This window comes from Salarias fasciatus, chromosome 4, assembly GCF_902148845.1.
Source record: "Salarias fasciatus chromosome 4, fSalaFa1.1, whole genome shotgun sequence".
Lineage (NCBI taxonomy): Eukaryota > Metazoa > Chordata > Actinopteri > Blenniiformes > Blenniidae > Salarias > Salarias fasciatus.
Window position 1 is genome coordinate 10931020 of NC_043748.1, and position 238917 is coordinate 11169936.

Sequence of the window (238917 nt, forward strand, 5' to 3'; positions counted from 1 at the left end):
ATAAGTGTTAATTTTATCAGCAATGTCTGAACACAGAGTGTAATCGCTCCCTGAGGGGCGGTGACTTCCAGACAATATACAATGAGGTTTTCTGAACTGAATAGTCCATAAATAGAGTTGAAACTACCAGAGGATAAGCCCCTCCAACAGAGTTTGCACCACAAACCCAAAATCTCACGCCACACACACTTTTCACGTTTTTCACAATAATGTTTTAATGGAGGGTTTCATAGGCAGCAAAAACTATAGTTCTTCTTGTACTAGTTAGGTGCTTTAATGTAAAATACCTGATAAATCTAGTCTGCAACAGTTGTATCGAATCCACCTTTGTATTTACGCTGGAATTTATTTAATGAATTTACTTAATCTGTATAAAATATCGATAAATTATTTTCGAAAAAAAGTTTTCATGACGATTTTCTTTGTTCTTTTTCAAAAATGATTCCCCTTAAAACAAAACGCTCACATTCTTTCCTGTTGGTCCAGCGCAGAAAGCTCTGTGGTGCAGCTCAAACTTTGGAAACCCAAATGAATGGAACCAAAAGTCAGAATATCATTGAATTATGCATTTATCTACCTGAGCTTTCCCTTTGTCAGGAAAACATGGGAGACATATCTACGACGACACTAACAAGTACCTTCTTCCTCAGATGCAGACATTTGCACATCTCGAATGCTCGGTTGCAACAGCTATGGATGCCGGGTTTATTCCTTCCAGAAAAAACAGACGCCACAAAGGCATTGTGCTGAAAGACTAAATTCCTGTTTCTCACATGTTGATCTAATAGTCCTCTCTCGTCCGCCTCTGTCTCTATTCTTCACCTTATCCTTTCCCTCCGTCTCTCTGCTTGGGCAGCAGAATCAGCACATCAAATAAATACAGAGGCTGGAATCGTGTTTCGCTTGGAGACGGCGGAGCAGGTCACGGACAATGGCAACACGTGAAGTGCGTGAACTGTGGGAGGCAATTCCAATGCAAATACGTGCACAGTTCTCTTTGAAATCAAATCTGATTTTGAGATTTAAAAGACACCTTCAAAGAAAAAAAAACAGTATTCTTTAGGAAATGATTTCAGATTCCAGCTCTTGCATTCCTCACCTGCCAGAGACACACTATCCCAACACTTGTGGCTGATTATGAAATCCTTTTTTAGCTCTAAATTGTTATTATCGTCATAAAACCTCGAAGCTCCGGAGACTCTGGAGGAGACTTGGAGACATGTGGCCGTGCGGCGGACTCCAGCGTCTGAGTCATCCAGCCCGAGTTTGTACGGAGCCGCTGGTAAAACACAAAGTGGAGGAACAGAATGGTTCAAGACTGTAGCCTTTGGCCTGAGGTTCAAACAATCGCCTCCCTGCGCACTTTATCTGAACCAACCACAAGCCCCCAACCACCCTTTACAGTTCAAATGGGGGCTCGGGTAGAAAGGCGATGCTAAATAGCGATGGGGGAGATTGGAATTCAAGGTCTCTGACTTCAGTTACAGAGCTAATCGTGGTTAACATGCATGTTGTGGTCGTAGAAAAACAAGGGCAAGAGCATGACTTTCCTCTAATTGAGGGATTAATTATGAGGCATTTGAAGAAGACGATAAACATGCTCAGAAAGGGTAAAAAAAAAAAAAAAAAAAGAAGAAGAAAGAAGGAGAAAAACAACAGAAAATGAAGCCAAGACTTTTATTAAAAACAATGGACAGTTGATACTAGACATCAGGAAGAATAATAACCATTAACGATGTCAAAATATATAAAAAAAAATCAGGAAAACAAGTTGGGAACATAAAAATGTTATTTTAGAACAGAGGAAAACTAAAATCTGACAATGAATAAATATTCTTCGGGACATCAATGTAACAAACAACTGGTCCACGGTGGTATGAGCGGATGAGTGAAGCACTGGTAACAGTCAGTAATGCTCACATCTGGGTGGAGGTTTGGTCCTTTGTGTCGCGGTGCAGGAGGAAGGTGAGGCTCGCCCGCCGTTACCTGTGCGGAGGAAGGCGGCTCATTAAAATACTGAAACAATAAAAATGTACGACCTTGACTGGTTCTCAACATCTCGCTCATTCGGAGATGGAATAGCTGTGTTTACTGCTGTGTTTGTGACTGACAGTCCTAAGTGATGCTTCCAGAGATGTGAGCGGCAGCGTCGTTTGACGTAAATGGCTCTTACTGCATGACGGACAGGAGGCGAATCAAAGCGGTGCGAGCTGGAAGCTCTCTCGCCGTGAAAGACAAGCCGTCGTCTGATGTATCTGCAGACGGGCTGCACTATAATGTACGAGTTTAAGAGCGCTGCTCCGGGTTCACATGCGTCTGTCTCACGGACAATAGCGAGGCGTTCCAGCAAAAACATACAGTATCATCCACGTGTGCTCCGCACCGGCGCACGTTTCTATACAATCTTAAACAATCACGCTCACCTCCTGCTGCGAAAGGCATCCAGGTCTTCCTGCAGCAAAGAGGCTCGCTTCTGGAGGAAGTTAACCTGCGGCACAAAAGCACACAATGAAAAACCTCAGGCACGGAGCGATTCTTAAAACGTCGCCGCTTTGATTAATCATGTGAGGGAAGCAGCGAGCCGGCTCATCGGGCTCCTGAAACCAGGAAGCGCTGGGAGGCTGGAGGGCTCCGGGTCAGTTGTGCTTTTGGCCGCAGAGAGTTAGCTGAGTGGGCTGAAGTGGAAGAAAAGCCTGGTTGTTGAGTCCTGGGGTCAGGACGGCGGGGCCGGGGGTCAGGAGATTAGGGCAGGCGGGTCAAGGCACACTGGGACACAGGGAGGATTATGGGACCAGGTTAGTGGAGGCCGTGCGGCCGCGGGAAGAGGCAGCACCGTTCTTTTGTTTGGCTACAAAGTATAAGTTTATTTATGAAGTGTCTTTGGGCTAAAGTGAAAACAAACCCCATCTACATTTACACGGCATCGAGCCTGGCAGAGTAATCACAGCTCCAAAAGAATCCGTATTGTTCTGGGACTACCGTACTGGAGCCGAGGGTACATTCCTTTCTGTGGGGGAGACCTCAGTTCAAGTTCTAGCATTTCATTTGGCACTTTATACTGCTAAAGTAAATGAAAAACCCCACTGAAATGTGGTTGCATCTCTCCAGAGAGGGACAAAAACTCCCCTCACCTTACGAAAAAATGCTCAGTAAAGATAATGCACTTTAAAGTGCAAAACCTAAGACACTGTGGACGAGAGGAGACACTGCTCCTTTGATGATTTACATCTTATAAACAGATCTGATCACAGAGCTGTGGTCCGGGCACTGAAATTAGATCTAACAAGGCCTATTTGAACAAGGCAGGGGTTTATGATGAGCTTGTTTGACAAAAACCTGGACTGCATGATCCTATTATGGTTGAAACATTATTTACAATGTCAATTCTGAGAAACTGAAGCCGAACATCAGTCAGAGAGGGCTGAGGGAAGCAATGCATTAATGTGGTCAAATGTCTGATGGTGTGATCTGATTGAGAGTCCTGCAGAGAGTCGGGTCGACGATTGAGCAGCGAAACCTCCAGAACCAGACCTTTGTCCTCATGAAAGCAGAAAACGGATGTTCGCCCTCAAGCACAAGCTTGAGGTTTGTTTCCTTTAAGGTTGGACTGATTTTTTCAGACAAGGGGAACTGTCATGAAGTCACCCCACTGTCCCAAAGTCAAAGTCTGATTTCACAATATTAACACAATATCTGTCAATAGAATTCTACTTGTGTAAATACATGAAACTGCTGTTATGAGAGCGGCGGCGAGGAAGTTTGATTTCTGTTGGGCAGCCAGTCGGTCCCACCTGAGCCTTCAGTGAGGCGATGGTGTCCTCGAGGTCCTGTCGGACTTCAGCTGGCATCAGACCCTTGATCCGCTCCTGGTACTCCTGGTGCACCCCGGTCAGCTGAGAGGAGAGAGGGCGGACAAAGAAACGACGTTAGGAAAACATATCAATTGGTCGAATCTGATTTGTTGCTGCGTCACAAAGTCGGATATTTCGCCGCTGTATAATCGCTGAATAAGCATTTCTGCTCCCCTCTCACACGAACACTCATCTATTCACTTCCAGACGTGGCAGCCAAATGTGCGCCTCCCTTTGGAAGAGACACACACTGACACACACACACGCACGCACGCAGACTGTGGGTATCCCCTCTTTATTCATGGCAGAGAGTATTCCCTCGCTCTTCACAGCTCCTTCACATCTCCACAGGGGGTCCGCAGGCTGGCTTCGCTTCGCCTGGCTCTGCACAACACCCCCTACTGGCTGCGCGGGACTACAGCTCTGGATGTGACACAATGCATTTATGGGCTCCACGCAGCTGGGTTTTGGAAGAGGACAGGGCCACGGTGGAGGGCAGAACACATCAAACGCCGCAGCAGCGGCTCAATAGCTAGCTAGCTATCTCCACTGGGGAGGACCGGAGGAAGTCTGTCTGGGGCTAAATTACACTCCACTAAACCAGAGTCTGATTATAGAAGTTGAAAAGGGTTTGGTTAGCACAACCCCCACTTTTTACCCGCAAACACACATGAATGGACACACATGCACACACACACACACACACGCACGCACGCACGCAAACACGGCTTTTATAGTATTGTAAAAAAAGCCTTTAACGGCATTCTGAAGAGTTGTTGAATCAATTAATTCAGAACTTGATGAATGGTTTAACAGAGCTGCGGGAATTAACGGAGCCAGTGCAAAAAGCTGGAGTCTTCACATATTTCGAGGTGTAACCAGGGGAAGAGTCTGGGCATTTTAACACGCCGTGATGCGCATGACAGAGCAGAAAGTCCGGCTGACGGTAAGAATATCCTGCCCAATCCCCAACCTCTCATCAGTCCAGTCTTTCAAGTAAAAAGAGTAAATGAAGTGAGGGGGAGAAGAGGGGGGAAAAAAAGAAAAGAAAAGAAAAGAAAAGAAAAAAAGATTGGTTTCTCTAAAATAATCTTCCTGTTGTGGATTTAACTGATTGTTCTGGCTTTGGCTAATTAATCTTCCTGGGCACAATGAAAGGGATTGGGAAGCACTTCAAAGCAACCCCCAGTATAAATGATCCCGACATGAAGCAGCTCACTTTGTCTCGGCACAGTGTGCAGTAGATTAGTCTGCCACAACTTTGCCAAATCTTTCGGGCTTCTTCTGGACCATTCACTTTAAAGTGTTGGACCAACAACACGGGGCCGAGAACCCGTCGCTCTGGAAAAACACGCATCTCTCTTGCTGTTGTGTGAATGAAGACGGGGGATAATTTGAAAGTGACTTTTTTTTTTTTTTTTTTTTTTCCCAAACAAGTGGCAAAAAACTGGTTTTGGAAGCTTTAATTTGAACGTCCCAGGATTTAAAAAATGAGCTGAAGCAACGGGACTGCAGATTTTCAAAATGTCTATCTCTATCTATAGCAGCCTCTGTAGTCATAACAGAATGGCAAGCCAAGACAAAACACACTTCACTACCTCAGACCAAAGCAATAAACAATGGTTGAATAAACACATCCCTTACCAACCACTCTGAATATAAGTCTTAGATTCTTCAAAAGCCAAGTTCCTTAGTTTTGCATTCTTGGTTCATGTATGGTGCGGCCACCGCAGCAATGAGAGATCCGCTCTGCCTAAATTACAAGCTCCTTTGTGGCGATGCTGTCTCCATTTTCCTTCCCATACGTTGGGACGGAGCAACGCTGCGACGGCGGATTCATCGGGAGTCTAACAGCAGCATGAAAGACTGGGTAGTGTACATTCAGTTGTGAGGCTGATCAAAGTGGAAATGCCATGAAGACACGCTTTGGAAGCGACGACACGGGAAAGGCCAGAGTAAATGAATGACTTAAGTCTGTGTATCTGGCACCTGGACAAACACAAGACAGAATTCTTCCATTTTTACAGACGTTTTCCAAAAAAAAATGGACCACTTTCATCATGAAATAACTACTGTTTTCCCTCCCTGTTGCATCATATGTACAGATTTCACATACAAACACATGAAATTATCCTCTGCCGAGTATCTTCTCAGCTTTCTCAATACCGCAACGGCGCAAAGCATTCACAATCACAACCTTGAAAGCAATTCTATCTAAAGCTTAGCCATCGTTTACTATGCAGTGTGTGTGGGTGGAAGCAGCAGCCTTTCTTCTCTTAAATAACACCTCTGTTGTGAAAACCTTTGCAGGGCTAACAGATGCAGGGGAAAAAAAAAAAAAAAAAAAAAACCCAGACAAGAAGAGGTGAAACAGAAATTCAAATTTCTCACTTCAACATGTCTCTCAATGGAGTTAAAATTTAATACCGAGCCATCTGACTCCCCAAAGATGACGGACTTGTTTCCTGTGAGACGCGTTCGCTTGCCTTCTCCAAGGTCCCTCCTCTCACATCTCTTATTTTTCTTTCATACAAACACACATTTTTCTTTTCTTTCAACATCTTTTTTTTTCTTACAGCAAAGACATGTTTGTTTTCCTGACAGGTGGAAAGAGACATTTGGCATCTTCTGAGAAAAAAGGCTCCTCACCATTAGGACTGGATGCGTTTAAACAATACTTCTGATCAAACCCTCCGTGAGGTTTTAGTCAATGACGGACTCCACATCTGAGTGAATTAGAAAGGAAAGCGAAGGAGGGAAACATAAGGAAAAAGTGTGCCACTACTTTCCCAAGCAATCAAAAGGGACTTTTTGAAGGAAAAAATCAGGTTTCATCTCCACAGCTCGTTTCAAAATGAGATTTTGTTTGTTCCTGATGAAGCGCGTTTCTCTAGTTTTGAAGACTGTGAGGAGCGGCAGTCGTTTTCCCCTCCCAGTCATCTTAAAATGACAACATTTCATCTATATATAGTCTTTAGATTGTGGTTTTGACTTTCCCTTGCGTTTGGTACCGTCACATGGCGTGGTTTTTGACAGCTGCCAGCAGAAAAGAACAAGCCCTCAACACTTTCAACGTTCAAATGAAGTTTGTCACATCCTTGGGAAGCTTGATGTATGCTAATGAAGGGGTGTGTGAGTGTGAGAGTGTGTGTGTGTGTGTGTGTACAGGCCTGTGTGGGACGGGTTGGGGCTGAGTAGCTGGTAGAAAGACATTTTTGATGTACACTCCCCCCCGTCTTGTTCCAAAGTGACAAAAACCTTGTCAGGAAAAAGGGGTACATGAAAAACGATGCCACTCACAAAGTTTGCACCTCCACATGCACCGAGCTGGCACCGAGCGAGTTCACCAAGGAGCAATTTGAATTGAAAAACGCTCTACTGTGAGATAGGGGGGGAAACAAAAAAAGACACCGTTCCACAAAAAAAAAAAAAAAAAAAGGGAATAAGACAGGAGGAGATTAGACGTGGTTGCAGATCTTAGCGGAGCTGTTCGAACTATGGGATGGATTGGTGGCTGCTGACGTAATGCAGGAAAACGACGGGGCCCACAGAAGCTAAGTTCAACTCCTCTGCATTTTCATGTCTGCATCAATACTGAAAGCAACTACAGAGATGATTTATTTTTTATTACTCCGAGCTCCCATGTTGCAGCAAAATACATCTCTGAAAAACTTGTACAGTTCACCGTGCCCACTGTATCATTATGAATTTATACAAAGAGCCGAACTCTTCAACGTGCTGCTCCCCTCTTCAAGGAGAATTGAACCACACAGCGAGCTGATGATCTGCCATTTTAGAGTGGGGGAGCCTGCGAGGGCCCTGCGAGTGTTCGGCAGGCAACATCTGAGTGAAGTCTGGGCAGAAAGGGCTGCGTTCGCATGTGAGGGATCAGATTACAAAGATGCATCTTGGCAGATCAACCGGGGCAACATCACTGTGAGCAGACTGGGAGTGGATGCCTGTAGGTTTAACTTGATAAACAGAAAAACAACACCGGCGTGTCGACAATCCATGTGCATGTGTGATGTTTACTAATGCAAACAGCTAGGTGCAAACATTTTTAAAAAAATCTACACCGTTGTGAAGTTCCTGCATTTCTTTTGATGCGATACACACACGCACACACACATACACACAAACGTCTGACCTCAGGTGAGTGCAGCATTTGAGGCGGGAGTCGATATATGATTCAGACTGTCTCTCCTCACACACCGGACTAAAACTGTGAGTGGCTGTCAGCAGACAGGAGTAACCATACACACCTACAGACTGTAGATCCACATCGGTGAATGTAAACCTGCAGGTCTCACAAAAAAGAAAGTTGCAGCGAGAGATGAGACAAGGTGTGTTGAAGTTGAAACAAACTAAGGGAGCTAAATGAAAAAAAAAAAAAGAGTGTTCAAGATAACAGAGCAGTTTTCCGTTCGACAGCGCTGGTTCACTTCTTATGCTGAACTGCTAACAGCAGGATAAATAGTTAAGAATTCAAAATGAAACTAAAAAAAAAAAAAAGAATTTAGAATAGTGAAAAATTAGAAATACAAGGAGTGATTTAGTAAAATCATGAGACCGCTGCAGAGAAGAATTAAGTTTTCAGCCTTGAACGAAATCGGCTGAGAGTCTGAGCAGGCCTCAGGTGTTCGGGATGTTTGTTCCCACAGCGAGGAGCAGCTAACCCACATGCTGCTTCACTTTGGGTTTGGCTTTTAGAGCGCAGTAAACCTGCAACGGGTCTGTAAAAAGCAGTAATTCATTCACTTTTGGAAACTGACTCACGCCTCCAGTTGCTCATGGTGATTCTAAATCCTCTATAGGTGTGAGTGACGGACTCTCTTGTTAAAGTTTATGCCGGTTAAACCGGTACAGAAGATGAAATTCTCACCACTAATAAAGCGTATTTCCACGGAGGGGTCTGATAGTGCAGTAACCTGCTGATCGCTGTGGCCTGGATTGCGCCTCAGCTGTCCTGCTTGTTGTTTGGTTTTATTTCTGTTGGCTGATGTGCGGATTACTTCATTCTTATTCCACCATGGCTCACTTGCTGTTTGCTGCTCCGCTGCCAACTTTGTCGCAACACAACAATCTGCGATAAATTAGTGAAATGTGTTTGTGGCAGCAAGTCAAGGTCTGTCAAGTACTTAAAATTGGAACCAAATGCTTCGTCAGCCTCTTAGTCTTGTTTACTCATTCTTTGAACGGACTGAATCAGAACCTGATGCAATTGCTGAATTTGTATAAGGAGCCTGCTTATTTGTTAACTGTTAAAAAATTCACATTTGTTAGTGGTGCTATTGTTAAAACTGAACTTATGAAGTCTGCTGGGGGTCGACAAGCACAGCTAGAGCGAGGCTTTCCGAGCTCTAATCCGACAGCGACGTTGACTGTCGTGGAAGGAAACGATATGCAGCGCTTCGGCCGAGGCGTCAGCGAAGAGGGCTCCCAAAACTACCAACCGGGGGCCCGGAAGATTTATGATGGCCGGACGCCGAGGTGTGTGACGAGTGTGTGAAGTGTGTACAAGGGTCACCGGGCGCATCAGAGGAGACACAGGAGAAAGAAAGCCTTTGGTGTACATACCGCGCAACAAAGACCAACCTCCTGTGTGAGCGTAGTCATTAGTGCTTTCTTCTCAGTGTGTGTCAAGGTCAAAACAGAGCCTGATTACAGGGCATTCTGGGGAGCCGTGGGGAGCGCGAGCGAGTGTGTGCGCACACAGAGGCTTCCCTTTTGAACACAGGCAGTGGTGGCATTCCTGGCCCTAGGCGCTGGCTCTTGAAGCCAGATCTCAAGGAATTCGGGATATGTGTGAGGGGGCATATCTATGGCTCTGAACAGGAGAACGAGAGATGGTAGATAGATGAGAAGAGGCAGGAAAAAGGAGGGAAAGGCGTCTTTTGTTTGTGGTTTGTGGCCCCCTGGAGGATCAAGTAAGGGTAGCAAATTAGGAGTTAGGAAGCCCGTAAAGTCAGATAGGTGTTGAAGGGATGACTAAAAGGACTCAGGACCTCAGACAGCAGTGATTAATACGAAGCCATTCAGAGGTTATTCGTTGGCATCAAGCTGAGAGACACATGGCGAAAAGGCCGAGGGGTAAGAGGTTAAAAAAAAAGTTAATATTGGGAAGCAAGAGTGAAGCAATGATAAAAGAGAGGAGCAAATGAGCTTGAGTGAGATGTTGTGACACTGTCGTGTCTGACAGGCATGAAAAAGAGTGAAAAATGAAGACGACACAAGCGCGAGCTTTACCCTCTCTTCGGTCTCCAGCTCTTTGCTGAGCAGCTTCTTCTCGGAGCTGTGCAGCTGCCTCTGTAGAGTTTCCACCTTTTCCTGCAGAGCCTGGAGGGAGGGAGAGACAATCAGTTGGCTGACTGATGGGAAAAAAGAAAGAAGAGAGAGAGAGAGAGAAAAAAAAAACAGCTCGAAATCTGTGTGGTGTCGAGTGTGAGTAACGCAAAGTGATGGACGCTGGTTTACAGTTGTATTGTTTCTGGTGGGAGAGGCAGGTCTGATCTGAGCGAGAGGTCGCTCTGATAGCAAGACGGTGACTGGAGGAGAACGCAGAGGGATGAAACCGTCACGTAAACATCAGAGGAGGAGGAGGACGGAGGGACAGTGAGGAGAGATGCAGCTTATGATTAGTTTCTGAGTGCTAAAAGGCTAATAATAAAGCCACGACTGTAATTACTGGGAAGCTGCCCTTATTAAACCCAGACAAGTTCTCTAACAAGGACACACGGAAAGAGACACACTCTTACTAAACAAACTTTTTTTGTTTGTGTAAAAACTGGTAAATTTGTTTCTCTGTTTGAAGCAGCATAGATGCAACCATGTATGATTTAATCTATAAAAAAAACCACTTTGACATGTATTCTAAAAACTAGGCTGATCAGATTTCTCCACAATTTTCCAATAAAGAATAGAATTTACTCTATTCTGCTTTTTAAGATTCACGCAGGCGAGAGAAAAAAGGAGAGAGAATAAAGCACACAATTCTCTTCCTGCCCCTTTAAGTGATAGCAAGGCGCAGTTCCTGCAGTCACGAAGAACCAGATGTTTTGGGTCCACATGTGGACACTTCATCTTTGATTAGACGGCATGGAAAGCAGAGGGCGATACGTGCACACAGACCTTTACATAAAAACTCACATGCATGCACACACACACATACACACCTCAAACAATTCTGTGGGGCACTGGCTAGCATCAATATCTGCTGCGCCCCCCCTCCCTACTGGAGTTGAGTGAGCAGGCCAGGTGTTGGCTTGTTGATTCTCTGAGCCGGGAGAAACACAGTCCAGGTGATCGGCATGACTGGCTGATCTACAACCCACTGCGCTGACATAAATCACGCACAGATTGTAAAGCTTCAGGGCCAGAATGAACTTTTGTATAGCGGCTCCCTGAGAACTCCTGACTGAAGAGGAAGTGAGAAAGAAAAAGGTGGATAATGCATCAGAAACTAAAATTAAATAATAGCAGAAAGGAGCACACGAAAATAATATTATTTTGTCATTAATGTTCATCAATTGAAATTAGACGGTGCCACAGCGTGACTGAACCTGAGCTGCGCTGCTGCAGGTGATTCTACTTTCCAGTCTGTTCATCCTCATTAACAGACGACCGTGATTTCAGCACATGTTGAGGTCAGTTTCAGCTCCTCGGCGGCTGCTTTCTAGCGTGCTTAACCTATTAATCAGGGTATTTCTTAGGCAACGGCGGCCACGTCGTAGCCCACATCTCCGATGAGCGCAACCCATTGCCTTCAATTTCATCATTTCATTTTGTTTATTCGCGAATCAAAAGCTCATTGACAGTGGAAAAGCACTTTCAGCAGGGTAGATTGTTGAGAAGGCATTAAGATCCAAGTAATGGTTTAGTTTTTTTCTTATCAGTGATCTAAGAGCTCAGATCAAATGTAATCAAGTGAACTTCCATGTCGGTAAGATCACTTAGCTGTTAGCAATCATGTCTTCCTCCCCAGAAGTCCCTATCTGTAACCCTAACAAGACCTGCAGCTGTCGCTGATGTGAAACGCGATGGCGCACCGAGAGGATGACAGAGACCCGACAGGCCTTTCTACATCAACCTCCGATTCACCACGCGGTGACGCAGCATCTCTGGACCATGTCTTCTGGGAAGTAATGCTGACTGCAGGGCCCCGCCGGTGACGTGTTCTTCCCTTTCTTGTGGGTTTCTACTTTTGATGTACTGACAACGGGACCAGGGGCAGAAGTTCCACACTTGTCACTTCATTAAGGGAATCATATGGGACAGTTCTGCAGATGAAAAAGGAGGGCGGCGTGACTCAGAAAGGGGCTTTGGAAGCGTTTAGTCATGATGACCGTCAGACGGTGCGATCGTATTACATGAAATTAGAGAAGGATATCACACTTTAAAGGAGAAATCTGGTTGAGCGTAGGACGGAGACACCTGTGAACACCTGCACTGTCCCACTGTTGTCTGTTACGGCGTCAGATTGGCTAACGACTGTTTCACAGACACCGAGCCACAACAAAACCTGTGTGTTTGTGGCTTCTTTTCTGTAGTAAATCAGTAGTGTACACAAAAAAAGCACACACACATAGACTTAACATATGGACAAGACGCAGGTCTTTTCTTTTTTTGCCATAGAGCTTGTGAGGGTGTGCAAACGACAGTGTGTAGAAGATCAAGCTAAAGTGTCTCCAGATGCTCGGGGTGATATGGTCTTTATCAGTCATGCTGACTGGAACTATTGCGAACAGGCCAGGAAGAGAAGGAAATCTGATTTTGTTCAGGAGGAGGTAGCGTGGAAAAGAGGGGGAAAAAAAAAAAAAAGACAGAAGACAAAGGTGCAAGAAGGAAAAAATACAGCCAAATGTAATGAAAACCTTGGAGAATAAAAAAAAAAGACGAAAGGTCAAAAAAAGGGAGAAAGAGATACTGAAGAGGAAGAGGAGGAGGGGAACCTATGGAGGAGGAGAACACGTGGCCAGGATGGAGCGATCGGGGCGGCGGTGCAAACACTGCTGCACAGTCCCATAGTAGGGAGCTTGAAGGCCTCGCTCACCTCTCCATCAGCAATGTGTCTCAGCCTTTCATTCCAAACTCTGGCTCAAAGGATTAGCGGCGCACACGCGCGCACAGGCACCAACAAACACAGCGCTCACAGCCATCCGCGCAGGTATAGGCATGCATTAATATTAACAGCGAAAAGTTCTAAAAATGTGAGTGCTACACAGTCAAATGAGTGTGCACTTTACTGTGCTGTACGCACACAAACACACACACACATACACACACACACACAGGCGCACAGACACACCAATGCCTGAGTCATCTTTCCTGGGTGGTCCTCCTGCGCAGATAAGGCAAGCATGTTTCCCTAGGGTGAAGTAAAAGCAACAGAGGGCAGGGGAAAAAAAGCAAAGAAGAAAGAAGGGAGGGAATAGTGGGAGGAGGAAAAAAGGCCAGGGGCCTCTTTAAACTTGGTGTTTTGTTAGGAGCTGAGCTGCTCTTCATGTGCGGCGGGGCCTTCTATTTGCAGCGTGCTGTCAGAAGTTTCTCCCAAAGTCTGGATTAAAGAGATCCTCTAATGACACTGAGGCTGGACGACTTCAGACAGCAGCGAAAACCTCACACTGCACCGCCTCCAGCCAAGGACGCACTGCGCGCGCACACGCAAGCGCGCGCTCACACACACACACACACACGCACACATAGACACACAGACAAGCAAAGGGTAAGAGCTGATACATACACGAGGGGCACAAAGCACACAGACATACATAAGCAAAGACATGGTATGTGAACTGCGCCCACACACACACATGCACACACAGACACGCGCACACACACACACACACACACACACACACACACACACAGATACACGTACACACACACACGTGCACACGCACACCAGCTTTAGCAGAACAAGGCAGTGTGTGTATGTATGGCTACTGATCTAATAGTAAATAATAAAGGAGGTGCTAACCTCAAGGAGAGATGGACGGCCAGAAAGATGAGCACAGACTTTCTTTTATCTGCACTTTTATCAAAGGATTGTGGGAAAGGTAAAGAAGTGTGTATGAGGGGAGCTGGAGAAGGAGGAGGGGGAGGAGGAGGAGGAGGAGGAGGAGGAGGAGAGAGATCTCCCTCCTGAGGTGTTAGAGAAGAAAAACTTTTGCTGTTGCTTCGCTGTCTGTCTGTGTAGGAATGAAAAGACGTGGTTGAGCAAGTCGGCCAGGACAGCCCCTCTGAAAGAGAACGCCGATATTGGTGTGAATTGACTTGCTTTCGGTGCTTTGATGCTTTTCAGCGCTCTATCCAGGGCTGATCTAGAAATGAAGTGGGAAGACGCCGTGATTGCGGCAGCAGTGGAACTCTCCCAAATAGCAGATCGCAGAGTTACCTGGCTTTTTGCAGCGTGTACACACACACACACACACACACTCCTGCATGCTCTTACTTAGGCGTCTCTCCTAGAAGTGATGAAAATAGTAAGACAATTGCTGCGCTAATGAAGACATGTTGCAGCCCAGCTCAGCCCACAGGGGGAACACACTGTTCTCTGTCTTTCCGTCTGTGTCTCTCTCAGCTGCTGTGAGCTACAGTAGAAAGAGAATAGGAAACAACGCTGAAACACACACCATATGCCACACGTGTGAGTGTGTGTGTGTGTGTGTGTGTACTTGTGCATTTAATCTGTTTATCAAAAAGTACATCATTTAATAGTGGATAAACTGACCTTTAAACTCTTGACATAGAAAAAGTTTTTTTTTTTTTGGGGGGGGGGGGGACTGAATGTTCTAGTTTTCAACACGAAAAAAAAAAAGACAGCTTTGTGAGAGCAAACTATGCAGCTGCATCCTCTTCTTCTGTACAACATTTCCTCTCTGGTTGTTCGAAGTGATTTTATATGAAAGTTGGAATTTGAATTTCAAATTGTACTTCACATATAAAAGTAAATAAACTATAACGTTATATAATGAATATTCAGTCCTTCCAGAATCTAAGTGAATCAAAATGTCAATTTTTCTGTCAATATTTGCTGGAAATTGTGGGACGTACTCCCACCCACCCAAAAAAAAAGAGGCAACCGATTATCGTTTCTCTTTTTTTAATTTTTTTTTTTCAATTACAAATGAGTCACATAACTACTGTGAAAACAGCTTTATGCTATTATCTGAGCAGTCATTATTACATTATGCCTGAAGCCTGAGGTCCTCTGACCAGAACCTTCTGAGAGTCCCCCGGACTCACTTTAAAACCAGGGGCGACCGCTCTTTTACATCCACTGCTCCGCGCCTCTGGAATGAGCTTCCTCCGGATCTGCGCTCCCTGGACTTGGTGGATGCCTTCAAAAAACTCTTAAAGACATACTTGTTTCAGAAGGCACTCTAGACCCCAGTCAGTATTGTCTTGGTAGTAACTTGTTCTTTTTATATTATATGTTCTCATGTACTGTGAATCGTCTTTTTTGTGATTTTTAAACTGCGAAGCACTTTGTGACACATTGTCTGTGAAAAGCGCTACACAAATAAATTTTACTTACTTACATTAAAAAAAATGTACTGGACTCACTTCTCTTGCAGAATCCCAGTAACTGATTATGAAAGATAAACCGGCTCCATAACACTGCTTTTAAGTCAGGTGTCTGCGTTTCAGTGGAATTATCTTCTGACGTCTTCCTGTTTTTAATCACTCATCTGGAACTATATATATATATATATATATCTGATATCTTCAAAGAGACGGTCTCCAGCCAAGGACGCACACACAGGATATGAGGTCACCCTCATTTCTTTGTACTTTAGCGTTAGGCTTGTGCCTTGGTGAGTAATTTGTTTGTTGTGTGCGAACGGAGTGTGGTCTCTATAAACTATTCTACTTCCCACGTTCCATTGTATCATCCGGCGGTGTTATCGCTCTCCTGCTTCCACCTCCTCTGATATGAGGATCAAACGCAGGCGGGAATCGGCCCACAGCCGGAAAAGTCATCAATCAGCCGCTGCAGTGCAAAAGCGTACGGTTGCAAACGCTGAAAGAAACATTTATAAAGACACAGAAGCCGATGGGGCTTTTCTGTGTAGAGTTTGCATGTTCTCCACCGTGTATGTAGTTTTCTTCAACACAGTCCATTACTCTTTATTGAGTAACCTTTTGGAAACCTACTCTGTACATTTCCTTGAGTAACATGATGGTATATTAAAGTAACAATCCTTTAATGGGCTCATTATTAACAGTCAAAGGAGCCCAGTCTTATCATTTTCAGTTGCATTTAACCATTCAAATCTGACTAAATGGTTATTGGCACAGTTAATAGTATCAGGACAAAGAAAAAGCAGATTATTATTGAATTACACTGCCTTTAAATACCTGCAGCATATGACACCAGAAGGATCTGCATGAATCTCAAGACTGGGACATTTGTGTTGGAACTGCAAAAGTGAATTTGATCATGCCGAGATGCAACTCATTGCAATACTCAAAGAATATGTATTTCAGATTTCTTAAAATAAGGTTGTTATCTATTGGAGTACAGAAACTGCAAAGTTGGAAAAAAGAAGCTTTAAGTCAATTTTTCTAGTCACAATATTGGAAAAAAATATATAAATAATTATTCAAGTAGCATTCACCCCCCCCCCCTCACAAACCCATGCATGCACACACACACACACACACACTCACACACTCTCAGAGAAGACACTGATAAAGACACAGATGGTTAACAAACTTCTGTAAACGAATGTGCAGTTCAAGGTTGGCAACGAGAGCTTGGATGTGTTGAAGGACGCGCACACAAACAGAAATGCACACTTGCATACACACAGTGATTGAAGCAGCTCTTTGCCTCTGCAACAGAGAGCATCCAGCACACCTGTTCTTGATCCACTGCTGCCATTCCTTCCCACAGGCAAAGTCATCCTTTCAACAGCCTCAGAAACTAATGCATATATAACTACACAACTACAGACAAACTGCAGCTGCTACAACTAGCCCCTTGAATGTGTACAAGTTCGTGTGTGACTGCGAGCGTGTGCGGAGGATTCCTTGTTGTTATTATTATGCATGCACAAAGGCCCCGGCGGCTAGATCACATGGACTGCATCAACTTTAAATCTGACAAGAAATACCGTGCGCCTCATACGTATATTCACTGTCATCCTCAAACATTGTCAGACAATGGTCACTGTTGCATTATGTAATGTGTCGGCTGTCACTTCACCTGGAGGACGCTTCGGCAGGACCCTGGCTGAGCCCGGATCAAAGGTGTGTATCCCGGTGTGTGGGGAAAACACCGACTCTGTGTGGGAATATGTTGCAGAAGGTAACACTTTTGAAAGATGCACTGCAGAGACGAGGGCACTAACTCAAAGCAAAAGTATCTTTATGTGAGAATTTGAAGGGAGCCTAAGACAGATAAAGACTTGGGAGACAGAGTATGCAGGCCTGTGAACACAAAGTTACAGGTAGGTGTGCGTGTGTGTGTGCACGCGCGCGTGTGTGTGCACGCATGGCAACATTCGGCAGGCAGAAAGACAGGAAGCGCTGCTGTGGGGAGCAGGAACAGCGGTGCTGATCAAAGCCCAGGCGGGTGACACTATGGGCGGAGTGCCATTGTTTATTCACCAGCCACCTCTCCCTTTTGGCAGGGCGAGGTGAGCATGTGTGCTGGTGCATGTGTGTGTGTGTGTGTGTGTGTGTGGAGACACACAGAGTTTGAGACAGAAAGAGTTCGAAGATACAGAGTTGGAAAGATATGGCGTGAGAAGGAAAAGAGAGGCCAGTGTGTGTGTGTGTGTGTGTGTGTGTGCGTGTACATGTGTGTGTCTTTGTACCTTTCTCTTGGCAGGCTAATGTGGGCTTCAGTTCTGTCAGATTTGGCAGCTGCACATTTCAGGCAAGTGCACAGGCACAATCATACAAACATTCTTACACACACCCACGCCGATAAAAATGTCGCTTATGAACACGGCCACAAACACACACACACACACATCATCTACTTGGGTAATCCCAATGAAGCTCAATATTACACTTCAAATTTGCCTCCAATCCACGCATATCATAAATGACAAACACGAAGGTGAACACTGCCATGAAACTCATGGCGTCTGAAGGAAACTTTCATAACACCTATTACACTTCAGCTTCATGTTACCTCATGTTTATGTACCATGATTTGCAGATTTGAAGTTATTACCCCTTTATTCTGTGAAAGACAGATAGAAAAAAACCAGATGACCTTCACTAAAACTGTATACTAGAAGCTCTTTGATTAAAAATACCTTGATCTTCCATCTGGACACAACGTTCAGCGCACATTATGATATTTAACCTATTTGCTGTTCAGACAAAGTGGAAAGGGAGCGCATAGCTGTGGCCCCTGTCTGTAATAACACGCCAGGCAGGCGCACTCTCAAGCACTCATGCTTGTTATGTGCGCATACACAACATATAATGCGCTCCCACGCACACCACACGGATACACTCCTTCATCTAAATGTCATACACACACACACACACAAAACACCCAAGATTATGAGCATACTTAACTGTACGGCCGTTATTCTAAAAAAAGGGGTTTACGAGATACAAAGGTCTCTACAGTTAACACCCACATTTAAGAAGTCCAAGTACAGTAGAGCCACAGAGGGAGCTAAATTCGGGCCAGAAACGGCAGAATGGGGATGGCGAGGCGGAAAAGGGACATCTGATCCGGTGCGGCGCGCATTCAGAACAACTGTTTTGGGATTATCCCAATTCAAATGCGCGGCTAACTTTGATGTTATTTTCTTCTCCTCCCATTGTCTGAAGCCCCTCGCTCGCTTCATAATCCCGGCCCTTTGAAGTGAGCAGCATGGAAACAATGTCAGCGGGCGACACACTCCCTCCGATGGCCCGCTGACAGCTCTGCGCCATTTCGCTCTTTCTTCCTCTCCCTCTCTCGTCTCAATCCCCGCAATTCCGCCATCCTTTTGTTGCCGCTCACACCCCTTTTTTTTCCCCCTCCATTGTTCCCCTCCTCGCCCCCGTTCCCTCTCCCGCGTCTTTCAAGTTTACATCAAATTCTTGCTTCACTTCTTCCTTCCTTTCACGCCTTATTTGCTGTTTGACCAGTCTTACCGTCCACTCGCCCACCGACTCTCGACTCCCCCCTCATGTCTGGCCTCTAATAAGCGATTCAACCATTAATTGGTGTCTCATTAGCGGGTGGTTATTACAGGGGGGGGGATCATAATAATGAGGAGACAGATAATGGAAACAGAAAGCTGTTGTCTGTTTCCAACACAGATGCCAAGGCCCGTGCCTTGTAACGCCAGCTACAAGAGGGGAAAAGTGTGTGTGCGCGCGCGCTGTGTCATGGTACACCAGGATTACAAGCAACAGAGCTATTGATCATGCTACAAGTGCAGCCAGCTGTAGAAGCTCTGCCTCTTTTAAAGCAACAATCAAGCAATGAAGCACGCTGATGCTGCATATTTGATTAAAAGCCAAGTAAATACTGTTTTAGTGAAAATGATCACAGGATTCGACACTGTTGTAGTTCTTTTCTTACACAGTTTGACAGTGAGCTCAGACTGAATGCAAAGCTAGTTTCTCAAATCCTAACATAAAAAAGAAGTGCATTAACTATACAGCTTCAGATGAGAACTGGGTGATAAGTGAGTTCTCCCGAGCCTAACATTTTTATGTCGGTCCCATTAAAAACACGTTCCTGCGGCTTTACTCATACCGATGTGAACATCCTGTTAAAAGCAGAATATGTCATTTTAAGAATGAGTGTGAAGAGAATTTCTAAGCTTTGTATTCTCAAGGTGAAGTTACATCATCCCGAGCTTCAGCGATGGATCTGGACTGAATAAACTATCATCAGCCTTTACTGTCAATCATTTATGTATGAAAACAAGATGTCTCGCAGTGGGACTGAGTTCGCCACTTCTCAACAAACCCGACATGTGAGGAGGAAGGCGAGAGGGGAGCGAGGCTCCCACGGCCTGGACCGAGCCGCAGATCTGGGGGGAGACTCGCAGACCAGAGGCAGCTGCAGCCGCAAAACAGACAAGGTTGTGTTTGGATACATGTCGCGGTCCCAGACACAACAACTCTTTATTTAGGGAGCCACGCCTACTGCTACTGCGACCGTGTTCCTGTTGGGTTGAAGAAATCTGAATGAGCTCCGATGATTACCAGAAAAAGAGCCAAATAAAACAAACATCATTTAAAAATGGCAAGACAGTGGAGCTTCACATGTTCCACATTTTTCCTAACACATTGACGAGTATCTTGAATATTTCAGATCTTTTTGCCTTCACTCTTCCTTGGAGCCCATCCCCTGCAGGACTATGGATTGGGCCAAGTTTAGTAAAAAATCAAATGTGAAAAAAACGGAGCCTGAATATAAACTTTACCTGTAAAAGCGAATGACAGCAGTGATAAAGAGAGGCCCTGACTGGAGAAGTGGGGCGAAGCAGACAGATTTATAAGCTTCAGCCAGACATAGAGCACACAAGCCACTTAAAGACACTACGGAGTTTGCAACTAACCATAAAAATGACAGAGCACATGCACACAAACTGCGACTGGGCCTTAACAAAAGAAAAGCGACCCGTGTCGACTCTATAAAAGTCAAAACCAGACAAGGCTCTTTTAGAGGATGGAGTTTACTGACACAACTCCCCCCTTTCTCTGGGTCTAAAGGATTGTCTCTGTGTGCAGAGTCCGCTGCCACAGGACAGGAAGTGGAAAGGACGGCCAGCACTCAGAGAAAAGAGAAACAGATTGATAAAATGATCGGCCCACAGGAGACTGACCAGTAAGTGGCGTAAATGCTGGAAAGTGGATCCTCTTTCTTCTTGAATCCCTCATTACAAAAAGCTTCATTTTGATAAGACAACTGTCACAGAACTGAACTGCAGGTTGATGAGTGTTTAATATCGGACCTTTTTGTGTGCATTGCGTTGCAGTCGGTCAAAAAGTAATGGAGTAGTGAAGGAGGCTTATAAACTACAAAATGAAATAAAATAAATGTTAACTCTCTTCATACATAAGGTTTAAATGAAACTATGCTTGTAAAGCCAGGCGTACTGACCCACAGGATGGTGTATTTGTTAAGCATGAGTCAGCGTCATTCATAGACCTCACCTATTTACCTGTCTGTGGTTTTGAGTTAGAAAACTTAGGCCCTGTTTACATGACACAGATTGATTAAAAACTGAATCTTTTTCGCATTTCTGTTTCCAAATCAATTGCTGTACACAAAGAAATGGAAGAAACACTCAAAACGATGTGGTTGCATGGCATACCACTAGTGGGCGCTGTGTTTATGGAAGACAAACACTTGTGTGAACGCAGAGAACAATACTGGAACGTTTTATCTTCAGTGTTTTGGTCCACTGAATTGGAGCTTCATGAAAAGAAAAAAAAAAGTCTCCAGATCTGATTTTGATGGCGGTGTAGTATAACGAATTTAAGCAACAATGTTAATTTCAAGAGTGAGCAGCTGAAAGCACTGCCAGTCTACAGTTCTTGTGCGCATACAGAACTGTCTTACAGTGACTGAGCCATGCTGTTGTATAAACAGACACTAAAATGCAACAAAAGTTGCCGTTTCCGTTTGAAAAGTTGCTCAGGCCTAAGGGTGCTTTCATGCTGCACCGATCTGAGCGTGGATCAAAATGAAGACGAGCCTTGGTGGTTTGATGCAGCTGCTTTCACACCAACTTTTCTACCTGGACAGAACACCGAACTGACAGAATAGGGCACCATGTTTCCAAGACTACTGGAAATGATGAAAGATGCATCATGGTAATGTCCTTATAGATCAGAATTATGTCTGCTTTGCTGATGTACGGAGCATTTAAAGTCCTTCCTGAAGAGACGTTTATTGAACACGGCATGCACAACACCATACATCAGCATCAATAATCGGACTGTTGGAGCCTTCTCTTCTCAACTTTTGGCATATGTGAGGGGCAATGGAGGTTTAGAAGTTAGAAAAGCAGTCTTCAGACTGGAAGTCTGAATTCCACTGTGGGTTCCCGGCCAAGATCCTTAGCTGTAAAATTCTTAAGAAAAAAAAAAAAAAAAAAAAACCTAAGGCACCATCAGTATGCAATCGAATGAAATCTAACTGAATTAAAGGATGTGTGTCATTGAGGAAAGGTTGTTGGACATCCTGATGCTGGATGCAGTTAGCATCTGTGAAAAAGAGGGGGGTTTTGACTTTGGCCTGCACTGACCTTGTTGGTCCGATCAGCATGCTGAGTCAGTGTCCTCCGCTCCTCCTCCCAGCGGACAGTGGCGTCCTCAAGGTGCTTCTCCATTGCTTGCTTCAGACGAACCACTTCCTCCTTTGAATCGCATGCAGCGGTTTGTAATTCCGCAATTAGCTGTTAAAGAAGGACAAAATTCATGTTGTTTGATGGTCAGTTTGAACACATTGACTAGTTTTACCTTGCAGGAGTAAAAGCCGAACTTGAAGTAGTCACATATGGTCGACCTGCTGTATATAAACCTGCGGTATACGTGTCGTCTGCGCTCGTGTTTGAAAGAAAAGGCACAGAACAGCAATCAAAGACAGAAATCCTTCTGCTGGAAGCAAAATGCAAAATATGTTCACAAAACAAAATGTTGTTCTGATTTTGTTTCATTTTGCTGGTCTCGCACAAGACAAAAAAAAACCAAAACAAAAACAAACTCTGCATCAGATGGGAACGCGTTTTACATTTGTCATGGATTCGGATGAGGCTAACAATCACCTTGAAACGCTGCTTTTTCCCAGAGTCTCATGTCTCATGTCTTTTTTGAGACGAGACAGGAGACACAGACGAGAGAAAAAGAAGAGCGAGTTTAAAAAAAAAAAAAAGAAAGAAGAAGAAAAAGACAGACAGGAAGGAAAAAACAACTTCCTTTTTGAAGAGCAGAATGACTTTGTGTTGGTGAACTTGCGGTGCACACCAAGATGAAAAGGAAGTGCCTGGGCTTTGAAAACCTCCAGTCAAAATTAACATTCTATTTAAGCCACTGTCAGAGAAAGGCTGAGGGAAGATGAGAGAGAGAGAGAGAGAGAGAGAGAGAGAGAGAGAGAGAGAGAGAGAGAGAGAGAGAGAGAGAGAGTAAAAGAGAGAGGGAGGGAGGGAGGGGGGGCAGAAGAAGAGGTGTGTGTCTGTGAGGGGGGAGTGTAGCAGTTAGCTCAGGGCTATACAGATAATTGTTTACCGTGTAAAAACTCTGGAGGACTGGCCCTTTTTGGAATCTGCACATTGTGTGGGAGTGAGGGAGCTGAAGTGGCGTGGCTCGACCACAGACAGAAGGAGGCAGTGAGGGGTGAGAGGGAGATTAGGCTTATTTTGTCCGCGGGGCGGCCACATGAAAGCAACAAATGGCACGTTATTATGGGAACATCATTTCTGCTTATAATGATTATTTTGCAATATGGATTCCCTGCATCTGCGGGTCCTCGGGCCCCCGGGCGGCGGCGGCAGCGGCGGCACTCTAAACCGGTGAACTCAGCTGTCTGTCTTGTTATTTCTGTATATATACACACACACACACACACACAACACGGCACCTTTTCTCTCCGTCTGATAGTCAGCCAGGCCTTTTTAAGTCTATAATTGGTCTGGTGAGACTTGTCTATTTTCCCAGCCTGCTGGCTGCGGTGTGTTTCGGGCTGAAGGCAGACTCGCCTCTTCATGAACCTGAGGTGAAATAAAAAAGAGGGTGGGGGCGAGCGCGCCCGGTGTTTATTCACCTGTTTGTTAATGGAGAGGTGACTAATGAAGACCGCAGGATGATATTGAGTCAACAGAGTCTGGCGCGGCTCCTTTTGTTTTTTGGCGTTGCGAGCGCCACACGCCGACGGGACCGCTCGTGAATCAGTTCTTCCTCTGACCTTCAAGATGCTGCGTGGAAATGATTCGCCGGATATTTGTCCACCATGCCGACGTGTCCTGAGCGCCGCTGGAGCCGATCCCGGCTCCCAGAGAGCGGAGAGGCAGGTTTACCAGACGGGTCATCAGTCAATCACGGGGCTGACACAGAGAGACAGACATCATCCACGCCTCGGGGCAATTGAGAGTGGCCAATTAACCCGGGTGGTGTTCTTTGAACTATTCGGGGGGGGGGAAAAAACCCGCAGTACCTGGAGAAAAAAAACCTACACAGCCACAAACAATACAGACGCTCCACAGTAATCACTGACTGTTGTGGGTGTCTGTAAAGCCCCTTCATAAAACCTCAACCGCACAGTTGTGAAAATTGATTTTGCAATATTTTAAAGAAGCATCTGAGCTACAAGTTCACACATACACACCTAGAAACAACAAACAGCACCCACTGCAATGTTTTGATAAGATAGATCCCGATTGTCCCGATTTCTATTCAAATATTTACTGACGGCAGGATTTGCTACATTACGGTGGCTCATGTGACGATGTGGATGATCTCCTGTGCTGAAGAAGACTGACGTCACCTCGGCTGCACAGCAGAATGTGAAATTTGTTGTGTTACAGCTTACCTGTGCTTTGTGAGCAAGATTTTATGGTAAAAACAAAATCATAATAAATTATCGATTGATTATTGATTGATTTATTTAAAGTGGCAGTAAAATCAAGTGCTGTGACTGAAATCACCGTAAGCTTTGAGAGGATGTCTTTTGGAATTTTAACAAATTGTTGTCAACTGCTAAACAACTTTAAAAATGACTTCAGTCTGCTTAGAATGAAATCCCAATGAGAAATAATCCTGATTTATAATTTACACCTCTTCAGTGAATAAACGCTACACTGTGTTTTCAATCATACATATCTGATGTTCGCCATGCAGTGTACATTTGAACAGTTTTTTCTGTTTTTTTTAAATTTACACTGATTGACAAAGGTGAATATTATCATTACCACATTCAGCTCTCACAATGATCAGTCCAGATATTGATCTTGAGCATAAAAAGTGAACGGAGACACACAATTCCTGCTTTTGTGTCTTTTTTGAAACAAATGTTCAACAGAAATAATAAATCATCTTACAAATCCTGTTTGGTTAGCACGTGCATAGAGAGTCATACGTGAAGAGCACAAAATAGATCAGATTTGCATATGAACTTCAACCTCTAATGTGCTCCCACTCCCATGGCTAATTTACTCCACCTTCTACCTCCTCCCATGGTGGACGGTCGGGGATAAAGTAATGATCTCCCACCAGCAGCACGACTACCACCCACTGCAACTTGATCATTAAGTGGGGGAAGAGAGCGCAGCCCTGTTCAGTTCACAGGTCACCCAGGAGGACCACTCACAGCTAGACGCTTAACACACGGGATCGGATAGGAGAGACACTAATTAGGAGAGTCTGGGTGAATGTGTGTGTGTGTGTGTCGGGAGCGAAACGGAGACAAAAAAACAAGGGGGTATTGTGCAAGACGGGGATTCGTGTGTGCGCGAACGTAAACGTATACCCTTCTGCGGAGCGTCTCCAGTCCCCTCAGGATAATGCATGGCGTGGTATGTTTTTAATTGGGCTATTAGCCATGCAGCGGAGCTCAAGAGCGATGCCCCCTGTCAGACACCAAGGGGTTAACAACTGGGGTTAGCCTTTGAGGTTCAAAGGCCTCTTGTTTACATTTGACTGAGCTGCCCCAAGGGGGAGGCAACAAAAACCTCTGGGTTCCACCTTTACCTTTTAAAACAAAGCCCGCCCGAGCCCATGACAAATAGGCTGCATTAATCACGCATATTAAAATGTTTGCGTCAAGCCCGTACCTTCAACACAACCCCGAGCGAAGGTGTTGAATTCAGCGTTTCTTTAATGTCGGTGAGTGCTGTTGGTCACAACCGTGCCAACGCCGTGTCCCCAAAACAAGGGGATTAATCACTTGTTGCCCGTCTGCGGTGCCGCGCCGCACCGCCGAGGCGGCCAAATATGGCTGAACTTTTTCGCGCAGCATCCGACTGCTTTTGAAGTCGGGCATTGTGTAACTTAATAAGCTACCGTTTTCTCACAACATCGGCTTGTCAACCCCGCTTTCAACTCTGAGCCTTTGCAGCCAACCCAAAACGGGGGGATTTGAGGAGGAGAATAAAGAAAGGAAAACAACAAAACCCCCTCTTTGAATCTCCTCTTTGGGTAACTGGGCGCAATTATGGTCGAATGATTGTTATATTTTAACCTGCTACATAATCGAGAAGAAAACACTTTTCTCTTGTAATATAAACAGTATTTAGGATGTTTGGGGTCTTTAAACCGGTGAGGTGAGAGCCGCTTGACCTTCCTAAGATGTTCCTCTGAATGGCGTGGTGTGTCAAAAGAAGTTAGATTTCTGTTTGAAGAAAAGAATTACCTTTAAACGGAGGGGCGAGAAATAATGTTAAACATGTGGTGTTTGATTAGAAGTGTGACCAGATGAATCCGAGACGGGGTGGAAAGAAGGAAGAGGACAAGGAGCTAAGAAGCATTTATATCCATTTCTCAGGCCAGCCGGAGGAAAGGAGAAAACCAGACGGAGGACAATTATAAGAGAGAAGAAGCAAGGGACTGAAACTGAACTTTGAAGGTCAGTTTGTATTTCTGATTTTGAAAGGCTCATGTGTGTGCAGAGGCTTAGTGGTTTGTTTAGGTTTTGTAGCTACTGTGAAAGAGCTGAACTGCACTGCAGGACTATGGGGGGGGGGGGTACAGCAAGATCACATGGAGGAGGCAGAGGGGAACTCAAACAACACGGATAAAGTTGAAGAAACTCCTCTAGAGAAGCGAAGACGTTTGGTGAAGCTAATAAAACATTTTCCACTGCAAAAAAGGAGAACTGGTTAATGCATGGCACGCTGCTGGAACATCCAAAGGTCTGCTTTTCACACTGAACTTTAAATCTGCTGCAGTGCAGAAGAATTTGATATGAAGAGTGATAAGAGCTGACTGTAGCCTGTCAGAAATATGACACTCGACTGCGAGGAGAGCAAGAAGGCAGCCAACAGGCCAATAATTATTTGGATTGTGAGGCGGCAGGAAATACTTTCTGTCCTCTTGAAATGTTCAGCCGAGTTCAGCCAAATGCAGGCAAACTACAGACACAATCTGTACTTGTGTTTCACCGCATATATAAATCTTCACCGCAAGAATTTACTCTCCCTATCGGATTGTCAGGTTGAATCCCAATAAAGGATCTCGACTCCAGAAAAGTCAGTTCAAACTACAAAGTGCATCAAGAAGTCACCTCTACACAGAGAGAGATAGAAGAGGCATTGAGGAAGGTGAAAGAGAGCTTGCACAAAAATTGTGTGCATGTGGTAAAGGGACGCAGGTTTGTGTTGCATCTCTAGGAGCGATTGTGTTGCGATACGTGCTTAATCACCTTTCCCATCAGTGCATCTGCATCAACACGGTGAAAAAGGGGGCAGAGGAGAAAAGTGATTACCTGCGCCGACTTGGCAAGCTTCTGACTGTACTCCTTCTCAATCTGCTTCAGCCTGCTGTTGGTCTGCAACGAGAGGGGAGGCGGCAGCGTGAGGAGGAGATACGCAGACAGGTGGAGAGAGAGAGAGAGAGGAAGAGAGAGAGAGAGAGACACAAAGACACCGAGAAGCGAAATTCAATCTTCAGTGAGGAAGTGCGCGGAGAGCCCTCACCCTCTAACTGCTGGCGTTCACACGCACAGACACACTTGCGGTGACCTCTGCCTGTTGGCAGTGCGTCCCGGCGGCGCGGGCCTGTGGCCTCCTGGCACCACGCCAGTCCCCGACGCTCATGTGTGCCAGCAGGTAGCGACGGGCATAGTGCGCAGTGGGCACCACTCCCCTTTGATCCCCTGCCAACATTTCATCACTTAACAAGGAAAGGGGGCATGGGGGGAATTAAAATGTTGCTGCCAATTAGCTATAGGGTGGAAAAAAAAAAGAAGAAGAAAAAAAAAAAGCTAGACGACCGAGAGAAGCTGGGAGACTCAACAGGGTGGAAACAGAATAGGAGTGAATGGAAATTGTTGTTAGAAGTTTATTGAGCGCTGCTCGTCTCTTTGTTTTCTGTTGTTTCTCTATGGGAAGCTCGCCAGCTGGAAGCAAAGACCGTGAGTGTCTATAATACAAGATCCGTCTCCTTTCAGCTCGCTGTGTTGTGATGCCATCGTTTCAATGAGAGGCTGAACAGTGGAGTGAGATAATTAGGTGTGAAGTGCCGGAATTCCACGGGGGATGTCAATGGCTGTCTGCGAGCGTGGTGACGGGGGTCCGTGCGAGCGCCGCGGAGCCACTAAGCCCCAAATTAATGGGGGATACAGGTCAGCGTTTAAAAAGCCCGGCGAGTCCTTTCAAGAATGTATGTTTCATACTCTTGGGTTTTAAAGTGTATTTAGATGCGACTGCTTCAATCGACTGCGTACAGCACAGTTCTGCACCCATTTACGGCACTCATTCGGTTTTACTTTGTGAATAAGCTGAATCAATCCGTCCGTTACAGCAGCTTCACCTCACTCGGGGTCGTTCGGGGGCTGGAACCGATCCGAGCTGATAATGAGCGGCGGGGGGTTGCTACAGTGCATCAAAGGGCCACACAGAACGACAAATCACACGGTCGCACGCTCGCGCATTAACATATACACATTTGAACGGTTAATTGGCGATTTATAATCGCCAATTAACTGTTTGAATGTGTATATGTTAATGTGCGCGATTTATAATCGCCAATTAGCATACCGCGCAAGTCTCAGGCGATTGGGGCTGCACAGCGTCAGAACACCTGACATCCGAGTAACAGAAATTTTTTTAAAAGTCTAGTAAACGCACGCGCGCACACGTGCACGCACGCCTCCTGACAGCCGCTGGCAGACGGACAACTCGTGAGCAAACACGGCCCCAACAGCCGTCAACACCTGAGCCGCGTTTGGACTCCGCACCCCATCCAAACACTTCCTGACAAACAAAACGCCGACCCGCTCCGAGCGGACACGCCTGTCACCGCGGAAACATCGCCAGGGATACTGTGGGGGGGGCCTTACGGGCGGCCGATGAGAGCCGGAGACAAAGATGGGTGTAGAAAAGGCGAGAGAATGAAGGTCTGAGGCGAAGGGTGTGAATGGAGCCCCTCACCCTCTATGTTCTTCATAGACGAAACATTTCGTGTCTCTTTTTAGTGTTTCAGGGCTCCATCTTTGTCGAGTGACACCATCGACTTTTGATTTCCTGCAGTGAAATTCTTCCCACTCGATTCGTTGTCATTGTCTTTGTTGGCATCTCTTCAAAAAACTGAAAACAAAGACACGAAGCGGCTCAGTAGTTAAAATGTTCTCAACAAATATCAATACCTTTGCAATTGGACTTTAATTAATACGGAGTTGCGTCGTTTGCTGTATGTGGCTGCGAGTTCATATGTGAATGTATTCATGGAAACATATGGCGAGATTGACATTCAAACAGGCTCAGATGTTTCATAAAAACGTAAAGAGCTCGCTACTTGCCTATTCCTTTTTACCTATGGGCACTCGGGGGAATTCAGCAGGAAGCATTATACAACATCATACATTATACAGCTCGACCATCTAAACGCACATTAAAAATGCCTGGAAGTAGATGAAGATATGGATTGTACATGCGAGGGGAAAAAAACAGCCCGACTGGACTGTGACAAACACAAAAAAGGAAAAACGGAGTTAAATTAAAAGCTCGGCCATATGTGTGCGTCTGTGTGAGTGTGTAAGAACTTTCAAAGACACTACCTGTGCCCTGCCAAAGGCATTTTTGTGCTGAAGGCACTTTGAGGCTGTATCAGGCTCTTCAATCGCCTCTTAATCCTAGCGGTGTGGAGTGCAGCTGCTTTGAAGTGTGTGTGTTTGCGCGAGCGCGCGCGTGTGTGTGTGTGTGTGTGTGGATACTTACGTGTGTGTGTGTGTGTGCTAAAGAGAGTGGAAGTAGATCTGAAGGCAAGGCATGCACTGCTTACCAGAACTTAATTAATAATCTGCAGTGGGAACCAGGCCAAACACACACACACACACACACACACACACACACACACACACACACACACACACACACACACACACACACACACACACACACACACACACACACACACACACACACACACACATAGACACGCTAAAAAAAGGAATGATGGGAGTGGCACAAAGCAGGGTGACAACTTTATCTCGTGCGGCTAAAGATTTGCACAAACGTTACACTTATTCAAATACAGATGATGAACAATCAGGAAGCGCGAAGGCCGAACATTTGATCGCACACGTCTTGCCTTCCAGTAGTAGAAACAAAAAGAAGTATTTTGAGAATCTGTTCGGTCCTGGACAGGATATCACTTCCATATGGCATTTCTCGAGAGTATGTTTCCAATCATCTCACGTTGCTAAAAACGCAATTACGGTTTTGAGCATCAGCCTGAAGCTGAACTCTGACAAAAGATGCAGAAGTTTGCGCGAGACTTGCTGACGCAAAGGTGAAGTCACTCCACACACACACACACACACACACACACACACACACACACACACACACACACACACACACACACACAAGAGAAGCCGAGCTGCGACTGCCAGGCGACAGGTGATGGGGTTAACAACAGGGACGTTTTACGGCAATGATGAGTCATAAAACACACTCTTTTAATGATTGTTGGTAGTTTCACCCAGCGCAGAACATCCTGCACGGCGGCACACTGGGGAGCTGATTTATGAGAATCATTTCTTGAAAAACAACAACAACAACAACAACCAAAAAAAAAAAAATCTGATTTCAAAGCGGAGCTTTTCTGCATTGCTCCACAAAGCCTTCAGTTTTAGTGGCAGCAGTATTTGTAAGCATTCAAAATGATTCTCTGTTCACCACGCATGTCTCTCATAACAATTTGAGTTCAATCTGCCAGCGAGGGAGAGCTGGGAGATGTTATTTGCTCGTTTGTCTGTAATCATTGCTGTCTTGCTGCGCTCGCCTGCGTATCTGTGCGCGCAAGAGAGAGTTGCTGCTGTAATGACAAGAGGCTTTATTTCCATTTCACAGTTTGCCATCACTGCCTGTCAGTAGTGATTCTCTTCATCCGTGCTGCTCACTGTCAGTGCTGCATCACACGCCGCACGAGAAATAATGCATCGCGGGTGCACGAGGGCTGCCGTGCGCAGATAAACAGACATCAAATGCGCAAATACACGCGACGCATCGAATGCTGGGTGATTGTACACTCTACCAGACAGTTCTTGATATCAGAAAACCAATTACATTCATCAACATCAGTGAGGATGGGCTTAACATCCACCTCAAAAGACAGCAGTTGTTTGAGGTTTGGGGTGATTAATGAATGTGTCTGCTGAATCAGGGAATCTCTTCTCGTAGAGAGACGAACATCAACTTCATATTTCTGTGAATATTTCAGTGGGGGTGACCTTGACTTAATGTGACTGTTACGAAAGAAATAGTTCTGCATAAGGAGGAAAGTCATTTAAATAAACTTAAAGTTTCATAATTGCGCCTCACGAGTCTTCCTCATTCCTGCTTCATTCATTCAGTGAGATTTCCCAATGTTGAGACGCAGGACGATTTTTGACTCAAATGAAGGAGTTAACCCAAAAACACAGGCCGGTATCACAGTGTCCCACTTAAAACTCCACTTCAAACCAAAGTATAATCTATAGCGTGCAACAAGATGGGAGCTGCCTGACGCCATGTTTTAATGCGATTGAGAAAGTGTGTCGCTTCCCTCCCTCCTCTTGGATGACTTCAAAAAGTGAGCAAGGGAGCTGTGTGATGTTTTTTTGGGACGATGGAGCCTTTACTTTGACTCTTTCATCTGCTGGGTGACTCACTCGCTCGCTCGCTCTCTCTCTGCCGCCGGGCCCGATGGTGCACTGAGGAAACGAGGAGCTCACATAGGTCTGGGCATGCGTGCGCGCATGGAAACACACATCGGTTTCAACACACAAACACAACCTCTATTGCCCCGATGTAAACATATAACATCAGCACACAAATCCAGATTCAGACGCCTTGATGGAAACATCCTGAACTTGATCTTTTTCTCCCTCCTGAAGCCAGATCCCTCGCCCCGCCCCCCCCTGTCCTTTTGTCTGTCAGTGTGAGGTAAACGTGGGCCCCCTTTGATCATCCCAGAGCCAGTGTTTTTCTCCTCCTCACCTAATCCATGACCGAGTAAATAATATGATTTGGTGTATCTCCAAATGGCAGAAGACCAAACTAATAAGTCGGCAATGACGGCAGGCAGCGGAGGAGAACAAGGCGTAGGGATGACAGCAACAATGGCAACAACCTCGTACCACCATCTCCTGGCTGAGAGAGAGAACAGTAAGCTGGATCAGAGAGGGTGTGAGCAGAACTAGGAGAAACTGTATCGACTACCGGATCGGCCTCTTTCAAGTCCCTTCATCCTGACTGTCATATTCAGCCATCTGTGGCTGGGAATTCAAGAGGCAGTTTTCTCCGAAGCAACAAGCAACACTTTCAAATCACAATGTGCATTCCTGTGTATTTCCTCGTAGTTTGGTAACTCACAAGTAAAAGACGGTCTCCCATCATATTCAAGCTATTTTTTTTTTAAACACAACTGTATTTCTCGCATTGTCAGTGAAGAGCTGTTTTTAAGACACAGCACAGCTTTGTTCGTGTGATCACTGCTTCGAGACACACACCTTGAATCAATGACAACCGAGAAGCTCCACCATTTTAGAAAAATACTGAAAAAGCACAGAAATCAAGAGTATAAAAGGATACATAGCAAACAAAGCTTGAAATGAAGCCGTGGGTCCTTTGAAAATGCATAAAGCTTGAGGATTTTTTTTTTGCGCTTCACCTGTCTTGGGTGGTCTGGTCAGGAGTGCACAGCTCTAAATATGGAAGGGACTGCAAACACATTAAGATCCAATCACTGAGACCACATTCGAGGATGGTCAGGGACACGTGTGTCCACACATGGGAAATGGGTGAGAACAGATGCATCACCAGCAACTTAAAAAGACTGCGTGCTCGGCTTTGTACACAGCAAAACAAACAACAGCTCCAAACAGATGACTTCCACGGACCACACAAGCTAAATGAGGTTTTGAAGTCTGCTCCCGAACTGAATCGCCTAATATCTGCTGCAGTTTTCCGGACGAAAGTTTGTGAAAAAAAAAAAAATTGAATGCGAGTAAAAACAAGAAATATTCCTACAGACAATGCATACCCAGGCAGGTCGAAAACTAACTGCTGAACTATAGTGGCTGTTAACTAGTCCTGCACCTGTTGCAGCTTCCTCTTCCAGTAAATGCTCCTGCCTCTCGCAGTTCCACCGCACAGCTGGATCTCCACATTTCAACACACTAAACCGAGAAGGCAACGAGCTGCAGAACACAGTCAGGGATCGCGACTATAGTGAGATGCTACACTTCCACTGTCAGCCTTGCATTCTTCATGCTGAATTCGGTGCTTATAGATCAGATCGGAAGAGAAAGGGTCACTTGCTGTCAAACGGTTATGTCATCTGAAAGCCCTATAACATTTATGGTGCCATGTCATAATGAGTGAAAATGCAAAAAAAAAAAAGAAAAAAAAAAAAAAGAGAAGCTCCAGTGCCAGTCGGGATATATTATCACACAAGGCAAGCTCACGTATTTAGAGGAGAACCTCTGAAGTTTTTGAAAGCACACACACACACACACACACACACACACACACACACACACACACACACACACACACACACACACACACACACACACACACACACACACACACACACACACACACACACACACACACACACACACACACACAGAAATACCTGCGGAACAAAAGAGACTAATTGCAGTGTGGAGGCCTTCATTCCTCAGCTCTGCAGCTCTGAACCTGTGTGTGTGTGTATGAGAGTGTGTGTGAGTGTGTCATGGGAAGAGTGAACTGTGTCGTGCCTTTCATGTCAAGAAAGTCAAATGGGGCATGGCCAGGGGGACACTGGTACTGCGACACGGGGCGCAGCGATTGGCTCCTGCCTGCCAAAAAGCTGCCTTCTCATTGGCTGACGTATGCCTGCAGGTGATTTTGTCACACTCGGTTATTTTTTGATGAAATGCTCGAGCCCTTTGATCTGAAGTATGTGTAGGCATGCACGTACACACACTCAGAGGTACTACAAATGCACACACATTCCTTTCCCACTACTTGCCTGAGGAAATATCAGAAAGTGTGAGCTTTCAACATCTTCTGTCACTGTTGCTATTTTTGTGAATATGCAGTTTTTTTTTTTATGTACAGTACATGCAAGATGACATAACACTAAATATTAAAATGCGAAAAATCAATGAAATCACCCCGACAAAATACAGTCTGTGTTTACAGTACATGAAGTATGCAGCTGTGTGTTCAGCATGTGCTTGCTCAAGCACACTCCCACAGAAATACCTGGCTCGACACAAACATATCAGGCTGAATTTGTACATCTAATCTTCTGTAACACATCAAAGCGCTCGAGCAGCCAGACTATGAGTGAATATGGATTGAAGGATCCAGACGTTACTCACGCCTTATCAAACCCGAGTTCTCCGGAGCTTTTGTCTCGCTTTATCTCAGATGTCTAGAATTGACAAGCGAGGAGTGAGCGTGTGTGAAGGTGCAACATGACGACCCCCTCCTTACCCAACTAATCGATCTTGAAGTTCATAAATTCACTGCCTATTAGGCACTTATTGGCAATTTCACCTGTGTTTACATGCCAGCGGGCTGACAAAACTGTCTCCACGTAGTAAAAAAAAAAAAAAAAAAAAAAAAAAAAAAGCAGTTTCAACACTGCCTAGCCCACATTTCTGGTTAAAGTCAAGTCTTTAAAGAATGCCCTAATGCTCTGAGCTTTGCCATGACTTGAAGGCAGGGGTGAGGATGTGGCAGAGAGAGGGAGAGAGACAGACAGGCAGAGGGAGATGAAGGGTGGAAGTGTGGCGTAGAATAAGAAAGTCAGATATGGAGGCGGTGTGGGTGAGAGGCAGGATGCGTGCTCGCTGCAGTCCGGAGATGAGGCGTCTTTATCAGGCACAGAGGCGGCTTCACAGGCCCCTTAGTGCAGAATGGAGATTGAGAGGTCTTGGGTTGTATGAATTTACTCTCACACACCAACACCACCAACACCACCGACACACACACACACACACACACACACACTAACAAAGATAAACTTCAAGAGAAAGAACACTAACAAACCCCCACACACCTTTCCCTCGGCCTGCTTCCATCACTTCTTCCATCTCTCTTTTTCTGCTTGGTGCAGATCAAATGTATGGAACTATCTTAACGCCTCATCTTATCTCCTCTGATTTTCTGTTTCTCATTATTCCATTCAAAAGCTCCGACTGTCTACTCCCAAAACATCGCCCAAAACATCCACCCATCCCCCTGTATCCTCCTCTCTCCTCTGTCTCTGCCTTAAATGCGTGCGTCTTTGATGAGAATCCATTCATGGATTTAATGGATTTCTCTGGCCTTTTTTCCAGGATCTGGGAGATGTGTTCAAAAAAAAAAAAAAAAAAAAAAGAAAAAAAAGAAAGGGGAAAAGCTGGCCTGCCCAGGCTCTGCTTCCAAGAGCATGGTGGACTGCAGAGGACAGCATTTCTGTCTGCATCAAAAGAATGAGAAATTTTCAGCTTACAAAACAGGGCGAACGAGTCAATATGGATCTGAGGCCTGGCTGACTTCAATCCCAAGCGAAAAAAAAAAAAAAAAACTGGGCGCAAAGAAGCAGAGAAAGTTTTCCCTGCCCACTCCCAAGTCAAACTTGGAGACAGATTAGAAAGTACAAAAAAGAAGGGGAAAGTAAGACGTTCAACCTTTGGTGAGGTTTTTTTTTTCTTCTTTTCTTTGAGAAGCATGCACTTTCAGCTGACAAAAAAGGATGAAGAAATCATTAATCTCTTTCATAAAAAGTGAAACTAGCACATTGCTGATAGTGTTATCAGTCTTGGTTCAACACGCGGCCTCGCTGCTTTGAATCCACTCCAGATTGCTCCACAACTGTGGGTCATTTTTTTTTTAAAGCTGTGTACAAAAAAGACGAAAGAAAAAAAAGAAATTAAAGTGTATTTAAGAGAGTGAAAAAAAACTGAAACATCAACTGCAAAAACAGCCCTAAAAAGCGGCGAGCGATAGTAAATAGTGTGTTTTCTTCAAATGAGGATTACGGTATGAGAAGCACACTTTTTCCTCCCGGATCTCTCCCACTTCAGAACTCTCAGTTCTGCGTGCCATATGGAGCCAAAATGGCCGCCTGGGTGCTCTGGAGGTCCCTGCATTCTCGGGCTAATGCCGAGCAGCTGGCGGAGGATGGTGTCTAATGAAAAATGCTCTCTTTGATGGGTCCTGCTGAGGGATTAGGTTCTGATCAACACCACCTTAGGTCAGCTTCCTGCTGGACCAGCAGAAGATTACGGGCGATTTCCCCGCCGTGGGTCCAGTTTCTAAGGTGGCGAGAGGCGGGAATGTGACACAGAAAGAAAGCAGGACGGCGACCAATAAAGATACCGAACCTTTGAACATAATAGAAGCATTTCTTGGTTTGTCGAGACGGCGAATGAGGCTGGATAACGATCGTACGTGTGACTGACCCTTTGACCCAGTCTCCCAAAGAGTGTGTACGTTTCAGAACAATACATCCCTGACAGGTGGCTCGCCAAACACGCATCAGTCCTCAAAGACAAAAAGTACACGTGGTGTTGATTGTGTCAGCACTGTTACCTTACTCAACCTTGTGTGTGAATGTTGAAATAGCGTGAAATATTGTGGCGAGCTCTCTTTGATGTTTGTTTGAAGGCAAATTATTCCAATAACGCTAAAGCCGTGTGAGCTTCACACCAGACACGGATCTGGGAGCAGATGCATGCAGATTCTAGCATCAGCTGATGGCTTGTGCAGACATGCAGGTGTCCCCCGATCCATATGACATAAATGCACAAACCATCCATTCATCTCCTGTTGTCTATACGTTTGATTTGATGCACGCTGAGCACCTCACGCTCTTTTCCACCACACACCAAAGTGTGATGAGATTTGAACCAGCAAAGTCAGAAGCACTCTTTGTCATCTACTCATAGAAATAGGTGAAAGCAATACATGTCTCTGCATCACTGCATGCAACAGCACCAAACAAAGCAAAACAGAATGAAGGGAAAATGGCAATGGCCAAAAAAAGAGGTTGGAAAGCCCAAGAATCCAAACCAATCTTAAAGCTTGTGCAGCTTTTTGACAACACTGACAGCTGAGGAAGTAAAGCCATATCTCAAGACTGCTGCTTTTTACGTTTGAAGGAAAAATACTGAGTTTTCTCACAACTAAATGAGATTTGATTGTATTAAGACATTTCTAATATGACAACAATGTGGTAGAGCAGTGCATATGGGGACTGCGATTTGAAGCAGCGGCTTTAGAATGAATTCCTTTCTTTAAACCACTGAATTAATTAATGTGTAATTTTTGGATTAAAAAAAAGGGGATTCCAGTGTTTATTTGCAAAGTCAACAAAGAGCTGCTCGGTACGCTAAAACCTCTTTATCATTTCTCTCTTCCTCTATGTTCACCTTCTCGTGAATAGCATTCTTCTCCTGCTGGTGGCTTCTCTCGAGGTTGCTGTGAATTCTCTCCATGTCGGCGCAGAGCCGTTCCAGGGATGCTTCCTTTTCCAGGGCCGCTCTTTGCTTTTCCTCCTCCTGGAGCGCCGCCATGTCGGCCAGCTGCTGCTTGTGATGGGCCCGGGCCTGCTGGAGATCCTCACGCAGCCTCGACAGCTGGCTTTCCAAACCTGAGATTGTCTGGACGGAGATAAAGAGACGCTCAGTGAGCGGAATTCGATAAATGACAATTAGGACCACATTTCCCCCCCCCCCCCCCCCCCTTAAAATGATGTCAAACATTTCACTTTGAAGCACATAATAAATGTGTGTTTTGAGAGAAAATGGCAGGTTTGGTAAAGGAGAACATTTCAGAACATCTTTCTGTAAACATATAGGTATAAATGCTTTAGAGGAAAGATCTCGGATGATATGGAGAATTAAATACAGTGAGTGTGAAGGAGGGGCCCGTATAGAAAATCCTCTGAAGAGCAGTTTTTACAAAACACACTTAAATGTTTCTGTTTTGCAGTGTGTGAGTGTGGGTGGGGGCTGCCGCGATGGCCTGACCCCTCTTCTTGACCTCTCTCTTCTCCTCCTCAGCCTTGACTCTGCCCAGAAAAAGGCCTTTAATAGTTCTGCCAGTGAGAGTCAACATTACATAGTAGGAATGCTAATTAGTCCCACCCCGTGGCCCCTGGAACAAGCAGAAATATTCCGGTCTGACACGCACAGCCAAGCCGCCGCTCGTGAGTTTGGGAGATGTCAGGGAGGAAAAAGCACGCACTGCTGTTCTGTCAAAACAGCATCACACTATTAGGACAATGATAATAAATGGCGAGGAGGCTTTAATGCTAAAATGAGACTTTTCTTACTGCAAATTCTGAACAGAACGCTGCCATATATTTGAGTTTGGTGCAGCCAAATTACATGCAATACATGAAAACACCAGCACGCTTTTGCTTGCAGAGGTAATATGATCTGTAAACAAAAAAGTTATGTACAAAAAGCATCGCAGTTAAGTACAGGTAGCTGGAAGATGCATTGCAGTGTTTCACACTCCCCTACCTGTATTGCGTGTATTCCCTGGCTATTGCACACCCTCATTATTCCCCTTGATTTACTTAGTTTTTTATTACTTTGCTTGGCGCTGTGGGCTCAGCCTCGTGGCCCCTCCCTCTCCCTTAAACGCCTGGGCATCCCAGGACAACGCCACGTTAAGGCAATCAGACAGAGAGTGTCTGAAGTCTTTTTTAGCGTGCAGTGGGGAAAATCAAAGAGACTTCAAAGAAGTGTCACAAAAACAGGCAGATGCTGCGGCTCTGTGTTATCTGCATCCCTCCGACACTGGCACCCACTGAATTGTGTACACACACGCACACGCAGACAGTCACACATGGGCTTCTTGTCACACACACACACACACACACACACACACACACACACACACACACACACACACACACACAGCAGAACATTTGAAAGAATCTAAAGTAAAAAAAAAAAAAAAGAGAAAGAAAAACATGTGATTCTCAATGCCCAATTCCCTTGTCTTTCAATATTACCAGTCTGACTGCTTCTCCTGTGTTCTCAAGGGCAAGCAGCTATTAGATCTGAGCCCTCGAGAGTCTTTAATCTATAATTCTCTCTTTAACAAATGTGGATGATCTGTCTTCTAAAAAATATTTTAATAAGTTAGAGTACAATCCTCCAGAACAGAGGCACTGGCGATGACACTTCAGAAACCTGAGACGCCAAAAGATCATGTTTCTCCTGGAAGGGGGATTAATAACTGATCGATGGGGGCACGAGTTTTGATGATGAAAGGCAAATTAAATGTTGGTTAAGAAGACGACAGAGATACAATACAATACAAAGAAAATGTGCTCGGTCCAGAGAGAGTGCCACCAGTAAAAATAACGTGATAAAATTCCATTATCCAATGGTATGGTGACATGATATATTCATTCTGTTCAAGCCTCCAATGAATGAGGATTACCGGTGAGCCGACTGATGTCCGCTTGTCATGCTAATTCACACGATTTTACTAAACATTCAAACATCCAAGGCACAGCAGGTGATCGGTTCTGTATATCTGTGAGAGATGACGGCTGTAAATATTCCACTGATATGCTAAACAGCAAAACTGTTTGTAAATTCATGGCGGATGATAAATACGCAATGAGACCATTACAGTTGAAGTGTCAGCTGATTGACAGTGGTAGTTTACGCTCATGTCTGTCCAGACTCATGTAACATGAGAGGAACAAGAACTGAATGCTGTTGGTGTCTTTGACATCAGTAACTGATTTAAAGCACTAATGAACACGTCTTTGTATTTCACGCCATTCCTTCATTCATCAAACTTATTTACACAAAGTGATGAGATTGACCTGCCCAAAAAAACTGCTGTTTTTTTTCTGCTGCCATCCTTTCAAAACAATATGCGAGGAACTTTATGCAGTAGACGTGAACAGTAATGATAATTTAACTCCAACTAGGGAGACAAGATCAGGATGAGTACATCTATAGTCTTTGTTTGGAATAAGGATTGGCAATAAAACCACTCCTCTCATCTGGAATGAAATGTCTTCCTAAACTGACCTTACTGAATCAAAATCTCCAAATAGATATATCTAAATAAGGTATTTTCATTCTGATCAAGCGTATTATCTATACATGAAGGGTTGGATTAGATATTATAATCTAATATGTACAATATATTGATCTTAACTTTCAAAGTGAACTAATAGGAATAAATGCATTAGATCGTGTCTCGATTCAGGGAAAAATAACATATTAGTGTTGTATTTATTGTAAATATAATGGGTTAAGGTGAGCTTCAGGAATGAACGCAAATGTGAGTAAAAGTGTCATAATGAACGACTCGGTGTTGTCAGGCAGATAAAAATGCATCTGGCTGAAATCCAAGAGGTGATGTATGCACATACTAAATGGACTCATGGTTTGAAAGGGAGCATGTCGTAACACTCAACACATCACAGAGCATCAGCATTTACTGATGATTTCAGCCATGATCAATAGTTCCACGGCAAGCAGAGGGGAACATCCCCCCCCCACACCAGCTGAGTTGTAACATCAACACTCAGGCGCACATGGCAGGATGTGATGAAATAATTTAAAGAACGACAAACACGGTGACACCCTGGCTCGGCGGGATGCTCGTTCACTTCTGTAATCGCTGTGCAACGAGACAAAATTCGCTCGGCGATAGGCAGGGACCAATCATTTTGTTAAGTGACAGCGCACACACGCGCGCTGGGACAATCAGCGCGCGCCCCGGTCCGTCCGTCCGTCCGCCGTGTTCTCTTTAGCTTTGACGTCGTCTGTCATCACCCTCTTCGTTTGACTCATTTTAATCACGTTCTTGGGATTGAAACGCTTTGAAAAATTGACAGCATCATTATTTAGTCCATCGCAGCCCAGAAGAAAGACCTCACAAGATTCCCGCTCTCTGCCATGCTGTTTGAAGTCCAGATGGTGTGTACCGTCCTTTAGAAAACGGCATAATTATTCAGGAGAATAATACCCATAAAATGAGGTTTGAGGAGGAGCTGATGAGGAGAAATGTGAATGACGTGTCTTGCATAGAACAAACAAATTCTGATGTTTGCAAAAACAAGGCTTCAAATTAATTTCTAATGCTGGCCCTAGTTTTTTTGAAGTCAAACTCTTATTTGATGTTTGACAATTAAAAAACCTCACAGACACAAATTTCAGAACGCTGGGAAGAATAGCGCAAGATATAAATACGTAAAATTGTTTTGCCTTGTAATACAATGAATCTTTATATTCTTAAAAAATATTGTCTTTGAAGATAAGACAGATTTATTGTGTAGCGAGTACACAAGAATGGCCGAGTTCTAAAATCGTATCCCAGTAATGTGGGGAAAAGGCGGCTTAAAACAGAAGAAAAGGCTTTGATTTCTTCTTTAGCGTGACTCGTAGTCACTGAATGACTCATATAGTTTCTCTTTACGATGTTAAATATAGCTTAAAAAACTCCATGGGCTCATATCTATGAAGTACAAGTCTGGAAGAGTAAAGCCAGAAAGGCCGCGGCGTGAAGATCTGGGCGTGTCAGAGGGCACTGCAGGCGATGGATCCCCCAAAAACAGTCCACAAAACGACTGCGTCCTCTGGGGGGCATTGATCAGCAAACACAACAACACACAACTGGCTGCGGGCAAACATGCTTCAGCCGCAGCATATTTCATCATCTTGGATACACAACCGACTGAAGGCTTCCTTTCACATTTCAGTATTTTTTTTTTTTTGAAAAAGAAGGCCAAGAAATAGATCATTCTTTGGAGGGAACATCAACGCGCGGGCGCACAAGGCTGGGAATTGTGAGTTAATCCCTTGAATTGGCAGGACGCCCACTACACACCGGGCCCTGAACCCACGTGCTTAATTCTAACGCTTTCACTTAAGATATCGCATCGTGCAACATGGGAGAAACGTCGAATGAAAAGGGAAGGACAAACCTAACAAAATCAACAGTGTCACACAACTTGCTCTGTGGACACAAGTGAATGTAGAAAAGCTATTTTAATGTCAGAAGGACTCAGGTGGGGTGAGGACAGCTCGTCCCTGTCTGAGTGTTTTTAGCTCCTCTAGCTCAGCTGCTGCGAGCCTTCATTGGTTCCCAAACACCAGCCAAGTGTCTGGAATGCGATTTATTAGTGTCCCGCCACATCAAGGGGATGACTGAGTGTTACTCTTCCTCACAGTGTGTGACTGGCATGAGCTGGTTTCTGTTCCTGCCAACTTTCTCACTACAGGGAAAAAAAAGAAAAAAAAAATCTGTGATGGACTGAAGATTCACAGCAAGCATGTCGTTATGAGGACGATGGTATTATTATTATTATCTGGCTTATGTGTTGTTAATGTACTGTCTGATCGCAGTGTCAAGGTTCAAACGCACATGAAACAAACCGAGGAACTTCCAGCATGTGCCATAAAATGAGCTTTGGAAATCCCACAAGCATATTTTATTTTACAACTCTCACCACAGATTTGTGTAAAAAAAAAAAAAAAGTAACATTACATGTCTAATATTTTCACTGTGGCAGATACAGTGTTCAACTTAAGTGATGCCCAATGTGAGGGGGGAAAAAAAAACAACTTCTTTTTTTTTTTTTTAAACATCTGCTGCTGGTGTGTCACTTCTTGTTCTTTTAACAGCCCATCCATGGAGCCGTCCTCGCACAGGAAGTCAAATCGACTCACATCCCCATCAGTTTCAGACAACCCACAATGCTGTTCTCCATCCATCTTTCTTGAGGCCTGAGCCAAAAATCTTGATTTCTGGCGCAGCAACATCTGACATTAGCCGAGCGTCTCATCTCTGCTTAGAATGCTACACCAGCAAACAGGGATTGAGAATATGAAATGAGGGCTGGGGAAGTTTGTTTCCTGTCACCTCCCGAGATTCTGAGATTTGTCAAACTGCGCGTCACTTTGACACGAGCAGGGCGGCGTGTTATTAGCGGAAAATGTCCTGTGGTGACAGCACCTCCAGGAAAGCAAATCACAACCCAGCTGGTGGCATCGGAGCTGTGGAAGACACCCCCCCCCCCAAAAAAAAAAAAAAACAGAAGACAAGGAGACATCACAGGAGCACTGGAAAGTTACAAAAAAAGAAGAAAGAAATAAAAGACTTCCTCTTCAGGGTTCACTGTTCCTGGATTTTGAAGACGCCATAACTCAAGCCAGTGATGAGTATCCAACATGGTTTGTAGCGCTAACAATTGCTTTTAACGTGTCACTTTAGCAAAAATAATGGAACCAATTTTCAACTGTAGCAAATAGCGGATAGTTTCAATATTCACAGAAACAAGCTGCTTCTCTCTGAGAATCATCCATTATTGTTATAAACTCTTAAAACACATTAGTAAACGCAGTCGATCGCATTCTTGCCTTTATAAATGGTTCAACTGCCTCGGCTGCATCGTGACCTGAACACAGAATAGTCGCCGGGAAGTTTTGTTTTCGCGCCTTTATTTACAGTGTGAAGACGTTCTTTAAGTACAGCGACGTTGGATCGCTGTTGCTGGCTGCAAGTTAGCAAACAGAATTCTCTGCGTGCTGACACAATGTTCATTTCAATGTTCAACTAGCCTGTAGAGTCAAACACATCCCCAGTTGGAGGCTGGTTTGTCAAATGGCTTCCCACTGAGCTCCAATCCAGCCCAGGCTGGAGAGGGGCGAGGACAGAGCGGGAGGCGGAAGAGAAGAGGACCTGCTGCTTCCACTAAACGGTGGCAGGATCGTCTCTCAGGGTCAGAGATGTGCGTTAATTTGGACCCTGAGTGTCAGGGATGCTTTGCGGCGCACTGTGCCGCCGCCACGACAGGACCGCCGCCGTTTTCCGGAGGGAGCTAGCTACCTGCGGTGAGGAGAGAGTACCGTGCAAAAGGGCACTTTGGCAGGAGTGCGAGTGCTTCGCAGGGCGTCCACTGCTGTCCAGGGGAAAATAAAACTGGAACGAAAGCATGGGACTCAACAGAACTGGAATCTCGATTTTGGGTATCTACTCTGAAAACCTTTCCGCGATTAAGCTTGATTGAAAAAAACCATCGGAAAAAGATTCAAAGTTAAGGATAAAAAAAAAAAAGAAAAACTTTTCGTGTATGCGTGGACTTATTTAAAAAAAAAGACTATTAATCGGACATCAAAACGGATTTGATTTTCTGTGTTACAGCATAAAATTTGCAACAATCGCAAAGATTATTCACACCCAATGTTAATATCTATCTGGCTTCAAGTTAAAAAAAAAAAAAAAAAAAAAAAAGTACATGAACCCGCTGTGCTTTTGAGACCCCGGGAAAACGTCAATGGGCAAAATACAAAATGGTTGTCCGCGGGAGAGCGGTGGGTCAGCGTGAGTGCGCGGCCGTGGATCAGTGGAGACCCCCTACCTGGGCATCACGCTCCCTCCGCTCCTGGTGCTGCCGCTGGGCGGCCCGGGCCTGCCTCTCCCGGCCGTCCACCTCCCGCTGGCGCTCCTGGACCAGGCTGTCCTTCTCCGCACTGTGCTGCTGTTGTAGCCGCGTCCTCTCCTGCTCGTGCTGCGTGCGCTGCTCAGCCATCTGATTGGACAAGCAGGCAAAGAGAGACTCCATCAGCCAACACACACTCGGAGCAACACTGTCGTCATGACAACTTGTCCATCCACCTATCCATCCATCTTTTCTTCGTCCTGTTCTCTCGACCCCCTTTCTCCGTGTCTAGAACAACCGGGCGCCAATCCAGTTTGGCGAGATTGGTAGAGATGGTGGGAAAAAGCGAAGGAAAAAAAAAGAAAAAGTTTCTCCGCTTGTTCACGTCGCCAGAGAAAGACGTGATGTGATGTGTTTACATCTGGCGTGCTTCCCCGCCCTCCTCCCACCTCTGTCGCCAATTCTTTGGACCGGTCCTCTGACGTCCCGCTCCCCTCTCTCTCTCTCTCTCTCTCTCTCTCTCTCCCCTCGCCCTACCCTGGGATCGGCGTATAATAGAGCAGTTAGTTTGGGCTATGTGTGCGAGCTGGTCGGGGTTAGCCATCTGGCTGTGTGACTACCCGCTGCCCCATGCTATGCGCCTGACAGCATGTGAAAATTGGCTTAGACGATGACTATGATGATCATTATAAACCCAAATCGGAGGGGGCGAAAAAAACAACAACCGAGTCTGATGAGGATGGAAACTTTCGGATTATATAGATATGTTTCCGTTATTTACGTTTTAGCTGCGATTTTCAGCTAACACTGAATATGGTTTTCTGTGCGCTCAAAGTCTTTGGCCATCACTTTACGCCGATGACATCTGAACCCACAAATCCACAGAGACATACGGGAAAGGGTTCGCCAAGACAAACACAATTCTTAGATCACACTCGGTTATAATCAGCGAGCACATTATACAGTAGAAAAAAAAAAAATAACACTTCTGCTTTCGGGGCTTAATCATCCTGTCAGCTGAAGCAAGTGTGTATTCTAGCCGAGCTGTAAGCGGAGTCACCTGCTGAGAGGTGAGCCCGGCCAGACGAGCTCCCAGCCTTTCCCAGGCTCTGTTCCGTTCCCACTCCCCCATGGCGGGGGGGGACAAGTGACCCCCACACCATCCCACCGCGCAGGCCCAGCCGGAGCCTTGAAAGGACAGCGGGGGCCTGGGGGCCCATTTGCTTCCCCGCTTTGAAGCTAATCCTCTGCACATTGTGCATGACGGCACCCTACCTGGCCCGCCGGAGGAGCGCAGATCAGCAGCCTCAGCGCCCGGTGCCGGCTCTATCCGCGGGCCTATCTTCCAGCGCCGCGTGCTATTCAGAGCAGGTGATGAATGAGGGGCTATCTACAGGAAGCCGGATTCCGTCCCCGACGCTGAGGGGAAGGCCACAATAGACACTTTATTTTGGCGGCCAAGAATTTACTCTTCAGCTTATGCGAGAGCTTTTCAAAACGTCCTGAAAAAAAGAGGCGATGAAAGGATGGATAAAAAAAAATATATGTTTTATCTCTCTGGCGCAGTTGTTTGTTGGCGTGGCGGACGCGAGCGAGCGGACGGACGGAGTAAACCCTCGCAATAAGTCGCACAAATGGCATCTTTCGAAACAGAACAAGACGGCAAAACGATAACCACGCCAAAGGAAAAAAACAAAAAAAAAAAAAGGGCATCCACCAACATGCTGCCACTGCTGATGTCTACACCAAAAATCCTCACAAACGCTTTTACACCGCTTTGTTTTTTCCCCCATTCAAGCACATAACAGACACAAATCAGATCCGGAGCCAGAACGCGTTGTCCCACAGGGCCAGTCGGATTCATACGGCCAACAAGTTACAGCTGATGGATTGATCGGCCGACAGTTGCTTCAGGAACTCCCCAGCAGGACAGCGGGACATGCGGTAGCGGGAATTGGGGGGTGGACGTCCTGGCTTACAGTTCGCTCCCGTTTAGAGTCTCGGGCCATGGGGGGTTTGGAGGACAGGAGGTGTCTGAGGTGAAACGAGAAGAAAGAAACGGGTTCGGTAGATCCATTGTAAAGAAGAACAGAGAAAGAAAAAAAAAAAACACACACACGGAGAGCAGGGGAGATGACAGAGAGCAGCAAGGAGCCCGGCTGTGACATCACGGAGCGCCACAGTGGAGTGGAGGATGCTGGGTGCTGCGGTTCTTAAAGGGACCGACATGGTGCTTGTGAGGGAAGACTGAGTCGGTTACAGCACAGCTGGGCGCCACGGATACAGAGCGGGCCGGGTGTTACAGCACAGCACGACTCCTGTCAGCCCGGGCCGACATGGTGTGTGTGTGTGTCTGTGTGTGTGTGTGTGTGTGTGTGTGTGTGTGAGGACAGTGAGGTAATGGGCTTCTTCCAACCCCAGGGGGGGAAAATCTGAAATGTTTTGGGAAGGGGAAGAGGAGGAGGCAGAAGAAAGCAGAACAGAAGGCCCGTCTGGTCTCAGCAGGGGAGGCTGGGCTGCGTGGAAGAGTGGAGAAAGGACGGAAAAAAAGAAAAAAGAAAAGACAAACACCTTTCCCCTCGCTGTGGGGTTTGAAGCACAAATGGCCAGCAAGCAGCGCTCAGTGCTGAAAGGACTATTGGCAATACAATATTTTCCTACATGCAGACAAACAAACTATTTCTCTAAATCTATCAACTGAAGTGTGATTCGGTTGGAACATTTCTCGCAACTGTCAAGTTCATATCTCCGAGCCATCTGTTTGACCTTGCTGTATCTCTCCACTTCATAAGGAAACTTCTGGAAGGAACTGCCACATCCGGCTGCCTCGAGGGTCAGCTGGCAAATAACTCCTCCATACACCATCGCTTTACTCCCAGACTCACTGAAGCCGCAATTCAGCTAATGCTCGTTTTGCAAGTGTCTGAACGGACAACCTTGACTCCCGCGAACTTGCAGCACAGATCTGACGGAAGCAGAAACACGCCGCACATAAAGAATTTGCAGCTAAACTAATGTGCGGAAATAACAAAAGGTCCTTAGATTGTATCTGGATGCCACACTGTTCACCGCAGCTCGGAAACTGCACAAATTCATGTGAACACAGACACACACTTTTATTTCCTCCTTATTTTCACACTTTCCTCTGCAGTCGATGTCACCCGTGCTCATATCAGTACCATCAGAGACAGGCCCATTGTCTTTGTGCATTTTTATCTTTAAGACAAAAGGCTTCCTGATAATTGCTAACCCTGAGTGGTTGTATTCAGCTGTCATCTGCACCCCCGCTTAGCGCAGCAGCAATAATCATCACTTCAATATTTCCTGCAAATCTTTGAACGCTCGCCTGTTTTAGAACAACACACGGCAGCTGGAACTGATAAATTTCCATATTTAGTGCATCATTACATGGAGATGGAAAAAAAAAAAAAAACTCTTAGATATAAATATGATGCCTTTAATGGTTGAAACAAAGTTGTCTGAATTCAATGACACTAAAAGGAGTTTAAAAAAAAAAAGCTGTTTATTTTTTTTACCTGCTCTTCAGTTTCAATCTCGATTAGAATATAATACAACTAATCCATTACAGCTATGTCTTTTTCCTTAATAGAGGAAATCAGCGACCAAGAGCGGGCTTCTGCACTGGCCTCGTCTTCTCCGCTAACAAGAACGAACAGCAAATTACATGCAGAGTAAAGAGCGTTTGTTCTGAAAATGAGATGCTGCATGCTTATTAACACGCGGGTTCAGCATTAGTTTGGTGTCTTGAAAGCCATCGCACTCTGGATTCATAACGGAAAGAGAAATTTTCCAGCAGGTAAAAGCTGCACGTGGCTGCAAAGTGATGCAGTGGTGAGCTGATGGGACTTTCTGTGTGGAGTTTGCATGTTTCCAAGTATGAATGGGTTTGTATTTATATGGTGTAGATATGAGACAGAGAAGGAAGAATTTTGGAAGACAGAGGTAGCTTGAATGGATACAACACTTATAAAATGTGGAAATGAACAATATAGCTTCCTAGGTGCTGCCAGAGATCTTGCTAGAGTTTCTCATTACTTGTCATAATTGAAAATATTTGCGTCGTGCAATCTCCAGCTGTAGTTACATTTACTGTTTCCAACAACTACAGCAAATTGTGCAGCTGCTCATAACAATAGCTTGCGTCTAATGCAACAATCATGTCTTCATCAGATTATTCTGAAGCAATAATGCAGGAATAATCCACTCAGCTACCTCAAATAACATCTATTTTCTGGTTTAATTGAATCTGCGCTTTGCCTATCGACGAGTCGGATTTCAACAACTTGCTAACGCGGTTTCTCAACTCTTAATTGAAGACGAGTGACACAGATGGGATGATAAGGGAGCTGTGCATCTCCTATGCAGATTGCATTACTTTTCAGTTGGCAATGTTTAAGATATTTATTGAGCTTAATCTAAAGCGTGTCCCTTATCATGAGAAATTAATCAGGCATAACAGATGGAAAGGAATAACAAGACTATTCCAGATGAATGTCGGTCCCTTGGCTGGATCCAACAGGCCAAATGTTCACTGATATTCGGCAGAAAGACAATGTGGGGATGATGATGGAAAGAAAATCACTCCTCCTGGCCTTTTATGAACAAAGACACGGAGAATAGTATAAAAACTGACAGAGGAGAAGAGCCGCACGCCGAACACACATGTTGCAGAGCGATACGGACCTGCTGCTCGTATTTCCGTCTGAGTGCGTCGAGCTGTTGAGAAAACTCTTTGGCCTGTTTCTCCCGGAGGGACTTGGAGCACATCAGGTCCTCCTCCACTTTCTCCATCTGGAGGCACAAAAACAGGCAAAAACTTCACTTTAAAATTTGTCTGAACCCGATGACAATGCAACACATGCACGAATTACACAAAATTACATTTATACTGAACAATATCTGATGGAAATCCATTTAAAATCTGGACTTTAATTCTGTGATTCGTGTTCAAAACTCAGCAAAATCACAGCATCTCTTCGATGAGTGTAATATGCGGAGGCAGCACTGTAACCCGAGTATCTGCAGCGAGGGGATGGTGCGGGAGGATTCCTCCTCTAATTTGAATTTAATGAAGTGCCATCGGGAAGGATGTGATGTTATGTGATGTTACTGTAATGAGACTGGAATAACAGCACATCAATATATTAACCTTTTCATCAAGGCGCAATGTAAACAATTTACATTAAATATGTCAGCAGATCACAGATGTGAGGAAATAACACCGACTCAAAGGCGTCGAGAATGCAAGGCGCTGAAATCAAAAACACGGCGGCTCTCGGCTGCTGCGCGGACTTGCGTGGGAACAGGGATTGAGCAATATTTATGCTTTTTATCTCAAATTCTTATCGTGCAGTCTTATCATTTCCATAGTTTCTGTTCAGGTGACGGTAATCAGCCACAATTGAAATGTAATTCACTGAAACGCCTCGGTATCTTGGCTGTGTGGAGTGTAACGCTCAGAAAAAAAAAAAAAAAAAAAAAAAGCCAAATGTGTTTTGATTAATCCATTTAAAATGCTGAAGCCTCTTTTGAACTGCTCACGCAACAGAGATTTGATTCTGTGTGGTGCTTCAGCCCACCCCCCCCCCCGAACCAAAATAGGGCACTTTTCCTTCCTTTAAACACAGGCTCAAAGCAGGATGTTGATTTTAAAGCGAGAGAAAGACAGACAGACTGAGGAAGGGAGTGATACAGATAATCCATTTAGATATAACACCATCTGCAAACTGAGAGGGGGCAGAAGAAGATGATGAGAGGAATGATGGAAGGATGAAAAAAGGAGAGCATAAACTTCTTTTGAAGTACTTTCTGCAACATTAAAGCCTTAGCGGGAGGACGTGATGCAGCGTTGCACAAGTGGGGTGGGGGGGGAGGGGGTTGGAGGGGCTGGGGAAAGGGAAAGAGGATGACAGGGATGCAGAGGAGACTGCTCCCCTCTCCCGTGGCTTTGATGTGGGCTGAGGATAAAGTCAGATTGGAGATTGTGATGCCAGCGGCTCAATGGGAAAACGAGGGAACGAGCAAGAGGATGGAGGGATGAGAGCGGGAGAGAGGAGTCGGCGGGAGAAAAAGAGGAATATAGAGATTCTTCCAAGCGTGGTGAAGATTTTCTTTGCCGCCCGAGTTTACTGACAGAAAAAAGAAAAAGTTCAGGGTTTCTAACAAAACATTAGAAAACATTCACTATAGTCGCTGCAATAAGACACAAACTAGGGGACAGTCTGAATTTTCTAATGATCTATTATATGAGCGGCCATGATGACTTCTCAGTTCATATGCAGGAAGTTCAAACTGCCTCCTCTCTCAACAGGAGAAACATTTAAAATTCAAACCAGGGAGGGAAAGGTTGCTGTGTGCGCTCACAAATTTGTCTGCATAAACTTGACTCCCACACAAACTTCCATTTTATTACATTTAACGCGTGCTCCCAACATGCCGATCAGGCCAAGAAACTTACTAAATTAGACTAAAACTTGCTACGCGGAGCCCTTTAATGCATTTAGGACCACACACAACCCGGTCAATACAGCACACACACACGCACACACATACTGTACAACAAAAAAAATAAAGTGCTGCTCAACAGAAATGCCTATAGCTAAACTGACTCGTAAGAGCAGCATCCCAAGTTCGAAGCCGAGCGCATATCGACTGGATAACTCTCCCAATAAGCAGCAGCCCACGCAGCGCCGAGCGCCAATTGTGAGGCCGGCCCGACGTGCTAATTAGACTGACTGCGTAACGCACGCGACCTGTTCTCCGCTGAAACCTGAGCAGCCTTCCCCGGGCCCGCTGAACAGAAGCGAGGTGAATGCGAGGCAGTGGCAGTGGAATGAACGCACCTGCTTAATGAGCAGGATTAGAAATCAATTCATCTGTTTGGGTCGAATAACTGAGAGAAACGGCCCGAGGAGGATAATGTTCTTGGCTGTTGCATATAGATTTTTCAGAGTCGGAGGAGCTGAGAGGTGCTGGAAAAATCACCTTTTTGCAGATGTACAACGATGCAAATAAGCGAAGTGGGAAGGGTTAGAAAGAGAGGACGACTTGTGGAGGAAGTTGTTAACGTCCAGCGCGGAACCCTGTGGTCAGACGGTTCCTCTGCATTCATTAAACGGTGCGTAAAGATCCTGCCCTCAGCTCCGCGTCGCACATGAGCGTCAGGCTGGTAATTTGGTGCGAGCGTGGGCCGTCTCCGAGCCGAGCTTCACCTGCTTCTTTAACTGCTCCAGCGCCGCGTCCGCCTGCTGGATCTGCTGTCGCTGGCTGTCCACGGCTCGGTCCAGCTGGGCCCCCATCTCCCTACAAAGACACACACACACACACACACACACACACACACACACACACACACACAAACACACACACACACAGAGCCTTGGTAATGCCAGCGCAGACAAGAAACGCAAAAATAGTTTGCATAACAAGTTCTTGTCAATCATTGGGGGGGAAAAAAGTAAGAAAGTAACTGAGACATGGGTAATGAAAAAATACTGCCTGTTTTTCATTTCTAATAAACAATTTGGAGTTGAAGTAAGTGTGGTATTAGCTTTTATTAAAAAAAAATACAGGAGGAATAACTTCTAATTCCACACAAAAAATGACCGTCAAGTATCTTTAACTTCACTATATTGTGTAAAAATGTTTTTTTGAAAAGTTACTTTTGCATACAATCCTACAAGTATTTATCAGTGTGTGTGTGTGTGTGCGTGTGTGTGTGTGTGTGTGTGTGTGTGTGCGTGTTGAAGACAGGTATGCCGCTGCTATTGCTGGTGGATGTCAGGTCACAGAATTGCAAGTGAAGAGGATTGACAGGCATACTGCGAGGGACAGCCTCGTACTGAGAACTGTCAGAGCCCAGCCAGCAGGCCCAGCCGCAACATCACACACTGCACAACTGAGCAGCTGTCAAGAATAACCCACAGAGGGTGTGTGTGTGTGTGTGTGTGTGTGTGTGTGTGTGTGTGGGGACAGGAGTGTGCCTGGGAGGATGGATCGAAGGTAGAGGGAGACTGACAGCGCTGGGAGTGAAGAAAGCATGTGAGGGTGTTATTTTTGTAATCTGCTTGCAAATTTTCATCAGTCCGTCTGCGATAGTTGCTTATCCGCCAGGGGTCACGGGGGGGCTGCGGCCCATCCCAGCCCACGCCGCGCAAGCAGCAGGCTACACCCTGGACCGCTTGTCAGTCGGTCGCAGATCAGACACAAAGATGTCATTCAAGCGAAAATTGAAAAACTACGGAAATCCATGGAAAACAAGTGTTTGATGAGCTTAGATAACAAATCATTTAAAATATCTGGCAGATATCAGAATGTAACTCCACGCTCATTACTGTGATGAGCTCTGTAGCCACAGAGGACCTGGATCGAGGCTTGACTATGAACAATTGTGTCGCCATGTGTCTCACATCTGCTATTCCCAGCTCTGCCACATGATACCCGGATCGGATTTGAAGTGTAAAGTTGGCAGAGTCACAAATCAATTACCCAAGACGTCTTGAAGGGAGGACGATGACAAAACCCAACTCGAAATCTGGATAAAGTTACTTCACGTCTTATACATGTGTATTTTAATGAGTTCGATATTTTTTTTTTTCATGGCCTTCTTGCTATGAATGCTAACATGTCCAGAACATGTGTTCAAACAGAGTCTGGATAATAACTTGAGTTTTTATTTGACAGTTTGCACTAACAATGGAGCAAACACTGAAAATACAACAAGAAATTCAAAATAAGCATGTGAATATGAATTTAAACGTCTTAATATAAAGCTTGAACAAAATCTGTCTTTATTGGATTTAAAAAAAAAAAATAAAATAAACCATTTCTACTCAAACAAAAACCACAGAAAATCCTACACAACAGGGCTGTCAAACACATTTTAGATCAGGGGCCACATACAGCACAATTTCATCTCATTTGGACTGAACCGGTCGAATAGTGCTACACTAACCTTTAAGTTTAAATTTTAGTTTACTTTGTTGTGGCAGAGTTTAAATGTCTATAAGTAAAAACTAGGATATAAAGGCAAGTTAGTGACACTGTATACGATTAGCTGTACACACATATTGTGATAGCTTGAGGCCCAAACAGGTGCTGCTTCCTTGTAAATTACTCCAACAGGGTGTAAAGATGATTATTAAAAGCAGGAAGCATTTCTAGACACTTGGCTGTGATTATGTCACAAAACAAGGTGAAGTTAATGTTCTTACTCAAATACCTGTGGTTTAAGTAGTGGGACTGCGTGAAAAACCTGTGTGTCCATCTGGCTTGTTGTCACTGTTTTTTCGGTGGTTAAATTCTCCCTCTAATCACAGCAAAAACCTCTGCGTTGATGAAGATAGAACCCAGTAACAAAAAGAAACCGAAAAGACAGAAGATTAAAACCGCAAAAAATCAAAAAAGGCAATAAAAAGACAACAAAAGCTGAGGATTGAGGGAGGAATGTGCAAGCTTTCTCTCCTCTTTATAGCGCTCTGTCTCTTTGTAATTTTGGTCTCTCTCATGTTGGACATCAAACGACAAAGAAACTGTTTCCTCCTCTCTCTCTCTGTCTCTCCCTCGCTCTCCCAATTTTGTGTACTCTGTAATTATTAATCGGTCTTGTTGCATGACTGCCTCCCGGACCGAGACAGACACAAAGGATATGGGGAGAGACTGAGATGGAAAAGAAAGAAAGAGGAAAAGAGAGGGGAAGTTGGGAAAGAGGATGTCACAGAAATAGCAAGTTTTCTTCCCCCCCCCCCCCCCCCCCCCCACAACTTCCGAGGCAGAGCAGAAATGAATTGGGTGTGTGTGTCTCGCTTTAGAGATGAGAAAGTCTGAGTGTATATGTGTGTATGTGTAGGCGCATGTGCACGTGAGTGCACGTGGGCTCTTTGTTTATGAGGCACAGTCTCAAAACCTCTCTGTGACAGACAACTCTACTCAAAGAGAGCACTGTGACTATTGCTGGAGCTGGCTGCTGCTGCTGCTGCTGCTGCTGCTGGGCCTGCACCTCTGAGGATACAACGGAAAAAAAAAAAAACAAAAAAAAAAAACACATCACTGCCGCTAACTTCAAGCATGTGACAGAATGAAACGTATTATTGCTCCAAAAGCTGCGAGGAGCAGGTGAACGTTTTGGGCATCTTGAGAGATTGCTGGGAGAGGGACGCTGTGTGTGGTCACTGGAGTGGCAGACAGCGTGTCACCATCAATAACAGAGCAACGAGGGTGAGATGAGAGGACGGAGGGGAAAAAAAAAAAAAAAAAAAAAGAAAGAGCCGGGGAGGCCTGGCAGAGAGAAAGAGAGAGGGAAAGAGAGAGGGGTGCCAGCGCCAGGGCGGCCCGTTTGGCTTTAAATGGATCCCTGGTCAGAAAAGTGGAAGGAAAGGAGACTCAAATTAAAGATGTGCCTTCTCAAAAGAGGAAGTCCTCTCATCCCTCAATCCTAAACGGCTGTTAAAAGAGAGGAGAGAGAGAGAGAGAGAGAGGGGCAGAGAGAGGGAGGCCAGGAGAGAGGAGCGTTTGTGCTCCAGAGAGTGAAGGAGCTTCCGCCGTGCGGCCGCCTGGCAGACAGGAGGGGTTGCGGGGATGCCGGCGTTTTCCGGGCCGCTCTGACCGCACGGTGCCACATGCTGCCTGCGCCAGCGTGCAACACATGGCGGACGCAGGAAGAGGCCGCGGTCGGTACTGAATATGGACACACTGTAGCCGGAACACAAAGGAGAAACTCTAATTGGTTTATGCAAATATTCCTCTCATGTAAGCAGAGTATTTAGAAAGTGTATGGGCTGTGATGTGGGCGGAGCAGCGCATAGAAACGACTGACAAACACACTTGAATGCATGCGTGCATGTTGTGGATGCCTCTGGTCTAAGGCGTTAAAAGACCGAGAGAGAGAAAGAGAGAGAGTGCGGATGTGCGAGCGTGCGCGGGTGCATGCGAGCGCCCGCGCATCTGCGTCTGTGAGCTCATCCAAACGGAATGATAACGAATCCACAGACACATCAAAGGGGCCAGAAAAAAGAGGGAGCACATAAAAAGAGAGAAAATGCAAAACTGAAATATTCAGCGCCCTCTGAAGAAAAAATAAAACAGGCTTGGTTTTCATCTGTATCCCCAGAGAAAGAGAAAGGGAGAAAGAGAGAGAGAGGGAGAGAGAGAGAGAGAGAGAGAGAGAGAGAGAGAAAAGACAGAAACAGACACAGAATAAGAGACAGACCACAAATAAGTGAACACAAAAGAGAGATAGCACGAGGGCAAGAAAATATTAAAGACAGAAAGAGTTGAAACGAGCGCATAGAAAACAGCATCATTGAGCTGGATGGCTTTAAAACCGCCTACAAATGTGGCTTGTTTATAAACAGCATTTCGCTTCATGACATGAAACAAAGTGGCCGCATATGTGAAAAGAATGAGGCGTCCTTCTTATTACCCTTCACCCGCAGTGGCACTAGCACACACGTGGATTCATCCGGGCGCTTGCAGGAAGCGGTTGGCAGCGCTGCTACCAGCAACGCCGGCATTACACAATGCTTCACTAATAATTTAAGCTTCTACCTCCGCATAACTTTGTTCCACTGATAAACTACAACACTCCCAGAGGTTTAGATGTGAAGATACTGAGTGCTATCTCAGTTTTTTTTTTTTTCATTGAAATGCAAAAATCCTTCAGTGTTTTGGCTTGGTAGCATCTAAACTAAAATAAAAATTGAAGACAAAAATAGAGCTTGAGGGTCTATTATGAACTATATGTAATGATATATGGTAATATTGTCAATCAAAACTAACCGCAAGTGAAAAAATCCAGATGTTGCAAACATGTCAGGCTAGTTTTGTCTTTATGGTCTGTGTTCTCTCACTAGTCACTAACTTGAACTCAAACTAGTTAGCGTGTCGTATCAAAGGCACCTAAACTTCCATAAGAAGAGATGAAGATGAAGATGAAGAAGAAGAGCAATCAGGCGCTGCGCAGGCTGACAGTACCACGATGTGGGCGGATAAACACGTGGGAGGGAAGCGCAGAGACACACACTACATGTTTATCTCATTGTTTAGGCAGATGCACAATGCGAAAGGTTATGCAATTCTTCCACGCAACAATTCTGGCGCTTTAGGTAAGGACATTATTTATTTTTCCAGTGTGTCTAACTAAAGCTTTAATCTTGAGCCCACCATGTGGGACTTACTCTCGCAAACATCTGAACATTATCATACACATGCTTTAAGTAAAACCGGCCTCAGGCAGAAGAAAAAGCAAATAAAACTTAGCTTGGTCTTCATGAAGAAAACTGGTGTATGAATATATGTAGAAGAGAAAAAAAAGAGAGAGGGAATCGAGGAGGGATGTTACTCCTGACATACATTGGAACATTGATTTTCTCTGCGTTCACTGAGTATTTAAATGCTATTTGGCTTCATGAATAATGCAGGCCACAGTGTAATATGCTAAATCAACTAGGCACGAGTCCCTAAAGTAAACATACTGTATTCGCATATCCTGAACATCATGCCGAGGGAAATTGAACTGGAAGGTTTCTAATGCAGCAATAAAAGCCCTAAAGACTACCTGTCCAGATTGAGTTGTTGGAGAGAATCTGTTAACTGAGCCTGCTGTGGCGCAGATTCACAACGTCGGCGCACGTTTGGAAGTACGCCACCTCAGTGCAATAATGTCAACTTTGGTTTTCATGTCACAGTGGTGTGAATGGAAAAGCCCATTAACCTCATTCTCATTCATCAAACCTGTGCTAAAAACGCAAACAAAAAAACCCTGCAATTTTTATTTATTTATCTTTATTTATTTTTTTATGCGGTAAGCAGAATGTTATTTGCTGGTTTTGGTGTGAATAAAGCACACACTCCATTAGGCATTTTTGTGAACCCTGATGAACCCAGCACTACAAAAATTGATTAACCAAGACCACCAAAACAAAAATAACCAGATTTCCGTGCTGCTTTCTGCTGCTCCCTCTTTTTGTTTCCTTTTTAGAAGGACTGCACTGAACATAAATATAGAGATTCTAGGACTGCAACTGTTTAACCAAGCCCCGCGGAGCTCGAGAACCTGGTTAAAGAGCCCGTTTACAGCCTTCAGAGCCTACTGGTATTGAACTGGTTCTCAGCGCATCTTTTAATGCAGCTACCACGGGAGAGAATATTGAACCCCGGTGAAGCTTCTCAATATTCAGGATCCATATCTCCACCTGCTCCTGCACCTGAACACTAAACTGAGGTTGCCTCTCTCAGCTACCTCTGGCCTCTCTCTGGACCTCCACCACCACCCCCCTGTTTGCCTCCATAGCTTCCTGTCATGGGAGAGGAATGCTGAGAAAGATAAGACCGTTTCAAAGACACACAGATGTAAGGGTACGCGCGCACGAGCACACACACACACACACTAAACTTGAAAGAATATGCTGAATGTGTGATTCACCTAAAAAGCAGAGGGGGGCGCTCAGTCGGAGCTCTGTCTCATGCGTGTATGTAGGGATGCAGTCACAAACAAACCGAATGTGAACGGTGACAATGACACAGAGGCAGACATACATTTCTACTGCTGGTGTGGCAGAAGCCGAGAGCTGATGACGTGCACAAATAAAAAAAAAAGCATACAGCTGAAGTCCAACTGTTTAAATCAGTGCAATCTCTTCCACAATCATCAGCGTGTGTGCAGAAAGCAGCAGAGATAGCATGCAGCTACTAAACAATAGCAAACTGAGCGTACTAAAAGCAGAAGCTGCTGCTTCTCCTGCTTTGAAATCTGAACAGTCGGGCTGAACATAATCTACTTAGGAGATAAAGTCAGGGCTGTCCCAACCCTGTAGGCATGTGGTTTTGATAAAGCTGACTAGGTGTCAGACTACAGGAATGACTGTATGGGGGACGATGTGGCAAAACACGCTCGCCTCTTCACAGAGAGAACGAGTCGTGAAACAATCGAGAAACGGACCAGCTGTATTCCTTTTCCCCCCCCTACTCCAAACATTCAGGTGCTTTTCTGATGTTTTTAAATTATGTTTTGGAGGTCATTGTTACAAAAGCAGGCAAGCTGTTCCCCAGATGAGCTCCACTTCTCTCTCGCTCTCTATTTCCCCCTTTAACGCGCCCCCTCTCTGCAGTGCATCTCTCCATCTCTATGCTAATGCCCTGTAATGATCTGAGGCACGTTGGGATGAAAGATGAGGAGAGAGAAACTTGTTCTCTGCGCAGCTTTGTAGTGGTTTTCTGTTGTTGTTGCTATAGTAACGCGGATCGGGAACTCATTTTCACGCAGCAATGCTTATTTGCATGGGAGGACAAGGTGATACTCTTTTTACACTGGGAATGGGAGTGGATGGGAGCCGAACGTGATGAATCACATTCAAAAAAATCTGCAGTGCCAATGCATCCATGTTCACGTTTTTACAGATGACTAAATGGTTTAATGCATCTAAAAATAGTTCTTTTTAATGTTTTTTTTTTTTTTTTTAAACATCTGTAATTTCTTGTGTGTTCGGCAGCTTATTGCAGGGATCAAGATGAAAAACGCTGCACATTCCACACAGTGTCTGGGTCAACGATGGCATCTTGAGCAGTTCTACTTGTTTAATTTTATCATCCATCCTCCTATCTGCTGACTGACACACACACACACACACACACACACACACACACACACACACACTTTGAAGTTCTCCTGGATCGCCTTTAAAGGCCGTCAGTGTTGCCACGGCAGCAGGCAGGTAGCAGACATCAGACTGCTTATAGCGTGTGTGTGTGTGTGTGTGTGTGTGTGTGTGTGTGTGTGTGTGTGTGTGTGTATGTGTGTGTGTGTGTGTGTGTGTGTGTGTGTGTGTGTGTGTGTGTGTGTGCGCGCGGCTTGAGTACTTAATTAGCTAAGAGCCTGATGGGCCACTCGCCGTTTCTCAGTGTTTAACAGTAAACGAGAGAATGACTGGCTCGTTACTGATACTAACAACAAGGATAATTTATGCACAAACGGATCTGTCTGCTGTGTTTAAGCTTGTCCTCTGCTGCCAGGCTGACAATGACAGGCACACAATAAGCAGACGCAGCCATCAGGGTCTCTTTGTGATATTTACACTGCACACTAACAGTCACCAAACCACAAAATAAGCTTTCATGTTGCTTTGTGCTGAAAAAGAAACACAAAAGGACTGTAATAATAACCATATCCTGTAGTTTAATATGACATCTTCCTCACAAAGAAGTTTTTTTTCTTCCACTTAAAAGGTGTTTACGCTTTGGCCATTGAAGGGGACACATTAAAGCCATTCTTTTCAGTGCTCGGGTTTGTCATTATTTCATTAGAAGCTCCAGAGACGAGCACCGTGGCACGGTGACTGGCCTGTGCGGCCAGCTGGAAGTGACGCCGAAATGCTGAATGGGCTGAGCCGGCGGCATGCTGAACTGTGCAGAACACAGAAACAGTAATCTGCTTGTGACTGAGTAATATGGTCAAGTATGGGATTAATTACCCACTGACTGACTGAATGACTGACTGAATGACTGCTTGGCTTTCTGATTGGCTGGAGTTCGTCCAAGCGTTGCCTTTCAGCAGTGGCTGTATAAATAGTTCTGAGGAGAATGAAGTGGCATAACTATTTAGTGCAACTCGGAGGAAACAATGAGAAATCGGATCCTTCATTTCAGTTTCAACAACATTCTGGGAGCATGTAAAAAGGGCTTAAATGTTTACAGGAAAATCATTGAAATACCTCAAACTGATAATAAGGTCACTTTTGCTGAAAATCATCAACACTTTAGGAATAAGTGTTCAAAAACTCTGATTAAATCTACTGAACTGCAACGCAATTTATTCAGTTCTTTCTTGAAATGGGTGTTTTGAGAGTTTTTATGTATCTTCAATTATTTTACCATATGGTAATATCAACATTGTTGGCAATGATCCCAATATGCTTTTATTAAATGCCTTATGCCCTAAAAAAAAAGCACGCTTACTCTGTTTCAGAACAACAGTTTTTTCTCTAATATTAGTTTGTCACTACACAGTTTCATCTTTATGTCCTTCAAGACGTCAAACGCCGATCACATGTGAATCACTGATTTGTAAGTCTTTCCAGGCTCTCAACTCTTATAGAGTGACTCTCAGTTATAAAAAAAGATCAAAGCGTTGTGTGCGAGGGCTGGCTTGTTAAAGCCGAACTCCACCTTAAATCAGAATTCATACACACTGTTGCTCTGATCAAAGACACGAGTCAGAAGACATAAACAACTCTCTAATAAAGTCTGAAGCCGAAAAGTCGAGCCCCAAATGTGTGATCCTAATAACTGTAAAATAAATACCATGCCTCACTGATATTATATATGTTGGAAATTGCATTACAAGAAAAGTGGAAGTTTCAGAACAGTCTGTAATGAAGCATAAACTTGGGTCATATCCTGTCAAATAAGCCCTGGTGCCTCAGATATTAAAGGGCAGATTTAATAATGAGTTTGTATAAACACAAATGCACACACTGGTTTAGGTTTCATGTACAGTCAGTTTTTTTTTGTTGGTGGTGCTGTGATTGTACCTGACTGTATCTTCCAGCTTAGCGATCTTCCTCTTGGATTCAGTCCTCTCTTTCTCTGCCTCACTGTGAAGAGCTAAAACCTGAGAGAGAGAGAGAAAGACAGAGTCTCATTTAATATTACAGAGAAAGAGAGAAGCGAGAATGTGCTGAAGAAGACACAATCAAACATCACTCAAGAAAAAGTCTCCTGCCTGAGACTGTGTACGTCTGGTCTCGCCTCTTCTCTACATCGGCCCATCAGAGAAACCATCAGAACCATCTGCCAGTTTAACAGACCGCATGGGTCCCTCTAACGTCCACATACCACACTACGGGTATCCATCTGCACTGCTCAATCTTTCCAGTGCAAAAACAAAAAAAAAAAAAAATCCCCCCAACAAACCAGTCTGTCTTTTCACTGTCATCGAACAAAAGGAGGGAATACAAAACAAAAAGCTGACAAAAATCAGAACCAGGTTACTGACAGAAAGTTCATGTAAATTCTCCCTGATCTTAAAAAGAAAAAAAAAAGAGCACAAAGGCCTGCTAACTTTTTGCAGGTGTATCGGTGAGGGGAGCATATGTATGCCAGGCTGCCCCCAACACCCACACATTATGGATGTGGCACTTTGAAGATGACCCAGCTGCAGCGCAGGCTTTAAACTTGATCTTTACCTATGAAGTCTGGCCCGGTCTGGTCTGGACCAGCTCCGATCATTAACCATCATCTCTGTACTCTGCATTTTACGGCTGCTCTATGACTTTAAAGTGGGTCTGGGGGCGAAGGGGCAATTAATTATTGGCTTGTTACAAAGACAGAAAAAGTTCTCTCAAAGTTTTTTGAAGCTTTCTTGGAGCACCGATTTTTTTACTTTTCAACTTTTGCACTAAATTCTGATTTTATCATTCATTTTCTTATTCCTCCAATCTAACATTCCCGTGGTTATTGAAACTATGATGTTCCAAGACCACACACAAAATGTAGAGAAGCACACGGAACACGAGACTCTAGGTTTTGGTCTCCGTTCAACTGGAATAAGAGCAGGTTACCTTTTTCTCACAGCTGGTCTGCAGTTCATCTTTTTGCTGCTGAAACAACATCTCCTGATCCTGAAAACAAAAAAGAGAAGTTAAAATTATATCACAGAGGAGAGAAAATGCTGTCATGGGGGGAAAAAAAAGTCACAAAAGACGCACAAACACTCTGGTCATTGCCCAAAACGTACTCTGATTTGCTGTTGGTGTTGATGTTCGCTCTCCTGAAGCTGCAGTTTCAGCTGAGCCACAGTTTTCTCAAAGTCACCGATAACCTCAGAGGCCTAAAAGAAAAGGCAGACACGTTTGGTCAAGGTGTGGCTCATGTCCGTAAGCGGCGGCGGCGGCGGCGGCGGGGGGGGGGGGGGGGGGGGGGGGGGGGGGGGGGGCGCTGTGCGGCGGTGCTGTGAACCTTGGCGGCAGACAGGGAGTGCTCCTGATTGAAGTGGCTCAGGTTGGCCTCGTGGGCGACTTGGAGCTGATGCATGGTTTTCTCATGCAGCTCTGTTTGTAGCCGTTTCTCTTTCTGCAGCATCAGGACCCTGCCCAAAGTAAAGAGCGAGATTAAAACTGCATGTCGGGACTCCAAATGTGCACGTTGATTGTTTTCTATTCAAACTTATTAAATGATCAGACGAGTCACAATGATTTCAATGCCAGCACTGGTTTCCTCTCGCTTTACCGTCTGTTCGCCTCCTGCAGTTCAACACTGATGGACGCGATCTGGATCTCCAGCTGGGCCTTCTCCTGAGTCACTTTCTGACGCAGCGCGTCGCCTTTCTCCACCTCCGCCGACTGCTGCTTCACCCGCAGCTCCAGCTCACGAAGCGTTTGCTCCTGGGTCACATCGACAGAAAGGCAAACAGTAAACCAAACGGCCTGATGGGTAGGTCAAAGGGTCAACATGCTCCAGTAGAGAAGGCCGACCTGCAGCTAACGCGGCAGAAATAAGAAGCTGGAGGCCTCGACGGAGGCGACCTCCTATGACACTCGCCTGAAATGATCTCATTCAGTGTTCGAAGCAAAAGAAAACGTCTTGTAGATTATCTAACCTCACTGACAAAGTCAGGTCATAGAGAAAGAGTGTCAAACAGATCGTCTGTCATCCAAACAGCAATACAATGTCACTCATGCTATGGAAAATTATTTGTATTTTTTGTATTTGTATATACAGTGGCATCCTTCAACTAATATGAAAGTCTTATCTGGTTTTAAAAAGAGAAGGGCTCATAGGGTTTGTTTTTTCTTTCCCCAACACTGTTTTCATTAATGTAGATTTTAGAGTTTTTAGAGTAGTAGATTTTAGAGTTGTTTTTTGCTTTTTTTTTTTGTTTTGCAAGGTCTACATGGTAAAACAAATCTTGGGTAAGTAAAAGTTAACTAAATTCAGTCTTGCTACATTTAATACAGAATGTTTGAGTTCAGTTCAGCTCTGCTGCGGCATTAATGTTTCAGCTTTGCAAATGTTTTCAAATTCAGGACATTCATTTTATGTTTATTCTTCAGGACACAGAGAGTCCTTGATTTAGAAACCTTTAATATACAAATCATAATCCACCGACTGGCACAACGTGATCATACATGTTCCAGCTTGAATTAGAAGGCTATTTTTCACTGACATTGATGTACTATTTGAGTGATGTTACTGAATTCCAAATGCCAAAAGCTCAATCAGGATACAGATTTTTATTAAAAGACGGTGATCAAAGTCCAGCTGATGCAGACAGCTTCTTCCGGCACTGTTTTGATGAAAAGAAACGTCCCGTTTCTGTGTGCCTTTGTGCGAGTGTGTGTGTGTGTGTGTGTGTGTGTGTGCCCTATGACAGCGTGGAATGCAGTGTGTGCAGGCTGATAAAGGCGATGATGGGGAGCTGATTAAAGATGGAGCGTGCTAGTTGATCTAGACGATGACAGAGGCTGCTGATGACAGAAGGTGGAGTGACGGGAGAGGAGGGAACCGGCGTGTTTGAAAAGAGCAGGAGAGCGGCTGCCCGGCACGGCTGGCGAGGGAGAATTTTGCCTTTGTGTCGGCGGCGTAGGGCGTTAAGCGGGGGAACAAGGGGCTTGTGTTGCGCCGGGACGCGTGCTGACACTTAGCTCTCTGGCAGGAGATGAGAAGCGGCATGTCTCCATGGCGAGGCCGGACCGAGCACACCTGGACACACTCAGGGGGAGCAAATTATGTCCTCTAATTAGGTGTTTTAGAAGAAGAAACACTCGGGGTGAAGTACAGACTGCATGAGCTGCATTATGAGCTCCGCGGCCCTTTAAAGATTCCAAAATGATAAAGTCTTTGAAGATGGAGGGGGAAGAAAAAAACATGTAAGTTGCAAAAGAGAAAAAAAATGAATCAAAGAGTGTGATGGACAACCATTCAGTTTTGTCGTTGGAGCTGAGGCTCGTAAGGGGAAACATCTTATCTTCCAATTATAGAGGACAACAGCGACTGAATGGACAGAAGACTTGAGGAACAGGCATTAAAAACAACCATCTCTGTGGGTAATTATTAACTTAATGCAGTTTTTCCATCAACATGGAAGCCAAGATTGTTTTCTACAACTGCATTAAATGTATATAAAGTAAATTTAGATCAAAACTAAAGCAATGATTTGCAAATCTGATGACCAAAGTCTCTCAACTTTTTTGTTACGTACAGATGCCAAACAGTCTCTTTAAAGCAGAACTTTGCAACTTTTTTACCTCAATAAATGTGTTTCAGAATCCCTGTGGGGGTAAACAAAGACTTGTCACGGTGATTCGCCTGTCCCTTCGCTCTCCCCAGGGTCTGTGTCCTGAAAACAGCGCTTGCAATTTCAGAGGAGCGGACCCGTCTACATCTCGCGAGAACAAACCTGCTTTACGGCACTCATACGGGATTACAAGTATAAAAGCTGTTGGAGTGCGACATCTGTCATTGTGTTGCAATAGACGATCTTTGCATGATGTGTTGATTGGTTCTAATTTCCGTTTGGTAACTGAAAAAATAAAGAGGAGTAGCACCTCCTCTCGTAGAAGTGAGCGCGAATGAGTTCGCTGCACCGAGCATCTCCGAGTGTTTTTGTTCTCCAATAAGTTTGAGCATGTGAGGCGGGCATGTCTACAACAGAGGGAGCAACCGGAGGAGGCAGTGCGAGGAACTGCCGCTGCAGAAGATTTAACTAAAGCACGTAAAACAAACATGAAACCCTCGCTAGCGTTAGCAACGCCTCCCATAGGTGCTCACGGATGGCGGAATAAAAAAGACAGAAAAAACTTTGTGTAACAAGCGGAAAAAAAGGACACGGGAGTGGGACGCTCCCTGCACGCGGGGGGGGGTGGGGGGGGGGGGGGGTGGTGGTGGTGATGCGGAGGACGTTTACGACAGTGAGCTTTCACAGGAGACCAGTAGGGGGAGCACTAAAGCAAATCTTGCATAGTTCTGCTTTAATGCAGCCTCTTGTAATCACGGTCCTTGACAGCAGCAAGTGATTTAATTCAGGAATTTTCTAAGAATGCAACAAAAACAGTACAGAATGAATAAAAGACAAACTGGTTAATAATGGGTCAGTAATTTCTATGTAAGAGAAAAGTGGTGTAATGTCTGTTGTTTTGTGACACTGTGCACCACTAGCTAGTTCCTGATTTCTTCTTCTGTATTAGAAAAACAAAAAGAGACCGCGATCGTGTCTAACAATGACTGTACTCCAATAATAAACAAAAAAATCTAGTATGTGTGAAATGAATTACACATTTCACAATTGCAGACATTATACACGGGCTTGGCGCTGCTGCGGTGTTTCCCCGTGTACGATAACAGCCATGAACATCTGCTCAAGTACTCTCTCTTTGTTCCTCCTGCTCAACTGAAATTAGTTGAAACCGTTCTCTCCACTGAGGCACAGGGCTGCTGCTTTCCCCCCCGAAACCTTGTTTCCTGGAACGGATTGGACTGAAAGTAACGTTAAGATTAGAGCCCCAGCACGTGCACTGTATTCAAAGAACGTAAATCTCCTCTTGGTAAAACTTGCACCGAGGCCCACATCGCCGTTATCAGGCACCGTGTTATTGACATGAATGGGCTGATTGAATGTGTCTCTGACTGCAGCTTTGTTTGTGTGTTATCTCAGCAGATTTCAGCGTGAGCATGACGGCTGTCTTGACCTTGTCCTCATGTAACACACTCACAGATACCGGAGCTCTTAGCTTCTTGGGTAAAAGAACAGAAGAGTGAGTATTTAAAGGCAGAACCTCTATGGAATAAAGAAAAATTTCAGGAAAAAAAAACAAAAAAAAAAAACCAGAATTTAAAAGCAGCTCCGGCACGTTCAGCTTCGAAACACCAACCACACACCCAGAGGTGCTAGACCGGCTCACCTGGAATAAAGTCCACTTTGAACATTTTATCCTCGGTATGTGTGTAGGTCAAACCAACCCCGCAGCGGAGCAGCAGCTAATTTACGACGACAGAGGGCTCTTTTCATTCTTTTGGACCTGGTCTGTCCTTAATTATTAAAAGAACGGGCCTTACTATCAGCCGTGCACCATCCAGTGTTTGATGCCTCTTAAATATGGGCCTGTTGACAGATTAAGGCCAGGAGCATGTGTGTGTGTGTGTATGTGAAACGTGTGTGGCAGCACATGAATGCTGATACTGATAACAATGCTATTCAAGAAGCGGCACATTCAGCCTGTGGTGTTGATGATCCAAACTAATAAAATGTGAGCAATCTCACTTAAAAACCAAAGTCCTTTCATATGACATCAAAGAGGCTGCAGCTTTGGGAGGTGTGTGAATGTGTGTGAATGTGTGCATGCACATCCTTGAAGCACAATCGCAGCATTGGCTTAGATTTAATACATACTCGGATCAAAGCCCTTTAGAGAGATGACAGACATCAGATATGAGAGTCATGCTTGCCCAGAGGTTAGAGGATGTCTCTTTTCATTTGCGCCACAGAGCAGCGTTGGTCACCACTTCCTGATGAGGCAAGTCACAGATATATGCATTTAAAGCCAAACAAGGCCAGACTTTGATGCCGAGCAACTTCGCACCGTCACCCAGAATCCTGTTTGTTCCACTGACGGTTTAGCGCCGAGCACAGAAAATAATCTGTCTGCATGAAATGTCACAACACCTGAATCTGTGACCGCTGTTAGGGATGACGCTTAACAAGTTTTTCATGTTTTCTTGAGCATAATCAATGATGACGGACGACTGGGGTAAAGTTAGATAAAGTTTAGACCAAAAAAAAAAAAAAAACTTTCAGTGTGGTTTTCATCTCAATGCTGGACCTCGGGATATTTGGCTTTGGTGTGAAAATTCACCATGAATGTATTTTGAGTACTCAAAGGGATGCAGTGCTGCTGCCACCAATCACACACACGTCAGCTGTACTTACAGACGCCTGTGACCGCGCGCTGTAGTCAGACTCCATCTTGGCCAGTCGGACGTTGGTGTCCTCCAGCAGCTCCTGGATGTTCTTGGTGTGCTTCTTCTGCAGTTCAAACTTCTCCTGCTCCAGCTCTGCCACAGCGACATGCAGCTGGAAGAGGAGAGGAGAACTCCTCATCAACGAGACGTTTCCCACCACTATTCCATGCCTTCAGTCTGTTTTGTTTTCTCAGAGGTTTTGTTTCAGTGATCGGTGGTCTTTCAACGAAGACACATCAAACTGTGGTTGTTTCCTGCAACAGTGGAGCCACAGTCACCTTAAACCCGCACTGAGTAGAAATTTAACAATGTTGGACGACAGCCAACAAATTAGCTGAGCCAATGAAGTCCTTTGCACAAAACTCTGTCCTATTAATAGGGGTTAAACATCATTTCATAGCTCATAGAATCATTTCTTTAATACTTGAAGACGATTTTTCCACAACATTGTTCACCTCATGCTTATCGACCCTGAAGATATCGTTATCGATTTCATTAGGATCTGACTGAACCTCGCTGGAGTCGTTAGCCCCAGCTAACCGTAAAAACACAATTTACTCCATGAAGACGGCATTAATTTTTCATGAAAGGAGAAAAAAAAAAAAAAAAAACCTTAACAACGCATGAAGGAAAGACATTTCATTCCATGCATGGCTGCTCGCAAACGCTCTTCCTGCTGCGTTCATGGCCGCTGGTCTGCAGCGGCCCTTCAACGCATCGCCGTACCTTCTTCTCCCACTCGTTTTTTAAAGAGTCCGTGCTCTGATTGGACATCTTCTTCAGCTCTGAAATCTGCTTGTCTTTGCTCTCGCGGATGACTTGGGATTCCCGCAGCACACTTTGAACTGTGGGAGAGCACAGACGCAAACACAAAAGACCAGTCAGGCCTTGCCCCGGGCTACGAGCAGATGGACACACACACACACACACACACACACACACACACACACACACACACACACACACACACACACACACACACACACACACACACACACACACACACACACACACACACACACACACACACACACACACACACACACACACACACACACACACACACACACACACACACAGAGGCAGACATACAGTCGAGCTCGTTGATGCGCTGTCAGTAAATCAATGTCAGTAAAGATTTGGATTCTATGATATGGCTCGTGGTGCTTCCCTTCACGAACCTTCTATGGTTTTCATCAAATGCTTTCAGAGACAAATGAATAAGTAAAAAAGACAGGAACATAAAACGGGCTGTCCAGCTCCAAGAAAAAAAAAAGCGAGCGTTACACGACTCAATTTTGGATTGAGCAGCACATCTGGACTGTGTCACCCAGCAGCAGCGGCGCGGTGGCGAGTTGAGATGCAGCGTTCTGGGCTTTTTACTCTGAGTGTTCAGAGACACTAGTGTAAACATCTCTCCAGTTAACGCTTCGATCCCGACCTCTCACCTTTCCTCTCCAGCTTATGGATCGTCTCCTCCGCTTCTTTATGCTTGGCCCGCCACTGGATCTTCATCTCTTCAATCTCACCGTTTTTTCGATCCAGAATCTAAATAAAAAAACCGATGTAAATATTTTCGACAAACGCTCAAAAGAAAAGCAGGAGCTTTATGACTGACTTTATGTCACACTCATCACATAAGACGTGAAATGCAGCATTGGCAAAATCATCAAAAACTGAGCGATTAACACTCTTCTAATGCTCAAATCATCATCGCAGCATTAAAACATATCGAGTGATCTGGAAGGACTATGCGGTATGGAAATTCACTGTATGACCTGGGAGGACCTCGTCCGCCACATGCATGCAGATCTATTCCTTCAGGAGACCGCAGGCAAACCGAGTGAAACGGCAGCTGAGTGAAACACCTGCGCTGCGGCGCGCTGAGGTAACCGCATCTGCTTGCAGCTGCCATCTGCGCGTAATTAGGTAAATTAGGCTACGGAGAGTTGGAGCGCCAGTGTAAAAGGACAGTCTAGCACTCTCAATTGCTCAGCGGGATGACATGCATGTGTGTGTGTGTGTGTGTGTGTGTGTGTGTGTGTGTGTACATACATTAAACAGTTGTTTTATGGGTCTATCTATTCACCAGTCTGCTGACATGGACACTTATCTTCACCTAATGTTAGCTTGGATCGTCTCCAACGTGCAATCCTATGGATGGATGTACGGACAAATAGATTGTTTTATTCTACAGAATAAAATCCAAATCAGTCCACCTAATGAAAGTCTGAGTGATATAAGCATGTCTACTGAAATAATGAAGCAGCACAGAATGTGGATGGAGGGGTAATACACATAAATAATAAATATTACTTTCAAAAAGGGTCATTTCTTTGGTGAGAACCAAAAAAAAAAAAAAAAAAGACTTTAGCATTTTGTTTGCGCAGTTATTATCTAAGTCTGTCATGGTCTCAGTGCAGAATGGGGCAGGGCAGATGAAAGGAGAATGGGACAGAAGGGTCAAAGTTCACGCAACATTTAGGGATACCCATTTTTTTTTTCCTATTTCACCACCCTGGAAAGATTGTTGTCTTTTTAGGTCCACCAAACAAGGCAATGACACAGTGTGGCGTCCAGGGAAAGTGCATTAGACATGAGAAATGACAGCTTTTAGGGTGCCTATTTTAGGCTTTTATGAGACATCCTAATGTGAGGGGGGGGGAATCCAGCCTGACCCGATGAGGCTTTAACACAATGTTGCCAGTGAATGGAGGGACGGAAACTGAACCACGTAGAAAAACAACACCCAAAATCTGCAGACATGAGAAACTTACTGTATACAGAGAAACGGCAAAATCCTTTTACAACAATAAAGACTAACGTTTTCATCCTTGTGGTCAATAATACATTTTGCTCGATTATTTTTCAGCAATTGAACTGATCCAGAACCACATGGAGCTTTTACTAAAGCAGTGGGGACAATGGCCAGTAGCCTTTAAGCAGCATTTCCATTATTCATAAGGAGACTAATTAAGACTAAATCTAGCTTGTCCACTTTTCATCAGTGTTGTCAGAGCGTACCTTGAAGTATTAGAAGCAGTGCTGGGTGAAATTCTGAGGAAATTAAATTGGACATAACTAGCAATCTGTAGGTAATGAGAGAGAGAGGGAGAGAGAAAGAGAGAGAGAGAGAGAGAGAGAGAGCTTGCCGTCCTGTCTCTTGTCAGACACAAAGAGGCAATGGGCATCTTTAAGTGGAGAGAAAATTGGAGTGTTTTTTTTTCTGTTTTATTAAAAGCGTCTGTGGCAGCAAAGGGAAGTCATACGGAGGATGTGACAGATCCCAGGTGCTTGATCTGCAGCCGATTTGACGGGCACCCAGTGTGAAATAATCCAGCTCCACTGCTGTTTGCACCAGCTGACAAAAAGCTTTGAAGAGATGATTATTTGTGGGACGGGGCGGCGAGAAAGAGGGAGAAAATCATTCCTTTACTTTTCATTAGCCACCAAATGGAATCAAGATCAATGGTGGGCACCGTATCACAGGTTAAATAGTTTTCATGAGCGCTCGAGTTAGTTGGTGAGGCTTCAGTGGCGGGTTCCTCATTTTTCAATGCTGCATTTAAAGTTCTAGTATAAGCTGCGATTGTGCATATAAAAATATACAGTTTAATGACGTATGTCTCAGAAATACAACAGTAACTGATGAAAACTGGTTGGTGTAGTGGTCAGACTCTAAACAGCAGTGGGACGGGACTGTGACCTGCTCAGGGTGTGCTCTGCCTTCATCTGGAAGCAGGAGTTGCCTTTTGCTCCCTCCAACCCTGAATTAGATAAAGCAGTAGAAAATGGATGAATCAACTAATCTGAGTCTATTTCATCACTGCTGACTGATCTTCTGCACATGAAAATGTTAATAGACACATAATGAAACCAGGTTTTCTTTGCTTTTATGCTCATTTTCAATTTTACCCCTTAAATGACTGAATTTACATTTAAGCCACTGTTGATTTTGTGGCAGTGGAATCGTTAATAATGTGCAATGACTGAGTGTTTCTGCCATTTTTTTCAAAATAGCATCAATATTTCTGTGTTTGACAAACACAGTGAATCTTTTTTCTTTGACTGGATGGTTGCACTGCCTAATTCTTGGTTGGAATGATCTCCGACGTCACCTTGTTACACCCGTGTAATGTTCCTACATGTTCCTACACATAACTGATGCGAGGGGATGGTTGGAGGTGCTTGGAAGAAGAAAAAAAATCCGGTTTTGATTCTTACTTTCTCAACATCTGCATCGTGTCTCTGCTGCATTCTCAGTTTCTCCTCTTGGTGCTGGGCTTCCAGCAGCTTGATCTTCATTTCGCTCTGGAAACACAAAACCAAACATCAAATCTGCATTTAACTCTCAATCAGCTTTTGTTCTTCTACAAGAAATAAGCTAAGCTAAAACATCTGCTTGGGAGATTAAATATTATTCATCACCGGGCAATACAAGTAACTCCTCTCTCTGCAACATGCCACAGAGAAAAGCCATCATGCTGCATGACAGGATAACAGACGGAACACAAATCTAGATGAAAGAGGATTAGGTGCTCATACAAAGCACATCAGAATACATTTATGCACACACAGTTTCAGACAAACCCAAATGTAAATGGAAAAAGGTAAAATACTGTGAATGCTTGTGTGTGTACAAATACACAGGCAATCAAGCAGGAAAAGCTGCATTCATCTGGAACAGGTCTTTGCTAAATCAAACCCTAATGACCCACTCAGAACAATAAAAGCAAAATGAAAATTGAGATTTCCCATCATAAATAAATTGTTTTTAATATCTGGGACAGCATTTATCTTTATATTGCTGAATGTGTCTGTAGAAAGACATTTGTGCTTCACGACTACTTGTAGAAATCCTGTGGCTCTGGTAATTTATTTATTTGCGACGAAGACATACTAAGAAAAAGAAGAAACATTTCTATCGCCAGTCATCTCCTTCCCCCGCTAAAAGGGCAAAAAAGGTAAGGTTTTTGCCTGAGGTGTGTCAAAACAAAAAAAAAAGAAGAACAAGTACTCAGAGATTTCTCTGCTTTGGCTGCACCACTATTGTGGAAATTGTACCTGATTTACACATATTTCACTTTGAATGCTAATGTTTCTGGCTAATTTGTCAACACTTACGCCCACGAGGCGTTCCTGTTTACGAGCACGCAGCACACGGACGCACAAAGGGAAGCCGTGATAGAAAAATGACCGTCCGTTTGCTTTGATGTCAGGATTCATGTTTAGTCACCGTCTGCACAGATGGGTTAATCCAGCCTGGAGCCGGGTGACGGTGCTCCTCCTTTCAAAGTGTGGCCGTGCGTGCACAGTCGTGTGTGCGCGTAAGCGTGCCCGTGGTTATGGCTACTTCTTGTTAGTACCCGTCATCAGAATCATTAAAGCACAAATCCCATGACAGCGCATGACACAGTCAGACCACATTACACACTGTGGTGCCTTCATAAAAAAAAAAACATGTTTAAATTACAGTATTTCAGTGTAAAAATAGACACTATAATAAAGAGATCAACGCGTTGAAAAAAATCCATTCACAGTGAAAAGAGTTTAAATTTTATCAAAACATCAATAATTTGTTTTACATTCACATAAACTGCCTCCTGCATGCCTCCCCTCATTACTGCACCTCGGCTACATTTACACACTGTATCCTTGACAAAGATCTGTTGAATATTCTGTTTCTTTGTTCTGAGTCTTTTTCTTTTTTTTCTTGATTTACCACCATTTCTTGTGCAATTGAGGGGACCACAGGAGACCTGTCAGAGTAGAAAGGAGAAAGGCAAAAGAAAGTAAGAACAGAAAAGGGAGAGAAGGGGAGAGAAATGGCAGTGATTGAAAAGCAAAAGAGTAAGTAGAGACCTGATTCTGCCGGTGCCCTAAAAAAATAAAAAAACGAAAAAAAAAAAAAAAACTGGAAGAAAAAAGCACATGTGGGGGTGTCACTTTTTCATCCTCTCTTCAAATGCTCTTTGGAGAAAGTTTGTCAAACTAGATCAGGGGTGTTTGAAACTTGTTTATAAAGGCGTCAGTGAAGGAAGGAGGAGGAATGTCGTACACCTAAGGCTTCTGAGACGGCTTCAATCAGCCCAACTGGGTGGTACAGCTTTTTCCCTTTTCTCTTCTTCAGAGTTGTAGCGCGCGCTGTAAGATGCCATGTTTTTTGACACTTCACTCTTGAAAGGATGAGAGGGGCGGGAGGGAGGGAGGGAGGAAAGAGCGCGGGGAGGGGACGAGAAGGAGGAATGCGAGGAGAAGATGGGAACGGTTGCTTTTTCTGCTCTCAAAGCCAGCGCGGGGTCAAGGCCTTTTTCCTGAGGGGGGATGTGTTCACAAATCGTCTGCTAACTGTTTGGGCTCCACAAAGCAAGGTTGCATTTGTGCATCGCCTTCATCTTGCCTGAGACGTACAATGTCCCGGTGTGTCTTTCATCCTCGGTAAACACAGATGCTCTAGGATAGTCGGTATGCGGCGCGGTGCTATCTACTGAGGAGCAGCTAGATGCCATTTCCACACGCTGACAAGAACTCAATTTACTGTAGACTGCCCAGATAGCGAGACTGGATAAAAACTTTGGCGAGAATTGAATCTGCGTTTCCGAAAAGTGCACTTCTGAAAACAGAGTCAGTACACAAGATTATTGCTTAAAATTGTGAATTAATGGGAATACATAAAACATCCAAGAATAAAAGGACAGGGGACAGAAATGCTTGAAATAGTAACTTTATCATCATGGAACAATGTGAATCCCTTATGCTTCACAGCCTGAGGCACCATCTTGAAAGTGAGCAACAGAACCAGTCCCTTTTAAAGTACTGAGACTCGCTAGGTTACTCTTTTTCAGCTTTGAAAAGCGATCAGATAAGACGGGCTGTGGCCCTCTAAATCACAGACTGAGAGCTCAAGCTCCGTCCCAAAGGATGCTTAGATTAGAAAGACTGCATCATTATGGCATCAGACTGTAAAGGGGCACAATCCGCCAGTCGGGGGCTTGTGACCATTAGATTGTGACTGAGCCACACTGACACCGTCATCTACCAACACTGTGCCTCCTGCCAACAATCCCAAAGGTCAGACGCTGAAAACAGTGCGAAAACACAAGCTGTAAAACACAGGCTCAGTATTTCAACCAGTCTGCCAGTATCTTCTGTGATTCCAAAACTCCAGCTCGCATACAGCAAAACCTGACTCATCACTTGGCATTATTAAATTGAATTTCCAAATAATGGTCCCGCCATTTTAATATAAGAAACTGCTTGGGTGTGCTGAAGGATTAGCAGGACTTCAATGCTGCTGCAAGACATTTTCCACAACTCGTCCTTAAGCAACCGCACATGTACAAGCCAAGTGTCTCGCGATGACAGCCTGCAAAGTTTCTAAGCTGCCACTCATTGTTCCATAGGGAAAAAAGTCGTCTGCGTTTGCATGAATGCAGCCTGTAGATTAAACAGAGGATGAGCTCGGCGTGAAAGCCGAGACGTTCGTTAAGCTGCCAACAGCTTCGTAACATGTGGCGTGTTTAACACTTTAAACCTGGGAAATTCTTTCGCCTATACTTTGAAGATTAATGGCGAGTGAAGTCACTGGGATTTCTGAGACCGGGCCGAGGCAGCCACGCAACGGTGAGGCTGGACAGGACTCTGAAACGTGATCTCGACACACGGCCACCAGCTGAACCGCAAAAACAAGACCCGATGTGAAACAAAACAGATGCTTTAGCTGTTCACCACTATTTTAACTTCTATCCATCCACTGCGCTGTCTCAAGACGCAATGTAAGAAGTGATGTTCTATTATAACTGAAGGCCCTGCTGGTGAGATGAACTCCTCCTACTAGACCTTTCCCAAAATCATTTAAAACGATTCCATCCATATGTACTCTTGTCTACACTTCGAGCGTCCATGAGCAAGTCACTGAACCCCAAACTGCTTTAAGGGTCGCCTGCATCGTGAAAAACCACGATATAAGTGAAATCTATCCTAGCAATAAAAGCATCGAATAAGGATGCAACAGACAGATGACACTCATGTGTTGCTCAACAGATTTCTTTGTGACTTTCCTGACCTGGATCTCACATCGCCGGCGAGCTCAGTATTATACAGCTCCTCGTGGACTTATTCAAGGCCACCGACGCATTTGCTGAATCCCCAACATGCGCACACGCTCTCAGGGTCGGACTCAAGTCATATTGACAGACTCAACTATCAAACAGCCGGCGTGTTGCAGCGGTGAGACTGACAAACTGTCAACAAAGCCAAACTAATTAATCTTTCAACCATAAAATGTTCGACAGCCCATCATCACGAACCAGGCTGGACTGCACAGGTGCATCTAATAAACAGAGAACTTAAAGTGGGCATATGCAATAAATCTGATCTCCTGAGATAAATTTATATTCCCACCACACAGGCGTACGGAGCCAGTCAGTGAGTCTGAGGGAGGATCAAACAGCATCGGAGGCTGCTTTAATGTTTTCATATTGGAGTTGCTACCTTCAGTCAGCTCACGGGCACTTCTTATTTCATTGACCGTGCAGACATACAGATTTGACGTCAATGCATTTAAATGCTATTTTATTAGCCATAAACAGATCGCTGTTATGAGAGGTCAACAGGAACGAGCCATTTTTGGGCGTGAGGTGCCATCCGTGTGGCTGGAGCCGTGGCTATTACAGTCAAGTCATGCTCAGTTTTATATTTAACAGAGCGTTAAAGGTGGATGGTGGGAGGAACGGGTGGTGATTCGGCAGAGTCTGGGAGGAGCGGCGGGGACTTCAAAGCATGCTTTCAGAATAGGATTTTCAGCTTAAATCCACATAAGGAAAAAACTGTCATCACTCCGAGTAGGCATTATTTTTGTCTTCTAAGAGGTCTTAGCCATTTCAACAATATGAACCATGTGTGTGGATGTATGTGCATGGCTTTGAGGGTGTCTAATGCCATAAAGCAGCCCGTGCAGCTTGTATATGTTGAACACTTGTTTCCACACAAAGTCCTGAGCATACCAAGAAGTGACAATAAAGGATTTAGCTGGGATAGATTTGAAGGACAGTCTTTTAAATGCTACCAACTGTCTTTGGATACACAAAGTGACACTGCTGTTATTAAAAACGCCTGAGTAATGAAAGAAGTGAAGTTCTGGAAATGGTTTAGTTGTGCCTCAGCTCTCATTCTGGTGCATACCTCTTGGCACTGTACGAGTTGTGGACCCTGATCAGTGTCCGATGTGCTCCTCCTTCCAACGCTTGACTTGAAAATCTAGAGATAATGAGGAGACAGATTACGTGATGAGAAGAATGACGAGTTCAAAGACGACACTTTTATCTACTCCACAATGAACGACCCACAAAAGATGCCCTGACAACTTACTGGTGACAGGGGAATGGGATTCTCTCGCAAATACCTGGGGTTCTCAATCTGAAAGAGCAAACAGAAAACTTTAAACCTCTCTTTCTCCTCTTCCTCTCCTGACAAAGCCTTACGGCTGCCAGAATCTAACCTCCGCCCAGAGTTTGCCATAAACAATGTGGCGAGCACATCAAAAGCCCCAGAGCTGTGGCTTGAGTCTCTTCCGTCAACCCTTGTCTGTTTAGAAAGGCAGAATGCGCCAGGCTACTTCAAGGCTTTGTGTGTGTGGCCAGTTCTGTTTCCGCTCTCAGCCCCTCTCTGCTGTCCCCTTTGTCAACACTCAGGACCGCTAATCTCCGAGCTATTCCCAGTCGGTTTACTGTCAGTCGGAGACAAATGTGTATACATCCGTGCCAAACACCGACACAGCATGTTCTTTGATTACAATGAGAAACACAAGAAAAGTGAACAGCCAAACCACCTGAAAGTAAGCAGGTCAGTCCGTGTGACTCTACAGCGTTACATCAACGCGGCTCACCGGCTGTGACAGAAACTGCAAAAAAAATAAAAATATCTGCGCGTTGACAACCTGCTGTTTTTTGCTTGCACTATTTGACGTTTGTTTATGACCCCATTACTTTCCTATGAACTCACAGTACCATAAAGCGTTTCTCTCTGAAGCACTGGGGCTGTCTGTAGGGGCTGCCAACTAGCAGCAAGATCACAGCTTTTCAAAGTAGTGGAGCTGACTCTCGAGATGACAGCGCCGACGCCCAGTAAACAGTTCTCCTGCTAATCTCTTCAACATGGGGATGAAGAAAGAGAACAAGAAGGAAGAGGAGGGAAGAGCGGGACTCCTTCAGTGTCTTTTTTAAGAAGGAGGGAAAAAAAAAAAAAAAAAGGATTTAAAGTTGTGAGGTGACACAACCTACATGAATACATGAACCTAATCCAGAATGAATGGGAGATGACAGAACGGGACCTGAAACAACCCCAGTTTTTGACTTTCTCATCTCTCTGTAGCTGCGACTATTTTAGTCCCAATCTGTTGCTTTAGGGGGTTGAGATAGTGAAAGGTGATAAAGATGAAAGTAGCTCCGCCTTCCTACTGTAAGTCTTCATGCGGGTAGAAACAGGTTGCTCTGTGTTGCCTGACGTACTGTAAGTCTCTGAAGGAAGGAAACACCTGATTTGAGTACAATCACTTTTACTCTAAACTACAGACACACGCCTGTATTTATGGTGCATTGGTAAGCCAGAATATTTTGATAAATCTTAAGGTTTTATCCTTATCACATATCCCATAAACAGTCAGAGAACAACATGGCTTCCAGCAGAGTCTATGCTCAGCTTCATCAGTAGTGTGATGAATTGCTACTCCAATTTGGCACTAGCTAAATTAAAAAAAAAAAAAAAAAAAAATCACATTTACAGAGTGATGAATCAATCAATATTCTTCTAAACTACTGCCCGAGTTGAGAAGAAGAAAGGGATTTCTTTTTATATCTGCAGACAGCCAGTCATCAGTTTTGATTGAGCACGGCCCACAGGGCAAGGAGGACATGTAGACTAAATGCTGTGGTGTAATGCTGGCACAGCGTGATACTAAACTTGGAGCAGTGTGTGTCGGTACTCTCTTTTCTCTGCATGAGCGTGCATGCACGCACAAATACACACTCTTCTCTAAGCACATGTTTGTGCAGCCTCACAGCTGGCAGAGCGTCCTGTGTCATTGGAAACTGACGTGGATGGATGGACGGATGTAGGAGAGAAACAAAACTCCAAATCACAAGAACTGGCTCTGAACCCAAACAAACACGCTGTGATTGATGGGTTTCTAGTTTGGGCGTCGGATTGAGCTGGCCGACATGACAGCCACTGACAATGGATAGCCGAATGATACTGATTATTACAAGAGAGAAGCTTTTTTTAACATTTTTACCAATTAACAGATTTGCGAAAAAGTATATAAAAACTGTATTTATTGAATAGTGTCACTCGTATGTTGCCAATTGTGAGAGCAGTCAGTTTGATATATTGCTATATATTCCTGGGTCTAAAAAAACAAAGAAGTAGCTGTAACAAACCAAGACTGCAGACAGCTACACTAGTATTTGACATATTGTTTCCATATATTTGTTTGTAGAGTCTGCATCTAGTTATGCTGCAACATTAAATTCCTCCAAAAGATTGAAGTAGCAGCTTCAACAAACTAACAAAATAAGTGAAAGTTCAAACAGATTTGATTCCAGTCGACAGGCTGTTCTTTTGCCCATTGGACGATCCAAGTCTGAAGCAATCTGTCATCCCGTGTCCGGTACGGTTAGCATGCAAGCTCCACTGACTTTATACCATTAGAGGTGAAACCAACAACAAACCAATATGGACTGCTTCAAAACGTTTCACAGAAAAGTGAAAGATGTTCCGGATAGAGTGATGCTCCGCTGGACAGAGATTTTTTGCAAGAGCAGGCCGCTTTGAAGAGGCGCCTCTTTAAAAACTTCTGTAAACTTGAGAAGGGGGTTTGTGTGTGTGTGTGTGTGTGTGTGTATGTGTGTGTGTGTGTGTGTGTGTGTGTGAAGAAACATCTGTTGATTTGAAAGATGCAGGCTTGGGGGAGCGTTACCAAGAAACGCCTCTTATCAGCATTTTCAACATAGGAGAGGAGAGCGGTGCAGTGTGAGGCTTCACATCTGCTGATAGATACCTCAGATTACCCTCGCGCTGAGAGAGGGAGAGCAAAGAGGGAAAAAGTCAAAAGAGGCACGGATGGACGGGAGGTGTGTTTGATAGGATAGTAGAACAGAGAGAAGCAGAGAAATCATAAGAAAAACAGAGAGAGGAACATGTTTCTGCAGCAAAAAAAAAAAAAAAAGAAAAATATCCACATGCAAGTAATGAAGGAGAAAGTAAGAGGCAAGTAGAAAAGAAAAAGGAAGAGTCAGGGTCATGCAGGTGAGGAGATAGGAAATAAAAGACATGGGGGCAGGCTGCTTATCAAGTCCTGGCACAGTGCACTCCAGACTGGGAAGATAAGAACGCTGCACACTTCTTCAAATTCTCTGTTTACGCAACCCCTTCTTCTACTCCTCACCTTGTCGTCAAGTTCACAATAGCGGCAAACTGCCTGGAGGAAGTGGCTTTGAGAGGACATGGGGGAGTGTATTTTCTACCACTCTGTACACAGGAGTGCTCGCAGTCAGCAGTAAGTCGGCGCCACTGCGGTTCTGGCACCGGTGCAACTTGTGAGTTACTGTCAGTATAATGTGCGGCGGCGTGTTGACAATCGCGCGTAAGCGACGAGCTCAAGGCGCGCCCCTGGACTCACCCCCAGGTTCCAGCTGTTGAGACGAGCCTCCAGGTCACTGTCATCGGGAGACAGATCCGCCTTCAGCCCGCCATCCACCTGAAGAGCAAAGCGCGGGTAAACGGGTTACATCGGCACAACAGGAGCAAGACGGGCTGATCTAAATTAGAGGAGGGAATTTAAATGATTACTGACAGCGCTTTGATTGGCAGTTTGGCCTGAGGAAGCGAACAGCAGGCAGTGATGGGGGTTATCGATGCCCGCTGACACATTAGAATTCTTCTTTTGGCAACAACAGAAGAGTTCTTTAAGAGCTTACAGAGATGCACTACACCCACACGCGTTTTCCTCCCATGCTAACGGCACTCGGCTCCCTTGTTATCTCCATCTCTCCACCTTCTTGCTCCCTTGCTCCCCTCCCTCTCACATACGGCGCTCCAGATGTTTGGCAGTTCCACATCATTTCCGTCATACAGTAAATTCCACGAGAGGGGCACATGCGGCTACGCCGCCTGTCATTCTTGTTTTCTCCGGCCTTTTGTTTCAGCGGGGCTCCGGATTTTCTTTATGCAGTATAATTCGAATGCTTCCAGGGGCTCTGTTGATACAGGATCGGTTTACTGAAGCTGAGGTTGGGCGGCAAAGTTGAAATAAGGGAAATATTTAATAAAGCCCAGGGCGCGACAGAGAAAGGAGAGATGTTGTTAAATTTGATTAGGATCTGGTGGAGTGTGGACCTTGGGTGTACCTCAGCGGAACTGCACCGACGCGGAGAAACCGCCGAGTGGAATAGCTCAGGATTAAATGCCCCTTATGATTAAAGTGGCATTAGGGTCCGGGAGCCTCATCACCCTCCAACAAACACAGCAAATGTTTCAATTCAGTATTGCGGAATGCTGGGTATGCTGTTCAAAGCAGCATGTCATAGTCTCAGTGCTAAAGGATTTTGTTCAACATGAATATGAGCAGCACGATGTGGACTTCATGAGAAGTGACACTGGACTGTAAACTTTAAAGGAACTGAACACTATCACACTATGCCCCCCACCCTTCATATAATAACAAAGCAGTAATGTTCAGCTGCTTTAACTAATAGAAGAGGTCATAATTTTACTTTATATTTGAGGGTGTAGGTATTGGTGTTGAGAGGGACTGCATAAAACCGAAGTGCTTGAAAAAACCCTGGCAAACATCATTCAAAGGGGCTGAATGTTAGAAACACCTCTCAACATGGCGCGGTCCCTCTTAACAGCACTACAAGGTACAGCCTAAAAAAAAAAAGATCTCAAATGAACGCCTCTCTGGTGATCTTGAGTAAAATTGCCCATTATTGCTCCTCTGAAGTGAGCCTAATGAGGCGGCCTCTTAGAGTATCATCCAGGAATAGCTCAAGCCAGCTGTGAGGACAAGTATTAGATTCGTTTTTGTGAATCAGCAACATGTGAGCTTCGGGAATTCCCTCCTGCTTCCGAGGAAAATAAGTGGAGGAATTCACAAACTACACTGAAGATCATCACAGATCATTGTGTTACTATGGTATCAGTGGGTTCGCTATCAATAATTTAAAGTTTCATCAGAGCTACCTCGAAGCTATCTATAATTCTGTGGAAAAAAAAAAAGTAAGAAAAACATGGACTGAATCTTAAAACACACATGTCGGTGGCGTGTTGTGAACTTCTCAGTGTGTAATGTGGTGTTGAACAAACCGTTGTGTCCTCTTGTCTGAGCGGCTGCTTGAGTGGACTGGATGTCGTGGGTCGGGGTGGGGTCTGCTCTCCAAACAGTTTTCTCCTGGGGGGAGGGGGGAATTGAAATTGTGAAAAGCGAGACAAAAGTGCGAGAGGTTAACCATCAGTATGTGCACGCGTTATCTCTGGAGTCGGCTCGCCTCTCTCTTTGTACTGTATAAATGCGCTTGCTTTGGCACCCCGCCTTGCCATTTCCACAGATCAACCTCTGGCAGCGGCTGTATGCCGGTCTGCATTTTAACCCATCTGGACAGTAAAGGTCTCTGCACAACATCAGTCTGCTTCCGAGCAGCAGCGCACCACTTGTGGAAGCTTTTGAAAATCCCATCCCTCCACCTTTGTCTGTCATCATATTGATCGCAGTTTGAAACACACACATCTGATTCGCACTATTCTTACGTACCACACAGGCACACACACACACACACATACACACACACACTGAGCTAATAATCTCATGACTCGCTTGCACACCAGGAAATAACAGCCTGCTAGTGTTAATTGAATGAAGACGTCGAAGAGGCTCAGAAGATGGCGAATGATAATGAGGGGAAAAAAAAAAAAACATTATCATGTTTTAAAGACGTCACGTCACCTTCTAGAGGGCACTGTTTCACACTCTCACTCTCTCTTGGAGCCTCTGGGCATTTCTGTTCCTCCCATATCATGTCGTAGCATCGAGAATTTTGAACCTCATTTGTCGCAGCCAGAGTTTCCTCGTGGAGCTCTGGTGGAATATTGAATCAGAGATCACTGCTGCATGCAGACACATTTGGAATTTCTGCTTCAGCTCCATCCATCATATGTCTTTATCAATAATGTGAGTGAATATTACAGTTTCTATATGTATTTCACCACCGCAAAGGTTTTACCAATGTCTCTGACACATAGGGGTTTTTTTTAAACACAACCCTTATGTTTCGCTTGAAAACACTGCATCTGCACCCATAAAATTACAGGGAAAGGTTTTTTTTAATATCTTTATTTGGTGCTGTTCTGGTGAACAAAGCTCAGACTGCACGTATATAGAGTAAGTGTACCACGATCTCTTGATTACTCCAGGTAATTTCACATTTTTCCACCTCCATCTAAACACTACATCATAATAATATATTTATGTTTTCATACTCTTACAGTTGATACCACAGAACCACCATACACCAGTTTCAAAAAAACAGGAAATCATTCAGTGGCAATCAAGTCTGATTAGAGAATAGTCAGGCACAATCAGAAGTAAAGTGTTTAAAAGAGCTCCATATTTGTACAGTGAGACAGTCCTTCGTTCTCTGTCTATGTGCACACATGAAGACACACATCAGCATGCACAAGCACAAACACATGCAGTCATGAAAGTTGGATCGCGGGGCCAAGCTTCGCAATTTTGGGCCTCTAAGTCAACAGGTGGATGAGGATAATTGAATCAGATGTGTCTGGAGTCTGAGGCCCAGAGATCAAAGCAGTGGCAAGTCGGGCCAGCACTACACACACATACACACACACACACACACACACACACACAGAAGAAAATGAGAACACCATGTAGAGCCTCAGAAGCTGCAGCTTGGCTGATTAAAGCAACCTGACATCCATACCCCAGCCTGACCTCCAGGTGCAGAGCCGGCGGGCCCGGGTCTCAGCCCCGGGCAACATAAGGAAAGCAGTCTGACCTTGGGACACAAACATCGCCGTGCGTCTGCACACCGTCCACCATCACCCAACACCACCTGGAGGAAAGATCAGGAGGAAACTTTCTGGCCTGCAAGTGCAAAGCGTGCGCCATTTCTACCCATGTCAGCAACGGAAAACTGAAACTCTGAAGACAATGTCATTGTCGAATGTTATCAGTGACAGGGGGGGAAAAAGGAAAAAGGAGAAGAAGGAGGAGGAGGAGGAGGTGGGGGGCATTTTAAAAGTTTTCATATGTGGAAGATTAATACACAGATGGAAGACAGAGGGGGAAAAAAATAAATAAAAATGCTACAAAAACTAAAATACAAATTACACAAGTACAGCTATAGCTCCACCTCCAGAAAAACCTACAAGAGGATGGTGTTTCTTTTTTTAAAATTTCAGCTTCACTTCAAGACATTCTCTAATCAACCCCACACACCTTCATGTCTCAATCATTGCCTGTCGTCTTTGACTGAGTGGACGTGTCAGCTCATCACCGAAGCTGTTTTGCATGATCTCTTGACCCCTCCCTGAATGCCTTTGCTTTCCCACAGCATTCCTCGGTCTGAAGCGGCGCTACAGACAAAGCAGTGGCTCCATCTTGTGGCTAAGTTGGGAACACCAGCACTGAAGGGAGAATCTATCCTGAAACCTGATCAAGGCATTTCTGACTAATGAGGTTATAGGACGCATTGCTATTCATCCACCTCTGTGTAAAATATAGGTCACATCTCAAAACAAACTGAAAAACACCCCCTTTAGACACTAGAAAGTCAGTGTGGTCCAAGAATTTGATGAGGGAGGAAAAGCTCTGCTTCTCACCTGACTAATGGTGAATGAGACAGATCAAACGTTGCCACATGATAGGAAAGAGTCCGAGAAGTTTCCTCTATTTAATCTTATCTAAATTAGAGAGACACATAAAAGGAGTCTTGGTCTGGCTAATTTTCCCCATCAGCACGATAGCCTGTGATCTGAGTGTCTTTCATGGTCTAATCCCAATCAGACACTCGGGTGCTCAGCGGTCTGCTCTTGACAAAACCTTTCTATCCACCAGCCGGTGTCACACGGACTTTTATTCAATCAGAACCAATCGTTTCCACGATATAAATCACTCACTGGAAGCTTGATCATGGAATATTAAGTCAATAGGGCAACAATAGAGGCATCAGCCTATTCCAGGACTGACTGGATGAATCTGAGCTTGGCGTCATTCAGAGGAATGAGGTTCAAGCCTATAGAAGAAAGAACATACGAATGGCGAACAGTGCAAACGGCAATCTGAACACTGTGAGATGCTAACTAGCGCGTCTAATGACTGTGACGTGACTCCACAGCCACAGCAGACGACTTTGAATTAAATATGGCAGCAACGGGGCTGTACTCTCTCACACAGTGCCCTGGTGTATATTAAGCCCTCTTAACTACATTTACAGTGCTCTCTTTTTATTATGCAAATACGCTCATGAAACCACCGGCGTCTGAATTGTCTCTTCCTTGTTCACTGAAATAAAGAAAAACCAACACTGACACCGCTTTGTTGAGATCCTGAATTGCATCCAGTCAGAGGAATCATGCCTGCAAAAGCAAGCATGACTGAAGACTTAGCGGGTCGTTCTGAGACCGTGTCACACGTGTGGCACAAACTATGAAGGTAATTAGCACAATTCTCTGTCCAAAGCAATATTTTTTGGGACATTTGTCTGATGTTCAAAGAGTAAAACAAGTCAAAGCACTTAGAAAACAGAGGACACACTAATGAGCAACCGAGTTTTATTCTCTGCTTTCTTTAGTCGGCAAGGGTTACACCTCAGGTACATCTGGGAAAGTGTAAAGAAAAGAGAAGCGGAAAGACAGATAGAGAATTGGAGAGGTTCCTCGTCCTCCTCTCATGTTGTTTCGAAGCATTTTCTCTTTGAAAAAGTCAGAATGGACAGCTCATGCGGACTGATGCAAGAACTTGGCAATGTCTTCGGCTTTTCAGATAGCGCTGCTGAGCAAATATGATGGGTAATCAGTCCCAAAAGCTGTGTTTCCTGCTTCACAGAGAACTTCAGTTGTTTTAGGTCTGGTAGAACTATAAAGACGACCGCCTCGATAAATGTTGTCTGCAATATATGGAGGATCTTCTACATCCATTTCTGTCTTTTGCCTTCTTGTGACAAATGTAAAACCAACATAAAGCTCTCTGCAATATTCTGTTACTGCAGTAGCACAAAAATATCCTAATATTCAAACACATTTTTTCCATTATTTAAATATAATACATTTCATGAGTGTCAAAAACTGTCAATGTTCCTTTCAATAAGCAGCATGAATGGTTAAAAATTCTGCGCTAATTCATCTGCATTAAAGCAGCTTGGATAAAGCACTGAACACACAGTTCCAGAGATAAGAAAACCCTGAGTGATAAGAATCAGTAAAAGTGACTTTACTGGTGCAGCTGGTATTTTACAAAGCTGCTTGTGCTACAGGAAAGGAAAAAAATAAAATCCCTTTAAGAAAGCGGGTCTTCTCGTCTCGACAGGCAGTGGATCCAGTCAGATGTCACTCTGCTCCTCTAAAAGAGAAGCTCCATTCTGCCGTGCACGGCCTTACATTTCACCAAATTACACCCAGTTACATCAAATACTGCTCACATAAATGTGTTTCATTGACGTCAATGTCTGCAGACATGCTGGGTTAGCCGGACGGCTAACCAGTTCACGGATCACGTGCAATTCTGATCAGGTTACGAGTCAGGAATTCTGCTTCATGCCCACTTTGCCCCCGGAAGAGAAACTCACTGACACGCAAATTCCAGGATTTCTTTGGCTAGCAAAATTTTTAAAAACACTTCCCAACCTGGGAACCAAATTCAATGAATGCAGTAATTTTAACAACTATTTGGATTCTTACTTGCTTCATCAATGACAACTGTGTGTCGGTGAGCCTGGTGCACTGTGACCCAAACAGCTTTTTTCTTCCCTCTCCACATGTATACATTGGCCAACCTTTCTTTATTTTTATCCTTTTAAATTTCTTTATCAATAACTTATCATCATGAATCAATTAAAAATGAATGCATGCAAATGAATATTTCCTCACTCATTATTCCAATAATAATGCCATTAATTGTCAAATCACAGCAATTAATATTAAAAATATGAGCCATTATCATCAGAACATTTAGGCAATAATCAAAAAATTACATAACAACAACACAAACAAGTCGGATTTTTAAAGAAAACAGAGAAAATGTACTAACTGCAGCAAATTTTGCAGTAATAAATAAATTGGGCTGCATTTCTTGGGGGGAAAATGCAAACCTTTACAGGTTTTGACAGTTTGTTTACCAAAAATGAACATAGTGGACAGCATACTTATTCCACGGACATGCATCAAAAAGCAGCAGCTGATGAATTACCTGCGATGAGCTGCTGCAGGTGCAGAACTGAGCCTGTCCTTGAGCAGCTCCAGGACCAGACTGTCTTCAGTGGAGCCCCCCAGCTCTCCTGCCACCCAGTCAGGCAGATCTCTATTATTATGCTCCACAGGGTGAACGGTCAACGGCTCATCAAAGTAGATCGACTACAAATTAAACCAAATTTGAAGGAGGTAATGATTAAGTAAGTCACTTAAGTTGTTGGTTTATGTGTTTTGTTACAATAATAAACACTGACACACTAACTTTAACGATTTCTTCAAGCACTGGTTCTCACCATGTAGGTAGGGAGTGTCTGAAGGATTCCCGGCTCTGGTTTGTTGGTGAAAGGCCTCTCCAGAATTCCTCTCTTGAGCATGTGCATGAGCAAACGGGCATACAAGTTTCGGTTCTTCCGACCCGTGAGGCCAGAACCACAAGCTGCTGGGTCACACAGCTTCTTTACCCATACGGCGCACCGCTGGCGCTCTGAGAGGATGAGAAGAAAAGAAAATAATGGTTTTACTAATGCATAAAGGAAATGGGCTACAAGTAAAATAAAATGACAGTGCAAAAACAACAAATTAAAAATGTAATATATAAAAGAAGCATAAACAATGTGCAAGGCGAATATTGCTTAATTTAATAAATCAGGATGTGATTTTAAACATTAAAGCAGCAGTCACAGTAGTCTGTTCTTCATCATGATTAGTCTTTCTGGGTCAGTATGGGTTTTTGAAACGGCATAATAATATTTAAATAGCTTGCATGTTCTCGAAATACAGATGAATCGCAAACCCACCTGTCTTGTTTGGGTGTTTGAGGACATATGGTTTCATGTCCAGAAGGACGTGATCAAACTCCATGTCCAGCCTCTCCCACGAGGCCTCGTCATTGCTCATGGTTACCTAAACGCAAGCAAAATTAAAGATTATTCATATTACGCAGTTCAACAACGAGGTGAATCAAATACATTTACAAACCATGCAGAATAACAATAAAAATCAAATAAAAAACGATGACTCAAAAAATAAGAGAGGATAAAGGGAAAATAAAATACTAAAAAGCAAATATATCACAAGTATTCAAGACATGGTGCAGTATAAAATTATTAATTGCTTAAAAAAAGAGGACAGCAGCAGGATGAGGGAATTTAATATAGTTCCCTGTAGCTCATGTTTTTGTTTCAGTTTCACATTTTTTAGGGGGTCACACTCAGAAACTTTAATGTGGACCGTCTACAAAACAATGTGAGAAGCGCACTGGAAAACCAAGAAGCAAAAAGTATGTTTTGAACAAAATAAAATTAAACAAATAAGAAAAAACACTAATCAGATTGATTTAGCAGTCAAACAATATTCAACCATCTGTTTACAATCAAATTAAGAAAAATTAGACTTTATATAAGTTCAACATACTCAGTCTATTTTATCCAAATTTTGTAAAATATTTTCTTCTGGACTTTGAGAGAAAACAACAGTCTCTATTTTAGATTTGATGTCCACCCAGTCATCAATAGTAAGTGGAGAAGGTTTCAGCCACTTCCTCTTTGCTTGTAATCAGCAGATTTTGTACTTTTTTAAATCACTGTTACTCCATCCATCAAAAAGAATATTGCTTAAATACATGTCACATCTGAATTGGATCCTAACTCTAAATATGTTATGTTTGTGTATTACCTGCCAAAAAGGAATAATAAGTGGACTTCTTTTACATACCAGCACGTTCTGAATGAGATTAATGTATAGATGTACACTTTTACAAGGTTTGGAGATGGTTTGAAAGAGAATAATTTTCAGGATTTCTGTCTCCACCGTGTAGTATTTCATGTTTTGATGACTGAGGACAGAAAGCAGGTTTGGTCTCGATGGATTTGAACACAGCTGAAGATCATAGACGTTAATTGGGCTTAAAATATACAGTACAGTCTCATAGAGGCGTTGTTGTATTCAAGTCAAAACTGAGTAGGAAGTGCTCCAAAAATGGCAACAGAAATGAACAGAAGGAGAAAAGTAGAAAAAGCAGGTTGGGTAGATGCTCTCGGACTGGTAAACGTCAGGCCTCCATGTGCACATTTGGTTTTATTTGTAGCACACAACCTTATTATGCTTCTGTCGAGTCTTTGAACGCATCTGTTTGATTAGCCTAAGTAGTCTAATCAGTTTCAGAGCCAAGACGAACAGTATGCATACGAAACACGTGTCCACACATTGTGCATCACGCAAACTTATTCAAAATGCACGTATAATCAAGAATTCGCGTTAATAAAGAAAACGCTACAGTAGCATCACTGGAGCGCTGTGTTAGCCGACATGATGCTCGCTAGCCGAGCTAAAACTAGCCGGTCCAGAAAGGCTTCGCTACATAATGCTGTTACTCCAGACCGTCTGCGAACCAGCCACCTGTTAAACAACCTACAACATATTTGAAAATGTAACATGTGGTGTAAACAGCGACTTACATAAAGCAGTGATTTCGCCGCTCAAAGTGGTTCAAAACTTTAGCGTCCTCGCTCTACGCCACATCCGGTTTGCGCGGCGACGTAGCGTCACGCCGTTGCCATGGAAACTGCTCTTCATTTCGACGCCTTAATTTCTCGTTTTGATGCATTTCCACATTGTTTCCTTTTAATGTATTTCAGAATTTCAATCACTCTGGTTTAATGCACGTATTCATGTATTTCATCTATTGTTTTGTTTTTAATCAGCTGAATTCAGTTCCCATTGCTGCTTTGAACTTGATCAGGATCAGTGAATGTCTGTTAAAAAAAGTTCCACCTGTTTTCAACAAATTACGTAATTTTCTTTATTCGCTTTAGTTAATTTTCACCATCATTACACCATCTCATTAAAATCAATGATACAACAGCGGTGTATTGTCTTATTGTCATTTTATCGCTGCTTCTACGTTGTGGTGACCACTTAGTGTTTTTTTCACTGTGTTTTAAAATAAAAATGGGCTGACTCAGTTAAAACGAAAAGGTTGATCCAGACTATTCACAGATGAACGCAGTGCGACAAATTTACCACACGATGGCGCACCAATGCCTCTATTTCAGGACTTCATAGTTGTTGATGGAGGCACATGTAAGCTTCAAGTGCGCCTTGTTTGTTTGATACTTGAAGTGGTTGTGGGCTACTTGGTCAAGTCTTCTGCCAAATTATAACATACAATTAAAGACAAATTTTTAAAAAAAAGTTATAGGTATGATTATTTATATACTGCGTATAAACAGGGTGATGCTGCATTTAAGTGCACAAGAAGAAAAACAGTCAAAACTAAAATATGTCCTGTTTTATATCCGATGGCTGCTGCTGATGGGTTTGAGTCCACCTTAATATGGAAGGATTTCCCTATCAAAGTACCTGCAAGTTGCAAAAAGCACAGCCGAATGAACGCTATGTTCAATTTTTGCTCTAAAGAGATTATTCATTTCACGTCTAATTACGAGACAATAATGTGATATTTGTGTAGCTTTAAGTAAATCACAAAAATCCTTGAGATTGAAATGCATATTGCAATTTCTGAATAATTACTACCCGTGTTATGTCCGTCATCTAATATATGGTCAGTTGTCCGCTGAATGCGAAGCGGAATACTCCCACGGTCCGTGAAGGCACTTTCCTCCGACGTCACTTTGAATGAAAAAGTCGCGCTCAGCTGTGGACGGAGCAGAGGGAGGCGTGCGACCATCCAGCGGAGTCCTCACTGCAGCAAGGAAAACAAACCCTCACTCAGTCACCGGGACTGCAAAGTTGGGCTTCTGCAGTTTTTGTTTTTTTTTTTTCCCCTCCCGATTATGGCTGACCATCTTTTACATTATAATGACTCGGCTGGGGTTGGGAACAGATTCGCCCGTAAAGGTGCTTTGCGGCAGAAAAATGTGCATGAAGTAAAAAACCATAAATTTATTGCTCGGTTTTTCAAGCAACCAACGTTCTGCAGCCACTGTACAGACTTCATATGGTAAGTTGCAATGATGCTCACCTTTCTTATTAGAAATACGGGGACCTTTATCCAAGGATTTCAGCTGCAGAATTTGCATGGATGTTTTTTGTTTTTTTTTTTGGCAATGCATTTGTGATTCCGTAAGTTTGTTAACAAATACAGTTTGTATCAGATACAGATACTTCCAAAGTGCATCAGTGCGCTCAGATCAGTTATAAAAAAAAAAAAAAAAAAAAAATCCTGATTGAAATTTTAAAGTCTTGTAAATAGTGGCTTCAGTAAAGTGTATTTCTTGAGTAATGCTTCCGTTTTGTTACAGGGGATTTGGGAAGCAAGGATTTCAATGCCAAGGTAAAGCACCTCTGTGTGTGCATATGTGTGTCTGTGTGTGTTGGAGGGTACATTAACTTTACAGTTTGGTGTATTTAATATATAAAAAAAACTGTTTTATGTTATGCACTAACTGATACAATTTTGCCATATAGCATAACAGGAGGCATAGAGAGAAATTCACACTTTAAACAAGAGCTTGCACAGCAGCATCAGTTTGAAAAGTTTTATTTTTCTTCTGGAGGAAACACCAGCCTGTAATCAAACAGCAGATATTTAATGATTCAAATTTGAAAGCAGTCATTTCACATTCACATCAGACATTAACTGTTACTTAAACATACCTTTTCAATGCACCTTACACCTCCAGCGCAGCTGCTCATTTTTGTGTAGGCTCGGTTAAACCTTTCATGCTTTTCCAGCTTTTCAGGTCCCAGGCAATTCAGCGGTAATGTTGCGAGTAGATGGTATTTGCCTGATGAAATCTCCCTCTTTGGTAGTAGTTACTTGATTGAGCAATATGAATAGGCCTAAGCCCGAATTTTGCCCAGTGTTTTGGAGGTGGGATTGGCTGGCCGACTTGGATAACCTTGAAGTTCTGGAAGTTCTGAAAGAATGGGGTTTGTAGTAGTTTTTCCATTTCACTGAAGTTGAGGTTCAGGAGATGATAGAGGCTGGAAAAAGATGGAAATCTCATCCAGAATGGATTTACATTCCAGGCTTTTCTGTAATTTCTCAATGCGAGTTTCTTCGGAGCAGAGTGATGGACAGCTGAAGGTCCTCTGCTGTGAGGAGCACTGGTGAAACCATTCACGCCAGTTTGAGAAGGTTCATATTTGAAGAATTCCTCAAAGAGGAAACGTGAACCATTGGACTCATCCGCGTCTGCACGAGAACTACTGTTTGCGTTCTGGAATTGGGAGCCGTAGCCTGAATTGACCACCCCGTATCCACCGCCGACTGCTTTAGGATACCAAATCCAAAAAGCAGAGGTCGCCTGAGGAGGAGAGGAAGAGGCAGGTGGTGGATTTACAGTTTGACTCACTGAATGAGTGTCAGCTCTAGGACGCTGGGAGATTGGCGTTTCACTCGCACTAATCACGTCAAGTGAAGGTGATTGGAGATGCTTCCCAAGCTGGGGCTTTGATGGAACGTCAAGCTTTGAATTCAGGCCCAAAGGAGACTTGAATAGTTTGTCAAGGTTTTGTACTTCCCATGATCTCGATGCGCCGTTTTCAAGCTTCTCTCCTTTACGAGCACTTGGTCTCCTGAGATGATTTTGCCGAGATAAATCCAGCAGAGGGAAGACCGTATGTTTACTGTATTTTTCATACACATGGCCTGCTGGCTGGGTAGTTGAAGCATGCCATTTTATCTCATCGATAATCGAAGGGATAAAAACTTCATTTTCCATTGCATTGAGTAGTTGATTCGACTTATCCATAACTGGAAATCCATAACCTGTCAATAGGACAAAAGAGTATAATCATCCACAGATATAAATCACAGTATGGCTAAAAAATAGAATAAATCATTACCTGTTATCACAGGTGAACCATTGCTGCCACCAAAGAGCAAAGAAATTAAGCAAAGCCAGGGAACCCTTTAAAAGAGGGGGAAAAAAAAACCATCTGATTTAGATTTCCTGTCAGAATGTACTTAAAAACAACTAAAATATACGAGACATACCACAAAAGGAGTCCACAAGACATAGCTGACTCCCGAGAAGCAGCGCCTTGCGCTCCTCAGATGTTGTAACTTAATCCAGGCAGATTATATCTGGGATTCAAAGTAAACTCCATCCTGCCTTACACACTCAACGGCGTGTCTTATATGAGCACTCCTGTTTCCTAACTCAGACCTCCACCAGCAGCTGCTCCCAAAGCAATCAGTGGTCAAGTTGTCAACAGGTGTAGTGGTGAGATGGCTCCACCCACCGCCTCGCTGGGAAACTCATCCAACTCATCCAATCCTGTGAGGTTGTGCAAAAACATTTCCTCCTGTTGCTTTTCTTTAAAGAACACCTTCTGCACACATGTAGTCAGGATGTATATAATAAAATCTATGTGGTCAATGTTTTTATCAGACATCTATTCCTTCTCCTGCTGGTCTGTGTCATTCTGCAGCTCATATTATTGAGTGTTGGTGCAGTGAGAAGATCTCTGACTTCATTTGTCCATCTGCCCAGACCGCTCGCCGCTGTTTATCCTACGTGTTTTTGTGTGCCTTAACAGAAGCTTTGACCAGCTTTTAAAAGTCACAGTTCCTATTTTTAGAAAGATGAAAACATGACGGATGACGCTGCGTTCCTGCTCACAGCACGCTGCGCTTTGCATGTACCGATTACGCTGCGCACAGATTGTTTCTCTAATTCCTTAGATCCGCTATGAATTCATATTGCAGTGAGAATAAGCTGCCAACCTGCAGTTCTGTTTGTCATGTAAGCACAAATGGATCCTGGAAGCGCACTGACAGATACATGGTCTTTGTTGTAAGATCTTGCTCTGGCGGATTGTGGATTGGAGATGCTCTGCAGCTTTTAGAAACATTTTGTGAAATGATGCCAGGATGGCTCCATGCCCTGTCAGCAATTCATAGAAGGAACTAATATTGTTATTTTTTTGCAAAGTTGATGAGTGACTTGATATTAGTTTTAAATCCAATTCCAAACATTTATCATAAAGAACATTAAATTTTCTGCATGAATACAAACTCCGGCACAAAGATTTGGTTTCTGAGAGCTATTAAAAAGGTTGCAGTGTGTCTGCTAGCTTTACTTTATGGTTTCTCAGGCGTGTGCAGATTTCAGACTTTGTGAATAACTATGGCTTGCTCATCATTCAGATGAACTGTTTATATCTGGTCACAGCAGGAACTCTTTCAAGATGTGACTCACATCTATTCAGTTAAAACACTTGTTTTTCCCCTTCTATAAATTTCACTTTGTAATTTCTTGCATGGCTCACTGGAAGTGCGAGCTTCTCTGACGCGGTCGGCTGTGGAGAAACAGCCGCGGTGTTACATCCGGTCATATGGACATGCTGGGGTACATGTTACACACCCTCACAGTATAGACTCAGCGTGGACGTCACCGCCTCTCGCCTCTCTCCGTCTCACTGTGCTGGCAATGGTTTTTCTGTCAATGTCACTCCTATTTTTAATTTAATGAGAGAAAAATACATCTTGTGAATGGTATACACAGGCCTTCTGCAGAGATCCAAACTACATAACACTGATGACAACTTGCAGAGGTTGCAAGGTTTTAAACTTGAGATATTTTTACTGTTTTCTCACCTTTCTTTATTGAGCAGCGGCAAATAAATATGGATTGACATAATACTCGTAGGAATGTTTGCTCTGAGTGGCATGAGAGTGTACAGGTGTCCTGGGAAGGGTTTACACCGTAAAACGTGTGTGATTTCTTGTTTATCTTGCTTGCCCTTTTTAAATTGTTCTGTGCTCAGGAGTGCGTCCCCCTGCTAATGCCGACTAAACAAGCCCCATTACTAATGCATGGAAAACATGCCTTGTCTCGGCAGACAAAGAGCGGCTCTAGTTGTGCCTCAGGTTAATGGAGGTCGTATATAATCTGTACACCGAATGGTGAAAGATGTTTTTCAGCGTGAGAGACGCTAATTTAGTCAAACCTTAAGCTGACTTTTTATTTAGCAATGCGAGTTAGAGTCTTTAATAATTTCTGCCGCATGTACATATAACCCAGTATGAGAGAACTTCAAGTTCAGCTTCCATGCAGTCTTTAAGTTAACAATTTAATAACACTCAAACAGAAATATGTGACAAAAGTCTTTCAAGCAAGTCAGAATCAGTTCATGCGTGCTACTTTGCACATAATCCGGTTTGCAGCACAACGTCTCCATCATCAGATCATCTCACTGTGGGTGAGTGTTTCCACGTTGGATTTGCCACCATGCTGGATACTCTGCTCCCCCCCCCCCCCCCCCCCCCCCCCCCCCCCCCCCCTCTCCTCCACCCCTTTGGCCTCCCAGTCCTCCCCAGCCTTTGAAGTGGAGCGTCTGTGGAAATGACTGTGCCATCTGGAGAGTCACGAACCCATCGCTGGGAGGAGAACGCCGCGTATGGACACAAGAAAGGCGAGAGATGGAGGGACAGGCGGTTGGAAGTAGAACAAGACGGGGGAGATGGCTTTGAAAAGAGGATGCAAAGATGCTAAGGTGGAGGCGAAAGATAAGAGGAAAAACGCTAGACTGAATGAACACAACTCCATGGGAGGGTGCGAGATGAAGAGGACAAAATTATCTTTTATACATTTTTGTCTTTTACTGCAAAGTTTTGGTAAAATATAGCAGACAGTGCGAAGACAGGTGAATGTTGTCTCTGTATATCTGTAGTGATGCATCAGATTGATGTGCTTGCAGAAACTGGGTGATACTTGAGAAATGGAGTGTAATTTGGATAATAGTTGACTAGTTAGACGGGACTGATTAACTCTTACTTTGGTAAGTCGGGCGAAGAGATTTTACTCAACTTCTGAATGGCAGTGGCTTTACAGAGGGGTAGATAACTCTCATTCTTGAAGCCTTTACGGCAACAAAAACAACAAAAGAAAATTAATAGCAAAATGTGTCCAGCAGCAAGAAAATAATGAAAAGTTTCTTAGAGTCCACCCAAATATCAAAGATCAGAACTTGTCAACAATTTGCTTTCTTGAGATCAGAGTTTCAAGCGTGAAGTTGGCTCGGAGCAGAGACGTCATCATGGCTGCATGAAGTGTGAGACGTCACTGTAATCAATATTTTTGATGTTTTTACTGCAACTAAGAGCTTTTATGTCATTTAAATTTCCCGTTCACACTTTGTCCTAGTGTTAACAGGTTATAAAGTTTCGATGTTCATGTAAATGGAGTTGTTTCTATTTCAGTGTGGAACTTGTTTTTCTTTTTTTTTTTTTTTCTTTTTTTTTACAAGAAAGTGTCGCCATTCCAAATTAGAAATTCTAAGTTAAAAGACAATGCAATGTCATTATTTATGTAACAAATAGACACAAGCATGCACTTTTGGAAGTAGCACAATAAAACCTTTGATACTCCTGCTCCTCTATTAATGTTCCCTCAATGATCTCCATGTGACTGACCAAACAATTTGTTTCTGTTTACTCCATCAAATATTCAGATAGACTCTTTCCTCTATAACTACTTCATTTGGGAGCATTTTCGAGATCACCGGTGTTTGCACTTTGTTGAGTTTGCTCACTCTACTAAATTACTGTGTGCAGCTCTTTGCTTCTCTGCTGACATCTTCAAAAACCATCGCCGGCTCACTTTTTGTACCATTTGAAACATACATTTGCATATCAGCTGCAGCCAGTGTGCCCACTCTGATATCCAAGCTCGTGACTCTTCTAACAATAATTAAATCGCCATCATGTGCACAAATGAGGGTGTTGGGTGTCGATTGCTCCACCACCCTGCGGGACGCCTGCTACCCCTGTGGGCGGTCGCTCGCATGCCGGTCGGCGCCATGAGCCCTGATAGCAGCGGAGGTGCGGAGCCAATCACTTCCTGTGCTCTGATCGAAGCAGCGGGCCTCGTTAACCAATCGCCGCTGAGCAGGAGTGAGGGGGCGCGGGAACACGGGAGCAGGAGTCGACTCTTAATGGGAAGCCCCAAATAATAAACAAGTTACGCAACAGTGAGCTCAGACGCGGCGCTGCTTCTCTCAAGTGACGTTTTTGAGATCTGAAGGATCCTCCTACCCCTCTCTGCTCTGAGTGTGAAGATGGCCTGGATATGTTAATTCATTAATTCTTGTTTGAGTTATTGTAGAAAGCTGATCTAAAGCTTGTTACTGTGATTTCTATTTTTTTTTTAACTCAATTTTCTGCTCAGTGGGCCGTGCATGTTCTTTCCGCTGTGCATTAATTTTCTTTTCCACCACTTTTGTCGGAGATAGCAAAAGTCAAGGAAATCAGGCTGAGTTATTTTATTGTTTACAAGTATCAGAATTTGTAAGCTTCACATTTTATGAATCATCAGGAAGAAACAAAGGTTTAAAAAAAAAATGAAGCTAAACTTCTTTTACAGCCAGAAAAATATCCACCAAGATTAGAGGCAAAAATGAAATGCGGTGCGGTGAAGGCAAAATATCTGAGATTTCCCTTCAAATGTGTGATCCAACGACTGAAATATCAGAATGATTTCTTGACAGGCTCAAAAATCTTGCGGCTGTTTCTTTCAGCTTCACCTCCAAACATATTTCAAACACCTCTTCAAAGTGATCAAGCTTTGCACAAGAAGGGAAAAGAATCTGCTTGGTTCTAATTAAAATCGTCAGTGAGGGGAAAACACTCTCGCTTTCTTCAATATATCAGTGATTTGAAACCTTTTCCCAGCTCTGTGGCACTAATTACACCAGGAGTGGAAGCTTAGCTGGCCCGGATAATCGTTTTGCAACTCGGCCTCTGATTCACACTCAGGTTCCTTTCTACTATTGAGTATTTGCTCTCTGTTTTGCCCCCTCCCTTCTCCACTTTCTCCAAGTCTGTCACTATTGCCTTTCCCTTCGCTCCTCACATGACTGCTATGGCAACAAAGTGGCCCATTTCAATTTTGTTATCATGGTAACAGCTCTTCTGGGCAGTGTCGATGTCTTTTATGCTATCAGATTGTATTCACGCTCAGTGATTACAGCTCCCCTGGTCTTGTTCAGTCTTGAGTACTGTACATCCAGCTGATTAAAGAGATGATATAGTGGAGCTATTCATATAAAGGCCTCTGTTGTGTTCATATCAATTCTCAGTCCTTGGTTGTAGTAATGGCTGCATGTTTTTTTATATAATGAAATATAGTTTGTGTTGTCTGTGAAGCTGAATGCATCCATTCATCTTCTACAATGCTTTACTCATCCATGCACAGGAAGATCGTGCAAACTGCAGAACAGCCTCCACGTCCAGCTCAGGCTTAAAGCACGCACTGTTGCTATGAGGGGGGAATACATCTTCTTTGCACTGCTTGTCTACTTAAAAAAAATGTTACAAAGTCAAAAAATATCAGTTCTCATTAATCTTTGCAGAATCAGAGGCTTGATTGAATTGTCAAACCTTGACAGTTCGTACCCCAAAGGCTTCTGGATGTGTGTACCAGTTAACAGCGCTAAATACGGAGCAATAAGGGGATTGTCACAGTGTTGATACCAGATGAAGAGCTCTCATTAAAACTACAATGTAGAGACAGAATGAGGAGGAGGAGCAGGAGCAGCAGCAGGGAGAACTGGAAGCAGGAAGGAGTGATCATGACAGGATAACAGAAGTGGGAAACTTAAAGCACCGTTCCACACAAAGCCTTTAGTTGTTTTTTTTTATTATTAGAAGTGTTGTACAACAAATCTCTCTGAGACTTTTGATGTAGAACAGCAGAAGTCAAGTATTGGGTTTTCAAGCCGGTAAATTAATGTGGCTCTAATATATGAGAAGGAATATTGAATTTACCTGTCTTTCATTGTGTGTCGGCACAAGTAGGATCATGAATAAGCATGTCTTTATATAACTGAGTTAACCTGGATGTGGAGAACATGCAAACCTTAGAAAGTCCCAGCCTGGGTTCAAATCAGGGCCTTCCTGCTTAGAGGTGAGAATACTGACAGACTGTGATGCATTAGAAGACATCTGCAGCCTAAAAGCATTAAATTGGGTTTGTTGGTTACAAAATATAGATCCCATTAGATTTTAACTGGCACATTATTTCCAGCAACGCCTTCACCGTGACCTGCAGTTCTTAAACACAACTCATCCATTAGAGAATCCTACACAGAACGCCCCCCATAAACCCCCATGAGCTCCAAACCCACAACAGTATTTACTGCACATGCATTTTGGCTTTGCCAACACGTCCAAAACTCTGGGTCAGAGGTCATGAACAGGCTCCCGGAGGCACTCTGCCCCAGCATCCCTGTCCGCCCAACACTCACACTACCAGGTGATACTCATAATAATGAGCACTGAAAATCGCCATAAAAAAAACAAACAAAAAAAAACATTGTTAAACTGGAAAGATGAAGGCAAGATATCCACAACGCAAAGGTTAAATCTGATTACCGGCCTTTAAAACCTCAAAAAACTAGCAGCTCTCTCAACAAAAAGACTATGATAAAACATGGTTTCCATCTCCATTCATATAATCCCTGCAACGCTGAACCCTCTTTACATCCACAGAACTCTGGCAAACCATAGTGTTTGCACAACACTGTTTAAGTTGTTATTATATGTCACCTTCCACTGTCTTGAGTTGGTTCCTTTGTCTGTGTTTGTGTCACGTCACTGCCCCCCCCCCAAAAAAAAAATACACTGATTCTCTGAGATCTGGTAGAGATAGAAATGTGAAGTTGAGGTGTCAAAAAAGAAAAAGAAATATATATAGAAATATATATATATATATATATATATATATAGAGATATATATAGAGATATATATAGAGATATATATATATATATATAGATATTTATACTATATGTTGTTCTCTTTGTACTTCTCTTTTTAAATTACAATACTTTCATCAGTACTATAATATCCACCTCTCTGACTTAATATAATTCATTCAGGCATGATATTTGTTTGTGCAAGTATGTCTTTACTTTGGAGGCAATAAAAGGGTGTGCTTCACCTGAATGCTGCCTTTTTTTTTCACACACACACACACACACACACACACACACACACACACACACACGCAGTATCATTATCCGTCATGAATCCACCTTGGTTTCTCCCTGTTGTCACCTGCCTACTAGAAAACGGTTTCAACTCACACAATAAATCCACTTTTACCCCCCCATCTTCAACAGATACGCCAAACTCTTGCCAGATATGCCATCGTGGTGTGCCAGGGTTCCCATGGTAACAGCACTTGGCCCTCATGCTGCCTGTGACGTGCCAGATATCTGACAGCTAGTGCGCCCCAGACAATCACACCCCCCCAAAACATCCCCTCTTCCAGAGCAAAGTCTTGAATCAAAATGCAACGCGGGAGTTTGACATCAACTCCTCCAATTTCCACTCACATGTGTAAACCCTAATTGCTGAGACAATGCGTCTGTGAGCGTGTCTGGGTGGATTATTTTATGATTTTATATATGATCAACAGTGCAGATCAAGTTGTGAATGAAGGATAAAATCCCAGAGCAAGTGAACGCACACCCTGGAGCCGAAAAAAAACGGGGAGGACACCATTTCATATCAAATTCATGACAATACCCGGAGCAACAGTGACCGCCAACAAGTGCAATATTTTCATGCGAACAGACTGTCTCAGCAGATCAAGTCACAGTGTTTTGCTTGCGTAACACAATGTCATCTGGTGACATTAAAAAGGGGTCTTTTTGGAGGCATTACTCAGCTGAGAGTGGGTTGTTAATTGTCAGGGAGCTGCCCGTGTGTTTTTGCTGAGACACAATGCCATGTAATAAGATGACACATGCCGTTCCCTCGTAATCTCTATTTTAACAAACAAAGGCAAAAGAGCAGTGGGAGAGGCCTCGGGGGGCGGGTGGGGGGGGGGAGTCTCGCAGGAGAGTTGCACAAGTGAGGATGCCGTGTTGGAAGAATATGTGTGATTCTCTCCTTAAAAAAAAAAAAAAAAAAAAAACTTATGCGGGGCTGCTCTTGTGTGTGCTGTAAACAACAACAGCGAGTGGCAGGAGCAGTCACAGCACTGTGATTTAATCTTGGTGGTTGCCAAAAATGGCACCAAGAGGAGAGACAGAAGAGATGTCTGACAAGATCCAATAAACGGCTGACTCCGAGTGCCGCCTCAAACACGCTGATAACTTTCTACCATACTGTTCAAGCATCTGCTGCCGAGTGACTCTCTCCTCCTAGTACGGTTTCGGCGTGTTTATTAGTTTTTCTCTTTTGAAGGACTGGTGTAGGCACCAGCCTGAAGGTGGTGTAGTGGTTCGTCTGTCGCCTCACAGCGGTCTTTTCTGTTCATGTTCTCCTTCCCGGTTTGAGAATGTTTTTTTTTCGGTTTTATGCTTTTGCTTTAACCCTGTGGTGCATCGAGGACCAGTCCACAGTTTGCTTGGTCTTTTGGCCATTCTGAGCTGGTACCGGCCTTCAGGACTCAGCTTCCCACTGCCGGATGAAGCAGGTAGATGAATGGACGTTAGAGCCCTTCCAGATCTGCACTGTTTATTTACATGTATGGATAATATATGAACAGGATGGTCGTCATGTTCTCATCCGCCTCTATTGAAGAATGTTTCTGTTGCAGACCTGGTTTCTGCATGGTCTGTTTGTATGAATGTAAATTTCTGTCTCTGTGTTGGCTCTGTCATCGACTGAGAGCTGGTCCAGGATGTACTCTGCTTTTTCTCCATCGTGAGCCGTGATCAGCTGGTGCCCAAAGGTTGATTAAAGCTATTATCAACATCACGGATGAATGTTAGAGGCACATTCTGGCTTTACTACGCTAATTTCCTTGTCCACATGTATATGCACAGGGCAGCATTGTAATGTAGTGATTAGCTCATTCCCCAGTGACCCTACTTTGGCTAAAGTGGGGATCAGAGATGGATGGGTAGATTAGTCGTGCCTGTTAATGAGTTTGCATCACAGCGTTCTTGTTGGACTATTCCACTCATGGACAGGCTGACACGGGGAAAGCACCCAGCTGGAGAAGGCTGGGAGTGTTTTAACGGCCGGAGGATGGAAGACACTGAACCTTCCTCCTTCAATAATGCATGGCGCTCCAGTGATTTATATAAAGGACACTTTCAGCACATTCAACAAAGGGACCGCCACCCCACGCTTAACCTCACTTTTTGTACACTATCTGTCTGAAACATCAGCTGCTTTGATTATTGTCTGAGACTCAAACGTGGACGGATCGATATCGAAAGTGTGCAGTTTGCAGTGTCAACAGCAGAGCTTTCTATAGAGGGAAAGACCGTCCCCGGGGGAATTCAGAGCAGAAGCGTTCACCTCCACTCGTCTCACCACTCCAGCTGTGCTTAATGAATTCTGCGGCGATTACACCCACGGCTATTCCGGGAGTGGTTTAAGTCAGAGATATCAGTCTTGACCCACATAAGGTGAGCACAATGTGCACTCGGGAGGATTTCTCGCAGGCTGGGTCGCTGGCTGAAAGCCTGTGCATATGGGACCGGAGGGTCCTCAGGTATCACACCTGCAGGTTGTACGAACGGAGATAAAAAAGAGCGTTTTTTTTTTGTTTTTGTTTTTTTTTTTTTACGTGCCACTTCTTTGCTGGATCTCTGATTCTCACTCACAGTTTCACAAATCTGTGTTGTACAACCTTGGAAAGACTGCTGAGGGATACAAATCAATAGGTTTAATATACACGACTTTGCTGCAACACAGAAAACAAACAAACAAAAAAAAAAAGCCAAGAACCATTATTGATTGATGCAGTTTCCACATTCAAATGTGAAAAGACAAACCTAGTCTGACAGGCGAACTTCAATAGTGTAGCTCTCAGTATTTTTCTCAGCTGAAGCTGTCAGTTTACTTCAGTTTGACTTCTCAACCTGACAGCTATTCTCCAAGAAAGAAAAAGCAGAAAGTTTTATCATAAATATAAATTATTGCATAGATAAATGAATAATTGTTGCAGATTCCTGTCAGCTGTTTGCCTCTTATCCTTAATTTCTCTGTCAGTGTTTTTTTTTTTCTTCATTTTTTTTCAGGTTGCTGCGGGTAAAGATGCCAAACTGTTATGTAAAAAGTAGAATCATGCTGAGAAAAGAGAGATGAGCAAGGTGCAGATGAAATGGAACTAAAAGGCGTATGCTGTAATAGATGAGAAGCTGTGAGTGTGTGTGTGTGTCTGTGTGTGTGTGTGTGTGAAAGATGGACACATGGGACTTCCCGGTCTCACAATAATACTTCTGCTATTTCTGTGCAAGGACAAAGATGCAGGTAGACAGGGCGGCAGGGAGGATCGGGCAGAGACAGAAGGTTGGAGAATGTATGTGCCAGTTTTCTGAAGCGTGCACTTCTTCTTCCTGCTCCTGCTGCGTGTGTGTGTGTGTGTGTGTTTATGCATTTTGAGGGTCACCTGGTAAGAGACTGCAGCTTGGCTCTTAGTCATCCTCACACCTCACTCCTTTTTTCTTTTTTTTTTCCTTTTAGCGTGACCATCCATCTGTCTCCATATTCAACACCAAAAACAAGATTCCCTGCTGTAAACAAATTAAAGTATGCTAATTTCCTACCTATACATAAGGTTAGAGCAAACACAGAGCAGCATGTGGAAGTTTTAATGAGCGTTTTCTGTTCTAAAAAAGAGAGAAAGAACAACTGAAAGCAGTTTGAAGTTTCCGAGCTGCGGTGTGTTTGAAGAGTCTTCGGGGTGCAGGAGAAACACACCCAGAAGCCAAACGTGTTCTTGATTCCTGTTCAGCTTTCTGGTGCTTTTGAACAAATGAGCTCATTTTGACGGTTCCAACTTTCTGAGGCACAACGGGAAAAATGTGGTCATGTTTACCATCTCGGGTTACTTTTCAGCCTTCTCTGGTTGCAAATTTGCACCATCACCAGTTACACGTTTTGATTTCTAAGACCGTTTATACATTCTCAATGGTTTATTGTTCACTACAACATTGCCATCTCACTCAGTATTGAATCCATGAATCCATACAGTAAGAACCCATAGTCCAGTGTCTAACGGAGGGATTCATTTGAGTAAAATCGTATCATCGCTTCACTGTCACGGTTATGTTCGCTTTCATACTGCTTTTTACTTAAATTCAAATTCAGTCATTTAATCAGTTTAAACACTGCTCTAAATATATTTGTGTAAAAAATCCTTGGTATTTGTTGCCGTTCACCTGTGAGCTGCCTGCTTTAGGAACATGCAGCTCAAGTCGTGGGTATTTGTTGCACTTCAAGCCAGTTCTGCTGACTTTAATGCCACTTGCTGGAGAACAGCACTGTGAGCAATGCACCATGTGCAGCCACACTTGGACATCAGGTATTTGTTCATTAAATTGTAAGCCTGAGCACATTTTATGAATTCTTCTTCTTTTTTTTTTTTGTTCCTTGACAGTGTGGGTGGTGTAGTATTCTTTACTTTTTATCCATCTCGCACCTGGTCGATTGTTGGGAAAATAATAGCTACACCGATTTCCAGTCACATGAATTCAAATATGCACGTGAGTGCTCTGATAAGTACGATTGATAACTGATAAATCTACATGCAGAGAAGGTTGTTGACAAATCCAGAAGGAAATTTAACCCACTTACAATAAATTCCTCAAACCAGCAGACACCAAGTGCGATGACAGCCTGGTGATGTACTCCAGGATATTTTAAAGCTCATTTGCCAGTCTTCATAAACTCTTTCAAGTAAAGTATTGGACATGTAAATAGAAGTAGATAACATGAATTCACTTAAATCTGCTCCTGCATTACATCGGTACCTCCTCCGAAGTGTTCCTCCCTCGTGATCTGTTGCGGTGGAGGAGGGCAGGGAGCACAGGGAGGCTGTCAACTCCGACTCCTAATTGAGGGTGTCACTGTTGTGTCTCCTCCCCATCTTTCCCAGCCCCTCTGCTCCACTCAGGGCAAATATAGCAGCAGGCACCACAGGGGAGAACCATGTTTTTTCTGGCATCCGCCTGGTAGAATGGAAGGAATTTCATCCTTTGATCTGAAATCTGTGCAACCCTCATTTCTAGGTTTTATGAGATTACAAGGGTCACTATGACTTTCATTTGGTGCTTTCTGTTCAGTTCTCAGTGTGTGTGTGATATTGTATTTCATCATTTACTCCAGAAGTGAACAAAATACAAATTTCCTGCCTAACACTAACTGGTTTCTTGTACTCTATGGATTAAATCAACATAGATTAGTTATTTATGCTTCCCCTCAGTAGGGGGATGATTTGTGCGGGGATGAGAAATTACCCATCTGATAAGCAGCACTGTGGTAATACCTTATAAAAACAGAGTGAGTGAAACCACATAACAACCTACTAGCTCAGCATTCAAATCAGAAAGAAACGCTAATGATGGAAAGTGTTCAGTCTGGTGCCCATACAGATCACCTGGACTGTTGTTGAAGTATGTCCTGAGAGTAAAAAGGTTGTCCGTCTCCATCCATCCATCCATCCATTCATCCATCCATACATGTATTTGGAAGATAAAAATTTTAAAAGATCTTTTAAATAAATCAGTGCAAACCACAAGATGATGTGTGACATTTACATCGAGTGACTTGTTAAAAATACCTACACAGCGTATATTTTGCATTTTCCTGAAGCTCTACTCTGAATAAAAAGTGTATACAAGATGGTTGAATATTGAAGTAAGATATTATGAAGGGTACTGTATAGTTTTTGAGATGTAAGCAGGCAAGTTTACTAAAATAACCGCCATCCTAAAGAGCAAATGGAGAGATGGAAGCACATGTTAACTTAAACGATCAGATAATATGAACACTTGAGTACCAGATTAACTCCTGCGCTAATGTGTCTTCCTATTTCCCAATTCCCTATTCCCATTGTCCCTAAATGCCTATTTGTGTCTCTTTGCCCCACATGAACATGGGATCTTGCACATGCGTTTTCCTGAAGGCTTCATAGATTTTGCTGTTGCTGCTACAAACGACACGTTTGTCTATAGAGCAGAAATAGTAAGCCATACATCAACCAAACCCCACCTGACAACAAACAGCAGGGCTGCTCACACCTACTCACACACACCGTGCACACGGCGTATAGTGAAGGTCGACTGTTTCTTTCAAAACAAACAATGTGGTCAGTATAGCGGCCGCTGAAGACGTGCGTCATCGCTGGAACACACTGGCCAGGCTCTGTAACGCGAACTGAAAGTCGGACAGGAGCCTTGACAAGTTAGTTCACTGTGTCAACAGTCCTTTGATCCCGGCCGGCTGCACGGACACCGCACGTCCCACCGGAACGGTGTGTGGCGGCGGAGGTGGTGAGAGAAGATTTAGGACTCCATGTGTAAAAGAGCAGCTCTTCACCTGGAGCCTCAGAGGGCTGGTAAGAAACAGTGGCAGAGAGAGAGAGAGGGAGAGAGGTGGGTGGAATCGTGTCTGAAAGTGAGGTTAACCACATTTGATGGGCTAAATTGCCCCACAGTAGAGAGCAGTTATAGAGAAGAGAAGGGTGTGAAGCTCAAAACCACTTGTCCTACAAACGACAAGGTTTTATTTTCCTTTTTTTGGTACCAATTTTGTTTTCGTGAAGACGACTTGTGTGATTACTTGGCTGCAGCAGCAAAGAAATCCCCACAAAAAGAGTGGAAAATGCATTCTACAATATTCTTTGATATGAATGCTCTGATGAAATTGATACCATTCCTTCAGGAAAGTTAGGATCACTGCCATAAACACACCATTTCAACTGTGAACCCCGGATCATGAATAAATCTGACTTCTAGTTTTTCTTCATCTTTAAAGCTTCTACGTGACAGAAGAAGACATACTGTGCAAAATCATTTGGTTGCTGTTACAGTAGCTGTAAAGCAGCTTGTGCGATGTGTCTTATATTACATTGATCTCTTTACTCCTACTATAACAAATTTCCCTGTATATAGTGAATTCTTTCCTCAAAATTATTGAGAAACTGGAGGCAATATATAACATAACAAAAGGCAATATATGAACTTGTGCAAAATTTATATATACCATCAAATAATTCATTCAACCTCTGTGACACGCTGAAAGGGAGACAACTTCCAAGGTGCATTCTGTTCAAAGAGAGGCTGGCTATAGGTTTTCAAGTCACTTCCTCATGCATTTCTAGTTTCCTTGACTTATGGTCCTATCTCCGCGGTAAAAGGTCATGAGTTATTTAGTGCAAGCGAGAGCGGGAGTGCTGAAAAGATGTATGCAGTTGGCACAAGTTGCTCTCTTTCCCTGCAGACCTTAACAGGTTTCTCTTTCTACTTCGGAAAGACCAAATCGCTTGCACAACTTGTACGTGCATATAATGATAAGGTATGAATTAATGTCATGTAAAGAATGCCCAGCAAATGAGGAAATATGTATTCATAGATGCAATGCTTTCTTTACGCTGTAGCTTTGAAATGGATGGATGAAAAACACCTATTATCCAATCAAAGTCAGCTGTATGTCACTGCCTGAGGAGCTTTAGCAATTTTTCCTGCTGCTCATCCCACAAATGCATGTTCTTTATAAATGTGACACATTGAAAAGCAAGAACTTTGTGCACAGTTTATTTTTTTTGCAGGTAAAGCCATCATTACGCTGTCCCAGTTATCATTATGTCGTACAGTGTTCGCCCTGAGCTCTCCCTGAAGTCCTTTCAGCTGCAGGGCAGAAAAAGTCGTCGGTGTTGTAGCTGTTTGAAAAGAAGTCAAACATAACTAAAATTAAAAAAAGGAGAGAAAAAAATAAGACAATTGCATGGGTTGCGTGGGAGATAGCAGGTGCTAATTGAAACCATCTTGCAGAAAGCACAGAATGCCGTTTCACCACTGCTGCTGCCTTTGGTTTTTCTCTCCCTTATTCGGCTCCAAATGGTATGAGCCACGCACTCGACAGGCTGACTAATCGCTCTGCACAGGCCTGGATGAGGGAGTGTGGATTAACTAGGCCAATTAGCCAAGCACAGAGGCGCCTAGTGATGAGAAGAGTCATGCCCCCTTTCTCAGCTGAGTGCTATTAATCAGCAAGAAGGGGGTTGAAGCAACACTACAGTTTACGGACTGACTGTCTGCTTCTTTACACACACTGGCCAGGTTTTCTTGGCTCAAACCCCCTTGACCTCAATATAGCATGACTGTGGTTCTCTGGGGCTTGGCGGTTTTTTTGTGCATGAGAAATACACTTGTGAGCATCTTAAAGCGGAACAGACAATGAAATGCTACGCCTCTGTGTTTGCACGTGTGTGTTCTGTGTGTCTTTGAAGAGTACGGGTTGCATCAGTGCACCTGGATGAGGAAATGTCGGCGTGTGGATTAATGCTTACAATGGAGTTGTTAATGCATAAGGCCGAGCACGCCGGTGCACGCGTGTGTTTGTTGTGTTGTGTGCGTTTGTTGTAGCGGAGAACGGACCTCGCATGAGAGCTGTCCAGTCGGCTCCTGTCTGCTTGCTGCCTTGTAAATTGGCCCCAGCTGACCCGACTCCTCTGTGTTTCACTGACTCACAAAAAAGAATCTCACGAACCCAATTGGCATTCGCTCAAAGCATCTTTTGTGCTTGTTGAGAGTGAAAATTTCTTCTCTCTCGACCTTTGATTTCTTTTTACCACTTTGTTCATATTGCACATTAGTTAATGATTTCCTAAATTAACCATTTGTGCAGTGTGCTACTGAAGCACTTACTTGGCAATATAAGTCTCGAATGTGTCTTCTGCTTCAAACTCCAAGCTACCTAGGAGTCTACATTGGCTAATATGCTGTCAAATAAATTTGTTATTCATAATTTACTACCTGGTGTTTCATGCCCGCTAAAGGCCAGGATGATTGATCTTAATTTAAGCATTGTGCTTGCTCATCTGACTCCAGTCTCCGATCACAAGTGGGAGAAATGTGAGTCACTCAGAATTTTCACTATGATTCATGTTTCTTCGCCAAAGCACCGTCAGGTATAGTTGTTATTGAAACTGACGTCTTGTGGCGTTTTGCTTCTTCCAGAGCGTATTTGAGTCAGCCGATGTTTGCGCATCTCACACAGGCACAAGATCAGATGAGGTAGCCTCTGATCAGCAGGGGAGTTTTGATATTTTTTTGGAGAAAACAGCTACTACCTACTGTAATGTTCAAGTATCAAGCCTTTTTTGTCTTTCATCTGTTTGTATGAACTATTTTAATTCCAGGGAAGGAGCCGTTCAATTAACGTATTTATGTGCAAATGATAGACCTCAGACCTGCCCCATTAACTAAATATTTAGTAATGGAGGAGAGCTAAATTTAAAAATGTTATTTAATGTCATTCAATCATCCATGTGTCAAACTGTCCTTCTCCAAGACACTGCACCCAAACTACCACCTCCAACACATCTAATGACCGAGTGTACCAGCCTGCCCGGTTGCCATATTTTGTCAGTAGAATCAGCTGGCATTACAGCCCCGAGGCAGTGTGTCTGCCCAGAGCCGCACATAACCTGTGGCCAGCCGCACAGAGCTCGGCACAGCTGTTTCACTCTTATATAATGCATAGCGAAGAGTGAGTAAAAAAACCGTGTACACTCATCTGATACTCTGACTCGAACGTGTCTTGCCACTGAATAGTGTAAATAGTGGGGGTTTTTTTCTGTCACAGAATTAATAAAGGTCAGTGTTTTCTGTGGAACAATGTCCTCTTAGCCGTTCTTTATCTTTGTATTTGAATGAAACAGATGAGTCAATCTCAGAGAGGATTTATGAAAAGTGAGGAGAAAAAAAAAAAAAAGATGCGCGTTATTTGTGCTCCGAAATGTCCTGAGACAGATTTAGCCTTGACTTCGCTGGTCCCAAACAAATTAGTTGAGGACACGCAGTGCCGCAGGAGTGGAAGATGTTCTGATGTTGATGTGCGGTATCAGCCTGTCTCCAGGCACCAGACTTGGACTTGGTCATGACTTTTGCCTTTTGCCCGGCCGCATGTGCACAGCCTACACACACACACACACAGAAGCCTGTCATGGTAAAGAAGAGTGTAACCGCTGGCAACTCAGTCTATCAGAGCATGGATGCATAATCTGAGAGAGATAAATCTTTATTGTACAGTCATACTTTGGATGATAGCACAGTGAAATCTGCTTCTCATCCACAAAAAAAAAAAAAAAAAATGGTGCGCGATCATCAAGATGTCAAACCTGCATTGTAGTTCTATTTTTATGTTTTTCATGTTCATACCTCCCACCAACAGTTAGCTTATCATATCGTTTATTTATGTTGGTTATGCCAGCCTGATCAGCCTTACAGCTTGGACAGACTCATTACATTACTTCCGTGTGTGTGTGTGTGTGTGTGTGTGTGCGTTTGTGTGTGTGTGTGTGCACTAGAAACACGTGCGTGTTTGTAGTGTATGTATATATGAAGGAGTAATTGAGAAGTCAAGGAGACCAGAGAACCAGACGAAAGTATACACCGTGTGTATACTTACTAGTGTGTGTGTGTGTGTCTTGTCTGACAGGGATAAAAGAGTGTCGGTGCAGAATGTGTGTGTTTCTGTCTGTTTGCATGTCTGTGTGTGAACCCGCAAAAGCATCAGCTTTTTTTTCTCCTTTTTTTCAGCATTAATATGCATATATCAGTGTGCAAAATGTGTGCAGAAACAGACATGCATATATGTTTTGTGTGTGTGTGTGTAAATGTGTGTATTTGTGTGTGTTCAGAGTTCATATTTAATTCATGAGGAGGTATCACTATTTCCCCTGTGTGACTCAGAGATGTCTGGCAGCCAAACACTCCCACCTGTAGTTTGGAATAATTGATCCAGTCCCCCTGTGGCCTTTTTTGAGCACAAACACTATTAGCGCTGTAGAAAGTTTGCATTTGTGTGAGTGTGTGCTTTAAATGCGCTCATTAATACTGATAATACATGTTGTCTTAGTGGTACTGTGTGTGTATATTGATATTTCTATAAATACAAATGGGAATATTACAAATGTGTATCTATGGCAACATACAAAGCCTCTTTCTCGCTGCAGGCTGCGTCAAAATGGTGAAAAGAATCAGTGAAAGATAAAAGTTTTTCCTTTACATAATAACCTCATAATCAGCATAAATGTCTCAAATCCATCTTGAGTCCTTGCAGACATGAATTTAGAATGTGTGTGAAATGAGCCTTCAGCATATTAATGTGTTAAACTCAAACTGTTACATAATCTTTGCATGCCTGTTTCATGTAATGTGGAATCTTAACTTGTGAATTTGGCATGCAGCCGGGGGGGGGGGGGAGGAATCATCAGAGCAGGTTACCACGAGGCTGGTGATTCAACCCCGCACGTCCTGCCTTGCTCATATGCCGAGTGTCCTTGAACAAGACGCCGGACCCTAAACTGCTCCCAGCGGGCACCCTGCCTGGCTGCTGCTGCTGTAGGTGTGTGAGCTTGGTGCGTGACTGTGTGAATGTGACGACTGGTGTGAAGTGCTTTGAGACTGCTGAAGTGAAAACACCGCACATTACAAACTTCAGATGAATTCTGACCTGATTTTTTTGCATGTGTGCTTCAGTATTTCCTTTTCTTTCAGCTAAATCTGCCTCTCTAAATTTAAACACAAATGACCTTACATCCTGACCCTCGTCATGTCAAAACAAGTTTTGTTGTACTTTCACTTTGTTGTTTGTTCATTTTTGTGTTTTATTTATTTATTTATTTTGTATTTTTTGCACTGTCCTTCCAGCAGACTTCAGTCTAAATAGATGGGACAGCAAACCCACAGGAAAGACATCCATCAATGCATTTCATGCACAACAGATGTCAAAACACAAGCGCACATAAAAGATGTAATTAAGTAGAACAGCCACGAGGGCAAGATTTCACCACAGAGATGAGGCACCTATTGACTGTGATTTCTGTGGCAGGGAAAACTAACAAGGCTGAAAATACAGCAGATACTACAGATGACTGAACATATTTGGAGCAGCAGATGAGCTTTATTCGTGGTTTTCTTTGGAAGCATTTGAAGTCGATGTTTTAAGGAGCGGAAACAGCCAGCTGAAAATGAACCGAAAAATAACTGAAGTGATGAAAAGTAATCAGCCCATTTAGTTAAGCTGCTATTTTTGTTTATTTTTCAAACCAGAGCAGAAACTTTTGGGGAAACAGAAGGACTCCTGCTACAGTAGGCGGGGTCAACAGGAGCTGGAACAGATGGAATCTTCATCGAGCCTTCTTAATTTGGATGTGCGCTTTCATGTTTTGTTTTTTTTTTAATTATTGAAAACATGAGGAAAAAAAAGTTACAAATCATAAAAGCAACTGAAGTGCATCTTATGTCCGTCGAACACAGATCTCAAAAGTCAGGAAACCATCTCCTGCCAGCCTGCAGCTCCGGGTGGAGAAACTCTAGGAGGAGCTTCTGGAGCCAATCCGACAAGGCCAAACTCACCTTGAACTCTATTTAAGCTCCTCACATATGCCCACCCCCGTCATAAAATGGCCTTTTTTCTGGTATAAGTCCTTGAATGTGCAGCAGGTCAGAAAGATTGTCTCATGTCTGCTATCTGGGCAGCATCTCAACTGTGCCAAATGTCGCCTGTGGTGTGTTTCTTTAAAAATCTTTCACGCTGACAGGAGTCTCTCTCATATGCACACAGTGTATAAAAAGTCATATATGCATATTGATATAGATATATATACAAAAACGAGATTTTGCCAATGTTTACTAATTTAAAGATGTATAGAAAAAAATCTTTTGGATGGTATCTAAGAATCAATTCAGCCTCATTATATCCTCATTCATCTCTGCTTCTGCCCTTTAGCCCATCAGTAGCCTTTGCGAATGACTTTTTGCCGCTTTCAAGGTCCTCCATTCACTCTGAGCTCTGCTTGTGTCCTCAGCGTCCTGCCTCTGTCCTTACGTGCCTATAGCATGCATAATCGAATGTATCTGCTGAAATTGAGTTTCCAGGCCTTTATTGTTGCCGCAGCTCTGTTCATTTCCTCCCCCAGCAGTATAATTGCTGCCTTCCAGTGTATATCACACATACATCGGCTCCCGAAGGGGGTGGTAAAAGGACAGAGACTTACACTGCGGTGCACTGAGGCAATCCAGCCTGCTTTTTGTAGCTGAGGCATCGCTACGCCTCTGCCGTTCTTAGGATGAGCTGTTTTTCATTCATGCAGAATTTGAAGGTACCTGCATGATTTAGAAATGTCTTGAATTTAAATCTTATTCCAGGCTTTATGAATTTGTACATTCCCATTGCAAGGACTGCAGAGTGGGAAATAGATGTAGAATATAGATATAGTGCACCCCAAATGTGAAAACAAAGTCAGAAAGTTAACAATGCACGAAGGCACACACTCACACACACACGAGTCGAGAAGTTCTTTAGATCATGTTTCATCATAATTTACCAGAAAACAATACTGTCCTAATGTTACAGATAAGATAGTTGATAGTAGATAATTCATGCTTTAAATAACAGTTTAACCAACGCTGTAAATGATCAATTTGTGCCTCAGCCAACAGGTTTGTGTTTTATTTTTATTTTTTCCATTTCAGTGGTGGTATGGTCCAAGAAGGTCCAGCTTCTGATTCCATCAACAACCTCACAGAATTAGTCTGTGTGGCTGCTTCGGTTTTCTCTGGCTATTTCCTCCCACTGGATATTAATGGCAGGTCATTAGTTTAACTGCTGACTATAAATCGTCTGTAGGTGCGACTGCGTCGGTGGATGATTGCTTGTCTTTCTGTGATGGCTCTCTGATCGACAGGTGACCCGTCCAGGATGTATCCTGCCCTTTGCTTCATGTGAGCTGGCATTGGCGCCAGCTTCCCATGACAAAAAAAAATTGGGTAAACAAGTGTAGAAGATGGACGGGTGGATGAAAATATGCACTTGTATTGGCATCCGCAATTGCCCATTGGAAAGCATAATAGATATCTTCAGGGAATAAAATATCTTTTTTTTTTATCTTTCCTCTGGAAAAAGGCTGCAAAATAATGTTGAAATAAGTGAAAAATCGTCCTGACTGAGTCCATTTAAAAAGGCCACTGCAGATGAATCGGCTGTGACTGTCTCCGCTGTCATTGTGTTGGTCCGCCGTGGCTCCTGGCCGTCCATCTCCATCACTCTCAAGAGATGCTTGCTGCTTGTGGGTCATGTGACCCCAGGCACCAGGATTTTCTTATCTGTCAGTCTCCGCAGTGGCAGAAGTTCAGAGGTCACAGTATGAAAGCAGATTTCATGGAGATATGTAAAGCATGGATAGAGAAAAACCAAACTTCTGAAACCATGTTTTCAGTGTGACAGTAAACGGATTTCGTTGGGTCTGAATGGTGTTTCTGTATTTTCCATTATATTTTCAGTGACTGATATTTATCAATGTTCGACTTAAAAGTCCGACTGAAATCATGTACGTTCCAGTGTGAGAGCAGAAGCCTCGCGGGAGTGATCAGGATAGTAAACAGCAGATGGATATTGTTTCCCTTTGACCTCTGAACTCCATCAAAATTTGACGAGAACCTGACACAGGCTGGAAACATGCATGGCTCCTCAGGATGCGGCTCCTCCACCCACCCATTGTTTGATTCTCTCCATGGTTCACCTTTTTTTTTTTTTTTTTTTCCACTTCAGAAGCTCATGGCAGGAATAGCTTTCCATTCATCACTCGCCCGTGCCTCTCACGCTCTCCAGCCTGCGCTGCTCCTGTGTCCGCACCAACGTACGTCAGGTGTAGAGCAACATGAGGAAAACGCCTTCCTTCACTTCTGGGCCGTTCAGAACACTCTGTTCCAGCCCTGGCCGGAATTGAACCTAAAAATAACCGTGAGAGGACAATACACCTCCCTCCACCCTCTCCTCTCCTCTCTGCCATTCTTCTTGTGTTTAATGACAGAAAATCTGCTACGGAGAGAAGACTACGTATGAGGGGAGGAATCCGAGTGTTTGACTCTATCACCTGCCTGGTTGTAAAATTCTCTTTGTGTGTGTGTGTGTGTGTGTGTGTGTGTGTGTGTGTGTGTGTGTGTGTGTGTGTGTGTGTGTGTGTGTGTGTGTGTGTGTGTGTGTGTGTGTGTGAAGTGGGCTGCATGAGGAGAGGCGCCATGAATTATTTCTGCATCATTCAAAAAGTAATATGCGGCAAGGCTCGGCGATGGTGCTTTACAGAAAATCACCCCAGCAGTAGGTTCAACAATTAAAATCTTAACGAGTAAGTTTGAGGAGAGAAAGAGAGCGCCGCTAAAGCAGCTCCTTTGTTTCTTCAAATCATCCATCTGTGCCGTGGATTGCTTTCTCTCTCTCTCTCTCTCTCTGCCCATTCATTCATCATCTCCCAGATTTCCTGCTAATCCTCCTGAGGATCTCAGATCAAAGCTGCAGGTCTTCCTGTGTCCAGATGCACTCCGGGGGTCCAGATTGATTGAATGCATTTGAAGTGTATTGGGTTGTTGCCGGGGCTGCAGGTATCCTGATTCCTGACTTCTCTCCACGCTGCAAGCTTGTCTCTGCTAAATATATTAACAGTCGCTCGGCAGATCATTGGTTTTCACCCTGATTAGCCCGGGCTGAGAGCGCTCTTGAAAGGACGAACAGTGGGAAGACGGGTTACGGATGTGAGAGAACACGCCACCTGCGGAGACAGACACTCAACATATGCATAGAGACGCAGGGTGTGATGCACGTTCCACCTTCTGCACACAAGCTCAAGAACGCGTTTGCGTCGTGTAAGCTCCTTTGTACTACCAAAGCCCCTTATCTGTGTGCTTATGCAATTAGACCGGTGAAACAAAGCCCAGAGTAATTAACCATAATATCCCTGACAATACAGTATGTCACTGTGTCACCTCTGCTCCTGCAGCTTCCCACAGCCTCCCCGACGAGCGCTAAACCATCTGGAGATGAGTACAATTTTTACTACTGAGTTTCCCACTGAGGTCCCTGTGCCAAGGCCATAGCAAAGATTTATTATAGCGCTACTAACAGAAAAATGAGGCGCTTGAGGGCCTACTCCAAGTCTCCTTATGTTTTCTCATTATACATTATATACATATATCATTTGTTGTTTTTTTCTCCATTATCAGCTTTTTCTTCTTTCACACAGTTTACAGTTTACACAATGTCATTCTTTTTAGATTTGCTTTCAAATCCCACTGAAGAGATGTTAAATTAAATAAAAATCCCAAATAAATGGCATTGAAGCGCAGGTGATTTGCCGATTTTGGCACATAAATGCCGAACTGGCAGGCTGGCTGCACCCTATGCTGGCCCACAAAATACAACTTGAAGGAGAGCTCTGGTTTATGACTTTGCCAGTAAAGACCATTCCAAGGCAATATCTCAAAAAGCCTTTGAAATACATTCCTTCACTCTGACTCAAGATGAAATGATCAAACAGTGATGCCAAGATCAAAGGTCATGGTATCCTAATGCCTTCTATTTTTGAATTCAAGATTGCGAGAAAGCTTTGAGGGATTCTCTTCATATTTCCCACAGGTGCTCGGACTCGGATGGCGTAGTTGCAATTTAACTCAAGGTTAAGGTCGCTGTGCCTCCATCCATTTACCTTAATGTGTCTTCTGGGGAGCCAAAAGGATTCACTCCTTTTATGCATAGAAGATGAAAACATCAAACTGAAGTTACGGTCCGCTCCAGCGGTGGAGTGGTGACTCCGACACTGCTGACCGGCAGATGTTAGATACTGTGGGGAAAGTTGAATTTTGCTGCTTCAGCCCAGACTGAGCAGGTATTGAAGTCGAGGACGTGCAGTTTTCCCTCTCATCATTGTGTGCATGTAAGCTCCCAGGAAGCCTCTGTGTTTCAGCCACTGCAGCTTTTCACTTTCTTAAGACAGCTTTCAGACTTCTGTGTGCATCGTTGGCCGTGCACGCGCATGAAAGTCCACACTCGGGATTATAGTCGCAGTGAAATACTGTTTCTGTCTTGCGTAAGCGTGGGTAAGCTTTCCTGGCACTCTTGCGCACAGACACACACACAGTCCAAAGCGAGATTTATCCCTTCCACTATGCGCAGCTTAGTAGCCCCGCTTCACCTCTGAACTGGGATCAGTGTCAAGTCGATCTGCTCGACTCACATGCAGGAAACCCAAACGGGCCTGAGATCAGCGCCGAGCAGAGGCAGTGACGAGCGAGTGGGCGTGTGAGGGCGTGAGGACCGCTGATGGATGCAGGGAGATAAGGAACCGCAGACGTCATTGCGCCCGCGATTCACATATTGCAAGTAGGCTGCAGAGAGGAAAAGAGAAACCTGATGATTGCGCTCTGAAAGTAATAATCCCTCTGAGTGCAATAGTGTTTTGCAGAAGCTGAGTGTACACACAACTGATTTTCTGTTTGATTTTTTTTTTTTTTTTTTTTAACTCATCCTCATCATGAAAGCAAATGTTTTCTTAATTTCATTGACAACTGAGTGGGCAGAATGTGGGATGGGAAGATTGAAAGTTCGACTTCAGGGTGAGCTGGAGGTGGATTTCAAGTGGGACTGAATATTTTAAGGTCAGCTCCAAAGCAGTCACTAATGAAATCAGCAGCCACAGGCTCAATAAATAAAATTGTCACAGTTACAAACTTTGGTTTCATTTCCTCTCTCAGGCTTACAAAACAAAAATAAAAGTCTGGAGCTCACCTTGTTGAAAGATTTTAAAAGAACCAGGTGCTTTTGGGGAATTTCCTCATAAATGATTAGAATCAATGGTAACAGTATCCCGAAGGCTGTGAGATTACATGTAATGATGAAAGAGTGGTAGGATGGTAATGTGACGTGGGTCAGAACTATATCTATTATTGTGTAAAGTTTTGGATCAGAAAATGTGTTTTCTGCAGATCTGATGATGAATCTGGACAAATCTGCTCTCCTATGCTGGGTAAAGAGTCTTTTTTCTTTTATTATTGCCTAATTTTTTTAGAGATTTTGGGGGGATTTAGGGGAACTTGGATCAGGGCTGGACCCGAATATCTGCAAACTCAGCTGTTGTGATGGCATACAGATATTAATTTTGAGCTCTCAATATTCACCACCTCCCCACCGCTACCTTGGATTTGCATGATTGTAAGATGATAAAAACTGGAGCCTAATGCACACTCTGCAAGAATAGATTTGTTGAAATTTGTTTTATTTTCCAAGGCTGTGAGAACAATGATTTTTTTTTTCCTTTTTTTTTTTTTTTTTTCACACAGCCTTGGTTTGGGAGTTCTCACAACTTGTTCTCAACACATCATCTGGGCAGAACTTTTCTTCTTGTCCAACAACTATTGTGCGATTGGTCCAAAAATTTGCAGTAGGACGTGGTTACTGAGGAAAAAACAAACATGCCACCTACGTTCACGCTTTTTTTTTTTTTTCCCTGTTCAAGCACGTTTCTTATGGAGTATCAGATATCTTTGGCCAGAACTAACTTTGTTAGATCAATGGATCAAGTTTTCCATTCCTGCAAAATGTGCGTCAATCTTTAATTTTACTTTAATTCTTGTTAGAGCTCACCCACCTCCCACCTTGGATTATGAATATGAGAATTTATTAACAACATGATGGAAGGAAAAAAAAACACCAATCTAATGACTGAGTAGTGTTGTAGTCAGCAGCCTTTTCCGTGGACAGTCCAAACCCCCTGCTGCTTTTTTTTTTTTTTGGACTTTTCAGTCAACTCATTCCTCTTGTTTAACCAATGCCCGTCAGATCGTCTGGCGACTGTGACTTGGCCGGCACACTTTAAAGGAAAAAAAACACACATATACGGTGGAGGGGGAGCACAAAAGAGCACATGAACAAGCAGGCGGCTCGACAATGAGCGATGCAGACAGATTGTGTGAGAATGAAAAAGCAGAAAGAATGAGGATTTTCAAATAATGGCAGAGAGAGAGAAAAAAATCCAGTTGGGTACACAGAGTGAGAGTCGGAGAGAGAGTCAGCTTGCGTGCGAGCTGTCACAGATGTCCACGTTTTTTTTGTTGTTTTTTTTTGCTTTTTTTTTGCCTTTCCCTACAGATCTGCGACAGCGTCCAAGTGTAAATGCCAGTGCGGCTGACGTGGGAGCAGCGTCAGGTGTCATGTCAGCCGTGTCACGCTGAGTGACACTTTCGGTAGAGGCGGATGCGAGCTTAGTGGGAGACGGCAGTGCCATTTGCATCAACCCGAACAGATTGTAAAGACCCGAGCGAACGCTGCAGAACACAGAGGATCACTTTAGTGACATTTTTTGCGTGGGCGTGAATGTGGGTGCGTGCATGTCTGTCGGTCCGCGTCTGTTTGTCCCAAACTTCCTTTGATTCGTAGATTATAATCTCATCTACATGTTACTGATTCTTCACTGTGTTTGCGAAGACGTGCACAAAACAGAAAACTATGAAAATAAAGTAGAGAAGAACAGCTCACAATGTTTTGTCACAACTTTCAGGTTTTTTTTTTTAATGACTTTCTCTTCTCGTTTTCTTGCAGTTTGCTGTTTTGTGGTCCACAAGCGGTGCCATGAGTTTGTCAGCTTCTCCTGTCCTGGAGCCGACAAGGGTCCTGACACAGACGTGAGTTCACGCCGTTTCTTTCCAGAACATTTACTGTTTCCTGTTAAAGTGACAGGAAAAAGGGAATTCATTTTTTTTTTAAGATGAGCTATTTAGTTTCTCATGCACTCATGTATTCAAGCTCATTGATGGAATTTATGTTGGAGCTTGAATCATGTCTGTGAAACACAAGTCATTCATTTTTATTTCATTTTGCTTAAATTTGAAGTCATTAAGATGTGTTGTTATCGTCTCTGCATCGCTTGAAAATGAATCTATTCAGGGTGACAAAAAAAAACTGTTAAAATTATGCTTTTTTAATACTTTATTATGAGAATATTGCTTTAAAAAAAATAAGCAGGAAGGGATTCAACCTCCCTAATGTATCAGCCAGTGTGTATTTAGGCCTTGGGAGGCCTTTCCATGCAGAGTTTGCATGTTCTCACTGTGTGTGAGGAATTTTACCTCCCACACTCCAAAGAACGGTGCATCCAGGTCATTTGCGTCCCTATTTGCGGTTTGCCTATCTCTCTGTTTGCCCTGTGGGGGACTGCCGGCCTGTCTGGGGCGTCCCTCACCTGTTTTCCATTGAGAGCTGGGATCAATTGAGGTTTATAAAAGATGAATGGATGCATGGTCGGATGGATTTTTCCTTACTTATAATAGCAAACCATCAATCTGCATTGCCCTTCACGTCGACTGCCTCTATCAGCAGCTGCTCCCGTCCACTCGTCAGGTGGGGCTGTTTGTTCCGGGCGGTGTCGGGATCTGGCCTCCGGGGTCCTCTGGGGTGGCGGCGCCACTGTTTAGGGTGCTTTTCGTGACCCCTGCTGTAACAGTTGAATCTCGGTTTCATCTTCCCGCCGGTCATGACCAGGATGCGTCCTTGGTTGGATAAGCGGCGGAGGGAACACAGCTGCAGAGCGCGCCGAGGTTTTTTCCACAACAGGCAGATGCGGAGCAGTCAGAGTGACAACACATATGTACAGGTTGTGCCCACCTACATGCTGTAGCCCCCTCAAGCCGTCACATCTTCAACCTCCTCTTCATCTTTATCGTACGACGGCAAACACAAAAAAGACAATTAGACTCTGGTGTTCTCACATTTCAGCTCCACCAGACTGAAAGAACTGCTAATGAATGTTCCCTTGCCGAGCCAATTAAGACGCAGGCACACGCCCACACCAACATTCCCTCTCAAACACGAAACAAAATCTCTGTTTATAATGACCGCATTGTCTTGCACACTTGATTAACTGCAGGGATGATACTCTATTTGTTCAGGACTTCCTTGCTGTGTGTGTATGTGTTTTTTTTTTTTTTTTGAGGTTCTCCCTCATTAAATAACATCAGAAGCCATTAAAGTGCTTTAAAAAGAGAGGGAGTCGGTGTGGTTTAGTGAAGCTGTTACATCCCAGGCGACCGCGATCGCACTTCTGTTTCATGCCTTGTGTTTCATCAATTTTTATCCAAGCAATTTCTCCGTGTTGGCCTTCACTTTTCCTGGTTTCTGCTCTAACACTCATTACTCTTGTCTCTAAGTCCCATTGTTCGTTTTTGGGCTCCTCCATTTTCCTCCCTCTCTCGCTCTCTCTCTCGCTCTCTCTCTCTTTCTATGTCTCTCTCTCTCTCTCTGTCACACACACACACATATAAAACTGCATTACTGGCTTCGAGTGCCCATTGTGACATTTCATATGCCTGTTTTTGTGCCCATTATCTGCAGACGGGCCTCACCGCGGAGCGTTTGGGGAGTCCTTTGGGGATCAACCTCCAACCTCCTTAAAATGCAAACCATGATACGCGACTCACTCAAACACTAACCGCTCTTTGAAAAACACACATTGCACATCTTTTTTTTTTTTTCAGCTTGTCAGTTTTTACACTTCACTCAAAATAACATTTCCTTTGTTTCTATATAAAATTTGATACAGACAGAGGTTTACTGAGTCGCGTTTGTTCAGTTTCTTGCCTACGAGCGAATGGCAGTGATTCACTGATACATGTTGGTCTTTGTGTGCGTGCGTGCGTGTGTGTGTGTGTGTGTCACAGTTCTTAGAGTCTGGCTGCAAGCTCGAAGACACACATTATCACATTCTCTATTACTAAAACACACACTCGTCCCACGCCCTGTTTGCACAGCGGGTTCACACTGACCCTCGGAGAGCGCGGATGGCGTCATATGTCCTGCAGATGCTTTGATCCGCTCGCCGAGTGACACGGAGAAGACAGAGATGTTTGCATTAGCATGCGAGTGAAGAGTGCCTCTCTTTCTTTCTCTTTCTTCCTCGCAGGTCTGTGTTTTTCATTCAGCACATTGAGGCGTAGGTGTCAAAAATAGTGCAGTATTATCAGTCAAGGATCTCTCTGGAACCGATGAATGAAGGTGACTCATCCACAGAGAAACAATATGGGTTTCACAAATAGATAACATGTCCAGAATAAGCCCAGATCAAATCTTTATGAAGTTTTTTTTCTCTTTTTTTTTCTGTGAGATTGCTTGACTCGATTTTCTATCCCTGCACCCCCCCAAAGCCCAATGTCTCCCACCCTGTTCATTAACAACACTGCAACTACTCACCTGCATGTGTTTTTTTTTCATTCAGCTCTACAGATTTATGATATTTCATAATATACATTTACCACTTGTGAAAATAGGAAAAATGTGGACGTTTTCGGTGTACAAAGTAGAAAATATCGCCTCTCATCTTTTTTTATTTCAAGTCTGAGCGTCAATGTTAACGATGATATCAAAGCCTCTTTAATGTCACATGACCATTTCTTCCTTCTTGCACTCGATTGAAGCAACCAGTTTCTTTGAAAACTGAAATCATTATCATCCTCTCATCATAATGTATGGAGATATCAAATTTTGATTTTCATCGTTTAATCAGTGCTGGTTGCGTTCAGGTCTTCGGATCAGTCTCCCATAAAAAAACGAACAACCGAAATCTAAAAACAACAAGACGCCGATGAGGATCAAAGGACTGGGTGAGGAGAAGCAGCAAGGCCAGGGACGCAGGCGCGATCACAGGCAGGAAGGAACACAAACTGTCAAGTGTGGAGCCGGGGGATGGAACAGATACACACACCAGGAGGGGAGGGACGACCCAGCTCAGCTGATGACAATCAAGGGCAACTTTGAACTGGAGGGAGCGCAGAGGACACCGTGAGAGACAAACAAGATGAAAACTGAAAGGAAAACATAAACCAAAGAGTAACCAGAGTTATTTTTTTTAACTTTCCATTGCTATAAATACGCAGTGACTTGTGTAGCACCTGTGCCGGTGCTGCTCCCTCTTTTATTCTTCCTGCCCAGACATAATTTCACTGAGACCCACAATGGCGATTTCATGCAGGTCGGATTCGTGCAAACCCCTCATTAGGTGAGAATCTCCTTAAACTCGTGCGGCCACTCCCTCCCCCTCGTTACGGCGCTCATTAGCGCTCGGTCCTGTTGACACGCTGACTCTGCTGAAACCTACGCTGCTGGGTCGGCCGGCGCAATGAGCGGCGTGAGCGCCATCATTAGCCCCTGGCAGGTGGAGAAACCGGATGGAAAAAGGCAAGTGTTGGGAGAGTGAGCTGCCATTGAGGAAGAAAGATGGAATAATTGCTACTTTGTTTCAGTGGAAAATGACCAAAAAAATACTTTTTTAAAAAACAATTTTTTACAAGTGCCAATGTTTATGAAGGTAAAAAATATACAGGCTATATTGGGTTGAAATAATAAGGTCACGGATACTAGAGGATCAAATTATTTTTCCCTGCAAGGCGGCGGGTCTCACGTTTGGTGATAGAGTGAGGAAAGCAGACACAGCAATGCCGCCGCACTGAGAGGACCCAGTTAAGGCGTCTGATCAGAATGCCACCTTCAAATTAGGGGACAAACAGGAACGTGCAGCTTGACGGCAACCCTGAACGTTTCAATGAATCCACTGGGTTGACTTGAGGAGCTGAAGGAAGTCATCAGGAATTTCTGTGCTTTCTTATTCTTGATATCAGCAGAATGCTCGAGTGAAATTTAGATTTGATTTCCACAGTTAAATTAGGCTCTCAAAACACAAATGAATGTCCTGTTTTACTTACATTGCTCAATCAAATGCAGAATGTTCTTGATAATATTGCTGCTGATTGAATAAATGAAAAGATTCTTACTTGTTTAGAGAACATTTAGCTATTTTCAAATGATTTTGCTTTAATTTATGAGCAGTTTGTCAAAATTTGAAAGAAGTGCATTAAAACCCACCATGCACTCAGAGAGAACATGCAAACTACAGACAAAAAGACCTTTTAACCTTAGACTGGGACTAGTGCTGGGACGAGAGAGGTAACAACTACATCTGGGTCAAATCTACTGAAAAATAAATATTTATGCTTTTGGGTGACCTGAAAAAGCCACTGAGATGGTTCTGTGTGTGTGTGTGTGTGTGTGTGTGTGTGTGTGTGTGTGTGTGTGTGTGTGTGTGTGTGTGCATGCGGGAGGTCGACTTGAGCTAATTAATCATTCACACATGGCTGTGTGGTGCTGGAAGCATGGCAGGAGTGAGAGAACAAGGTGCGCCAGTGTCACAAATACTCAAAAAAATGAAACTTTCAGAAGTTAAAAATGTCACGATTGTAATTGAAAAAAACAAAAAACAAAATGCTGGGTAAATCCAGAAGATCTGAAAGTCCAACATTTATGGAAACAACCCCCTCAAAACTGTACAACTTTTCTAAGCATCTCAAGCAACAAAGAAAATGTCAGCTTTTTAAAAACAGAATAGTTTTTCTGTTAGCTGTTAAATATACTTATATGAGGAATGAATACATTTCAATAAATTAGAAACAAAGTGAAGTGTTTTTAGTTTCCAATGGGATTGGAAAACAGAAATACGTTTGGTAGTTATTTCCATTTGAAATATTTCTATTCCAGTAAGCAGCTTTGAAACTGAACTGATCTGAACGAAGACCGTCATGAAGCTGGGAGAACCGGCTCTGCTTCCCTCTGCGAGGAAGACGCTGACCTTTAGGTGATGCGGTTTTCATTATCGTCCGGAAAAATACAACAAAACCTGATGGCAGGGTTTGTGAATGTCAGCACCTGACATTAGTGACGCCAAAACAAAAGGGTCCGGAGGAGAAATCAACAAGTGGCGCTCGATGATTATGGAGTTTCATTGTCTCGGGTTACCTGCTAATACCTTCACTGCAGTTCAGCCTGTGAATATTAAGCTTCCCTTGATGACATGATTATATGCACACAATCACTCCCTTGCTCGCCGGGATCCCCCCCCGAGGACCCCGTGTTGCTGATGTTCCAGTTCTCTGTGCAGAAAAACAAGATGGCTGGCTGGTTTTTTTTCTGCCGCTGCACGGTACCTGTCAACCGTCATCTGCTTATGGTGTTTCGGTACGGGAAGCAGGAAAGAGGGAAAGCCGGAGCGTCGCCATGAGTCAGATGAGAAGAGTTTGGGTTCTGCGTCACTTTGACACATTGACAGGTGGTGAGCTGAAACACGGCGAATCCCCTGTTCCTTCTTCTTCGTCTCCCAGCGCTGGCAGCTGTGACAGCTGGCCGCTTCTTGTGTTTTTCTTCTTTAAAGGTTGCAGCCTCTGTCCTGGTGCAGTTTCCAGGTATCTGCTCAGTTTGTGGGAGGAAATGCACTTCAGGGAAACTGGGAACCGTTTGAACCTTTTTTTTTTTTTTTGTTTTAAGTTTCTGTCCTCTCTTAACCTGAAGCCTTTGAAATGTGATCCAGTGGATGTGTCGACACAGTGCTCCGTTATTGCGTTGATGTGACTCGTGAGCTGAGCTCCATGAGTCTAATGACTGATTCGATGCACACAATTATTTTAGCCCGTTTGAGCAAATTAGCCATTTTTAAAGTGTGGTATTTTTAACAGGCCGCTTTTCTCGGACAGCCGCGCAGAACTGGGGAAAACATCGCCTCAGAAAATAACCATTTGTGAACAAATAAAGAAGCTGGGCAGACAGAGACAGCAATCGCTGTTTTTATGAAATCAATAATGAGCTCATCTCTGCCTGAAAATATCTATTTCTACTGCATGTAGTTTATCTACACACAACAAATATGATTGACATTCGATGAGTTTGAATAGTTTGTTTCAGTATATCCTCTACAAGTGAACTAGATTTTTTTTATTGCCATTTTACTTGGTTTTCTGTGTATCTCAGAAGAAAACCTTTGTTTTAACTTTGACTTTGTTTTCGACTCTTTTTCCCAGATCTTTCTGCGTTAGTGCTTGTGACGTCTCATCATATGTGGTTTTTCTATGGATCCACTGTCCTCCCACAGTCTGAAAACATGTATGTGCGGTCAACTCGTGACTCTGAATTGCCTTGTAGGAGGTTGTGAGTGTGTGGCTGTCTCTGTTTTCGCCCCTGTGATGAATTGTCCAGGGTGTCGTACTCTGCCCTCGGACAGAAGGTAGGTGGATGGATGAAGGGATGAACAGATAATGTGACGATTTAATAAGCAGCTCTCATTCAGAGAACAAAACTCTGTCTTGGTGAAAGGAGATCAGCTGTATCACAAATCGCCGCCAAGAATCTGAAGATGTCAGAGTGCCCTGGTAGCGTTCGCCACGCCTGGCGTAACATACAGTATCCTGCATTTCGGCGCTGTCTTGCGCCATTACCTTCCCACAGCAGCTCAGCTCTGACCTGCGGCAACAGCTGGACGAGCTGGCCGCCGGGCCGGCCTCGGAGCGCGGCTTACACAACGTCAAATCTCTCAGCATGAGCAGATTACAGCTTAGAGAGATGCTGGGCGCATCAACACGTGCCGCAGACCAACAGCAGGCAGGGACGATGAGTTAACTTGACGCTAAATTCTATGTGAAATGTATGTGGGGGAGGTCAATTAAAAAAGGAAGGTCTGTCTGAGAGTCGTTGACGCCGAGGAGCAGAGCGGCTCTGTAGATTACAGGCCTCACGAGGGGCGGCGGAGACGAGGCTGCTCTTCGTCGGAGAATCACAATCTGTCTGTGTGTTAAGTAGGAAGCAACATTACTTCAGGCTCACCAGATGTCCCACTCTGGCACCGCCTCTGGTAATTCCACACAGATTGCTCCCACAGAGGAATAACGTGAAAATGCATTCTTTTTTTGAGATGTATGACTGAAGTATCGCTGTCAGACCAGATTTATTGATTGTTTTTTTTTTTTTTTTTAATTCTTTTTGGGTTTAGTAATGTCTAGTGCAACCAGATGATCTCAAAATTAACAGATCACTGCAACATTTACAACTAAATGAATCCTTGGCCAATATCCTGAATTATAATTAAATGCACTGCCTTACATATTTCACTTTTTGTAACGGGTTTTAAAAGGGATATCAATTTATGCTCTAAATATGAAGTATCTATCTCAGATGAACAGCTGGAAATTGTTGATTATTACATAAGCGGTTGATTTAATTACAGATATCAAACTACAATCTGTGGATATTGGGGACATGTCCGGTTACATAAGCCTGGGAATTAGTTGCTGAATGAATTTAGGGGGCTGGTGTGGGACACCGTCCACACCTGCTGTCCCAGTTTTAGAAAATGAAATAATGATTTTAGAACACAAGATCTGAGATCATTCTAAGAGGAAACAAATGATCGTTGTTTATTTGGGTTAGAAGTTATTTGTGGATCTCAACATTTCTTATCTTTGCGGAAAAATATAAAGCAATCAGCAATCTACTATAATTTGCACTCGTAATTGCTCAGGAAACATGTTAAACACGTAATCTACAATAAATACATGTTGTTGTTGATATCCCTGCCATGTTTACGCCTGTTTCTTGGAATCGCACGGTGTCAGACGCTCCCTTTTCAGCGCTATCGACTGGATGCACAAACGAAAACATCACGTATCGCCTAAAATGCAGCCTATGCGAGTGAGGAGGGAGTGACTAAACACGGCGCAGAGTCCGGGGAAGCACACAGTCTGCTTCGCTTTGCCTGTTTGCCCTCATTACCTGTCATCCCTCTCATGTTTATAGAAGCGGCCACCGTACCAAACGTGCTCGGCGGGGAGTCCGCGCTGTCGCGCTGCCGCCAGCTGGCTCCTGGAAATGCCGGCCGCCGTTACAGCACAGCGGTGGGTGGGGCTCGGTTGAAAAGGTCTGAGCCAGTGGGGTCAATAAAATAGCAAATTGCCTGTCATAGTTGGCATTTTGCTGTCCGTGCGAGTTTCCAATATATGCTGGCTGGTGCGGGATCAATCATTCAAACAGGCTCGTGATTATTCTTGATAGATGAGCCGGTTTGTTGAGTGGCTGCGGTTCAGGAGGCAGAGCGGATTCTGAACTAATCGCAGGCTGTTTGAACCCCATCCGAAAAACATTAAAGGTTAATCGGAACTCGCTCTAGCGATGGCCGCTCATATCGCTGCCGATCGGTCCTCGATTGTCCCTTTTCTCACCCTTTATTGCAGAAGTGAAGCAGACAGTGGCTTTCATTAACCTCACCTTATTCTTCCAGTTTAGTCACTTCACCCTCCTTCTCTGGAATATTATCTCACACTAGGCTTCCTTTTCAGATCAATCAACACGTTTCCCCGTTTCCTCTGTTGATTTGAGTCGTGTCATTTCACCTTGACATGTCGTGTTTCCTTTTGAATGAAACTGTGACTGTAGTCTGAGACTACACCCTATTAAATAAAAGATCATCTGATTTAATCCAGCCAAAAACATGGAAGGGATATAACTAAGTGCAGTAATACATATTCTCGTCCATCCTTCCATCCATCCATTCCTGCAGGTGTCTTTGTTTTCAGTAAATGTATCTGCTGCATAATGCATATTAGTGGTTATCTATGTATTTTGTAAAGGCTGTAAATGCATATCCATGTTAGTTTTTGTCTTTTCGATATGAATCTTCGCAGGGAAAATGAATGCTGGCTTTCAGATGGTGCTTTATTTTCTGTTTGTCACTTACTGACTCAGCAGGTTGCCAGACAAAAGCTTCTGTCTGATGTTTTTTCAGTTATCTGTGGGACATAAGAAAAAGCTTGCATATGCACATTTTGGTTGCTCAGTATTTTCCTTTTGGGGGTTTCTGAATAAATGAAAGCTTTGTTTTTGACAAAAACAAGACGGAAGATTTGGTTTTGTCGTCCTGATTACAAAACTGTTGAAGATAATATTTTGTTAAATTTGAGCAAATGGCAAGTTATCTAGTTCTGGTTTTTTGTGTCTTTTAGAAGAAATAGATAGCAGGCTGCGTTGAAGTGATGCTGCTTCAAAGGAAACGTTCCCGTTTGTTCTCTAGTCTCTTAAGTTGGGCCAGATAAAACAGGAAATATGTTCCTAACGGCTGCATAAAACAACACCAACCGTCTGGTTCAGCCTCTTCTGTGGACTGGCCTGAAGAAAACATGGTTGATAATGTCGTGCTCGCTCCTTCACTGCATGCATGATGAGTGGATCTTGCTTTGGCTTATTAACAACACACTTCAGGTCAACTCTGAGAGAAACCGTTTTCCTCCGTGAAGGCCTGCCGAGGCAGAGAGCAGAGGAGGAGGATGAAGACAGGGAAGAGTTATTTCAGAGTTTCAGTGCAACAGCTGGGTTAGTGCTAATCAAGTTAAGAGGAAATTAGCCAAACAAAATGCAGCATAATGCTGAGCGACGCCGAGGCGATTAAATCCTGCAGCGCCGCGCACGGCGCGCTCGGTTTCAAGTCTCATCGAGGTTAGAAAGTCAAGGAGGGTTTGAAAGTAGTGCAGCCGATGCATTCGCCACGGACGGTAATTAAAGCGCGATCATCTCAAAGATAAACATAGAAAGTATATCAGCAGAGACGGAGCCATTCCTCTTTCTTATCAACATGTCTCGCGTACTCGATACGTCCGGCCTCCTTGTGAAACGTCAATTATTATTAGTCGGTTGCGTGTGCATGAATAATCTTTTTTATAAATCAAAGTCAGCTGGAATTAGCTTGTCTTGACATTTTTCAGGGTTAGGTTACGTAAACACACCAACAGGCAAGTAAAGACAGGATACAGAAATGTGAGCGTGATGATGGGGAATCACCAGTGTTGTCAGTTCTCCTTGAATGAACCCAGATGAAGGAAAAATAGAGCAAAGAGGGAAATCTGGGAGCTGAAGGGCTTTCTGCCTGCAGCAAGATGGAGGGGAGAAGAGGGGGCAGCATGGATAAGAGGGAAGGAATTTTTGTAGTGTTGGGGTGTGTGTTTACGTGTGTGTGTGTGTGTGTGTGTGTGTGTGTGTGTGTGTGTGTGTGTGTGTGTGTGTGTGTGCGTGCGTGCATGCCTGCGTGGGACAATCCCCACCAGGCTGTGAGGAGAGGGCCGACGGGCACCGAACGTGGTGAGCGGCCTTGAAAGTCAACAACACACACTCATGCTCACCGACAGCAGAGGCCATGATGTGTGTATCAGTGCGTGTCCGCGATCACACTTCTGCACTTGTGTTAGCGTGAGTTACAACACGAGTGACACTGTTAGGGTGTCCACCCTGCTGGGCCATATGGGGTGTGTGTGTGTGTGTGTGTGTGCAACCTGCTACTATTTTCAATTACATTTGTACTGTTACTTTCATTAAGATGTTTTGTGAATTGGTTAATAAAGGGGTAAGGGGAGTGTGTTCACATTCTACTCTGGACTCAGAGCCTTCAAATGATATGGTTGACGTAGCGTAGGATCGCCTCTGCACACTGAGATGAGACTCAACAGAGATCCAGAACATTATGGAGAGATTTAATCCATCGTCTCATCTCGAAACCACTTAGTTCCTCACCAAGTGCTGAAAGATGGAAATTGGGAGTGATTCTCTGTTTTTGAATTCTTCCCCCACAAGCTCAAAGCCACAAGGGGGGAAAATCATGAAAGCATTTTTTTATTTACTTATTTATTAGACTTAAACTGGATAAATCGGTTTGAGTTTGAAATGGTTGCATATTGGAAATCGGTATTATTTTTAAAAAATATTAATTTTGTGTTTAATGTCTATGTTTCCAACCAAAATCTCAAACCGTCCTGTGTTTGTGTTTTGAGGTGCATCACTCAGTCATGGACACACACACCCACACACACCGGCACACAGAGAGCTGCCCCAGAACTGTCAGTCCGAGCCGGTGCTCGTGGCTGCAGTGTTACTGAAAAGGCGCGTTGCTCAGAAAGGTGGACTATTGAGGAGTTTAGCCTCCCTGACATGTTTTCATCTCTTGGGTCGACACACTGCATCGTCGTGACCTTTTGTACTCTTCACACTAACCTGGTTTGATCATCCTAAAGTTGAATTTCCTCTCCTCAACCCGAGAGCTTGATCCAGTATTTTTTGAGACCGAGCTTTTATAAACTTTATATGCAGTTGTATTGGACTTTGCGTTGAAATTTTGTTGATTTTTTTTGTGCCGATTAGAATAATTCCCCCAGATAAAACTGTCCACTGTCCTTATTGAAGGGTATCGAACTGCCAGCTCTCCTCTCAGACACCAACAGCCTCTTTTGTCTCTGCACTTCATGTCTTGCTTTGTCTTTAATCATCACAGACGCACAAGCTGGATGTAATTGCTGAATGAATGGATGCTCATTTAGCGCAGACGGACTAATGATGGTGCCACATCCTGCTTCCCCGCCGAGGACGAGTACAGAAGATGAACAGCCATGAAACCTGCACTCTCAGCAGGTGGAAGTCTCCGACTGGCCTGTTGGGAAGTGTTTGAGATGAGGAAGCGCGCCGCAGAGCCTAACCTGATTTAATAACTTAATGGCTGCAAGCAAACAACGTCTTACTGCTGAGCATCATTTCATAGAGCGCAAATTGGATTTTTGCCGTCAGTGATTAATGTGCATAACAATGGATAACGGAGTTAGTATTATATCATGCGTTCACTCCTTCAAATGTCACTGTGACGGCTCTGTCTGTCGTTCTTTGGCATTTAACGAATCCCAGGTGGATATTAAGATTCATTTTGCTGTCGGACTCTAATAAACTTGAAGATTAAGTGTGGGTTTAGGTTTGTTTTGCTGCATAATGAAAGCGGATAGTGTTTCCTGGGTTGTCGCCGTGCGTCTGCAATGGCACTGATGTCCCGGGGATCATTTGTTCTCCCCTCCTTCGCCTCCCTTTGGCCTCATTCCTCATGTTTTTTCTCAACTTCATCACTTCATTACTGCCGCCGCGGCACTTTGCCTGCAGTGTCGTTCAGTCATCAGAAATGCAACAGCAAAGACTGACCAGGGACACAAGACTTGCTTTGCTGTCATAAATGCACTTCTCAACGCTGTAACAATACACACACACACACACACACGCCTGCACAGTGCAGGTGTGTTTGTCTTAATCTCTCTTCCAGCCTGCGCTGTGTAGGAAAAGCCTTCGGTCAGCACGAGCGAACATTTCTGTCTGTCCAGCACAAGACGGAAAAAATGAGAAACTCAAAGCTGCTGTAATCAGTATTTCTGTGTTAATAACTTCAGAAAATGGATGGCTGTGAAGAGTGAGATGTTTTGTCACAATGATGAGCCCGCAGAGAAATTCCTCTCAAGTTCAAGTGCAGCGTTTCAGCATCTTTAAAGCTCAGACGCAAAGTTCAAGTCGACACCCACGACCACTTCTACGGTAAAATGTGTCTTTTGTTCAATTAGAATCTGATCATTCGGATTTTGCTTCAATTGTTAAACAGGTCAAGTAAATGTTTGTGAAAAGATTCCCTTTTATAACCACTGATCATTTGCCTCCTTCTCACCCTTTCTCCTGCCTGCTTCGCCGTTACACCAACCGTCTCGTCGTCTTCTTGTGCCATCTTGCTGCAAATATTAAGCGTGTGCAATTTAACAATAGAATTTAAAGAGGAACACAGATCAGTCATTTCTTGAGTGGCACACAATACAAAATTAAAAAGAAAAGCTTGAGCTTGATCTCAAGTGTCCTTCAAAGGTAATACAAACTTGGCACGTGGGCAAAATATATAAATACAGTATTATTTAGGCATTCAAAATAAACAAGTGCACTTCAATTTATGAGATGAGAGTTTAATGAATAATTTATACACCTACAATATATCAAATTATGTGTGCTGCCATGTGTGTGTGTGTGTGTGTGTGTGTGTGTGTGGCTGCAGACGGGCTGGTAAACAGTGTGTGTTTGCAGGCAGACAGCAGCCAGGGAGCTGACCTATTCCTTCGACTGGAGGCGGAGACAGCTCAGTGTTTAATGTCACCACCAGGGTGGAAGCACAGGAGAGGTGGAGCATGTGGGGTGGTGCTTTTCGGGGGCATTGGGGAGGTTTTTTTTTTTTTTTTTGTGCTTCATTTCAGTCCAGAAGCACAAGTTTCCTCCCCTGAGTGATGATATTGGAAACTGACTAAGAGGTGTCACGCAGCAGCAGCTCGGCTCAGTGGATGTGAGTCACAACCTGTTGACTTGTTTACTGTAATAAGGTTTATGCTTATCGGTGCATCACTCACCTGGACTGACTCTTCACAGCGAGCCCGCCCTTTTTACAACTAAGTGGCTGCTGAGAGCTCCTAAAACTCAGTGTGACACATTGATTTCAACTTGAAAGTGAAGTTCAGCTGAACACAGAAGTACTGGAGAGTCGGTTTCAGGAGCGTTTCCATCTTTTTTGCTTTCAGGATTTCTGCTGCATGCAGGTTATTATGCAGCCAATTATGACAAATTTCTCTCAGGGCCAAACCTGCAATATAAAAATCTCAAATAAGCTCGACAAATCTTCTCAATTCAAATCAAATCAAAGCAAATAGCATGAGCTCTGTAGTTCAGATAGTCATGATTGGCTGATGATCAGCTTCTCCACAGAGTGATGACACATTCATTAGTTTCCACTGTGTTGAAGCAGCGAGTCTCTGAAAACATCTACTGCAGGATTTTTAAATGACGGCTGGATTAAGGATGTTCATATATTCTGAACTCTGTCCTTTTTGATTTCATATTGATCTTAGTTGTTGATTGGAATGACCATGACTGAAAATAAAAGGTTTTGAAGCAATAAACTCAAAACGAATGACGATAATCCTTTATTTTTAACTTCACATTGTATTCAGACCAAAACAAAAGCAACAGTGATCACAAGCTAAGACAGAGCTAATTAAAAGACAGGTTTTTTTTTTTAAATCGTATTTATCGTCCTCCTTTTAAATAAACAAACAGAACAGAAGCATTTCACATGATCAGAACTCGATCATTCATATTTTTCTTCTACATCTGCTCCACCTTCACCTCTTTCTTTGTCAAGAGAGTAAGTCAGTGCTTCATCTCTACTGATGAGTAGCTCTGGTTGTGGTTTCTCAGAAGGATGCATCCCAGACGCATTATGTTGTGCTGCTCTGACAATATTTCCAGGTATTGCTGAGGAGAGAGAGGGCTTTCAAGGAAGCAATCGGTTTATCCCGTCTGTTTTCTTCACAACATGTGATGTGCACACACTAATATTTCCAGGAACATGTTATATACATCTAAACAGAACTAATTGCAGCACAAAGTGCTGCTTTCTCAGGTAAACAGTGATAAAATAAAAAGACCCTCTCAGAAACTCGCTTTTTGGTCTTGTAATTAAAGCCTTTATGGATGGAGTTTGTGTGTTATTTATTTTTCTGTCATCATTTCACACAGGTGAGTTTTTCATACGCCACCTTCAAATCTGTCACTTTCATTACTGTTTGTCAAACCCGCGCTCTTGGTGCAGTCTTGTCTATGTTCATCGGTGGACATGGGAGATGGGAGCTGCAGATTATTTACCTTTGAAAGAGCAAAAGTGAATTTTCATCATGAGCTTTCCACTGTTATAATTGCACCCCCAAGATTTCAGCCCTCTTTTTGTTGTTTGTTCCGTTAATCTTCACTCTCCTAAGCTGTCATTTTCTCTCCCAGTCTGCCCGTTTCCCACTTTCCCTGCCTCCGTCTCTTGGTACCGACATGCTGATGCAGGTCGTTCGTCCCATGGTGCAGCGACAACAGGAGAGGTGGCCCGTTCTGACGATCACTGGGTGACTCATCTCACACCAACACAGAAAGAAAAGGAGGAGGATAAATACAAGTTTAAAAAAAAAAAAGGAAGAAGAAGAACTCCCTCTTGAGTTGTCACTTTTTGATAATTACATGCACCAAGCTTTTGGGATGCTGTATAACACACACACATATGGGAGGACAACTCACACACCAGTTTAAGTCAGTCCAAGTTTTTTGACCTTGTTGTTTTGCTGTCCTTCCATCTTTAGGCCTGGTTTTAAATTCCGCTCATTTACCTTCCCTTCTTCTCTGTGCTCTTCATCACACTGCTCCCTCCTCCTCCTCCTCCTCCTCCTCCTCCTCCTCCCTCTCTGGCTGTAAGCACAGAAGCCCCGTGGCCTCATTAAACTGTCACTGATCCCTCCTGCTGTGGCCCAGCCCAGCGGATCATTAGTCAGCCCCGGCTCAGACGCCCCACCTGAAAAGAATAGATCAGCCCAAACTCCCAAACCTCTAATATTCTCTAAATGTCTTGATAGCAATCAAGTTTTGCTCTCATGTCGCCGTGAACCCCCACCTTAGAGAGTAACTGATCAATTCATCCTTTGCGTGTTAAATCAGTGTGTAAAATATCCACGCCTGGACAGACACGGGGTGTGTGGGTGTACATTTGTGTCATGAGTGGGTTGTCGAGGTGTCATTTGTGTCATTTGTAGGAACTTGCGTCGCCACAACATTCGTCTGCCCTCATTATTTTCTATCGCGTAAATGTCAAGACGAGTTGTCACCTCCTGCATCTCACCAGAGGGCTAAACGGTCCAGCACGACTCCCTGTCCAGACTGTTAATGGGCACAGTTATGCTATTTGACATCAGCATAGGAAAAAAAAAAAAAAAATATATATATATATATATATATATATATATATATATATATATGGCAGATTTCACTTGGCTTTAATACACATTAGGCTTGCAGAGATAAAAGGTCAGGCTTCTGCAGCTCTGGTGAAATGATGTGATCCCGTAGATTATATCATGATTATAAATCGTCTGATGAATTCCCTTTTGATGCGTATGCTCAGTACATTTCCTACACGCAGTTTTGAGCCATAAAAGAAATGTTTTCTTCAGAGAAGAAATATTTTTACTCTGAGCTGTTATTAGTAGTTGTACTGGTAGTCGTTATGCAGTGGAAATGACATGAAAGTTTTAAACCAACAAGCAGCCATGGTGGCTGCATTCAGTTTCACACACCTGTGGAGGTGGCTGCCATGCAAGCAGTTTGGGGTTCAGTGTCTTGCTCAAGGACACTTTGATGGTCTCAGATAGGGAATTGAACCTGCAGCATTCCAGTTGAGATGCGACCCGTTGAACCAACACGCTCACCCAAAAGGGAAGCTCGACAGTCTCGCAATAATTGCCTTGGATGAAGCAAGTGCTTCAATCATGGACCAGTTCCTGTAGTATTTTCATCTTTATCACTTCAAATTGAGGGGGGAAAAAAACCCAAACATTTGAAGCAGTTGTTTGTACTTGTAATCTCAGGTGATTTCAATTATTTTTCAATAATGTTGTTATAATTAAGAAAGAGCAATTTATGCATATTCTGGATGCATCATCAGTGGAAAACAGTACATGCAAATAACAGACTAGAATCTTTGTTAATTAAAAACATAACGTGAATTTCTCCTCCTTTCTGCTTTATATTTCTCTGCTCATTCAGACCCACTTTTAGTCCATGACTGGTCACATGTAGCGCAACAGATGCACTCACTGCAATTAAAGCTTGCTGTAATAGCACAATATATGTTCATCTGTGGTGAACAGAACAGCCGAAGGTTAAAGGTACATCTTATCTTAGATCTACACATCTGATATAATCAGTGATATGCCCCTCTAATCATGGGTAGTGGTACATATGGATAAGCCTGCCGAGGATGTTCCTGTATCGCTAACATCTCGCGGATTAGCGGAGCGCTGACGGGCCAGCTGTTGATCTTTTGGCTTCGAACTAATGCGGCGTAACTCTTAGATGATCTGAGAGCTTTCAGGCAACAAGTGGTGTGCGAGCGGGATGTGACGACGCCGTGAGGGAAGCTGCGAATTCAGCACTCGTACTGCGAAAAGACAAAAAGACGGAGAGCGGCTGGATCGCCTTAGCTAACGAAGATGTACACACACACACACACACACACACACTGACAGAAATGAACGGACAATACCAAGTGGCAGTAATCACCAGCATTTTGGACACTGAACAAAAACATCAGGGGCCAAAATAGTAGTTCTGCCAGCTACAGGACATCTGATATAATCCACACACACACACACACACACACACACACACACACACACACACCCTGAATGTCAGATGGTTTATCAAGAGCCATCAGGACATCTGTTGCCATATTTGCGTGTTGAAAACACATTAAAATAAATTTGAACACCCCTCAGTAAAACTGTGTCAGTTTGAGTTTCTCAGCATGAAGGAGCTCAAAAATAAACTCTCTTTAGTTGTGATACAAGCAAATACAAAACCTCATTGATGATGAGATTGATTATAAAATGAATCATCTGTCACATTGGCCTGCAGATTTTTTTTTATATTTAGAGCCACACACAAAAGGCTGAAAGTAATTTAAACTCCAAGCTAGCTTTGAAGCTAAATTTACAAAAAACGTGTAACAGTGATGATTGTACGAAATGTAATGTTTGTGGCCCATAAAACATCACTGTATCTGCCAAAACAAATGATCGCTGCTGTGGATTACTGAGTACAGTATGAAGCCGAGCCCCCTGCAGCCGCGGCTTCAGCTGGCGAGCGCTCGACTCCTGCGCGTTCCTCGGTCTGTTGTTTACGTCACACGGTCTATAAGCACTTGTGCAAATCTGCGCTCCACGTCCTCATTAAGACAGAAGATGAAGGATTTATCCACGAGGTGATTATTATCAGGTCTTGGGAGGTTCCAATCATAATTTGTGGCATATGTTAAGCATCAAGAGCTTACAGATGTTGTGGGCTCGGGCTCACGTGTTCTGGATTTCCATCGCCACCAGTCACGACTTGAACGTCTCTGAGGTTGATGATTTATGTAATACACAATCTGTACATATATAATAATAGATAAAAGCTGGTCCAGTGGTTTACAGTATTGTTTGTGAAAATATAATGAGTTTTGAAAGAGCAGAGGAGGTCTGGTTATAAATGTGTGAAATGTTTTGGAATCTTATCTGACTGATCTGCGGTATGTGAGTGGTGCTGGTGGCCTCTATAACGACTTTACTTTCCGGTACTTTACATGGCATGATCATCAGAACCCTCCCATGATCACTTTCTTGGTTGTGTCTTACAGCTGTTTAGTTCTCAGTGCTTCCCTCTCTTGTGCTGATGCTGTTGGCAGTAATCAACACTGACATATCAACACCTTCTGAATCGGTGCCTCAAGCTTTGTAAGAAACAGCCTTTTAACACATGTTAGAAGGTTAACTGTTTAAAACAGTTGTTTTATTGTGTCACCAGACGACTCTCCATGTGTCGTTTGGTTTATATGGACACTTCCAAGGGTTTGTGCCGGCATGTCCTACAGATAACAAGTTTCAACGTTTTCATCAACAGATTCAGGACCAACACGAAAACACTTGCATCTGTTGAGGTTGATTTGTGTGTGTTGCAGGTTTCACATTTGTTTCAAGTGGAGTTTTTTTGTGGAGCATTTCAGTGAATTTTGCAACTATTAGCATTATTTCAATAAGATTTATGACATATAAGCCAGTCAGCGCTGAAATGAAAGGAAGATTTGGAACTAAAAACATCCGTAATGGACATTTTGAACTCTGAAAATAATTACTTTGCGTGCGACGGTTTGTCCTTATACATGTGCATGAATACACTGTTTCTCTTGCGACGGCTCCCACAGAACACCTCCTTGTTTTGCAGTGTTTTTTGTTGGGCACCAGTTAAATATAGTCTCCATGTGAGACGGCCACTGGGGGCCTGTCCTCCTTGGTTTTCATTGGCAGTGATTAACGTGCAGGTATGTTAAAAGCCGGCTGTCCGGTCCTGCTGCGAGTGAAATCCTTAATAAAGACACAGAGGCAACTAGGGTAAAGTGGGGACTGCAGCAAAGCACTATGGGAAGGCAAGTGATGGATGACCTGTAAAGTTTTGTTGCTTTCTCTTCTGTCTAAACTTTTTTTTGTGACGGCGTTGTAATAATACCCTGGATTTTCAAAGTTAGTGAAACAGTGTGTAAATATTCATTGCTGAACAATGAGAGAAGTGTCAGCAGCAGAAGAGAGAAAGACTATTTGATGGATATTCCTAGCCAGCAATTATTCTCTATGCCCGCGTCTTACCTCATTATTTTTCGGCTCTACCTGCCTTCTAAAGGTCTTCTTGTTTTCATGCCTTTTCTGCATAATGCAGTGTTTTTATGATTAGTTAATTCCTGACTGTGATCATTTCCGTCTTGGACATGTTTGTAGACAGAAAAAGTAGCAGTCACACTGATCCTTTGCGGGACTGTTGAGCTTGTTAGCGATGTGTGTATTCTGTGATTGGTTCAATATTTAGTATCGATTTGACTCGTTTTATTCAGGATGTTTTTACTGAAATGCTTCATCAAACCAGACAACTTATTTTGAATGCAACCAGTGTGCTCACTTTTCACTTTCGAATGATGTTACCAGTCCAGGGATGGATTTTTAACTTCACCAAGAGACAAAATTCTTTATATTAAAGAGTATTAAGTCTGAAAAATAGTGTAAAATCGTATGACAAAATGAGGCACATCAGCAGTCGGTGGTGTCTGAAGAGAACCAGTGTTAGTTCATTCTAACCACCTCATGATTTCCCACGACGACAGAAATTAAACTGTTAACATCCTGAAATTATCTTCCCCTAAAGCATGATAGAGTGGTAATTTTAAAACCAAAAACAATATTGGTAATAAAAGCTCTTCTTAACAAGTGATCAGATGTTGATGAGCCATCCTGGACTGTAGTGGTTGTTAAACTTAGTTTAGTTATGGACCCTGTATCTCCGTTTTTCACAATAATAGTTTGCAATTGAATTTCCCAATTAATTTTTTGTTCGTGTTCATGCAGTCACACTGAAAATAGTGAAGTAGTCAAAAAAATTTATTCGAGCTAGAACAGGATGGAGCGTAACTGATATTGGTTACGTTAAAACAGATATAAGAAAGAGGTGAGAACATGTTATGAATACAAACGCCAGTAATTCACTGTTTGCCATTATTCCTGAAAGCGTATTGCGGGAGTTTCATCCTTCCTCCGTGTTAAAGCCTCGCTTCCTCTTGTTTTGCGTGCCGTATGAATGCATATGAAGTGGTGGATTCCCATCGCTCTGAGAGGGATTCTCCACCACCGCTTGACAAAGTCAACTTTCCTCTGAAGAGCTCAGCCTCTCTCGCTGTAGTTGAGCTCGATTACCACACTGAGCAGCGGAAAAAAAAAAAAAAAAAAATGGAGCCGCCGCCACCAGTTTCTCCTAATGGAGCCTGACAGGGGACCCCCCCCCCCTGTCGGACAGGAAGCGATGACGCTCTCACGGGTTGAAGACCCTGCGTGGCCTCGGCGTGGATGCGTCGGGGACGGACTCACACACGCTCGGCCACGTGCGTTTAAAAAGCGGCGGTCCGTATCCTCGTCCGTCGGAGTAAATGCAGCGTTTGATGATCAAAGTTGGGCAGTGATGAAAGGGTGTGTGTGTGTGTGTGTGTGTGTGTGTGTGTGTGTGTGTGTGTGGCGTTCAGAGGGCCGGTTTCAATACATCTGAACGCCGGGTCGGCTTTTCTGCTGTTAATTAGAGCGCGACGGGGAAGGATTAAGGGTTCAACACCTGTGTCTGCTCAGTTTGGGTCGAGTCTGGGCTGTACGCTGTGTCGGTCTGGCTGCGAGAGGAACAAGGGCAATTCAAGGCAAGGAGAGTTTGTTTGTGGAGCACCACAAATGCATGAAATTACATAAAAATCATTGAAACAAAAGACATTAAGACAAGAGTGCATCCAAAGGACAAAAGGCAATTCGAACAGGAGAATAAATAGTTACGAATTTAAAATGAAGCCAATGCAAAGGTGTTTAGAAGAGTGAAAAATTAGTAAAATCATAAGAATGCTGCAGTGAGCTCAATTTTTCTTGATTTAAGACCAGCAGTAAGATCTTACTGTTAAATAAATATACTAGATGTGTATTTCATCAGCGTCTCACACACATCCTGGCATATGGTCGGACGGACTCGGCGCGTCAGTGAGGCAGGTTTGTTCAGTGTGGGACAAAACTGTGAAAGAAAGTTCCTCACACTTTCCACGTCTTCTATCGGGGAGCAGATGGTGCGGATGGAGGGCGTGATCCGTGTCATTCGCTGTAATGAGCTTTAAAAACACTGCAGTTCCTCTGTAATTCATAAGAAATCAGGCATAAAGAGGTAAATGATGTCTGATCGGTTTTTATTTTGGTGCAAAGGTGACTTTATAGCAGGGGTCCCTGACTTCTGTTTCATTAAATCAACATTAGCAGACTGCGCTCTGGTGCAGGCTTTAACGCAGCTGCTTGTTAGGAGCAGTTTTAGATGTTCTTCAAACTTTCTCTCGGTGAAAGTCGTCGATATTTGACTCTCACAGACTTGAGGTGAGGTTCAGGTGCGTCTGGTTCGCTCGCGCTTTGCGCTCGTTCCTCATTTGTCGAGCCTCACCAGGAGGTGGTTGTCAGAGAATCAGTGACTGTGTTTCATTGCACTTCACCTTATTACTGCCAAAAATCGTGCTGACAGCAGAAATCACGCCGTGTTTTCCGAACACACTGACAGAGACACTTGGGAAAGGAAAACATTTTTTTCGTTGTGATCTTTAAATCTGTGGGGAAACATAGAACTCTCCAAAAAAAAGACTTGCCAACAGGGTCATTTCACAATGAGTGTAAACTGTCTTTTTCCCTTTTACTTACGATATATTACATATCTGCCCGAATATCTTTGTTTTAACTGACAGTAATAAAAGATGATTATATCATTCCAGGGAAACAGATCACTGATTTATAATGAAAAAATAAATAGTTTCTTGTGCTTTTCACTGTCGAGGCCTCGGTGCTGCAAGGTTTTCAAAATAACAAGACCTCGATGCTTCATCTTTGTCATCTCCACCTGTACTTTTCATTGCAGGAGATGATTTAAGCTTAATGTGCATGACTCCAGTACATGCATATATTGCTTTAGATGCACTATTTTCATTCAGTTTGTACATTTTATCATCATTGCTGCTCTGTTTTGTTTCTGTGGTGTTTGGAAGCAGCAATTGCATAATGTGGCGCACTTCAATTCATATTGTAGTCCGTAACGCTCTGAAAATACCGGGGAGGAATAGATCTTCTCATGTCTGGTGCGTTCAGCGTCCTCTCATAATCATCAGAAATCTCCATATCCGTGGAGACTGCTGACTTTACTCTCTGTGCCATTTCTCACTAATGAGCTCATTCACTTCCTCCCTGTGTATATATATATATGTATATATATACTGTGTGTGTGCACGTCAGCACACGCGCGCTCACATGTAAAGATGTATTTTTGCGTGCGTGTGTGTGTGTGTGCGTGCGCCTGCCGTATTTGATATACTAATGCCTTTTGATGTTTAATTCACTGACGTGACTAGAGAGGCATACAATTAGAGGAGGCACACAACAAATGACAGATAGACAAGACATGCATTTACTGCCAAGAGAACAGGGAGGCCATTGGCAGAAACACACACACACACACACACACACACACACACACACACACACGCCATCGCTTCATGTTACATAATCGAGCTCAAAAACAGCATTAAAAAAAAAAAAGCAACCTCATAGCTAACACTTTCTTTTACAACTTTGCTCTTTTAGGAATGTTTAAGAATTCCCTTTTGCATTATCTGCCCGATTCACAGGCTGTAAATCTGTCTTTGGGTTAATGAGTCTGCAGAGGGAGCGTCTGAAGACGACGGCCCATTAAACCCTGACAGGAGGCTGCAGGTGGAGACAGAGGGAAAGAGAGAAAGAGAGAGAGAGAGAGATGTCACGCCGCTAATTAAATCAGTGATGGATATTCAATACAGGTGCATTTACAGCCATGGAGTGGAGACAGATGAAACTGGAGACAGCGAGCGCACAGTCATAGCTGTCAGTGCGAGTCTTCCCTGACGTATCGACTGGGAGGCGGCGGCGAATACGTCGTGATAATGAGCAGCTCATTCTGCTGATTTTCTTTATCCAGCATCAGTTTACAGTGGCCATTGATTTTCTCTTTTTTTTTTTTTTTTTTTTTTTTTTAAAAAAGATTGATTTACAAGCACTTTTCTCCTTTGATGTTTTCTGTTTTCTTTTTTTCATTTTCTGCTGCTGTCATATGTCACGTTCTCTCCGTCCTCTTTCTGCTGTTCTCCGCCTCTTGAGTCATGGCTTCGTGATTTTTATCAGCGTCAGAAGACAGATTAGTCCCTCAAAGTGACACAATGGAGCGTTTGTAGCGAAACCCCACCCCGGGACCCGGCAGGCTGCCGGGGTCTGAATCTGAACTCCCTGCGTGAGAGAGATTGTAGAAGTGTGGATGTATTTTCAGATCAAATTCGACACCAGACATCTTGAGCTGTATTCTGTCAGCTGAGACTGTTCAATCCTCTCCTTTCATTGACTTTATTTCCACAATATATTGGCAAGTTGTGAGTGCAGTTAAATGTCATTCTGTGGCTTAAATCAAGCAAATTTGCAAACTGATTCTCCCCATGTTACCATGTGTCCATAATGGCGAGGTGTAAATCTGTTTCGCCTTTGTCGGGTTTGCAACACGAAAAAAGCAAATCCCTGTGTGAAATTCAAGTTTTACTTAACACAGAAGTGAATGTATTTCCTTTCTGTAGGTTGAACGGTTATCGTATAATGACCAAATAAATACAAACAACCGTTTCGGTGGCGACAGCTTGAGTGGATGAGTAACGAAGAGGGAATATAATGAAAACAAACAAAGCAGCCTGGAAATACGTAGCTTGGTCTTTTGTGTGGGGTGGAATCTCGTCTGACCACTGGCTGATGAGACGTTACAGCAACGTTTATCACGAATGCAAATCGCGGTAGAAACGTCTGACTCACTGATACAGACGGGCGTCCGTCAGCTGCATGAAGCTTGGTTTGAAGCGGAGGCCTCGGGCCAGAAGTTGACCATCGCTGCTTTGTCTCTTGAACAAGCAGGCGGTTGTTTTTCACTCCACCTGTGTTGAGGTTCAGAGAACAGTAATGCTGCAAAAGCCAGTGTGCAAAAATACACTGGATACATTAGCTGACTGTGGCTCATCTCTCACTCAGTTTTTCCACCTGGCTATTTTTACCAGCAGGTCTACGGTTTTTTCAGTGATTGAGCGTCATATGAGCGTCTCTTCCTCCTAAATATTCATCCTTTAATGTCATTTTTTTTAATGTGTTTTTCAGTACACTTCCAAAACAACAGCATCAATCATCTGTTTAGATCAATATTTTATGTGCTTTTTAGTTTTCAAAAAGTTTGTTCGTTGTTAAACTGATTGATCAGGTAAGTGAAAGTTTAAAATTTTGGCTGGATTTGAGAAGATCATGAAAAATAATTATTCTTCCACAGAGTAATGATCATGTTAATGCTCTTTTAGCTTTTAACATTTCCTGTGAACACGAACGTCTCAAACTTTTAAGTCATTTTGTCAGATGTAACTCCGCCAAATGAAATCTACCTCAGCCGCTGGACGACGGGAAAAGGTTTCGTCTTTCCCGCAGTGGGTTTGGCAGATGAGGCTGTCGCTTGTTCCTCTGTGGATTTTTGTTCTTGAAAGAGTTTGACCACATCTTGGACGTGAGCCTCCTCAGCCCGGCTGACGGCGGCTGTCTGGATGCGGCTAAGTGTCAGCGCTTGGCTCCGAGACTTTGATGCCACCCACCCGCCCACCTACACACACACGCACACACGCGCACGCATACACACATAGAAAGATACAAACAAAAACAGAAGAGACGAGCCTGTTTCTCTCCAGTCTGTTGATCGGATTGGGGTCCATCAAAGATTCAGTGTGCCTCCGTTTTGTTTTTCCTTTCTCCACACTCACCTTTTGCGCCTCCCTAATATGAGCCTGTTTACGTCTTTCTCTCGCTCGCACTAACCGACAGACGCGCTCTCTAAAATTCAGATGGAGACGGAGCTGAGCGAGCGCCCTTCACCACTGCAGGTCACACTGTTGCCTGTTCAGACGGAGGCTGTGGGCAGTGTGTGTCTGAGCGAGTCTGACAACGCCGCTTGTTTTGGGTCTGCACCACCAGCGGAGAATAACTGATGACCCTCTCGGCTAAAAACAACCCTGCAAGGTCCTTCTCTTTCAGCCGAGCGGCTGACCTTCAGCCTCCAGGAACGGGAGCGTTTCATCACGTGGATCGGACTCTCAGATCGGCGCTTGCTTCTTTGTCCCTTTAATTCTCGTCTCGGCTCCCCTCGCCGTTGTGCCGCCGTCGCCTCCGGGGGCGCGCGCCCGCAGACCCGTGCGCAAATTTAATTTTATTAAGCCACGGAGTGATTTACCCTCCGCTGCTTTCTCTCTCCACCGACTCGCAATCTATCATCACGTTTTCTCGAACCCATCATCGCCATAGCAACTGTACAGTTGTTCACTTTGTTTCTCCCGGCACTTTTCTTCCAACGCGCACGCCGCGCTACTCCAGTCCTCTCGTTTCGATGCGGCTTCACTATGGTTCTGTTTGTTGATGTTTCTGAGGGATACGGCTCCTCGCGGTGATGTCTGGGGACCGTTTCGCTGTCAACCATTGTGTGTTTGTGGAGCGCATAAATGGGGGGGGGGCCTACTGGAGTTTCACTGATTCAAATCACCGAGGTGTATCAGTTTTCCAATCTGCTGCTCACTTTAAGCACTTAAAACCGGGATCTGAGTTTGCTAAAGTCTGCAGTTTCATTAGAAAAGTTTTTTTTTTTTCCTTCTGGTTTTCTCCTCCGCAGCACAAACCAACCGATGCTGAAACTTCTCTCTCTCCTCTGAAGATGCTTCAAGTTTGTAGTCAGTCACTGTTAATCTGTATGAGACGTAACATTCGATGGCATGAATTCAGTCAAAAATGCATCCAGAAAATGTCTATTTATAGCAGTTGTCACGCAGCTGTGGCAGAAGAATGTGTGTTGTTGATTCTATAGCTTCACTTCAAGTCTTCATGTTAAAATCAAAGCGTGTCAATTAGGAAGCATCAGAGCTGCAGCCACGTTGGCTTGAGTGAAAAACCAGCAGAGAAGCAGCGTCAAGTGTCACCGTATATTATGTGTATTGTACACCTGCCTGAATGTGACTGGATGTTTTTTCTCAACACGTTACTGAATAAGACGATCGCTCTGAGACATTACAAGCAACTCTCATCAATCAAACAGTCGGCAGCGAAATTTTGTAAAGTGGAGGGTAAATAACGGTAAATAATTTTAGATGTAACGTCAGATTTAGTCATCTCACACTCTTGGCTCGCCGTGAGAAAAGTAAAAGTGAAGTAAAACTTGTGTTTTTCAAAGGCACGCAGCAGACAGCAATTTAGCTCACAGGAATGCAGAGTATGAGACGTTCCTGAAATTGGCTTGGCGACATGTTCATTGTTAAAGGAAATACATGAAACATCTGGGGAGACCTCAATGACTCCCACTGCATTTTGATGAATATTGAATACAAACTCAGCTTTATTTGTTTACAAGGTTGCAGAGAAGTCGTGTTTGATTCCAAACAGATAATAAAGTCACATTTTTGTTGGATCCTGAAGGTAAATTCTTCTTTGTCGCTTCTTTTTGCTGTGGCTTTGGGGGGATTCAGCGTGATGCCCGGAGATATTAGTTGTGTTTTCAGTCCTATCTTTCCAGAAATAAAGTTACTCGATGTCCTTACTGATCATTTTCTTTACTTCTCTGAATACTCAGGCTGTGAACCCACAGTATGTTGAATATCTAACACAATCATCAATCATGATTTATTCTTTAAAATGGAAGAAACTGTGAAGAAATATAATATAACATAGTTGTAAAACTATTAATCACTTGATTAAAACACTTTTTTCAGGCATGATGGGAACAAATTATGGAATGGAAACATCAAAACAGTTGCAGATTATTTATAGAATCTTCAACAGTGATGTATTTCATCTCACTAACAAGAGAAGCATTAAGTTCTGATTGCCTTTGGATGCCAACGGACATTAGCAATAATGTTTGACAGTAAAACGTTTCAAAGTCCTGTTTCTAAATCAAAAATTGATTGGTGTGAGCCCAAGCATGTGTGGTGTGAGAGCTGAGGGAGCTGTACATAAAATAAATCTATCAAAATTATACAAGGTAATAAATTATATTACAAAGAAGATCAAAGTTTATTAAAAAAAGGTTGAGCCGGACCCTTCAGGGCGCCTTATCGGTCTGCATCAAATCGAGCACTGATGAAGATCAGTGACTGACAACTGGTTTTGTTGCAAATCTAAAGTAGAAATTACTGTCAACCAAAAATCTATGAATCTTAAAGCAGCTTTGAAAGGACGCCTGTTAGCCCGTTAACCCCAGACATGATCGGCGTCAGCCCCGTCACACTCCGCTTCATTTTTATGGCAATCATTTCCAATCAGTAATTAGTAGTTGTTCCCCGTGTCTGTCAGCGCCTGACTGGCAGCATCGCTGCTTGACTCACTGTCGCTCTGCTCCTATCATCTCCCTCTTCTTCTGCTTCATGTGGCCCCCGTCTCGCTCCGAGGAATTCGGCGGCGGCGGCGGCATCATTTCGCCTCACTGCAACCAACTTCCCTCCTGGTTTCAAATCAGCGGCTCTGTCTGTCAGTGTCAGAGATTTGTCTAAGAGCATCTTCCCCCAACACACTATTAAGTCTGCTGTTTTGAAAATTTCAGACGAGGTTTGAGGCTTATCGAGCTGATCTGATGCTTTTAGATGTTTGTTTCTGTATTTTGCCAGCAGAAATCTTTCTGCGCCTCGGTATCTGACTTTTCTCTGAGCCTCGACTGCTCCGCCATGATTTGTGAGTCAAGTGTTCGTACTCTTACTCTTACATGCGTCCCTCCAACCACAATAGTATGAAACAGAATTACCTAATGAGAACCTGTAAGTGAAAGCTCTTTGGTGTCTTTGTGTGTGTGTGTTCAGTGTGCGGTAGTTTTCGTCAGTTTTCTCTCCAAAGCATTTCACCCATGTGAAAATGCCGCAGCATTGGTGTGAATAATCCATTATGAACATTTGTTTCCAAGTCAAAGCGCTCAGTAATTCTTCATCCGCTACCTTCTCGTGTGGCATTTATTGACATAGCAGATAAACCGAGAACCAGATAGATTCTGTGTTTGGAGAATCTCTTATCTTTCGCACCGAATCTTTGACAGCATTGTTAAATGAGATCAAGCTGATGGAACAGGAAGGAGCACAGGCCGCTGCTGGAGTGCTTTCTCCTTGTGACTTGCACTTTGTGTGATCTCTGAAGCAGACTCCGGGTTAATGAAGCGTGAGAGGAGGAGGAAGAGGCGGCCTGATTAGAGGTGATCTGGAAACGATGAATCCGCCGATGAGCAGGGATCCCACAGCTCAGTGGATCCGTCAAAGAAAAAAAAAAAAAGCGGGCAGGCGGTGAATAGAGCGCCGGCGCCGACGGCTTCACAGAGCGGGTTTCTCCAGGGTCTGAAGACATAACTGCACCGAGTAAAATAGGCTCTGAATCAAAGATGGACCACATACTGGTATGTGTCACGTGAGTTTAATACAGCAGCATGTGACATACTGAAGGCTGAAGTACATTCAGAGATAACACACACATCTTTCATTTCAACCCTGAAAAAAGAACAGGTTGGACTCTTTGTAAGAATTTTTCCCCAAATACAAAAACCTGCTTCCTACAAAAAAGGAGGTCCATTGACAAGAGTAGTTATAGAGTAGTAATAGTTTATGTATTTGTTTGAAAATGCTAATTCAGGCTAATTCGTTTATATGAATGTTATCAGTTTTCAACATATCCCTTCTCATTTGCACATTTCTTCCATTAAATTCAGAATGATTAATTCCCCTGTAATGAAATCGTAGCATTTTTCACTTATTTGCTGTTTTTGACTCTGATAACAGAGACCAAGGTAATGAGATTTACAAATAATTCTGTTTTCACCTGCAGTTTACACATCTTTTTTTGAATTTGCACTGTACTTGCCGTAAATATTTCAGAGGAAAGATGATGAAGAGATGAATTCCCCCCCAAGTGACCATGTTTGGCTGCTCCTGCATTTCTTTTCGTGTCTTTGAAACTAACAAATTTTCCTGAATAAACCTTCATTTGGAACAGATGGAGAAAGAAATCTGAACTTACAATGACAGCACGCTCGATCTAAATCACTGAGCACTAATACAACTCTGTTTTAAGAGGATCAAATACCAACCTTGGTTTCAGAATATTACATTTCCATGTCTTTCAATGAAAAATGGTTTACAAAATGACATTGATGTCTTTGGTTTTAACTCTTGTGGTGCATCCACATTTCTCTGACACGTTACGCCCAGCTGGCCTGAAGGTTGGACCGAATTCGGACACGCAGGAGCCCGGGACACTGAGCCGATTACGTCTTCACACCTCTTCTCTTCCTGCAACGCTGACGCAAAAGCTCGGGACGGCTGCGAGAGGAATACCTCCCACTTTGAATTCGCCCATGTCTCCCTGGAGGAGGAGCTGCGCACGCAAGGAGATAATGACACAGATTTAAAGGGGAAGAAAACATAAAATGCACGCGATAAAAGCAGGAAATGTCAGGGGCTCGCCGTCCAGAGACTCGTGAATGGAGTGAGGGAAGGGCTAATATAGTCAAAGAAATGGAAAGGAACAGGGAGCGGAGAGATAGCATCTTTTCCATCGCTGCGCGACTCCCTGGTGTCTGTTCTTCACTCGACTTGTCTCTTTTAAGATAAATTCAATGTTCCCACAATTGAATAATGGAGGAGAATGAGCATTCGTGGAATAAGGAGGCGAAAATGGGTTTGCGAGGGCCCGAGAGGAGAAGACTCCCAGGACACAAGGGGCATGACCACAATGCCATCTGTTTTTTTTTTCTCTCTGTCTTTCTTTTTTCTTTTTTTTTTCACATGAAAAACCTCCAAGAAACGCTGGAGGAATGTGTTAAAAATAGACAAACTTACCCAAAAAAAAAACAAAAAAAGGGAGAACATGCTAATTAAACTCCTCTGGAACCGGCGTACCGCTGACTCATTCCCCTGCCAATCACTCCCAGACGCCTTAACAGCTCCCTCCTCTCTCGCACGCAGACTTTCCCCTCGCCGCCGCGACCCTCCCACTCCCCCTTCCTCTGCCGTCATGTCGTTTGCTTGATTTAGCGCGTTTGTGGAGAGAAAGGGCACTTTCCTGCGATGTGGGCCTACTTACTCAGTCAGTGGCCTGTATAATTACACATGCAGCCCGTTCTGACACATTTCAGCGTGATGGAGCCGGGGCTGCTGGGGGTTCATCCACTCTCATTTGCGAGGCGTTAATTACAGCTATGTTTGTTTTGTGGTGATTGCAGAAATTAGCTAACCTCAGCTTATCACAATACTAGCTGAAATATGTATGAATCGATTTCCAGCACAAGGCATGGACAAGAACATGGAGAGATCACTCTGCATTTTGTAGTAAACAAACTTTTGAAGGCCGGTTAATCTGTGACTGCTTCAACCCTCGCTCAGTAGTTTGGTTTATACTTCAGATTATTTTTCCATTCATAGACTTGACATGATCAGGAAAACTTCAGTTACCCGTTTTGCAGCTGACTCACTTCTGCTGTCAAGCATTTTTTTTTTTTTTTAAATCTACATTTGCTTCGTGAGGAATGCACCTGCCGTCAGCTTGCGATATCTTACTTATTCACTGTCTGTTTGTTTCCCAGGATCCCAGAAGCAAGCACAAGTTCAAGATCCACTCCTACGGCAGTCCAACCTTCTGCGACCACTGTGGCTCTCTGCTGTACGGACTCATCCACCAGGGCATGAAATGTGACAGTGAGTGTCGGCCTGTCTTTGCGAGCCTGCGCGTGCGACCGTGTTGAATATCGCTGCGCTGGATTTCGACCTGGAGTCGCTCCTAATGAGAACAGAAGGGAATAGATTGGTACTGTACTACGCACAGCCACATCTGCAGCCCTGCAGAATTCATTGTCTCGCCCCACTGAGTCGTCGCCGCACTCAATTCTTTCCACCCACTCTTCTCCATCGACTCTCCTTTCTTTGCGTGCTTGACACCCATCCTGCTCGGCAATTTGTTTTAGCTCATCTCGTCCTCATGCTCCTTTTCTTACTTTGTCCCCATTACTCGTCCTTGTTCGCCCACACTCCCTAATCCGTCCCTACTTTTCCTCTCCGCATCATATTTCTCACTTCTTCTCCAAAGTCTGTGTCATTCAGTGTCCTTCTTCTGTTCCCTCTTCCCTATCGTCTCCACATTATCTCGATCAATCATCCTCTCTCCTGCTCTCCTCCTCTTACGCCGTCCATCCATCTGCAGGTCTCAAGTGGGGGCCTCATTGCACATGGTAATGGGGGCACACCAGAACAAATTGGTGTGGGGAGGCCATCGCTACCGGGAGCAGGGTTTTTTTTTTTTTGCCATTTCTCATCTCTCCTTGTGTCCTCCAAGTGCAGCAGAATGACAGGCCTGACAAGTGAAGACAGGAGAAGAGGGAGAACCGGAGAGGTTAAGAAATAGGGCACTTAAAAAGAAAAAATATTGATATAAAAAAGAAGTCTTCAATCTATTCTTGTGTTTCTTGTCAAAGGGAATATTCACTCAGTTGAACCCATATTTTTCAAAGCGGAATAAAAAAAGAAACACATCCCTCACCGCCACATCTTCAATGGACAGAAATAAGTAAAAGTCAAGCAGATCATAGTCATGATCATTACTGCCGCTAACAAAGAATCTGGGGTTTTCCAAAAGCATTACAGTGAAGCCAGACCCTGGGGGATAATAGCAGCTGCCTCGAAAATCAAATGACAGTTCCCTGAGTCTGCTCCATATGTGCAAATCTAACATTGTAATAGTTCAAAAAGTTTTGATAACTGATTGATCCATAGTTCCTCGTTCTGTTTCCACTTCTTCTTGCAGCGTCACTCAGCACATTCCCTGCTATTTCATAATCCACTTACTGCCCACTGGATGGCAGAGATTAGAGCTTTTCTAAGTTAATGTCGTGATTACTTATTGATGTGCTCAGCAGAACACTGGAGTGAAGGAATCTCTTTTCATGGCTCTCTCTCTCTGCAATGAGTCAGAACGCTCTCGAAAACAAAACGCCGTGCCAAGTTTCCCTCCCGATGCCGAGTCCCCACGTCAAGCGGCGGCTCGGTTGACGGATCATAAAGAAACCTTAAGATTGGATTCCGATCTATAGGTTGTTTTGGTTTGCTTTTGTGTTTATGTCAAGAGACGATGTATTACTCTCCAGGAAGTCGGGTTCAAAACAGAGATTAAAGCTTATCCGATGAAAAGCTTCTGATACCAAACAGAACATCGGGAGGCCACTTAATCACACCCACCATTTTTTTGTCAACCACTTCTAAAGTTCCGACTAGTTAGAATGGATGAAACATTCTACCAGATAAGAAATGAATCATTTTGAAAACTTCAAGCAAATCCACTTACCTTTGTGGTACACACTGATATAACATGATAATCTCCAGGGAGGATTTCCCCTTCCTGAATTGCTGTGAAACACTATCATGGGCATCAACTAATTTATTTTTCAGTGCAACGAGTGTGTGGGAAATGGTAGAAACATACAAAGATACAAAGGCCGATGAGAGAATATTCAGAATTATGTTGCAGCAAAAACTGAGTCTTCACCATCTTTTTATTCATTTGTGAGACTTTTGAAGTTTCACCAGAATGGCAGCATTCCAGGTTTAAGACATGAGACGCAGCTGATACTGGGAAAGAAGAGCTGATCTGAATTTGTAGTTTCACACAGAGCATCTCCGAATGTGGCACTTGCGGCTGCTCCCAGGCCGCAGTGGTGAGAGTTTTCTGACAGGAGCTAAATCAAGACAGACCACTTCCCTGGAGCCAGATCTAAAAATTGTCAATAATTGCAGTTGGCTCTGTTACCGGTTGTAATCTAAAATACGATATGGGAATTTTCCAGACGTTAATATTGTTCTCACATACATGAGGTTCAAGTAAGCAAAAGAAACACTTCGTCCTCTGGTTTTGAATAAAAGTTGAATATTTTTCATTATATCTTCCTGTTTTAAGTGTTTTCCAAGCAAACATCATTACAAATCTGTTTTGTTGGTTTCCTCAGAGGAGAGAGGATTCTCCTTACCACGTCCTTCAAATTGAATGATCCTCAGTAAATCTAGATTAATGCACAAATAACTGCATTGATCTTTATAATTCACAGTGTAATAAATAAACAGCTGGGATAAAGACAGATGTCACGGTTTCCAACTTCCGAAAACACACATACGAGTCAAACAATGAAAGTCGTTTGCAGATAAACGCGTCACTCTTTCTCTGTTTTGTCTCCCTTCTCAGCCTGCGACATGAACGTGCACAAGCAGTGCGTGGTCAACGTGCCCAGCCTGTGCGGGACGGACCACACGGAACGCCGAGGCCGCCTCTTCCTCAAGATCGAGGTCAGCGGGGACCGGCTACACGTCACAGGTTGGTTTGCACCTGAGGAACGGTCTCAGAGTGACGCCAGCGTTCGGCTCCCCGGTGGAAATGTGAGACCGTTTAAAGAAATCTCCCACTTTATTCATATTTATAACTCTGGGGGCTTCTGTGAGAGGTTGAGACTGGCATTAATGAACTGTTCAGCAAAAATGTGCCATTTTCTCATGGTGTACTTACCTCGCCGCTGCCAGCAGACAGTACTAATTGTAGTCACTCATTCAGGGAAACTGAAAGGGGGCTTTGTAAAGATATTTCACTGTTAGGACTCTGCAGTATGACTGCAATTTCTGGTGTTGGTGAATGAAAACACGAGTCACACAAGAGTGAGCCATTCATGCGTTACATTCCCACGTTACATTCAACGCTGCAAGTCGCCAATACAGTGGTATGATGTGGAAAGAGAAAGATCCACTGCTTCAGTGTTGGCATTAAAAATTAAGTTAGCCTGGTAGTTGTGTGTGTGGGTGTGTGCACGTGCGTCCGTGCGTGCATGCGTGCGTGCATGCATATGTTTTCACCACTTCCAAATTATCCTGTCAGTCAAAAGCAGCACCTGGTGTGCAGAACACTCCACTGTTAAAACCCATTTGGCAGGGAGAGAAATGACTGCTGGGTCACTTCCACAACCTCTGTCTCTCACACACACACACACACACACACACACACATACGCACAAAAACACGTACTCAATAGCTCAGCAAGACGCCGGTGGTCAGGGAATATGATTGCTGAGGCCAATGAACAGTGTCTAACTCAGCGGGGATCAAACAAAAATAACCTCTCGCTTCAGCAGTGGCACATCTGATTGACTTGGAAATATATAGCTTTCATAAAAATGGGCCTGTTTGTTTGTTTACAGTCTTCCAGATGGAAAAGGCGAAGTAGAAAAAGCTGTATTCAATAGCGGTCCAGTATTGATTGAGGTTTTTTTTTTTTTTTTTGCCTGCGCTGCTTTTCACTTCATTATCTTCTAGGATTTCCAGCTTTTCTTTTCCTGTAAACACGTTGCAGCTCTTTTTGTGTGTTTTTCTGCTGAACATGCTTTGATCCGCTGCTCCACACCGACACATCCACGTCCTCCTTTATGCCTCCGTGTGTGTGTGTAGATCTGACTGCATCAACCGGGACGATGACAGCGGTCGACGTGTTGACATGGTTACCTCGCAATTTTCAGATTAGTGCTGAGCGTACACAAGCAGAACTGAACCGTCTCACACCGGCGGCGAGACAGAGGGGAAGAGGCAGATGTTGCCACGTTAAGTTGCTTTGTCTCTCTCTTCCCTGCCTCGTTCCGTCCTTGATTTGGTGAGAACACACGCCACGAGGAGTGTTGGTGCCTTTTCACACTGTGCTGCCTTCAAGGAACAAGCCACAGTATGCTCCGCGGCACCTGCTCCCGGCATATGTGGTGTCTGATGTCTGATATTGAAAGAAAAAAAAACAACAAAATAATCAACTCTGGACTTCTGTGTTTGTTTTCGTTGGACAGCTGCTCAGTCTGTCTTCATCAGAACAGCAACAACTGATTATATGACTGAGGAAAGAAATGATTATGTGTGCTATTATTGTGAGAATATGTTCAGAAGTTAATGAAAGCCATTGCAGAAAGTTTAAGGGTTAAATAGTTTAGCTGTTTTCACCACTTCAGCAGCCTCAAAGTGCTTCCCTGTGTTTGTCATGTTCAAGTATTCACACAGCAATGATGACGAGGCAGAGGCCGTGTGAGAAGCTCAAGGTCGCTTTGGGAGGACTCGGAGTTCAGTGGATTGCCCTGCAGAGGACCCTGCAGCACAGTGACAGGCAGGGGATTGAACCGCCAACCGTGGGACTCTGAAACGTCCTGCGCTCGAATCACAGGTGGCCTCTGGGCTTTTTTCTTCAACGGTAAACTGAAGCAGTGATTTTACAGAACAAAACCAAAACAATCAGCTGAAGGGTGTTAAAATGCTTTAAAGATATGAAGCAAGATGGGAACATTTTGGCCCGGAAAACCTTTATCATGATAAGAACAAAGAAAAGGAGATGGACATCTTTTTTTCTCTTTGTTGTCTCTAAATCTATAGAATTTTAAAAAGCGCTCCTCATTAAATTTGACGGTCTCAGATCCTGCGAAAATAAAGGAAACTGACGGCGTAAGGCAGAGAAGGCTCGGACTCTGACAGACGTCTCCGCTTTGAAAGGCGGAGACGAAGATCAGTCTTCAGAACGGCGCAGGAAGCAGTGAGGGCAGAGGAAGTGTGCGTTGCGTGGTGTTTTGTTTTGAGCTTTCCCTCCCTGCTCTCTAATGGCAGCGGTCTGAGCAGCGAAGCCTCAGCTTGTTCTCCGGCTCCCCTCTGGCTGCCACAGACAAGTGGCGAGCCTTTGTGGTTCACCGCACAGATGTGGACTTGATTAAATCTTTCCAGCCAAGAAAACAGACATATCTCCCTGGGCTCTCTCTCTCTCTCTCTCTCTCTCTCTCTCTCTCTCACTCTCACTGTAACCCCCTCCTCTGCTCTTCCCTCTATCCTTTCCTCTCCTTTCCCTCCTCTGATATTGACTCAATCTGTTATCCAGGGAGGCGTCGGCACACCTCACTCCTCCCGTCATGCACTTTCCCGTGACACCCGCCGAGCTGCTCCTCCCCGGGCCGTGTTTTCCTCCTTCGTCGTCATGTTCTTCATCAATAGCGGATCAGCATGGGTCCTTTTTCTCACACCTTCCTGTTCCGCAGCTGAAAAGACTGGCCCTTCTCCTCCTGGCACCGACGCCACCGATTCTCCTTCTGCTTCGGCTTCCTCCATCCTGGCTTGATTTTACGTTTGCCCCCCCGCCCCCCCCTCGCCCTTTTGACTCATCTTCTCCTTGTTCTCTCTGCCGATTACCTCCTTCTCCCTCCTCTTGCTCCGCTCACCGATCACTTCTAGTAAACGTGACATAAATAACCCGGGGCCGCGAGCAGACGTTTATTCTGGAGTTTTAAGTGAAGACAAACATGCAAGTGTCCCTTCATGACCTGCATGCACACACACACACACACACACACACACACACACACACCACGCACGTGGAGCATCTGAGGACTGCATTTTTTTTTACGCAGGGTGAGATTTCCTACTGCTGACATGCTCGCCTCAGGTTTAAAGCTTGGTCGAACAAGAATACATTTTTTTCCTGCGCTGACACAACTCAGAGCGCCATCAGGCCTGATTTACACACCAAGAGTTCATCGCTGCTGTCTTTAGTCCAAGACTCTTGTGACGAATACGAATTCATGTGTGTCTGTGTTTTCTTACATTAAGCGAGGCTGTCTGTGAATTTGTCAAAACTTGACTCAATTGCGTAAAAAACTAATAGAAATTGGTTAATTAATAACACATTATTGTGTGCAATTTTAGTCATTCGTGACAAAGAAACTCAGTGACTTATGATACATTATAAAACATAATGCATTGTGGAGTTTTAATTTTTTTCCGTCATTCATTCGGTTCATTGATATAGAAAAACATGGTCGGTTCTCCATGACAGCAGAGCAAACAAAAGCCGTGATATGTGCAGCTTAGAGCTCTGGGGAACAATCTGATCTGAGCTCAGTGTGCGTGAAAGAACCAAATCTGATTTCAGTGAGCAATAACAACAGTTCAAACTTTGACATGATTCACATCCACCGGGGAGCGCTCTGTACATGTGTTCAGCTTAAAGTCCCCGTTTGTTTTTAAACTGTTGCCACATGAAATAATGAAGGCACAAGCAAAAAAACAAAAAAAAAAAGAAATGATGTATGTTCATATGAGACTGGATGAAATATAAAGACAGTTTGCACATTGCTTCATATGAAGGTCATGTAAAAGACTCTTATTTCATTTCATACTGGTTTATCATTGGTTTATGTTCAGAATCAGTTCAGAAAAAAAATATTTAAGGGTTTAGCATTCAAAACTGAACAACATAGTATCAAACAAAGCGAATAATTTTAATCTTCTATAGAAATTATTCCTGCGCCCGTGCAGCACGTGGGGAGAACATGCAAACTCCACACAGAAAGGCCCAGGTCGGTCCTTTACAGGATGCTCTTTATAAATCCGAAAGTAAAGTTCTAAGATGCTTCAAAACACTTTGCAATTCACCCACTTCCTCATTATAAAAATATGTTTACCAGTTCAGTTTACAGAGCGTGGCTGGAGCCCCGAAGCACCGCGTCGCCGCCCCACTGCGGAGTTTTGCTTCTGAACGCTTGTCTTTGTTGAATGTCTTGTACTTTGTTAACATGACCTAAACTAGAAATAGAAACCGTAAGTTCCTCTCTGTGGCTGTTTTCAGACCCCCGACGCGGCGCAGCAGGGCTCCGTCCAGCTCCCATTTGGCTGTGCAGCTTTCCCCGCAGATTATCAGCCATTCATGGGTTGCACATGGCATTGTTATGCAACACATTTGAATTTCAAAGGATTTTTTTTTTTCTTTTTTCGGGGGGGTGGGGGGTTAGACTGTCGACCATTGCACCCCTGCATGCACCCACCCCAGGATCCAAATGATATGTCATTTCTTTTAGCGGAGGCATATTTGTATTACTCTCACACACACAGTTCAGACACACAATATATTGTTTGCATGAGAGGTTTTTTTTTTTTCTTTTTTCGATCATACACCAAATAAAAGCACACAATAACCATTTAAAAAGGCTCTGCCGTTTATTACCCTGAAGCCATAAAACATTCAAGGCAGTAAAAGTGTCCTGAAAGTACCACTGTGCTCTACCTCTCATATTTTTGTATACATTTTGTACATTTTCATTGTTGTGATCATTTTTCCTCTGTGCTCTGCGATGCTGCATGTTTGCACTTTGTTCACAGCAGGTTCACTTCATTGATGGCGTTGAGGACTAATTAGCTACACAGTGATATTTTCTTTCTTTTTTTTTTTTTTTTGCATTCATGTCCACGTTATGTTCATATTACTCCCACAAGTGATTAGACAAACCATGCGTACAAACACACTCTAATTTTATTAGCCTCATACCTCATAAGGAGCGAGGAGAGGGGAGGATACAGAAAGGCGAGCAGCTCTCGTCGTATCTAAGCAACAACAGACAGCAGAGATGGTCCTTGATCACTGCTGCTGATGATGTTTCATTGTGTTTGTACGTGTGTGCATGAGAGAGACGGAGAGAGAGACTGTACATGTGCTTTGTACATAACTTACAGACACTTTTACAAATAACATATGATCTGTTCTCGTCTGTTTTCTTCTAGGTGCAGCGTTTGCTTCATATTTTTCGTTATTGACTTGTTGAAGGTGGCGACAGCGGCGAGCAGAGGGGAGTTTCACGCTGTCATTTTGGGTCCTACAACAGTACAAGACTACGACAGTGAAAAATGTTTTTAGTGATTTTGTGGCTCAGTTTAGTTCAGGTCGAGATGAGGGTTAGACACTTGTGGAGGTGAAGGTGAACATAGCTGGGGAACTCATTACGTCAATGAGCAGGCCCCACAAAGACCGTGCTTCAAATGTGTGTGTGCGAATGCATGCTGTGTGAATTAGTGGGCGAGCGAGAGACTCGGAGACAGAGAGAGAGAGACAAAAAGACCAGGGTGGTAATGACTGTGGATGAGAGTTTGCACAGGACATGGGAAGTGAACTATGAGATTGAAACAACAGATTGATGAAAGGAAGAAAAGGTTCTTTCAAGCTGTGGGACTCTAAACGAGAGACCTACGCTGCCCTCTACTGCACAGAGCCGGAACTATTTAAAAAGCTCTTTTTTTTTTCTTTTTTTTTTTGCTTGGAATAATATTTCTTTATGTGCAGCTTCTAAACTTGAAGGATAGAAAGTTCTCAAAGTTTTAACCGTGTGGTCTGAAAGACCCTCGGCAGCTGGGTCCCAGAGCTGCTGCTCCCCATGGTCCCAGTCTCCCAGCCGGCTGACCCCTCGCTGCATGTTCAGACCCACATCTAAACGCCAGTCAGAAACTCAGAAAAATAACATAACATCAAGCACAAGGGAGTCGTTTCAACCGCAGTCCAATAAAAGCCTTAATTTGCTTTTGTTTCAGTGTTCAAGCTGCTAATCCTTTTAAGAGGCGCACCGTCAGGGCCAGAAAAACAACTAAATGTCAGCCGAGCCGCTCTTCCAGTGTTTCTGTTTATATTCAACGCCGGAGTATTTATGCCGCTGAGGAGAAAACACACCACCGCTGTTTTAATGAAGAATCTGAGGAAACCGTGTCGTGTGTGTGAGAGTTCACACTGACTTTCTGACTCTGTTGTGCTGCGCAGCTCCATTATCCTGCGCACGCTGATTACATTTAAATATGCAGAGTGGAGAGACTGGAGCTGATAAACTCGCCTATTGTCCAACTTTCTCATCGCCTCGGCAGAAAATAAACACGGGCAGATTCTGTGTCTCTGCGCCGTCTCTCCTCCTGTTTGTCATTTCGTGTGTTTTCAGCGCCATGTGTGGCTCTCCCACGATGGCTGACATTTGTTTGTGTTGTTCACATGATGCTGCTAAGTGGGGGAGTGGCCACTTACAGTAGCCGCTGTCGCCATGGTGAAAGTGGCCCGCTCACGCCACCTCATCCCCACTGACTGCCGTTGCTATGTATTAGCACTCCTATTTTTTTTATTATTATTATTATTATTATTCCTATTCATCAGTAATCACACGGCAAAACGCCACGTCTGACTCACATTAAGGAACCGAAGGGAGTGTGATTTCATCACTGCATTAACTTGTTTTATAACAGAACGTGTGAGACGGACTTCAATGCACGTAGTATTTCTCAGTTTTGTTTTGTTTTTGTTTTTTTCTGGATTTACATGTCCGTGTGTTTCCAAAACACCCACCAGTGATAGAATCCCGTGGTGTTGTTTCACACTTCCACTTAAGTGAATTTTGACAGTATGTTTGCTCCGCAGCACCTGTTCTCAGTGTCTGTGGTTATCCGTCTATCCGTCAGCTGTCCATCCACACGTTCGTCCAAATCATGCAGACAGCGGCTGATTCATGTTGTGTATTTTTTCCATCTCTTGCTTATCAAAAACAGCCCCGAACTAATGAACCACGGTCGTCGTTAGACCTGTGAAGGTTTGCTATCTGTGCTGCTGGACGCCAACTGCTGATTTTATAACTTTTATTTCACATCATTCTTCCTGTCTTATGGATTGAGACTTCAGATGAAATTCCCTTCTTTCATCTAATCATCAAAAACCTTCTCATTTTTTGCCGAAAGCTCAAACATTCAAGCTCATATTTTCTTTCTGTCGTATTTCTTCTAGTCGGTGAAGCCAGGAACTTGATTCCGATGGATCCTAATGGCTTGTCGGATCCGTACGTTAAACTCAAACTCATCCCAGACCCAAAGAATGAGACCAAACAGAAGACCAGGACCATCCGCTCTTCACTCAACCCCTGCTGGAACGAGTCCTTCACCTTGTGAGTAGACCAGTGAAAGCACGTCGTTCAGGGAATGCTTGAAACATATTAAACCCCCTCGAGCTTCAGATAATTGCAGTTGTGATCATATGTTTCCTCTTGTGTTGTTCAGTAAGCTGAAAGCATCAGATAAGGACCGCCGTCTGTCCATTGAAGTGTGGGACTGGGACAGAACCACGCGCAATGATTTCATGGGCTCCATGTCGTTTGGCGTGTCGGAGCTCCTCAAAGCCACCAACTGTGGATGGTGAGTCATCCGACTTCTTATTGTCTCAGATTCTGAGAAAGCAGAGAAGACACACACTTACTCATTGACATCGTACAGTCTATGGACACTGAGCTGAACAGCGTTTACATTCTTGCGCCGTTGTCTCCGTCGGTGTCGTTCAACGGATCGGTGATCACGAGTGCGGCAGTCAATAAAAACTGTGATATAGCTGGCCGTAAAAATAACAGAGGCGACATCATTTCTACTGTATCTCCGGTGCACTGAGTTGTTGGAGCCAGGACTTCCGTCCCGCTGACTCCACCCGGTTCTCTTATTCTATGCTTGGTATAAAGAATGCCAAAACGACTGACTTCAGATTATTACCATTTATTTAAGTATAGCCAAATGTAATGCTCGGCGCTGGACCTTACAGGGAAAGATACAAAGTATTTCGCCCCGAAAGGATCCTGATTGTTGATGAATCAGAGTTTTTATTCCATGTTCTTCTGGGCTGGGCCTGCCCCGACAGATAGGTTGGACTTTGTTCGCAATTGGACAATTTGGTATTGATGTCAGCTGCCAACCAAGAGCTGACATCCTTATCCGGTATGTTTTGGAACACTAGTGAGTGTGTGTTGGTTTCTCCGGAACGTGTGGGTATGTTTACACCTTAGCAGAGCATCTTATAACCTTGGTGTACTTCTCTCAGGAAAGGCCTAATATACAGTTAATACAATTATTCCATAGTAGTAGTGCCAATTAAAGTATATCCCTAACAGAGTTGTAATCGGACTCGCTCAGCAATCAATCGTTGAACAGACTTTGAACTTCAGCATCAGAAGAAAAAGATAATTATACAAGTAGAAACCAAAGAAACTCACTCCACATTATCAGAAGAAGCTCCAAACCAACAAGTCCGCTGTGACTTTATCAAAGATTGAACCCAAACAATACTCTGCTCTGAATATCGCTGCACCTCCATTTGCATTCATTCCTGTTGCATTCATGCTTGTCATAACCATAACTCCTGGTCTGTTTTAGATGTCTAAAAAACTCATGTGTGTGTACACATTTTGCACATTTGTAACATGAGCTGCAAACACACACACACACACACACACACACACACACACACACACACACACACACACAGGAGTTTATTAGAAATAACAACTGCCAGAGAAAGTCAAAACTGTATTGGAAGAAGAAGCGGAAACGCTCATTTAATACAAATTCTGTAGTGTTGAATGTAAAATAAATCCATTCTGTTCTGCTCATAAGAGCGTTATAAACCTACAAATGAATTGTCTGTGTATTATAATCATTCGAACCATTAACCTTATACTTCACAAGCTACATTTTTGACCAAATTTCTTAAAAAAAAAAACAACATTAAATTGCACATTAAAAACAGTGTGATTGCAGTTGAAGTTCATTCACACAGAACGTGCTGGTGGATTTATGAGTCTCTTCGTTCATTTTTGCCCAGCTGCTTTGTCTCATTTGGATAAACACACTCTCGCCGAGATGTCAGCGACCCTATTCCTGACGCGATGTTAGCATGCCTGTGCCCTCTCGGCCTAAAACAAACCTGATCGACGGCCGCCGTCGGCGCAGCAAGTGGAACCATTTCCACGTAAAAGTGTCCGGCACCTCCGTCTCAACACGAGCGATCAGAGGATGTGTACATTACCGAAGAAGTAGAGTCAAGTTGGCAGTTTACAAACGCACCAGCAGCTACTTCTAACTGAAGTGGTTCAGCTAAACAAAGTTCATGGGGCTGTGTGGGTGGAGGCAGTCGATTAGTAAACACATACGTTCACATCCTTCAATATCAGTCTGCTAAATGAATCCCTCGCTATTCTCCATCGCCTCTGCTCTTTCAGGTACAAGCTGCTGAACCAGGAGGAAGGGGAGTACTACAACGTTCCCATTCCCGAGGTGGACGACGTCAACCTGGAGCTCAGGCAGAAGTTTGAGGTGTGGATCAGGGATAATTTCCTCAGAGGATCGCTGGATTTTCATTTTCGTACATGCACACATGTCGATTGTACACACACACGCCACGCATACATACTCACTTTAACAAAATGTGTTCCTATACTCTGTCACCATGGTAACCTTGTCCTGTTCCCGTTAGTGCTTCTCTCCCGGTGCGCCGAGAAGAGAGAGAGAGAGAGAGAGAGAGAGTGAGAGATCATTTTCTCCTGGCATTCAAACCATTGCTCCTGTTTCTAAATGACAGCTGTACATACGATATGAGCTTACACTCAGTGAAAATAATGGAACAGAGACAGCACCAACAATAAAGACTGAAAAAAAATAGGAAAGGGTGCGAGTTCTTGAAAAGAGCTTCCAAAAAAACAAATCATCTTTGTGATCGTTGCACTTACCATGAAGGTTATGGACATAAAAGATGCTGCCAGAAGCAGCTTTGAACTGTTTAATGACGTCTTCTTTTCAACAAGTCTTATTAAAGTCTAAAAGTTCAAGATTTACTTTCAGCTTCGATCTATGATTATTATTGACTACTTTGCTGCACTGCAAAGTCAATGAAAGCTTTTACTACCAGGTTTGTGTTGATGAGTCACCATAGCTCAACGTACACCGGCCATTTCACTGTACAGTGTGGCTTTGCAGATACATGCGAGTCCTTTTAATTTAGTAAAATAAGAGAAAAGAGGGGCTTTATGACTTCCATGGATGTCCTGTCTTTAAAGATAAAAATAATTAAAAGCTGTTTCAGCTATTTCTGACTGAAATACTCCAGTTTAATCACACTCTGATTGCATGTTTTGCCACTCACTCCATGTTATGTTAATAGAAGAAAAAGTTGTCGGTCACCAATCACATTCCAAGAAAAAGACAGGAGGGAGTGCAGCTCTGAGTACACATTACTGTAAAAAAAAAAGTTGATTGCTTCAAAAACGGCTGGGCGTCTTATTTACATGATTTGTTTCCAAAGAAATAATCATGCAAAAACAGTGACATGACCTTCCTCGTGAAGTCTGGAGTGGTTTTGGTTGCAGCTCACGCTCGCCCCCCAGTGGCTGATGCGTGAACTGCAGTTCTTTATTAGTTAGGTTTCTGCTTTCGTAACTCTTATTTCCACATCTCTAAATAAAGCTCAGAACCTCTTTGTGCCCATAAAAACAAACAGACTGGAGGAAGCAGCTGCACTGAACAGTGCAATGCAAACATCTGTAAAGCTGCAGGGAAGGAAAAAAAAGGATTCGTTGGAGGAGAGAGGAGGCGGTTTTTTTATTAAAGTCTACCTCTGCGTGTGCATACAGGTGTTTTTTAATACTCAGTGTAAATGTCATCGGCGGCACAGCAGTCCTCTGGACACTGGCTCCTGTACTTTTTAATTTTCCGCCTCTCTCTGTACTATACCAACGCTGACCTTGACTTTCCTCCGAGGCTGGCGTCTTCATATTGCGGCCCGGTTGCCGTGGAAACTAGGGCGAGATACAACAGATGTGACAAAAAAACAGGATTGATTTTTTTTTTTTTTTTTTTTTTTTTTTTTTTTTCCAGTTGTGCTTTTAATCGTTTACACCTCAGAGATGCAGAATTAGAGCTGAGATAAATAACGGACGTGTCATGTGCTTGTCTTGCATGTGCATTTTGTGGCTTCTTCCCCCTCCGGCGTACACACATGCACACACCAGCTGACCTTTGACAGCAATATTAAGTGAGTTTCTTCTTTCTTCTAGGCCTGCCAGTTAAATATCCACTATCTGAAGGTAGTTCTTCTGCCTGCTCCATCTCTATTCCTGTCGCAGCTTGCATCACGCTGACTCTAATGAATTAGGATTGTTTGTGGATCTCTGTCGGGATTTCACAACTCAATCTAATTTACTAACAAAGGCTTTTGGCAGCAAATAGTTGGACCGGCTCACTTTGCTTGCTGTTATACATATTTCTGTAACTCCTACTCACATTTCTTATTGTGCCCCATGTAAACAGGGTAAAATAAAGGGACCTCTGATGTATAATTTCAATTTCCAATCTCTTTCTGCAGAGTTTGTTTCTGTCAGTAATGCAAAGCTTTAATCTGAACCTATTTTTTAGAAAAAAAAAAAATGCAAACAATTTCAATCACGTATTACTCTGATTACATATGCACTCCCTGACCAGACAGCGTTGTTGTTAGTAAATTTGTGTTGCACTCTCGCCTTTGGTAGCGTCACCATCCTCACGCCACACACTGAGCTGCCATTGGCCGAGAGTGCCTCACAGCCGCTGCTCTCTGACTGCCCGCCCTCTACTAGTCCAGCCTGGACTATAGAAGGCTGGACACCGAGCATGGACAGACTCTCACTCATAGTAATTGGATGAATGACTGCACAGGTTTGTGTTTTGGTGTGTATACCAGGTCTCGCCACACAGTGACAGTGTTGTATTTATTTTGAGAATTATGTGTGGTTGCTTCTATGTGTTTTAACAAAAAAATATATGTCCGAGGTGAACAGATGATGTCTTGATGATGTGAAACCAATAATTATTTCAATGTACTTGATGTTGTTGTTCTGTCTGTTTTATATGAATTTTATTTGAAATGTGTTTATAGAACGACCAGCAGGTGTCTCTCCATGATAAACAGAGTACAGAAGAAGTAGTGAAAGCTGCAGAATGAAGATTAAAAAGAAATGATAATAATCAGTGTGGTCAGCTCAGAGGTCAGGGCAGAGAGGCAGCAGCTCTGCAGCTCTTCAACTGTTTCCTCTTATCACCAAAGTAGAAAACCTATGTTGTTGTAATTGTGTCATTAATTTTCTAATAGCAATCAGTGACTATTTTCACTGCAATATTGCGCATTCACAATACATCCACCCATAATGGAAATTCTCCAGAGTTAAACATGAAGCTGCATTTGCTTCAGGTCTTTTGTCCAAAGCTTGAACGAGTTTCTGTGTTCAAGACTCCAAATTGTGGAAAATGCATTAAGATCATCAAGAGTTAAGATTCATGTTCCTTCTCTGTCTTTTGAAAAAATGTTGGCCAGATATTACCCCTTTTCACTGCAGTTTCCAGTGACTGTGGCCCGCCAGGGAGCGTCTGGTCCTCTGGGTCCAAACCAAACCCCCTCACCCTCAGACTAGTTAGCGCTGGTGTCAGTGGGCAGTTAACTGGCGTCATCAGGTGCCTCTATAGAGCCACTTAACCCGGGCTGCATGAATATGTGGTGATTATTACGTGGAGTACACTGTCAGTGGAGAAAAGGTTGCCCCGGCAACAGGTCTGGCCGCCCCACCAGTCGTCTGTTTCCTCCCTCCCCCGTCTGACGGAGACGGACGTCCGCTGGAGCCATGACGGGCGCCGGCGGGGTCCTAATTGCCCTTTTTGTTCAAACGTGTTTGGAAGGCCGGTCATTATAGCGACGGGGAACCTCGCAGCGCCAGCGACCCCCGCCGACCGCACAACTGACAGTTTCCCAAAATGCAGCAGGAGAGGGAGCCGTTTGAACATGAGGACGTGTGAACGGAACTAAGAGGCCGACACGTCTATTTTCATGCCCTCTGACATCTAGCAAACGAATGTCAATCCTTTAATTTCTCTAACAAATCACTGTTTTCATGTAGTTTTTTTCAGAATAGTTATAATCTGTTTAAAATAAACAACTTTATACCACTTAATCTCAACAATTACTCAATATGCGCAAGATATCTTTAAAATTTTACCTAAAATAAGAGCTTTTCTACATTTTATGTTTTATTTGCTATTAGTTTCACCTATATTTAGATATACGTGTGAATGTTTTCTAAGTACATGGATGTACATTTCTACTGTCTCACTGAACATTTCTCCAGATATCCTGCTTGCAGAAGTGGTTCATTTACATCTTTTTTTGCAGATTTCTTCAATTAAAGATGCCAGTAAGTTAAGCGGATGCCTTAATCTTTCTCTAATTACCATGACAGCTGCTTTCAACTACTCACCTCAATATTAAATAACTGGCATAAACACTTCCTGTGTCTCTGAGGCAACCATCAAATCTTTAACAAGAAGAAGCAGTAAGAAGAGGCTCTGACTGCTTAATGACTGGTTAAGTGCTCCTTGTCTTCTATTCAGATTCTATAAGAGGCATCAAACTGCACACAGAAAGAGCAGAAATGTACAATCATTTCCCCGTTTTACTTGTGTTTGCCGTGAATGACACTATGACGCGGTGCAGCCGCAACGGTAGACGCATCGGATCAGAAATGAAAAGAACTGTTCACCGATACTTCCTGTGTCTTCCTGTTGTGCACCGCAGAAAGCCAAACTAGGCCACGGTAAGAAAGTGATCACACCTTCGGACCACCGGCGGTTCAGCCTGCCCTCAGGTATGGACCGGGTTCGACTCAGTGACTTCAACTTCCTGGCCCTGCTGGGGAAGGGCAGCTTCGGCAAGGTGAGAGTGAAAGGTCGCTCTAATAAGACTCAATAAGACAATAAGAAGAGAGACGAAAGCTCCTGCTCTCTCTCCTGTTATCAACATGTAAAGGAATGAAGAATGTCAAAAAAGTTAGACATTGCTAAACATTTATTTGTTCAAATTTACAGCAACTTTTCAAAATGTTCAGTCAATAACTTCAAAGAAAGAAAGAAACAAAAGCTAATGGCTGATCTACTTGAACAAAAACAGGCTCAAGTAGGATTTTACACACATATACACAACCCTTCAGAACATATTACTGCAGAGGTGATACCATCATGATGAGCGGCATTTCGACTTTTGTTGGCAAACTCTATTGTGAGATATTTTCTGTGCTGTGCTTCAAATGCATCTTCATTGTTTCCCTCTTGTCTGGTTATGACAGGTTATGTTGGCGGAGATGAAATCGACAGAGGAGCTCTACGCCATAAAGATCCTGAAGAAAGACGTTGTGATCCAGGACGACGACGTTGAATGTACAATGGTGGAGAAGAGAGTCTTGGCCCAGAGAGACAAACCGCCCTTCCTCACACAGCTGCACTCCTGCTTCCAGACCGTGGTGAGTGAAAACTTCCCGCTCTGCTCACGTCACACTGTTTAATACACACCTCCAGCACCGCTGGCCAAAACACTCGGCGTCAGAAAAAAAAAAAAAAGTAATTCCTCCGATTTTGAATTGTTCCCCATATCATTCTTTCATCCGCTGTGCGTCCTTCTGCGTCTGTCAGCCATTACATTCATATTCGCCTTTCCCGCTCACATTCATTTGCACGCTTTTTGCTGGAGCCCCTGTAGAGAAAATTGAAACTAAGTTTAGACCACCCTCGAATACGAAGTTTCCAGTGTGACGTTGGCTGTGTGCGTAGACATTCTGACTCAAGTAGTCTTTAATAAAAAATAAAAAAAAACCTACCTCTACTGATCAAACCCTCCTGACTTATAATAAACTTATATAACCTGACCAGGCTGCTGTATTCAAAGAGTAGATAATGTCTTACATCCTATATCCATTATGCTGTGCAGCTGCGGGCTCTTAGGCAACGTTGTTTGGATACGATGTCTGTGTTATATTTACCCTCTTTCATTCAGTTTAATGCGCCTCATTTTCGTCTTGCACATAATGCGCGTCCATTTGAAGCACCTCCTGCTACAATAACCTCCTGTTTTGTCCTCCAGGATCGGCTGTACTTTGTGATGGAGTACATTAATGGAGGAGACCTTATGTATCACATCCAGCGTATGGGGAAGTTCAAGGAGCCGCAAGCAGTGTAAGGACTCGCCGTGATTCATCCACCAGGACTCAGGATGCTGAAAAGAGAAGGAAGAGCTCTTTTCAGCTGAGTGGCTCCACGGCTGAATCTTAAATAACATGACATGTGGCCAGATTCTTGCACCTTTAGAAAATTGAGGATGAAGTTAAAACCAAAGTTTTTATTTTAAAATATCTACCCAGAATAATTGCAGATTATTGACTGACTGAACAAATATGTTATAATATTGAATAATATGTTTCATGAAATTACTTTCACTTGCATTTCAGTCAATGATACCTCGCCTGACTTGTCAGTATACATGTTCTCTGTTAATTTTGCAGGTTTTATGCAGCCGAGATCGCCGTGGGTTTATTTTTCTTACATCGAAAGGGAATCATCTACAGGTGGGTAACAAATAAAGCCAAACTGCTGGACTGCAGGACAGTCACTGTTCATTACACTGTATCACAGGCGTTTTAATGAGAATCCAATTTCAAACACACGCTGATTAATTAAAATATTGTCAGTAAATTAGAAGGATCAATGAAGAGATAACGGACAGAATGATGAATTAAGAAAGCGGAGAAGAAATGATCAATGAGAGAAAGGGATTAAAATTAGATGTGTAGTTTTAACCTTTGAGGTCTGGCTGTGTTTTGAACTGTGAATGGGAGGGAAGGCTCCTTCCCTCAAAGAGACTAAAACAATGTTCAATCAATATATCATTTTGGAGAAGACGTCTGAATAACAGGGTTGGAAACCAGGACCGATGTAGTTATGAAATCCATTCAGATGTCCCCCAAGAGCATAAATACAACTGAAAGAAGTGCTCCGTACAGACGAAGGTCACCTTGCTCCTCTCCACAGCACTCAGGCCGAAGGCTCACATCCATTCTTCATGTCCACGCAGCCTTTTGTTTGGCCTCCTGACTCTTGCCTGTGACAGACATAACGGCCAGAAGTGGCGACTTGAGGAGAATAGAATGAGAAATCGAGACCCGAAACACAAGCGCAAGACGCCAGCTGAATCGCAAAGAGGCAAGAGAGAGAAAAGCAGAGGAAAGAGGCTGATAGGAAAATAACTTGAGGTCAGAGGTGACTGTTACTCAGAGCGTGTTGTGGGCGAACTGTTTGGACATGTAGCAGCAGTGGAAAAAGCAACACAAACGCTTTTTTTTGTGTGTGTGTGTTTTTCATCCAAAAACACCAATTTTGTTCTCTTGTCAGAGATCTGAAGCTCGACAACGTCATGCTGGACTCCGAAGGACACATCAAAATCGCCGACTTCGGCATGTGTAAAGAGAACATGTATGAAGGGATGAACACGCGCACGTTCTGCGGCACCCCAGACTACATCGCGCCAGAGGTGAGCGGCTTCGCTCCAGCCGTCAGGAGAGCGTGACTGCCGGCACTTTATTGATTTATTCATTCATTTGGGCTCTTTGTCAGTGACTGAAAATAAATACATGTTTGTTTAGTTTCAAGAGACGCCTGTGAACAGATTCTGTCCAATTACAGCTTAGCAACCAAAATAATGCATCACAAGCATCACTCGTAAAGCCATGTGTACAAGGTCTTCGTGCACAAAGAGTTTTGAGGGTTGAGCTTTTTCTTCCTTTCTCCAAAACGTGGGTTACGCTCCGGCTGCTCTTTCTTTTCTAAATCACACAATGCTGCTTTGTAACAGCATTCTAAAGGTGTATTATCTGCTGTCAGATGGCTTCATCTTCACTGACATAGTTTCCATATTCACGTGCGCAGTCACAGTCCTAATGATTTGGAGATTTTGAAAAGTAGAGACTGAGAGAGAACATGCAAACCCCAGAGCCTGTCACCTGTCACAAACTAGCACAATATCATTATTTAGGCTTGATTTACTAAGATCTTCCACAACATGCTTAAGTTTGTGTGTGTGTGTGTGTGTGTGTGTTTTGTGGTGAACTCAATCAAAATAACCGAAACAGCAGTATTTAAATGAAGGGTTTCCATGATCCCGTTAGATCCTGAACAATCAGCTGGGAACTGTTGCTTCTGTGTTCATTGCTTGCATTCATCATGGAGTGTTTGACTCCACAAGCATAAAAATTAGGATTTGGATGTGTTAATGCAGAAAACACTGAAGCGTATCAGAGGATGACAGCAAGCTAATCTGAAATTTGAAAAGAAAAGAAAAACACAACATAGTCAATGGTCTGTCTAAAGGTCAAAATTTGAGGTAAAGAAAATATTTCACAAGTGTGGCTACATCGACGCTGGATGGCTTCCAGTTGAATAAAAAGGCATTGAAGAATGCAGGCGCTCACACTGAAGCTGCATGTTTGATTTAATGAGAATAAAATAGGTTCCTGCGAGAGTCTCTGGTGAACTCTGTTACAAATTGAAAAATGCGTCTCGCTCGCTGCTAACATGCTGCCGACATTTATACACTCACTTACCATTTCCTGGCACACGCGAGCGTTCCAGCCACACACGGCCATTTGCTGATCATTATGATAATCAGACTGTTGTGAAGACTCATTGCAGCCCGACACCTCGCGTCGTGTCTCCCGTTCGTCCGCTCTGACTCAGAGGGAGCGAGTGAGGGAAGCCCTGACTCCTGCTTTCACACAGGAAATACTGTGTTTAGACTCCTCTTTTTCTGAACTTCTCATAGTACCATCACTCAAACACCAGAGACGATGCAGGAGACGATGCAGGAGACGTTTTTTTCCTGTTTAAAAAATGACTTTTTATTGGCTTTTTGAGTAATGCATTGGGGTTTTTTTTCTTTTTAGTCGTGATTTACACTCCCGGCCCCCTGAATAGAATCAACCGGTGATGTTTTGACTTTGAAAACATTTTTTGTTTTCATCCAGAGAAATCACCTGTGGCTAGATTTGAAAGCAGAAAGCTGTTCAGTCAAAAATTGACTTTCCAAACTGTATAAATCGCTGCATTTCTGTCTGTTAAAGGCGAAGCGCAGCTGCGATCGTTGCTTTGTGCGCCTGCATGATTATTATTGTCTGTGTATGTGTGTGTGTGTGTGTGTGTGTGTGTGTGTGTGTGTGTGTGTGTGTGTAGACTCTGCGGGGGAGGGAGGTGTAGGATGGCAAATCGGATGGTAGGAGAAAGCGCCTTTGTGACGGCAGCCTAAAATAGCCGACTGTATTTAATGGCGGCTGATTTGGCTGCAGCTGAGATGAGATCGGAGCTGCAGTTCTGCGTTTCTCTGCTGTCTTCGCCGCTCACTCTCCGGTTGCATGTCGTCCTGTACAATCCATAAAGAAAAGTATAGAATCACCACAGCAGCAGGAGATACAGCCCTCCGTCATTCACGGTTTTCTTCCATGTGTGTATTTCTTATTTTTTCATGTTTGTTTTTGACGTTTTTTGCTGGTTTGTCTCTGACAGATTATAGCGTATCAACCTTATGGTAAATCAGTGGACTGGTGGGCTTACGGCGTCCTCCTGTACGAGATGCTGGCAGGACAGGTAACACGTCTGTCCACGGTCATTATATCCTGTTGAAACTGTTTGATCAGTCAGTTGTAATTGTTTGGCAAAAACTGACTGTTTAACTGTGCGAGTTCACACAATACTGATAATGTTTTGAACAGTTTGCACTGATATTGGCAGCATTTCTCATGTTATTTGATTCTCCGTTAGGCATTTTTAATCTATCCAATAGATAGATAGAATAATGTCATTTAGATTTTACAGCTATCAAGTTTGTTAATTGTCGAAGTACATGTCCTTTCAAATCATGCATTGTTGCAATTTTGATTCAATATTAACTCTTTGACATGTTATTTCTCAGTTGAACCGACTGTAAGTGTTACTGATATCGAGAGATACTTGTATTAATCAAGGATTTCAATTTCAAAGCAACAGTTTGGCTCAATATATAGTTCATGTGTAGTTAAACCAAACAAGCTAAAGTTCAATCTCACTGGTTAATCAGTGTAACTTTCTGTCAGTGGAAAACACGGGATCTCTACTGAAATAGAAATCTAGCTACGCATCACTCCCGACTCCATGATATCTCACCTTTACCTGCTGCTGACGTCGCCTCGCCGCCTTTCATCTAACAGCCTGTAAATAGTCACCGTCGCATCTTCTGTCTGAACTCTGACGTTTGTCCCCCTCAGCCGCCGTTCGACGGCGAGGACGAGGACGAGCTCTTCCAGTCCATCATGGAGCACAACGTGTCCTACCCCAAGTCCATGTCCAAAGAAGCCGTGTCCATCTGCAAGGGCGTAAGTCGTCTCTGAAAAGTCTGACATGATTTAAGATCAACCTGGAAGAACTACTGACCTTATTAAAGCTGTTTTAGTGGTTTTCAGCGGCAGCTCCAGCATACTGCTACACCGATTTTAACCTCCTTAAATCCACCGCCATTTGTAACCTTTGAAGGCAGGTGGTCCCGCCGCACGAGGCTCCAGAGCGCAGAGGTTAATTTTTTGTCGTTACAGCGAGTGTGAAAAGCTTTGACATCCGAGAGCGAGGTGTCAGACTGAGAAACTCTCTCATCGCAGTGTCTGCTGTGGTTGTCATTACACTATTAATGCTGCAGACGTCTCTGTAACACGAACAGGATTCTAGCAGCTTTTTTGCTCTGGGAGGGTTGTTTGACTCATTCCTGGTTTTTCATGAACTTTTAAAAAAAAGTTCTTGATGTCTGGGAGTTGTGTAATCAGCCAGGCAACAGAAAAGTCGATGGTTTGACCTTAAAAACCCGGTGAGTTCCTGTTCGGGGATCACAGGTTTTTGTTTTCACGGGGAGATGTGTCCCTGCAAGTACAGAGTATAATGGAAACTTCTTGTTAGCTCAAAGTTTGAGGACACACGGTTTCTATAAATCGGTTTTTGGTTTTTGTTTTTTGTAGTGTTTTAAAATTGTGTTTGATCTCATAGAGAAAAAGATGATAAAACCAGATGTTTTCAGCAGTAGTGTAAACAGAGTAACATTAGTCCTAAACCCAGAGTTCCCTGGATTTCCCCCCTTCGTTCTCCTCTCTCCTTTTCATCTCAGCAGGAAATCAAGAGTCACAACAAAAACGCTACAGCTGAGTTAGATTTCCCAGCCTTCCAGTCACTTTTATTTAGCAATCATCTATTGTTGTTGTTTTTTCCACACCTGAGCGCCTTTTTGTGACACGGCCACAGTGAAAGAGCATCATGGTTGTCACGAATGTGATTATTCACTTCAACAAGGAAATGAGTTTTCACAGTCAATTTACAAAGCAGAGAAGACTGTATGAGGATTTGGACTGAGGCTGATCAAGTCTTTTAATAACACGCTGCGCCTTCATTTATTAGGATGTGACATCCTGTAGCTGCGTGCCATCACAGAAAATATCATTCATCATCTCCGAGGCGGCAACAGAAGAGATTATCCCGACCCCGCTTATTGTTTGCTTCACATTTCATTTGCAAATAAAAAGTCTCAACGTAAAAATTAAAGGCGGCGGCTCAATCCCAAACGAAGCGCAGAAAAGGCTGTGCGACTATTTTTAAAGCTGGTCGGGTGTCAGTCTGGCTCTGCTGACAAGATAATGTAATAACCCCGGCGAGAGGCAGAGATGGGAAAAAAAAAAATTGAAGCTTGACACAGATCTCTCCCCTTCGGCTTCACTATTTTTACTTTTTCTCTCCCTCAAGCAGCAAACCCCTTCATCGTCTGTCTTCCCTCTCTGTGTTTGTCACCAGCTGATGACCAAGCACCCGTCCAAGCGTCTTGGCTGCGGCCCAGAGGGTGAGAGGGACATCAGAGAGCAGGCCTTCTTCAGACGTATCGACTGGGAGCGTCTGGCCAACAGAGAGATCCAGCCTCCGTTTAAACCCAAAGTGGTCAGTTTGTATTTCAAACATCGAGGTGCCGAACAGATATTGCTTTTCTGAAAGAAGTATCGTAAATCATACAATTAGTTTAGGAAATAAATGTATTTGAATTGCGTGGATGAATGAGATTTTGTGACGGAACAAACGCAGGATTTCCGCCACAAACTCAGGCACAAAATCCAAGATGGTACTAATAAGTGTAAAGACACAGGAGCACACATACATACATACACACACACAGGTAGGCAACAGCAAAACACAATTTAACTGGAAGACAAGACCAACAACCGGAACACAGAAACACAGCCCCTATAAACACAGAGCACCAGGTGACTACAATCACACAGTCAGGCACAGGTGAACGACATCAGGAGGGAACAGCGATCAGTATGAGGGGACGGAGCCAAAAGCCTGAAACAAGAGACTGAATCCGAAGAACGCAGGACAAAACATGAACCATGACAGGAAGTTGGCTGGCAGAAGGTTAATATGAACAAAAAAAAAAACACAAGAAAACAAATGAACAACAGCAATTAAATAAATGATAAAATGGTGAAGAAGGAGACAGAAACAGACGGTGTGTGTCAGCTGGGAAACAGATCCATATTTTTTGCTGCATAAAAACAGAAATAATTGTAATGGATTTCAGTCATTACAGCAACATTCAACTATGCAGCGTTCGAGATCTTAAAGAATTGCATTCAGTCAATGTTAGTGGAAAAAATAATAAAATCAATTCCATGCACAGATCCTGAAATAAGTCTATTTCTCTTTCTTGGAGAAGTTAATATTCTTGTATGGATTTTGAACAAGCGGTCGTGTCTGTAAAATCTCCTCGAGGCGTAATGTCATGGTTACCCTGGGGTTGTTATGGCATCTCCTTCCAAATTCCTCACTTGATAATTGCTGTAAAGTATATAACTCTGTGGTAAAGCCAGCCGTGGTTCTCCTGTAAGACCAAATATTACAAAACCACAAATCAGAAATATTAGTAAGAATAAGGATGACAACTTTATGAGCGTATTTTGATTTTGGATGTTGGACTCAAGCCCTTTTCGTAATGAATTCCCTCTTCTTGAGTAAACAGCAAACAAAGCTTTAACAGGTGTAGAAAAGGATTATTGGTGATGACAGAAACTAATGGGACACGTGAAGTTTGAGACATCACACATCCAGCTGAGTGTTGTTTCCCTCAAACATTCTCGCAGCCACCAGCAGGCAGCGTGTGGTGGGCTGTCAGTTTTGTTTGCATCACATCTGAAGAATTGAAATCCTTCCTCGGAGTAAACGGCCTCCCTGTATATTATGTGTATTTGTTCTCGCTCATCTTCCGTCGGCGCGATGAATTTCTCCGCGTCCAGCAGAGCTGGAGGCTGGATCTGTGCCGCGGCCACCTGCCTCGCTGCACCGCTGACACCTGCCCTTCCTCCCCTCTTTGGCACCTTCTTCCCTGTTTACGGACCCCTTGCGTCCTCCGTCCAATTGCTGCCCGCATGGCCAGCAGCAACGCGAGCGCTGCCACTGGAGATTAAAAATAGCTCCCTAAGAGCAGAGTTCCCTTTGCTTACACACAATAAACGCAGGGCTGCACGGCGGATGTGTCTGTCTCCATCCTCGCGGAGGGGGCAGGAAAACAGCTAAAAGTGGATCTATCCATTCATGTGGCTTTGTGTGGCGCACCACAGTTGTGAGCTCACACACTGCGTCATTAATTGGTCTCAAGGAACTGGCACACAATGGATCCATCTGAGGCTTTATTGCTTGGCTCCTGTAATATTACAGAGGGGCTGAAAACGCCCGACATGCTGATAGGCCCCCGGGGGAGAAAGCAAGGCAGAGAGCAGGTGCTGAAATCCTCGGTGAACTACAGATTTGCCTTTGCATTACTCATGTGGACGTGCCTTCTCGCAAGTGTCGTGACTGTAGAGATGCCGTGTTCAGTGCACAGCTCCATCCATATGCATATTCATCTGTAGGAGACACATGACGGCCCTGAGCGAAGACACACACTGATTCTAATGACCTCCACTGCGAGTGCTTAGGGTTAGCTCCCTAATCTAATTACGACTTCTGCCCGGCTACATTTCCCTGCCCCACCTTCCCTCTGGCACCTTTCAGAGGCTTTCTAATAAAAGACTCATCGAGTGTTGACAATCCTGAAACTGTGAAAGCTTTTTCACCGCATTTCGCCGCTCTTTTCGTGTTTTGCAGTGTGGAAAAGGCGCGGAAAACTTCGACAAGTTCTTCACGCGCACCCAGCCCGTGCTGACACCGCCGGATCAGCTGGTCATCGCCAACATCGACCAGAGCGAGTTCGCCGGCTTCTCCTACATCAACCCTCAGTTCATCCACCCGTCCCTGCACAGTGTGGTATGAGGCGTGAAGCAACGCATGACTGTCGCTGAATACAAGATCCTTCCAATCTCTACCAAACAACCCCTGCTGTCAGCAGACCCTCACCGTCCTCTGCAGCGTTCTGTCTACTAGTTATCAGCACCTGTGCATAGAAACGACGGACGAGAGAGGAAGTGTTGAAATGATGTTAAATACAATCCGAGGAGTGAGAAAGAGCGTGTGACACCGATTTTTTTTTTTTTTTTTTTGCCTCATGTTTTCTTTTTTTGTGTTCCTCCAAGCCTTTGTCTTGTAAAAGAATGTGTCTCAGCATCGGTTTATATCTCTTTAGGTATTTAAATGTGTTTCACCTCATGTCACTCCGCAGCAAGTTGCAATGCACGACATCAAGAGATTCTTTTTTTTCCTCCTCTGTCTTGGCTTTATCTACATCAGAACTGCTCCATGTGAATATGATATTTATATACTGAAATAAAAGTACACTGTACACTGTAACATGAGTGCCAAAGTAGAAGTGGAACAATACATTTCTATTCCAGTCCCCGTAATGTTGTTTTTCCCCGTTTTTGGCTTACCTAACCCTGAACATGCACCGCTTCCATTTGTTGTTTTGTAGAACTGCAGCGACTCACTTAGAGAGACAGAAAGTAGTTGTGGTCACAGTGACAAACAATCCCGGCCAATTCAGTGCAGCAGGATGCAAAGTCAGGATTTAGGGTCAGAGAACTGTGGATGATTTAAAAAAAGAAAAAAAAACTCTAAAGATGCTATGTCCATATGCACCAAGCAGATCTCTGTTGCATGCTTATTTTCTGACTCTGTATGAGCAGTAGACTGTAGGATGCAGTACATGTCTGGTATCATTGTAAAGTTTAGTATTATGATATAAACCATGTTAATATATAATTGTTGTACGTTTATTCTTAAGAGGTTTCTAATTGGAAAAAAAAAGAAATACAGTTTTATGTTTTAACTTTTATGTCCTGAGAGATGTCTTTACCCTCTATTGTAAGTCAACCACAGGTTGTTTTTTTTCCTTCTTTTTTGTAAATAAGTTTCAAAGAGATGTTTCCAAAAAGAGAAGTTACTTGCAGATTTTATACTTCGAACTGAATGTGCTTTTACTACCATAGACGGTTTGAACATTTCTATGTTTAGATTAGCCCTATGAAGAGATATATAACGTTTGGCTGAATCTTTGGTAGCTTTGGTATCAGCAAACCTTGTTATATGTATTTCCACTACTTATCCGTTTTTTTTCTACTACTCATTGTCCAATAGAAAATATGCAGCGCTGTCCGTGTGTGGAACGGTCGAATGCCCTCCTGCCTTGGTCTTCTCAGGGCCGACTCCCTCTGTAACACGCTGAATTCAGAACCAGGCTGGTGGTTAGAGGATTTCAGGGCCCCCGGGGGCCGGAAGGTGTCCTTTCTTTATGTGTCGTGTGCATGCGTGAGGCGAGGCCTGATCTAAGCATGAGAAAGACCCTCCCTGCATGATACAGAGATCCCCGCTAATGAGCATGGACTTTCCCACCGTGTTGCACAGAAGAAGACGATTCCTCTCTCCAGCCAGCACCGTGCGCTTTCTGCTCATATCTCTTCCTTCTCACTGTCATGCAGCCCGACCTGTTTGGCTAAAATGCTGAAGTGTGAACATACCAACGTGCGTAAATTGCTTCTGATGGCTTTTTTTTTTTTTTTTTTGTTCACTGGTGCCAAAAAGAGTCTTTTTGTTTCCAGTCAGGCGTCTCGAGCAGATTGTGTATTATCTATCTGTTTGTTTTTATTTATTTGTTTAAAATGGCTGATGCGTGCAAAATACAACATTGATGTATCAAAATCAACTGCCAAATTTAGAAAAAAGGTATTTCCGACACCTCCTCACTGAGTCTTGAGACGATGCAGCTCTTACATACATCTGGACCAAAATAGGATCTTTAAAGGATAAACCAAATGTTTACATGTCTCACATTGAGAATCCATATCGGAGGAGAGATTTCAAAAGGAGAAAATAAAAAATGCTTTGAACTGAAGAGAGATAATCAAACATTAGACCAGTGAGGGCACTGAACCACTTCAGGCTGCACTTAGTAGAGCCACAGGGATGTTTGTATGTGTTTATTCCACTGCCCCTGCTTTTGTTTACCTGATTCTCCTTGTTCTTCTGTTCATTGTGCTATGACGGATACTGTGTATAAATAAAGTATGAAAAATATATATTAAAGATGATACTCTTTTATCGTGTCAATCGGTTGAGTTTTTGATTAATTTGTGTTGTAATTTCAAATTATCTTTAACTCATTTGTCTTTCTTTAGCTCATTTTAAATACAGATAATGTTGCAGGACTCCATAAATTATGGATTAATTACTGGATTACAATATAAACAGTCTGAAGTTATTAAACTTATCAATACAAATGGAGATGTTTTTTCCTCCAGCAGCTGAGAGTCTTGAACTTTAGGCTATTTGGTAGTCGCCTTTGAAGATGGATTCATATTCGAATCTTTCTCAGAATTTTAAGTGTATTATCTGTAAAAATTCAAAACATTTGCATGTGTTCAGTTTGTTCTCAGACACCTCTTTCATCATTATTATTATATTATTATTAATTCCAACAGGCATCCCTGTAAGCCAGAGGTCCCTGGAGCTGTCCGTGGTGCTGAAACACATGTTGCTCTATGATCACAGAACATTGACTTAAACTCACTTCTTGCTGACTTACCAGAACCTTCACCCGAACTACCACTTTTCTAACTCTAACCTGAACCATAGCGTGACTGACACTCATGGGAGACTTGCTCCAGTCTCAGCAACATTAAGGCTGTATACACACTGGACAGATCAGCAATCCATCACAGTGCAAACATAAACCAACAGTTAGACTCAGTCACACCTGCAGGTCAGGCAGAGTCAACAGTTGGCTGAAAACATGTTTTTTGAACTGTGACAGAGAAACAGAACACCAAGGACTTTACACTGACTTACATGAGTCACATTTTACTAAGTCGGTGTTTAGTTCAATCATCTAACAGGGCTGTGTGCAGTCACTTCTTGTGGAAGAGACTCCCCTCCTCCCTCCCCGTCTCTCTCTCTCTCTCTCTCTCTCTCTCTCTCTCTCTCTCTCTCTCTCTCTCTCTCTCTCTCTCTCTCTCTCAGAGACCATCAGTCTGCCTCAGTTTTTCTGTCACACTGTTGCACAGCCGCGCAGATCCAGACCCTCTCTGCAGCTTCACTTTGCAGCTTTGCGAAGGAATTTGCGAGCGAATAAAAGTCAGGAGGTTTAAATCCAGCGCTGGGAGCGAGGTGTCCCTCCGCTGCAGGACAAACAGGTACGAATCAACAAGGATTTTTAATTGTTTGCTTGTTGCTCCATGTATTTATGCTCCAACACTGCTTCATGCTTCACATTTCTTTTGAGGAATACGTTGATGACTGTAGGCTCAGACGCTATGTTCGGTTATATTCTACTCTATCGTCAGTTTCAGGAGTATTTTCTGTTTTTTTCTGCTGACTTTACGGGAGAAGTTGGTCCAGAATGTTAATGCAGGATCAAAAAGTCTTGGAATCAGTAAATCCTGAGAATTGTTGTTGTTTTTTTTTTTTTAATTGTATTATTAATCTGTAAAGTAGGTGGGAATTGATACCTTCAATTCAGACTAATGACTGACATTAATCAGAAATGCTGTGTCCAGGAGGTTTCAGTAATAATCACTTGATTATAAATTATTTAATTGCCATTCAAATGCAGACATATCCATGTGTTGAAAAGATGATTCTCAGGATTATAAAAATCATCCAACTAAGCATTTAACCTCTGTTTGTGTTTCCTTATTTATTCAAAACATAAGTAAATCCAACTTTGCATAAGTTGTTATCATGATACTGCAGGGATATTTCAGCTGGTCCTGATTTCAGCTTTAAGAAATATTCTATTCTATTCTATTTTATTCTATTCTATTCTGTTCAAAGCACAATCACCCAACTTAATGGCTTGTTAGATTAATAGCCAAAAAAAGCGTGAATGTACTGATGCTGGTTTGATGTTTGCTGTTTTGTTTTACTGTCATGACTGCTACACTCATGCTGAAGCTTTTTTGACAGCTCAATTATGCCTAAATTAATGCTCTATTTTTTTATATTTTAATCCTGATTTCAAGTCAAATTTGAAAGAACAAAAATCATGCTGGGAAAAGCCAGAGCAACCTCTAAATTATTCCTGCAGATGCCCCCCTTTTGAAGCTCTCTGGGGCCCCAGAGGAGGCCTGGCCCACACTCTGTAATCCACTGCTTTGGGGGGTTAAACGCTGAGGCTGTAATCACTGGGTCTCCAGTTGGAGCCCAGCTGATGTATTGATTCCTGATTGCCTGGATTTGTATGCTTCAGCTTCCTTTAGAAGATGTGTCTGTTAAACTAAAAGAGGTGACCTTGTTGCAGAGCGAAGTAGCTTATTTTTTAACTGCTTGTTTCTAAAATCTGCCCTCCAGAGGGTGACAAATAAATCCATTATGCTGGCTGCTTGTAGAGGAAAATAAGCCAGTTTTATATTTGTTGAACAACTAATCTTATCATCCAGAATTCATTAGTCTCACGCTCCAATTCATCCTCTTTTTAACAGTCTCTTTTCGAGTGGATCGCTCCCTCCGTCATTGCCCTAATAGATGATTTATATCTGAATGGGATTATATTTTTGACCTCATGTCTTCAGATTATGTTTAATATGTGATGAATGGAGCCAAATCCCCGCTCTGACGGCTGCCTGCTTTTATCCGTGACTGCAAAATGTCAAAACCCTCTTCTGTTTTTCTAATAATGTGAGCATTTGTATTCACGGTGGTAAGGCTGCAACACATTTCTGTCCCTTAGTCTGGAGGATTAAATAGGTTTATTATTGATTCACACTTCATTTTTCTATTCATGGGAGGTTGGATGGAGTTTAACAGGATGTGGACTGAATTACAATTCACTGCGACTACATCAAAGATTCCAATTGCTGCAGCCACTTTATGCAGGAAGTTGCCTCTTGTAAGATGGAAATCATGTCTGGAGACAGAATGAAGGAAGCTTTGGATTAGGTTTACCTGCAGGACAACAAACACTGATCTTTTTGATTGACTGGTGTCGCAGAGTGCCCGTTTTCTCCTTTGTCATGCTCTGCACCTCTGTCGTCACTCCCTTTCATTTCTCAGTCATATGGTGTCTGTGATCTTGAAACAAAAAGAGTCAGGCGGCTGCGAAGTGCATAACGTCGCACGTCCACGAGCTTATGAGAACCTGAAAAGTGATCATGGGGACTCATAATGAGAGGAATGAGCACTATGTAGTTGTGTGTATGTGTGTGTGCGTGCGTGTGCATGAGAGAGAGAGACTAAGAGGATATTAATAAAGAAGTAAGATGTTATCTCAGATTACAAAATGTCCTCCACTTCACAGCAGAAACTCTACATAAGAATAAAAATCATGTGAGCTGCCAACGTCTGACTGAAGATTCTCCAAAAACACAACGCCTTCAGTGACATCTAATAGATTGTACTATTAGAATAAATTTTAAGCATAAACCAGTGTATAGTGAACAACTTGCTCCTTTACTGCGGGTTGAGAAAGTGGATGCTATCATAACAATACATTTTTCTTCATTTTTGTCTTCATTCAGTACCAGAATTCATTTATAACAATTGGTCAAGCTGTATTATAGATGCAGTCTTTTTACAAGAATGTAATCAGTTTCCAATTAGCTGGTTTTTCTATGGTGGATACAGCTGTTTAAAACATTGATGATTTAGCTTCCGCTGTCTTGATTCCTCCTGTCTCTGTTTCCTCTTTTCCCCTTCAGACTGTTCCTGGAAATCCGTGTTATTTCCGACGCCAGCTGCTGGTCGCTCGCCCCGCTGGTCGCCATGAGCGCGTGCAGCAGGAAGGCCCTGACTCTGCTGAGCAGCGTCTTTGCAATCAGCGGCTTGGGGCTGCTGGGAGTGGCGGTGAGCACAGACTACTGGCTGTACCTGGAGGAGGGCGTCATTATGCCTCTGAATCAGAGCACCGACATCAAGACCTCGCTGCACTCGGGCCTCTGGAGAGTCTGCTTTCTGGCCGGTTAGTACCGAAACCAGGGAGGAGAAAACTGCTGTTTCGCAGTTCATCATGAGCAAATCAAGAGCGGGACACAGATAATGGCGTGAGATTTTTTTAGTGTCACATTTGGAAGATGTTAATTTGTACAGCATGTACAGTCGGCGTGGCAGCAGCTGAAGCAGGAGGCTGATCCTGTCACACTGCCGTACGCGCTGGCTTTGACTTTCATGCAAAATGACATTCACAGTGACTTCATAAGTGTGTGTGTGTGTGTGTGTGTTGCGGGGGAGGGAGGAGACGGTGTGGGCAAGTGTGGGAGAGGGTGAAGGAGAGAGAGAGAAAGAGAGAGAGAGGGGTGGTGAGTAAGTGTGGAAGAGGCAAAGTGAGACAAAGAGAAACTGGAAGCGGTTTCAGTCACACAATTATGATTTAAGGTGGAATCGCTGCTATAATCACACACTCACACACACACACACACACACACACACACAAACACACACACACACACACACACACACACACACACACATACAAAATCTTAACAAATCACGCCTGAGAGTGAGCTGAAGTTCAGCGCTAGCTGGTGTGACGGTGATGAATGCCTCTGCAGCGTTCTGCCAAAGATGTGATGAAACCAGACTCAGGTTCACACGCTGGTGACTAATTGTGCAGAAAAGTCAATGTCAGGAGCTGAAGGCGGGAAACCCGGCCCGGAGGCGTCCGCGAAGCCAGCATCATTAATCAGAACTCGATGAAAGGCTGGGAACGGGCGATGCTCACTCAGCAGGATTCTGCACAGGACCACCTGGTTTTCGTGGTTTTGTCGTCAGCAGTGTAGTCAGGTGAGGAGGTGCAGACCGTGAAGTCTTCTGAGGGTTGAAAGTGATGAGAAGAATTTGCTTTGGAACTTCATGAGTACTTTCTACACCTTATGGAAGGGACACCATCTTTTACTAATGTTGCAGAAATTGGTGAATTAAGACTGATCCAGTGATTTCAATAATATTTTAAGTTCTGCCCTTCCCTTTTTTAAATGGAAAGTATTTCTAAAAATTATTGTTTCAAATGGAATTTTATTTTTATTAATATAAATTCCAGCCAGGTTCATTCTTTTTAACTTTCTGACTCAAAACTCTGACTCAAGCTGAACTGAGATATGGATAACTTCACAAACCATCACAGAACTTTTTAAAAAGCCGTTTTGTGTTATTAAAGCTTGAAATGAGTTTTTCCCGTTGTGAAAGGATATTTCTATATTTCTATATTTCAAGACTAAAGTCAAAATAAAGTTGATTCATTCCATGTGAATCAAGTAAATCTCTTGATTTACAGATTCTCTGAATAGGCTGATTGAATATTATTATCCTAAAATACATGTGTTTTCACAGAAAAGAGTTCACTAAAATTTCACGTATTCGGTGCGTATTCAAAAGAGACATTTGCAATAGTTTTCTATTCTGATGCTCAAGGACAGTTTTCACCTTTTTCTGCTGAGGTATTTTGGCCAAACTTCAAAAAATATCAACTTTAAACATTTTTTCCACCTATTTTTTTCCTCATATTCTGATATTTCCTTTTAAATATGAAGAAAACAATAAGAGATGTTAGCAAAATATGGTGTTTTATCATATAGAGGGTAAGTATAAGTATAGAATCACTGCTTTCAATCATCACTCTGACTTTAGTCTTCAGTACCTGAGCTTCAGTGAAGGATCTGAGCGCGTCTGCCACCTCTGTGTTTTCTGCTGCTGCTGATGACTCATTGTGTCATTTGTGTGTGTATGAGTGTATACGTGTGTGTGAATTTGGAAGTTGCTAATTTTATGCAAGCAACATCCACCGATCGGTGACGTCGAGCAGCTCTCACGCTCGCCTTCTCCCTCCCTCACCTCGTGCCTGAAGTTTGTGCCTGTGTTCTCGCCAGGTGACGAGTCGGGCCGCTGCTTCACCATCGAGTACATCATGCCCATGAACGTCCAGCTGACGTCAGAGTCCACGGTGAACGTGCTCAGTGAGTAACAACAGCAGGACAACACACACACACACACACAAACACCCACACACACACACACCGGGCTGAATTGGCTCCTCTGATTTTATCAAACGGCTCAGGACGCTTTGAGGAAAATGAAGTGTGTGTGTGTTTTGTAATGAGGTTGTGTGCAGAAATCTGTGTAGCATCTCTGTGTGGTCAGAAAGTCTGAGTCATCGAAACTCCTCTCCGGAATACTTATTGCTTCTTCACAGACAATTCACCTCACGAGCGCATCTCAATGTCAAAACGCGACTGAAGGATAAGTCGCTGCCGTGAGTCACTGCAACAGAGTGATATTGTACTCCTCTTTCACCGACAGAAGCAACAGAATATATTCAGCTGTCCACGTTTTATTTTAACTTGAAGTCGTGTTGTTCCTCCTCCTTCCAAGAGGAGCTTTGTTCTGTGGCTGTGTGGGTGTTTTACACCGAAGAAAGTCACGTTTCTAACAGCCTGAAAGATTAAAATTAACTTATACAGTTAATTAAAGTGCCGTCTCCCACTCATTTCTTTTTTTTTTTTTTTTATCTGACTGTAAGCATTTAGTAACAGCACTGAGCTGTTTGTAACCATAATTTACACTTTTAAGCAAATAAGGTCATCAATTTAAGTGATTACAGCTTTTCCAGAGATATGAAGAGGGGAAAATAGCGTCTGTTTTGTAACAGATTTGCAAGTTTTGCAAGTGGTAGATTCTTTGAGATGTAAACTTGGATCTGGCTCAGAAGCCTTGATCTCCTTCTTTCTCTCCAGGTCTGAAAGAGTTGCAGCTTCATTTTCCTCTAACTGGAGCTGAAACTGCATTAACTGCCTCTTCCAAACACGAAAATCCAAAGTTTAAAGTTATGAGTTCACACACATGAAGGCACCAGAGATATCTCGGCTCCTGGTTGATTGTGGGGATTTAAACAGCAGCCTGATCGTCTCCATCATGTCTCCTCTTCAGAGATGATCCGCTCGGCGACTCCCTTCCCTCTGGTGAGCCTCTTCTTCATGTTCATCGGTTTTGTCCTCAACAACATCGGGCACGTCCGTCCTCACCGCACCATCCTGGCCTTTGTGTCTGGGATCTTCTTCATCCTCTCAGGTGAATTGATTTCTTTTTTTCCCCCCTTCCTCTTGAATTATCCATCGCTTTTGTCTTTGCTGATTCATGTTTTTGTCCGGCCCTGAAGTTATTTTTTGACAAACAGCCTCTGTGTCTCTCAGGTCTGGCTCTGGTCGTGGGCCTGGTGCTCTACATCTCCACTATAAATGATGAAATGCTCAACCGGACCAAGAGCAGCGAGGCCTATTTCTCTTATAAGTATGGCTGGTCGTTTGCCTTCGCCGCCCTCTCCTTTCTGCTCACCGAGGTGAGAAATTGACTTGAAAAAAAGCAGATCCTCTTACTTTACTTGACTAAACACTCTCTCACTTTGATAGTAGAAATATTCCACAAGGGAAAGGAAACAATTAATTTACAGATACAGTAGCTACAAAAATACAAATTATTTACTTTTATAATTACCTGAAGTAAAATCCTGACACATTACAGGTCAATTTTACAAGTTTTTACACAGTTCAGTTGATTAGATTAGCAGAATTTAGCATATTTGAATTAATAGTTGATTAAAAAATGAATAATATCATTTTCTGTGGTTTGTTTTGTGAAATACAACTTGTTTTGAACTGTATTTTGTGTTTTGTTGTGATAAGAAGTGGCCTGAGTTTGATCACAGTTGAGTCTTTGCTGACTTCTAGTGGTTGAAATGAGGAATTGCAACATTACTGCAACATCACTCAGAAATAGAGTTCAGTAGTTATCAACATAAATATGAACCTCTATTTTAATTATGATCATTTTTTTTTTTTAAAAAGTACAACATTTGTGATTCTGGTGATCAAAAAGAACTACTTAAAATGTTTACATACAGAACTGAATGGGTAACTGTACATCTCTATATTTTTATGGGCTTACACACATTGACTATTTCCTCCTCCCTGCAGAGCGCCGGCGTCATGTCGGTGTACCTCTTCATGAAGCGCTACACGGCAGAAGAGCTCTACCAGCCCCGTCACCCCAATTTTTACCGCCCCCGCCTCAGCAACTGCTCCGACCACTCGGGTCAGTTCCTGCACCCGGAGGCCTGGTCGCGCGGCCGCAGCCCCTCGGACATTTCCAGCGAAGCCTCCCTGCAGATGAGCGCCAGCTACCCCGCCCTGCTGAAGTGTCCGGACTACGACCAGGTGTCGTCCTCGCCCTGCTGAGGAGGCCGAGTCCAGTGCATGAAAAGATCACGGAAAGGTCAAAAGGTCGGCCGAGCGCTGCGGTGTGATCAGAGAAAACGACGCTTGTGTCATTTTTAACTGAGACCTGAAGACTTTGAAATAGCCTGGCTGAGTTGTTTCTGTCGTTTTGATCTGGTCAGAAAAGCTCTCGGAGGATTTATTGTCGCAGCAGAAACTTTTCCTCGTCGGAGGCGAAGTTCGTGGGATTTAAAGACGAAACACAAACATCATGCAGTCGACGTGTCTGCAAAGATCTGAAGCATCTAAGAGGTGAATGTTACATTTAATTCCCTGAGGAGATTCTTCAGGTCACCTTTGAACTCATGCGTTATGATTTGACTGTTTTGGTGCATTTTTTACCTGGCAGTGCCTCTCAGCCGATAAATCAATGTTCAATGTTTAGGATTTTGTTGTATTAGCACATAAATGTGTATTGATGTTTTAGATCGCTGTAATCCTGCAGGAATGCACAACATGAGGCCGGTCATTATTTTATCATCTGATAAATCCGATAAACAGAGGAATCACCACAGGAAGCCTGCCTTTTTTTTTTTGTGCGTGTTGCCTTATTTTGCTGGATCCACTCCGTGCTTGTCATAGCAAAGCGCAATACAGCCGTCGGCTGCAGCTAAAGACCAATGTAGATTAAAAGATGACGTTAGATTATTATGTAAAAAGTGTTTTTCTATGAAGTACAAGTCATATATTTTCATATGTAAATTTCATATAATTTAATATTGTTGTGGTAGCTTACAAACAGACACCACTCGTCTTTCTTGATCAAGTAATCAACATATTAGGATTAAATAGAATTAAAAAATATATATATAATCTTACACATTGGAGAAATCTGACCCCAGAGGTCACCCTGAGTTCATGTGTAAAGGATAATTCACAGAAAAAAAAAAAACTTTTCTTGACAATGTTTGTCTGTGTTGTTTGTCAGAAATTATAGTGAAGATGATCGTTTGTTGAGTGTAGATTTTTTTTTTAAATATATATGATATGTGCACAAGTTGGGCATTAAATGAATTCATTACGTGTTGCTCCTGATGTTGCTGCTGTGCTGTAGTGTTAGAAAAACCTGTTCCAATATTCGAAGGATAGTTTATCTGCAAACATCCAGCACTGTTTTTCACATCGATTCTACAACTGTGAATTGACGATCAAACACTGGGATGCAGCTTTTTTAGGGTTTCGGAGATGTTTTATCTTATTTTTCAGCAGGTTTTGATTTGTTGGTTAAAAAAATCAGCACCCTACATACAAATTGCTTATTCGCATTCATTTGTACCTAATTGAGAAATCGGGTGCAATCAGTGAGTCTTCTTGGTGACTGTGGTGTATCAACATTTCAAATAAACTGTGTTAATGTCCTTCAGGATGCTTCTTCTTTCTTTAAGGTCCCGGATGTGAGCAGGAGGGTCACAGTGATGCTTAAATTAAATGAAATTTATTAGTTAAGAAAAAAATAATCTAATGTTTCTCTCCTGACAGCTTGAGGGTCTCTGTGAAGTGAATTAAAGGTCTGACCATGACATGCTTCAGCTCTCCTCAGTCTGGTGTTCATGTCTTCATCCTGCTTGTAAACAAGTCCAGTAACGAGCCTTCATTGCACTCAGGTGTGCTGCAGCTGGGAGAAGCCCTGCACTACTTTTATATTAGTCCAAAGTTTCTTGTGGGAAAATCTGAACGGTACTTTAAAAATAAGACATTTTATAGCAGAATTTTTAACTGAACAGATATAATAAATATTTCAATGTCAGGTAGAGTGTGTACAACGTTAACAAAACTAAAGAATATTGCATGATAGGTTTTCCATAATAACATTGCATAATGTGCTCTTTTACATAACAAATTACTTACATTATACAAGTTTCGGTGAACTATGACCAAGTATTTTGTGACATGAGAATTTTCATCAAATCCACAAAAGACAATTAAAATTGAAATCTTTAGATCTGCATTTTTGTTCCGGTTTCCAATCTACATTTGTTTACAAGGCAGAATACAGTGGAATTTTCATTTATTTTGTTTGACAAGTACATATTTAAAATGCCAATTTTATTAAGTAAATTAAATCAAATGCAAAAAAAAACTATTTTAGTAGTTTTAGAAAAGAGTTCTAAGCCAAGCCTTTACTTGTAAATCAGAAGAATACTTACATACTTGTTGGAGAAGTGTTTCAATGGTATTTTTGACCCGACCTGCCTGCAGAGGGCGCCATCTCTCCAGTCGTTGTGCTCCACATCCTGATCTCCTCACAGACCCAAACCTTCACCTTGATCATGTTAATTTATTTACTACGTGTGTTTTGTACAAACGGTCATCACAGCCCTGCGTGACGGAGGCCGACATGTGTCTTCAAAAAAGCCCCTCGTTAGACTGCACGTGACTTTAATTAATTATGGCTCATTATTTATGCAAATAAGTAGGTCAGGACTGGCATCAATAATGAATACGACTCGAGACTGCAGTAAGCTTTATGTATACTTTATGTAGATACACGTAATGTACAACGTGACCGATAGCTTTTACAGAGAATATAAAAGTTAATGTAACTATAAGCCCACAAAGGGCGGTAGAAGATAATATTGTGCCTTGACCACAAGGCTTTCATTGTATTTTACAATCACATATAAAACTACTGGTGTTTTTGACATCATCATCATTATTATTATTATTGATTATATCATCATCATCATCACTGATATTACTTTACTATAATCATCATAAACATCATCAAACATATTCACTATAATCATCATAAATACAAATATCTTCCTCACTCATAAGTCATGGCTTTTAAGCTTTTTCACAGTTATTAACCATAATTCTCTTCATCATCATCATCATCATCATCGTCATTATATGTATTGTATATTTTCTATTGATTATGTTTAAGGCTTTTTTGTAAAGAAGACCCCAAACTTCAGCTGATGCAAACGTCTGCCAGTCGGCTCAAACATGTGACACAGAGAGTGCATACTACAACAGAGAGACCAGAAAACTATACATTATATGTACATACATAACTTAGGCATACATCGTTGAACATTTACAGGTAGTAATAAACCATTTCACAAATAAAAATAAATACAAAAAAAAAAAAAAGATAGCTGGTTAATATATAGAATTTTTTTTTTTTTTTTTTTAAGGGAGGAACACAAAAAGCAAGCAAGGATTCTTCAGGAGTACAAACCAAATTCTAACAGGATCACGACACACCGACCTTCACTGACATCGGCCATAAACAAGGAAATAACAGAAGCTTAACTGGACTGGTACCTATTGGTTCGTGTTCAGCCATGAATAAAACCCACCTGTTAGACTGAAGACTTCCGCAATGGAAAGTACTTTTAAAGTTATAATCCTTAAGATACTTGAGAAATTAGAGGGAGCTTTATTCCTCTATCAGCCATTAAGTGTTTCTGCTTTATGTTTTTAGTGGCAGAGTCAATGGTTTTCCTGACTCACACGAATTAAACATTGATGAAGTATTGATAGTGTATGAACTTACATTATAGAAACCTAAGTGCCTGTGTGCTGGTGACTTTTAATATTTGTAAAATGAAGAAAGAAAACCGACTGCAGCAATCATGAAAGCGACACTAATCTCGTCAAATCAAGGACTGAAATCTTAAGGATTACAACTTTCAAGTCCAGACAGAGAGTTTACTCTTAAGCCTCAGTCAGAGCACCGCTGATACTCAACGAAATCAAAAAGTATGCACATTTCAGAATTCTCTGCTCCACATGAATAAATGAAATCAGTCCAGCTGACTCAAGACTGTAATGCGTTCTTAGAAACTGTACGCCAGCTGTGTTTTTTTTTTTTTTCTCCTTCTGAAGTTACTCTCAGGCAGCCGTGGCACCTGGAGAGGAGAATTCAAACCCGGAGTGAGTTCACAACAAGCACCAGATGAGGCGATACTGCGCCGACTCAATCACTGCCGCCCTGATATCATCGCCCGTCTCCTCCTCCGCGAGTCGCTCTGACATTTGGAGCGCCGTTCGTCCCGACTCCCCTTCTGAATTACAGCAACCTTTTTTCATAAAGCACAGTGGAGGGAACACTTGCATCACTTATGCACCCATACAGCAGATGCTGTGTGCACCGATAGCATGCACACTGCTGCATACATACACACACACACACACACAAACACAAACGTTAATCGGTCTATAATAACCCACATGCATGCATGTGCACCTGAAACATGGCAGTTGTGCTTTAGGGAGACCTAGAAACATTATGTAACCATGAGAGTGGAGGTGCTGTGTGAGATGGAGGGGGGGGAAATAAAACTGGCTGGTTCCTTGTTCTTGCAGCTCCATGCAAGATCCACAAAACTGAGATTCTTGGAGCTACGCTGCCTCGGTTGTGTGTTTGACGTGTCCCCAACACACACACACACACACACACACACACACCGGGCAGTCAGTCCGGAGAGTAAACTGAGGTTTGTTCTTCGGGGGTGAAGCCAGTTGTGTGGCCAACAGTCATTTTTCTGGTCAACCAGCTCTGCCGTGTGTGGTTTATGAGTTCATGAGCCGAAAGGAGGGGAAGAAGATGGGAGGAGAGCGGAGGGCGAGAGCGCCGCCGCTCCTCACTTCTTGTTGGCGATGCGTCTTTTCCTGGTGGCCAGCATGTCGTAGAAGGGATCTCTGCTGATGCTCGCCCTGGAGAAGCCAATCAAAGGACACAGATGAAATAAATAAGAAGGCCACATGAGAGGAGGGTCTCAAACATCTTTGATATGGAAATGTAGGCACATTTATACAAACCCCTGCTTTAACTAGATCAAAAAAAAGAAAAAAAAACTTTGTGCAGTGACCTAGTTTGGTTTCCATGGTTTCTGAAGAGGAACCCCTCCCTCCCAACTATCTTTTTCTTGGTGCTCTGGTTTTGCTGGATCCTCCAGAACCCTGCCAAGAACGTGGCCGGGCAGACACAGCCTCCTGCTCCTCAGGTGTACGGAGCTCGAGGCTTCCAGCTCTCTCCTGCGTTCTCCAGCTCTCCGTTTCTCCTCAGAGCGACGGAAATGGAAATGCGGCGTACAGCGGGGGCAAGCGAGTCAGGAAGCCATTTGGGCTCTACTGAGAAGCCCAGTTTCACGCCTGCTAAATCCTGTTAGCCCCAACACAAAGCACGAAGAGGCTCAACCCCCCACTGCGGATATCTCCGATTCCCTTTATAACGCCACACGCTGAAGAATGAGTCTGTGCACGATGACTATCCTCCTTTTTTCATGGGGCTCATTGTCGTTTTCAACAACCCAATTTCGTGAAACAATAGCGCCACAGTGGAGTGATCAAATGCGAGCATGGCTGCCAAGGCGAATGTAACATTTCTCTTCATTTCTCTGTTCGCAGACAGATAAAGTACTTGTCTCGTGAACTTCAGTTGTAGAAAAAGCGCGGCGTTCATTCATAAACAGCCCCCCCCCCCCCCACACTTTTGCAGTTGACCTATTTTGTTCAGCATCATCTGGGTCTGCGTGCTCGTGACTCCAGATGAGCAGATAGCGCGTCGCTCTCGTGATCGTACGCGCTTTCAAAAAGAAGGGGAATATCATCATTTCCATAAAAAAAGCCCTTTATCTGCCCGGACCTCCGAGTCATCTCGGACCCCTCCGGTGAAGCTCGGGGAACAACGTCAGCGCCGCGCCAGGCTGCCTCTCCTGGATGGGTTTGCTGGCTCACCCCTGGTGTGTTATAAGCGGTGACTAATCCCCCATCATTTCCCTCCTGAATGCTCTTTGATAGTATGGCGAGAGGCGCAGGGGGGTGGGGACAGGAGGGGGAGGGCCGTGCTGTTACAGTATAGATGTGGCATGTTCTGCTGAGCCAACTATGTTTGACATTGCACCATCTTCTATGAAGGCGTTCAGCATATAGGTCACAAACAACAAGGTTATCATTATTCTGACAACAATGTGTGGTTTAGAATGGATAGAAATAACCTTATTTTGCCGGGCTCACTGTTTTAATCGAAAATGTTATATTTCTTATAAAACTCAAAGCTCAAAACACAGCAGGAATGTATTTTCATTCTTAACCGAGACCAAAGACGGGAAATTCTGATTTAAACCCCAAATCTTAATCCCTTTTGTTATTCGGTGTTTACAAACGTTGACCCTAAAATCCCAGTCATTAATCACAGATTCGGTTTATTGGGACACATTGAGATCCCAAAATTCGTCTTAAAATTTCAGATTAAACATCTGGAGCACCAGGGACAAACAAAAGGATGAGCTTAACCCATCATGTGGGACAACAAGGGAATCACACAAAAATATGGATCTATTTATGATACAACTAAAGCTGTGATGGATTTTAGAGCTTTTGTGGTTTATTAGAGTCAAATAAGAAGAAAAACAGTTCTTTCTACTGATTATAGTTTCTGTTTGTTCAGTAAAGTGTAACATTGGGAGTCAGGGAGGGGTTTGTGCTGTTATTTGTATAGAAAATCTTACTTAATGGATTTAATCCACTCTTCTTTCTCCTCAGGCGTGGGCGCAGATATTCTGTATACCACATGATTTCCCTCCACAACACGCCCATCGGCCTCCGTCTTGCAGGCTTTGATCACCTGGCCTTTGTGATTGGGATTATACAGCTCGAAGCAGTTCTGAAGGAAGGGGGATGAAGAGCAGGGTGTCACAAACTTCACATAATTAACACTGATCAAGATTGGGTTTTTTTTTTTTTTTCTACAACAAAAAGAAGCGTTCATCGACCGAGTAACAGAGAAAGATGCTTGTTGTGAGGCCGAGGGCTCTAATGAGGGAACACTCACAGGTTTCCTTGGCTCCTCCACCTCCCTGATGCTGAGGTTCTCCAGTGGTATGATCCCACGAGGTTCCTTATCCTAACGGAGCGAGGGATCAGGGCCAGAGACATGAGAGGAGGCAGAAAAACAGGAAACTGCACCAACTTAAAAAGCAAGCAATCAAGAAGAGCCACAGAACAGAGCATAAGGAAATTAAGTGAGAACTGCATAGCTAGAAATAAGAAAGAAGAATATAGGAGATTAAGCTGTTTGTGTCTGAAATGAAAGATTAAAAATCCCACAATCAACCTTGGAGCCCTGTTTCTAATCCTCCGTGTTCTTCACTGGACGAGATAATGCGTGCAGGCTGCAGTGAGACCAGCGGACAGGACGTAATGACAGCGTCCTGAAGGATAGCAGTAGGGCAGAGGGAGGACAGTGCTGAGGTAGCAGCAGCGCCACAAAGGGACTGAAAAAAAATCTTCAAGGACCACTTGCTATTTTTTAGGGTTTGTTTAACCTGCACTGTACACCAGCAGGGCATCAGACAGAGGGGGAAAGCCTCCTGCTAATTGAGGTAATCATGAGCTTAATTGAACAACAATTAACAGCCTATTATGACAGTTAAAACAGGGATGTAACAAATCCCCGCTGCGGCCATGACAAGCCACGAAGTTCTCTCCTTCTTAACGATGTGGCTTTTTACTATGAGAAGAAATTCTTTATATATTTGTCACAAATGTGAAGCTGCAGCAGAAGTTGAGAGCGCGAGGGTCAGATTGCGCGGGACTCACAGTTGTGTACTCGAAGTAGTAGAGGCAGTTGTCCGTGAGGATGAACCACCTTCTCTTCCAGGTTTTCACTCGACCCCCTGGCAGGAAGACACAGAGGAGACAGGAAGTGACACAATGGCCTCGGTGACAGGCCGTCTCCTGTCAGGAAGGAGGGCAGGAATGTGACACTCACGAGCCAAGCTGACCTACATCCAACCACGTTTTATTATTCCCCAGAATATTTTGATGAAATGACCTGTATGTTTTGTGTATTTTTTTTTTCTTTTCTTTTCTGTACCCTGGAACTCAGTTTCTGGAGGCGCTTCTAAGAAGGGCGGAAAAATGGAGGTCGGATCTGATGTGGATGTTTGCTTGAGGGAGGCTCTCGGTCTCTTCCCGTAACCCCAGACAGATTCCACATGGCTGAGACAGACACGCTCCGAGGGGTCACACGATCACATCCAAGATCCACAGCTCTTCAGGCGAAATAGTCCTCAGTACAGTGGGGGGGTGGGGGGGGGGGGGGGGGGGGGGGGGGTGGGGGGGGGCTGGGGGGTGTTCAATGGAATTTACAGCCCATCTTCCATGAATACCAGTCAGTGAAAACAATTAACATATATATATAAGAAAAACTAGTTAAAGTCAATTTTTACTCAACCCAAAAAGCTGAAAGAAATGTGTTAATCTTTAAGTGACATAAAATATACTGGAGACCCGGTGAATCTGCAGTCGAATCTCCAATAATATCCCTATTAAAGCTGCATGATTTGGGGATTCATAAGAACAGCGCTAAAGAAGCTACTTGCAAGTCTGACTCTTATCACCACACTTAGAATAAACACGGTTGGAGAATGTTTCATTTTACTATTGCTTTAATAACTCATGATCCGGGGAAAAATAAAGACCAAATGATTGAATTAACATAATTGACTATACAGGGTTGCACATTAGTTTGTTGTTGTGATTCAATTTGCTGGCGGTTCCTGTCCTCGACCACATGGAATCGTCATGAGACCAGAAACCACAGGAAACATTCCCCACGCTGCTGAAAAGTCACCGTGACCCGGACGTCCCTTTCTTCATGGAAGAGACTACTTTATTTCACAGTTTTGCAGGTTTTTGTGTTAGTGTTAAATGTAGGATGTTAATGTTCCAGTTTAATAAAAATCTGAAACGTCTCAGACGCTGCATGCTTGCATGTGAATCACAAAAATTCCATTTCAAAAACACAATTTAGGTCAAATGTTCATTATTGGTTCCACTGTGTGAGGAAAGCCTAAATGTCTATCACTGATACTGTAGAAATCTGTTTCTCTTTAACCTTCTGAAACATGCAGTGGAGCTGGTTTGTACGTGATAACAATCTACCACCACTATCTGTCCCGACTCTGAGCTTCATCAAGTGATGACTCAAGCAACTCCTGAATTATTACTGACTCTGCCTATTCATTTTTCAAAGCAACAAGATAAAAAAAAAACCTTGTTGGCTCTTGGAAGTAGGGAGCAAACTTAGCTCTTGAAATGAACCTAACATGGCACTTAAAGCAGCCCTGAAGGAGAGTATATGTACAAACACATGCATGCATGCATGCAAAAAAAAAAAAAACCATCAAGACACCCCAGAGCAATTTCTACACCTTGTTCGTGCTGAACTGCAGAGAGGGAAGGAAAAAAGAAAAAAAAGAAAACTAAAACAGAGAAGAGGCAAGCGCGAATGTCCAACTTTGCGGTTGGGAGCAGCGCTCAGCCTGTGGCGGTCGCTGCACAGCGTCACGCCGGAGGAACGACAGGGAGCGGGGACGCTGAGGAAGCCTCCCTGGTGAGAGACACCATGTCTGGCGTGTGCGTGCAGACCGACACTGGAATGCAGCGGCACAAAATAAGGAGCACAACACCGTGCGTGCGTACGTGCGTGTGCATTGATGCAACGGGCCTGTAAGGGCTGCACGTAGTCACAGAAGCTCCCGATTTCCTTACATTTCAATAGACTCTGGCTATTGAATTAGCGCGGCCAAATTTCCGCTCGGCGCACAGAAAGATTTGCTAAGAAGGCATTTATTCCTCCGCATCCTCCAGGGTTTATTTTTAGAGTTAAATTAGAAATATCACAGTGAGAACTGGTGCGGGAAATGGCTCCGGGGAGGACATCTGCTTGAATGTAATCATGTTAGGACTGTGAGCCACAATGGGGCTATTTACATTCGTACTCATGGAGCTTGATGAGGCTGCAGAGACGTTACACAGAGTTAGGGGAATGCACAGGTCAAAGCCAGGTGTGTGTGTGTGTGTGTGTGTGTGTGTGTGTGTGTGTGTGTGTGTGTGTGTGTGTGTGTGTGTGTGTGTGTGTGTGTGTGTGTGTGTGTGTGCATGTGTGACAAAACACAGTCATAAACCTAACCACCTGCAGCGAGTTTGCTCTCTCACCCTGGACAAACAATATCCAGGCTACTGGACTGTCACTGCTCTCCACAATAAATCAATGTTTAAAAGAGGGAACTTAAAATAAGAGGTGATAAGATGATGGAGGTGAGCAACATCTGCTGGACGCAAACTGCCGAGCAGCAGAGCAACGATGAAAAACACATGGGCAAGCATGACTGTTAAACTACACACACACACACACTGACTCATAAATTACAGTTTACAGTGTGCTTTCCACAAAGGCATTAGGGTTATTTTTAACAAGTTCTGAGTGCACAACTCTAAATGTGTGATGCACCAGGTTGGAAACATCAGTAAACCTGCTCTCTGTCTCTCTCTAAACTTGGAGACTCCAAAATGCTCTCAACACAAACACCCTTGTTTACTGTGAGCTTGCCTGGCATGTCTTCTGCGAATATTCACGTGAACAAAGTGTTTCAGTTTAATATCAAATACGACATTCTCAAATTACAACCAGAAAAAGCTGCGTGCTCTAATCTTTATTTACCTTAAATCTTTACTGCGTTGTCTAAACCATCATACCTCACCACGTGAGCTGGAATTGCCTCCAGCATGCAGTGAAAGTTCTTGTGAGAACAAAAAAAAATCCCCAGTTGTAGAGTCGAAAAAATGCAGGAGTAACCAAATAAAGTCATCCTGGATGTCTTGCATTTCCTGGGAAATTGATTGTGTCAAGTCTTACGCTAACCTAATTTCAGCAGCCAGCCTTCTCTGTCTGGGTTGAAGAACGTGTGCGTCAGGTCATTCCCGTCGTCCTCCGGGATCTTAAAGGGTTCGCTCTTGATGCTGTCGTATAGATTCTACACAGACGAGAAAAGAGAAACAAGCAGAAAGATTCCATCAGCTTCCAGATGAGTATGCACACTTACACTGCGTTACACAGAACAATGACAAACTCTATTACAGTGCTGCAGAGTCAAAGACGACGGTTTATACTTCAGTGACCGTGCAAGCTCAGACAGTTTTTAATAAAGTGTTTTTTATGCATTCGGTCCAAATAAAACAAACAGCACTTTGGCATAGACATCAGACCACGATGTGTGTTCTTTTTTTTCTTTTTTTTTGGTTTTCTTTGAGCGATCATGAAAAATCATTAGCATCAGCATCCAGAGTGAAGTGCAGAGTTTGCAGAGATGCAATATCTCAATTAGTGAAGCATGACTGCTTGGCGTAGAAGCGAGCTGGCGTGCTTGTTTTTCCCTCTGATGTTCAGGTAGTATACATTAAAACCCGTGTTACACTTTAACCAACGCCGCGATTGAAATGCACGCGACACAGGACGCATTTGTCAGACCGAACAAACTAATCAAGTCAAAGCTCTCACCCTGAGAAGCTCCTCTGGGAGGTCCCCCCCCTCGTTGATCCCTCTGTTCATGGAGATGAAGCGCTCCACCGGGGGCTTGTCTCTGACGTTGGGATTGTGCAGGCTGGTGTTCAGCATGATGATGGCGAATGAGAGGACGTAGCAGGTGTCTGTGGAAGCAATTACAATGCGGGGTCAGTGGGAAACGAGGCGTGCAGCACGGGTTTCCCTCGCTCCGACAAAGATCAGGACTGTCTGACTAGATAGTGCGGAAAAGATAAAAACACTGATTAAACATGATGGCATGATGGTGTATTGAGTATTTGGATACACCGAGGCTGTTTTGCTGGTGTAAAAGGTTGATTTTCAGCTTTTCTAATAAAATAATGCCGACATGACAGAGCCAGAGATTTGTGATCCATCAATAAATCTTCTCACACCAAATTTAGGGCTCTGTCTCATAAAAACAGGGATTTAATCAACCGAAAGCATGGTGATGACACACACACACACACAGTTGTTAACACACAAACACCCGTGATCCACTGCTCCTGCGACTCCACATCATAACTCCTGCTCGTCGTCCTCCACCTCATCCATCCACGCACTAACTGCCCCGGTCTGCATCCGCTGCCCCGTAATTTACAGCCCCGTCCTGAGAGATGACCAATAACTAAGTCTGGGTGTGTCACCGCTTCACCGCATCAATATTCATGACCTGGTCTGTCACCTGACGTCCGACACAGCAGCAGCAGCAGCAGCAGACGATGCACAATGAGCCAGGACTGAGCTAATGACCGCTATTGACCAGTGATCAATTTCATTATCGCTGGTGGAGACACAAATACTGATTACACTGGGATCAATGAGCACGTCGAGAGGCGGCGGGCAGCAAGAGGACGAGAACAAAACGGTCTCGAGTAGCGGTCAAGTTCAGAGAGAGACTGGGAAAAAATACACTTCAAAAACTGGGTTGATGTGTGTGTCCTCAGAGGGTGATTTAGTTGGACATGGACGGAAGATTTATAAAAAACACTCAAACAGGTCCAGCCGTCTAGAGACGGAAGACAGACAGTCAGAGGGATTGATCTGAGGCTGGGACGGTCCACATGCCATATGTTATCTGTCCTGGGCTGTCTGACTGAGTTTGACTCATGCATCTGCTGTGTGTGTGCGCCCGCGCGTGTGTGTGTGTGTGTGGTACCTGTGGACTGGAAGACGCCGGGATTGCATTGGCAGTACCTGGAGGCAAACGCCTCCATCATTCGATCAATCTTCTGGGCTTCGCCTGGAAGTCTGAAGCTCCACAGAAACTGCCTGCAACAGCAAGGAGGAGGCAAGCAGAACAACACGCCGTGAAATATTGACGCCACAGTGTCCCTTCATCGTAAATGACAAATCACGTTATATGCCGCAGATAATTCTTGTCACTAAAAAGAACGGCTTCACTCAACCTGAAGACATAAGCGTCTGTGCTTGATCCCAATAAGGTCACAGAGTTGGAATAATTAGAATGTAAACACGTGGCGCTCCAGAAAAGGTTACACCTGGATTTATTTGCGTTTGGACACAAAAGGACCTAATCTTCCAGCTCATGGTGGGAACATCAAACATTTGAATATAAGCTTGTGTTTCTGGTTGATTTGCTGTCTGCTCATAACTCTGCTGTTTACCCAGCAACTGCTGAGGCGCACAAGTTTTATCGCTGTGATAGCGGAGTTGTAAAATCCTTTCTCATAATGCTGTAAACCGCGTCGGAGCGTTCCGGGCCGTATTTCATCTTCCCACTTGCGGCCTTAAACACACACACCTGCAATAAAAGGGGGGGTCATCGGCTCACCTTAAGGCTTGAACAAGGTTGAGGTCTGCAAACTCGTGAAGTTCCACAAACGCCTGGAGGACCTTGATGTTAAAGTCATCACTGCAGATCAGAAGGGACACACGTCAAAATTACACCTATTTCTGCACTCTTTATTCACGAATGACATCTTATATGGCATAAAAAAATTTAGAAAAACTAAACTACAAAGGATCCAGAACATTAAGTCACTATTCTGCTCATGATTAAACGATCAGATATTCAGGTAGCAGACACCGAAATGGTCGCACAGCCCCTGAAACCCACTGCAGACATAAAGTCACACTTGTTTAGGCTCAAGGTGGAAATAAAACCCTGCGAACAAATCGCCGTCCCATTTCCAGACGGAGAGCTGCTGTGTGTCTGAGGCGGGCTGCGTGACACGACCCGTTCCTCTGAAAGCTCCCCACCCCCGACTGCCCTTCGAGAAGAACCACATGTCCCTTCAGTTTTTCTGTTTTTTTAACGCCACCAATGCTCCGCTCCATAAATCTAGGGGAGCAGTTTTCCAGTGTGTCTGAGTGTGTGTGGCGCAGATACAACCGAGAGACACTGAGGAAAGGAAAAAGACAGATGGAAAGAAACAGAGAGCTCACCGTTCCCCCAAGTAGTCCCCGATAACCGTTTTGTTAAGGCCCTCGCCTTTGTAGAGGAACTGTGCAATGTCCTCTGGGGTGTTCTGGAGAAGATCGTTCTCCAAAAGAAATTGAATTCCCTGTTTGAAAAAAAAAAAAAAAAAAAAAGAGAAGCCACACACGCACCTCAATTACTTATTTTGGTTTCTTTTAAGAGCCCTGACAGATGGCCTTGAAACATTGTGAAATTTAATTACAGGGGCTCAATTCAATCATAAAGGAGGAATCCATCTGCAGCCGTGTTATTGATTGTGACGGGGAATCACATCAGGGTCTGAGCTCACCTTCTTGGGGTCCATGTTAAACTTCTTTCTCCCCATGGCGATCTGTTTGTTCCTTTGTGTGGTTTTGCTGTGGTAAAAACAAAACATTCATCACATGACGGGTGGGCGTGGCGCTTCGTTTTTCCGCCCGCGTTTCTTAGTAGGTCAGTTTGTGAAAGGTTTTCGTGTCAGGCAAACCATCAGTGTTTATTTACCACTGTGTTAGATGAAAAAAATGAGGTCACACAGGATTTAAACAAACAGAAGAGAAACTATGTCAAAGTAGAAAGCTAATTTGGTCATTCAACAGTGAACCCTCTGCTTTTATTTCAATGCACGTGGTAAAATTTTGCAACATTACGTCCTATTTCAAAACACATTCTGCAGGCATCCTGCAGGAAATTCTTTATTTCTGTGTGAATCTGAATGCTCCCCAGGCTTCCCGTGAGCCCAGAATAGCCCCGGCCGATTCGCCAGCTGCACCTGAGACACAAACTCACAGCCTGACACAAGACCTCGCTCCACCTCGCCAGCCAATCACACGCCAGTCGCCAAATGTGCACAGTTTGGCTAATGTTTAGTTGATCGCTGTCCTGCCTCACTGCTCAAACAATGGGGAGGGGATTAGCATGGGAACACACACACACACACACACACACTCGCACACAAAACGACAGGTGTGACGCTCACACTGAGAGTGACTGTATGTCAGAAGGCTTTACGGTAAAAGAGCAGGAGGGGCAAAATAAACAGGAAAAGTGGGTTAATTAAATGGCTGCTGAAAAACGTGAATCAACAACGGCTTTGATGAATGATTAATTGTCATCTTTCGAATGCAAAACTAATTTGTGTCATCTCTTGTAGTCAAGTAATAAGTAATAAGTAGCACTCATGAGGTACATCTTTAAAAACCTTCAATGATCTGCAACAGTTTCATGGTTTGGTGAGGAACATCTTTCTGATTAAAATAAAAATCACGTCTTTTAACGTAAGATCAAAAGATCTTCTGAAAAATGTGTGAATGATGCCTCCACGTCTCACTCACCTTTCCCCCACACAGGTCAGCTGCTCGATCTCAGTCATCACCTCTGCGATCTCAAACTTCAGCCGCTGTAAACAAAGCTCTCAGTCACTATCAGCTCAAACACTATGTAACGTATAATAAAAGAAACAAGTAAATGTGATGATCATCTATGATCCTGCAGTAAAAGCCTTTGAGTTAAAGAACATTGTTACAGGAATGGTTACTGTGCAGCTGTCCCAAAAGGACGTTCCTACTGATATTAAATGGTGAAAGTGACAGACGTACATGCAATTTTCTCCAGTGCACAGGACAATCGGTAGCATGCAACTATTTCCATTGATCTGAATGTATTGTCCAGTCACAATTATGCACATCTGCTAACAATTTATCATCACCATTTGCTACTCACTTCAATATCATCCAGCAGCTCTTTTTTCCTGCGTCGGATGTTTGACAGCTCATCTCTTTCCTCCAAAGACAGGTCCTCAGGAACTGGAAAAACGCACAGAGCAGAATGAGTGAGTGAGTGAGTGAGTGAGAGAAAATGTGAGTGTGGGGGAGGTTGGGATTGGTCGGCAGGGCTATAAGGACGGATTAAATTAATTCACCTTCCTACCATCCAGTCAGACTCGCGGGGATTAGGCTCAACAATGCATACCTGTTAAATGAATCTATTCCAGAGACATTACATGTGGCCTGAACGGATGCGCCACTCCATTTCTAAATCCACAGTTTCACCCACAATGCAGAGTGAGTGGGAAACTTTCATCTGTCGAGTTTTAAAGAACAATCGATGTTTTTAGCAGCTAGCTGATGTCGCTCCCAAACCAGCTCTGTACAGCGGGGTTTTTAGCTTTTTTGACCGTTGCAGTTACATCATGCAGTTTGCTCATAAACACAGATCTCTAGTAAAAACTGTTTTACTACAGAGTAGGTGTTCAAAGCAGATTATACCAAAGTCACATATGGAGGATTTTTTTGTGTGTGTGATGATATGAAGAAAATCCACTGTGTTGGAGATACACACACCAAAAGCCTGAAACATCGGCCTTCTGATAGTACTCTTCTTCTCTGCAGTGAATCAGAGGCGCGTCACCTCACATGCATGCTTTACAGGTTGCTGCACACTGTACACACCATGCATACACAATTTACATTTCACACGCGACTTATATTTTATTCCATGCCGAAGGTCCCAGAGGCCGCCTACTTATCCTTCATTAAACTACGCCACGTCAACCTCTAAGGACCCCCCCCCCCCACACACACACACACACAAACACACACACACTTGAAAAGAGCGATCTGTTTGAGAGTGAGCTAACAGGAAGTAGGTCATTTTCACATGGAGCTACACCAGATTGTGCTTCTCCTACACTGTTGCTCACTCTTTCACACATGCACACACTCCCCCCCACCTTCTATCTCACTCTTTGTCCGCCTCCATCCCAGTGCTTGAAGTGGGGGTGAGAGCGGAATCAAATCCCCCAACTGAATCATACCACTAAGCAGCTTTGCAATTCAGGCGCACTCACTCCCCCCCACCAAAAAAGAACTGTAAATAATAGAGGAAAAAAAGAAACTTATTTCCTCTCCTCTGTATCTTTCCATCTCTCTGAATCGACCCCCCCTCCTTTGACTTTGCTGAACAGAAGCGGTGCGGACGTCTCCCACATCATGAAGCTCCTTTAATCACAGACGAGCATTCAGTCCAGAAAGTGGAGGTCCAGATGTGCGTAGGTAGACCCTTTTTTTCCCCCCCCGCTCACCGCTTTCACTCAAACACTCGAAGACGAAAGGCAAGAAAAGTTTAAAACACTTATATCGAATTTATATAAGAGCTCAACTTTTATCGAAAATTGTACATAAGTTCAAATGAGGTCAGATGTTAATGGAGCATAAATATCAGCAGTGTGGCACCGAGCGATGATTCACTCTAGGGAAAGGGCCGTTACAGCGGCAGGGAAACAATGAAGAAATGCAGTTCAAGAAACATCAACTGTAGATGTTAATGACAAGGAAGCCATTACCGGTAACACAGCTGCCTTTATACTGACACACACTGACAATCAAACTCATTTTTGTAATTACTTGCTGAACAGCGACAGGGGTGGGGGTGGGATTACTGGGGCTGTGTGGGTACAGGGATTTAGAGTTTTGTTTTCTCCCTCATTTTTTTTTTCTGCTTTGATGTTGTAGATCGACTGAAAGCGAGCCATACGCAGTCAATATGACACAGAAACACAAATTAAAAAAGTTCATGGAAGGAAGCGTTTTCACAAGATTTGATTTGGATTTGAATTTTTTTTTTCACATAAGAATTAAGGTCCTATTGAGTTATCTCATTGAGTTTTGAGAGCTTTCACATTATATCCAAGGATCAATAATAGAAAAGTCATTGCGCTGATCTATGTTTGTTTAAACTCTTTGATTTCAGTTGATGTGTATTCTATCTGTTGAAACAGTGACTCCGGGGGTGCTCTGTGTTTTGTATGGATAGAGTTTTTGGAATGAGACAGCATTACACAACCCTAATCGGCTGCTCTGAGTGGTTAGATGTTTCTGGGTCTTCTCATTTTACCACGAGCAAGCAAACAAATAAGGATCATCCAGGGAAAGTCAAACTGTTTCAGCAAGATCAATATTGATCTTAAATTTTAGGACAACGGTAGAAAACCTGCTGCAGAGGATCCTTTGATAGAATCACAAGACCGACGGCGGAAACCAAACAGAAAACTCTGATCCAATTAAATGTGAAAATTCATTTCTGGTCGTTTTTTCGTCAAGGTTGCAGTGACAGACCTCTGGGAAAGAGGCGAATAAGAAAGAGCCAAAAGTTAGCAGGAGGCAGTGTCTTTGTGTGAGAAAAACAGTGACACAAAAGAAAGGAAGAGACACGGTGCCAAACAGCAAAGAAAAGGCAAGACTGGAGAGCGATGCAGGAGCAGATACCAGCCCAGCAGACATCTTCACACTCTGTGCCTCTGTAGCTCTCTTCTCTTGGCTTCGGTTAAGTAGTCTCATAATGCCATAATTGTGGAGCAAAAAGACCCTGCAGGCAACCTACGTCTGTAATGCGCAAAACACTCCTCCATCCCTCCTACTCTGGCTGAAAGAGCCGGGCAGGGCCGGAGAAAGGGACAAATTGTCTGTGGAGACCGAATCTGTTTTGGTTAACAATCCCCTGCTGTGTGTGTTTTGTAGCGTGAGGAAAACGCAGAGTAATCTGATATCACTGCAAGGAGGACGACGACTGTACGGCGGGCAACCGGACCTCCGATGCATTATGCATTAAAGTCAAGGAATCTAAGAGAGTCTGTTTATATGTGTGTGTGTGTGTGTGTGTGTGTGTGTGTGTGTGTGTGTGTGTTTCCACACAGCGCAGACGCAAGAGAGTTAAAAAAAAAAAAAAAAAATCCATATTAGGTTATGAACACTGCACGCTTAACCCCCAGCACAGCCACATGCATAACTGATGCAACGCGCTCAGCCTTTTCATATTATGACTTAGGGGGCCGCCGTTCCAGTTACAATCAATACATCATCATAATAGCTCAAACTTGCACGCTTAGCCCACCCCCCACCCCCCATCGGCCGTGCATGAGCGTGCATGGATGAGTAACCGCCACGGCGCTGAAGTTTTCAGTCACATGCTCCAGACTATTTTCAACAAATAGGTCACCGAGTTTGCAGCTTCTCCTTTCCGATCTCACAATCGCTTTGAGGTCTCTGCAACAAGTCGGGACCCCCAAAATCTCAATTCAGTGAGGTCCATTTAAAAAAATAAAATAAAATACATAAAGCTCAGCTGACGGCATGGGGATCAATGATCACGTCGATATAATGGACAAACTTCCTTGTTCATTGATTGCTAATTGAAGCCTGAACAGAGCCGTATCCATTACTTCCTCCCGAGGTGGGCTTCCGTCGAGAAAAAGCCGCACTGAATGCATTTGCTGATTTTGCTGCTGATGCATTGGCAAAGTAAGAGAGGGGCCAGTAATGGACATTTTCATCAGGTGATCAAAGACGAGCAGAGTGAAGTTAGCAGAAGAGTGTGTGTCTTGTTCGGCTGTGGTTTCCACAAACCATCAAATGCTTTTACTGCGTTATGCTCCTATTTAAGGCTTCCTGCAGCATGACTTCACACAGTGGTTGCTTGCAGCAAGAAGGGGGGGGGAGCTAAATACTGACATTCCTCACAGTTTGCCAGAATGCATCTGTTTACCAATCCAGGAGTTGCTGCATTTCTCCTCTGGTGGACAAAAACTGAATCGATGCAAAACCAACAAGCAATGCTTAAAGAACTCTCCTTATGAACGCTGAAACTAGTCCAAGTCAACAGATAATCAACCGTAGCTGGAGATGAAGTCTTATGACCCCATTATGATCGTGATATAATGCGCAGCTTTCTGTTTCTCGCTGGGCTCGGACAGAAATTAACATCACACGCAAATTATGCATGCAGCTAATAGCAGATGCCGTCTTTCAAATGAAATTATGACGCTCTTATATGATCTCAATGATGCCCCTTGTTCGGGTCAGCGACTGATGTCTACGCCGCCACGTCCAAAACACAACCGCTAATGCATGTCGGCGGCTCTGCTCATGTTGGAGCTGCTGCTGGTCCTGAAGTTACAGTTTTCAGCCAGAGGCTGAAACCTGCTCCTGAATAATACATGACTGTCTCGCCCAGGCCATCGGAGTTTGGTTCTCTGTCCGGATCTTCCTGATAAGAAGAACAGATTGGGATCTGATTCTTAAGGCCTGCATGCATTTAGAAGATCACGAAGTCATTGAGGAAATGTCCTTGTCCTCATGAGAGCCACAGTGTTGACCGCAGTTGATCACAAAAGACGAGAGCAAACACAGCCGGTGAAAAACTTCCTGATTTCTTCAGGCCAGGACAAGGGAGGGGATAGGTCTGGAGCAGCTCTCTGTGGAACAATGGCAAACACATCAAACACGAGGTGGGCAGAGCCCTTTTCCCACAGCGGGCTAATTAAAGAAACAGTCACACAAGTTCACAACAATGAACTGTGGCTTGGATGAGGCAGAAAACACGCAAACTGAGTGTGATTATTAACATTTCCAGAACTCGTCTTTCTGCCCGTCATGCCATCGCTGGCCTGCGTCCTCGTGCCGGTCAGTCCGACAGCAGCCAGTACGGCAGCTGCTCCGTTTCTTCGCGGCTTGTTTTCGGCTCATGCGAGCTGTGATTGTGGCTGTTCGCTGGGTAGTAATTGTTTTTCCCCCCCTCGGCCTTCCTCCTACACACAGCTCTGAAGCACGCAACAGACACACAGAGACAATGACAAAAAAAGCACTAACACACACACACACACTGACAGCCTCTTTGACAGCCCCTGCCTCTGAACAGATGACAGTAGTGGTGTGGAAATAGTCCACATTCCTCCCACAGAGACCGCCCTGTCTGGTCCGACCAGCTCTCTATACGCCACCAACTTTCATTCTTCATTTCTCCCCACTGCTCTAATTTGGAATTGCAACTTTTAAATTGCAACTTTCATTTTCATGCTCGAGGTCAAACAATCAAGCATCATCAAGTGTGAATTAGGCATCAGATCCTTTATAGTCGTCCAATCAAGAGGAGGTTTAATCCTTTGCAAGCAGCTAAGGACGCTTGGAAAAAGGAGAAAAAGATTAAGTGGTGACGTTGGACTAAATCCACTAAACGAATCAACATTAAGGCTCATTAGGCTTGAGCCTAATGAGCATTTGATGAAAGAACCTGTAGCTCCAGAGTGAGAGTAAGACGAACAGAAGGACAGAAAATGCTGATTACTAACAGATAATAGAGCAATAAAAATTCCTCTTCAGAGTCTCGTCCTGCTGGAAGTTTCTTCTCGTTAGAAGAAACTTCTCGTTCCAATACTTGCTTATGTGTGATTTTTGGTTCCTTTCGGTTTGAATGAAACAGACGTGTGTGACTATATTTCTCCTTCTGGGTTTGCCATGCAAGTTTCGACAAGATTTAGCACAAGTTTTAGACCGGATGTCTTTCCCAACGCAACGTGAGCAATTAGGGATTAAGGACTTTGCTTAAGCGGCAAAGCCTTGCACAGAGATGACTTATTGACAGTGGGATTTGAACCAGCGGGTTTCTGATCACAAGCTCGCTTCCACTAACTTCCAGACTTGTATCGTCTGCCGAGGAATGTTGAAACAGGCTGAATGGTTTGTGCCTGTCAACACGTTAATACAGAGGTGGGACTGCAAATCACTTTTCTAGTATATTAAATTATGGTTAAAAAAATATGATTCTGATGAGAAATGAAGAAAGAAACTCTCTATTTGTGGAATGTCAGTTTTTAAAAGACAACCTGGTATGTCTCCTCAGAATGAAATGAAGCCTGAGCTTTGTAAACACGTCTGATGAGAGAAACAGACCGACGTCCATGTGTTTAACACATCTAACGTGCACCACTTTAAACACAATGCTTCACTTTTGATGAACGAGGGGGAAAAACCGAGTACGTCCACGTCTGTACTCAAGTTGTTGTTCTCAAATTTGTAAACTTTTATCAAAAAGATCTCTTTTCACGGCTGGTTTGCTTTAAACACATCAGCCAATGGTTTTTTAAGTGGGCAGCAGTCACTTGTTGTCAGCTCTCATCTTGGAGGAGACATCCACAGCATCCCCTTTATGAAAATTAGATTACAGCAGAAAATCAGAGGTTACATCAAACACAACACAGCTGTTTGATTCTTCAAAGCCTCAAAGACCCCATAACACAATCCCTTCAAGCAAGACAGTCACTTCAGAGAACCCACTAGTCACAGTCACTTATTCATGAACAAGTAAAGCGTTTGCCAAAATTTCACTCTAAAGCTCCCTCTTCCTTTTGGATTAGAAAAACAGGCCGTGATGTATTTTTGGAACATCTCATGTAAAGATTCTCGGAGTGGTTCTGGCGTCCGGATCCTCGGCTCTTTATTCTCATTCAATTAGGGAAGCGACTGCACAAGTGTGGATGCTGTTGGCCCTTTTGTCTAATGTGTCATTTCCCCTTCCATGTTCGAGATTATTCCCACAAAAATGGATGCTTACGCCGAATACGATTCACGTGGAGAAGAGACATTTCTTCACAGGTAGACGCTTCTCTCGACAGCAACACATAGGAATGCTGGAAATGAACCCGATTGCAGGTTTGTCAGTTTATTTCACATTGCTGTCTGTAGTCCATTTTGTAATCCCACACCCCGTCTAGACTACATCTTTCCCAACTGACCAGAGATTCAGCATTTCCAAAACACGCACCACCTCCCAAATCAAGAAGCTGAAACATGGGAGGACATTCACATATGCTGACTCATGATGCCAGTCATGTAGACGTTAATATTTGTGATTTAAGACTTGTTCTTCCTCTTGTTCTTAATGATCAGGGCTGAAGTGAATCTGCTCCCCAGTCTGTGGCAGACGAGCCCAGGAACCATAATGTACATAAAATAGGCATCTTAATGAAAAACAACCACTTAAATGTGCAGTAACCACCGGCATAAAAAGTGTTTTTGTTTATGAACCGACTACTCTGCACCCAATAAACTCAAAAGAGGATGAATAAAAGCCCGGCTGCTTTGTTCTTCCATGAGCTACAATCAAAAGTTCATCATTCAGAATGTCATTAAGTTAAGTTATTAAATTACTGCATTGTATCCTTCATAATATCTAAATCACTCCTAATAAAATATTTGTTTGACGCCGTAACATCTTTCTGTTGTCAGCAGGCCATTTAATGGCGTGGGTTCATCTAAAAGGCACTAAGGAGAGTTCTTATCGCCGATATTTGCATATCTGAACCAGTCTGAGGCCACGGTGCGAGTCTTCAACAGCGACCTTTTGCCACTTCTCCCCAATAGTTTTGAAACCTGCTTAGCCTTTAAAATGAGAAAAGCTCATAAAGATTTATATGTAAAGTTATGCTACGCATACAGAAAACTTTATCTCTTGTTTCATTTAAGTTTCTCAACTAAAATGTTAAGCAAGTATTTCATAAATATCTTTTTTAACAATTTAGTTGTTCTCTCTATTTTAGCCGTTTCAACTCTTTTAGCCTTTTTTTGCTTGTTCTGTTTTTTTTCTATTTTAGCTACGTCAGTTATTTTAGCTAATTTATCTTTGAACCGCTAACAAATGTTCATTTCTGCCATTTTAGTTTCTATATTGCTAGCCCCGTTTACACATTTCTAAAGATTTTTTTTAGCAGGTCATTTTTACATTGATTTTACATTTTTACAAATATTACATTGCTGCTTCAGGTAAACCAGCCTCTTTGGCAGTGAACACAAATAACTGTCTCCACACTGAATAAATTCCAAACTATTTCCCTTCAGACAGGTTAGAAACTCAACAATCATCACCTACAGTGAAAGTCAGTTTGCAGGCATCATAATGGGATCATGTGACACATATTTTAACTTTAACTCAAAGCTCCCACTCATCATCTTGAACTGCAAGATAAACAATCTTTTTGAAAGACTGACTAGTGTGCAAAAAAAAAAGAAAAAAAAAAAAGAAATGTTTATTGAAACATAATTGAAAGCTTCAGGGAGCCACTACTGAGAGTCTGAAGAGCAGCAGGTTGTTCAGCAGGACCCCCTCGTCTCGTGTGAAAGCCGCTGCACCAGAAAGCGCCTCGTCCACGCCACAGGTCGGAGCTAAAAAGCCTCTGGTACTCCGGATCCAATTTACATTTTTGATCGTGCAAAATGTGCACACTATTCTGTGAAAAAACACTTCGGGTCCAATCTTACACAAAACAGACCCAGTGTTTAAGGGAGCGTTTCTTCTGCATTGCTCCTTCGCTCTGCAAAGCAAAGCACTTGCTAACTTGACCAACTAATGAAAAGGCGGCTTGACGTTTGTATACATGCATATTATAACAGCTGGGATTTTTTTTTTCCTGAAAGTGCTGAAGATTTAACTGTTGATTACAAACATTAAAATGGCAGAAGGAGGCCAAAACGCTGGAGCACCTGATACTTAAGACTGTTTGCTTTAGCCTATCAGAATGGGACGCTCAGTACTTAAACATATGATTCAGATGGAGGCTTTAATTTTCACAAAAGGAAACTTCAACTCTATTGTCTCAAATTAAAGAAGAAAAAAAAAGTTATCCCAGGTCTGAAGTGAAGGAGGCCGCAGTGTTGTAAGGTTTAACTACCATGACATCCAAGTCCTGGAGAAACCCGGCGATCCTGGGTGATTCACACAGGAAATAACTGTAGTGTCTCAGCAGCGCCCACGGTCTGATATGGAAGCCCTGAGCAGACGAACAGAGGCTGGCTGCACGTGACCCAGAAACGAGCACTAGACAGGAGGCAGGCTGCCTGGATTGGTATCAAGCCTGAAATCTGAAAAACAGCGTACAGATAGGCAAGAGACAGCGACGGACGTAAGGAGAGACAGGAAGAGGTGTTCCAGCTGTGACGCTCTATTTCCACTTTTGTTGCTCCAAGACGGCAGGAAGGAGAAGAGGGGGATGAGGATGAAGAGGAGCGAGAAAGAGAGTTCACAAATAAGTTCAAACCTGAGCCAGGATTCCTTATTTACACAAACTGCGTAGGCGTTTCAGGTCAGACCATCACTTTTTCCCAGGTTCTGAATAAAGGGGTTTTCCAGCGCTTGAGCCTTTGCACGCAGGAGCCCTTTATTTAACCTCTTATCTTAAATCTCAGTCGTTGAACAGATTCGGAGTAAACACTTTAGATCCTTGCATCATCCTCCACAGAGGAGCGGGGGCTTGTTTTTTTGTACAGAGGCAGATGAAAGTGAGATAAAAACATCTGGGATGCCGGTGCTAGCATGGCCCATGTGGCCTCAGCGCTGCATTAACAGTGAAGTTAACCCCGATGAAGGCTTCGGGTGAGAAACGCTGCTACGATGAGGGGATTATGTTTGGTGCAGTGTTTGTTCCTGTAAAAGTTATGCTGCTGTCACCGACTTAAAGATGTGATTCTGGTGCGATTTACAGAATTACACAGAAAAAAAATTGTTTAATATTAGTTTAACTTACATTTCTGATCCAGACGAAATAAACATGGTTGCCGAGTGGATTAAGCATCTCCAGTTTCAACTATAATGCTAGCATTGAGCATCTGTGGAGATCCGACCATCTGATGATGTCTTTGCTTCAGATCTTAATCTGACTTGTTTTTTTAATGTCTCTGCCTGAGAGAACAGGGACAGTGTTATATTGTAGCTCAACATGGGGGGGGGGGGGGGGGGAGTCATACAACTACTTGATTGTGCTGAGCAAACATTAGATGCAATTGTAATTTTCATTCATACTTTTTAATAGCTAGTAGGCTGACAGTTTTATTTTTGGGAAAAGAGTCAATAAGTGAAGATTCATGTCTCGCATTTAAAGAGAACTAGTTTTCCTCCCCTGCAACACAGCTGATTCGTCTCCTTTTCCTTTAAGCGCTGGAAATCGATGTGTTGCCATCAAACCAGGCACATGTGGCCTCCTGACAGCTTGCAGGCATGCATGACAACCACACATCTCCCGGGAGTTTCTGCCAGTGGAGAGCTGCTGATGTTTCCAATACCGGCGACTGAAGTTTCCCCAAGAGGAAAAGAGCATAATTACTTATTATTGCTTCTGTTTACGTATCAACTAAGTCCATTTAGGAGGAGGACTCGTGATGGAGGAGTTGCATCACATCCCTCTGCGGACGCTACAGTTAAAGGAGAGCGTGACAAAAATAACAAGACTCTTCACAGTTACAGATACTGCATGGAGCTGATGATGAAGATGATGATGATGATGACAGAGATGCAACATGACAAAGGTCAACGGAGAGATTAAATACGTGTGAAGGAACCTGTGCCCAGGAGCCACTGTAAACCACTCAGGGATATTCCCTGCGGATGTGTGTGTGTGGGTCGCAGCGGTCATGACCCACTCACAGTCACACCGGACTATCAATCACACACAATCATCGTCAGCTGGAGTGATGATGACATTGATGCATCATGAGTTATATGTAGTGGTGGGAGTGAGAAGGTGGACATGGAGAGAAAGTGTGTGTGTGTGTGTGTGTGTGTGTGTGTGTGTGTCAAAAGTCGAGCCGCCATGGTCGCTGCAGAAACGCTCGGTACTCGGTCACACTGGAGATTGTCACCGTGACCTGTCCGGTCGAGGCGATTCACTTCACGTTTCACACTCCTCACTTCGGCAACAATAGCCGTCCTGTCTTGGAAAACAACGTCACAATTCAGGGCTCCGTAGAAAAGGAAAAGGGAGTGAAAATGAGGAGTGAGAAGCAGGAAATCTCGGTGACACATCATGCGATAAGTCACATGACAGGCTGTGTCAGGAATAAAAAGCACAAAGGAGGAATCCTGTCTTCTTCCGCTCTCCTTCCAGGGTTGCCTTTCTGTCATCCTTGTGTCCTGTTTATATACACTACATGTGTGTGTGTTTTTCAGCTCTTCAGTCGAGACGGTGACAGCGAGAGGCCCAAACCCCTGACCTCTAATCCACTAACTGCCATCCATACACCCCCCCACTTGATCTCCTCCATTTGTCTCCACATGGTGAGGGGCTTGCAGCATACACTAATCCTCAGAGGGAGAATGCGTGCCTATAATATAAAGAGATGCACACACACACACACACACACTCACAGTCATGTGTAGGCATTTATAGACACAAGCGCCTCCACAAGTGAGAAGCATGAGGCACACACAGCTGGGTTGAGTGTTGCACCACTAACCTACTTTGCAGATCCGACTGCAGCATCCACTTCCCGATCCGTCGCTCCTCTCCAATCCGTGCCGCCACTGCGCGTCTCCATCGCCCGCCTCTCAACATATACAAACCGACTCGCTGTGCAAACACGCCGTCGCGGGCGCGCACACGGATATACACACTGACAGGTTGCTCAAGAGTCCCTGTGTCACGTGGCCGTCCTGCTGTGCTCTTTGTAGCTCCTCTTGGTGACAAACAGAGCACAGCTGCCACTCCAAATAGCGCCGAGCCAGTGATGGGTAGCGTAGAGGTAGAAACTACACGACTGCAGCGACCCCGGCCTCCTTCGCAGCACCAGCGGAGCAGTCACACCTCATCCTCTCGCCCGATGAAAGAAGAATTAATTTTGCATGATGCAGCAGCATCTTACAGCAAAGAAGGAGTCGGGGAAGGAGGAGGAGGTGGAGGAAACATGTGCATTTTGCAGAAAGGAAAAAGAGGTGGCTACGGTTAGGACCGAGCGGCGACGTGTTGTAGTAGTTTACTGACACACTGACCCTCCGAGTCGTCAGCGAGTGTTACAAATGTCTCCTTAAAAGCAAAGCTGGCACTGGAGTGGCAGCACAACAAGTCTCAAGGGGAAGACGAGAGGGTTGTGAGAGGCTGGGGGCGGCAGCGTGCACACACACGCACACACACACTTCTTCTCTATTACAGCAAAAGCAGGATAAGGTGGAAACAACCAGATGCTGTGAATTAACACAAAAACATGTCTTTGACAACATGAATGAACACGAGCTTTGAAGCATGTGTACTTTTCTATTTGATAAAATGGTCACCACCATTTTTTAAATCGACCGCTTTAGGTTTAGGCTGCTGGGAGAGTTTTTCTCGTTCTCTCGTCGCATGATTTTGTCGAGCTGCTGCCACTTGTTGCCAGTTATCAACCCAGAAATCAATCATTAAAACAAAAAAGCAAAGCCAGCAGCACTGTGCGGTTGAAAAGTGGATGTTAATTGGAGAAGAGGAACAGATATATGCAAGGCAGCATGACTTTGATCATCTTGAGAGACTCGATGAGAAAAACTGATGAAGCTTTGAAGTTTCATCGAACAAATGATCTCCATCTGTTGAAACAAACTAGAACTGGTGTTTTTGTATGGTTAAATTAAAAAAAAAAAAAAGTCACAGCTGCACACAGTATTAGAAAAGCAGACTGCAGACCGCCTGGCTGTGTGTTGTGCTTTCAGAGTGTGAGCCACTGGATCTGCTGGCAGCCAGAGGGGGATACACCTTTTTCCTGCGTCTTCAGCAGGTCAAACAATCTATGCGCACTTACATAATTGTTCCAACCCTCCCGGTTTCCTGTCCGCACCGGCCAGCTTTCTCTTCCCTTTCCTACAGATCCGACTGAACCCCACACAAACACACACACTAATGGAAGCCATGAACACAAACTCCCACAAAGGCCCGAGCGGAGCAGGACGTTCTTTGCCTGAATTTCACTTCAGCACATGACTTTAGACTCCTGGGAGCTTCAGCACGCTCTGATTTCTCTTTCCAAAGAGGAGGAAAAAAAGAAAAAAAATACTGGATTTGCCTCACATCTCCCCTCTATGAGCCCCTTGATGGTCTTAATACTGTAAAGACAGATCTCAATCTGTGCCTGCATTGAGCGGGAGGCCTTCACTGCAAAGCGATGCGCGGCAGATGAAGAAGAAACCGGATACTTCCTTGAAAACTCCTCTGCCGTGCGTTTCCTTTGCTGCTCCAGACAGAAATCAAGGCCTGCCAGCGGAATCTCAACCTCTTATAAAAGTGCTTTAAACCTTAAGGCAGAGTGGAGGTCCGGGAGGATTTGCGCACTCGACTCATGTTCACATGAAACTTAGCTCCCATTGATGCAGCAGCTCCTGTAATGAATCAGAGTAAATCCAAAAAGTTCAATTCCATATGGGTCGGTCCGTGTTCAGGCCTGCCGAGTCCACTTTAGACCACTGAGGAGATGCCGTGAGTAAATATAATGTTGCAATCCGATATTCTAAAGGGTCGAACTCAACAAGGGCCTCTGTGTTCACTGACCTTTTGGTCTAAGATGAAACATGCACACTTTAGTGCATACAGTAATGCTGAGCCTCACACAGAAGCCAGACCTTCCTTTTTTTTTGTCTCCGCACAGGCTTCTCCAGGCAGTTACTGAGCCGTGGTGAGTGTAGCTGGGCGTGCGTGCGTGTGTGTGTGTGTGTGTGTGTGTGAGGCAGCGAGAGCACGCAGCAGTCAAAACAGAGATCAGCACACACTCTCTTCTCACTGAGGTGAGTCACACCGGTGGGCGTGAAGCGGTCTGACGGACTTTCAAAATACTATTAACTCAGAAGCAATGGCTGCACACGCTAATGCAAGAGTCTTATAACGGACGTCCATTCATCTTCTATTTCACTCCATTCTACTTAGGGTAGAGGAGCCGGAAAAACCCCAAACACACACACATGAAAGCTCCACACAAAAAGTCCCCCAAGTCGGGCACGATATAGGAAATCTAGAAGTCAAAGATGAAAAAATGTACAAGGCATGAGTCAAATCTTTACTTACTTGATTGCTCAAATTTAACATTTCAGGTTTGACAATATGTTCTAATAGTAATTTTAGTATTTAAAAGGTCTTGCTTTACAAGATAATTATGCAAATAAACTGGAATCCTCTTCCCGCCTGAGCTCCATATGTCTTGAGCTCAGCTGTAAACGTCTTTTCACGCCCCAGCGCGGCTCCCTGACATCCTGCAGGGCCCTCGGGTTCTCCGCCGTCACACAGGCAGCTCGCAGACCTCTGCTGCCTGCCTGCTGGAGCCAAACATCCGTAGTCACAGCTCTCCAGACATCCACCGTGCAGGTGGTTAGAATATGGACATTTATGATTTAGTGCGAATTCCAGTAAGAGGTGTGTATTAATAAAGTATCATTTCTTCCCGTGCTTCGGCGAGGCTTTGGGACATTCCTCTCTTACCGGGCTCCTCAGCGTGTGGGCCGCGAGGAAAAAAAAAAAAAGCCAGCAGCTGCAAATCTACCGCAGAGATCCAAAACAAAAATCCCAAACATAGCAGGAAGCTGCCGGCGCTGTCCTGCTGCCGGCGGATGAATAGCCTCCAGGAGCTCGCCGTGTGCGTCTGCCTGCCCGAGTTGGGCCGCGGTGTGCCACAACCCCGCGGACCGCACACTGAAACACACGCTCACACATCAAACTGCCAACTTTTAAATGGCTGGATTTCGCAGTATGTAAATAGAGCGGATCGCAGCCAGAATCACGTGTCGAGCATAAACGCTCCGATTCATACCATATGAGCATCACTCACAGAGATACCACTGGACACACTGTGTGCGGCTCGGCAGAGGAAGTGGAGAGACATCACAGGTGTACATTTGATAGCCTGTCGGAGTCGGTCAGGCAGAACGTGAATGTGTTTGGGTGAGCTGCGCCCTTCTTCCAGAATGGAGACGATATCAAGCAGGTGTAAAACAATCCCAAAAGTCTGCAGCTTCGTAATAGCTCTTCAGGCAAGATATTTAAAGAAGAATGGTTTGAAATAAGTGACAATAACAATGTGACAGCACGCTTTTTATCCCTCCGTTCAATTATAGAAGGAAGCTGAAGTTGATGGGCTTCGTATGAGCTTTCAAAAATATGTAAGGTCGGGAGAAAACGGGAAATGAAAAGGAAGCGGTGGCCTAGAGGTGACTGATGCAAACCCGTGATCACAATTTTGCTGGTTCAAATCCCACTGTGTGGTCCCTGAGCAAGGAAGGGCATCCGGCTTAAAAGGCGCTGAATAAAACATGCGAATGATCACAAGATGGAAAAATGCATGATCCAAAATCTTACGCCAACAAAACAGTTTTGGAGAACTTTTACTCAGGAGAAGTTCAAAAGTACCATAAGCTATCAGCACCTTGGTAATTTTATTGTGACTCATTTAATAGTTGAGATATTTCAGACCAAACCAAGGAAGTAAAACAGGAACCCAACAGAGAGAGAAATATAACAGAGTTGTGTTTTGTGGGCTTAACCTCACAGCGAGGACATCCAGCTACTCTGGTGACCTCCGACTGTCCAGAAACATGAATTTGAGGCTAACTAAGTTGCCTTGAGGTGTGAATGTTAAGTTGAAAAAGCATTTTAGCCTTTACACACGCGTCTCTTCGGCCAATGACAAGTTTTGAAGAAGATGAAAAACACCAAGAGGTGGAGAAAAAATGTAAACTGAATCCTCATCGAACGTACAACGTGGCTTGATAGATGATCAGTGATGAACGGCTGGAGACGGCGAGCCGTTCAGTCAGTTTATTACGACGCAGCAGAAGGACTTTTAGTGAAAGAAACTCCCGTAGCGCACAGGAGAATCGATTCAGTAAGTATATGTAGTTCGCTGCCACTCTTTGGCCATCTCTCACTGGCAGCATTCCATACTTCCCTGGCCAATCTCCAACTTTGCCCTGGCGCTTCATTCCGCGACACACACAAACACACTCTGTCTCGCTCTCTCCTTCCCTTTCAGACATCTCGCCATCAATGCTACTACGATTTTGTCTCACTCTGAAAGCATGCTTTCCTTCCTCGCCTCCCTCGGACGGACGCGTTTTTATTGAAATGTGTCTTTACGCGCGGCTCCTCTCGGCCCTTCCTCCCTCTCCAGCTGAGACCAAAAACTGTGTCACTCCATGAGAGACAACACAGCAGTCACATCCCGAGCCCCAACTCTGCTGTGGGCTCCTGTGTGTGTGTGTGTGTGTGTGTGTGTGTGTGTGTGTGTGTGTGTGTGTGTGTGTGTGTGTGTGTGTGTGTGTGTGTGATAACTTCTTCAAATAAAAAGGAGAAAACTGTGGGTGTTGTTTACGCCACAAAAAGATACGCAGATGCTCCCCAGCCTGACTTTCTTGCAGCATCTCCGACACCTTTTATTCCAGATGAGAGGACAGACTGTGGCATGAATCATATACGTGCACACACACTCACACACACACCAATCTTATCATTCTGGGTCATGATCCATCCATCTGTCTATTTATCCTCACAGAAAAAAAAAAAAGGCCGTAAGGGGAAAAAGCATAAATCTAATTTGCTTGTGTGTCAGCGCACTGCCAGAAATATGTGTTGAGTGTGTGTCTGTATACGCTCCTGGCTACTGTCAGCTATCCGCTTGGCATCAGAGCGCCATATGCCCGTCCTGTCTGTGGGGCCCCGCTGATGTGTGCCACTGCTGGAAGCCAGCCTGACCAAACTCGGCACAATGACAGCTTTATGTTCAGGTAACATGCATGCAGCACGCTGGCAATTACTCACATCCTGCAGCCCTGCCAGCTGCGTCCACGTGGGAGCCGGAGTACCTACCACTGACTTACAGAGGAGGGATGAGAGTACTGTTGCAAACTTTGCATAGTTTTATGAGCATCTAAATCAAGAGGGGTGGGACAGTTCTCCTGACAACCTACATCTCAGTCAGATGGCGATGGGTGGTTGAACTGTTCTACAGGTTTGCGTGCTCCTACAACAGAAAGGAAATAAAACATGCAGAGGTACTCTTCCTTTATGGTTGTTGCTTATCTTTTGACTGTGTTTAATGAGAGAGTGTTCTTTACTTCAGTGAAGATTGCGGCCAAGCTTGCAACCCCAAACCAAAAGTTTGTGAACCCGCTGGGTGTGCTGGAGAGTGGGTGGGTGCAGTCTGAGTTCATGCTGCAGTTCTCAAAACAAGCTCAGGCTTTTGTCATGAGTCAATAAATGAGTCCTTGTCTTGTGGTTATGCTTGGCAGCCCATGACAGGACCTGTCGGGCCAGGGCGACACCGGCCCACCAGGGCTGACAAAAGGCTGAGGAGATAAACACAGTTCCACCACTGGCACAGTCACCAAACGATGACAGCCATGCCTTGTCACTGATCCATGTTTATCCACAGGAGCCTGATAACCTTGCTGAGTCTTAATCATGAGCCGTGGGTCAGAGCTTCCTACCTGTAACACATCCACTGCCTCCACCATAACACCAGAGAAGATAAGTTCATTTTAACAGCAGTAAGATGTTCGTGGTGCATCAGTTTAAATTACACCAACTCAAGTCAAGACCAGAGGAATTAAAGGTGAAGTCAGAGCTTGTTTACAACTGCTATTCTGATTATACAGGAGAATATTGATTTTATTATATAAGGCACGCGCAAAGGTGCATTTGGTGACTGTTGGTTCCCCTCAAATAGAAACAAATCAACGGCATGAAATGCAGTGAATGAATGAATCGTACCTTGGTTGTCTTCGTCCATGACTGCAGCCAATAAATCAAAATCTCCTCCTCAAAATACGTCGCAAAAAATAAAAAAAGGGAGAAAAAAAAACTTCTCTTGTGGAAGGAAACGTTCAATTTATCATGCAGCGTCCTGATTTCCAGGACGCATCGGGTGCACAGGTAGTCTGGCGGGCAGGATTTTTCTTTTTGGGGGATATTGTGGCCATTGACGGCTCACGGCGGCGCCTCGGCTCCTCCGGCCCCGGTGTGTGTCCGTGTCGTGTGTGTGTATGTGTGTGTGTGTGTGTGTGTATGTCGGTCCGTGTGTGTTTCGGAGGCTCGTCCTTTTGCCCACGGCGGCCGAGCGCGTTGTCGTTATCCCTCCGAATGCGCCTCCACTCCACTAGTGTCTGGAGAGAGCGCTTCACGCGGACGCGTCAAGTGCGCGTGTTGCGCAACGACGCCGACGGCGGAGCCGCTTTCAAAATAAAAGAGCCGCGCTCGACGCCACGCGTCGGGAGCGGATTTAAGCTCTTATTTTGAAACTAAAAAACGGGACGTCCATGTCGTATCATTGTGGGAATCGACGGTAGGCGTTAATCCCGTCCTGCCTCCTCCATCCAAACCTGTCAGTGATCAGCACTCACGTGACTCCGGGCTGTGGCGCGATTAGATCCGAGCAAATATACCCCTAAAGTGTGTGCTGATTATCTTTAATGGATGCATTATGCTGTGTATCAACTCTAGCTCTCTCTCTCTGTGGTTATTTCAGCTTCAGCTAAACATATAATTTCCAGGAAAGATCAAAATGTTTAATTGTTGTTGTGTCTGTCTTGTTCTTTGGAGCCAGTCCCTGCCAGTAAATGGGGATCAAGTGAATTGAAGTCACTATTAAACTGTATTTTAAAGTCATCGTTCACATCAAATTTACATCATATTGACAAGATAATGAAGACATCACCTCAGTATTATATACTACATATGTAAACATTTAAAATGTGAAAACTGCTTGAAACATTTAAACCTCCATATGTGAAGGAATAACAAAACAGTGGACTTCTTTTAAATGTAGCTGTGTTTTGCAGTTACGTAACGCTGTGACTCCAGTTTCATCTGATGTGTTCCCTGGATGTAAAATGATCTCAAAGTGGAATCCCTGGTTCATCAGGCCACGCGGATACAACATCCAAATGACACAAGGATCACTTCAGCAGCTGTTGAAATTTGAGTGTTAAATAATATTGATTCAGTGTTGATAATTCATCGTTTTTCCAGTTACATGTTGAGGTTAGTGTATGCCGTTGACACATCCGCAGCTTTCTGTACTGTAACAGCTGTGTGGGAGCTGATATTTTATATAGACTGTCTTTTTTTTTAATAGAAACACATTTTTGTGCTCCTGTAATAGTCATTTATGTACCCCCTTAAGAGAATCACATTTTCTTGTCATGTGTTTGGAAGGTGGATTTCCCAAACAAAGCCACATTGAGAACATGCAAACTCCACACAGACAAAAGCCTGCAGCACAGCTGTATGTGGAAATATTCTAGCTGTGAGATGAGGGTGGTAGTGTTAGAAAGTCTTTTAATGCACAAGATGATTATTCTATAATTTTGAGTCTAATATGTAAATGACATGAAATTATAAGCACAATAAAAAAGAAATTTGGAATGACTCACTTTTTGTTGCATGCAGCTGTTTTTTATCCAATAATGAGCTGAAGGTATTTTGCAACATGCTGTATTTTCAATGCATGACAGACACACGTGAGGAGGGAGGGACACATGTTCGGGGAATGTCTACTTCTTAGATGCGATCAATCAAATAACGATGTTACAGAGCTATGCAACTGCAGGAGAAGTTCCCGTGCTGCATCCGAACTGAAGGAGTTCAAGCCAACACATAAAAGCCTAAATACAAACCAGATTGCGGGCACTCTTGGATGGGACTCTCAGAGCAGCAGGGTAGCCATCAGGTTAGGAAACGGAGAGATGGGAGCTCAGACACACGCAGAGAGAGAGAGATATTTGCCGAGCTTGTTTCTGCAACGCACGTGGTTTCAATTATAGCATTCCTGCCTCCGCAGAGAAGGAGGGGGTCCCACTTCCTGTGTGCATGACTCAAATGGTCAAGCACGAACAGATGTTTTAATGTATTCATTCATTTGTTTATTCATAGGTGTCACTTTTGGACAAACTTTTCAATCTCGAGCCTCGGTTTTAAACAAAGTGGCCTTCTCCAGTCATAACACGATCAGTTCTCGTGAAGCTTGGTTCCCTGAAGGGCTGTGAAGTTACAACTAAAACTTTGCAGCAAATTGCTGTCCCTCCGTTTCACATGGAAAAAGAACTCAGTTTGACAGATCATCACAGATACAAATGTGAAGCATGAGCAGTTCCTCTGTAGCTCTGAAACACTGCAGTGTGCTGCTGATCAGCGTGTTGTCTGACTGTCTAAATCCAGTAATGCAGAACCATCTAGACAGTTAAAAGGAGTCTTTTTTGTTTTTTTGTTTTTTTTTGCAAGTTCACATCAGCAGTGCCGAAGGATTACACAATCCAGTGCAATCCAACCTGGAGCTGAATGACAAGAAGGAAAAAAAAAAACAACAAATGATCCTGACATTACACCTGGATAAAGGGGGCAGTAGTGTTTGCAGGAGTGGGAATTGTGGGCATGAGCATCCAGACAGTATTTGTTTTCTCTTCACTCAGCCGTGAAGCGTTGCTTGTAAAGAGCTCATTATGTGTTTAAGAGGAGACTTCCTGCAGAAAAACAGAGGAAAGTCAGCATTGTTTGTGGTTTCTGGTGACTGGGGTTGGTTGTTAATACTGAGAAATCTGGACTGTTTATTGTGGAGACATTTGAGTGTATCTCCCTTGGTCGCCCTCTCTCAGCCCAGAAAGTGTGTTTATCGCTATATTTCCACCAGTTATGGGTTTTTACATACGAGGTGGCTTGATGCAAAGCAGTTAGCACACAGAGCAAGGCCTGATTTGAATTCTCTCTGTGTTACAACTGGAAAATAGGTCATATGCATAATGCTGGCGATAGCTCAGGGAATATTTCCTGACAAATACAGTTTAACTGTGCATTTATGTCATTGTTGGATCTGTCACACAGAGCATCCGCACATCAAGTCAGGCTAAGTTCAGTTTAAAAGCAATTAGATCCCTGCGTCTGCCTCGTGCACAGACGCACTCTCTGCGCTCTCGTCTGCATAAATGCCATGCTGATGTGTTTATGAGTCATAAGAGGAGTCCGTGTGGCCCAGATATCCCCGGCAATGAGAAAGCATCACCACGAAAATGCCTTTTTTTTTAAGTTTGATGTCAAGAAAATCACTTTGTTTCAGCTGGTTTAAGGCATGTTGAACTATAGTGTTCACTCAGACCGCGGCGGAGGCCGCAAAGTTACCTAGACGGGCCCTTTCTGGCTGGAAGTGAACATGTGCGGGGTCGCCTCGCCTTCCCGTGCTGCGGAGCGTGCGCGCCCCGAGGGAGACGCACGTCTGGCAGATTAGGCCAACCATCATGGGAAACGTCTGCGGGACTCCTGACCGACTTCACGTGACCTGATTGAGCAGTCAAAGCACTTCATATGCTCCAGTCATCACGCCGACGGCCTCGGGCGAATCACCTCCTCCCCTTACCACTCCCGCTGACCCCACCATACATAATTACACAGATAAGCGACGCCCTTCCATGCCCCACCTCAGACTTTTTTTTTTTTCATTCTTCAGTAAAATCTACTCATCTTATAATTAAATAAAATCCTTTTTAATTCAGTTATCCTGAAACTTTTCTCTGGATTTTTCCCATTTTGATGAGTCAGCAAGTTCAGTTCAATTTAATGAGGATGTGGTGCAGTCTGATCATGTTGTGTAAATGGAGGGGTAGTGGTTAGTATGCTTGCCTCACAGCAATAAATATGGGGTTCAAATCCAGATTTTGAGACTTTCCTGCGCAGAGTGTACACGTGTTTGAGATGTGCAGTTTGTGTCTAAATTTCCATCGGAGAAAGTGTCTGAATCGCTGAAGACAGCGTTATCGATGGGTCCGCTGACAATATCAGTCCAAACAGGTCCAGAGGATGAATCATCTGGACACGACGTTTCCACTTCTGCCTCCAACAGGTCAAAAGTTTCATTGAACCTGTGTGATTTCTCAACATGATGGATAAACACAGACATCTGTGGCTGGCTCTGGATGTTTGATAATGGCTTCATGGAGGATATTTTAAACCTTCATTGTGAGAAAAGCAAATGGGATGTGTTTTTTTTTTTTGGTTCCCAGTCCATCTTCCTCTGTGCGTTCCGATATGTACGTATCTGAAATCCTGGACTGGACCTGAACGAGGAGACGCAGTCGGGTTTCACATGTCTTTCCTGTGGCGGGCCGGGTGAAGGGGTTAATCTCTGGGTGATGGCATGTGTGGAACAGGGGTCAAAGGAAACACAGTTTGGCAGGATTTCCTCCTTTTTCTGGCTTTGGTTTAATTTCCAGCTCTGTATCTTGGCCACTTCTTTCCTGCCACCACGTGACTGAAGGGCAAAGTTGGGCTGATTGTCTGAATCCAAGGACACGTTTGAGTAGAGCCTTTATTTCTACATACAAAGGCGGCAGTGTAGGTCCGAGAAGATGTCCGTAGAGCTGCGACCGAGAGCCGAAAAAGAACAACCCAAGGTGAATAAGGTCTTTCATCCTGAGAATATTACCTGTGAGCTGCAGCTTCCTATTTAAGTTTTACAGTGTTGCGTCTTTTACTTTAAAGAGAATATAAATGAAACCCAGAGATGTAATTTCAGTGATTATCAATGAAGAGATTACACCATCAGCATGCAATATAGCAGCTTTGAGAAAAGCACAACATGGGGGTGCAAGAAGCAGGATCAAACGAGCATGAGATAAAAGCATCGGCTGTCCCAACAAGCACCGGCGGCTCAACTCTGACCCGGTAATTCCACACGATGAAACATAAGCTTCCGAGAGTTTACACAAACAAATCACAACATATTGTGTTTACGATGGAGACAAAACCGTGTCTTTCCGCCTGACACGTGGGGTTTTTGAAATCTCCATGAGTCAGGTAGCGCTGTGCTCGCAACCGTGTGGAACGGTGCCAGTCCGATAAATAAAAACACGAATACATGGTTGCAAAGGAAAATAAAAGTTCACACATGAGTACAGAAAAATGTCGCATTAACGCTGCCTAAAATAGGAACAAAGCGTAAAACGCTTGTTTGTGTGGCCTATTTCAGTTTCACAGTAATATAAGCCTCTCTTCCTCTTCCTCCTACTCCTCTTCCTCCAACACCCCCCTCTTCTTCTTCTCTCTCTCTCTCTCTCTCTCTTCTCCTCCCCCACTGGTTTGATTCAGTTTTCAGGTCAGCTCGGAGCTCATCTCAGCACCTGATCTCATGCGTTTCAACATTTTGCATATGCCTCTCTTCCCCGGTCAGCAGCGTTTCAAATGAAATTGTAACCTGACTTCATTTGAATACCCCAAAGAGGACGTTAAATCCCCCTCCAGCAAAAAAAAAAAAAAAAAAAAAAAAAACCCCAAACCGGGGGTGAGAGGCTTTTAGCATAAGTCACAGTTTAGATTAATGCATCTGAGCTAAAAATCGTGTGGATTAATGTTTGATTACATTTAACATTGGTAATCCTTTCTGCACGCCCTCACGTGTGTGTTCATGAGTATCATTAAAAAAAAAAAAAAAAAAAAACCTCATACATGTCAGTCATGCAGTTGGACATGTCATTTGACGAGCAGCCATAAAACTGTAATTTGACACAGTAGAAGTCACCTTGCACAGAAGAGGAGGTTAGTTTTCTTCGTTCCGGTGTCAAATCAAGTGTTGCATTTACACAGCTTCATAACTAAAATGAACAAAACTGATGATTGGACCACAGAAAACGCCGTGCCGGCTAATGAGCATCTCTCTAGTGCTTAAACAACTGGGTAATGAGGTTAAATATATTCAAATCTTGACTGAGAAAAGGAGCTTCTACTATCTACAGCAGATGGTTTGTGAGGCTCGACTGTGAAACCAAAAAAAAAAATGACACTCAGCAGTTTAACAGGGATGAAATAGAAGGTTTTTGTGTAAAAGAAAGTTGAAGGCAAAGGCTGCGAAACTGTGATTAACCCAGTGGAGAGGCAACAAAAAAAACACTGAAATCCAAATTAATTCAAATAGAAATCAATTAGACGTGTGAATGATGCCTTCATATAGAAGTGGGTCGTGCATTAAAACACTGCATTGCAGCTGTAATTGAATCCCTGCCATTTTTATTTGCAGCATTATCACTCGTTCACACTCGGTCAAATATAAAACATGTGAGCTACTGCGAATGCCAAAGGCTAAAACTCTGTAATCTTCATTCACCCCCCCCCCCCCTTTTTTTTCCTCATTTTTTCAAAGGGTACCAATGGTGGTTGGTTAAAAAAGGGAAAAAAAAATAAAAGAGTAAAGATAACCCGACTTATCTCTCATCTATAGACCCCTCTGTCTCCCTCCACCATTTCTCTATGATAACCCTATTAAAGTATTTCCTGTAGCAAATCCCCGAGAAATAAATCCTCTTTTTTTTTTCTAAAAAAGGGGGGCATGCAGGAAGGTTTGTCAGTCAAATGGAGAAATGCAGTTGCCTTGGCAACCAGTGATGGTTTTCCGACTGTAGCGGGGCATCAGAGAGGCTGGTTAGGGCAAGTTTGCATGGGGACATTTTCTTTTTCTTTTTTTCTTTTGTTTTATGAGTCTGTCAGCAGAAGTTCACTGAAATGAAAGACCACAGACAAAAGTATGTCTACTGAGTGTGTTCTGGAAACACACACATGAAAGGCTCAGGATTTTTATAATTGATGATGACAAGAAGCGAAAGAAAATATGAGCAAACTGCGATTTGTGTGACACTTTGAATGAATGGAAAACCTTCAGTCACTGCAGGAGTGAAGCTGATAATCATGACCATGACAGCTGGACCGTACAGCATCATGCATTCTTCTATCTGTGGCCGATTAGGTGTTTCTATATTACAGCTTCATTCATTTCTTCTTTCCCCTGCATTGACTTGGTAACTTCAAAGAGCTTCTTTCCTGAGTCTGATTCTCCGGCAGGCAGCAGTGATGATTCTGTGATGGGCTGCTTCCCCCAAGTGGACAGGCTTCACCACAACACAGCCTCCACCAGCAGCTCTGAGATTAACCCATTCAGGGAGACATGCAGCGGTGTGGAGGTCAGAACTCTTTTAGAATCTCCATGATTTGAGTCCAAGCTTGGCGTTTGCATGTTCTCCCTGTCAGCGCACTGATTTTCTAAGAATTTTACAGTTTCCTTCGACAGTCCAAAACCATGTTTCAAGGGTTAAATGATGACTTTAAACTGAGTGTGTGGTTCTCTGCTTCCTCTTTATCAGTTCTGACTGCATTCTGTCTTCACCCACATAAGATTGCCTTCTGCTGGATGAAGAGATTAATAATTTAGGATTACGTGTGGAAGCTGTGATGTTCTTGCGGAGAAAGATGATTTATTCTGTTGGGGACGCACTGATGGACAGACCCAGCTAAGGCATGACCCGGAGTCATGTTGTCTGCGAATACTGTCCCCCGTCATGAAGGAGACATGACCCCCGCTGTGGTGGAGACGCAGCAGACTTTGAAGCTCTCTAGAACAAAGAGAGAAACTTCTTCCTCTCAGCAGGAGGCAGCCATCTTGTTCCCCAGAACCTGAGATGGCTGCCCATCTCCTCCACCATGTGCTCAGAACAAAGAAACCCACATGTAATGGCCTTATCTCTCCTCACAGAACAAAGAAGCCAGATAAGGGTGCAATACCACTGCCAACCTCACGAGGGCGCTCGTGAGGCTCCTCCCCAGAGCAGCGGAGGGAGGACTCAGATCGCCTTCTGATTGGCTGAGCGACCGCCACTCAAAAGTGGAGATCCCGCCCTCCATCTTCAGAGTTCTAAAAGAATTTTATCCAGGAAGGACGCACAGCCGTCTCTCCAACGGATTATACCCGGTACCGAACGGACCCGCTGGCCGGGACTTTTGGGACCAGTTTCTCTTCACCGGTGAAGCCCCTTCTCCCAGCGGAGCAGAACGGCAGGGACTCCCCTGGAGCGGACCGAGGACACCAGCCGGACCGCACCGCTAGAGCTCAGCTCTCCTCCGTTCTCCTCCTCCTGCAGCCGACCAAAACCCAACTGAGGACCCGGACAGAGGAACCGGGACCTCTTCCTCCACGTGGACCTCTCCAAGAGCCTGAGGTTCTGTTGGACGCAACAGAACCCGATCGAGATCAGAGCGACGGCTTTGATCTCCCCACCGAACACCTCATCAGCCACAGGACCCACAGCGGCGGAGAGCCGCTCGTTAAAGCCCCACCACACAAGGTTTGAGACCTGGGCAGGCTTTAGGCAGCTTAGATAGTGGTGATGATTCAATGCTGGTGTGTTTTTATTGTGAACCAGGACTGAAGCCGTTCATGATATATGCATTGTTGTTTCCTTTGTTTCCTTTCTTCATCTTTCTCCATCTCTCTCTCTCCTCGTGCGCTCCCGTGCGCACGTTCACGAGCACGCGCTTCCTCCTCACAGATCAGACCCGCAAGATGCCGGCTAGCCCTGCATCTGTGCGTGTGAGGTAGGAAGACAGGCTCATCTTCCTCCGCCTTGCCTCTTTACTAACCCGAGAGTAGGGAATTGAACCGCGCGGTAGACCTCGAGTCGAGAGCACGCACGCGCGCCGCTCGCACTCTCTCTCACTCCGCCCCTCCCCGCTACCCCTCCCGTGGTAGCCGGACAGGGACCGTCGCTCCGCTCTCACTCAGTTCGCGGAGCCCAGACCTGGGACCCAGAGAGACTCCCCCGCTCTCTCCCCCTCTCTCCCTCTCTCTCTCATCTACGCAAGCGTGGATCGCGGGGTCCACAGATGCGCCGCCCGTCGGGCGTTCCCTCATCCTCTCTCTCTCTCTCTCTCTCTACCGCGCATGCGGATACCCACGTGCAGACTCCTCAGCGATCCGGACATTCACGAACACCCGAGCGTGACCCGAGTCACGCCTACTTCGTGAGTGACTCAGGATCGACTCCTGTCGCTTCGGGTGGCCGCTCCGCCACACACACACACCCACGCTCACGCCCACAATCACACACACCTCCTCTTCCTCCAGGAAGAAGGACCACACAGCCGACCCCATCGGGCCACGCTCCGAACGGGTTAACGCCCCTTCCTGTGCGTCTCCGGACGCTCACACGCACGCACGCACGCACGCACGCACGCACACACACACACACACACACACACACACACACACACACACACACACACACACACACGACTTGCAAGTTTGAATGTTTTGTTTTGTTGATCATGTGTTAATTAGTAATAGACATTGTTAATAAACGCTCATTAACTGAACTGAACGATTCATGCTTCTTTTTGGATGTCTTGTGACAAATGCCCATGGTTGGACAGTCTATGCTCGATCTCACACCTTCTCTGATAATTTAACGGTTGTTTATCCAAAGATTAACATCCATCTTAAATTATCTTTCCATCTTTGAGACTGAAAATTGGTAATGAATGTTCCTCTGACGAGGTGGTGCCCCGGAATTATTAATTAAATAACCCACAGGTTCATTTAACGCATAATTCACAACTTCCCTCAGCTCATTTTCTGTAATTTACCCATTTCCAGTAATTGGTGATTTGTGGCATTATTGATTAATTAATAACACCTTGTTAATCAATAAGTTAATGGTTCAATCACTCTGTGGTCTACTCCATTCCTAAATGACTGATTATTTAGCATTATTAATGAATAAATAACCATTTATTCTGATTAATAATAATTGATGTTGGGTTAAATTACTTGGTGCTTCACTTTAAACAGTTTATTACGCCGTAATTGATCGTTATTGGTGATCCACTGTTAATGACCTGCAATTATTAATTGGTAAATTAAAATTTACCCAAATTAATAAGTAACTAAATTACTTAAAGTAATCAATTACTCTCAGTAATCAATACTTTAGTAATTTATTCCCAATTACCAATCGTAAACCCCAACATATTGGTGGCCCGTGTGAGGCTGTTTTAAACCAGACTTTGTCACAAAACTCCCAAAACCTGAATTGTTCCTTTGTTGTTTTTCGTTGCTGTTAACTTTATTCTGGCAGAATTTGGTTTTTCAGAGAACGTGTTACAGCATTTCCGAACAAAGTCAGTTGTGGTTGTGAAGTGGTATAGAGAGTGGTTTTTCTTGTTAAATTTGCATTGCATGCATTTTTAACTCTTCTTGGAAAGCAACAGTCAAGTTATTGCTCACCAGGTTTTGTTAGACTCGTCTTACTAACCTGATTAGTTGTAAGTCACAGGTACGGCTCACCTGTGCACTTTAACACGTGTTCACAAGCAAGCTCATCTGATATTGAGTGTAAGCCTCTATTATCATGGATAATCAGAGCATTCAGACATCAGGAGCAGCAGAGGCGCTGCGGGCGCCTCCAGAGCCAGCCCTGCATGGCACAGCAGCGGCGGTGCTCTCATGCCTCTCCGTGCCAGAGAGAAGACGCTTCAATGACTTCAGCATTGAAGAGTGCGACGCAGAAATCCGGAGACTGGCTGACAAGCTCACCCAGCCGGACGGCATCCAGCCGAGCGTCATTACAAGCACTTTAAACGAACTTACGCTACTCTGCCAGCGTAAAGCCGAGCTCCAAGCTCAGAAAGCCCAAGTGCATCTTTCTCAGCTGCAACGTCAAAACGATCAGCTGACCTGTGACGTCACGGACCCACAGAATCTGGCCCAGCCGGGCCAGAACCACCTTGTGGAGCTCCCAGAGTCACACATCACTCCTCCACCACCAGAGGAGAAATATGCCGCAGGTTTTTCAGAAACATCAGCCGAGGTCATCGACCTCCCATCCGCTGACAGGACCGGGGACCCGGTCCAGCCACAGCTCAGTGCTCCTCAGGAGGGAGGAGCAGACCTGCGATGTGATCTTCAACCTGTCCAGTCAGATGGACAACCTGACCCCAACCGGGGTCATCTTGAAGCAACCCGATCAGGGAGGCTCGACATCGTCTGCCAGCCGAGTGTCATAGCATGGATGCAGACCGCATATTACCATGAGGTAAGTGATTCTGCTCCACATCACCATCATGCTTCCTCCCCCGCTTCTTACGCTGAGGTCTCTCAGCTTCCACCTCCAGCCGGTCCTCTTCCATCTGGGTCCCGCCGCTTCGGCGTGCATCTTGGCGTTCCCGCCACTCCTTCACTGCAGGCCCCCCACGGTGCCAGCAGCTTCGGACCCCCGGCTACTGTGGAGTCCATCCACCCCAGTAGCCTCCACTTCCACCGGCCTAGAGACCGTCTGTTGTATCCGCACCGAGATCGGTCAGAGTTAGACCTAGCAGACTCTGACAGCTTCAACTCTCCCAGGGGGCGTGGTCCGAGCACCCTCCAGTCAGGATCCCTGGTGAGAGACATTGATCGCTTCGACCCCAGTAGCTCGGAGGTTAGTATAGAGGACTACCTCCGAGAGGTCGAGCGGTTCCTCTTGGACTCTCCCTCCCCTTCCACTCATGAAAAGCTGAAGCTTTTCTGGAAGAAAAAGTCCAGAAGCATCCATGTGTGCATGGAATCACTTCCACCCTCCATCAGAGACCGACACCCTGACTTCCATCAGGCGCTCGGTGAAGTGTACCATGACCCTGCCTCCGCGACGTCTGGTCCCCGCGTGATCTCCCATGAGAAGTCTGAACCTCCAGGGGAGGTTTACAGACACCTGAGAGATAGCCGCACAGAACCAGAGCTGGAGGATGATCATGCACCCTGGTCCATGTTTGTTAATAACCCACACGGCCGTGTGAGGTTCAATGTCGCTCTGTTTTCCAGGACCGCCGGACGCACCATGACAGAACTCCGCAGACGTGCGCAGTTGGTGTGGGAGCAGCGTCAAAACCATACAGGCACGACGCCTGCAGGTGGCGCCAGAGTCCATGGAATCCAAGTGACAGGCAGCACAAACCAGCGATCTGAAGGTCATGAGTTCCCTCCCTCTAAAGCGGTTGGCATAGGAGGGTCTAATACACACCCACCGCCTCGACACCAGGGTGAACAACCAGGTCACATGGGTGTGAAACCGGGTCCACAGAACCCTCAACACAAAAGGGGGTCAGACCCAAGCCACACATGGAGAGGTGAGTCTGAAAGGAACCAAGGGCTCCCCCTAGGGGACGACCTGAGAACAGAGCTGCAGCAGTGGATGAAAACCTGCACTCAAGCAGCCATACAGGGCCTGGACCTGACCTCCCGGAGGGGGGTGCAGGACCACCAGCCCCTCCTCGCCTGACTAGGCCGAGACTCCCTCCCCGCCGCTCACAGGGCTCCCCCTGTGGGTTGGGGAAGGGAGTTCGGTAAGTCAAAGAGGGGGGCCGAGACCACCGATCTCCAGCCCTCAGACTTACCGTTCCTGACTTTCCTGAGCCGTTTTGAGCGCAGAGATCATCTCAAGCGCATTTACACCACCATGGTGGTAGAGGTGTTTGTCATCATTTCTGCCCTGCTTCATTCTGGGTCTGAAACAACATTCATGTGTTCAGTGACTTTCGCAGTGGCCTGGAGAACCCTGCTCTCTCTTGGTAAACCATCTCATGCGGCAGCCTGCAGTGTTAGCATCACCAGCTACTCTCAGGATTCTTCACCCACAACACCACCAGTCTGGGTGAACATCATGTTCCAAGAAACATCATTGGTGCATCCCACCAACGTCACCACACTGAACACAGAACCACGAGTCATCGGCCACGACCTCCTCGACCGACCAGCGCCGCTGATCGATCACCATCTTGGGCACCCGCGAGCCCAAATCAGCGATCCGACTCCATCTGGTCCAGAAATGGACCAGGCCGCTTCCAACAGCAGAGTCGCTATCGAATCCCGAGGTCCAGCACCGACGCTCATGCCGCTCCCAGAATTCAGCTTGCAGACACCATTGGCCACACCTCCTTTCGGTCACCAGCCACCACATGCTGAGGCCCAAAACCGCTTTCAGGATCACCCGTCTCGTTTATGCTCACTAAAACCCGTGAGCTCTCCTTTGTACAGCCTCCACGCCGTGGTAGGAGTACATTTAAGTGGAACTTCGGTTCCTGAGACACTCTTGGACCTCTGGTCCAAGAAATCCACCATCGACGTGGACCTGCTTAAGCTTTCGTGCTCGCACGATGCACCTCCCAAGCAGGTGCAACACAGTCACCACCGACTCTCAGCAGGCTCCACCCAGACCTCCATTAAGGCCATCGGCATATGCGTTCTGTCCGTGCGCGCCGGACAGAAAGAAACCATGCACCGTATGAGCATAAATTATGGTCTATGTCCCCCTGGTCTCACCAGGGTGGACCTCCTTCTCAGGCTTGGGACCCAACTGCATGCTGTGAACCAAGATCTGTGGTCGCCACAGAGCACTGACCCGCAGCAGCTGACGGCGGAGCCAGAACAGCTGGCGTCCGGCCAAACTAGCCCACAGGCGCGTCATGTGGCCCGCGACACAGACGTCACAGCCCTGGCACGACCAGCAGGGGTCCCCATTCACCTGACACTCCTTCAGGGGCAGAAAATGCCTGACCCACAGGCTCTTCTCCAACCGTTGCCCCGCGTTCGTCACCTTCATCTAACGATCTGTGGCACACCTCTTTTTGAGCTGAACCATCATTCAGCCTACCTGCTAGTCCAGAATCCAACACAGATTGTGATTCAAGTGACTGCACGGCAACCACCGAGGGTGCCAACCAACAGTTCGTTCCACCATTTTGAGCCAATGGTCCCAGCCATCGGTGACCAACCCCCGTCCTTAAACAGGGACGGCATGCTCAGTGACGCTTCTTTCCCCGTACCGACCAGGATGATCACAATTAGCCGCCATAACGCCGTCGAGCAGGAGGCAGTTTGTGATGCAACCCCGGGTACGACAGGTGACATGATCGTGTACACCCTGGCATTCCAGCCAGGAGACACAAGTACACCCGGTGAACCGGTTGAGCATGCGCTCGGAAAGCCTTGCTCCGGGTCCCAGCCAGCGATCGAGCGACGGCTTGCAGAAGCGGATGTTCTCGCAGCTCGGAACTGGAGAAACGCACTCAGAAGTGTTTTCCGCGATCTTCAAGCGACCCTCGCCCGGGACTCGCATAACGGTGGGGTCACTGACCTCCTCCCGGTGCCTGTTCCCACTGACACTGGTCCGCCACCGTCCTTTGCACGGCAGTTCAGAGTTCAGTCGGCTGCGTACGAGTCAGCGCAGAGGATCCTTGACCGATCGCCGGAGGAGAACCTCAACAAAGAGTGCAGCTCAACCCACAACTCACCAATCTGGCCAGCGCTCAAACCCAAGGGTAAATGGCGGCTCACCATGGCGGTGGACCCCGCTGACCAGTACAGACTCGGCTTTTCCTTTGGCAACCGCCAGCACACCTGGAACCGGTGCCCATTCGGCTACTTGAACCCACCATCGGAGTTCACCATCTTTCCCCACAAAGCCCTGAGTGCCGCCGCTGCCGGCAGCAGCCTCATCTATGTGGGTGACATCCTCATGAGGAGCCGCTCCTCTGAGGACCATTCAGCCGAAACCGAATGCGTCTTGAGCCAGCTCCTGGCTCACTTTTCGAACAGCCGTATTGCCTCAGGAATGATGGCACTTAAAGGCTATGACACCGAGGTCGAGTACGCTCAGAACCAGAAAGTGGCCGCAGGCCAAAGCCTGGTTGAGCGTCAGCATTGTGACTGTACAGAACAGTCTAACATCAAACCTCTCCTTGTCACGACTCAGACCCTCTCTTCCCCTCATCATCACCATGATGAGGACGTCTGTCAGGGTCTTCCCCGAGTCTATGTCCACGGCTGCTCATTCCACCATGACAGCCAGCTTAGGGCCGGTGTGGGTATTGTTTGGATCGGTCAAAACGGTGACCTGCCAAGTCATTTCCAGCTGAGCCCTAAGACCAATCAGTACGCTGAAACGCCAGCGGTGCTCACAGCACTGCAGCAGGCAGCAAAACTGTCCATCACACAACTGGTGCTTTGTTCCACCCTGAACTATGCCCGCCATAGTTCCACGTCGCACCTCCCCACCGGGACGGCGAACGGCATGAGAAATGCCTGGAACAAAGACGTCAAACAGTCAAAACTGTTTTCAACATGCAACCAGCTTGTGACCGACAAAGGAATGGTAGTGGACCCTGAGAGGGTCAAAGGTCATTCCCATGTCACAGGTCCGGACAAAGCTGGAGATGATGAGGCAGAACACCTAACCAAGCTGGGAGTAAAACAGGGAACACGCTGGGAATTCCAGCATGAGTGGCTCCCTGCTCCGCAGTCGTGTGTGGTCAACGCCGTCACCCGCCGTCAGGCCAGGGTAACACCAGGGGGCGCCAACGCGCAGACCCTCCACCTGGGACGGAACCCGGGTGACGACGACCTGATCACGACGCAGGAGCGGGACCCTGTGCTCGAACTCCTCCGACGGCGTCTGGAGGACACATCTACGGATGGAGTCCCACACGTCCCGCCGGACGGGCCAAGTCAACTACAGACCTTCACCCGTGATCTGTCACACCTGACACGGGAGGGGGGCCTGTTAGTTCACACCAACGGCCAGGGACCCGCCCAGCGGGCGGTCCCAACCGATCACCAAAGTGCCATGCTAGCTCACGCGCATGGCTCCCTGGTGGGCAGCCGCCATGGCTCCCGCACAACCCTCCAAACTTCCCAGCAGGTGGCATACCGGCCCACAATGACCCACAACATCGAGCTTTACGCCCAAAGCCGCCTCATCCGATGTCAATTTCAACCCTCGCGACCACTGAACCGAGCTCCACTCCTAAGGAGGGGGGTTATCTTCCGGTGGTCTCATCCGCAAGTTGACTGGATCGGGCCCGGCCCCAGATCCTCCAGAGGTAAAAACTACCTCCTCACCGTCACTTGCTCCTCCACCAAGCGGGTTGAAGGCCTTCCAGCGCCCAGTGACGCAACCATCACAACCGCGGCCCTGTTCCTGAACCACCGGTTCAGATGCTGGGGCCTCCCTCCGTCTGGGAACACAGACAGAGGCACACATTCCGCGTCACAGGTCATGACACCCCGATACGACATCTGGGGGGTGGAAGTAAGCTTCCACCTGTCATACCACACTCAGTCATCTCGTCAGGTTGAAAGAACCAACCCAACCATTACCAGCAGACCCAGAGAGCATGCTGGTAGAAGTGGTAAAGACCAGGACGTGAAACTCCCCCTGGTGCTGATGACCAACCGGTCTACACCGCACCACTCCACCGGAGTCACTCCCCTCGAACTGATGACTGACACAGAAATGACATCTCCCTTGCACATCCTGCACCACCCTGAAGGTGTCAGGGTGGCCACCGCCCACATTGCACATCAGAATGCGGCCAACCTGCGTAAACACACCCGAACCACCTTCTCATGGGCCCAAGGAGACTTGGAGGCCAGCGTTCCAGGGGCGAAGGCCAACTTGGATCGCGCAGCACCCCGCAGAGAGCACCTGGAGGCCGGCCAAGTGTTTTACGTCAGACAGGCCCAGCAAGCAGGAACCTCCAGAATGTTCCACCTCGGGTGGTCAGGACCATTTGAGACCGTGGGGAAACTGTCACCAGCGGCTGACTGGATCAGAATCCTGAAGCCCAGATAGCCCCCAGGATACAAATGGGTCCACACAAACCAGATCAAACTCGTCAAACCATTCACTCCTCAGGTACCGGAGGTCAGCTCCCCGCCTGGCGAGGGGGGAGGACCTCTAACCCGGGTAGAGTAATGAGGTCACTAGCAGGGTCCAGTAGACTGCCATGTTCAACTAACATCATGCATGCCCGAGTCCTGCCCACGTCATCCACCTGACCTAGTGACTAATGATGAGGTTCGAGTAACCGTTCAGGGTCCATAGTCGCTGTAAACTTACACTTTGCTTCAATAACACCTTGCATGCCTGAAAGACTGTGAAGTACCATGAAGAACAACCTGCGTGAGTAGTCAGAAATCAGAAGCTTCCCCCGTTAGCAGCCTCAGGATAGGTGAAACACCACCGTACTTAGCATACTAACCCCGGGTGAGCAGATTTCCAGAACTAACACCGCCACGGTTATACAACGTTCACAGGTGCCTCTGACAGAGTCTCGGCAGTGCTATCCCGTTCTCTGTTAGCCAACAGAGCCAAGAGCTGGGTTTTACACAAAACCTAATTAGCATAAAGCAGAAAGTGTAATGTCTAAGTCCGTACTGAATGTTGGGTTTGGGAGGGTGACACACGCATACACTTCCAAACACACCACCAACACTCACCACCACGGCCATGGTTCCCGCACCACGTAAACCATCCAAATTTACAGACCAGACTGTAGCCCTGATTCTGATACCACCGTGCGTCGTAAGGCAATGCGCATACCAACCGCGGGTTATTCCTACTCCCCCCGGGGGGCGGAAATAACCTACTAACCTTGGTCTAACAACCAGCTTCCTTTCTTGCTCTTTTCTTTGCTCTACACCTTCACTCTTCCATTTTGAACATGTGATCCAACTGTCTGAAATGAAGCGAGTATGTGTATGTAGCCAGTTAGAACAAGAACTGAGAGCCCTGCCCAGGTTCCCCTCTGCCTTACCGCCCAGGTGCTCACCTCTCAACCTTGAACAGTTTGAACATGAACTGTTTGAACTCTGGACTGTTTATGGACATTATGCTTCACAGGATCTGTGGATTATTCGTCCCGTACGTTGCTCCAAAGACTGTGAACTGAATCCCACTCTTCGGACCAAAGGGGGGATGTTGGGGACGCACTGATGGACAGACCCAGCTAAGGCATGACCCGGAGTCATGTTGTCTGCGAATACTGTCCCCCGTCATGAAGGAGACATGACCCCCGCTGTGGTGGAGACGCAGCAGACTTTGAAGCTCTCTAGAACAAAGAGAGAAACTTCTTCCTCTCAGCAGGAGGCAGCCATCTTGTTCCCCAGAACCTGAGATGGCTGCCCATCTCCTCCACCATGTGCTCAGAACAAAGAAACCCACATGTAATGGCCTTATCTCTCCTCACAGAACAAAGAAGCCAGATAAGGGTGCAATACCACTGCCAACCTCACGAGGGCGCTCGTGAGGCTCCTCCCCAGAGCAGCGGAGGGAGGACTCAGATCGCCTTCTGATTGGCTGAGCGACCGCCACTCAAAAGTGGAGATCCCGCCCTCCATCTTCAGAGTTCTAAAAGAATTTTATCCAGGAAGGACGCACAGCCGTCTCTCCAACGGATTATACCCGGTACCGAACGGACCCGCTGGCCGGGACTTTTGGGACCAGTTTCTCTTCACCGGTGAAGCCCCTTCTCCCAGCGGAGCAGAACGGCAGGGACTCCCCTGGAGCGGACCGAGGACACCAGCCGGACCGCACCGCTAGAGCTCAGCTCTCCTCCGTTCTCCTCCTCCTGCAGCCGACCAAAACCCAACTGAGGACCCGGACAGAGGAACCGGGACCTCTTCCTCCACGTGGACCTCTCCAAGAGCCTGAGGTTCTGTTGGACGCAACAGAACCCGATCGAGATCAGAGCGACGGCTTTGATCTCCCCACCGAACACCTCATCAGCCACAGGACCCACAGCGGCGGAGAGCCGCTCGTTAAAGCCCCACCACACAAGGTTTGAGACCTGGGCAGGCTTTAGGCAGCTTAGATAGTGGTGATGATTCAATGCTGGTGTGTTTTTATTGTGAACCAGGACTGAAGCCGTTCATGATATATGCATTGTTGTTTCCTTTGTTTCCTTTCTTCATCTTTCTCCATCTCTCTCTCTCCTCGTGCGCTCCCGTGCGCACGTTCACGAGCACGCGCTTCCTCCTCACAGATCAGACCCGCAAGATGCCGGCTAGCCCTGCATCTGTGCGTGTGAGGTAGGAAGACAGGCTCATCTTCCTCCGCCTTGCCTCTTTACTAACCCGAGAGTAGGGAATTGAACCGCGCGGTAGACCTCGAGTCGAGAGCACGCACGCGCGCCGCTCGCACTCTCTCTCACTCCGCCCCTCCCCGCTACCCCTCCCGTGGTAGCCGGACAGGGACCGTCGCTCCGCTCTCACTCAGTTC

At 44.3% G+C, this 238917-nt stretch overlaps 4 protein-coding genes and 1 long non-coding RNA gene across 7 annotated transcripts; 2 read left to right on the forward strand and 3 right to left on the reverse strand.

Moving 5' to 3' along the window:
- Window positions 1-1702: 1702 nt before the first annotated feature.
- Window positions 1703-89355, reverse strand: cep112 (centrosomal protein 112). Of its 2 annotated transcripts, XM_030088799.1 has the most exons (27): window positions 89282-89355; window positions 87623-87728; window positions 87119-87309; window positions 86824-86987; window positions 81705-81789; window positions 80020-80097; window positions 76713-76760; window positions 76527-76601; window positions 71568-71654; window positions 68792-68891; window positions 68070-68188; window positions 67312-67455; window positions 62616-62770; window positions 62346-62475; window positions 62125-62217; window positions 61949-62008; window positions 60920-60999; window positions 51608-51698; window positions 49080-49187; window positions 44355-44525; window positions 37381-37611; window positions 27247-27309; window positions 22079-22228; window positions 10098-10187; window positions 3792-3893; window positions 2424-2488; window positions 1703-1986 (listed from the first exon to the last, which is right to left on the reverse strand). In XM_030088799.1, the coding sequence occupies exons 2-27, from the start codon at window positions 87720-87722 to the stop codon at window positions 1983-1985; spliced, it is 2784 nt and encodes a 927-aa protein (XP_029944659.1). In that variant the 5' UTR covers window positions 87723-87728; window positions 89282-89355; the 3' UTR covers window positions 1703-1982. The 2 variants fall into 2 exon arrangements, with proteins under 2 accessions (XP_029944659.1, XP_029944660.1); XM_030088800.1 differs by lacking the exon at window positions 1703-1986 and having other exon boundaries at window positions 2420-2488.
- Window positions 89356-90619: 1264 nt separating this feature from the next.
- Window positions 90620-176542, forward strand: prkcab (protein kinase C, alpha, b). 2 transcript variants are annotated; one of them, XM_030088640.1, is made up of 18 exons: window positions 90620-90786; window positions 91088-91119; window positions 119138-119220; window positions 150089-150200; window positions 152731-152859; window positions 160126-160282; window positions 160395-160529; window positions 162377-162470; window positions 164207-164236; window positions 166750-166887; window positions 167297-167470; window positions 168088-168179; window positions 168506-168568; window positions 169392-169530; window positions 171555-171635; window positions 172292-172399; window positions 173853-173993; window positions 176196-176542. In XM_030088640.1, exons 1-18 carry the CDS (start codon window positions 90620-90622, stop codon window positions 176358-176360), a joined length of 2040 nt encoding a protein of 679 aa, XP_029944500.1. In that variant the 3' UTR covers window positions 176361-176542. The 2 variants fall into 2 exon arrangements, with proteins under 2 accessions (XP_029944500.1, XP_029944501.1); XM_030088641.1 differs by lacking the exon at window positions 164207-164236 and having other exon boundaries at window positions 176196-176360.
- Window positions 92208-92996, reverse strand: LOC115386411 (uncharacterized). The gene is made up of 3 exons (XR_003931300.1): window positions 92788-92996; window positions 92637-92701; window positions 92208-92559 (listed from the first exon to the last, which is right to left on the reverse strand). It is a non-coding gene; the product is annotated as an uncharacterized LOC115386411 (long non-coding RNA).
- Window positions 176543-182181: 5639 nt separating the features above from the next.
- cacng5b (calcium channel, voltage-dependent, gamma subunit 5b) lies at window positions 182182-186751 on the forward strand. Its single transcript, XM_030088642.1, has 5 exons — window positions 182182-182433; window positions 184337-184423; window positions 185394-185534; window positions 185657-185802; window positions 186437-186751. The coding sequence occupies exons 1-5, from the start codon at window positions 182238-182240 to the stop codon at window positions 186695-186697; spliced, it is 831 nt and encodes a 276-aa protein (XP_029944502.1). The 5' UTR covers window positions 182182-182237; the 3' UTR covers window positions 186698-186751.
- A 3103-nt stretch (window positions 186752-189854) lies between these two features.
- On the reverse strand, window positions 189855-220161 carry cyth3b (cytohesin 3b). Its single transcript, XM_030089799.1, has 13 exons — window positions 219794-220161; window positions 202201-202283; window positions 201813-201877; window positions 200789-200855; window positions 200466-200584; window positions 199852-199932; window positions 199216-199328; window positions 198033-198181; window positions 197397-197508; window positions 194288-194364; window positions 193521-193592; window positions 193198-193352; window positions 189855-191401 (listed from the first exon to the last, which is right to left on the reverse strand). Exons 1-13 carry the CDS (start codon window positions 219810-219812, stop codon window positions 191329-191331), a joined length of 1185 nt encoding a protein of 394 aa, XP_029945659.1. The 5' UTR covers window positions 219813-220161; the 3' UTR covers window positions 189855-191328.
- Window positions 220162-238917: the final 18756 nt, after the last annotated feature.

What these genes read in the sequence shown, in the direction of transcription:
- cep112 (XM_030088799.1), bottom strand. Translation starts at nt 87,722, where the DNA reads ATGAGCAATGACGAGGCCTCGTGGGAGAGGCTGGACATGGAGTTTGAT. An exon ending in AAAACGAGTGGGAGAAGAAG is followed by an intron (nt 67,456 to 68,069) that starts GTACGGCGATGC and finishes CTCCTCTTCCAG; the next exon opens with CTGCATGTCGCTGTGGCAGA. An exon ending in AGACCAGCTGTGAGAAAAAG is followed by an intron (nt 61,000 to 61,948) that starts GTAACCTGCTCT and finishes TCTCTCTCTCAG; the next exon opens with GTTTTAGCTCTTCACAGTGA.
- prkcab (XM_030088640.1), top strand. Translation starts at nt 90,620, where the DNA reads ATGGCTGACCATCTTTTACATTATAATGACTCGGCTGGGGTTGGGAAC. An exon ending in TAAATATCCACTATCTGAAG is followed by an intron (nt 164,237 to 166,749) that starts GTAGTTCTTCTG and finishes TGTGCACCGCAG; the next exon opens with AAAGCCAAACTAGGCCACGG. An exon ending in CCGTGTCCATCTGCAAGGGC is followed by an intron (nt 172,400 to 173,852) that starts GTAAGTCGTCTC and finishes GTTTGTCACCAG; the next exon opens with CTGATGACCAAGCACCCGTC.
- cacng5b (XM_030088642.1), top strand. Translation starts at nt 182,238, where the DNA reads ATGAGCGCGTGCAGCAGGAAGGCCCTGACTCTGCTGAGCAGCGTCTTT. An exon ending in GAGAGTCTGCTTTCTGGCCG is followed by an intron (nt 182,434 to 184,336) that starts GTTAGTACCGAA and finishes TGTTCTCGCCAG; the next exon opens with GTGACGAGTCGGGCCGCTGC. An exon ending in TCTCCTTTCTGCTCACCGAG is followed by an intron (nt 185,803 to 186,436) that starts GTGAGAAATTGA and finishes TCCTCCCTGCAG; the next exon opens with AGCGCCGGCGTCATGTCGGT.
- cyth3b (XM_030089799.1), bottom strand. An exon ending in TTAACATGGACCCCAAGAAG is followed by an intron (nt 200,585 to 200,788) that starts GTGAGCTCAGAC and finishes TTTTTCAAACAG; the next exon opens with GGAATTCAATTTCTTTTGGA. An exon ending in TGGAGGAGCCAAGGAAACCT is followed by an intron (nt 193,353 to 193,520) that starts GTGAGTGTTCCC and finishes CCCTTCCTTCAG; the next exon opens with AACTGCTTCGAGCTGTATAA.